Raw genomic sequence first — 285,718 nt, 5'->3', positions numbered from 1 at the left:
ACAAATACACTTGGTTCACATACACAAGGTCCAGGTGTGACTCACCTATTGTAGATTTAGTACTGGGCGCACTGCCAAAACATTTCAAACCAAACCTAGGCAGGTTTTCTTCAGCCCAGGGGGATGTTGGCTCTGTCAAGGAATTCAGCACACAGGAGCAAACAAGACCCTGCCAATCACAGCAGGAATGATTGGGCTCAGTTTCCACATGGAAGTATTTCAGTAGCCCAGCAGCAAAGTGGATTTAGATCTTAAATATGAGCCAGGGCTCACATTTAGAGCCTGTGGTCTCAACCTCAAAACACGTCTCGAGTGCCAGAACTCAACCCTGAAATATCTGCACTAAAATATTACTAGGTGTACTGTACTAACAAAAGAGAGAATGCTTCAAACATATGCAGAGTGTATTTCCTTCTTTGTTTTGGGGGCTTATTGTTGTCATTAAATTTGTATTTAGTAAAAAAAAAAAGTGTATTTAGTAAAACACACACCAAAAAAAAATCACTCAAAAGTGAACTGAACTGAACTTTACTGTTGAGAAACCAGAGCCTGTCCCCCAGATTAGGGGTCAAGACTTGTAAATCAGGGTGGCTCCCAGACAGGTTTCAGCCACATCATCTTCCTTTTAGGGAATTAATCACTGTGGCTTGGTTCACACAAATGAGTGCTCAAGCAAGAAAAGGAATCCTGGTCAAAGAAGAAAATGTAGGGTGCAGGCAACTGGAGGAGGATGTGTTGACTTATTAGGAAAAAAACAAATCCTTAAAAGTAGTGTAGTTCTTTTGTTAAAAGGGTAAGGAATTGGATCTGACTGGCGGGCCAAATCCTTCTCTCCACCATCTCCTACAGATCAGTTTTCACAGAAGAGACATGGCTGCCCCCTGTCAATCATATGCTGTCACAAGGACGTCAGGTGAACCATTTTTCTCTTGTGCTGATTAGTAGTGCTTGCAGAGCATTGTGCATGGGGCTTTAAACCACCCAGAGTGGCTAGGGAGACCCAGCCAGATGGGTGGGGCATAAATAATAAATTTATTTATTTATTTGCAGGGGTGGTAGTGCCTGAACCCCCCCCCCCGGCTCTGCCACATCAGGCATAGGGCAGGTGAGTGTGGCTTGGCTAAAACTCCCTGACAGGCCAAATGAGGAGACCTGGAAGGCCTAATTAGGCAGGAGATCCCCTACTGCTGATTATCAGAAGAAGAAGAAGAAGAAGAAGGATTTGATATCCCGCCTTTCACTCCCCTTCAGGAGTCTCAAAGCAGCTAACATTCTCCTTTCCCTTCCTCCCCCACAACAAACCCTCTGTGGGGTGAGTGGGGCTGAGAGACTTCAAAGAAGTGTGACTAGCCCAAGGTCACCCAGCAGCTGCATGTGGAGGAGCAGAGACGCGAACCCGGTTACCCAGATTACGAGACTACCACTCTTAACCACTACACCACACTGGCTATGTCAAACTGAGATGTCAAAAAGTTCACTAGAACTCTTCTCCAGAATGGGCATGTGGGTATTCACTGGTGAGGATGGGCATCTGTTGAAGCTTACATCAAGGCCCGCTGCCTAGAGCCCCCCTGGCTGAGCTCCTTTCCATGGGCAACTTGCTCACTTGCCTGCCCCTTCCTCTCTGTCTCATGATTTGTGCAAGGGTTCTCCAAACCTGGAACTGGCAGCATATAAGGTGGAAAGGTCAGGGATCATTCTCACGAATGGTCAGGTGCTTCAGTATACAGCTTTCTCTGCTGAACACTCTCCTCTGTTCTCTCTACCATACCTGGCTTCTGGCGCAGTGCCCAGGGTGTGGCTGCTAGTATACCATAGCATCAAAATGATTCATCTTTTTCTCTTTCCCCTGCTGCCCCCCTCCACCCTATCAGAAGAGCAAATGTGGCTGACATCAACTCACAACTCTGGAACAATCTCAGTGAGGCAGATCAGGAGACCACGGACCGTGCAGTAAAGGCATTGACCTCAGAATATCTATACAACAGAATTCTGCTGATCGGCAGAAAACCTTCTACCAGATGGATTCCCACAAGGTTCTCCCTACAATTCAGTCCTCTGGGCTGTTTCCTTCTGTAGCAGCTTGTCTACTTTCCCCCTTGTTTAGTTTAAAGTAAAATAGCTACGTAGCACAAAACAATCTGACCTTCCTTTTAAAAATACCTTCTTTCACCCTTATCAAATTAATGGACAAGACCTGACGTATACTAATAACCCAACATTAAATACCCTCCCATGGGTACAGGTGTGTTTTGGTTTTTTTAAAAAAGATGGGAACTTTGGATCTCCAGAGTTATATATCCATCTATCCTCATCCCTTTTCCCTATATCACACTTTTTTTTACTAGGTGTCTCTGAGGGTGTTTCTTTCTAAGCTTTCTCCATGACATGCTAGTCTTCTTTCTGAAGGAATATATGTGTGAGTGAAAGAGAGAGATCATTCTGTCTAGTAAGCCTAAACATGCATTCTGAGACATTGGTCTACTATTTCATCTGCTATGTGTTAAAACTAGGCAAGAGAAAGAGATTGAGAATTGGAAGGTACGTTGTGACTGGGGTGCCTTGGAAACCGTGTGCATCCCTTCAATAATTTGTATCTTGCCTGGCCTGACCATTAGAGACAGCTGTAGTTATGAACCAGTACTTCACGATGGTGGAGGAAGTAGGATCGGGACAAATAAGTGCTTGTTTACCAGGATCAGCTGTTCTATGAAGATTTCAATGTTTCTTATGAATCATACTGAACAGGAATGTTGAAAATGCAATGGGGCTAATGTGCCACGTGAGGACCAGACATGACAGAGCACGCCATAGTAACTGGGACTCTTAGTCCTCATGCAAACAAGTTTGCTTGGTAGGAACAAGACCTTGGAAGAACAAAGGAGATTGCAGGGAGATTGGATGCCCAAGGGTGCTCATTAGGAGTGTGGGCAGGCAAAGCGAACAAGCGCATGTCATTGAACACCTTCTTATGGCCTCTGGAATGCCAATAAGAGTTTAGGGAAGTAGCATATGCAATGCCTTTTGGGAAACTTGGCTTTTTTATTGTTCTTCCTCTGCTTTCCCATTTTTTATATTCTCCAGTGTTATCAGTGGGAGGCAGGAACATTTGAACTATACTCCATAAATAAACAGATCTTTACTGTATTTGTGTCAGAGCTAAGTCCATGAATATGTTTCCTTTCCCTTCCATGAAACATATGAAAGCAATGATGGACCTAAATGTCTCTCATAATGTTCAACTTTAATATATTCCCCTCATAACACTACTGAGTCATCTTAGGCAACCTGTTCTTTTCTAACTACAACTCCCATTATCCCTGACTGTTGGCCATGCTATCAGCAGAGGCTAATGGGAGTTTTATTTATTTTTTGTAATTGCCTTATCCCTGGAGAAATCAGGATTCTGCCAGATGTTCAGCCATAAACTTCCCATTACTGCTTCAAGACAAAAATTTTGAAATCCAAAGTTGACAGCTCTACCTAAATATTTAACATAAGCAAGTTTATGGAAGGAAAGTTTGCTGTCTCATTCTCCCTCCCACAGCCAACTGCAACCACTGAAAACACTCGCCAGAAAGGATGAGGGGGCCCTTCTGAACAATGTGGAATGGGGTGGGGCAGCTAGAGGGGAGGAGGAAGGAATGGGGAACTTGACTTCCTTAAACTTCCTTCAGTTATATTAAGGTCAAACCCCATTTTAGGGGGGTCCCTCTTCCCTCAGCAGCCCCCTGCACCCCAACCACATGGTTCAGAAAGGCCTCCTCAACTTTCCAGAGAAGCTTTAGGGTGTCAAGAAGAATTGGTTGACAGTATAAGTCCCTTATGTGAACTTCCTTAAGTTAATTTACCCTTAACTTGTGTGTATCATTGAAATAAACCAATTGCACACAAAAAACCACTCCAAATTGTGCATTTTTTCCCTTCTAGTTCACTTTAACTAATAAGTTCTTATAGTAAAAGCAGATTTTATAGGATTGTCTCTTGGGGCCTGCGTAATCATGGAAACCAAACAGTACAACAGAAACTATAAGCACGCTATCAGCCTTGCTGCTGCCCATGCTGACTCAGTGGCAGTAGTGGTCCGCAGAGATGGGTGCGGTTAGGAGTGCAGGGGGAGTGGCTGGGCCAGGTCAGGGTACTGAAGCAGAGGTAACTGGTTGCTTGCATGGCAAGAGAGCAAACATTCTATCAATTCTATGATTCTATGGTTCTATTTTCTGCTCACGACACTCGCAGCGCATGCCGTATCTCTCCCTTGATAATTCCCTTGGAGCTGGCAACATTTCAACACAAGGTGAACAGCACCCAGGACCTTTACTGTTATTGACGTGAATAGTTCAGCAGCTGAAAGAGCAGGTTGCTTGAAGGAAAAACTAAACCACCATGTTTGCGAAGTATATTACCTTCAGTCCTGAATGCAGGAAGGAATTATAGAGTTGAACAACAAACGTATCATTGTAGCAGTGCACTAACCGGCTTTATTTTATGTCAGTACAAAACATGACCCAGTTATTAGCGTAAAGTGCCTTTATACCTGTTTGCCAACCAAATACATTTGTCTTTGAGCCATGTAACTTGTGGGTTACACTATTTGAATGACAGTTTGTGAGTGGCAAACTGCCTAGTATTGCCTGTAAGATGCTGATGCAGCTTCTGAAACCCAGTGGTTCCTCAGCAAGGACAGAGCTGTTGTAAAGAAAGCATGCTTGTGCTGACCAATCAAACCTGTTTTTCATAGGATCTTGTGGTCCTCCACAGATTGTTGAACTATAGCTCCCATCTCTCCTGACTTCTGGCCACACTAGCTTGGGTTTCTGATGCAATTCTAATGTAATACACCGCCTGTAGTGTGACAGGTTCACCATGCCTGTTTTATACACATTTCAAAGGATAGAAGATATTCCCAGGATCACTAAAAGATCATCAAAGCATGCTTCAAGCCCCAGTACAGTGGTACCTCAGGTTAAGTACTAAATTCATTCCGGAGGTCCGTTCTTAACCTGAAACTGTTCTTAACCTGAAGCACCACTTTAGCCAATGGTGCCTCCTGCTGCCGCTGCTGCACGATTTCTGTTCTCATCCTGAAGCAAAGTTCTTAACCCTAGGTAATATTTCTGGGTTAGCGGAGTCTGTAACCTGAAGTGTATGTAACCTGAAGCGTATGTAACCTGAAGCGTATGTAACCTGAGGTACCACTGTACTTAAAAACTAAGAGTGGGGAATAACATGGGGGAGAGAGAGAGAAGCTGTAGTATATATTTCTATACACCTGAACAGAGTTAAGCTACTTTTAGACAGGTTTTGGCCAACCCAATAATAGTTCTACCATCATAAGCTGGTAAGTAGAATTACAACTGACTTTCCACACTATTGGGAGTATTGTACATTGGCTATGTGCGCATACCCTGTGTTCCATCCACAACAGTGGACATGATATATCAATTTATGTCATTATTATCTATTGAATTTGTAGATCTCAGGGCAGTTCACAACACAAAAATACAATATAAAAACACAAAATACATAATAAAACCGAAAACCGATAAATCCCCCTCCCCATGATGGTGTGGAAGGAGGAGGTCCACTTCATTGGAGGAGACGTTTGAAACTCATCTCACATTCACTGCAGTCTTTACAGTGGGAGCTACTATATCAATATTCTTTTAATCAATATTGTATTTAGTTCTAAAATGGTTATTCCAACTGTATTAATGAAATACTGCTTAAATGAAATAACATATCGTCATAATACCATAAAACTTTTTTTTTTTAACGGTGGGGAACTCCTTTTCAGTAACTGCCATTTTAGCAAGATGATTAATGGTACTGACCAATTAATTTTTTTAAAGCATATTTTAAATTATAGCATTATAATGCTGTTGCATGATAGCCCTCCTTCATTGAAATAGCACTTCACTAATATTTTAAAAATATTATAGCCAGAAAAGCTTTTTGGTATTAATTAAAAGACTGATTAAAAATAAATAAATGGGGTTCACAACTTTGGGGCTGCCACAGAGAATGCCCTCTCCTGGGCCACCCCACCCCGAGTTTCTGAAGGTGGTGGAAGGACCAATAGGGCTCCCTCTGCCAATATTAACACCCAAGGGGATTTGTAGGGAAGGAAGGTGGTCATGAAGGAAGCAGCCTTGCAGGTATTTGTGCCCTGAGTTTTTTAGGACTTTAAACACTAAAGTGACCACCTTGAACTGGGCCTGAAAACAAACTGGCAACCAATGCAGCTGGTTTTAAACTGGGATTAGGCGAGGTCTAAATAGAGCTTCAAAGGGACGCAGGTGGTGCTGTGGGTTAAACCACTGAGCCTAGGACTTGCCAATCAGAAGGTTGGTGGTTCGAATCCCTGCGACGGGTGAGCTCCCGTTGCTCAGTCCCTGCTCCTGCCAACCTAGCAGTTCGAAAGCACGTCAAAGTGCAAGTAGATAAATAGGTATGGCTCCAGCGGGAAGGTAAACGGCGTTTCTGTGCCCTGCTCTGGTTCGCCAGAAACGGCTTAGTCATGCTGGCCCCATGACCCGGAAGCTGTACGCTGGCTTCCTCGGCCAATAAAGCGAGATGAGTGCCGCAACCCCAGAGTCGGTCACGACTGGACCTAATGGTCAGGGGTCCCTTTACCTTTACCTAACTAGAGCTTCAGCCAAAGTGGCTACTGCAGTTTCTAAACTGTCTTCAAGGGAAGACCCACATAGAGCCCATTGCAATAATCCAAGCTGGAAGTTATCAGAGCATGGAGTAGAGGGACCAAGTCATTTCTGTCCAAAAGGGACTGTGGCTGGTGAACCATCTACAGCTGGAAAAAGGCAATCCTAGCATATGAGCCTCCAGTGACAGTGTTGAATCCAGGAGCACGCCCAAGCTGCAGACCTGCTCCATCCAGGACAGGCCATTTCCCCACCTCCCAGAAATGAGAACTTGGGACACATAACACCTGCCTTTTCTGGATTCAACTTCAGTTCATTGGCCCACATCCTCCCCATCACTGCCTCCAAGCACTGGTCTAACGTCTCAGCTGCCTCTCCTGATTCAGATGGAACACAGAGATAGAGCCAGATGTCATCAGTACATTGCTGACACTTCAAATCTCCTGATTACGGTTCACAGAGGCTTCATATAAATGTTAACTAGCATGGGGGGACAAGATGGAGCTCTGTGGGACAACATAGGACAACTCACATGGCACAGAACAGTAGTCTCCCACAACTGCTTTCCGGAAATGACCCTAAAGGTAGGAGTGGAACTACTTAAACACAGTGCCCCCAACCCCTAGTTACACTCTAGAAGGAAACCTGCCAAGAGACTGAGAACAAGTAGAGTCCCGCTGTGCTCCCCCCGCCATAAATGTCATCTGCTCCTGAAAAATGTCATCAGTCAGAGTGACCAAGGCAGTTTTAGTGTCATGACCAGGTTTGAAGCCAGACTGAAATTAATGTTTCTGAGCTGTGATAGGTTCATTTACTTGATACTCAACTGGCCATGTAGAAACTCCACCCATTTAAAAAGGTGGAAGAGTTATGCTATGGGAGATTGCACTAGTTTTCTGTACTTCTGGGGGGCAAACTCAAACTTTCTGTAATCTGCGAAAAGATGGAAGAGGCCAAGGAAAAATAGTATAGATGTAAAAAATGAGTGAACTGAGCATGGCAATTCCACACTAAATGCCTAGAATGGAAGCAGTCTTGATCTCTCTCCAATGCGGTAGAAGGGGAGTGAAACACCTCCAAAAGATTGTTCAGGGCAAACAAAGTATATAAACAAAACTTTCACAAAATTGGGAGTAGGGACATTGCTGCAAAAGCGAAGGGATACTTTCTAGCACTCGCCACTTAAAAGATTATATGAGCACCTCTGCACAGGAGTTGTATAACAAAAGCATTCACAACCTCTGAAGAATTTTTAAAATGTTCTTCTCCAGTTGCAATAAGAATTTGAAAACTAAAGTGTTGATAAGCCACTTTTAATGGCAGCAAAACTAATGAAGGTCAATTTTTGGAAGATTCAGAAGCAGTTGTCAAAAAATACTGGTATAAAAGGGTTTGGAGTATAGATTTATTTGGAAAGTTGACAAAATGAAGTTGGCTAGAGGGATATGACATGCTAAGGACATGAATGCTTGGGTAATGTTTAATTAGATGCTATTACTTAGTGCAATAGCTGATAAAATTACAGATAAGACTATCTGCCCATTTCTGTTTTTGTTTTGTGTTTGGCAGCTGTTACTTTATATGTATTTTACTATTTTATGATCTGCCACAACAATTCTCAAAAATTTGTTTAAAAGAAATAAATATTTTAACTAAATATATATATATGAATGAATAACAAAAGTACCACCATGGGGCAGATATATGGACTGTGCAAAACAAGTGGGAAACAACTTTATTGTGCTGTTTTCTGATTGTGTGGGAAAGCTACAAGTAGGCAAACAGCAAAATGCTATGGCATTTTTCTTCTCTAGGTATCTTACCACTTTGATTTCCATAGAGAGATCTGCTGGAACTACAATTGCTCCAACCATTGCTCCAACCATGAGTTCACTCCATTTAACAATGGTAGAATCATAAAATTATAGAACTATAGAGTTGGAAGGGACCACGAGGGTCATCAAGTCCAATTCCCTGAGATGCAGGAATCTGCCCAAAATTACCATGTTGGGTTGTTCTGAAATCGATTTAGATCACTGGAAGATCCATCTGTAGTTCCAAACATTGGTCAACTAGGAAATGGAGTTAAAGGGTCACTCGGAATGGTTCCAGGGTTCAGAGCAATTATTATGGTTAATAGCTTGTGTCCTGATAGCTAGCGTCCTTTTCAAATGCAGTAGCCTCTTGACTCCATTACTAACTGCAAGCAACTCTTAGAGAAACAGAACAATGTGCATGTCAGGAACATAACTTGGGGCAAGTAAGAATTGGTAAATCTTAAAAAAATAATACATAGAGATTCTACAGGTGTGAAGTAAATGTCTGTAGATGTGCATGTGTTTTGTCAAAGTGTGCAGTGAGCTCTGTTGTCTAAGAGAAGGAGATGGTAAGGACTTGGCAATGTGACTATGTTTCAAAAAAGAGCATCTGAGCTGCATCAGAACAAGTCTTTTTCAAGCATGGGCTTACCCACACTTCCTCTTGCCCTGCTACTTTGCCCCACTGCGTTCCACCAGGGAAAACCACTGTTTAGTGCTCAATTGGAGCAAACAGCAATTCAGGTTTTCTCCTGATTGAGACTAGCTCCAATTCAGCACTGAAGAGCGGGTTTTCCCTGGGAAAAGAGGCAAACCTAAGCACAGCACAGGTAGAAGTATGGACAAGCTCCACCTGAAGGGGCGTGTGAAGCAATCGTTGGTTAGGACAGGTGATGGAAAGGGCTCCTTATGCCAAATGAGATCAAATGTTTCCTCTGTGCCAGAGACAAGGGAGCCAATGATGTCAGAACAGAGGGAACCACATTATCTATCTAGGACATTTAATCAACAGTAAACAAGTTCAACAGGCCTAAAGAAAGGATGAAGCAATTATTGAAAAGGGAAGAAGTCCTTATAAGGCTAATTGGATAGTAATCTGTATCGCACAGGTGGCTAATAATGGCCTTCTAGAAGTTGTCAAACTCCCATCATCCACAGGCAGCATAGCCAATGTTCTAGGGGTTGATGGGAGCTGTAGTTCAGCAACATCTGGAGGCCCACAGGTTAGGCCCCTCTGTTGTGCATACATGAGCAAAGCCACCCCTAACCCAATCAGTGGTTCTCAAGTGGAATGTAGCAAAGTATTGCCCTGCCATGAATAGAAGAAGAAATATATTTGTCAACTATGAGAGCATTACAGAAGCATCCTTCCTTACATTATACAAGAACATCTAACACAAGGCCACTTACAACAAGATGGATACAAAACGGCACATAAAATATATCAATATAAAACCAAATAGAAACAAGTCAGTGGTCAATTGGAAAAAGATACACACAGTGGTAAATAAAAAGACAAATCATTCAAAGAGGCCAAATCAGTCATCAGAGGGCCTGCCCACTCCACAACTGAGCATTAATTAGCTGTTAATCCATTCCCCCCCCCCAAATATTTAAATTTGTATAAGAAGAGCAACTTTGGTCTTTCCCATTCATACCAGTAGGCATTCCCTTTTGCGCTTGTTCTTGCCTGCTGGTTCTGTTAAACTGATTTAGTAATGACAGGCATGTACACCTTGTTTTTTTAAAAAAAGTCACAGGAAGTGAAAGTGAAAGGGCCCAGAAAGTACACAAAAGCACACAGTCTGGCAATCGTCAATTCAATACACTTATAAAGCCAATCTCCTCCATCCAAGAGCATGTCGGAAGTAGTTATGAATGAAAATAAATAAAAGCAATTGTAAAATCTCAACACACACTTTTCAGACTGCTGTGCAGTACTGTATCTGGTGCGCAATTTTTAAATGTGCTTTTCTTGCACAGTTTTCTGGTTTTGTGCATACTTGAGGGACCAAAAGAAATATATATATTATATATATATTAAGGAACAAAAGAAGAAAAGGCACACTAGCCTGGGAACTTCCTCTCTGCCCAGAACATTGGAGGCTAGACACCACACCCCCTCTACAGTATTTATAGGAACTCAAACATTGAGATCCCGCTCTGTTCCAGTAACAAGAAGCCGAAAGCACCAGCCTGAAGATGACGAGTGAGACCTCGTCGAAACGTCGCCTAGACACCCCAACTTTTACACGGGAAGACACCCGAGGACACCAAAACCTGCATTCCTGTACCCGTGAAAATCTACGAAAGCATATATATATATATATATATATGCTTTCGTAGATTTTCACGGGTACAGGAATGCAGGTTTTGGTGTCCTCGGGTGTCTTCCCGTGTAAAAGTTGGGGTGTCTAGGCGACGTTTCGACGAGGTCTCACTCGTCATCTTCAGGCTGGTGCTTTCGGCTTCTTGTTACTGGAACAGAGCGGGATCTCAATGTTTGAGTTCCTATAAATACTGTAGAGGGGGTGTGGTGTCTAGCCTCCAATGTTCTGGGCAGAGAGGAAGTTCCCAGGCTAGTGTGCCTTTTCTTCTTTTGTTCCTTAATTACTTGAGAGATACCTTGAGTGATTTCTTGAGTGATATCCTGAGTACCACTTAGGTGGGTCATTAGGTGTGGATTAGTTGCTAAAGTCTTTGTGTCTTGACCTCTTGAACTTTGTGAAGAGTTTTCCTGAGAAGATGGCTGTATTGCACTTAGTTGTGCTTTGGCTTGGCTTCATGTATAGGGGCGAGCTGTGGTTTTGTGGCTTGTGTCAGCCAGATCTGTGTAGGGATTGCAGGGGGGTGCAGCATCCGGAGGTGCCACCATGGATTGGCTACTGGATGGTGTCAGTAATTCATCTGTGGAGAGGGTCTGGGTTTGGGTCTGGTGTGGTTGATTGGTGTTGGCGTTCTGTGTGCCTCTGGATCTGGTGTCAGTTTTGGTCTTTCCCATTCATACCAGTAGGCATTCCCTTTTTACCAGATCCAGAGGCACACAGAACGCCAACACCAATCAACCACACCAGACCCAAACCCAGACCCTCTCCACAGATGAATTACTGACACCATCCAGTAGCCAATCCATGGTGGCACCTCCGGATGCTGCACCCCCCTGCAATCCCTACACAGATCTGGCTGACACAAGCCACAAAACCACAGCTCGCCCCTATACACGAAGCCAAGCCAAAGCACAACTAAGTGCAATACAGCCATCTTCTCAGGAAAACTCTTCACAAAGTTCAAGAGGTCAAGACACAAAGACTTTAGCAACTAATCCACACCTAATGACCCACCTAAGTGGTACTCAGGATATCACTCAAGAAATCACTCAAGGTATCTCTCAAGTAATTAAGGAACAAAAGAAGAAAAGGCACACTAGCCTGGGAACTTCCTCTCTGCCCAGAACATTGGAGGCTAGACACCACACCCCCTCTACAGTATTTATAGGAACTCAAACATTGAGATCCCGCTCTGTTCCAGTAACAAGAAGCCGAAAGCACCAGCCTGAAGATGACGAGTGAGACCTCGTCGAAACGTCGCCTAGACACCCCAACTTTTACACGGGAAGACACCCGAGGACACCAAAACCTGCATATATATATATATATATATATATATATACATACACACACATACATACATACATATATCTGCTCAGCAGCACACTGGTAATAGTTATGAGCAGGGTCAGAAAAGATATGAAAGCACTGAGCAAGTAGTGGGTGATGAAGTAGTAGTGGAGTTTTGAACCCGGATCTCCCAGGTCTTAGTCTGACACTCCAACCACTACACCACATTGGTTCACACTAGTTGAATCTGGCCCAGAGTCTGTGTGATAATGACACTGTGAGGAGACAAATACATTTAAAAACTAAGGGGCACAAAGGGAGGGGGCTCTATTAGCACCTCCTACCTTTATTTTCTCCATTGAGGTTTCTTATATTTTGTGTGCAGGCAGTGCCATGAAAATTGCCTCTGAGCAATTAGGGCAAGTCTAAAATCCCTTTGACTCACACATTCTCTGTTTGTGAAACTCAAAGAGCTTTTATTCCTTTCCCTGGAGACCCTGAGAAAAGGGCTGAAACCGCACGCCAAGCCTCAGCAGTTTACCCCAACCAATTTGTACTGACTGCTTTTTACACCAGTGCCGGAAGCCTAGGGCCTCTAAATCTAGGGGGCCTTGCCAGCCCTCCCGCGCCCCAGCGTGCAGTCTCCCCTCTCCCAAAACTGCAAACCCAATACTTCATGTGAGGGCAGCACAACATGGGCCTCTAAATCTAGGGGGCGTCGCCAGCCCTCCCGCTCCCCAGTGGGCAGTCTCCCCTCTCCCAAAATTGTAAACCCAAGACTTCATACAAGGGCAGGGCAACTCAGGACCAGCAACTATTAGACTCAGGGCTAGCCAGTGGGGCCCAATTTAAAGCAGTGGGGCGCAACTTAAATTTTTTTTAGGGCCCCAGTTCACAGCCAAAGTCTGCAAAATCTTATAGATATAAATAAAATCCATCTAGGTTGCCCTGGTGCAGGGGCCCCCTTAGGAGGGGTCTGCAGGGCCCAATTTGGCCCAGTTGCTCCAATTGCCTTAAGGTCAGCCCTGATGAGACTGTGCAGGGGTTGAACTGACAAGCCCTGCACCTTCTAGGTCCCTGGCGTCACCATTCAGAGTACAGACTCAAGGACTTGTTATGGAAATAAAGGGGGGCATTTATTGGAAATCAGTTTTGTCACCTCTTCCCCCCCAAACCCTGAGACAATGAGCCCAGCCACCTTTTATTCACAGTCACATAAGCACTACACTACAGCATGGCCATAAACTTGTACGTTCAACCGCTGAAATATACACCTAATATGTAGCAATGTTACTGCTTTATAAATGAACAGTGTTTTATTAATGGACTTTGTATTTTGTGAATTACCTAAGAGCCACCAATAGGGAGCTCTAGAATCTGAAAGCTAACCAATTGGGTACCACCAAACCGCGACCCCCTATTGCTGAAAGCATGTAACCAGCAGGGAATGCTTCAGCTCAGCCTTTGCACTGTTGACTGAACACCCCCTGCTGTGCAGATAATGGAGAAAACTCATAAATTGTATCCCTTCTGGCATCCTGGCCAACTCTATTATGCTGATGTAAACCCTGGAGCACCAGAAGCACAGAATAGCAGCAAATAAAATCCGCTCATACGTCAGCAACTGATAAGACTTGTCAACCAGTTCTTCTCTGTCTTGAGAAGGTCCTTGATCTCAGGAGAAAGGGAGGCCTCGTAGCAGTAGAGGATGCTGGTGTCATAGAGCATCAGTTTCTGCTCTGCCAGAGCCACAACGCAGTTCCGGAGTCGGGAAATCACTTCACGGTCAGGCAAGGGCACTGGCTCTAGGTTCGTGATGAATGCCCCAGTCTCCTCATTCTTCTGTTTGAGTATTGGGTAGATCCAGATGAACCCATTGTTGCCTAGGATAACGGAAGCCCCACAATTAAAATCATAGAAATGGGTCTTCTGCTGCTTCACAAAGGAAGGGGACACCTGGATGAGCACACCTTAGCCAAGCTTTCTGTATTTCAAACTCTGTGTGTGCAGCGATACAGCCCCATCAGAGATCACCACTTGGACTTCTGCACTGATAAGGTCCCCTTCCTGCAGGTAATCTCACATTGCCAGTTCATCCTCTGCTGATCTCCGCCTCAGCTCCCCTCCTGGAAGATTCATGGATGAAAGGAGCAAGACAGAATCCAGCCTGGAATTGGTCTCGACTTTCCACTGTTTCTGATGAACCACTGTGATTCGTCCAACCACAATATCACTGACTTCGCCATTGTATCTCGTTTTCAAAGTTTTCACACAGACCAGCTTGTTCACCCTGTCCACAACACCAGCCACAGAGGCAATGAGCTTCTCTTCTCCCAGGTATGTTCCATGGCCTCTCATGTATCCTGGGTCAGTGGTGATGGTGTCCCCTGGGGCCCCCAGGTCCTTGTCCCACTTGCCCGCCCTGCTGGAGAAGCTCTGAGCCAGGTGAGGGCAGGGAACTGGGTGCCGCACTTCCACGGATGTCATCGGGGCCAATGCTGCTGCTGCTTCCGCCATCTTGACTGTTGGCATGCAGCCGCATGATTCCCTGAAGCGCTGCCTCCGGTTCTGCCTTTTTAACTCCTGGCATGCACGCCTCATTCATTCATTTTACTTATTTCAGAACTTATAAACATTCAGGGAATACCTAAGTAGTGTACAGAAATAAAAAATGTATTATATATATTGGAAAGTGGTTTTTCCGTCTGTCCATCTGTTCTCTATAGGTTTGGCCACCGTTGCCAAACTCGGCACAATGCTTCCTGAGGTGGGGGAGGCAGTTTTCATTGACGTTGGGATCTCAGGTACCATTTTGGAACAAGATAGAATGAACTATCGCTTTGGTGTGACTGCTCGTTTTTTGGCATAGGTTTGGCTGCCTCTTGAGATATCATTACCAAACGTGGCACAAGGGTTTCTAAGGTGGGGGGTGGGGAATTTCATCAACATTTGGATGCCAGACACCATTTTGAATCAAGATGGTAGAAACTCCCAAGATGGTCCAAACTCACAAATTACACTGTTCAAAAATCAGACTATTTTTTTCCCCATTTCTACAAATTCCTGGGAAGCACAGGGCACTCCCCGCTAGTAGAACCTAGAGAAACTTCTGTTCTATAGTCCTATTTATACAGAAACATCTGTTCTATGTTCCTACATGTTGACTATCTGATGTATGTTTTGTAGCAGGAGCATAATTTCCATCCTTAGGTTAATTTCTCTCTGAGTTAATTACTGGGTCTTGCTTTCTAATTGGAAAATAACCAGTTTTAAGATACAATCTGGTCATTCTTGTTCCAGTTTCCTGGTCTGACTGTGCATGAGTGCTGCTGTCAAAGACAACAAATGTATCTGAATATGAAATACATTTCAGTAGAGACAAGGGAATATGGAAAAGAGCATGGCATGAGCAAACCAAGTCGGAGACCAGCATGAAGAAAAAGGAGAGAACCCTCCTTATGAGCTGTTGTTCATTTATTTTCCTAAGGGACTGGGTACACCGGACATTGAATAAGACTGCAGCAAGCAGCTAGGTAGTTGCTGGGACTGCAGATATTAATAACTGATAATGCTCTATGCTTTGTATGTGGTCCAGTTCGGTAGGTCCATGTTACACAATAGTGTGAACTTGCATTGGGTTCTGTTACGTAACTGGCAGTGTAGAGAAATTGGAACGAATAAGTTGAGATTTCTAAAAAGAACTAACTGGCAGAGACAAACTTGCCAACAACTGAAAATTCAAAGAATAGGTTTTTCTCCTTTCCCTGATTTCGACCCCTTGGCACACTATCCCTCCATTAACTACATATTAACATCAATATAACATTTCCCACTTCTAAACCACGCTGGCAGCAAAATCAGCAAAACCAGACCAGGCATTTTGTACTTTTTCTGGCCACTTTCTTAAATTATGAATGTTCAAAGTCTAATCACTAAAGTAATTTTAGAATTCTATATACATTTTGTTCTGTTTGGCTCTAAATTCCAGTCTGAACTGAGCTACAGTCGATCTCTTTCGCTGCAATCCTAAACACAATTACGTTAGAGTCAGTCCTATTGAACTCAGTGTGGTTTATTCTTGAGTAGGCATGTTTAGAATTACATAGTTAATAGTGCTTGATCAACTCTGTGCAACTCTGGAAAAATATAGCAGTTCCTGGAAGTTGGCTACGGTATATGTTGCAAAGCTGTTAGAACATATCTCATTCATCACATTGCTTTGAAGGCATCAGATCCAGGTAATCATGGACATGGGTTTTCCCCCTGAGCCCACTAGGGATCATGGTCTGCTTGACTTAGATGGTCTGGCCCAGACCTAGCCCAAGCGCTAGGGTTTCATGCAGGAAAGGAGAAAGGGAAGTTAAAGGTAGCTCAGGTCCTGGGAGAGGCAGGGATTGGGGCCACTCACTGCTCCCTCACATGCATGGGCAAGTGAGTGGTACCAGCCCAAGACCTGTTCTGCCAGCTCAGGTTTGAGTCATCACATAGCCTAGCAACCTTTCTTTAACTAGGTCTGTTGTTATACTCAACTTTACAGCCACAGCTGACAAATTCTGGAAAGCAGGAGTTGCAACAGAAGGACAGCGTGAAAAAGGTGCCAACAAATTTGAACTAGCTCCCATACTGTAATGCAGATTCTCTATCTCGCAACTAGGAACTGTTCTGTCCAGGGCACTGACATCTCACCTTTCGTCCAGAAGCAACACAGGAAAGAAAGGCAAATAGAATCTAAATAGCTTCTGTTGACAGATAGGTATAGAGGAATGTATGGCAGCCACATACACATCACTGAAAAAAGCAAATGAATCACCTAAAAGAAGGACACAGATATATATAGTAGCATATGGAAATTTATATAAAATTTCCATATGCTACTTTACAAGTAGAGATGGAGATTTTATAAATAATTGCTATAATTTGAATAAAAATGCAGTACATTTTGCTATAGCAGACAAGAATTTGACCAAGTCACCTGGGCGCCTGCTTAGTCTGCTGCCATTAGGTGCTAATGTCCATGGGCAATTTCAGTGTCCCTGCTCTCCCTTTTTATGGTTCTTCATCTTTCAAATAGAGGACTGCCTAATAAAAACACCTTATCATTCTAGATCGGCGTTCTGTGGTATGAACGAACCTATTAAAGTCTGGTCTGGCAGTCAGAGACAGAAACAATGATGGAAGCAAAGGGCTGGCTCACATCCTCCTAGTCAGTCCTTATGCACACATGGCAGTGGGGATCACTCAACATCCTAAGTACAACAGAGCACAATAAACCAATCTAGTTTGATAGGAAGGCTAAATGCATCTGATCTGAATTCAGCTAGTAGCTTCTGGACTGCTGTTTGGTTGCTATAGGCTGAGCAAAGTGACCAGGTGAAAGATGAAAAAGATGATCCTACATCCACAATAGTTAATGTTAATCAACTTTAATTAAATGTAACTTTGCATGGTAAGCTACACCTACTGAAATACCCTCTTCTCTTCTGCATAAAAGTGCAGAAGCCCTGGATAGTCTAAGGCAGGGGTCAGCAACCTAAGGCCCATGGGCCGGAAGTGGCCCACGGAGGTTGTTTGACCGGCCCACAAGCCACCTCTGAACTGAGCCACCTGCTCTTGTACTGCTCTAAACCAGCGCAGCGCGCCGACTCACTTCCGTGGCGCCAAAAATCGCGTCTGCGCATGCGCAGACACCGAAAATCACATCTGTATACATGCAGACGCCAAAAATCATGGGCATGTGCGCTCACGTGTGTACATGATCCAGCCCACAGAGGGATCTCCGTGGGACCGATCCGGCCCAGGCAAGATAAACCTTGCTGACCCTGGTCTAAGGCTAAGGCTGAGGCCATTATATGAAAGCACATGATGGTTATGGAAACAAAATGGAGCAAGAAACAAAAGTATGTTGCCTATGTTACTTGTGCATCTTTTCTAAACGCATAATAAGAGCTCTACCAGCTCAGACCAAAGGCTCACCTAGTCCAGCATCTGTTTTCACAGGAGCCAGCCAGATACCTTTGGGAGGCCTGTGGGCTGGACCTGAGTGCAACAGCTGTCTCCCCACTTGTGATTCCCAGCAACTGGGTTCTAATATTCAGGGCAGGCTCACTTATGCGGCCAGGTGAGGCAACCACCTCAGGTGGTAGGATCCACAGAGGGGGGTGGCAGCACACTCTTTGGAGGCTACACCTGCCGCCTCCTCAGTAGCCCTCTGCCAGGCCGCTTCCAAAGTGGCGTGTTGGGAATAGGAGGCACTGCTGGTCTCCTCCCACCCCTAAGGTTGGGGCTGCCTTCTGGGGTCTCTTAGGCTCTGCACTCACCCTGCATGGTTCAGAGTGGCCCCCCCCCACCTCCCGTGGCCTTTGAGTCCCAGTTCAACCATTGGGTAAGGCTGATTTGATTTTCCCTCTGGTTGCTGATGTAGCTCTTCACTCTTTCTTTATTCCCTGGCCAGGTGGGGCACACCATTTTGTGGTTTGCCTCAGGTGGCAAAATGTATTGGACCAGTCCTACTAATATTATCTTTTCCCTATTCACTTTCTTTTTTCCCCTCCTATCCACTTTCTCCGTGCCACAAATAAAGTTATACACCTCTATCAAGTCTCCTTTTTCTCACATTTTTCTAAACTGAAAAGCCCCAAATGCTATAATTGATTTCATAGGGGAGTTACTCCAATTCCTTTACCATTGGGGTGGCCCTTTTCTGAATCCTTTTCAGATCTGTCATGTGTGCGTTAGTTGAGATTCCTGCATTGCAGGCCATTGGACTAGATAACTCTTGGGGTCTCTTCCAACTCTATGAGTCTATTATCAACACTGTCATTTATGAGGTGTACAGTGGTACCTCGGGTTACATACGCTTCAGGTTACATACGCTTCAAGTTACACACTCCGGTAACCCAGAAATAGTGCATCAGGTTAAGAACGTTGCTTCAGGATAAGAACAGAAATCAGGCTCTGGCGGTGCGACGGCAGCAGGAGGCCCCATTAGCTAAAGCGTGCTTCAGGTTAAGAACAAATTAAGTACTTAACCCGAGGTACCACTGTAAATATAATTTTCTGTGTGAAATGTTTTTCTATATGCTTTAACCTTCTTTTATTAGACCTTTTGAACTGCCATGACAGAAGTGTACAGACCTTTCCAAACAAGTTACTTGAATATGATATTGCACAGTTGTTTCTAGGTAGTCAGAAACTTCACATACAACAGCCCTATAAGGTTTAGACTACTACCATATCCCTTCCCCTTATATTGCATGTGTAGGAACTAAAACAGGATCTTGCCTGCAACCACTTACAATGTAATCCTATGCACTGTAAATAGGAAAATCCTATGCTTACTCAGAAATAAATCCTATTGTTCCACAGAGTGTGTGTAGGATTGCAGCCTTAACTTGTTTGTAGCTGAGCTGAGGACTTCCTGACTCAGAGCAGCTCACACTTACAAAATAATCCCAAGCACATTTACACAGAATAAGGTTCCTTTGAGTTAAGCAGTATGAGTATTCATATTTGGGGTTGCGGAATCTAACAAAACCTACCCTTCACTATTTCACAAATGAAAACGAGCATGCTCTGGTAATACCCCTGTTCTCCTACCAAGGGGTGCAAGAAGTTACCTTATACCAGGTCATGCTTTCTCCGCCTAGCCCAGCATTGCCTACTGTGATCAGTAGCTGGGGTAAGACAGGTGGAAAAGAGTACAAGGCCCCTGCACTTTTAATAGTTGTATGTAAGACCAAATTTCAGGAGATGTAAACCACAGGTGGTGCTATGGTCTAAACCACAGAGCCTAGGGCTTGCCGATCAGAAGGTTGCCGGTTCGAATCCCCTCAACGGAGTGAGCTCCCGTTGTTTGGTCCCAGCTCCTGTCCACCTAGCAGTTCGAAAGCACATCAAGTGCAAGTAGATAAATAGGTACCGCTCTAGTGGGAAGGTAAATGGCATTTCCCTGCGCTGCTCTGGTTCGCCAGAAGCGGCTTAGTCATGCTGGCCACATGACCCGGAAGCTGTCTGCGGACAAACGTTGGCTCCCTTGGCCTATAGAGCGAGATGAGCGTCACAGCCCCAGAGTTGTTCGTGACTGGACCTAACTGTCAGGAATACCTATATCTTTACCTTTAAACTTGCATGGAAAAACCTGCACCTGTTGAAATTCCCTCTTATACACAAGTATTAAAAGTGCAGAAGTCCTGTCTTCTTTTTCATCTAGCCATTCTTCTCCAGCCAGAGGTTTTCCTCATCATTTATTATGGAGATTCCAGGACTGAACCAGAGATTTCCTTCAATCCAAAGCATATGAGCACCACTGAACTAAAGTGCCTTCCCTAAAGGGAGCATTCCACATCCTTTAATTTAATTCTCTTTTATACCTCTAGAGCTGTCATCAGAGATGCCTACAGGCTTTTCCAGACAAGTTAATTTAACTTATGATTGTGCACTTGCTTCTAGGTAATCAGATTTCACACTCAACAGTCCTGTGAGGTAGACCATAGATTGCTGCAAGTTTGGGGTCACTGGCCATAAACCCTCTTTCCATTGTACCTTTCTGAAGGCTCTTCACCACCACCTCTGCACTGTTCTAATTTATTCCACAATAGTTAACCTGTCTTGCACTGGCTTCCAAAACAGGGTGTGTTAGTAAACTAACTGTAATAGTTTCCTTAAAAAAAAAATAAGGATGTTTATTAGAATGCTTAATCTCTCAATGAATCTTGTTATTGTTACAGAATAGCTGTGACTCACACACATTCAGCAGCATTTATTGGGGGCTGGAAACAGCGGCTGACCTTTGGGTCTAAAATTCCAGTGGCGCCCTGTGCAACGCTAAAATTCAGCACCCCACACCACCTCTCGCCTTCCTTTTTACATCATAGTTGTGGCACCCCCTGCCATGCCCCCAAGTCTCCACACCCAGTCACATGGAGGATGGAGCAAGCCTGTTATGAAGAAGGGTTAAAGGGTTCTCTCTCTTTTGAGCTGGAAAGGTTGTATGTTTTTGCTGATGGTACTCCTAATATATCTGATATGTCAATGTGGGAAATTTTTAAAAATCCTCTCCCTCACATTTTTCTGGGTCACCCTTTTGCTGCAACAGTTACTAAGTCCCCGCTCCCAAGACGCATAGTTCTCCTTGTGACTGTCTAGGGCAGGGGTCGGCAAGGTTTAACTTGCCTGGGCCAGTTCACTCCAGCGGAGATCCCTCTGTGGGCTGGATTGTGCGCACGTGTGAGTGCACGCGTCTGCGATTTCCGGCATCTGTGTATGTGCAGACACAATTTCTGGTGCCACAGAAGTGAGTCCCTGTACCACGCTGAGCCAGTTTAGCGCAGGGGGCTCACCGAGCAGGCAGCCCAGTTCGGGGGCAGCTCGTGGGCCGGTTAAATGACCACCATGGGCCGCTTGTGGCTCATGGGCCTTAGGTTGCCTACTCCTGGTCTAGGTCTTCCCTGTAGTTATTCTCTCTAGGGGGACTTTGCAGGAGGCATGTGGTGCAAGGTGCTCCTTTCCTCCTGGGATTTGAGCCACGCCTGCTGCAGTGAGTTTCCTTTCGGATGCTGTTATTACTCAGGTATGTTACTCATGCAGCTGTGTGGGAGCAGCCTTACTCCGGTTGCCAGCTCCCACACTGTCTCCTTCACTAATGGGCAGGTGTCACTGGAGGTTGTTTACAGCTCTGTGGCAGGTTGACAGCTCTTTTCTTTGCCCTTGTCTCTTGCCCATGAGTATGCAGATCCAAGCATGCCCTTTGATGTTCTGCCCCACTGGCACTTATATACAGCTGCCATGGTCCAGAGAGAAGGAAGTGCCCATAGTTCATGATGCAAGTAGGATAAGGTTAACTGAGTTTATCAGAACTGAAATAAAACAACAAGGAACAGCTCATGTTGACGGTGTGTCCGCCAGAAGCTTAGCATTTAATGCAACAGCTGGAAACCAAAACAAAAAGAAAGATGCACAGAAATCCAGGAGGGATGAAAATAAAACAAAACGTACAACTATTACAGGAGTGAATCCTGCAAAGTCCTCAGGCCAGGGCTTATTTGACTGCTGTGCACCAGGAAGTTCAGGTTCTAATTCTGCAGAATGAAGGGTCATTTAAGTGCTATCACTAGAACAAACTAAGTGGCTCACACAGCAATGGTAACTGCTAAACAAACAAATAGAACCTGTTTGTAAGCACCACATAGACAGCCTACAGAATTCCCCAGAAAAAGGTGTGTGTGCGTGCGCACACACACACACAAACCAGTTCTCAGGTAAAGTATTCATTGACCTCAGCACCCATCCGTTCAATTAGATGGTAATGAAGGAACATTCCTCAGCAGCATCTTTATTGCTGAACACTTTACTTCCTTTCCTTGGTGTCCTTTCATCCAAGAGACTGCTGATGCAAGACAGGGAGCATATTCTAGGAAACAGCTTGAGTAGCCAAATGGCTCAAGCCAAAGGAACATATTAAATGAGGCAGAGAGAAAGAAAGATAACAATAAATGATGGTAGATGCTGTGCCAAGAACAGAGTAGAATCATGGGGCACAGGTGACTCAAACCAGACATACCACAATGCTCTTTAGTGTTTCTACTACTAAAATTATATTTATCGATAATATTCATAGGTTGCTTAGTGGGTCATGAATCCCTCTGTTTCCAAAATCTAGGAGTGTGGATCTCTTATGTAGTAGAAACTGCACCATCCATGTACAAGGGGGAGGTATCAAGAGACTTGCTGAAACCCCAAGGTTTGCAGAAGTATAAAATTATTAGGGGAAAAGGCTGAACATTCTCAGTGGCCATAAAATACTGACTTGGGGTGGAGGGATAAGACTGAATGGGAGGGGGAATGGAAGAGATACTATTCAACAGAGTATCATGAAGGAGGACATGGCTGTCTGGCTGGAAAACTCCATGCTGCTGGAGCATTGTGTTACAAGCCACACTTGCCCTGCTTGACACGTTTGTTTCTTGACCCAATCTTATATCCAGTTCGTTCAGGTGAGACTGGAGAGTTTATACCAGAGATAGGATACATACCTTTACACATCCTAGGGCAAAAAAAGGGTGAAAGCCACTGTGTACCCTAGCTGGTTCTTCTGTCTCCCTGTTCACCTACCCCAACGAAAAAAATGGGGTAGGAGATGCAGTTATTGATTTCTCACTTTTAGTTAAAGATACATGTACAGTTTTCTAGTTTAAACCCCTGCAGGTTTACCTAAGGCTCTTCAGCAGCAGGTGGTAATGAAGATACGAGCAGGGGATGTTAATCCTTCAACTCTGTATAGATATGTCTGTGAACAAGATGCTTGCTTGTGTAGCACAACCCATCCCTGGAATGGAAAGGGGGGAAAGAGTCCCACACAAAAGTTACAAGTCATCACCATCATATTTAAGAGGTGTAATCAGACAATAGGTGAAAGTCCATTTCTTTTGCAACTGGCACGATCCATTCTCTTTATTTTAGGGAGGGCCCTGATCATCCAGAACATAGGCCTAGTCATAGCACAATAATTTTCTAATTACAGCATTGACCAACATGATTGTCTCTTGTGAGACTTAGCTGCCTGAAGAGAAGCATGTGGGCAATTACGGTAGCTTCTCATTGTATTGGCTAAAGTGAAGCAGTGAGATACTGAACTTTTATCAGCTTCAAAGTGAAGAACAGCATTTGTAAACTGCTATTTGTGTTTATGAGCCAAACACATAATATTTCCCAGAAGGGTAGCCATACTAATTCCTGTTGCAGCAAAACCTCAAAGAGTCTTAGGCGCCTGAAAGACTTGATGAATTTATTGTGGCATAAATGCTAGTAGACTAGAGCCCACTTCATCAGATACACATGAAGTCTGTGATGTTTTCACATAATCTTACAGTTCCAATTTCAGCTGCATAGCATACTGCACTTTGCTCTCATTTTTGCTTTGTATTTGGGTCGTTACAGATGGCAGAAAATGGATTCTATTTTCTTAGCTCCAGTAAAGTGGCACAATAACCTATACACACAGGGTTTTTTTGAAGGGGGTACTGAATAGCCTTGCAGCACTAAAGATAGCTACGTGGTAGAATAAGTAAATAGTCTGTTCCTTCGGGCTTTTAAAACATTCACCCTCAGTAGATACACACTGATTCCAGCACTGAAAAGAGGGGAGCGCATCCCCTAGTTATGCAAAAGCAGAGGAACATGTTGCAAAATTACAGGGTACAGTGGGGTGAAGATAGTCTTGTCATTTGCTTTTCCATTTCCAAACTATTGAAGAGTTACATTAGTACTTCTTCTGGAATGTTCTGGAAAATTATTTTCAATTCTACACAACCTTTTTTAAAAGTTCTGAAAATGGAGTGAATCTGAGCCATGGAAGAGTATGTCACTGGTCAGTCATGATGTCACTGGTACGCACCGAAAGGCTCCTATGACAGATACAACCACATTTCACATGATGTTCTAGTCTGTAATGGAGAAAAATGGTTGTGGGAAATTTGCCCAGAAACAGCATGTGCTGGCAGCTTATTGTTGGTAAAAATGCAGTTTGTCCACAAATAAATTTGCTATTTTTTGGACCCCTGTAAAAAGTGACAACAGATTTATTGTTAAATAAAACAGATATTTGGAAAAGCCTTTTGTCTCCTTATGTGGCTAAACAATGTAATAGGTCTGAATTAAACTCTGGAGAGTTGATGCCAATCAGTGTAGCCAATACTGAGCTAGTTGGACCAGCAGTTCAATTTTCTATAAGGCAACTTTCCTGTATTCAGCAGACAGTCTGATTTCCAAATAGAGAGCAAAAGTTAAAAAAAGATGGCCTAAAGATTTTGCTATGTAGAAAGCAGGTTCCTTGCTCATTTGTCTTGTAAGCCCTTCTTATTTTGGCATTAGACTACCAAATAACATTAGATTATTTATTCTTCCTTTTTAAAATCTACTCGTCTAGTTTTACTTTCTATTTATCAGGTTATTTTTTCATGCAAAATGTTTCACCAAGAGCTTATCTACTACACCTAAGAAGAGATCCTTAAATGAATTGCAACAGATGACAGCGGCAATTTAATTTAGAATTTATACAGTGAACAAAAGAACCTATTCCTACCTGTGAAAAGGGAAGAGCAACCTACTTCATAAAGTTACTTTGAGGGCAGTGCAAAATAAATATGCTAAAATTCTTTGCACGTTTCCAAAGAGTTATATAAATTACCCTTGATAGTAACTGAAATCTACTATTCATTGTTAAATATAGCACAATGAAATATCTGAAAGAAGCTCCTGCTAGACAAAAATGTGGACCTGCAACCCTTTGTCTTTTCTTCCTGGTTTCTTTGCTGCAGGGATTGTGAAACCCTGTCATGTTCTTATTTTTTTTATAAGGCTCATTTCCACTTGTAATTAGGGCTGTCTCAGCCACAGGCTCAGGCCTCTAATTTGGTGTTTATGTTGATGATGCATCACTCACCTTGGGAGGGCCTCTCACGTGGATGCTTGCTGGGTTTTCCCCATCCAAGGAAGGTTGCCACTTTTTCTTTTCGTTTCTTCTTAGTTCTGCTCCTACAGCTTTAACAGCAGCCTTACACACTCCAATGTAGCAGGTCAAACTTTTCATGGAAGAATACAAAATATAACACAGTTCAATGAAACAAATCAAATAACCCCACCCACAACAGCATAACATTTTCTCTGTCTGTCTGTCTGTCTGTCTGTCTGTCTGTCTGTACACACATGCATACTAGCGGCTGAGGCCCCTCTTTGCTTTGTTCCCCAACGCTGCATACCCCCCATCAACTCCACTTTACAAAGCCACCTGCCCCCAATCTTTACTCCTTGCCAAAGCCCTTTCTCTCCCAATAGAATTTGCCAAAGAAACACCTCCCACTTGCCAAACCTCTGCAACCCTCTAGGGGCCACCTGCCCAACTGCCTCTGTCTCGCCCTCCAACTCTGATGCGATGACCCAGCAGCTCTGAGAGCCCAGTTTGTGGTCACACCGTATTTCGCAAAAAGCACCTGTCTGTGGCCAAGTGAACTGCAGTGTGGTGCCATTACATACCAGAGAGGCACTGACAATAACATTTCAACAGAGAAAGGTCAAGGAGAACAGGTGCATCTCCAGCCACCAGCTAAAGCTGCAAAGAGATGGTGCCTGATGCACCTGTATAAGAAAGGAATTCTAAGTTTGGGGGCCATTACAGAAGAGGTTTTCTCACAGGCCTTGCACCTCCAAAAAAAGATGGCACCATACAATAAAATAGATACAAAACAACACTAAAATCAATACAATAAAAGAGCTGTACATAAAAGCACGGAATAAAGAAAATACAATCTGGCATCACATACATTAATCACACCAAGACCTAAACAGCCCCATAGGGCAAACTGCTACATAACCATCACAAAGGAGAAACTAAGTACACAGGCATTCTACTATAGAAATATCTAAAGACTGGCATATAGGGTGGGTCCCTCATTAAGCAATGTGAGAGGTGATGGATCAGTGCCCCCCAGCCCCTCTGCTGTTGCTTTGCCCATGGGGCTGTGAGCTGCAACTTCTCTGAAGTCTCTCAGCCCCACTCACCTCACAGAGTGTTTGTTGTGGGGGAGGAAGGAAAAGGAGAATGTTAGCCGCTTTGAGACTCCTTCGGGTAGTGATAAAGCGGGATATAAAATCCAAACTCTTCTTCTTCTTCTTCAAGTAGCACAATGTATTTTGCTGGCCCTGCTGACATAATCAGCACTTTCATTTTGGAGATATAAATCAGCCTACTTGGGATGCTAAACCACGCTAAGCTGATCAGCTTCATATCATAGTAGGCAAAACGAGTGAGATGGAACTCAGTGAGTACCGATTTCCCACATGCCTACGACATGTAAAAGCCTGTCTCTCTCTTGGAAGAAGACAACAAAAAAGAAATTACATTCTGGAAGCATTGCTGCAGTATTTATCATAAGCAAATGATCAACTGAACCCAGTGGCTACTTCCACACCACCAAAAAAAGAAGACAAAATGCATCATAAAAAAATGAAAAAGAAGAAAAGAGGACATAGATATTTTAAATCACTTTGGGATGCCTCATTGTTGCTGGCATGCGTCTGTCTCAGGAGATAATGGAAGAGTGGGCCTTTGCGGGGGGAAATGCCTCATGGAAAGTGACTCATTAATAATAATAATAATAGTAATAATATACATATATTTTGCATATGCTAATTTGAATAATACAATACATCTCAGCATAGACTCAGAAAGACTGTGAACAGGTGACCTATCTGGCTACTAAGTATTCTGTTCAGCTTGTCAATTTGCTTTTTAGCCCAACTCAAGATGCTTATACTACATATACACAAAAGAGTTAAAATATCTAAAATAGTGTCTTCTTCTTTAACAACCTGTTACTAAGATCAGTGCCGTCACAAATGTCACACAGGGAAACTATGATATAACTTGCAAACATTTTATAAACACCTATCTGGGAGTAAGCCTCATTGAAATCAGTGGGACTTAATTATGAGCATATTGTTTAGGGTTGCACTTTATGAGATTCCCCTGGGCCTCCAGCACTGTTCCCAACAGCATCTACACAAAGCATTCCTACTGGGCTGAGTCACTACTCAGTTGCTGTTTAGAATTTCCCCATTAACACCTCCTCACATGTTTTGACTTAACATTCAGGTTGATCACAAAGTACTGCCATCATTAGCCAGTCCTCTGTTGCACACAAAGAGACTCTGCCATGAGCTACTAACTGGTCTGATCTTAATCTGAATAACAGATTAGAGACAGATCTGCATAATTGATAGCTTGGCTTTTCTGCTTTCAGAAGGAGAGGTCTAACCTAATTAAGTGTGCAAAGCACCAATCTTCTATCTTTGAGACTTTGGCAAAATGCAGACAGAGGATTTTCCATCACTCCAGTTTTATCTCCCCCTACTGTTGTTTTTTTTTTAGTTTAATGTTTCTATTTCCTAGCCTGAAAAAGAGTTTTGGGAAATTTGAAAACCTGCTCGCTATTTCTGACATTTCATTTGGCCCTAACAGAGTTATTCCACTGGTGTTACTTTCCTTTCCTTTTTAAAAAAATTCTTTGGAAATTGCATTCCCTTGATATTCCTTTTTCTAATATTTGGCTTGAATACTATCAAATGTTGGTTTGAATAATAGCCAATATTTTTTGAGTACATACACTTAGGACACATCAAGCAAATTTTATACAATTTAGGGAAGCTCACGAAGAAGCTCACAAAGTTTGAGAAACTTCCTTCCTACTTCTAGTGCTGATGCAATATAGTACTTGACTGTTCAAAGCACTTTGCATACATTATCTTGATGAACCCCATAAGGATGATGATGATGATTTGATTCATTTTGACAATTTATATACTGCTTCATTACAATCATCTCTAAGTGGAGTAACAACTCGCTCAAAACTATAAAATCAGGATACTGTTAAAATGCCTGTTTGAGTAGAAAATCTTCAATAGGTACTGGAAGTTCAACAGGGAGGGTCTGTCTGGAACCTCACCTGGAAAGAGTTCCATAAACTTGGGCCCACAATATAGAATGCAGGACTCCTGGTGCATACAAGCCATGGGGGACAGCTAAAATTGACTTTCTCAAAGACCTCATTGATTGGGCAGGGATATCATGAATCCACATACATTGTAGATGGGAGTGGGGCTGTCTGTAACTGAAAGAGAGAGGGGTTAGCCTAAGGCTTGGGAGAAAGTTCAAGGCAAGGATGTGAGTCAAAGTAGGGAAGGACTTTGCAGCTCATGTCTCTTAAGCACAGCACTAGAGCAGCTGTCACTCTACATGCATGCAATTAATTAATAAATTACAAACAACAAAACAGAAAACAACAACAAATTAAAAAGCTAGGTAGCCACTTTAGGATGTATAAAATGACTTTTTAAATAGGTGAGTCCAACCATTCCCATGAAATTCATTGATCCAGCAATGGATAATAATATTGTTATGAGTTTGTTAGGGAGGAAGTAAGCTATGTGCTGGGAAACACTGGCCCGCGAGCGCTCCAATTGGAGAACAGCCTTTACCAAAGGTGTCATGGGTTTTGAAGATGCTCAAAACTCAGGACGAAAGGGAGAAACGAGCTAACAGGAAGGCACGTTTGGCAAACCTTCACCATGATCAACTCCCGCTAGGAAATCTATGTCCCCACTGTGGAAGGACATGTGCATCCAGAATTGGCCTTCACAGTCACTTACGGACTCACTGTTAAAACTGTTTATAGAAGATAATCTTACTCGGCTATAAGTGATTGCCAAAGAAGAAGGCTATATGTGAGATTCTCCTGTCCCTTGAATCCAGCAAGTGTTGACATATAAGCCACTAGCTTCCTGTGTAGAGGTGACAGCCTGGGTGATGGGCCATTAAGGGAAATGGAGGAAAGGGCTCTGTGTGAGACAGAAAATGGGAGGGGCTGCCCGTGGTTAGTTAGAAGACAAAGCCAGAGTTTTGAGTTGAAAGTAGCAGTGATGTGACCTAGAAGGAAAGCAGCAAGCTGGAGAGAAAGTCGGGAAAGTATGAAAGAAAGTATGAAAGAAATGTTTGGATTCTATTTGAATCCAAGGCTGTGGTTATGGGAGAAACAATAACTTTTTGGTGTGTTGATGCTGTGAACCCCTCCTTCGCAGGCTCAGGTTGTATAGATGTGTAAATAAAGCATATATCATAAAGACACCACAGTCCAAAAGGAAACATGAACCTTAGGTAAGGGTCTGGAACACCAGGAATCTTGCACTGCTAGAGACTGGGGTGCCATGCAACACTATAACCAAGATTAAAATTAACAGAACAAATGTTTATTTTAACGGAACACAGGAAACTATCTTTTACCAGGTCAGGCTTTTTGTCCATCTAGCCCATAATAATCTGCTCTGATTGGAAGCAACCCTTACCTGATACTTTTTAAACTAGTAATGATAAAGACTGGATGTGGAACCTCATTTTTTCAGGAGCGCTTTAGATCTGGAGAAAGATTTCTCTGTGGTATGGGCACTTGTTCTGGCTCAGCCCAGCAATTGCTATGATATGTCCCTCCTCTAGAGGTATCAGGTGAGGAAAGTGGTATTGCTATGAAGCCAAGCCACCTCTGAAGAAGGGGAGAGGTATTTGGATCCCAGAACTGCCCTTGGTTCTTCATGTGACCTTTCATTTCCATACTCTTTGATGTTCAAATCCCTTGTTTTTACAACACTGGAGAGAGGGATTCCTTTTAGATCACCAGCATTGTAGAATGGAAAACATCTGCAGGACCCCCTGATTCCATTTGAAAGTGCAACAGCTGAAATGCCACACAATATCTGTCTTCCCCAGCCTTGCTGGCTGTGATTATAATTTTTCCCTCCAAACAATGCAGTTTTTAATGAACAAGTGGAATTGTATGGCTAGAGGACAACATGTGATAAACTGCTCATATTGTTCCAAAACAATGAGGCATGAGGAGGGCAGACGTCCAGGCAAAATACCTCGTGGTGTTCTGATTTATTTAAAATATTGGTGGAAAAATCCTCTTTTTGCCTGGATTCCTGGCTGGGTAGGCTAGTGTTTCAGTACTAGATCATTTTGGACCAAAGAGAGGTGGAAATCTCCATTAGATTCTGATAGAAAGATGTTGCCTTCCCAGCTGGAGAGGCAACATTAGAGGTTGTTTTGTTTCCCCCTTGCTGGAATGCCGCAGAAACATATTCCTACTAAATTGAGACAAGGATAAAGACAGCTTCTGTATGGAACTAAAAAGGTAAAGGTACCCCTGCCCGTACGGGCCAGTCTTGCCAGACTCTGGGGTTGGTGCGCCCATCTCACTCAAGAGGCCAGGGGCCAGCGCTGTCCGCAGACACTTCCGGGTCACGTGGCCAGCGTGACATCGCTGCTCTGGCCAGAGCCAGAGCCAGAGCCGCACACGGAAACGCCGTTTACCTTCCCGCTAGTAAGCGGTCCCTATTTATCTACCCCTGGGTGCTTTCGAACTGCTAGGTTGGCATGCGCTGGGACCGAACGACGGGAGCGCACCCCGCCGCAGGGATTCGAACCGCCGACCTTTCGAACGGCAAGCCCTAGGCGCTGAGGCTTTTACCCACAGCGCCACCTGCGTCCCTGTATGGAACTAGAGGGTGATTTATTCCCCTCACCGCATCTTGAGTAGGAGGGTGTGATATTCTAATATCAGGAGCTGTCCTTTAAAAATAGGACATCAGACAACTCTAGCAGTAATTTTCTAAATGAACACATTTCAGGCCTTAACTTAAATTGAGAAACATTTGAAGAGTTTCTTGCTACTTTGGGGCGCTTTTCAGAGTATTCTAATGGCAGAACCACTGACTTGCTGTGGGGTACATTAAATTGCTCTCACCCCTGACAAGAATAATGGAATCAAGATCTTTCATAGTTCAACCCCTAGAAATAGCAGGACTTGCTAGTCTTAAACTGTATCTGACAGATACAGTATACATTTTAGGACCTACCCTCCTCTTCTGATATAAAACCACTTTTAACTGGTTTTGATAGTCAATATCCTGATGTAAATTGTTTTAACTGTTTTTAATTTTATACATACTATTTTATCGTTGCAACCCATCCTTGGACCTTATGGTGAGGGGCAGCTAAATAATCCAATAAATAAACAAAAAAAAATTCCAGCCTCTTTGTATTTTTCTCTTTTTCTCTCTCCGAGTGTCTTCTCTTGGTACACTGAGGTTGTCTTCCTATAGAGAGTGAAGGTATAATCCCATGTCCCATCATGAGATGAGAGGGATAATTGGTTAAGATAATGAAAATGTCCCTTGTCTAAGGGGTAGCCACAGTGTCAAAGGCAAAAATAAAAAGGGGGCTGGAAGGTGGTTTACAAACCTCTTCATTGTTGTGTTTTTGCAAACTCCAGTTGAGGCCCTCTCTGTTGTTGTGGCACTTCTTTATACTGAGGTGTTGTTGTTGTTGTTGTTGTTGTTGACTACTGTACTTCATTTGAAGGATTCCCCCCTCTCCTTTTTATAAATCATTTTTATTTATTTTTGAACAAGGGAGGAAAAGATTACAAGCCATTCAAGCATTTGTAAATAACTTGCAGAGTTGGGGGGGGGTGTAGATTTACATAATACAGATAACTGAAGAAATAGCCTTAGGTTTTTTTGTTTGTTGGTTGGTTTTTGTAGGTTTTTTGAGGGAACAGAGGTGGGGAGGATAAACAAGGGATTAAAACACCATATGCAAATAAATTGTTTGTTTGTTTCAGTTAGAGAACAGCAAGAGGAACTTAAGCAAGCTTCCTTATACTGAGTCAGACAATTGGTCCATCTTGCTTAGAATTATCTGATTGGCGGCTGCTCACCAGAGTGTGACAGGTTATTCGTTCCTGGAGCTGCCAGGGATCTTGGCCCTTCTGAATGAAAAAGCATGTGCTCTAAAGCTGAGCCACAACCCTTCCCCTACCAGCATTTGCCAAACACAAATACAAGTTTTCACATTCAAAATCTCTTTTCAGAGTTATCAGAGATGACAGGTAATTCTTTGATTTATTTTTTTCTATGACTTACTGCCATATTACTGAAATGTCAGTATTTTGTTTTGAAATGAAATGTCATTGAAATGCTTACGGGTGTTTGCTAACATGTTTTATCATGTAGTGCTGACATTCGTGTTTGTGTGAGATGCTTTCGATGCAATCCCTTCTGTGGAAAAGCAGCGTATAAATTAAAATCTAGTGGCATCTAGTCCAATCAATGTGCGTGGTGAGATATGGTTCTCTCATGACAGAAATTCAACTTTCTCACATTATTATTATTGCTATTAATTAATTTTCTATACATTCAACTGAATCACAAAGAATATAGCAAGATTCAAAGTTAACTAGGCTGCCTTGATTTGCTCCAGGAGTCCCCAGATAAGGAAGGCTTTTAATATAGCATCTCTTGCTACCAAGGTCCTTCCCGCATTAATAAAACATGGGGCCTCCCTGGTCAGACAATGCTGTATGCAGGGTGTGTGCCCTGCTCTAGTTCACCAGTCTTTTGAGACTGGCAGAGTTACAGAGTGCACCATCTGCCTGCCACACACCCCTGGGTGTGCTACAGCACGAGACTCACCTCTGAATGATTCTAGGAGTATGGCCATAAGGTAACACTGCCCTACCTATACCAGAACCTGGGAACTACCCCCTCCCATACCCTGGCTGTGTGCCATGACTTGTAGTGTTTTGCATCAGTATGGAGGCAGATTTTATGTTTCTGGGTGTGATTGCATATAAATGATGCTTGAGTTGAATGGAAGATGTTGACCAAGTACCTTCTCAGTAACTTGCTGCTAGAAAGCTTCAAATACCAAAAGTTAATATCTTAAGTACTGCCTCCCCGGCCCCCATAGAAAATAAACAACTTAAGACTAATAATAATAATAATAATTTATTATTTATACCCCGCCCATCTGGCAGGATCCCCACAGCCACTCTGGGCGGCTTCCAACAAAACACTAAAATGCAATAACCTATTAAACATTAAAAGCTTCCCTAAACAGGGCTGCCTTTAGATGCCTTTTAAAAGTTTGGTAGTTATTTTTCTCTTTGACATCTGGTGGGAGGGCGTTCCACAGGGCGGGCGCTACTACCGAGAAGGCCCTCTGCCTGGTTCCCTGTAACTTGGCTTCTCGCAGTGAGGGAACCACCAGAAGGCCCTCGGTTCTGGACCTCTAGCAGAGAGAGCAGCATCTCATCTGAGAGGAGCATCGTATTAGCAAGTGACTGGCCTTTTCATGCTTTAAGAAAGGCTGCAAAAGAAACAGGTGGAAGAAACCAGGCAGCATACTTTATTTAGAGGAAATAAACTAAAAGTGGAAGATGACTGAAAGCAGTTTCAAATGCAGCAGGCGGCTATAGAGAGACTGGAGAACTGTTGCCACACCCATGAGCATGAAATAATGCTTAGGCAGAAGTCCCAGGTTAAATCGCTGGTATCTCCAGGAAGAGATGAGAAAGACTCCCTGAATGAAACCCAGAAAATACACTGTTGGACACTGTTGGTCAGGGTTGACAGCAATGAGCTAGCTAGACCAATGGTCTGATTCAATATAAAGCAGCTATCCAAGTTCCATCTCTTCTGATCTCAGAAGCCAAATCGTGTCAGGTCTAGTTAGTATTTATAGGAATGACTGCCAGTGCCTAGGAATACCATTTTTAGTAGAGAGGCAATGGCTCATGGGTAGAGGGCAGGTTTTGCATGCAGAAAGTCACAGGTTCGGTCCCTGGCATCTCCAGGTAGGTCTGGGATGATTCCTCTCTGAAGCCTTTGATAGTCACTGCCAGATAGACAACACTGAACTAAATGGATCAATGGTCTTAAGAAGGTAGTTTTCTCTGTTCCAGTGGAACAGACTATTGGAAAGAATATTCTGTTGGGTTAGGAATGGAACAAGTTGCTTTAGAAAGTTTATAAGTATCCCCTTTGGATTGTTGTGAGACTGAATTCATGTTTGTTGAGATAATAAAACTATAGGCCTGAGTATGATTAAATGAGTTAAAACAGCATCTAAAAGGACTGGGCAAATTGAAAGGTCATTATCTGATGCTGAAAAGGTAACAATAACAATGTTATCATTATGGAATGCCATAAGGCCAGCATTCCAAAGCCAGGACACCACTACAAAAAAGTCCTGTCTCTGAAGGCAGGTGGGCCCAAAGAAGGGCCTCTGAATAGGATCCAAAATCTGGCCTGGTTTAGGTGGGAGCAGCTGGTTCTTGAGGTGCACTGATTCCAGGCCATACAGTGATTTCAGATGTTAAGGCCAGCACTTTGAAATGTAGCCTTGTCAACTAGGCAGGCTTACGGTGGCCCTGTGTCCTACAATATGGAGGATAGTCCTCTATTTGAAGGACTGGCAAGAGCACAGTCCTCTATTTTAAGGCGTCCTCTTGGAAGAGCTGCCCAGTTCAAGTCAGGTTTAAATATAAAGAACTGAAGTGAGCACAGAGGCCTTGAAGCTGGCGATCAACATCCCATAGACAGCTGATTGAACAGAGACACAGGTCCCCTGATCCCAGTCCTTACTATGGTAAGATGGTTGCATTTCTGTTTAAATGACAGGAAATGCTGTTAAATGTGCACATATGCATATACATTAGCATATGCAAATTTTATACAAGTCTGTGTTCTCCATTGTTTTCTATGAGGTGGGCGATGCAGTTCCTCTTTTCTGGCAATGCATACATTGTACCCTAAACTAGGCTTGACCCCTTCAACACAGAGCAAAGACAATCTGCTTCCTCCCCCTCACACATTTTCAGCAAAATCCCAATGCCTCAGGACTCAAATCATTTTATGTAGGAAACGTCCTGCCTGCTACTGAGACTGGCTGGCAGCTTGCCCCACCAGAGGACTGTGTTTACATGCCTGGTACTCCCCAGATTTAATATTTGCTTGTTTACAGCAGGGTGTGCAATTCCTCCGGCAAATACCTGGAGAGGAGTAGTCAGGGCTGTGTTTATAAATAATTTTCTCAGGGCTTTCTGCACACCCCTTTGCCATGAGCATTTCTGACAGTGGCAGTCTCTTCTTAAAGCGCAATTCCTTCCCACCATCTTTCCAAGAAATCTACAACAGTGCACCCAGGAATCTAAAATTATGTAAGTGCAAGCAGGAGGATACAAGCCTACTTAGATGAGGATTCATATGTATTGCCTTTGAAGAAGCACAAAGCAGCATTCATTCACCTGCCTCCAGTCCTAGACACATTTCCATGGAAGTGAGTTCCACCAAAACCAATTAAATGTACTCTAATGTGCTTTGAGTGTTTGGTGTGTGTGCTTTTCTTCTGGATTTTCATCAGCAGTGCAAATGCCTAGTACTTACCGCACCATTCCCAAAGCCCCCCACGTCTCTACTTTCAAATGCTTGTAGCTGAAGCCTGCTCAGTTTGCAACAGTTTAAAATGGAAAGTTACTACCATCTGGTGAGCTGCTGATAATGAGTTGTATTCAACTAACATTTAATCAGAGTAGATCCATTGAAATTTATGACCATGACTCTAACTTAGCTCCTTTAATTTTAACGCGTCTACACTGAGTAAAAGATAGTTGCGTACAACACAATAGCTATGAAGCTTCTAACTTTAAATTGGCCCTGGTAGCTATCTGTCTGACAGCAGTTTGAACTGTAGAAATTAGCAAGGTGTCCATTCGCAGCAGCTGCAACTGATGATAATACAGCCACTTTTGCTGCAGCAGATTTTAGTTACAATCCTATGCACTCTTACTTGAGAATAAGCCCAATGGAATACATTGAGATTTTACAATGATTAAACATGTTAATGACTGTACTATAACAGCATTACCCTCTCTGAAGAAGGTAACACACTCTTAAACATGATTACACTGAAGGAAGTCCCACTGTGTCCGATTAAACTTACTCCCAGTGCATAAGATTTTAGCCTTAATTAGCTGCTGAGCACTTAATCACCCATCACACTCTCAGTCAGTGAGTTAATTTATTCTCTCTCACACACACAAAGTTACGGTATACTTTCCCTACAGCTTGCAGGTTGGTGAGTGAAATGGGGAACCAAATCTATGTTACTACTAGAATGGGACGCAGGTGGCGCTGTGGGTTAAAGCCTCAGCGCCTAGGACTTGCCGACCGAAAGGTCGGCGGTTCGAATCCCTGCGGCGGGGTGCGCTCCCGCTGCTCGGTCCCAGCGCCTGCCAACCTAGCAGTTCGAAAGCATCTCCGGGTGCAAGTAGATAAATAGGGACCGCTTACCAGCGGGAAGGTAAACGGCGTTTCCGTGTGCGGCTCTGGCTCACCAGAGCAGCGATGTCACGCTGGCCACGTGACCCGGAAGTGTCTCCGGACAGCGCTGGCCCCTGGCCTCTTAAGTGAGATGGGCGCACAACCCCAGAGTCTGTCAAGACTGGCCCGTACGGGCAGGGGTACCTTTACCTTTTACTAGAGTTTAGGCAGCCTTCACCAATCAGTTGTTTAGGACTACAACTCCCATCAGACCCAGCCAGCACAGAACCACCCTGCTATGAAAACATTTGGAGGGCACCAGGCTGGCAAAGGTTGAGGTGGTATTGACTCTTAGTTTTGTTTGGACAGCGCATACATGGATGTGATCATTTGCAGGTGATAACAGCAAGGGTTGTCCCCATATGCTTGGAAAGCACCGACAACATCCTGGATGCCTCTGTGCACTGTTGATACTGATATAAATTGAAGGCGGATTCTGAGGAAAAGCAGAACTGAGCTTTCTGGCACGGCACTTCCATTTTCTCCATCTCACCTACATACCTTAAAACACAAAAATACAAGTGATTTCCTGAAAGACTTCACAAAGCAGTTTTCTAAGACAGCTTTTACCAGCTTGTGCTTCTACCTTTAGTCCTTAACTCTCCCCAAACCATCTCCAAACTGACTGTGGGCTGTGTACACATTACTGTTTACTCTGGTTCCAGTGTGCTCCCACTGCTGGCTTTTGAATCTGTGTACCTACATTATTACCCATGATGCAGAATTATCCTGTGTCTCCTTGAGAAATGCTGCTGTTTGATGTGTTTTCCTTCAAATCACCTTCAATCTAAAGGGAAAACTTAAGCCACATTCACTTCGCAGTTGAACAGAAGTGTGTATATTTGAGATAGCTATTGTGTATGCACAGCTTCATGAATAGGCATTCCGGGGGAGGGGGTTGCAGGGGCAAGGAAACCAATCAGGTCATATGCATCATGTGAAGACATCCCCACCCCCTCTCTGATGTGCTCAGTGACATGCAAATGCAACTTGGAATGCAGCAGGGAAAAACAGCCTTGTTGCACGTTAATCTGGTACCATGTACACATTAAGCAACTTAAGATCCAGATAGGTTGTCCATTCCCCACCCCATTGCATTTCAAGTCACATTTGCACATTGCCGTGCACACCAGATGTCTTCACTCAATGCACATTTCCTGTTCCGTTACCCTGTCCCTGCAAACCATCTCTAAACTCCTATTCATGCACGTGCCAGCTATCTGTACATGTGCTGTTATCTGTACACACACAAATGTACACACCTCACTTAACTGTGAAGTGAATTTGGCTTAAGTTTTCCTTTTGAAGCTAATTTGAAGGGAAACATGTCAAACATCAGTATTTTTCAAGAAACTATAAGATAGCTGTGAGTATCATGAGTATCGTTGTGTGTACACGGATTCAAAAGCCAGCTGTGGGAGTGCATTTGAACCAGAGTAAACAGTAATGTGTACACAGCCTATGAGTCCTATCTAGGAAGCCTGCCTGCTTTCCTCTCTCTGACTGAGATCTCTCTGGTGTGTGTGTGTGTGTGTGTGTGTGTTGTGCTCATAGGGTTATTTGCTACACAGTGACTGTTGGTTTTGGCGTGGAGTGAGGACCACACCTGGTATTCAACAGCCAAGGATTTTTTTATACATATAAAAAAAAATCCTAATGCAATATTTGTTGTGGCTTTAAGATACATATAAAACACACACACAACATATCCAATCAACCTGACCATGAGGGATGGTGGAAAATGTTCTGAGAAAGCAAACTGTGAGAAGGGAAGTATTTGAATTTTGAGAGACTTCTCTTAAGAAAATGTTTCTTAAGAGCATCAGGCCCCTGTGAAAGTAAATATTTGTTGGCTGCTTTCCTCACATGTTTCTAGTCATCTAGTTGTTGCCTTCTATGAAAGCCTCAGTCCCAACCATCTTTTTCTCCTTCTGCGCTGTGCAGGGCAGGGGGATGAGGAGAATTTCAGGTGAATGACTTGTCCAGCTCAAGAGGCAGTCCTAAGATACCCTTCCGGATAGCAGATACGCTCTCCTTTTAACAGCCAGCTCAAATGATGATAACTGACAGCCCAAAGGAAGGCACTGAGAAACAAGAGGGAGGCATCAGCATTGCTGAGGAAGGAAGTACCTCAAGGTGTGCAGAAGTAATTAAAAAACCAAAAAACCTAAGTGGGCAACTTGTCTTTTGTAAACCGCCTTGAGGGGTTTCCCCCCCAAACAAGCGGCATATAAACTCCCTTAAAAACAGACCAGTGAGGACTGACAATAGAATATTGTGTCATTTGGAATCCTGTGTGTGTTTCTGTGCACACGCCTTCATGTGGAACACAGTGAAGTACCCTGAAGGAAGGTATGTCTGGCTGGAAACCTGAAGAGCATTTACTACTACAACATTTTGTTGTAGGTCCCACTTGCTCCTCCTATCTCTGTGACCCTGCCTCAGTGATTTAGCCTTAATGTAACCCTGCAAAAAAACTTTAGTGGGATAGATAATGCTGTCACTGCTGGGTTTTCTGCATATTACTAGCTAGATTGACTGGTGCTTTTTTCTGAACCAAGAGAAAGACTGGAAAGAAACCTGTGGGCCATGGAATTTGTATATTGCTAGTTTCCCACTTCTTGTAATGTTAGTATTTGGAAGACTGGCTCAAGCTATAAATGCCAGAAGGCCAGAAGTGAGTCGTAAGATGAATTTGTCATCTGTCAGTTGTGTTTGGCTCGTGGGATATACCAGTTAAGAACAAACCAAAGGACCAACCAGTCCAGCACTCTGTTTATTCATTTACAGATTTTTATACCACCCTTTACCAAATGGACACAGGGCAGTTTACAAATTAAAGACTTCATAAATACCTAATATAAAACATTAAAGTGATTTAAACAGCAAACTAAAATAACATAAGCAAACATTCAGCTGTTCCAACAATTACATCATTCTGCAATGCCTACACTTTATATCGTACTTCCTCTCCTGGTGAAAAAGTTGCATCTTTACCTGTGTCCTCAATTAAAGCAACCACAAAAGTAAGATGTTTTTCCATAGGGAGGTCATTCCAGAGTTTTGTTGCTACCACTGAAAAGGCCATGCTATTGGGCCCCTCACTTCATATATCCTTGACTGGGAGAAGTCACAAAAACCACTTGCTGATCTTGACATGGGAGGAGACACTCTTTCAGAGAGCCTCCCGGTGCTCTGCCAGTGGTTAACCAGATGTTTATTGGAAACCCACAGGTATGGCATGAGTGCAACAGCACTCTCCCATTCATGATCCCCAGCAACTGGTAAAGTTCCCTGCCACTGCACCCCTATTACAATAAGTGCCTGAGTATCATGTTTGGAATTAAAGCAGGATTAAGGGTTTTGAATGCTTGTCCTCTTCTGGGACAGGCTACATGTGCAGCAATTGCCTGCTATAAAAGTCTAGCTCAAAGAATGCAAACCGGATGCTGGAAATCAAACTGACAAGAAAGCGAAAACAAATAGCAACATAACATCTCAGCAGCATTCTTGCAGCAAGAAAATGGGGAAATCTCACAACTTGCAGAAGCACAACAACTATTTTTTTTGAGGGGGCGTCTTGGGGAAATTATAACCCCAAAACAGGCCAATGCTCAGTGCCCAGATAATGATGAATGGTGGGGGGAAATAGAAAACCAGGGAAACAAAATTAAATAGAGTATCCTAGAAAATAGCATGCCTGGCTGGCTAGAAATCTGAATGGGAGCCCTCCATACAACCGCATTTTATTGCCAATCACACTTGTAGAACTAAATAAAATGGCCCAAACTGAAGAAAGGGACTGATCTCATATAATGAACTCAGTGACATATATTTGTGTATTATTTTTTTTTAGTATGGGCAGAAGGTGATGAAGATGAAGATGAAGACTCCAAAGTTCCCTGCTAAGCACTTGAAAGTGGGAAGAGAGTGAGGAAAACAGCAATGGATCTCTTAAAAGAAAGAAGACAAAAAGCATGTCCCTAATTTTTTTCCTTGCTTATTAGCAACCGAAACTGTTTTGGAACCTGAGCCCCAAGAGATTAGCTAATCTGAACAGTGAACAAACCTGCTTCCAAAAATTGCAACCCTTTTGTGATGTGTAGCAAACCTATTTACCAATATGAAAGCTGGATAATTAAATGACACTTCCTGGAACAGAGGGAGGAAGCTTTACGTAATGCAACATGAAAGTGGCTTGATCCCTGATCAGGAGAAGGATATTGTTCCTTCTAGACTTTTTGTGCCTGACCAAGCCTGTCTACTCGTGTGTGTGTGTGTGTGTGTGTGTGTGTGGTGCTGCAAAGGGCAAATAGAATGCCCGAGCATATGTTACATGTCTGATATTAAGTTGGGGTTGTTGTTCTTCTTACTCGTTGTTATCTAAAAGAACTTTTTTACATATAGTGTGGGTGTGTGCTTGGATAACTTGCCCTGCATAAGTATTATAAGCTGAGCAGTTAATATTGTGTGATTGTTTAACTCTCTGTGTGCTGAATGAACTTTCACAGCAACTATTGGGTTCATAAAACTGGAAAAGAGTAGAGAAATTGAAAACGTACGGCAGAGGTTGCTAACCAGTTGGCCCTCCAGTTGTAGTTGGACTCCAGCACCTATCAGTCCCAGACAGCATAGCTAATTCTCAGGCATGATGGGAACTGTAGTCCAACACTAGGAGGGTCACAGGTTAGCCATCCCTGATGTTCAGGGATATACATGTGTTTCATTCAACTGTTTGTTTGTTGCAATTCAGCACAGCCTCCATCTCTAGCAGGTGAGTAAGAAGAGGCTACTGAGTTTGAAAGCCAGGTGTGCCTTGCTTTATGGCTTGCAGTATAGAGCACACTACTGCCACATAACTGCCTAAGAGACTCAGCAGTTCCATAGAACAAATGATCTTCTCACAGGTACCTATGGCAAATATCCAACAACACATCTTCATAAAGGAATCCCATGGGAAAACTCCACAAGGTCCTTCTTATTTAAATATTGATCTGCCACCTTAACGGCAAAGATGTAAGAATCATCCATGCCCCAGATACCATAAGATAATAATTCATTATTAATTAAAAGATGGCTGGGAAACTGTATTCCAGTGTTACCAAATTACACAGAGGTGAGTTGGAGGAGAAGGCAATAGATTCAGAAAGAATGTCTGCCAGTCAAGTCTCCTTTTGAGGATTTTAATGCCTTCTGTTCATTTTTTCAGTAACTGAATCAGGACTAGGCGGTCATCATGGTGTGGTAAATGTGCACTCTGCTGATTTCTTGCTTTCTCCCAACGGGCACAAACAGAAGCCATTTAGAATTCCCAAAAAAAAGTAGGACATACTCTGCTTCCATGCTTTCTGGATTGGAAGGGGCCATCTTTGCCCAGCCCTGGAACCAGAGATCCCATAGGATGAGGAACAGGGACAACAGAACCCTAGCATATCTCCGTACTGCCAATGGCTCAGAGGAACCATCAGAACTGGACAATCCTACCCCAGGACTGGAGGTCCTCATACCAGTTACCTGGATTTCTTGCTGGCTCTCAGACCCACCACTGCCGACCTCCCCCAGCAGCAGAAGAGACAAGGAGCTAGACAGAAGTTCCAGAGCCACCACTAGCTGCACATGAGGCTACTTGAAAGGAGGGAGAAACCTGTCTAGATTAGGGTCTGGCTGAGATCCAGGAATGGGTGGATTCTTCAGCTCCTATAAAAGCTCCCAGCTTGAGCTGTTGAAGCTCCCTGGAGAAACAGGCATTATAGCAGAATGCATCTCTATCTCAATCTCTTCCTTCTCATGCACTATCCATTCCCAGCAACCAATATTCAGAAGCCTACTGCATCTGACGGTGGAGTTGGAACCAAACCCCTTGGCTTGTAGCGATGGTTGACCTATCCTCCAACAACTCTATAGTGTCATGATAATTATTTTGCCATCTCTGGTAATCTCATCAAATGCTGTTTTAGCAGGTGTGATACACCTGTAACAGTGTGATTTGGAGTGAAATACACACACACCCGTTGATAAGGTTGCAATCCAATGCCCATTTACTTTTGATATGGACAGAATTCAGTGGTGAGTAAACACACTTAGTTTTGAGCTATGTGATTTAATGCAGCTCAAGACTGCATGACATAATGTATTGGAAACTCTCACATGAACATTGACATTTGTGGGGGGCCTTCAGTTGACGTGGGCAATTGGCTACAATGAAATAGCCAGTTCACACACTCTCATCTGCATAGTCTGAAAAAGGTTACCACCCTCATTCTACAGATATCATATGTATATTTGCACTGAATTTGGGTGGCAGACATTAATCAAGTAATGAATGTGATTAATTCACTTGATTTAATTTTAAATTTTAAATTTGGATTTTAAGTAGGGCTCACCTCTGTGTATTATCAAGTGCTTCCCATAAGCATCTTCTGGCCACTGAGAAAACAGGATGCTAGACTAGATGTATCTTTGGCCTGATTCACAAGCCTCTCCTTATTATCTTAAAGGCTTAAGGCAGAGGTTTTCAACCTTTTTGAGTCTATGGCTCCCTTGACCAACTACATTCTTTCTGTGCCAGCCCTGCGGGGCTCAGAAGCCCAATTATGTCGCCCCTGTTCCCTCAGCCTCCTCTCCTCTCTCCTTGGGAGTCCCCTGCGCAGCCGCCCCTGGTCTCTGAGCTGCAAAAAAAGAGGGGTGCCTCCCAGAGGCACCATTTGCCTGGGGAGCTTATGGCCAGGGCTGCCGCAACAAACAGCCACACAAGTCTTTGGGAGGTTGAGACGTGAGAGGGCATCAGAGGAGGAAGGGAAGGAATGAGGGACAGAGGCGAGTGTTGCCCGCAACACCCCGACCATCATTCAAGGCACCCCAGAGTGCCATGGCACACTGGTTGAAAACCACTGGCTTAACGTATCACAAGCAAGCAAATGTGTACATACATAACACCCACTGATATGAGTGTGACAACTATGAAGACTTCATGGTTCAGGGTAACCATGTAGTGGATTTGACAAAAGCATGGCAAATTATGCAGTAGTACAAAGACACTACTCTAATCAGCGTAATATGAAAGTAACAATACTTGGCCTACCCTCCAGGGTGGTTGTAAGAATTACTAAGATGAGATATAAAGAGTACTCAGAGCTCTTGAAATGTACTATAGAACAGTATTAGTAATAAAACTTTGATATCTGGGTTGGTAATGGGAGTGCTTGAACAAAGAGATAACATCTGCTATGGCCTCTTTTGAGCTTACTTGAAAATTTGACTACTTGAAAATCATGGACATATCTGTTAATATGCCATTAACAGCGATTATCTCAATGTGATGAAGAGATATCCTAACCTGGGAAGACAAAAGCTAGCTTGCTCCTATGGGTTCACCTTCCACCCAACTGGGGAAGCAGCTGGGATGGCAAGTGACCTAGGCAGGGTGGAAGGCAACTCATATGTTTGGACGGGTTGAAATGCACCTGCCCCCTTAGATGTGTGCACATCTGTCTGTCTGTTCTTTTGTGCTTTCCTCCTGCTGCTTGCCTGGCCTGGAGACAGTGCATATGCAGGTTGTACCTGTTGCTTCACAGGCTGACCTTTTGTCCTGACAGATCCCTTATCCAATAGGTGTTCAACATCCCTTGAAGACACTACAATCACAGGGCCTGGCTGGGCTAAGCTGTTCTCCATCTGAAGGACTCGGACCCTGGGGGCTCTTCCTTCTAACACTCATTTGGGCTGCCAGCAAGCTTTCCTGGAACAGTGAAAGTTAAGAGTAGGAGAAAATAAAGTTGTTCTTAGCATGTTATAGAGGAAGAGAGGTAAAAAGGGCAGGAAATTTGTGCCGTGTCCATTTCCCCTTGGCCCTGAGCCGCAGCTCATTCCGGATCTGGGATTTGCGTAGGCAGAGTTAAAAATAACAGGGGTATATAAAGAGAAATGCACAGGGCCAGTGAATTCTATAACAAAGAGTCGAAGGGATGCGCAGTGAAGTGGCAGAACTACCACTGCATCAAGGAACATGATCAAAGTGAAAATGCTCCAACATAGAATAGTCCAAGTAACTGTAGTATGCGTGTGCTTCTGCATGAAAGTGTGTGCATGCCTGGGTAGGCAGCAGAGACGAAAAGGGAAACCATATTGCACTGATATCAATGGCAGTTTTTCAGTTGATTTCAGTGAAATCTGGACTGTACCTTTATAATCAAATCATAACCTTGTTTACTTAGAAGTAAGTCTCATACAGCTTAATGTCTGAACTCCTTGTAGGTTTACTTGAGACTGTAGCCTTAATTACATGTTTGGTAATGTCTGTTCAGTTCATAATGCCAAGAGGTCTGATTGCATTGCAGTTGAACATGTGTGTGTGTGCGCGCTAATACACAGACACAAGGAGAGTTCGTGCCCTTCTAGCCATTTCAGTCTGTTTGCCTTTTATAGTCCTGGAAAATAACCATAATAATAAATCTTCTTCCTAATAATAGGTGGGGCTGTAATTTTCTAGTACAGAAATTTTTAATTGATATTTTGTATGTCCGTAACCATTAAAGGTTTCAAAGGAGATTCATGACTATAATAGGTGTAGATTATACAACTCTCTTTAGCAGGGTGAATAGTCAATATTAAATATCATTCTAACTTCAGTTTTATGAATTAATACAAATAAGAAAGTCGGGGGAAAGAGAAAGGTTTCTAAAGAGGCATATTTTCCACCCTGATGCTAGATGCTGATTTTTTTTTAAAAATGTCTTTATGAAATACTATATTATTAATTTGTATACATACCATGCAGGATAACTGAGCAACTGCTTTTAGAAGGGCACAAGTGTTGGGAGGACCCATTTACTAAGTTGCTTCTTTCTAGTCCCCAGGAGAGAATAACACTCTTATTTAGCCTCTATTATTGTACCATTTGAATACAAATAGACAGAAACAAACTGAATAAGTACAAAATTAGTTCCAATTTGGTTTAATTTCTGATAAGCATGTGCCCAGAATTTTCACACAAATATTTTTATTGGAAGCCCCCGGGTCCAATCATATTACAGTCACATGAGTCCAACTGAAATCCCCATTTATTTTCCTGTTTATTTAAATAGTTCTAGACTGAACCAACTGCAGGACTGTGATCCTAAAGACACTTATGAGATAGCTTTGGAATAGGCTGAGGAAAGAGATTAATTAGCCTCTTATATAGTGATGGTTCTCAACGACAATGACTGAACTTGCAGGTAAATTCCATCAGAACAATTACTTGATTTAATCAAGTAATGATTTGATCAAATAGCCTCCAGAAAAGCTAGCTGCATACATCATTTGATTTTCAGGACTTCAATCTGTTTCTCCCCCTAAAGGAGTGTGTTACCACCCTGGGTTGGAGCAAAGTTTGGAGCTCCCCCACCACCTCTGAAACTCCTTACAAATGAAAATGAATGCTACTCCTGATAAGATTGTTTTCTTTCCATCCAAGGGAAGGACCTGCCAAGCCTTGATAAGTGAATCTCCCTTTAATCTGAGGCCACTCTAGGTTGAATTTCATTTTCTTTTAGTTGTTTTTACTTTCATTATGACCCCACTGCCTAGGCACAGCATTTGTGGCTGTATTAATCTACACCTGATAAATGGTTAGTTCAAGCAGTTCTTTTTGGGGAGTGCAATATTACGTGACAGTAGTTTTTTCTTTGCTTTGTTTTTAAGAGACACATTTATAATGTGAACACCCGCCTGCCTTTACATGTGGATTGGTTATACTGACTCAAAGGTGACAATTAGATAATGCTCACAAAAGGCCCTGCTGTTCTTTCAGAGCACAAAGTTTAAGCTGGCAACGCTGGCTAAAAACAACGGCATAGAGACAGTTAATTGCTGTTCTGAGGGAACTATAATGGTAGTAGATGAACCCAAGTATTCTGTTTTGTTTCAGAGGGTGTTTTGAAAGGTTATGTATCACCAGTAATGCTAAGTACCCAACCCATTTCAAAGATAAGAAGGACTTGTGAGTCAAGCAAAAAGAAATGGTTGCTATGTAGAAATCTTTTGTATGTGTGTGAAACCCAAAGTCATGGAGGTGGAGCGCTTGAGACTGGGCCTCTCCCGCCCCCAAAGTGACCCATTCCCTACAATCAAACTCCTAGAGGCCAACGCTTCTGGGGAGGAGCAGCTTCTGGTGTATGCAAGTCCCAAGTAGGATCTGTAAGCTCAGGTTCTACTGCTATGAATGCTAATAATACTATTCATATTTTTTTAAAATTCCATCTTTCCTCCAGCAGGTAGACTGCCTCAGATCCTGGACGCTCCCTTTAGCTATCATGGGGAATAGCAGTTGATAGAATTTGGCTAATGCTCTTTTGAAAGCCATTTAAACTAGTGGCTATTACTGCTTCTTCTGGCAGCAGATTCCTTGAATTTGAGTGCAACCCTAAGCAGGGCTGCTGTATGTGTATGAAACGGCAGCTCTATCACCACTTCCAAAGCTGTGCAGACTCCTGCTAGCCAGGATTGTTTGAGGAGATGGAAGGTGGGCCTATTTAGCCTTCACCCCCTCCCTTCTTCTTCTTCTTCTTCCATCCTCCATTGGTTCTAATCGGTGGAATTCTTTACACTAGCTCCGGGCTGGCCATAGGCTATCCTGCCATAGTCTCAACCCCAGGGAGGCACCCATGGGCAAACCTCACCCTGTCCAGGCAGTTCATCTGAGAAGTTGGGGTTGCTCTGTTAGCAAAATATTTTACGAATAAGCACTTTCTTGTCTCCACATAATTCAGGGTGGTATACATGAATGTAAATTTTCCCAGTTTATTCTAGCCTTGGTGAAGTAGTTTAGGTTGAGAAAGTGAGTGAATGGGCCCAAGGTCACCCAGTGTGTTTCATGGCAAGCAAAAAGTCTAGGGGCTGACTACTCCTTACTGGCAGTGACTTGGATCAAGTCTGTTCACATCCTTTCCTTGTTTCCTGGTCTGGGAAACGAGGAATAATTACACATTCTTTTTCACAGAAGTCTAAAAACTCTGGTGCAAGAGCTGATTGGAAGGCACAACCCATAGAAATGCACACCTCTGTGCTCACCTGCTTCTAGGCATCAAATAATTAAATAATGTGCACACCTCTGTGCTCACCTGCTTCTAGGCATCAAATAATTAAATAATGTCTATTTAATTATGAGGGACGCAGGTGGCGCTGTGGGTTAAAGCCTCAGCGCCTAGGACTTGCCGATCGAAAGGTCGGCGGTTCGAATCCCTGCGGCGGGGTGCGCTCCTGCTGCTCGGTCCCAGCGCCTGCCAACCTAGCAGTTCGAAAGCACCTCCGGGTGCAAGTAGATAAATAGGGACCGCTTACCAGCGGGAAGGTAAACGGCGTTTCCGTGTGCGGCTCTGGCTCGCCAGAGCAGCGATGTCACGCTGGCCACGTGACCCGGAAGTGTCTCCGGACAGCGCTGGCCCCTGGCCTCTTAAGTGAGATGGGCGCACAACCCCAGAGTCTGGCAAGACTGGCCCGTACGGGCAGGGGTACCTTTACCTTTACCTTTAATTATGTCTCCTATTCTGCAGCAATCCAACTTCATGGAACATGATAGGCATTTCTTATTTCAAAGGTACTCTAGTTCTACGGAACACATAAACCAGAGATCATAATCGAAAAACACACCTTATTTTGGATTCTGTAACTTTATACCTTGGCCCCTATGAAACCCCTTTCAAATAGACCACCAACAGGCTATTTTCTTTCTACTCAGGGCTGCATTCCTTCAACGATAAACAGTCACGGGCCACATGCCAACTGTGTCTTCTTTCTTCTTTGGCGATCACTGGGAGCCAAGTAAGATTGTCTTCCATAAACATGGTCTTAACAGTGAGTCTGTAAGTGACTTTGGAGGCCAATCCACACGTCCTTCCACAGTGGGGACATAGGTTTCTGGGCGGGAGCTGATTATGGTGAGGGTTTGCCAAGCGTGCCTTCCTCTTAGCACATTTCTCCCTTTCATCCTGAGTTCGAGCGTCTTCAAAGCCCCTTGACACCTTTGGTAAAGGCTGTTCTCCAATTGAAGCGCTCACAGGCCAGTGTTTCCCAGGTGTTGGTGTTTATACTACACTTTTTAAGCATGATGCTTTCCATTTTAAAGTTCAGAATAGAGTAGTTGCTTTGGGAGACAGTATTCAGGCATCCGAACAGCATGACCAGTACAATGAAGTTGATGTTGAAGAATCATTGCTTTGACACTAGTGATCTTTCTTCCAGTACAATGGCATTAGTTCACCTGTCTTCCCAAAGCTTTACGGAGACACCGTTGATGGAATACTTCGAGGAGTTGGAGATGTTGTTTGTAAGTGGTCCATATTTCACAATCATACAGCAAGGTTGGTAGTACAATAGTTTTGTAAACAAACATTTTGGTTTCCCTGAGAATATCCAGGTCCTCAAACACTCTGTGCTTCAATCAGGAGAAAGCTGCACTCGCAGAGCTCAGGCGATGCTGGATTTCGGCATCAGTGTCGGCCCTTGTGGAAAGATAACTGTCCAGGTAGGAGAAGTGATTGACACTTTCCAACATTACACCATTGAGTTGGATTTGTGGCACTGCAGAGGGGATTTTTGTGCTTGTTGGTGCAGCACTTTGGTTTTTTTGGATGTTGAGTGATAGGCCAAGCTTTTTGTAAGCTTCTACGAAAATATTTAGGATGGTTTGGAGGTCATCCTCTGGGTGAGCACACACTATGTTGTCATCAGCATACTGAAGCTCTATAACGGAAGTTATGGTAATCTTACTCTTTGCTTTCAGCCTACTCAAGTTAAAGAGCTTTCCATCTATTCAATATATGATTTCCACCCAATGGGGAGTTTCCCTTTGACAATGGGAATGAAAATAATGAATAGAGTTAAACCCTGTTTAACACCTGATACCACTGTGAATGGTTCACTTTGAGAGCCATTGTTATCTGTGATAGTTGCTATCATATTATCATGGAGGAGCTGAAGGATGTTCACAAATTTATCTGGGCAGCCAATTTTCAGAAGGACAGTCCACAGGATATTACAATTTACAGTGTCAAAGGCCTTACCCAGGTCAATAAATGCCATATACAGGGTTTGGTTTTGCTCTCTGCATTTTTCTTGATGCTTGTCCAGCTTGCATGTGATGCTAAACCAAACCACAGATGAGAACAAGTGAGCAACCTTGTGAGTTCATTGACTGAATACTGCAGCTGCAGCTCTCCTTTCCTGGTCCTGCTGCCACCATGCTAGCCAGAGCTAAGCTATGGTTCAGCTTAGTATTTTGTCCAAACCCAAGCTTATTGGTTCAGACATACTTCTAAGCACAGCTTATATCCCTTTGGGTTGGCTTTGAAAATACACAAAAACAAAACACAATATGTAAGAAGAAATTAAATTGTCGGTAGGGAGATGTAAGCAGCTGATGAAAGAAGAATAAAACAAAATCCAGCAAAATTTAATTTGCTTTGGATTTTTTTAAAAACAACAACAACCAAAAACATTTTTACCTTTTACACTCAGAAGCCTCACTCTCTCTTGTTGCTCCTCAGCCCATCTCATCTCACAGGAAGTTAAGAAGCTGCTTTATACTGAGTCAGACTGTATCTATGCTCTCCAGGGTTTCAGACAGGGGATATTCCCAGCCCTACCTGGAGATGCTAGACACTGAACCTGAGACCTCTGCTCTGCCTCTGGACCTTCTTTTTGTGTCTGTACATGCCCTTTTTGAAGAGGCCACCACTGCAAGAAACACACTTAGCATTTCAGTATTGCTAAACTTGTCTCCTTGAAATCATTGTAAGCTGCCTTGCACATTTTTAACTAAGTGGCAGGGTGTGTGTTTTAAAAATCAATACAGCATGCTTCACAATAGCATCTCAGTAATCCTCATAACAAGAGCTCTGCAGAGTCAATGAATATTATGTATTATCCCCATATTGCAGAGGGGAGGCGATGGTGCTGAAGCTAAGAGATAGCCGGTGGCCGAAGGCCATTGGGACTGAGGTAAGGCTCAACCAGGGGCTGAGGTAAGGCTTACCATACTTCCCTGCTCCCAGTTTCAGCTTCATCCTAACCAACTTTACATACTCAAAAAATATCCAGTTGATTTCAGAGGGACTTTCTTTAAGGTAATTATGCTTAGAATTGCATTCTCAGCTTTTGCAGTGGTGACACCACTTTTATATTTAAAACTAATTCATTACATTTAAGTCTTTCCAAAATGTTCAGGGCACTGTACATAGTTTTCTCCTCCCATTTTGTTCTCTCAACATCCAGTGAGACAGATTAGGCTGAGAGAGAGAGAGAGTGATCAGTCCAAAGTCACCCAGTGACCTTCATCACTGTCTGCATAAGGATTTGAATCCAAGCCTTTGCGGTCCTACTCTGACGCATTGACCACTACGCCACACTGGCTCACATTTTCTACCTCAACATCTCATTTCCCAAACCTCATTTATCAAATTCTCTTTAATATCCATTATCCAAATTCACTTTTTCTCCACCCACAATGACACCATACATCAAGGTACTCTTCTATAAATGGCACTTTTATTGAAGTATCTGGTTAAACTGGAGATTTTTGGTTGTCCGTTGCATAATTTAAGAGGAGTTGTGCTGTAGCTTCCATTTTCTATGAATGATTGTAGGTAACAAACCAGCTTCATTAACGTGTAACCCTGAAATTTTGGATCCCCTCCAAACTGATGCCAAAGCTTTGTGCTCATTTTGTGCTGTTTACACCATTTCCCCACATCCTTGACTCTTGGGACAGAAATATGCTTAAGGCTTGTGCCTTGCTCACTGGCTGAATGAGTCACTTTAATATGCAAAAAATTGGTTTAGCAAAAGCAAAGCAGCTTGCTGCTCACCAGGTTAGAGACCTGTTTTCTTTTGAATTTACCCTGAAGGCAGAAGAGCCTTCAAGGTCTTGCACTGCCACTGTCAGTGAATTAATTCTGAGCTTGAAACAAAGATGAGCAACAGGGATAGTGTGGAGCCAATTTCCTTGTAGAGACCGGCATGTGCCTTGAGAAGGAGTGCTGCATCTCTTGGGGAGAGATTTGCATAGTTGTTGCTTTTCTGGATTAAGGCAACCATTTATTGTCCTGCTCCACCCAGATAATTATGGTCTGGTAAGGAGAGTAACTGGAAAAGTAGCTTTTTGATTCAGGCTCGAGAATCCAGTGTGCCTCTCTCTTGATGGTTATTAGCACATCCACTTTACTTAGAATGGTCTTGTGCACTTTCCAAACAGCAGAATCAACCCAAAGTTCTTAGAAAGGTAACTGGATATGGGAAACCCTGTGCTGGCAAGCGGCTTGGGGAGATAAGACCTATCTCTGCTCGACAAACTCAACAGCTAAGGAGCTTCTTGGTACAGAGTGGCTGGAAGCCAGATCCCAGCTAAAGAGAGAAAGCAGAAGACACTTTGCTTCCCGACTTGGCACAGTCCTTCAAGGGCCTGAAGACCACCCTGTGTGCCGGCCCATGCCCTGTTTGGGAATCTGCCAAGATATCCCCAGCGACAGTCACTCTTCCAACTATTCTGCACATTGGCAGGTGAAGCAGAGCTCATATGAGGAGGAGCCTGCCTTTCATGCCCAGGGTATGGAAAGCCCCAGCTTGTCAAAAGGAATACACCCCATGCCAGAAGAGCTGAAATAATTAATGTTGATATTCTGAGATCAGTAGTAGCTGCCTAACTGGTCACAGGGACTCTGTACAACATTTAACCCTGTCTGCATTTGGGATGTGCTTGCTACATGTTCAAATGGATCACAAAAGGTTCTCCCACTGTTAGGGTTCTCCCACTCACAATGCTGCTTATTTAACATTTTTGCAAACTTCTCTCTATCATAAAAAACCCCAATTATCTCTCTCCTGCCACACATATATACAGCTACTGTACCTCACGGAAAAGGCAGCAGCTGAGACCCCGTACTCAGTGATAAAACTATCACTGCTTGGAATATACAACGAACATCACCAGCAGACACTCATGTTATCTAGAAAAAAATAAATTCCAGACTTGGAAGTGAATGGTCTGTTGCTGTTGTTGTTTTTTAAAAAAGAAGGGAACTCTGAAGACCAGATCAGGACTGAAACATAAACATTCCAATGCAGAGAATTTCTGAGGCATTCTCGCGTAATTAAAATTAGTAAGACCAAGGGTGCTATGGCAGTTTAAGGGCTAATTGGTTTATTGTGACATGAGCATTAGGTTAACACACAAACACACACACATATGCAAATGAAGACAGTATCTCTTGTATGGTGTATGCATACATACAGTGCAATATTTTGAAGCAGCTGACACTTGTTACGCTTCTTCCAAGAAAATGTGCTTCAGATTAGCAGGTAAGGCCATATTCATGCAGCAGTGCTTGCACTGCCAGTCTGCTGCTGCAGTGCAGAAACAGAGGAGGTAATTAGAATAAGCAGGTACTTTCCCTTGGGCATCCCCAGAGTGAAATCAGGGGATATTCTTGTAACTTCCCCCATCAGTCATGCAGGTAGGCAAGAAACCAAGACAGGATAGGATCCATTCATGAACTACAGAGGCATTCATACAATACTTCAAATTATGAAGTCATGTGTGGGGATGCCCTAACACAGAGAATGGAAATAATATGCATAGGGAAGTCATGTGCCCACACTTGTGTTGTAAGCAAATAGAACAATTTACCTTTTCGCATTTCCTCTCTTATTGAATATGTGTGTAGTACATGTTGCTTTTTGCACCTTTTATCACAGAGGGGAGGGGCATATTTGCATTTCCTATTACTAGATATGAGTTTACACATGAACAGGTAGTCAGAGATAATTGATGGGAGGCCCTGTTCTAGTCCTGGAAGCAGCAGCAACCACCTGCCTCCCAATTTCATTTCTTGCTATATTGTCTGAGTTGCTTCAGACATTTACAACTATTGTTCGGGGGGGGGGGGGGGACAAGCAAAACACTAGGGTTTTGACACCTAAAACTAAGCCTGTGCATCTCCTCACATAGGGAAATGCATGTGTTGTTTCTACAACTTGATGTGCACGCATCCTCTTGTAGGTGGGCTCAGCTCTGGGCATGCTAAAAAGCAGCAGAAAAAGTAGAATTTATATTACTCTTTTATGTCACTTTCCTCAAGCTTTCTTACAGCCAAAGCCTTAATGAATCCAAACTACATTCCTATTGTCTTCTGCTACTTTATTGAAGAGGTAGGAATGGATGGGATGAGTAACTGGGATAGCTTAGTTAGAGTGTGTTGCTTATAATGCCAAGGTTGAAGGTTCAATCCCTAGATGGGACAGCTGCATATCCCTGCATTACAAGGGGTTGGACTAGATGATTCTTGGGGTTCCTTCCAACTCTTCAATGCAGTCGTATGTTTGGAAACCAAAGCGCGGCTTCTGATTGGCTGCAGGAAGCTCCGGAAGATTGGAAGCTGCGGAAACTGCGCAGGACGTTCAGCTTCCAAAAATCATTCAAAAACTGGAACACTGTACTGTGGTTCTATGGTAGTTACAAATTGATTAATATGATTCTGAAAATAAATAGCCACTGGCATTCCATAGAAGTACTGCAGGGTCTAGTACATTTAACTTTATAAAATTTGTGGATGATACTACATCTGGAGGAACTGCAAACATGCTAGAGTATTCTGATATGAACCTGGGCTATAGTTATACAGTCATACCTCGAGTTGAAGTTGCTTCAGGTTGAACGCTTTCGGGTTGCGCTCCGCTGTGACCCGGAAGTAACGGAACGCATTACTTCCGGGTTTCGCCGCTCGCGCATGCACAGAAGGTCAAAATGATGTCACACGCATGCACAGAAGCGGTGAATCGCGACCTGCGCACGTGCAGATGCAGACGCAGGTTGCGTTTACTTCAGGATGCGAACAGGGCTCCAGAACAGATCCCGTTCATATCCAGAGGTACCACTGTATTATTATTATTATTATTACTATTATTATTATATCCCACCTTTCCTCCAAAGGGCTCAAGGATGGTTATCCCTCTCCTCATGTGATCATCACAACAAATCTGTGAACTTTCTCCTTCAACCCGTTTGAGCTAGGTCTTCAAGAAGCTTGACATGCGAGATCTGTAGGCCTAGAATAACCCATTATTTACTCCTTAGTTTACCAATCACACCTTTCTACTCCCTACTTCCATTTTGATTAGCATTGTGGCCTCAGGCAATCTCATGCTGCTAATGGATGTAATTTCAGTATTGGGATGCTAATATTGCTCTAAAACCCTAATCCAATCAATATGACCCTGCAGTCTGATTCAATCCTAAGGTGTGGGAGAAATGTAAGCCTTATCACTTGCTCAAGCTCAAAATTCAAAACCCAGCTAACAAACTACCAAAAAGAGAAGACAGCAAGAAACACGAAGGCAGATCTGTTAGAAGTGGGATATGTGTTAGAACTGGCAAAGAAGATACAAATGTTTGGGAATAAGATAGGAGAACAACCAGGCAGGCAGCAAGAGTGCTGAAAATGGTATCAGTGTTAGCTCGGATAACAAACCAAGCATGAGTCAGCAATACAATTCTGTGACAAATATGGTGAACGTCTTTTTCTGTTATCAGCAGAAGCATCACTTCTAAGACTAAGAAGAAGTGAAATAAGTGTTCTTTGTCATTAAGACTCACATGGTACTCACCCAGGTCTAGCTGAAGGTTGCAAGTGGAGTATTGCATTCATTTAGGCACTTGCAGTTCAGAAAAATTGCTAACAAGCAACAAAGGAGTTCGCAAGAAAACAACAAAGGTGGCAAAGGGTCTAAAAGTACTCCTAGCTGGAAAGGCTAACGAAACTGGGCAACAGGTCCATCTTAGAGGAAATAAAGTTAGGACAGATATGTTGAAGAGTTTGCAAATATTTTTAAAATATCTTAGAAGATAAATGGACAGCATAAAACAAAAAGCAACTGTTTTTAATAATAGTAATAATAATAATAATAATAATAATAATAATAATAATAAATTTTATTTATATCCTGCCCTCCCCAGCCGAAGCCGGGCTCAGGGCGGCTAACAACAATCAAATAATCAAACAATCAAATAATCCAACATTCTAAAAACATTTCATTATAAAAATTAATTAAAATCAAATTAATGGCAACCGTTAAGCAGAATTTTGTGCAGGTTGCCAGAGGAGGGAGTCAGGCTGTGCCCTGACCAAAGGCCTGGTGGAACAGCTCTGTCTTGCAGGCCCTGCGGAAAGATGTCAGGTCCCGCAGGGCCCTAGTCTCTTGTGACAGAGTGTTCCACCAGATTGGAGCCGCAGCCGAGCAAGCCCTGGCTCTAGTTGATATAGAAACTTTTAAGAATCTGTAATATCCTGGCTTTTAAAACCCAAGGTTGACTGCCTAGAACACTCCCCAATGCAACATTTTGTTGAAGATTTATATAAATACCAGCGTGTACGAGGCTTTATAGAGTACAAAGAGATAAGTCTCTGCCCATAGGGTTTATAATCTATAATCTATCACAGGGAGACAACAGAGAAAGGAGAGGGACATGTAGAATAATAGAATCATAGAGCTGGAAGGGACCCCAAAGGTCATCCAGCCCAACCCCCTGCAAAGGAGGAATCTCAGCTAAAGCATCCATGACAGATGATTATCCAGCCTCTGCTTAAAAACCTCCAAGGATCCTTCCTTGGAAGTCCATAACTTCCAGAGAGAGATTATTCCCCTGTCGTACAGCTCTTACTATCAGAAAGCTTCTTCTGATGTTTAGTTCCTTTCTTTGTAACTTGAAGCCAGCGTAAATAAGGGAAGAATATGCATTACTAGTTTACACATATTTAGGCTTAATTGCAATAGGAAATAGAGACTGTGTCAAAGGCTTCCCCAAAAAAATAGGTTTGGGATTTAAGACAGAGCATCATTCAAGTGATATGAGTAGCAGTTTCATACATAAGAGGAGGCAAGGAAGGAAGAAAGGAGTAATTTAAACAGCAGATTGTCTATTTTTAAAAATGATTTTAATTGTTTAATTTCAACAGCTTGTTTTCTATAGCTCTAGGAAATCATAGAAATGTAGAGTTGGAAGGGACCAGGAGGGTCCTGCAATGCAGAAATCATTTGTCCAATGACCCTGAGATTAAGAGTTGCATGCTCTACCAAAGGAGCTGTCCACAGAACACTGTTAATATGTACATAGCATACAAAATCACAACGGACTCAAGTCCATTAATTTAAATGGGTCTACTCTGAGTATGGCCTAGTTGGATACCATCCATCATTTTTGCTCAAAAATGTTCAACCTTTGATTTCTACACACCATCACACATATAGATTAAAGTCCCAGTTTTACCCAGAACTTTTACCAACTTTGGTTTTGCATATAAAGGATGATTAATGCACATTATGCTTAGAACTCATTGACAGGCTTCAAGGGCTTACTTCTGAGTAATCATGCAGAGGATTGATCTCATTATGATTTTGAGTTTCATTCACTATTGTGACATCTCCCTTCTGCTGTCTTTTGGGAGGCGGGGCTAAGAATTTGCCCCGTTTGGTTTCTAAACTTGGAAGTCAGACCTTTCTCTTAAATTATTTCACTCAATTCTAATCATTATTTTTGTGGAGATACCCATGAAACACATTGTGTGCCAAACATTATGTCTATCACCCTGTGTGTTTCTCCTCTTACCTTCTTCCGTAGAGGGAAAATCATGTGTCGGAACCAGAACTCATTTGCTATAGATGCTACTTCCACAGCAAATTACTGAAGAGGAATAGCAGAACTGTATTTCTATAGAATCCTATTATCCCTTTACAATGGGCACCTCTGAATTTCTGAACTGAGTCTAAGGGCAGTTATGGGGTGCCTTTCTGTGAAGACTTTTATGGAGGATTTCAGTCTGCTGTGAAACATTTTGATTGGGTATAGGTTGTTGAGCTCTGCACATGACTTTCAATATTCCTTCTAACACTCTAAGATAAACATGCCTGTTCATCCACCTGACCTGCCTTTCTTATTTCACACCCTTTTTAAAATTTATGAACAATACTGATAGGATGTCCAGTTTAAAAAGAAAAATCAGGACACCTTATAGAAAGGAAGAAAACAATTTAAATTAGACATGCAATGTAACAAAGTAGAAAGCAGCATAACTGCCTAAGACATAACTGTAGGCTTTAATGGGTGTATGTTCTTCGGAACTTTAGCAGTAGCCCCGACTATGCCATTTTCAGCTTTGGACATTGGGGTGGGGGCACGTAAGATCTTCTTAGTCCTTCATTGTAGCTGTTTTCTTCTCTGCTTCATGCGATGTTCAGAGGCAAAACACAACTCCCTGACATTGCTATTACAGTTAACTGGGCAACCACCACCTGCACTTCTGTTATTTGCAATCAAGCATGAAGAATGACGTCCAAGCTTCCATGCATAGGATCATGATACAAGTCATATTCTGATAAGGCTGCTGCTTCCCCTAGAAGCTGGATCCTGACTTTAGTTATAAGCTGTATCTCATATTTAACGACCACACACACACCACCACTCCTTCTAGGAAAAGCAGGGTACAGTATTTGATGTTCTCTGTCTCTCATACACACACTGCAATTTTATCCTCCTATACAACAACCCCTCCTGCGTGGTCCCTTAGCCATCGCCAGAGTGGGGATTTAAACCTGCCTCTCCGCCAACCCAGGCGGACACTAACTAATCACTAGAGCACCGTGGATCTCGAAGAGTAGGCTGCTTTCTCCGAATCGATTTCCTACGAAGTTCCTACCCGAAGCATTCCGTGACAATTGCTCCAGAGTAAAGACCGCTTGCTTAGTAGGTCTGCTTCTGGATCTAAAAAAAAGTGGGAAGGTGCCCCTTCCTTTACCAAGAATGGGATTTTCTTGCTCATTTCCATTTGCTTGTCAACGAGCTTCGACTACAGCCCAGACCTTTGTAGTGGGCGTGGCCGTTTCCTTTGTAATAAATTCCAAAGATGAGCCTCCTGAATATGTAGTTCGCCTCGGCCAATCAGAGCGCACGGGAGCTCAGCTGTTTTACTACTGGAACGCAAGGAAACTTTTTTTTTTTTTTGCGCTTGCAGAAGTTCCGCGCTCGTTCAGTGCCTGGAGGGGAGCTGCCGGACTCGGGGCAGTTTCCTAGCTCTTTCCCGCTCAAGCCACCGTGCAAGATGAGCGCAGCCGTGGAGGAAGCCGTCTTGCCGTCTATCTCCACCTTTGCCGGATTGGTGCCGCTGGAAGACCGGCAGCCCGACATGGTACAGGTGAGGGCGCACGGAACTGTTCGGGAAAGCGCCTGAGGGGCAAGGCGCAAGGAAGACCCTCTCGTCCTTTAAAACTAATATTAACAGAATGGCGCTCCGAGACTGTTTGGAGGGGTTGCGGGGCAAGGGCCCTTGGCCCCTGGGGACAGTTTCCCCGTTCTTAATCGCCCCCGTTGCTCCCCTTGCCGCCGCCAGGATCCAGATGTGTATTTTGAGGTGGGGTGTTAGAAACTGCGCGACGGCGCCTTGAGGCTGCACCCCACTTCTAACCTGCCTGGCTTTGCTGGGGAGGTTTCTGGTCTTTGCACTCGTAGGATAAACTACCTTGGATCATATAAAAATGACACAGGTCAGGATCAGCTACGAGCAATACGATTTTTCAACGATGTTAATTTAAAACTCTTGCCTGAGCTGTTTGGGGGCACCAACGTTACTGAGGGTTTCGCTTAAAAAAAAAAACTTTCGAAATTATCTTAAGAATTCTGGAGTGGCACATGCCTTGAACTCAGCTCACAGCTGTGAAGCTAAAATACCGCACTCAGCCTCTTGGAGGGCGGGCAGGATACTAGAATGTATATAAGCGAGAGTTTTATCCTGGTCCAGGAGTACGTGCAGAGAGTAAGGGTGGAGTTCCTGATCAGGCTGAATTGATGCCCGAATTGTTCGGTAGCAAAGTTAGCCCCTCACAGTTACTGGAATTCCTACCTGATTTGCGTCCCGATCCTGCGCTGCGTTAGGCACCCCGAGGGGCAGTGGCGGCGCGTGCAAGCTCTGGGAGAGGGGCATTTTGAAGCCGGGTGTCCCTACGAAAAAGGCTCTTGGGGGAAGCGATTTTGTGAAGAAAAGCGTGGTAGTGGAGGTGGAAGGTGGTTAAGCATGGCTCTCCCCCCCCCCCCCCACTTAAAATCTCCCTTTTCTTCTTAAAGGTCGTCACGGCTCCCTTATACGCATTTGCGTGTAAAATGTATTTTTGTCCCCACGAGAATTTCTGGGCGATCTAACAATTTAAAGGCTAGCTAGAAACAAAAACACCTTGAACATATTTTTGTGGGACTTGGAAAGGATGCAGGGATGAAGTTTTTTTGACGGCCGAGAAATTTAAATTTAACTCTCCGCGGGACGTTTTGGTAAAGACCGCCGTAATCTGCAAAGGACGGAGCGTACCAGTCATATTCCAGCGCGAGGGGCTTCTCGCTGAGCGGAACCAATCAAATATTGGGGCGGGGGCGGAGAGAGGGCGGGGCTAGTGGGGGGGTCAAGTCAATTAACTCCTCCATAATTAACTACATTCCAAGAGGAGATGGGTCCATTTTGGAGAGATCAGGAAGCGATCCTGGCTCATTCCTGACTGGCATACTAGTAGGCTGTGTAGACGCAGGATCCGCTCCTCCAAACCATAGCGAGGGGACCTGGTGGGATCCAGTGGAGCCTAGCAGATTGGTATTAATTCGAAGTGATTTGAGTGCCAGGCGCGCCCTGGCCTTAAACTCATCGGAGAGGGAAGGTGTGCGCAACCCGTTTTTCAGGTTAGGGGGTGCTATAAATAGTGTCTGGATTTGGCTCCCCAGTAGCATGCTTGCGCCTGGCACCTTAACTCTTTCCCCGCCATAACCCCGCTGCTCCTATCCACGCAGCAGCAGCAGCAGAGGATTCCCACCCACGTGGAGGGCGCCGCGACCATCAAGAGGGAAGCGGACGAGCTAGGGAACTTCGTCGACCTGGAGTTCATCCTGGCGCACACCACGAACGGGCAGCCCTCGGGGGTGGCGGCGCCCCCGCACCCCAACCCCAACTACCCGTTGCCCGAGACTCCCGAGAGCTGCGGCACCACCTACGACAGCGACAGCTCCAACTACCAGCAGCCCTCCAACAAGTTCGCCGCGTCCTACATGCCCAGCCCGGGCCACAGCTACATGGCCGAGCTCTTCACGCAGGACATGCAACAGCACCCGGCAGCAGGGCCGGGCCCTTGCGAGCTGCAGCGGCGGGAATACACGGAGCTGCGCGCCCCTGGCTTGGCCCACGCTCCCCCAGGCTTAGCTCGGGGCCTATCCATGGAGCACCTGCGCGTCAAGCAGGAGCCGATGGACGGGCAGCCGTGCATGATGAGCGGCAGCCCGGATTGCCTGGGGCCCGCGCCTCTGGACCACAAGCCCCTCCTGATGCAGGCCATGATGCAGCAGCAGCACCAGCAGCAGCCGCCCCTCCCGCAGCACGCGCCCTCCGGCTTCCCCAGCGAGCAGATGAGCCCCGCGGCCCAGTGCCAGGTGGCCGGCGACATGCACGCGCAGATGGGAGCCCCCCAGCATTACCCCCGGGGGGCCCACCTCTTCCCGCCCAACTTCGCCGGGCAGATGCAGCCCCAGTTCCGTGGACACTTCAGCGTCTTCCGGGAGTCCTTGAACGCGCACGCCCAGGGCCTGCACGGGCTGCTGGTAACGCCGCCCAACTCGCCCGTCTTGGATTACTATGCCCCGATGGGGCCCCCGGAGGAGTGCAAGCCGAAGAGGGGCCGCAGGTCCTGGGCGCGCAAGCGCACGGCCACCCACAACTGCGAGTTCGCCGGCTGCGGCAAGACCTACACGAAGAGCTCACATCTCAAGGCGCACATGCGGACCCACACGGGTAAGGAGGGCGCAGGGCCCGGGCAGGAGGGCGCGGGGCTGGGAGTGGAGTTAAGGGTCGCTGGGGGTGGGGAGTGCGGACCGCCTTGGGTGGGTGGATGTGGAGAAGCGGGCTCGCGGAGAAGGGCTCCCCAAGAGGAGGAGCGGGGCGGCGGAAGCGCGGAGGTGTTTTGTGGGCGCACAGACTCAGGGCAGACTCGCCGAGTGTGCGAAAACTGGCAGCAAACTCTGCCAGGCTGATCTTATATGACACCTGGGCGCGCTTTGGCCAATCCTGTCTTCCCGGGAATGTACGGCTTGTGTACAGGGGACGCTGCAGCAGCAGAGCTTGGCAGGACAGCGCCAGTGCGAATTGTTGCTTTATTTCGCGAATTAAATTGTTTCTGGAAAGGCGCATGCAGTACAATACTGTGCATGTTGTTTACCCGGAAGTTTGTTTACAGAACTCTCCAGTTAAGACCGCTGACTAGGTTGAACTAATGCTAGTTTGATGTAAAGCGGTTACGTCCAATGTAGGACATCGCTGGGGCCAGTTTTCACCAGGGATGTGAGATCAGTGGAGAGCACATTCCCTGGAATAGACTCACTTGGTCTTTTATTTGGGCGAGTGTTTGCCCCAGGGTGGGTGGAGACAGGGCCATTTGCACTCCTTCTCACCAGGCTAGAAAGTTCACCTTTCTCTCCTTTTCTGTTTTTCCAGGTGAGAAGCCTTATCACTGTAACTGGGAAGGTTGCGGCTGGAAATTTGCACGGTCAGATGAACTAACACGCCATTACCGCAAACACACTGGTGTCCGGCCCTTCCAGTGCCACCTCTGTGACCGTGCCTTCTCCCGATCAGATCACCTGGCCCTGCACATGAAGAGGCATGTGTGAAGCATGGCCTGCTCCCTGGGGCACCTGGGTGGGATGTGGTAGGGATGAAGAAGAGGGGGATGGGACAGGACAACGGGGCAGGGATGCAAAGAGACTCTGAACTCTATTTATGAAGGGATGGAATATTTTCTTATTGGAAGAGGTAAATTATGTATATATTAGTAAAACATTTTAATATTTAAAGAGGAAACCCAGTTGGTTCTTCCATGGCAATATGGAAAACGTTTGTGTATTTAAGAGTGAATAGTTACACAGATCTAACTGCAGCAGAGTATATGAAAAAATTGCACTGGAAATATTTGTGTGTGGGCACTATAATTGTGGCAGCATATCTCTGCCATTCCCATTCCAAATCTTCAGTGTGCACACAGCCATAGTTCAAAGACTATGTCAATTGCCTCAAGCGAGTTTAACTTTTTAATGTTTTGCTCTGTACAATGGTCTTTATTTTTTATCTTGTAATGTAAAATGCTTGCTCTTGTCAAACTACCTTTTTATAGTAGGTATCTTTGAGGAAAAGAGGGACAAATTTAAACTTGCTGGCTCCTTTTGTTCAAAGGGATGTTGCCAAAAGGGACAGATCCAAAAAGGTTGGCTTGAACTAAGTTACCCCAGTGAATTAAAACATCTGCATCTCATACCAAATTTTTAAAATCAAAGATAGATTGGGGGGGGGGGTGTTACCTCATGTTTTGCCAATGTATATAATGACCCGGGAAGGGACATGGGGGAAGTCAACTTTTTTCTTTTTTCTAAAATGATCACTTCTGGAACAGGCTGTAAAACCAAAATATAAACCCTGAACAAAAGGCAAAACTTACTCTGGAAGATTGCATGAGCTGAAGGGTTTTCAAGGACCAATGTAGGGCAGGACAATCCTGCTGATACTTAACTCAGAAGCAAGTCTCATTTGAGTTTAATGGGACTAACATACATTCAAAAAAAGCACCATTGAGTTTAGCAAGTGTTCTAAGGTGGCCAAGCTGAAAATGAGGACAAGACTCCAGCACCTTTAATTAGTTGTATAGTTTTATAGTTGTAAGTTGTCACGCAGTTCTACACAACTTTTATTAAGCAGAGGAATCCTGTCTCTTTTTTCAGCCATTAACCCCAAAGTATGCCTAGAGTTGCGATGTTAATTCCCCCTCCCCCTTGTCCTGCTCAGGGATGCTGCTAAAGCATTGCCAAAAATGCCTTAACATTCAAATACACCTTTTTCCTGCAAAATTGAGATATCACATTTATAGGTGAAACCTTGAAAAAGTTGCCATATAAATGTGTACTACTTTGGTGCTGTCAACCAGCTAAAATCCTTGTGGATGCGATCTTTGCTTTCAAGGGAACAAGCCACACTGAATGCAGTGGGAGCCACTTTTAAATAAGTTTATATAGAATTGTGCTTTGGCTGGCTAACTGTACAATCCTATATGTTTACTGAAAAATAAATCCCACTTTTTTTCAGCAGGGCTTACTCGCAGATAAGTGTGCACAGTACTGCAACCAAACTGTCTTAACTTTTAACTGACAAGAAGATGTCCATACATCTGCTTAGTTGCAATACCTCTAGGTGCTTTGTGAGAATGTAACGTGATTTGCAACCTCTTGTCTTCGTAAATGGGAAAGAAAGCCATCTTTGCTTGCTTCTTAAACAAATGTGGAAGGCAAGGAATGCTCCAAGACTCTTGTAGATTTATGTGCTAGCGACATTTTTGTAAAAGTACAACTGAAAACTATGGTTCTGTTCTTGCAATCATTTGTCCTGAACTGCCTATTCCTTTGCTCAAAGCAAATATGCTGTTTGGAGCATGAAAGCAATCTGTTCTACAAGGCTAATGATTTGGTTGATTAACTGATAACCTTTTAAAATCTGTTTTGGTGTCCCCTTCCAAAGGATGATCATGAAGCCAGGTACTGCTGCAGCTGCAATCCCTCTCCTACAACTGCCATGGCAGCTTTTTCACTTTTCATTTTTTTGTAAAGGGCATTTTTGTCCATTTCTGCTATACTTGAAACTTTCTTTCCGAAGAGAAAAGGACCCTCTCAATATGTAGCTCCTGCAAACAAGTTGTAATTCTTTTTAAAAATGCTGTAAATGTGTTGTCGTTGTTTTTTGTTGTTTTTTTATAGGCTGGGTAAATTACCCTGGTATGTGCACTGCACCTGTCTGTATTATATTGTTAATATTGTTTGTGTGTTTGGCTTGGGCCCATCGAGCAATCTACCGTGCAAAATGTTAGTTTTCTCTATATGCATACCTTTTAAAGATTGTTGATCTGATGCAGACAAATAATAAAAAAATCTGAACTAAAGTAGTTTATTTCTAATTTAACTGCAAAAAAATGTGGGCAGGAGGACGGCGTCTGAAATGGCGAGGTAGACATCTTTTAAAATAGGAAACTGCTCTTTGTTTCACAAGTTAGGTTTAAAAACAAGAGTGGGGGACCTGTGGCCCTCCAGAAGTGGTTGGACTGCAACTCTTGTCATTCCCAATCTCTTGTGGCTGATACGAGTTGGGAGTTCAGTAACACTTGGACTAACGAAACCTGCAGATGTGCCAGTTTCAGTTTTCTCCCCATTTTGCTTGGGTGCCTAACACAGATGGAAATTCAGGTATGAGGTGGCCAGGTGCAAAGAGGGATAGGGTTCCTATGCCATTAATAGTTGTGTGGAAGTAAGTGGTGTTTATGTACCTGCTAAAATCCCCACTTTTACACACTTGTTAAAGGTGCAGGAGTCCCATCATTGTCTGTTGCTGGCCACCCTACTCAGGAACCAGGATTGTGTTTGCAGCTGTATTAATAGGAAGCAAGGACTTCTGAGTCTCTGTGATGCCAGGTGGCTAGAGGACAGGTTCCTCCACAAATTCTATCAAGGCTGGGCATGACCCATCCCTCTGGCTCAGCTGAGCTCCCGCACTGGATCTACTGGTAGTTTCACTCCTTGCTAGGCACGAAGGCTTCCTCTTTAAATTAATAAGGGTGACTAAGTTCTGGCAGGTCCCAAGCCCAACAAGCAGGTCTTTCTCCCTCCCTCCCACAGGCACTCATACTCATTTTAAGGGCTGGGCTTGTGCAAACTTGATGCGGAGCTATTAGCACAGGCAAAATGACTGTCCCAAACAAGATGGGTTTCATGAGCTGGGGCTGGAACTGGAGGCCACATCTGAACAGAGGAATCTGTAGGGATGATGGGCTCTGGCCATCCACTCAGTCATCTGGTGGAGGGAGCTTTTCTGTTGTAGATTACTTAGCTAGGTGCAGAGTGGGAGGGTGTACATAGCAATCTGTCCTGAGAACTTTGCAGACTTATTAAGGGGTTTAAAATGAAGTAAGGGCAGCTATCCTGTGGGGGGTATTCTAGGGTAGCTGGTTGGTAGCGAGATCTGAAGAAAGCATGCAGTTAGTTGTGTGCATCTTACCAGAAAGGATAACTTTTATTCACTTCTTTGCTGTAACAGAGAGAGCTAGATTCTGCTCATGCTCATAGTTTTCTTATTTCCCCCTGCTGGAAGCCTTTGAACTAGTTGTGACTCACTAAATCTAGTGCTGACATGATTTTGGATTTGGTTAATCGCTAGCGCATAACCTGATTTCAAACTAGCTAGTTTGGTGTGCAGATGGCTGGTTTTATACTTGTGTGTTGATAAACTAATTTGGTCCCTTGTGTGAAGCTTGGCCGCCTCTGCTTGAATTTTGAAATATGCTTGTCTGGCTGGATAAATGGAAGATGATCTTGGCCTCAAATTAGATTTTCTAATAGATCCAGGTTTGTGTGTGTGATACTTCTCTAAGGAGTGTCTTTGTTTACAGACCAGAGAAAGAGGTGTGGGATAAGCTGAATACCTGACTAATCAGGCAAGTGTATGTATGTATGTGTGTGTTTGTGAAAGAAAGAGAGAGAGAGCACCACTGCTCTTGATATAGTTAAGCCTCTTAGTTCCTACAAACATCCTGTAACACTGGAAAAGCTGGATTCAGAGTTTACCTCCCCTGCTCTCAGCAAATATCCACAGCCTGTGATTATTGTGGGGGGGAAATTATGTGGAATGACAGATAATAGAATAATAAAATCTTAGGGTTGGAAGGGACCTCAAGGGTCATATAGTCCAACCCCCTGCAATGCAAGAATCTCATCTAAAGCATCCATGACAGATGACCATCCAATCTCTGCTTAAAAGCCTCAAATGGAGTGTCTATAACCTCCTAACGGAGACCACTCCAATGTCTAACAGCTCTTACTGTCGGAAAGTTCTTCCTGATGTTTAGGCGAAATACCCTTTTTTGTAACTTGAAGCTATTGGTTCAAGTTCTACCTTCCAGAGCAGGAGAAAACAAGCTTCCTCCATCTTCCATGTGACAGCCCTTCAGATGCTTGAAGATGGCTATCATACTTCCTCTCAGTCTCCTTTCCAGGCTAAACATCCCTAGCTCCTTCAGCCACTACTCACAAGGCTTGGTTTCTAGACCCTTGATCATCTTGGTTGCTCTCCTTCTGAAATTGTGCCCAGAATTGGACCCAGTATTCCAGGTGTGGTCTGACCAAGGCAGAATAGAACGGAACTATTACTTCCCTTGATCTGGACACTATAGTTCTGTTGATGCAGCCTAGAATAACATTAGCTTTGTTTGTTTGTTTGTTTCTGCATCACATTGTTAAGCTAGTGGTCTACTATGACCCCTAGATCCTTTTCACATCTACTACTGGCTAGCCAAGTGTTCCCCATCTTATAATTTGTGGAGCTCGTTCTTCCTGCCTAAGTGTAGAACCTTACATTTGTCCCTGTTGAAATTCTTTTTCTTAGTTTTGGTTCAGTTCTCCCATCTGTTAAGGTAATCTTGAATCCTGATTCTGTCTTTAGCGGCATTGACTACCCCTCCCAGTTTGGTGTCAACTGCAGATTTGATAAACATCCCTTGAATACCTTCATCTAAGTCATTTATAAAGATGTTGAACAACAACAGGCCCAGGACAACCTTGTGGCACCCCACTTGTCACTCCCCCCCCCCCCCAGGATGATGAGGAACCATTACTGAGCACTGTTTGGGTTTGGTCAGTCAACCAGCTACAAATCCACCTAACAATTACTTTGTTTAATCCACATTTACCAGCTTCTCCACAAGACTATCATAGGGGCCCTTGCCAAAAGCCTTACTGAAATCAAGATATACTATGTCTACAGCATCCCCCTGATCTACCAATCTTGTAACTATAAAAAAAGAAAGAAATGAGATTCATCTGGCACAGGAGCATAGTCAGGATTTTTGTTGGGGGAAGCAAGCCTTTTCGTAGGGGAGCAGGGAAGAACCTTTCCTATGTATTTTTTATTGATTTGGGGAGAGGGCAGCTGCCCCTCCCTGCCCTGGCTTGACTACACCCATGATCTGGCATGAGTTGTTTTTGAGAAACCCACATTGGGTCTTTATAATCACAGCATCCTTTTCTAAGTGTGCACAGACCAACTGTTGAATTAACTGTTCTAGGACCTTTCCTGGTATCAGTGTCAAGCTTACCAGTTGGTAGTTAAATGAGCTTAAATTTTCCCCCTTTTTGAAGATGACTACAACACCCTACTTTCCACAGCACTGTTACTTAGATCTTGGGTGGTGTATTGCTCTGTTCATATATTTTGCAAGAGGGAATAAAGCATTTGTTCCCATAGTGTTTATAGCTTACTAGAGAGAAGGTGGTGTACCAAACAAAACCGAAAATGAGTGGGATACAAATATTTACTGTTTTAGGCAAGATGGTTAGGTGAAAACTCCCTAAGCTTCAGCTGCTGGAGCGTCTATTGTTCTGAAACTCCTTATACAGCTTCTAAAACTGAAATAGGCAGAGGTTTACCTAGGGTCCTTTGCACCTTTGGCAAGGAGCTGTATCTGCACTGGTGCCAGAAAAAAAACACTTTACCACAATAGCTACTGTAGAAATTACTACATTTTACGTGATTCAAGTACTCAAAGCATTCAGAGGGCGAGGTGAGTAGAAAGGGCAAATAAATAAATAAATAAATAAATAACATGCACACCTTTGTGCCATGGTGGAACAAGGACGGGAAACTTCTCTCGCATTTGATCTTGCATATATACATCATACACTCCATGATCTGATAAGTGATTCTTGTCCCATCCCTGGTTGGGGCTGGTTTTGCCAACCCCTAGGTATGCCCCTGGTGTTGGCTATTTGCAGTTTAGTTGCACTGCAGAAAGCTTGCTGGGGCGACCACACATTACAAGGAACTCAAAAATAACTTTAACAAGGTTTTAATAATAAAAACAAACTCTTTTTACACTAAATTTATCAGCAAGCATGACCCAACCACCAACCCATCCCCCAGGGTACTGAGAGAGCTAGGTGCTGCTCTTTATATACTATAACCAATTGCTGACACAGCTTAATTAACACAACTTAGCAGCACCTGCTATACTGTTTCACAGCTGTAAAACTGGGTCTCGTTATTTGCTCTGGCCCTTAAAGACATACACATCTTGTGGAACAATAATGAACCTTCACATTTAAAGAGACTATTCAACACCTGGAAATAGGACACAAGTCTAATGCTCAGATGGCATCTAAAGAAAAAGCATACTAATGGGAATGTTATGTGTTGGGATGGAGGGGGGTGGACTGAGTACAGCTATGCAAAATGTGAAAGATGGAGGGGAAAGAAGATGGTACCAAGAGGAAGGGCCTACAGGCTTTTCATCTCCACCATCTTTGGTGATAATATAAGCTCCTGTTCTGTGGGGTAAGGGAAAATGAAAACGCAACTAGCACGGCAATGCCCTAAGATGACAGAAAACATGAATCACCTGGATATTGTGATGAGGCCTTGATCCTATAAACAGGGCAGAAGAATCACAATACTTGGCCTCTGAGGTGTTGCTCACTGAACTGCTAGGGGTGTGTAAATCGAGTGGAACCAGCTCATCCTGCCTGCTTGCATACGTTACGTGATGGTCCAACCATTGGAAGTGAATGAGGCCCTCAGTGCAAATCATGAAGTGGCTGGTGTTCTCTGTGTTAGCTTTGTAAAAATCACAAACATGAGCTGCTTTGGGTGGAGTTAGTGTAGCAGTTCTGTATGCCTGCATGCCAGGTAGCCTCCAGGGAGCAGCACTTGTAGAACAAAAGCTAGGGTCAGAGTTCTCAGAAGAACTCAGTCGCTGGCAGGTCTTGATGCAAAGAGGCTGTACTGTATCTTGTCCTAACTTGGGAAATTACATTTCCCAAGTAGAATTACATTTCCCAAGTAGAATTATGCCCCCTTGTGAAGACTTTGTATAGTGTACTATCAACACAGCTCGATAAGAATGCTAGAATTGTATGTATTTCTTCTTTCCAAAAACAAGTCGGCAGTGCATTACCCCAGTTGCCTGGGAGCAAGCCCTGTTTAATTCTGACAGCCTTAGTTCTTCTGAGTAGTCATGTATAGGATTGCACAGTAAATAATTGTCCTGAAATGGAATAAGAAATTCACATAGGGGAGTTTGTTGGCACCCACCTGTCTCAAGAGACCTTGGAGTGCCCCTCTGGGGTTGAAGTCAAACCACTGCATTAGAAGCACCGGTGATCTCCCTGCGGCACAAGCCTGAGCAGTATAGATGGAGGTCCTGGGCTGCACAGATGACAAGACCCCCCCCCCCCAGTCTCACTGAAGTGGTCCAAAAGAAAGCAGAGCAGTGCTTTTGGCATCAGCTTGGCTGTAAGAGTTGCTGGAAGGAGCCATACAAGGCACCATCCAACCATCTTAGGGACTTCGCTTCAGATTTGTGTAGGGTTTAATCCTTAGCCTTTTCTTCTCCTGAAGATATCCCACAAGGCAGCGCAGGTTTAGGATCAGAGTTTTCCTCCTCCTAGATGGGTTATGTTCCGAGGTTGAGAAGCCCCTCTGCCCCTCACTTCCCTTTACAGCATGTGCAGAAACCACCTTCTTGAGTGTTGGGCCCACTGTTGGTCTTGTCCACTCAATCTGCTGGAGCCTGTCTTCACATGCAGGGGCAAGTCCCTTACTCACTGAGGGCTTAAGATCCATTGGCTACCGTTACCTGGTATAGCCAGCCAGTTAAAACTGTTTACCAGGGTGTGGCTGCTGTCACTTGCTGACAGCTTCCAGGACCCACAAGGTGAGAGCTGCGTTGGATGGGAATCAAAGGTGGACAAACTACCCCAAAAGGAACATGGCATGTCCCCCACCAGAGATACTACCCTTCATTGAACACCCCATACACCCCAGGTAGGGGAGTAAAGAGACATAATCAACAAGGTTGGGCTGGATCAGGCCAAAGGCCCATCTCCATCAGCATTCTGTTCCTCCCAAGGTCAACCAGGTGCCTTTGAGAAGTCCACAAGCAGGACATGAGCACACCACAGCCATCTCCTGCTTGTGTTCCCCAGCAACACTGAGGATTCAGAGGCTTATGGACTCTGGTCCTGGAGGTAATACATAGTCATCATGATAGCCCTAGCTTCCAAATTCCATGAGTCATCTGGCCACACAGTTTCATCTGTGGCATCTCAATACTCACATTATTCGGGATACTGAAAACACAAGCAGGCTACAAAGGAATCAAAAGACCTCTCTGGCTGGCTGAATTGAGCAGCAAGATGGCAAATGAGAGTCAATTTAATAAAGTGATGGGGGGGAATAGCTTCACACATAGGCCAATTTGATCCAAAAAGGCAGTGGCTCACAATGAAAGGGAACTTGGTGGACAACTCAATGAAATGTTCACCCAGTGTGCTGTGAAGGTGGTGAATTCCATGCCAGGGATTATTAGGATGTGAATAAAAAACAAAACTGCCTGTAGCACAATGCCCTTATTCAAGCACACTTGGAATACTGTGTACAGTTTTAGTTGCTGTAGCTCAAAAAGGATATCTTAGAGTTTGGTGCAGGAATGGGCAACCAAAATTATCAGCACCTTGCATGGGAGGAAAGACTATGATGTCTGTAGCTTTCTAATTTTTTGGGGGGGTGGGGAGGTGACAAACAGCAAAATCCTGACAATGTCAACTCAGAAGCAAGTCTTATTAACACTATGAAACACCTCACAAGTGGTGAATCACCCAGGGAACATGGGTTCACTAGCAACTTCTATAAAGCCACACCATGGCTCACTAAATTCAACAGCATGCTAGATGGAGGTACCATAGCTGATTCATGGCAGAAATGAAAAATCGTGGCGCTACGGACACCAGGTAAATGCTCTCTTCAAGTGGGCTCTTGCTGCCCAATAGAGCGTATCAATCAGGACACTAAATTACTATCCTCAGTAATGGTTAACAGATTGCCCTCTAAAAGGAGTTATGACCTGTTTGACAGTGAAATTAGATCATGTATTTCTGTAAGTTCTGTGGGCTGTTACCTCAGACATTTCTTTATCTTTCCCTGACTCCTGTTAGGCTCTGCATTGTGCAGCTGTTTAGACTGAAGTATTGGCTCAGACACTGGTGCCTGGTGCCTATTGGAACTGACAGGTCAAAAGGCCAATGATACATGGAGCTGGAGTCAATGAGAGGCGGAACCAACTACCGTATTTTTTGCACCATAACACTCACTTTTTTCCTCCTAGAAAGTAAGGGGAAATGTCTGTGTGTGTTATGGAGCGAATGCCTGCGGGTGGCGGGGATCTGCTGCAGTCGTGAGCAGAGGATCCATGGTTCCCCTTCCTTTCCTCCTCCATGGTTACAAAGCATGGATCCACATGGATCCTCAGGATTTTTGCATTGGGCTACTCCAAACTCACTGTCAGATCACATGTCTGTGGCCACAGCATGAACCACAAAAATCATATATCCACTATTTTGTTTAGAATATTTTTTTCTTGTTTTCCTCCTCTAAAAACTATGTGTGTGTTATGGTCTGGTGCGTGTTATAGAGTGAAAAATACGGGTAATTCTCATTTTGCCTGCATTCCTATATAGACATCTATAATGGCAACACTATATGGCTCCTTTAGATGTCCTTTTTTGTGCATTCGTTATTATGTGCACTCATGAAGGTCTTGGGATAGCTATGCACAAACCTGCTTTTAGCACAGGTTTTGTGGTGGACATACTATTTCAATTCCAGTCGGTGCATGTCCTGTACAGTACTTACTGATGGTATCCTATACCTTTATGATGCCAAAGGTTCTGGGGAAAATATTTTTGTCTCACTTTTGTTGCACTATAGTGCAAGGGTGTCCTTCAAGATGTCAAGAATGCAATAACATGGGGGAAGCACTGCAGAGCTACTAGTAAAGTGGAATGATATGCAGGTGGTCCAGTATAAATCTACCACTAATATACTATTAATGATGTGTTGTAGAATACACTCCCCCACACAGAGAAAACAGTCTGGAGAGACCCTATGAAGGAGGAAGCTAGCAGCTAGGTCCACCCTCTGGCCTGCTGGTAAGTAAACAGGCAGGTGGGGGCTGGGCAAGGGTAGGCTGAAGTTGTTGGGGTGTTGCACTAGCTACCCTCACTGGGGTCAAAGTATCTTCTTTCTCTGCTGGGGTCTTTAACATGCCTCCCCAAGTTGAGACCTCTGCCCTGCTAGCAGAGGAGACTGGGTGCAAATTGTGATGTGATGCTAGCAAGGCAGAGGAAGGCTATGATGTGACCATCCATAGGGCAATCTCTGTTTGAGTGCAGCTAAGATCTGATAGCACCAAATGTGAACATCAGGCAGCAAGAGAGAGCTGGGGATTATCACTGCCCTGTGGACTCTGGTGCCCAAAGGCAAATGTTTCCTAAGGGTGAGGCCGGCCTGCTTCTCCATGTGCGTGCGTACGAGTGTGATACCCATGGCTTAATAATCTCAGCCTTCAATTTGTAATCTGATCAGAGCTGTAACACTGGGCAAATAGCAAAGGAAAAACATGGCCACACGCTCAGATTGTGCAACTGGCATGTTTGTCCTACAGAGGTTTGCATTAAGAAATGAATTTCCATATACAGTTGTCTGGGAATTAGGGACCTTGGTATCGTAGGCTACATATGGGGGAACGGGAAGCTCAACATTTTCTGCTCCTTGCAACCTGGAAGCAGTTGCTGTGGAAGTATGCAGTTGTTTTAGATGTTTATTATTTAATATGTTATTCTTTTAAAAACTGTACGGTTTTAACACTGATGTATTGGCTGCCCTGGGCTCCTTTGAGAGGGAAGAGGTTAAATTCAATCAAATCAAATCAATCAATCAATCAATCAATAAATAAATATATATTTGTCTTGATTTTCCAAGAACTGGCAACCAGAATTGCTTGGATGAAGGGGTCCTGTTGACGCCTCTCCTTGGATTTCCAGATGCCTGAAGATTCCTGCAACAAGCTCCTTGTCAACATGAGCCTCTGCCTGCATTAAGGCTCCACTGGGTCCTGACACTTACATTACCCCGCCTTGCTCTCACCTGCGTCAGATCGGGCGGCATGGCCCGTTGAGAATCTAGTAAAGTACAGAAACCGTCGAGCAGAGAGGAATGAGGAGGAGCACCAAAGGAGCGCAGCCTCTTGCTAAATGCTCAGTTATCCAGAGCAACCACCAGAGGGCACTGTGATCCTTTTGAGCCGACGCGGCTGGTAAGGCTGCCGGAGCGCGGAGTTACGTAACCCGGGAGCTCGCACTGCCCTCCGCGTGGCTTTCAGCGCTTGCTAGGGAATGCCAGCTGGCGCAGGCTTCTGGTCAAACCCCCTCCCCTTATGCTTTGCAGCTCCGTGCATTCCAGTTCAGTTTTTTAAAGCATATATTTTTATTGGTTTTCAATCCTGCGACAATGCAAGCGTACAAAATAAAATAAAATCCCAGCTCTGGCCTCCTGCAAACCTTTGCTCCGTGCTTTGACACAGCGTTACAGTCAAACTGTAGTGGTTATTTTTCACAGGTGCTGGGAGACACAGACATTCAAGTGAAAACGTCCCTTACTCAATGTTATAAGAAACAGCTCCATGTTTTATTACAAGCGATCTAATTCGACTACAAGTCACATTTCATGAGCTGTTACTTCCACCCTGGATATCATCCACTCTGCCCAGGTTGGACGGGCTGGGTTTTCCCAGCAGTGGCGTAGCGTGGGTTGTCAGCACCCGGGGCAAGGCAAGTAATTTGCGCCCCCTAACCCGTGGATTTGCGCTCCTAACCCTAACCCACAGATGTTGCGCCCGGTGCGGCCGCCCCCCCGCCCCCCCACTACACCACTGTTTCCCAGTGCTGTATGGCCCCAAACATAGGGGCCAGCTCCTTGGGGCGGAGGTCCCTTCACTCACCCCCTAAAATATTTGAGGGGGCCACTGCCCCCAAAGTCAGTGAACACTGCCATTCAAATGGTGGCCATGCACCGTGTGGTGTGATCACCTGAGTTATACAATCAGAAGCTATTCCCAAATCAGCATCTCACAGGTAAACAAACTAGCAGCTACTATCAAGCTCTGTCTTACACACTTTGTTTTTGCAAATATAACAGGGGGAAAATAAACACTGACGATAGCAATTAAAAGCATTGCATCAATCCTAACTTAAACATACAGATTAACATAGGCAATCTATGTGTTCAAAGAAGTGACAGAGTAAATCAGATGCTGAGGCCGACACCCCTCTGCCTCCAGGGACGCAGAGACGCCAGTGATGGCATGAACAAGCTCACAGATCCAAGCCACTCAAAGCGTGCCTGTTCCCTTGACCAGTTCTGGGGCTCTGGCTGTTTGCCACCCTAAGAGCTGGGCCTGTCCTGCTCTTCAAGCAGAAGGTGCAGACAAGAGTGTGTTGCTTGTTGGATCAATGTCTTACTTTGCACTTAGCCACCTCTTGTGTACCTGCCACACTTTGTAACCTGTGTCTGGCTTGCGTACACAATCTGATTTACAAATTAAAACCTGTGGCAAAAAACAACAACACAGAGCTGGGAGTTCGAGTTCTTCATCTTGCAGTGAGACAAGGACACTTAGTCCTTAATTATTTTAGGCACTACAATACTTGAAAGCTTCAAATACTAGCCTTGCAGTGGCAGAAACTTTCTCTGCCCACCCCACCCTGATTCATTCTCTCCCTTGAAATGTTGGCCATAGTCACTTTTTTCCAGTTGGATGTCTTCTGCCCACCCACCCCGATTTTCCCTGGGAGTTTGGGGTAACCAACTCAACATTTGGTGAAACTCTGCCTTACATTGGCCGAATTTGATAGAAAGGCATGAGGGGAAAGGCTGTGTTTCACCTCATGGCTGTTGGTACCATCCTATAGCAGTGTCATCTGGGATGGGTGAGTGGGGGCCATCATCCTGTAGGTGACACCCCCACCCACCCCAAATTCTTGTGCAACCCAAATCACACTCAGCATTCACAATGGCCATGGATGCACTAGCTGCAAAACAAACGTGTTTCGCTAAGAACAAAATGCTGCTGTTCGGATGCTTTGAAAATGTGGTATTTCTCCCACAACAGAAGTATTACCTTGAGGCAAGATGTCTGGACCATGCACAGCAAAGCAGCTAACTACTGTGAATATATTGTGCAGCAGTCCGATCATCTGGAAAAGCCCTGAATAATGCGAGAAGCTTGGGCAATTGTTCCACAAGCCCTGTCCTAAATAGTCCTGCTGAGAGCAGAAAGGGAAAACAGCATTTGAGTGAGGGGCTGATCTGGCTTTAATACTCAGTGGTGTGGATCCTGGATGTGAGGATCACGGAAGATGCTAGGAACAAAGGAAGCTGCCTTTTTATGAGTCAGACCACTGGGCCATCCAGTTCAGGGTTGTCTACACAGACTGGCAGCAGCTCTCCAGGATTTCAGGCAGGGGACAGCCCTACTTGGAGATGCTGGGAATTGAACCTGGAACTTGCTGCATGCCAAACAGATGCTCTACCAATGAGCTATGGCCCTTCCCCAACACTGGAGGACTGCCAGGTACCAGAGAGAAGATACACATTGCAAGGGTTGCTAGGATCTCCTGGATCAAAAGAGTCAGGAATTAAAGAGCTTAGTGAATGTGCCACAGATATGGACAGTGAAGCCAGGCATCCTTCACTCTTCCTGCTGCAGGATCCTCCTCTGCTTGGGCTGCAGCATGTATGTTCTAAAAGCACAGCTGCAGCATGTGCAGTTCACCCCTTGGGAACAGAGCCAGGGGGAGGGGATGGATGCCAGCCCAGGAGAAAGCTGGAAACACATTGTCCTGTGGGTTAATTCCGCCATTGCTAAATCATACCAATCTGCAAAAAGAAAGAAGTTGGAGGATGAGGAAAGTTCTTCAAGCAGAGTAGAAGGTGGAGGCGGCCTTTTTGAACTGCTGATTTCATAGGCAGTCAGAGGAGGAGAAAGTAGTAGTAGCAGTTATTTATTGAGTTTATATACCACCCTATACCTGGAGGTCTCAGGGTGGTTCACAGAAAAGATCACAACATATATAATCAGAATAAAAACAACAACCCAATAAAACCCCCACAGAAAAGAGCCACATTTTAAAAGGGTATAGGATGTTAAACAGATCAACCAAAGGCCTGGTTAAAAAGGAATGTTTTTGCCTGGCGCCTATAGCTGTGCAATGAAGGCGCCAGGTGAACTTCACCTGGGGAGAGAATTCCACAGACAGGGAGCCACTGCAGAGAAGGCCCATTCTCATGTTGCTACCCTCCGGACCTCTCGAGGAGAAGGCACACAAAGGAAGGCCTCAGAAGATGATCTCAGGGTCTGGGTAGGTTCATATGGAAAGAGGCGGTCCTTGAGGTATTGCAGTCCTGAACTGTTTAAGTTAGGATCTAAGATAAGGCAGTTGGACCTTTGTCCAAGGAGGCACTGCTCAAGTATCAACAGATACACACAAATACAACAATGTCAATACAAAATAATGCAAATACAAACAATACAATTTATATAAATTCAGAACATTTCAACCATACTAAAAACCAAACACATGGCTCAGTGGGGATTTGAACCCAACTCCCCTTAGTCCTAGTTGGGTGACACTCTAATCTAGGGGTCTGCAAACATTTTCATCAGGGGGCCAGTCCACTGTCCCTCAGAACTTGTGGGGAGCCGGACTATATTTTGGGAGGGGGGGAAATGAACAAATTCCTATGCCCCACAAATAACCCACAGATGCATTTTAAATAAAAGCGCACATTCTACTCATGTAAAAACACGTGGATTCCTGGGCCGTCCGTGGGCCAGATTTAGAAGGCGATTGGGCCACATCCGATCCCCAGGCCTTAGTTTGCCTACCCATGCTCTAATCACTACACTATGCTGGCTGTCTGAGTCCGATTCCTGGCCATCTCCTGTAAAAAGGACAAGGTTGCATGCAGTATGAAGCTTTACTACCATCGTGAAGACAATGCTGAGCTAAATGGACATGTGATCTGACCTGATAATATGACAGCTTCTTACGATTCATGTCCTTTCTGGTTAGTACTGTTGGATCAGGTCCACTTTTGCACAGCCAGCTGCACTTGTGCTTCTCCTGTTACAGAGTCAAGGCATGGGAACGTGGAGACTTCAAAACTCAGAATCCCTCCCATCTCAGGACCTGTTGTGCCAGATGATTAAAGCAGCCTCCATTTTAAAAGAAACCGGGATATTATATTCCTAAAATTAACCTGTCTGTATTTCACAAACAGTTCTTGTATTTGCTTCTCTGTGCCGAATGAAAGAGTCCTTGAGACACCCAACTCTTCTGGCTTCCAGCCAAGTTCCTATGAGGTCTTCCTAAGCAGGCAGGTACTGTGAGGGCAACCAAATCCCAAGGACAAAGCTCCTGTGCCATTAATAGATGTAACAACAAAGATTCTTATAGCAGCTTAGAGACTAGCAGATTTATCATGGCAAAGGTCTTGTGTCCTAAACCGACTTCATCAGATGCATGGTCCCTCAGTAGTGTACACATGGGGTACATGGGGGGAAATTAATAAACTATGGAACCAAAAGACTGCAGAATGCAAGGAACACTATACAGTGGTACCTTGGGTTAAGAACTTAATTCATTCTGGAGGTCTGTTCTTAACCTGAAACTGTTCTTAACCTGAGGTACTACTTTAGCTAATGGGGCCTCCCGCTGCTGCTGCCGCGCCGCCACCATGCGATTTCTGTTCTCATCCTGAAACAAAGTTCCTAACCCAAAGTACTATTTCTGGGTTAGCGGGGTCTGTAACCTGAAGCGTCTCTAACCCGAGGTACCACTGTAACTGCTGTTGTAAATGATCACACTGCTATTTGTGTTTTGCACAGAAATGTTACACACTATATATTTTTTATTCCATGGCCTTTCAGCTCCATGGTTTACAAGATTCTCCCCTCACCCCTGTATATATGTGTGAGTGTGCACACGTAGCATCTGGTGAAGTGGGCTCTTGTAGACAAAAGCTTGTGCCACAATAAATGTGTTAGTCTGAGGCACAATATTCCTGTTTTTCTTCTGACTGTAGCAGGCTAACACAGCTGCCCATCTTGGATTCAAAACTAATTTAAGAGAGTGCCCTTGGTGTGCATAGTTCTTTACAAAGTGCAAAGGAACAGGTCCCTGCCCCAAAGACCTTACAGTCTAAAATCTGACACAGGTCAAGCCAACAGAGGAAGGAAATGGCGACAGGTGGACTCAGGCAAGCAGTGGTTCCAGTTGTCTGTGTACTAGGCTGAGTTTCAGGAGGGCCTGGGAGCCTGTGGGTTATGCAAAAGGCTTCACAGCAAAGGTGGATTTTGAAGAGGAATTTGATGGAAGGGAGAGGTGGCATCGCAGAGATAATCTAGGAGGCAGTTCCAAGAATACCGGGCAGCAAAGGAGAGTTGTGTAGACTGATGATGCTTTTCTTATCCCTCCATGACAAGCTGAACGTTCCAAACTTCCCCCTTCAACACAGCTGTCACAAAATCACAGTCATTTTGTCCTCTTTTGCAATCTGTCAGCCATTTGTTCTGTAGGGAAAGGTTTGTAGCCTGCTATCTCTGTTGCGGCATGTATAGATACCTCCCCCTATGGGAGAGCGGTGATACTTCAGAGATCCAGCCTGATCTGATATACAGGTGTAAGATACCTGTATAGTGGTACCTCGGGTTAAGCACCTAATTCGTTTCGGAGGTCTGTTCTTAACCTGAAACTGTTCTTCTTCTTTTTTTAATAATTTTTTATTAGTTTTCCAATCATACAAATATTATTCAAATCTTAACAAATTTTAACAGATTGCTCTTTTTGGACTTCCTTCAGCTTCTCTGGTAAAGGTAAAGGTAAAGGTACCCCTGCCCGTACGGGCCAGTCTTGCCAGACTCTGGGGTTGTGCGCCCATCTCACTCAAGAGGCCAGGGGCCAGCGCTGTCCGGAGACACTTCCGGGTCACGTGGCCAGCGTGACATCGCTGCTCTGGCGAGCCAGAGCCGCACACGGAAACGCCGTTTACCTTCCCGCTGGTAAGCGGTCCCTATTTATCTACTTGCACCCGGAGGTGCTTTCGAACTGCTAGGTTGGCAGGCGCTGGGACCGAGCAGCGGGAGCGCACCCCGCCGCAGGGATTCGAACCGCCGACCTTTCGATCGGCAAGTCCTAGGTGCTGAGGCTTTAACCCACAGCGCCACCTGCGTCCCTTGCCAGCTTCTCTGGTAATCATCCATAATTACTCTTTAATACACATTCCTTTGATTGCATTGCTATTTGTCTTCCCTCCCTTTTCTATTTCTTTTGACAATACCTCTTAAGCTTTTACAGTGCTTCTTGAAACCCCACTAGCGTTGTTTGCACATCACATACATTTTTCAGATAATCTACAAATTTTCCCCAATCTTCAATGAACTTTTGGTTTCGAACATATCTTATTTTCCCAGTCAGTTTATCCAGTTCCGCATAATCTGTCAATTTCATTCTCCATTCTTGAATTGTCGGTATTTCCTCTTGTTTCCATTTCTGGGCCAGTAGAATTCTTGCTGCAGTAACTGCATACTGGAATAATTTACAAACCTGAAACTGTTCTTAACCTGAAGCACCACTTTAGCTAATGGGGCCTCCTGCTGCCGCTGCGCCACCGGAGCACAATTTCTGTTCTCATCCTGAAGCAAAGTTCTTAACCCGAGGTACTATTTCTGGGTTAGCGGAGTCTGTAACCTGAAGCATATGTAACCTGAAGCGTATGTAACCTGAGGTACCACTGTATGTATGTTTGTGTGTGTCTCTGTGCAAGAGAAAGAATTTGCAAGGATTTTATAAGTATTAATGATCACAAGTATATTTTGATTGCCTTTCTGTTTCCACAATTAGAATAGTAAGACACTGGTTTTGAAGTACTTAAAGGATGGGAGAGTGGTTTCAAACTGTTGCTTTCAGGACCATACTTGTGTCTTCAGGACAGTTCATGAATCCTGAACTATATAGATTCTTATAGGTTTTGGACAGTTATCCCTTAACTGATCTTTGAAGCAGTTGATTCATCTTTTTTTAAACCATGGGTAGGCCCGGGGGCCGGATCCGGCCCAATCGCCTTCCAAATCCGGTCCACAGACAGTCCATGAATTGGTTTGTTGTTACATGAGTAGAATGTGCCTTTTATTTAAAATGCATTTCTGGGTTATTTGTGGGGCATAGGAATTCGTTCTCCCCCCCCCCCAAAAAAAAATATAGTCCGGCCCCCCACAAGGTCTGAGGGGCAGTGGACCTACCCCCTGTTGAAAAAGTTTGCTGACCCCTGTAATTTAAACCATCCTAACGAGCTGTGGGTTAAACCACAGAGCCTAAAACTTGCCGATCAGAAGGTCGGCGGTTCAAATCCCCGCGACGGGGTGAGCTCCCGTTGCTTGGTCCCTGCTCCTGCCAAGCTAGCAGTTCGAAAGCACTTCAAAGTGCAAGTAGATAAATAGGTATCGCTCTGGCGGGAAGGTAAACGGCATTTCCGTGTGCAGCTTTGGTTCGCCAGAAGCGGCTTAGTCATGCTGGCTACATGACCCAAAAGCTGTACGCCGGCTCCCTCGGCCAATAAAGCAAGATGAGCACCGCATCCCCAGAGTCGGTCACAACTGGACCTAATGGTCAGGGGTCCCTTTACCTTTTAACTAGATCATTAAAAACCCTTAAAAACATACAGTGTATGTTGAATTATCTTGAGAGCAGGTCCTTAAATGTGTGGGTGTTATAATAAAAAGCCTTGTCAGCAAGAAGAGAACCAGAGAGTGGATTTGGGCGGTGGAGGCAATCCTGTTTACTCTGCATCTTGGGTGCTCCCCCTGCTGGTTTGGGCAGTGGTGTACACACATCATATTAACCACAATCTATATCCTGTATCCATCCCGTCATTTCTTATGAAATTCTGCATTTTGGTGCGCTTTTCCGCGAACCACCTTCAATGCAAATTGAGGAAAGGAACAACCTAGCACCATTTGAAACTGGCAGTGTGTACACAGCCTTATTCCAGGTTGTTTGTTCTGATACGAAAGAACCGCCCAAGAGAGACCCAGGATGATCCAGCGGCAGGTGCTACCCACCGGAGCAAGGACTCCTTGCATGCGTGGAGCCCCCCTCCCTATACTTAGCCCCATGGACTCCATAAATCCTTCAAAGTAATTGGTGCCAGCTGCCAGCCCAGCTCAGATGCCTTCACCCCAGCTGCTGAGGCCCCTTTTGAGGCCCAGTCACATGATAGTGCCTCACTGGTTGGAGGTTATTTTGAGCAGCTGCAGGCAGCTCAGCTGTTGAGTTTCCCCACTGCAAGCAGGGCAAGGCAATGGATACAGACCTCTTGGCTGGAAGCTCTTCATATTGTGCCCATCATAATGGGAAGGGCTTGCAAAGGATGGGCAAAGCCATCCAGGAGCAGAGGGGGTTAGGCTCTGTGCCCTCATCCAGGGGCTCCTTGGGATTGCTATAGAAATCACAGCACTTATCCAGTGCTCTAAAGCTAGTATTTTGAAGCTGCAAGAATGACAGTGCCTAGAATAATGGACTATCAAGAAGAAAACAGTACAAGGTTAAGCTGTATGTATCTCAGGGAAAGGAAAGTGCTAGCTCAATACAAATATTATGCAATATTTCAGTGAATGCAATTGCTCAGATAACATGGTGGTTTCAGCCTCCCCAGATCTTGTATGACATAATCTCTGTAATTCTTACAACCTCCAAGTAGGCCAATATTATTTTCCTCATAACGGTGGTGGGTGACTGAAAGGAACAGGAATTTGCCTAACAGCAGAATCCTATACATGTTTATTTAGAATCTTAGAACTATAGAGTTTGAAGAGACCCAGTGGGTCATCTAGTCCAACCCCCTGCGATGAAAGATCACAACTATTAAAAAAAACACCCTGACAGATCCAGCTTGTTTAAAAACCTCTAATGAAGGAGAACCCATCACCTTCTAAAGTAGTCTATTCCACTCTCAAACAGCTCTGACTGTCAGGAAAAAATTCCCAATGTCTAGTCGGAATCTCCTTTCTTATAATTTGAATCCATTGGTTCTGGTCCTACCCTCTGGAGCAGCAGAAAGCAAGCTTACTCCATCTTCCATGTGACAGCCCTTTAGATACTTAGAAACAAGCTTCAGTGAGCTCTCATTGAGTTACTCCTGGGTAAGCCAGTATAGAATTGCTGTGTAAGGCTCCCTACTGATTTAGTGTCTAAAATGGAACCAAGGACAGCCCAGTCATACCTTCTCCTCATGTGACGGTGTGGATGGTGTGTACCCCACATATCTCTTTCCAAATGTATGGCACATTCCTGTGTGTGTTCATCTCCTTGCCCAACAAATGGCACCCACCCTTGCTGCCTCCAGAATAACTCCAGTTCACATCACACTTGAAGCTACTGCAGTTACTGCCTGGGACTCATCAAATCAGTCTACAGAAAGGCAAGAGATGGGATGCATTTCTGCTAACACAACTGCGGAACTGAAGGGGGAGGGAAATGTGTGATCTGGTTGCTTCTGACCTCCGTTAGAACTGTTAGCCATTTTTCTTGCTGACAAGCTCCTTATGCCTTTATTTTTTTTATAAGATATTTATTAAGTTTTTACCAAAAACAAGAGTACAAAAATACACGAAGAAGAAAATAAAAATAAAAATACAACATACAAAAGACAAAAAGGAAATAGGAAAAAAATTAAAAACAAATCTGTTTTTCAAAACTTTAAACTCATTTGCTTGTTTCTTTGACCTCCTCACACCTCCCCTTCTTGTATTCCCATTTACATAATCAAATCAGCAAAACCTTGTCCTCTTTCACTTATCTTAACTCTATATCTTAACCTATTACAACACTATATTACCATCCGTTTATCAATTCATTTTCTCATATTCTTAATAGCTTTGTTGCTAATACCACTTATTTTCAATCCAACACCATTTTAACATTCATTAATTTTACAGTGTTTCTGCAAATAGTCTTTAAATTTCTTCCAATCTTCTTCCACCAACTCTTCTCCCAGGTCTCGGATTCTGCCAGTCATTTCCGCCAATTCCATATAGTCCATCACCTTCATCTGCCACTCTTCCAAGGTGGGTAGATCTTGTGTCTTCCAATACTTTGCGATGAGTATTCTTGCTGTTGTTGTTGCATACGCTCCTTATGCCTTTAATACAGGGCTGGAGAACCTGTGTTGGTTGTCTAGGTATTGTTGGATTTCATCCCCTGCCAGCATGACTAATGGTGATCTCCAAGATCTGATAGGTCACAGATTCCCCATCCCTGTTCAAATAGCTGCAGAACTATTGCAGGAGGCAAAGCTGCTCTCGATGTGAAATCGCCATAGAGAGGGACAGTTTCACTTGTCCTTACTGGGGCTGGGCATGTTCCTGGTAAGCGCAAGATCTCTCACACTGCCTTCTTAACACTTGTAGGATGACAGATCTTGTCATTCACTTCAGCACCAGCGCTCATAATCATCCTGCACATGGTGTTCAATTTTTCCTTTGTGGTAGCGTAGCTCCCTGCTTATGCTGAACACCAGCAGAACTTGTAACAGTTGACAGGCTACCTATTCAATCCATATTTAAGAGGTGCTCTACAAACTGGAGAGGATTCTGCTCGTAGTACATAAAAAAAGACAATCCATTTGATGGGAATAGAAAACTGCTACAAGCAAAAGGGGGGAAAGGGTTTCAGTTTTAAGTCTTGCTACACAAACACAAGGCTAATACATTTTTAACAGACACAAGGCAAACAGCTTAACAGATAGAGCTTTCCATGAGGTGCTGCTGCAACTGCTGAGGAAGCAGTAGCTAAGCTAGCTACACTTGTTGATTTTGTGCTTGTTGTACACCTATTAGTAGCTGCAGGACCTTGTAGAAATCTAAAAAGACAGTTCTAGACAAGACAAGACTATAATGTGTGGTGCCCCTTCATAACTGTCCATTCGGTGAAAAATGGACTGGCTCTGGTTATAGATTCAGGTAGGTAGCCGTGCTGGTCAGTCGTAGTGATAATAAATAACAAGATGAAATATCTTAAGACAATCTTAAGATTCTTTTGAAAGATTCTTTCAAAGACTGTCTTAAGACGAAAAGCCTTGATTCTCTTAAGGGAGTTCTTTTTGGATCATCTTTTAATTTTTTTAATCTTTCATCTTGTTATTTATTATGGCTCTGAATATGACACTTAGCATATTTGAAATGCAGGTATGGTCGATCCTCTTGAATGATGGTTCCCAACTGGAAGCTCCCAATGGTGACCCCCATGCAGAATGCTTATCTTCCGCTTTCTGAGCCAATAATTCTATTCACTTTGCCAGCAGAGGGCAGCAAAGAACATCAAGCCACAATTGATCCTCTACCTGAGATCATGGGGTAAATAGGGTAGGCGTTATAGCCATTGGTGCTTATAAAAAAGCTTGAGCAAGTAATACTGGAGGAATTTTGGTTGGGATACAGATTTTGTTCAAACTTCCCATAGCCGTGTGCCTTCACCATGCTGACAAAATACAGTTATGTTTGTCCTGTGGCCACATGCATATCTTTACTCCAACACCAATGTGTGCATGTGTATCTCAACAGCTTACAAAACAGAGCCTTGTTCTGTGATGAAATAGTATACCACCAGGACAGGCTCCTGTGCCTTTATCAGCTGCCTGGTAGGAAGAAATACAGCAGGGGGCATCTCCCCTAGGCACAGAGACAGGACAGCAGTTAACATGCAGCAGTTAAAGGTCCACGAGCCCTATCCGAAAAGAGGTAGCAATCTCACTATTCAACATATGGGGAAATGCTTTGCATTTGCTGGGTTCCGAAGGGCTCCAATAACAATGAAATCATGGAATTCTACTTCCCACTGGCTAATCTAGCCCTGGGACGGCCCATGTGGTGTCCTCCAACTCACATCAGCCTCAGCCAGCAGGATTAGGGATGATGGGAGTGAATCGCCCGCAATATCTGCAGGGCACCATGTGGGCTCCCTTCCTCTATGCTAGCTGGATAAACAAACTTCTCTGCTCCTTCTCACAGCTCTTCCTCCAAAGAGTCTCACAGTGCTGCTGCAGTCCCTGTCCCTGATGAAAGGAAAGGGCTGGGGGAGAGGAAGTGTACTGAGCACACAGCATAACAGTGTTACTTCTTTTATTATTGGGAAATATTTGTCTGGCATATTGCAAGAGTAGGAAGAGGAAACAAAGCCAATCTGCTGCTCATATATGAGCTTGTGAGTTGGGATGATTGTTTACTTCGACTTAGATCCTATTGAGCCAGAGTTACACTATTCTGGTATCTCCAGTGGGAACAGAGCTTGAATTGCTCAACAACTAGTCCATGTCCACTGGGGCAATGGGGTTTACTGCTCCTCTCATGAGGCCATGTTAAGTCATGCTGCCCAGATTCCTACTCCTAGTCACCTCACCTAAATGACTTATTTCATTTGGCTTGAGCCTACTGGCACCTTTGTTAGACCAGGTCTAATGACTCTCTATCTGCACATAGCCTAAAGAAGTCTACTTGGCTAATTCAGTTTGCAATAGCTAGACCTTGCTTGTCTCCACTTTTACCCAGTGCTTCACAGCACAATCCTATGCACCTCTACTCCTAAGTAAACCCCAGTGAGATTAATCAGGCTTACTCCCTGTGTAAGTGTGTATAGGATTTTTGCCTCCATCACCCACTCTGGAGTCTGTACCTCCCTTGAACTTCTTATGATACCAAGGCTGCAATCCTAGCACCCTCACTTACCTGGAACAGGAAGTAAGTCCCACTGAACTCAATGGGACTTAGACATGTATGGGATTGTGCTGTAAGTCTCCTGGCCATGCTCTTGAGCAGGGATGGGAAGCCCTCCAGAAGATGCTGAGCTACAATCCCCATAATTCTTGATCATTGGCCATGCTGGCTGGGGCTGATGGGAGTTAGAGTCCAGCAACATATGGAGGGCTGTGTTTTCCCTATCCCCAGTCTTGGGTAACTTCCTGCTTCCTGACTGATTTATAGATACTTCTGGGCCCCTGACAGAATTAAGCAATCACTACTGGCATTCCATATTTCTGACGATGGTTAGCAGTCACAGCTGCAAGCAGAGAGAAAGAGCACAAAAATCTGTTACAGTAAAAAACACACACCACAACTTGACATTTCTATTAAAACCAGTAGTTTAACAATCCACAGGGGGGGGGGCGCTCCCAACAGAATGAAAGCTGGTAATTCTGTAGGGAAGCCATAAATCAGACTGTGGGGGGGGGGCATAGTCATGCCCAGTCCAGAAGGGGAAGTTCTGTCCTGTTCTGCATGCCTATACTCCAATTAGGAAAGCCTCAAGTCTCTACATGAGAGACCATTAAAAGGATTGAGTGGTCTGAGACTTTAAAAAGAACTAAAATTATGTAATTTCATTCAAACTGGCTGTTGCATCAGAAGGAATTTTGCTTTTTGTTGTAACTGTTAACTGTGGGCATGCCTGAGAGCTGCATCTCACAAAGCCTCCATTTAGGAACTAGTTCCAAAAGTAGAAATCAGCCTATCAGGTTGGGGTGATGGGCACCAGCCACTACGGTCTCTGCACAAAGCATTTTGATTGGTGGAGCACTAGAATTCCTGGCTCTGTGTTCACAAATATTAAGGCGGGAGGCAAACCCAGGATCTCACCTGTACAGAAACATTCCCAAAGAGCTAGGGAGGGTGGGAGAAATATGATCATACAGCTCTAGGGTGGCTAGGTTTAAGAAAGGAGACTAGAGCTCCTTCGCCTTTAATTGTGCAGACATTTCAGCAGATGGAAGCTTGTAAGAGAAATTTCCTCTGCTACACAACTTTTGAAGGTGCAGGAACCGTGTCTGCCTTCTCACACAGATCCCATTCTGTTGCAATGGAGCATTACCCATTTTCCTGGCTAAGAAAAGCCAGAAGTTTCCTTTCTTTTCTATTTTTACAGTGGCCACCACAAATCAGAAAGCAGTGTGCCTGAGCTAGGCAGATGATGGAAATGAGCTGAGATGGATAAAGCAGGGGTGCAACTTCTGTGAGAGATAAATTTCAGAGGGACCTAAACAAGCTCAGGGAATGAGTTGTATGCTGACAAATGCAAATCAGTGTCAACTAATACAGAGTAAATGCACATTGGAGAGCATAATAAGAATTACTCATGCGCATCACTGGGTCCTAAATTAATCAAAGCCAATCAGGGGGAAAGACCTGAACATCTTTGTTTGCAGTTCAGTAATACAGAGATGCAGATGGAAATGAGGGGAGACAGTGGAAATACTTGTTAAGCCTAGAGCAGGCTTCCTCAACCTCAGCCCTCCAGTTGTTTTGAGACTACAGTTCCCATCATCCCTGACCACTGGTCCTGCTAGCTAGGGATCATGGGAGTTGTAGGCCAAAAACATCTGGAGGGCAGAGTTTGAGGAAGCCTGGCCTAGAGGGTCAGTGTCAACTGGTCCTGCATTTCAGAAAGGTAAGAGAGGAAATGGTATCCAGAGAGGCACTATCCCAATGGGGTCGGTATAAGAATCATGACTAGATGTTAACATTTCATAACGTTTTTGTTTGAACTCAGGTTGGTTTAACAAGGGAGATTGAGGTCCCTTGGCATCAACAGCCTGACTGGCAGGAATAGGGTGAGGTAGAATGAGCTTAGGTATTGAAAACATCTTCCCCCAAAATGTCGGCAGCATAAAGGAATGTCTTTTCACCTTTGATGGGAATGTGCTATGGTAGCGTCTTTTGAAGAACCGTGTTCATAGTGATTATCCAAATAACAGCATAGGCTTCATTGCCGGTGTCCTCACTGGCACTGTTAACCGCCAGTAACAACTAGAACAGAGTTGGGAAAAGGAAAAGTTGAGCTAGATTTTTTCTTTATGTCTGCAAGATTATTAATCTCTAGGCACTGGAAACAGTGGCGTAGCGTGGGGGTGCAGGGGGGGCCGGCCGAACCGGGTGCAACATCTGGGAGTTAGGGTTAGGGGGTGCAAATTACTTGCCTTGCCCCGGGTGCTGACAACCCACGCTATGCCACTGACTGGAAATATTTGGAGGGTCTTTCTGCAAAGGCATGGTATCAAAGGCATGGTTTCTGCCAATTTTGCAGAAATTGACCCCTAAATTTAGGGGCCAAATAGCATGCAAAATGTGTACATTAGTCAAAACTGCATATGAAACATCTTTTTAAAGGATAAATTTGCTCTAAAATGCTGCTGAATTTTTGTGAAGATTTTTTTTTTAATCAGAAATTGCTGCAAGATGGTGGATAACTGAATTTAAGAGTGGAAAAATGGGAAATGGAGAGGACAGAAATGGACAGATCCTTCTCTCCCTTGCACCCACCATGGCAGGAAACAGATACCGAGCAGGGTTACCTTATAACATAAATCAGGTACCATATTAAAATTATTAAAAACAAGCATATTAAAAACAAACATTAGCCCAAAAGCAGCCATGGCAGCTTGCAGAGAAAAGCAACACAATTATGCTTTTGCAGCTCCTTCTTGCAAACAACAACCAGCTTGGCCCCTCTTGGAAATGACGTCTCTGAGCTCCCAGGTCTTCTCATTTTACAGCACGAAAATATCCTGGCAGGCACAAGTATATGTTTTCCAATATCTAACTGAAACACTTTTAATGAGCTCTGAATCATCTGTTATTCTACCCTAAATCTCCAACTGTAACAAACTCCATGATTTCATGCCAATTAAAAGTGCTTCCATCTCTAGAAGGGCACGTCAATAGGTTACTCTTTGGGTTCCGCTGTGCATGCCTGTTGGATCACAAGAACCGGATACAGCTGAGAGGTGCTTGTTTTGCTCTTCAGGTTGTGAATAGCTATACATGCCTGGATATGTTTCAGTAATTCTTGGACTGGTAACTTCTCCAATCTTCCCATGTGATCTTTCTCCTTCAAATGTAAGGTAGAATGGTATGTTAGGGGGAGATGCATTTTACGTTTCCTTTATTTTCTTATAGATCTTAATTTTATGTCGTCCTCTGTTTTGAACAAACTTTCCCCTTTTAATATTGCCCAATTTTCTCCATTATTTAGAAACCTTTTGTTCTTGTTTAGTCATTCAGTCGTGTCCGACTCTTCGTGACCCCATGGACCAGAGCACGCCAGGCACTTCTGTCTTCCACTGCCTCCTGCAGTTTTGTCAAACTCATGCTGGTAGCTTCGAGAACACTATCCAACCATCTCGTCCTCTGTCGTCCCCTTCTCCTTGTGCCCTCAATCTTTCCCAACATTAGGGTCTTTTCCAGGGAGGAACATTAGGGTCTTCTCATGAGGTGGCCAAAGTATTGGAGCCTCAGCTTCACGATCTGTCCTTCCAGTGAGCACTCAGGGCTGATTTCCTTAAGAATGGATAGGTTTGATCTTCTTGCAGTCCATGGGACTCTCAAGAGTCTTCTCCAGCACCATAATTCAAAAGCATCAAGCCTAGACTAAACCCAAAGAAACCTCAATCATCTGTTATTTCTCTGCTATTTAGGACCAACCTAGATGATATATGAGAGGTCTTTAACTGGATGTCAGTGTTATTTTTCAGCCCCCTTAAATCACCCAATCTACTCTAAGCCCCAGAAAGGGTATTAACAGCTTTGTGTGCATGTGTGATTTCGCTCAAGGCAATGGTGTGTGCCACAGTCCTGATCCGATTTTGGGTAAGGCCAGGCTGTTTTTGAAAAAATGTGTTGAGAGATCTGACCATGGATTAGATTGGTCCCTACAGAACATTACAAAAGTGGAAGTTGGAGACACATGTTAAGCAAAATTAGGTTCAGAGCTAGCCTGATACACTGGCAGAAGAAGAGGAGTGTGGGGTGAGCGCACCGCCCCCGGCAGCACAATCCCGGTGGGATGCCATCACAGCTATCCCCCCCCCCCACGCGCTGGGTGCCACACCCCCAGGACACATGCCCCTGCAGGCGGTGTGCCACACCCATGGGACGCACTCCAGCCCCGCCCCCGCCTGCTCTCTGCCCCCTGGTGCTGGAGCATGAAGCTCCGCCACTGGCCTGATAATGGATAAAGTGAGATATGTGCTTCTGTTGACAGACCACAAGCAACACTCACCATAGACTGAATCCATGGGAGTTGCTTGCCTATCAAAAGAGGAGCACATTCTTTGATATAAATACAATGTGGTGTATATACTGGTGCAACTTTTGTAGCAACCCTTTTGTACGGTTTCATTGGTGACAGGACTGTCATTGCACCATACCAACTGCTCCCCAGTTTAGATTGTTTGCCCTGTAATCTGGGAAGGCTAGTGTTGCTAAGGTCTGCTAGAGTGAGTGGATGTAACTGCTCTCCAAATTCCTCTCTAGGAGAAGCAGAGCAGGAAAGACAGCGGAACATTGAACCTAGTGTGGCTGGCACTCCAGATGCAATGCACATAAAGCGGGGGAAAGGCCACAGTTTCATCAAATGCATCCAGACCTTGCAGCCAGCTTAACCTTGGACCAACCAGCAAACTGGTTCTTCTGCATTCAGACCCTAGCTGCTGGCAGCTAGCATGTGCGGATTGGGTTGCACTGAGAAGAGAGAACTGCTCATATGCTCAGCACGTCGGCCACTGAGCTGTGGAGCTGGGTGTGAACCCAAGCTGGTTTGTGAGCTGGCAGTCAACACACAAAATCACAAGAGAAGCTGGCATGATACAGGCCCAATATGACATTCCAGTTAGAAAATTGGCTCCACCCAAAGCCCCCCCCGGGGGGAGCAATTCTAGTGTGGGCGGGGCAGCTCAGTGAGCACTCAGCAGCCAGGTGTTCCAGTTTGCAGTGGGCCTTCTGGGCACACATAACTGGGGCCACAGCCAGCCACCTCTTCTGTTTACAGCATGGGCGGGGGCAGTGAGGAGCCCCTCCATCACTAAAAATCTATAAAAATGCATAGCAAACTGAGCTTCTGTCTCCCCCTAACAAAAGGCCTGCCACCCCAAAAAAAAATCCTGGCCACGCCCATGGTTTACAATACTCACTTTTCAGACATACCCTCCAACATTCCTCATGAAATTTCATAGGTCCCAAATCATAGGCTGTCTGCTGAAGAACAAGCAAACACAAGACTGAGTAGGAAAATCAAAGTAACCACAAGCACAGTCTAAGGGTGGAGTCCTTTGCTCCCAATATAGTGAAAACCTTAACGTTAACCCTACAATTTCCCATCACAACTTTGCTCTCCTCTTACGGCTCAGCAACACTTTTGCTTGACCTGTATTTTGATTACATTGGTACCTTGGGTTAAGAACTTAATTTGTTCTGGAGGTCTGTTCTTAACCTGCAATTGTTCTTAACCTGAGGTACCACTTTAGCTAATGGGGCCTCCTGCTGACGTCCCACCACCGGAGCACAATTTCTGTTCTCATCCTGAAGCAAAGTTCTTAACCCGAGGTCCTATTTCTGGGTTAGCGGAGTCTGTAACCTGAAGCGTCTGTAACCTGAAGTGTATGTAACCCGAGTTACCACTGTATACTGAATACCCATTAATTCCCCTGAGTCTGAGAGCTTTCCTCATTGTTTCATGGCTGGTTCCTTGAGAAAATCCTATCTTGCCTGCTGAATTGGATCTTATCAGATGCACAGAAAATCAGTAGAGAGATTTGGCTCAACTGTGCAGGTCAGGGTGGTATAGTGGTTAGAATGTCAGACTAGGGGGGAGACCAGGGTTCAAATCCCCACTTGGTCATGAAACTTGGGCCAGTCACTGCCTCTCAGCCTAACCTACCTCACAGTGTTGTTGTGGGGATTAAATGAGGAGGGGGAGAACCATGTATGCCACCTTGAGCTTCTTGGAGGAAATGTGCAATCAATAAATGCAATAAATATGACTGGGGTTTCGCAAGGCACAGTTGTGGAACAACGAGAAAAGCTTGCAGAGATGGGGGAATTAATTGGTACACAATATGATCAAAATATGGGTCAAGCAAAAGTGTGGATGAGCCTTAAATTCACAACCTGAACGTATTTCTCTCCCACCCCACCCCCAATAACTATGAGCTTTCCTTCCCCCACCCCTGGATAACAGCCCTTCACAGAAGCCGACAACTGATCTGGCCTGAGAGGGTATCTGTCCCTCTCAGGGCCACTGGAAACTGGTGTTTCTTTATGGCATATTCTGCAACATGCCACTGATGCAATAGTAGGGCATCAGTGGTGGATTTCTCCTGGACCATCCATACATCATTCTGCTTTCTTAGGTGTTTGGCAATGCTTCCCCAATGTTTACATATTATTGTTTTCTGGAGGGGCACTCTTATATCACAGCACAACAGAAAGGTGGTATACAAATTTAATAAATAAACAGAAGTGGGGTAAAAAATAAACCAGAACATTTATGGTACAAAAATTTACAGAATTTCAGCAGAAAGCTATGGGACATGCACTGATTGGAAATGAAGCAATTTTCTAATTGTGTGACACAGATTTCCTCATCACTAAGTTGCTTGCTTTGTTTCTAAGCTCCCCCAAAATAACCACAGATTTGAATCAGAAAATGGAAGTAGCTACAAGAACAGTCTAAGGGTGGAACCCATATCCAACCCAATTTTGTGACAACGTAAAATGTAATTCTGTATTTTCCTTTTACTATGTGTAGTCTCTGCATCTGTGTTGAAAGGAAGTGCAAAAAGAATCAATACAGACCAGCTGGAAGGTTTGGGTGGTCACAAGTTGTGTCACCATGTTTGTATTTTCACATATATCAATATGACAACATTGAAGAGCTGCAGAATTTGGAAACAAAGTGAAACAGAATGACAGGCAGAGCCCATTGGTAAAGACTTCCCTTTTTAGCAGTGAGCGTGTTCATGCTTCTGCTTCTAATGCGGTAAGGAGCCATGTAAATGCCCAGTCATTGTGATTTTTCAAAAAACCCTGATCAATACATACACGAAACAGAATGTTAGCAGAATGCTTCCAATGTTTTAACTCTGCTTTATAGAGTCAACACACAAGCTTACATTTTTGCTGTGCAGGTTTGTCAGCATTGCAGCACGGATCAAAGCGACACATTTCTGGTGTTCTGAAGGGAAGGGGGGGAAAGAATCCCTGCCTCTTGTTACATGTATCATTTCAGGCACACAGCACAAAAAGGTTACAAAGACGGGTTTGCGTCCTTATTTTACATGCCTTCTTCTGCTTGCCAGCAATACTGTCCAAGTCTTCTAGATTGTCAGCTTCACATTGCAGCAACCGTGAAAACATCTTGAGAATGCAGCAGGTGCTGGCCACAGGTTTCCAGTTCATTCTGGCAAGTAAGCAGTGTGTGAGAGGGTTTAGCAGTATCAATACTGGTTACAAATCCGGGGTCACCAACCGTCTAGGTTCAGGGGCAAATTTGGATTTTTGAAAAGGAGTCGTAGGTGACTCATTTGGTCACTTCTCCATTCCGCTCCCTCCCCCGGATCAAGACCCCTGCCTGAAATTTAGTAGAATGAATCTGAACCTTGAAAATCCCATAGAGCTGAAAGAAGAAATGAAAAAGAATGTCCCTATTCCAATTTCTCCCTTTCAAGGGAGAAAAAGGTAACTACTCTTCAGTGATGTAGCAGTTGCCTGGGTGCCAAATTCTAAGGGGTGCAAAATTTCAAAAGAAAAAAAAGAGAAAGTAGAAATAATAAATTTTAAATAGTGCACCCTCCCCCTCACATCTGTTTGCTTGGACAGATGGAGGAGCGGATTTGAGCGATGGCCAGTTCCTAAGGCACCCTCTGCATGGGCTTTAGAAAGATACCCGCTCCTAACCAATCCTCTGTCCCACTCTCTGCCATGCTCGACACTCATGGGGCACCGTGGCTGCCACTCGTTTAGGCCGCCAAGCTATTGCCCCATTGTTCCATATTACTGGTGGGCAGTGCTGAGGATCCTTACCTTGCCCTGGGTGCTGACAACCCACATGACACCATTGCCACCCTCACGCCTCATGACAAACTGGGGCAATGAGTGAGAGAATGTAGAATAGAGATAGCCCTACCGATGCATTATTGAGTTTAAAAATTGAGTATTATTATCATATCTCAGTTGTGAAGAAGGAAGTGGAAAAGAATGCAATGAAACTAACAGTCTGGAAAGGGAGGGAGGGAGATTAACTACTGGCATAGATGGTTGCCTGTGCTTGGGCAGAGTCAGGTGCCATTGCCAGCCCTGTGGGGCTAATCCAGCCTTGTACAAAACTATCAGAACTGCCCTGTGGTCATCAACTGGAAGCCTCCAATTTCCTCAGGTGCACTGAGAGATTTTTGAGCTTACTCATTACAGAAAATGATCTACTGAAGTTCCTTACCTCAGACATTAATCTGTCTGCCCCCTTTGTTTTTCTGAAACCTCTCCTTTCAGGTGGCAACAATTGATCCATCCTAAGGACCAAATCTTCTACCTCGTTTCCTAGGCAACCAACAAGCGGCTTCTCTGGTAATATTAAAAGAGACAGCAATGACACTGCAGTAGTGACTGCTTTTCTGGGAAATGTTGTGGCTGAGTTGCATTCATCATCATCTTAGCAGCATAAAAGAAGACACATCCCCAAACAAAACAGAACAGAAGTGCAGGAACTAATAGACAATGAGGCAAGTAGCATGTGTGAAGGACTATGACTCAGAGGGCATCAATTCTTTCTTTGTTCCATATCCCCACGACATAATGGAGACACAAGTGGGAGTTGGCAGGGCATGCTAGCCTACCGTGTCCTTTCCTTTCAATATGCTGCCCCTCTTCACAAATGGACACATTAACAGTGGGCTTTTTTGTGCTGAATACAGCAACAAATATGTCCTGGTATATGGCAGCCACTATTTCCACACACTGTGTTTACTACACACAAGCATCTCCTGCCATGAAAGTATTGGCCTTGCAAAATCTCTTAGTTCTGCCAGCCAGCATGGCCTGTATCCTGAACGCTCTACAGGAGGAAATCCATCAAGTGGAGCTGGGAGTAATGAAAGCCTCATCAGCGGGAAGTCTGCACCAGCACAGTCACCATGCAGGCTCTGTGAAAGACAAGATTACATCCGCACCACTCCTTTAGAAATCTGACATAGCTCTGTGGGGTGTTGATCCCTAGCATCCAAATGTCTCTGGGGAGGAAGAGAGAGAGAGAGATGGATGCACAAGGAGAGTTTGACCAGGCTAAAACAGATATTTCCTTGTTAGACACACATACAGATTTCTGTATATGGTTTTCCACTACAGTCTGGGGCTCTGCTGTCCATGTTAGCTGGGAGCATGCGGCTCCCTCAACAAGGCAGGCTTCAGTAGTGTTCGGTAGGGTTTTTATTCTACAGGATCTGAAGGGGAAATCGTGCCCTGCTAAGGTGCAAACCTTTCCCCTCTCGCAGCACTCATTGTTATGGCAAGCACATGCACACCCAGTGGCAAACACACAGCACTCAGGCTCTCTCCTGAGATATAGAGGCAATTGTCATCCCAGGGAGGATGGGCTTGCAGTCCTTTTGCTGGGAAGGCAGACACATGGCCGTGCTCCTGGGCATTGTGCTTGCAGCAGAGAGTGTGCCATGGCTGTCTCTGCACCGGCTGTCGTTTCCAGAGGGTAGCACTCAGCTCTGTCTGTGCAGCCTCAGCAGCAGGCAGGGCGAGATGGGGCCTGGAGATCATTGCTGTGACAGGCCTGCCGATGGAAGACGTATGGGCAATTGGTGTGGGAGAAACCTTGAGCTCTCCAGGTTTGGGCTGTTTGTGCAGAAGAGTGCCAGCCAAGGGGAGACCAGAAACGAGGGGCGGGGTCCCGAGAATGCTATAATTAGAGGAGGTAAGACAAGTACTTTTATTGGGTTGAATTGCAAGAGTGTAGAAACCTCACGGTGCCCTTCCTCTGGCAGAATGGGAAGACGGAAGGCCTTCCATATGATCGTTTAGCAAGCTGAGCCCTTTAATCTTATCAAGTGAATCAGGTCCTCCTTACTGCAAAATTAGAGAGCAACAAAACAAACGAAATAATTTTTATACAGTGACTTCACACTTCCATTTTACATTGTACTGCTGTTTTAATCCATATTTTATTTAAAGTATTTGATATTATTATTAGTATTTATTTATACTTCCCGCCCACTGGCAGGGAAACTGTTTCAAACCGATTGTCATGACTGCTGCTAGTGGATTTGGAAGTTTTATTTTTCCTGAAAGGTGAGATAGGAATGGTTTTTCAAACAAATAAATAAGATACCACCCACTCACAAGGAACACAGTCTAAACCAACAGCCTGAAATGAAATACATTCAGAACTAGCTCAGATACCAGCTCAGAAAAATAGAGTTATAAATGGTAAGGCACAGGTGAAACATATCTCATTTCCTTTCTCAGGTACAGGATCCAAGTGGTGCGAGTTGTTTTTTTGGCCTCTTTTTAAAGTGAATAATTTATAGCATATAAGTGTTTGGCTGTAAACTGGAAACCCCCCAATTAAAATCTTAATTTAGTCATGGTGCTCAGCTGCAGCTGTAAAGCACAGGACCTTCCCATCTTAGTTATAATATAATGATTAGAATTTACACAATGCTTTCCCTGAATGCTCAGTATCACAAGAGACAGGGCCTTTTAAGTGGTAGCATCAATCTTTGGACCCACTGGGACCCCTCTCTTTATGCTTTAAAAGGTATGCAAAAAAACCTCTCTTATTACAAGAACCTTTCAATGTCTGATCACCTGCTACGTTTTGTGGGCTGCTGCTTTTATTTTGTTATGTGATTTTAGCGATGCTATTATTCTAGGTATTGTTCTTGTAACTTCTTGGTTGCATTATTTTTACAGTTTTAAAGCTGGTTTTTTAAACAGAAAATTGGAATATGAATGACACTTAAATAACACTTAACTCTCTGGCTGGTGCTTATAACGACTGGTTGAATGCAAACAGCTTGCTACATGCAATAAATCATTGAACCTTTATTTTAATCTACCCATCATCCTGTCTGAGTGCCCCAATACACTTTTCCCACTTCCCCAAAGCATTCTCTCTCTGGGCTCTCCCTGCTGCCTGCCCTCTAGACCTTACTCTCCTTTCCTACTCCAGTCTCTGCTTGTCTTGTTTGGTATGTTTGCTATTTTATCCTCATAGGACTACAGCTAGGTTTATTTCCCAGAAATGGCCATTTACCTGGTGGGAGTGGCTTGAAAGAACAATATATGAGAAGGCACTTCTGAAGTATTTCTGGTGGAGGGACACAGAATTACACACCCTGATAATGAAAAACTATTGTTGTTGCTGTTGTTGTTGCTTTAAAAAAAGACACAATTGTTAATTCCTAGTGTACACAGGACCATAGTTGTGGGAGCAGGGGCATACACTGGCAATCTTATGTAATTTGCCACCCTGTGTTCCAGGCCCCTTCTTTAATCTGGGGGAAAGTAAGCTTCTAGTCCTTTTTATTTATAGAGATATGCGTATTACAGCTGTATTACACACTGAGATATTGCAGCTGTCTCCAAGCTTAGAGAATGCCAAGAGAAATATGTAGCTCTTCTTTCATCATCATCATCAACCACAACAACAACAGCTTAACCTTAATTTGGCAGTGTGCTGCAAAGAAAACTAAACGAATTTCACCAGGAGCAAAAATGTAAAGGTCAACCTCATTTGTATAGCAAGACCTGTCAAATAATAAGTAAAGCCCAGCCATATCAATATGCATCATCTAGTACTTTACGAGTGATCCACGATTGCTCTGCCTTAAACACCACATCTTGTCCCTGTCAATCAGCATTTTGGAAAGTGGGGATAGTGACGACAGTGTCTTAAAAGAACTCTTTCCCCTGCTAGCACTGCTACTGTTCCTTCTATTTGTGTGTGTATGTGTATGTGTGTGTTTTAATGGTTTAAATAAAAAACAAATTGGTGATAACATGATGCCCTTTAACAGTACCCTAAACTGTCCTTGACCCCGCTGTCATTCAGGCATTTGTCCAGCTGCCTGTCTGACTGACCGTGTACTGCATGTTCAGTGGTGAATACGAAAGCATCTGAAGGAGGGATGTGTGTATACAAATATGTATCCGTTCAAACAGTGCAGCATTCATCTCAAGGCATGCAATAGATACCCAAGAAACTCATCAGAAACCATAAGTGAGATCCAGCCCCCTATCTCCCACAGCAGTATTTAACTGCTGGCAATTAACACTCCTCTGGTCTCCCTGCTAAGTCCTATGAAGCTCAATGCACCTGCTCTGCTCACCTGGTCTACTTAGGTGATGCTACAATAATTATTTTTACTGTCTGGCTATATGGCGCCCGCCCTGTGGAACGCCCTCCCATCAGATGTCAAAGAGATAAAGAATTACCTGACGTTCAGAAGACATCTTAAGACAGCCCTGTTCAGGGAAGTTTTTAATATGTAATGCTGTACTGTTTTTAACACTGATTGGGAGCCGCCCAGAGTGGCTGGGGAAACTCAGCCAGATGGGCGGGGTATAAATAATAAATTATTATTATTAGTAGTAGTAGTAGTAGTAGTAGTAGTAGTAGTAGTAGTAGTATTTTGTCTTATCTTCCTAGCACTGTATTAGGGATCAAAAGCAACAGTTCTGTGGCACTGTAAATGCTTAGCAACTTTATTTTGGAATATGCTTTTAGTGACAAGGTCCTATTTCATGAGATGTGTGGAAGTTTTAGAACTGGAATATAGAATGTCAGGAAAGAATTTACAGGTAAACTTACTGAGAATTATATTTTTGGAGAAATATTCAGTGAAATCCCCTCCTCCAATTCCAGCATTCACAAATAAGGTGAAATGTTTTAATATAATTTTAATATTGTTGATGGAAGCAACGGGTGTGGACTGTGTGGACCTTCTCTCTTATCCTATTGTTTCTTCCAACCACATGGACTAACAGTAGTTCCATTCAGTATTACCTGAGACAAAAGTTCTTGAAATAGCATTTTCTGTGAAATGTTGTCAATTTTATTTTTTGGGTCCCTCTCCCCCTAAACTGTTGGAGAATTCATCTTCCCCCTGTAGAATATTCAGTGAATCCTCCTTCCATTTTTCCCACCTGCAAATATGGTGGATAATTTTGGAATGCATTTTTTGCTCTGTGTTAGAAAGTTTTCCCCTAACAGGTAGGGCTTTGTGTGTGTGTGTGTGTGTGTGTGTGTGAGTGAGTGAGAGAGAGAGAGAGAGAGAGAGAGAGAGAGACACTTCTTGACTTGGAGCCATCTCAAGCATTTCTGACAAGGAAATCACTAGATGCACTATTGCACTAGTCTATTGGTGGTTTATTTTGGTGGTGAAAGTATGTTGGGGATATTCTATATACAGTAGTTCTGTTCCTGCCTTATGTGAGGTGGGGAGGAGAATGGACACCCCAAAAAACAGTGCAAGGTTTTCTCCACACACACCTCCACCTCCTCCACCTTTCCTTTTCTTAATCTTCTCATCCTGCTCTTTTCATTTCTGGAGGAAACAGTTCCAGACTTCTCCATATCCCTTCACAAATGTTGCTCATACCTTGCAAGGAGCAGTGTCATTCAGCTTGAACAAAGTAGTCCAGATGAGGACCATTCTGAACAATTCTGTTCTACTGAGCAGTACAAATGCAGGTTGTGATTGCTGAACTGGATCCCAAGTCTTTCCTCCAGCTTGCGTACTCACTGCAGGGAAATCAGGGGAAACTGAATCTCCTTCCTGAAATGTCATGTCCTTTAAAGGAAAGCATACATTTTAGGCAACAAGCTGCATTTTTTCCTCCATTAGAAAAAATGCTATTCCAACCCCATCTACTACTAGCACTTTTGCATCTGTTTGGAATGTCATGGATATGTTACGGTTATGCTACTGACATATACATCTATTAGCTGGTCTTCTGGACATCACTGATGCCCATTCACGCATGTCTCCTCCCATGCAGGAATGCCCTGCTGCCTTGTGAAAAGTTTTTCTTCTTCTCACTCTTAAATTTTTGTTTTTACTGTTCCCTCCCCTTCACCAGTGCTGCAGCTATGTATGTTGTTATTTTTTTAAGAAAGAAACTAAGAAGGACATTCACAGCAGAATGGTTAATTCCATTCCCCCAGCCCCACCATAAAAAATAACATATGAGGACAAGATATTTCAAGTTAGCATTGCCTAGAATGCATAGGTAAAGGTAAAGGGTCAATAGGTAAAACAGGGGTAAAGGTAAAGGGTCAATAGGTAAAACAGGGGTAGGCAACCTAAGGCCCAATCGCCTTCTCAATCCAGCCCACAGACAGTCCAGAAATCAGCGTGTTTTTACATGAGTAGAATGTGTCCTTTTATTTAAAATGCATCTCTGGGTTATTTGTGGGGCATAGGAATTCATTCATTTCCCCCCCAAAAAATATAGTCTGGCACACCACATGGTCTGAGGGATGGTGGACCGGCCCATGGCTGGAAAAGGTTGCTGACCCCTGAGGTAAAGGGATATAGGTGACACTGTGGTCTAAACCACTGAGCCTCTTGGGCCCGCCAATCAGAAGGTCGGCAGCTCAAATGTGATGGGGTGAGCTCCCGTTGCTCTGTCCCAGCTTCTGCCAACTTAGCAATCTGAAAGCACACCAGTGCAAGTAGGTAAATAGGTACTGGTGTGGCAGGTAGGTAAACGTTTCTGTGCGCTCTGGCTTTTGTCACAGTGATCCATTGTGCCAGAAGTGGTTTAGTCATGCTGGCCACATGACCCGGAAAGCTGACTGCAGACAAAAGGCTGCAGACAAAAACCTTGGCCTGAAAGCAAGATGAGTGCCACACCCCACAGTCACCTTTGACTGGACTTAACTGCCCAGGGGTCTTTTACCTTTACCTAGTGTGCTTAGTTAAATAATCACACAGATCCCTTGTTGGTCATTATGTGGAGATAGCCTGAGCCTTTAATCTTGCCTTCTAAAGAACTTCAAGTGTATGGCATAACCTGAAGCGCTGCAATGTTTGTTCCTATTTCTTTGCCAAATGCTTCTGATTGCCAATCCTGCTAATATGTACCAAGCACCTGCTTCAGCAGTTTCCTGAGATAAAGATCTAATCTTCCGCACTCATACAAACAGTCATTATATATCCTATTAGTTGTTCAGGAGCCATGGGGCTCCATTATTTGTGCTGCAGTGTGAGGTGTGCAAGCTTTAAGCAACTCTTTGGGGATCCTTTGGGAAGAGGTAGAAATCTGCCAACATGTGAGGTAAACAGACTTCTTAAATATGATCTACTGCTATCCCAAAGGAAAGCAGTAGATCATATTCAAGAAGCAGTGGATTGTAACGCTCTAAGAATGCAGGGAAAGGTATTATGAAATAGGCACTGATGTGGGAGCTGATCAGGAATGTGGGCTTGACGCTGAGCAATGGAAACAGTGGGGGCCACTCATGTGTGAAGGCTCCCTACCATGGGCATAGCCAGGATTTTTGTTGGGGGTGCAGAACCTCAGTTTGCTATGTATTTTTATTGAATTTTATTGATTGGGGGGCAGTTGACCCTCCCTGTCGTCGTCCCCCGGCTATGCCAGTGCTCCCTACCACCATCAGGTCTGGAGGCCAAAGGACCCACACCCCCATACCCACTAAAGCTCTTTCACTTTCTGCAAATACCATCTTCAGGGAAAAAAAGTAAGAGATAAAAATCTGTTGTACTGAAAAAAGGCAATTGGGAAAAGTTCATCACCCCAAATACCTGCTTATCAGGGAGGTGGGGATTTCTGGTGGTTTCCATGATAAACTGAAATGTATGCTGCTCCCTCTTCCTTAATTTCCTCTTAGATAACGGGTAAAAAGCCTGCTTGTGTGCAAGCCCTACTCTTTTATTTATCTCAGAGATGGGAGATATGTGAATAAGCAGCCAGTACAAGTTTCTGCATGCAGTGTGTGCATGCTTCTCCATTTATTCAGAAACCACAAGCTCAGTCATAACTTTTACTTTCATGCTTCTTGCCCAGAAGGGTAGAGTTAAAGGCCCTTTGACTGCTCAGCAGTCTCATTACCTGGGTCAACAAACACAGAAAGAGTTTTTAAACCTCAACACGTATGTTCTCACATGCACAAACTGACTGCCAGCAGTGCCAGGGCTCCCCCGGCCCGACACTACTCTTTCTTTGCTGCCCGTGGTAGCCATTTTGTGCTGGCACCCACAGCACTTGTATACAGGGCTGGCCCAAGACATTTTGCCGCTTGAGGAAGAACAGAAAATGGCACCTCTGCCACAGCAGGCTCCTCCTCCGCCAGCCCTCTGCTGCCATGTCCCACCTCAACCTGAGGCAATTGGAGGAGGCTCAGGTAAGCCCCGGAACACCAAAGGTGGAGGAGAGAGAAAAGGAGGCCAGAAAGGAGGAGGTGGCAGCAGCAGCCCTGCATCTTCCCAGGCTGCGCATGGAAAACAAGCCCAGGAGGTGCACTCCTCAGAGGTTTGGATCTGCTGCCCCTCCCAGCTGTCCCCAGCCTGCTGCCGGACCAAGGCTAATGGACAGGTGAGTCTTGCTTGTCTCAATATATGAGTGCTGGCACCTCATTTTTTTAATACCAAAAAAAGCACTGCTTGCTGCCATACCTGGCTGTTGGAACATGTCCCTTAGAAAGCATGTTATCTGTCTAAACAGAGATTAGGTATCTTTCAACGTTGTGTAATACTTCTGCTGTGCTGACAACTGTGTGATTAAAAAGTGGCAAAAAGGTGGATTTTCCTAATTCCCCAACACACTTAAGCTGGGGTTCTAGTCTGTACTAAGCCTTGTGAGTAGAGGTGTAAAGTAGAAGATACTCTGCATAATGTGCAAGAGGCACACGCAGCAATGAACTCAAAACAGCCAAAGGCTAAGCAGGAGTTGGCTACTTTGGAGTTTCCTTCTGAAGTCCATCCCTGGTACAATTGTACAGCTGAGCCTTCAAACAGATTCTGCAACATAAAACAGACGGACAGAAAGCAGTCTTCCTCCTCCCCCAATGTGCTCTTGATGTAAGGAAGAGATATGCTGACAGTGGTGGGGGAGGGAAGAGGCAGAGGTCAGTAGCAGGCGCTCTCTTGGTCAACAGGTTCCCCCCCCCCCCCCGTGACGCGAGGTGGAGCAGCACCAGCGACCTCTCACAGCGATGATTGCTGGAATCCGTTGCATTATTCACTGGCACTTGTGGCGCCTGTCCTATAATGTGGCGCCTGTCCTTCAGTACAATGATGGCATCTGCATTTGCGGTGAGGGGGGCGGGCGAGGAAGCGTCACGAAACACTTCCTACTTGTCTTCTGGGGGACACTGTCACAGCCAGTTGCACCTTGCTGCGGCTTAAGGGGGCGATTGTTGCTGGCAGGTGGGCGCTGAGAGTCAGAGGGAAGTCGACCCTGGGAACTTTTTTTGTTTGGTTTGGATCGATTAGCAGACTCTTTGGCTCAAAGCTGCGATCTTCGTCCTGGGATGGATGGAGGCAGCTTTGCTCCCTGCCCCAAGCCCCCACCCACAGGCCCCAGGGTGGACCGGCAGGGGGCGGCAGCGCGCAAAATCCCTCGCTTCCCTGGCGCAGCAAAGAATCGCTGCCACGTAGCAACACGCAAATCTCGAGCAAAATTTGTGGACCAATTTAACCGGGGGGGGGGGGCGTTTCATACTCTGGGGCTAGGGTAGAGGGGGCGCTGCTCTATCCCTCCTCAAGTGGGCTCTTAACAGCACCTGGGGCAGTTCGTACGTAGAAGGGAGCCCCGCGTTTGTCTGACCAAGGCTGAGCAATGCGATCCCTTTGCTTGCAAGACGCAACAAGCCGGGCGCCCTCGGTCTTGGGCTGGAGAAGAAGATCGCGCACTCTCGTGGGAGCGGGCCCAAGATGATAGGGCAGGGCAGGGAAGACACGATGCTTCTAAGGCACGGCCCTCCGAGGCTGGGGAACCATCGCTGGGATCGTCAGGTAAGAAGGGGCCCAAGGCAACGAGGCTTTCCTAGAGCAACCTGAAGCCTTAACAGGTTTATTGTCGGCTTCGTCCGATGCATGACTGGAATTAGGACCTGAGGCACCTACAGCCGCTGCGCGGGGTCCACCCAAAGCACCTCGGGGGCGCGCGCGTCTTCTCTGGTACGTGCCTGTCCAAGGTGCTGCTCGGCGCGTGGGGGCTTCTCGGGTCTGCTAGCGGGAGCCCTAAGAGGGAGGGACGCTTGCGCGGATGTCTTCCTGGTTGCGCATCTATGTGCCAAGGGCATCGCACATGTTTCCACGAGAAAATGTACGTGCCCCCAGCCGGCTCTCTGCGTCTGTGTGTGTCTGTCTGAGAAAGAGAGAGCGCGCGTTGCGCCGGTGCCCCTTCGGAGTACGCGCGTGGCCACAGCCATCTGTTTTGCTCCGCGCGCTTCTTTTGTGCGTCCGCGCCCCCTGCGGCCCGTGCGCGCGCGCCTCCAAGCCGAAGCATGCCTTCGAGGTATATGTTTTCCCTGTCATGTGGGTGGCGACGATATTTATTGACACTGCGCGCGCGAGGAAGGGGGCCGCCTCTGGGGTCCCGCCGAGCCGCCTCTCTCCGCCGCCGCCGCCGCCAACAGGGCTCTGCGCAGCCCCCTCCCCAGAGCCCCACGGCGCGGCAGGGCGGGAGCGGGTCGGGGAAACAAATCGCCCCAATCAGCGAGCGGGGCGGGATCGGGCGGGGCGGAGCCGGCCAGGGAAGGCGGGACGTGCCCGCCGCTGTTGCTGTTGCTGCTGCTGCCGCCCCCTCGGAATCCTCTCCCAGAACTTTCATTAAAGTCGGCGTCCCCCCCGAGCCCACGACAGAAGAGGGACTGTCGGCTGCCACGCGCGGACACGCTGCTCCCAGGACGCGCAGCAGGCCAGCTCGCAGGGTGCGCGGCGGCGGCGGTGAGGCGAGGCTGAAGGAGTACGGTTCGGGCTGATGCAATTTTCTCAATAAGAGGATCCTCCACCTTGACAGCGCGCCTGAAAAGCCCGGGCGAGGCACCGGCGGGGAGCGGCATGGAGAGGGTAAGGCGCGGGCAGAGAGAAAAGGATCCCGGGGTTGGGTTTGGAGACACGCGCGCCGGTGTGCGCGAGAGGAAAAGAGAAACGAAGGGGCGGGGAAAACGTGGTAGGAGGAAAGCGTGGTGCAGCCGAGGAAGCGCCGGCGAAGGTCCGGAGGCGGCGCAGCTTCCAGTGTGTTCCATCCGCCGCTGTCACCGGAGCCGTCTCGAGGCGAGACCTGTGGCGGGCAGCCCCGGAGGCGGGCTGTCAAAGGGTGTCCCGGACCCCTGAGCTTTACGGAAACCGCCACGCGGGAAGGGAGCGGGTGCGCGCGGCCTGTCTGGACGCCGCGGGTTTCTGGCCTAGGGGAGGTGAAGTTGCCGGGCGCTCCCGGGGGCCGGGGGATCCGCGCGCTGTAATTTTCCACCCCGGCATGTGCGGGGGCGGGGCGCGGAGCAGCTCCCACGTGGCAGCTGATGTAACCCCCGTTTTCTTGCCCCCTCCGCTGCTTTTAAAGGGATCGCGCGCCCTCTCTGGCCAGGTGTTTCGGACTTCTCTGGATTTGTTTTCACCCACGGGGTGTGTGTGTGTGGTGTGTGTGCCAGGGGTGGTGGTGCTTCCTTCAACCGATGCTGTGGTGGGTTCAGTATTGTGACATCAGATAGAAAGTGGAGAATGGTGTGGATTTGGAGTTGAAGGAGTGACTTAATAGCTACATCAGCTTGGGGGTAGTATCAGTGAGAGGTTTTTGCCAGCACTTGTCAATGGTGTGCCACCAGGATTTCTCTGTGTGTGTGTGTGTATGTATGCCACACACACACACACACACACACACACACTATGCCGAAAAAGAACTTACAGTTTTTCACTCAACTTTGGGAGCCTAAACTTGCCTCACGGTATCCTGTGTCCTCTTTCTAGCTTGGCCACATGCCGACTTGTAGAATTACAAATCTGAAAGTTCAGGCAGTAGGAAATCAGTTAATGCAACAATGTACCAGTGGTAGTGTGTGTGGGGGAATCCACACATAATTTACATATTGTTAATTGCAAGAGGTTTGATGGCTGCAGACGACTTTGTTTAAAGTGCTGCTAGCTTGCCATAATAAAGTGCACCCAACTAAAACAAAGAGCCTAAATAATAGATTCAGTCCTGAGGATGGACTGAAAGGCACAAAGCTCACTTCGCACTCAGAAATGGAGGCTGTTCAGTTACAAAGAGAGACTGAACAAACTTACAAAATTACTCCTACTGAATAATCAAAACAGCAAAGACCCTTGTGGCACCTTAAAGAATTACATGTTTATTGTGGGTCAGAGCTCACTTCGTCAAATGCCTGAAGTGAAATATACGTTGACCCTCCCTGAATACAGATGAAAGAAGAAAGCGGGGAATGAATGTATAATTATTTTTTGCTGTGATATTATTTGTTGTTTATGCCGCCACAAAACTAGCATGGCTACCCCCTGGAGTTCTAATTTTTAAAAAAGAATCTGTAACAATGTTTTATTTCTGATTATGAGGAATAATGTTCCGCCAGATCTCCATTTCAGCCCATCAGCAAAACAGTACCAACACTCATGGGCTGGGATGTGCAAGAGTCACTAGATTACATGCCAGATCAATGCTTCATTCTGAGACAGTCTCATCCATCCTTGAGGAGATAAAAGCGCAGGTTGCCCTGTTCCACATAACCATACTTGGGCTCATGCATCAAGTTGTTTGCACCACTGAGCTGTGGACGTTGCCAGTGTGGTTTGGGTGGTCCTCAGTTTCCTAGCATCTGGGTTCAGCCGCTTGAATAGCCAGAGATGTAATCCTAGGGCAGTCTTCATTATTGTGTCGTGCTAGCCCTGAGTAGGTGAATCAGGGCCAAGAGTGGAGATCTGATTACAGTGGTACCTTGGGTTACATACGCTTCAGGTTACATACGCTTCAGGTTACAGACTCCACTAACCCAGAAATAGTGCTTCAGGTTAAGAATTTTGCTTCAGGATGAGAACAGAAATCGGGCTCCGGCGGCATGGCAGCAGCAGGAGGCCCCATTAGCTAAAGTGATGCTTCAGGTTAAGAACAGTTTCAGGTTAAGTACGGACCTCCGGAACAAATTAAGTACTTAACCTGAGGTACCACTGTACTGTTAAAATAACACTTTGGGCTGAGCTAAGGCCAGGATTTTTTTCTTGTATCAAGTGTGATATATTCCCGCCAGGTCTCAGAAGTTCCCTCCCACCAAAGTCGTTGCTGACTCTTCCAAGGCAATTGACTTTCTTGCATGACTTCTGATCCCCTTATAGTTGTGACGTACAGCTGCTGAAGGCTATTCAGTGAACCAAGACATGGTTGGCAGGAGTGCTCCCTCCCCCTGGCGAAATGCAGTGAGTGTGGCGGGGGGGGAGAGCTCCTTGTTCGGTCCCATGGGCAGGGTGGGTCAGTCCACTTGAGAAAGAGTGTGTGGACAAAGTGACAAAGTGGCTCTGAGAGAAAGTGCCATCCCTGGGCACAGCTTCCCTCGTGTCCCCTTTGTGAGATGTCCTGCTATTTTGCAGGGTTTCTTAATTGCACTTCCGTGCTTTTGGCATGGCAGAGCAGAAAAACTTTTCTGCATCCCAATTCAGTAGCTGCTTGTTGGCAGGACAAGGACTGCTCAAGTATGAAAAGGGAGCCATCATTCCGGTGTCTATCTAGAGTGGGGGCAAGTCACTCAAGCTTAGGAACGGGGTAGATTTCCTATCACATAATGCCTTCTGTGTCGCTTCATTCCTGCATCTCCCCACAGAGCATACTCCCCCCCCCCCTTGTCTGATCCCTGACAGCTTGAGGGTGTATCATTCACGTACTTCCTTATATTTAGGACACCGGAGCAGAAAAGGCCTCTGTTCCAGCTGCTCCTCAGGGTCCCTTTGGTTGCACAACGTCTCCTCTGGCCTCAAGAGTGTCCTTTGTTATGCTGCATTTTCACCTTGGGTCTTTGGCTAGTTCCTTGCTGCAAGCATAAGAGTGTGATTATTATGGTGTCCTTCCTTGAAGTGAAATGAACATTTATTTGCAAGTGTGCACTGGGCAGGATCCTGAGGGCAATTTGTTTGCTAGGCTGGTGGTTTAAACACCTTTCTGGTTGTGAGAGCCAGGCTGTGAAGCAGCAGAGAGGATTATCACTCATGCCTCATATTTTATGCTGGGCCTGTTTCCTGGTTATAATGTTGTGGAGACTTCACCTTTTACCTGAAACAGGGCTGCTGAAAACTCACGTGTAGCAGCCATATATCCAATGCATACTCTTGCATTTGTTTATTTTTTAAGAGAGAGATCTGCACAGAGGTTGCCACAATTTGTGGTAGCAAGCATGTAAATCAGATTTGCACCTTTTGCATATCACCATTTCCCTGATTTCCGAAGAGATTTGCAGGGCGCTGTCACGTTTCCTCCTGAACTCAAAATCGTGTGCTTATTTCCCTTCTGGTTTTTGGGACTTGGATGTTCAAGCTTATATTTGCCTTCAGAACTGCCAGAAATTTGCTTTCCACCCACCTCTTTATCAACAAGAGCTAAAATTCGCAGGACGCTGAATTTTCTGGCTGCTTCTAAACTTATGTCTGTACTTCTTATGTTGTATTTCTTCCTTCCTCCTCAGGAAATAATAATAATAATAATAATAATAATAATAATAATAATAATATGCCAACAAATTCAAGCATCAAACAAGGGCTAGCCCAAAACATTTTGCTACTTAAGTTGAAGAACATGAGAGCCTCAGTGCCACATCTATCTAAAATTAACCAGACTGGTGACATGTTAGCATCCTCCACTCTGCCTGGAGGTAGTAGTTTAAGAGGTCTGGTGTGGGCTGCAAACACAGAACTGCTGTCCAACCTTGCTGCTCCCCACAACCTAAATCTGCCACCTGAGGTGAACCCCTCTCTCTGCCTAACAGTATAGCTGGCCTTGTGTCCTGCCACTGCTACCTCTCTCTCCTCTTCTTCACTTGGCAGTTGTTCCCTCCCTGTGTTCTTCAGAAGCTCACTACTTGGAGGCCTAGAGATTGCAGTGCACCATTTTTTTTAATGTTCCTTTTCCCAGCGCACAAGATCACACCCTTACCATTTGCATTCAGCTGGAGTAATGATCATTCCTTCGTTTAATGCTGCCAGTCTCTAATACAAAGTGAAACCCCACCCCACTGCAGCCAGCATGTTATAGTTATATGTTTAACGTACATCACATGCTTTGTTTCAATGCATTGTATTTAAAATGCCGTAAAGGGAAGTTTACCTTAGGCAAGAAGTTTCACTCCAGCAAAAGTGTCAGAGAAGGCTGATATTTTTGAATTGGTTCTTGTTAAAGATTGTCTTGTGTTGGAATACAAACAAATGAACAAGGAAAGTCTCTGCTTTCGATTCATAGAGTCTTTTTCACATTTCATTTACATTTGGTATGAGACACTATTGTCATAGACACTGTGTGTGGTTAGGGGGAAAGAGAGAGATGGGGGGATAGCGATCTTCCATTCTGTTGCATAGTGTTTGCACAAGGTTTTTGTGTCAGCATCATGTGTGTAGGTCCTTTATTTATATATTTATTTGTATTGGCATTGCGAGAGATTAGAGGCTTCAAAGCTTACTTGGTTTCAGTGTGGTTTGTTTGTATCTGTGAGCTGTGGGGGGGCGGTGTTGTTGGGTCAGATTAGCCATAGTAGTTTGTATGCTGTTGGGGCGGGATAGGTCGTTGTCTTGTGCTTTATATGTGATAAAAAAGAGCTACACCGGGGTGAAGGTGTCCTCCTTTGCTTGTCCGCATGCTGCTTTAAGCTTAAGTCACTTACTCTCAGCAGCTAGAAATATTGTAACTAGACACTGGAAGGACCCATAAGAAGTGAACATAGACCACTGGTACAAAAATGTATGGGAAGCCGCCCTATAAGAAGACTGATACTTTTTCATTCAATAAGGTAAACTACCTGGTGATTCATCACAGGAGAGCCGCAGAGCTCTCACAGCAGGAAGTTGGAACTTAAGAAGCCAGCATGTGCTTCTGGGAGATAGCTGGCAGGAGCAGCAGTGGTTGCAAAGAAGCTCTGCAATGATGAACAAGCTTAGGATCTCTCTCTGGGTTCAGAGAGCAAAAAGTTTACTGAACTGCATAAAGGACCGGACCCCATTTCCAATGTATTACTTTTGTTATTTTGCAATGTTTATCTTATTTTAACTAGTGTTTAAGATGGTTCTGCAGTAAAGCTTTGAAACTTAGTCTTGTGGTAGAGAGAATTCATTTCTACACAAGTTCCAGGGCAGGGATTTCACTGACCAGCTCCCAACACAGCACAGTGTAGCAACTAAATGACTAAGCTTTGAACCAGGAAGTCCCTTGTTAAATATCCCCTCTGCCATGGATTTGGTAGAGGATGTTGGACAAGACATATTTTTCTCCAGTCTGCAGTACAGGGCTAATAATACAGAGTACCCTAGATGGCTGTTGTAAGGGCAACTGACAGTGTGTGTAAAGTGCTTTGAAAAATATACAATATTAAGTATGAATATAATCATGTCTCCAAAGAATGGCATATTTTTGGGTGCCAGGCAAAAAACATTTCTCTTCTTTCAGGCCTTTGGCTAATTAAAGCCTTTTAAACAGGGGGTGGGGGTGTTATTGTTTTTGTCATTATGTTATATATTTTTGTGTTTTTATATTGTAAACAATCCTGTGATCTTTGGATGAAGGGTGGTGTGAAATTTAATTAATAAAAATAAAAAAATGAATATATATCCATGAGAAAATAGTTGATGGAAGAAATGGGATGAGAGGCAAGTCTGTGTGCTCATACTCATGACGCATCTGTTCCAGTTCACTGTCTTTAACTATTCAGGAGCTGCCCTTTCAAGTGTCCAGGAACCAAACGTGCCCTGTGGTATTGAGGTTGCCACCTCTGTCCTGGAGAATTGAAAAAAAAAGTCGCTGTGACCACCTCCTGTTTTTCTGTAGTGAATGTGCCAGCTGTTTATTGGTTGTCTCACAATAAGATATCCAGGGCCCAGTTTTGTGTTCACAGTCCTGTTCACAGGAAGTGAAGCACAATTTGTTCAGCTTTATTGCTTGCTGAATACAATTAGCATCCATAGAATGTCAAGCAAAAGGATCTAGCCTTGTCCTGAAGCTGAAATGAAGCGCTGTCCCCCCACCCAACCCCATTTCAACCAAACTAGTGAGTCCGCCATGTTATTTATAAACACCTCTCTCTTTTGCCCTGTTCTACGTTTGCAAAAACCCAAGCTGCTTAATTTGCTTAATTATATTGGTTTTCATAATTTATATTCGATCACGGATCCTGTGGTCCTGATGTTTTTTATTTAGTCGTTAGTGTTCCCAAATTTGGGTTCTGAATTTTAATTCAATAATTTAGAGAGACTGAATGACAGTCTGTGTCTACTTTCTTGTTGCCGAGTTCTGCTTTCAGCGCCAGTTTACCCTGGTACTCAAAGCCAAGTATATTATGGAAGTAAAGAGAAGACCAGGACTCTGGTGTTCATGCTTACATGTGCACATTCCCCTAGCTGGAGACCAGGTGAAGAGAATGAGGTGATGTTTCCTCCCTGGTGACCAGAAATATCTGATGCAGCTAGGTCAGCCCCCTGGGGGGGGGAGGGCACCTGGGGCCCACCATTGGAAGGCACAGGCAGAAGTGGATGCTCAGATAGGTTTGCTAGGAGCTGAGAAGACAGAATTACCAGAACCCTTTCCTTACAGTAGCCACATCCTTGGAGTGGCGGCTAAGTGCAGTGACAGTACATTAAAAATAATTTTTAACACTACCAATTGCTGCGTGCATTTTGGGTGGTTGGTATTCAGTCTCCATGGGGTATTTGACCCCTGGCATTTAACATGAAGCTGGGCCATTTGAGTTGAGGGTTTGAACAAAAGTCAATTCAGGTTTGCTTTCTTCAAGTCACCTTATCTGGAGTTGAATCATCGCAGAAGAGACAAAAATGACTCGGAATTTGCGTCCCCTTTGTGTGAGACAGTAGAGAAGAGCTTGCACACTACATTCAGCTCCTATCTCACTGGCTCAGGCTCAGCCACCAGCAAGGTCCCTCTAAGTACCCACCCTGTCCTCTCCCCATCCACCCTGTTCCCCATGTGCTACAGTTTATAGAGGCAACCTTTCATGCTCTGCCCCCTTCATGACCAACATCCAATTCACTTTTGTCGCTGATGTCTTACAAACTATCTCGGGCGATGCCTTTCCCTGCCACAGACAGACACACAGACACCATGGCTGTCCCTTTTTCGCTGCCTGGCAGTACCACCTGGTCTCTAGCACAATGGCAGAGCTGACCTGGCACGTGACTAGGTGCACCAGGGTGGAAGGCAATTGCCTCCCATCTGTGTCCTCAGTGGCAGCTGTGCCCCTGTGCGTGTTTGGTGCCCTGAAGACTTCCCCTGCCCTGAGCACTGGCTACGCTCTTTGCAGCCACGTGTGTGATTCTTGCAGCTTCTTCCCACTTCAGAGATGGCAATGGGCTGAAGGAACCAGGAATGATGGGGCAGATATAAGTGCCTGTTAACCCAAACTCTGCACCCTCTCCCAGCCCTGCTCTCATTTTACCATCTTTGGGCATATGCTAAATGTAGACTGGGAAACGGCAATGTAATTTTTGCTGTAAAAAGAGATGGTCCTTGCAAATGCACCAGTCTTGGTCACGTGTGCTTGTGTGTGTGTTCCCCTCATTGAGTATTTAGAGCAGGGGTAACTACCCCTGGCCCAGAGGCCTGATCCAGCCACCTTCCCAAACCACCTCCCCCGCCCCTAATTTTGATGGCAGTGGCAAAAAAGTAGTGCTGGTGTGGATGAAGTAAAGTAGACACAGAACTTGAGTGGTTCTGCAGGGAGGGTTCAAGCTCTCTGCTCAGCACCCTGATGGGGTTGCAAATCTCTCATTCTGTGGTCATCAGATCAATCATTTGATGAGCAGAGATGAGCAATAACCCCCTCCTTCCACATTGATCTGCTGGAGAGGGGAGCTCTGTGTATGTGCAAATGTGAGGTGACTGCAATAACTTTAGGCCACACCCACCATTAGTATGTGGCCCCTGCAGGACTGGCCAGGAGTGAATGCGGCCCTTGAACCTCCCCCCCCAAAAAAATGTTTTGTCACCCCTAATTTAGAGGACAGGAGTCTTCTCTTGTTTCATTTTCTCTAACCAAAGCCCGTTTTATTCTCCACAGCTTCCTGTCTCTTTGGTCTAATTTGCGCTTCTGTCTGAGCTCTCTGTGTAGCCTGGGAAGCCTAGCCATCAAGACGGACAGTGGGCAGCTGGGCGCTCACATCACGGCCCCCAACCATGGCAGAAAAATGCAGTGAGGGGTTGCTGGTGAGTTTGCGGGGAATACATCAGGTTTGAGTTGGCATATTCTGCCCCCTTGGAATGCAGGGGAGAGGGATCCATGGGTCTCGGTGGTCTGGGGGGGGGTGATGGTGAGGAATTGTTACTTAATTTGTTTGCTGCTTTTCTGCACAGATGTGCCCAAAGTGATGCACTACATGAGAACGCAGCAAAGCAGCATTAGCGTAAACAGCTCAGTACCAATTCGTTTCAAATCATAATACAGCAATCTCCACAAAGGAGTCTGTTTCATTAATACTGTACTGTTATAACGCAGTACATTCATTTCAGAATAGGCGGTATAAATCATTAAAGCACAGTATCAATTTATATTATTTATCAGTTGCTAAAGCACATTTAAGCCAGAATTAGATACAGTAAAGCTTTCCAGTGTAGCCAGGTTTTCATAAATAATATAGCCCGCAGGCAGTTCCTCAGATGTGTCAAGTGCAGGAAATCGCAGCCCTATATTTTACAGCTATCGGTGTAAAAAGGTGTTATCACAACAAGATGCATCACAACAATCTTAAGCAGAAGGGCAGTGGATGTAGAGTCTGGGAATTCCCCAAACTAAGAAAGGACACTTGGCTGCCCTCAGATATCTATGAAAAGTCATATAACTGTTTATCTCTTTGACATATGATGGGAGGGCATTCCACAGGGCAGGCACAACTACCGAGAAGTCCTCATGCACCTGTCCATTTCCTCTTCCCCCAAATAGCCTGGGAAGTGGAAGGCAGGATGTGCCTTCCGCAGGTGCCTTCTCTTCGCTTCTCTCATAGGTGAAGTGATGCTACTTCCCTTAAAGCCCCCCCCCCCTCCGCAAGTCATCAGACATTACCAAGGAAACATGTAGAGTTCAGCAGGTGGGAAATGTTAGCCCCCATCCACACCGCTGTGTTGTTTGTGTTTTGGATTTCTACATTTACTGAGAGCGAGGCTCCCCGGAGACGCCTGAAATAGCCTGCACCCCAGCCAGGGGGCACCGTGCCAGTTTCAGGCCCGGAACATGTGGGGGAAGGGGAGTTTGGATAGCTGCAACACACAGACACCAAAGTCCCTTGCATTCCATCCATAGAGATTGCAGGTCTTCTCTACTGCAGCATTTCACAGGCACGTCCATGCATTCCTCTACACATTTCCTCTCATGTGCTGCTTTATATTTTTCCTGCATAAAACATCGTTTTGCAAGCACAGAGCACTCAGACCCTGGCATTTGTGCATACAGCACAGCACTGTATGATCTGTGACCCGCACACACTATTTCCTCCCATAGCTTTTTCAATCCACATGTCTGCATGTGTATTGGAATTGTTTTTAGATGTTTTAATTGTGCTATTGCTGCTCTGCTCACTGACCTGCTGGCTCTTTTTGGAGGAATGTCAAGATACACATGTAATAAATAATAATACATCAATGCATGCACAGACATATTTTCATGCACACAAACACACGTGTAAAGGGCTGTGCCCATTGGGTCATCTCCATTCAACTGAATGTGATTCTGCTGATTAGAAACCAAGTCAGGCCAGCCAGCATTAATCAAAATGAAAGGAGATGATAAACGGTTGAACCACCTGCCCAAGTGCGGTTCAGATTGTCTGAACCTAGACAGCAAAGGGTATGTGCGAAAACTACTCAGATTCCCATATTTGCCTGGTTGTGGGACATTTTGGACTGTGCACATACCCTTTGCTGCCCAGGTTCAGCACTTGGTGTTAGAAAGCATCCCAGCAGGCCTGCAAATGTGTGCACATGCTTTCACATGCACAGGAACTAAGAGCACTGCTCCTCTTTTGCTATATTGCAGTGCTCTTTGTGTGAAATGGTATATAATGACTTGCACATCCTTGCCTTCTTCCCTTGACACAACTTTTATACTGTTGCTCAATGCTCTGGCTGCTACTTTTGTTTCTGGAGTCCTTTGTCAATGTTGTTTTGTGCCCTGGGGTGGGGAAAAGAGGATGTGCAGCGGGGAGAGTCCAGCGTAGCTTCGGAGTACGACATATATTCCGAGTCAATCTTTAACCAATTCTGGGAGTCAGTGTTGTCAAATGGGAAAGAGGATGTTTGCAGAGGCTACTAGGACAAGGGAAGGGGTTGGACTAGTAGGTGATCCTTGGGATCTTCCAACTCTATGATGGGAAGGTGAATCAGAAATGCCCCTGCATTTCACCCCACCCAATCACCTGGCGTTGAAGTTTCCTGCTTGCTCTCATGCAGTTCATGTAGTGTCTCTAGGTCACTGGAGCAGGCACTCGGAGCTTTCTGGCCACAGAGAAGAAGCTAATCCCCTCATTGAGCTGCCTAGACATAATTGAAATAGCAGCATAAACCCATCACCCACTAATCGCCTATCCCAAGACAGTAATAGTATCTCAAAGCCTACAGCTTCTCTTTGAGGTCCAGGGAAAGAATGGGACAGCTCTCTCTGGCACTTCTTTTTGATGGGGCTTGATTTGCTAATGTCCACATTCCCCAAAATACCAAATAAACATGACCTTGGCACAGGATGTCCCAGTCTGGGAACCACAAGGATTTCCAAGAAGAGACAAACAAGGGGTGGTGGTGTCAATAGCACATAAAAACCATGTTGGTCACCTCTCTCACCTCTTTGTGTCACGTTCTCCACCCCCCAGTTTGTCCTCTTGGGTAGTTCTCTTTCATCTGACGAGCATTGGCGGACTTGTGGTTGCATAGGATTTGCCCTCAGAAGAGAATATTTCCTGGCTTTTTCAAGGATTGTCTGTCACAAAACATAACTTTCTTATCGCACAGCATTCAACTATTGTCATAATGCCTATTTCTGATAGGTAGTGCAGAGCAAGATAATTATGCAGTTGTGGGTGGGGGAATAGTTTTGGGCCACTTGCTTCTTTCTGGAGCCATAGTAGCCAAGTCTTGTTCCCCATCTTGTTGCATGTTTACGTGTGTCATGAAATTGGCTCTATCAATAACTGGGGCTCTTTTGGACTGAATCTTTGCAAAATGCCACCTATGCAGCTGTCCAGTCCCTTTGCTGTATATTGGCTGTGGATTAATATAAAGGCAGTAGAGACTGGGAAGTGTTGTTGACACACAGTGAGATCCAGAAGTGCTAGTGGTAATTAGCCTTGGATGGCCCTTTCCATTCATTTGGCACTCTTTGCCGCCAACATCAGCCAGCAGTGCCTGGGGTTCTGATGTTTGGACGGATCAAATGCCCAGGTATACCCAGAGGTGCCAACTTTGGTCTGTTTACCTCTTACCCAAAGTGACATCGTGTGGATCAGTCTGACGTTGTGGAAAATTACAGTTTTTCAGCCGGTTGGGGAGATGGAGCAAGCTGGGCACAAAGCCACAAGTGAGATGATTGCATGGGCCAGCGATGTCATTCACCCATAGTGCTAGCATCTATTTTGTGGAATTGATCAGTGTTTCAAGAGCCAGGTTTACAGGTATCTGTGGTGCAATGGGGTTTCTCCATCTGGCCTCTGCCCAGTTCAGTCAGCTACTAGGAAATCTGTGGGTACATAATATTTCTGTCAATGGGACAGTGTATTTCCTACTTCTAATGCTCTAGGACAAGGTGAAAGAAGGAACCATTCATTTTAAAACAGGGAGGAGGAGGAAGACAGGCCACTGAGAAGCATCTAGCTCTGTTCAGCCATTGAAGAACTGTGTGTTCATAGTTCTGTATGTGTATATAATGCTCCCCAAAACTGGTGTGGATGTTTCTCCTCAAATTTCCTTGGTGTTGACACTCTGACTCCAGCCCTTCTGAGTATGTGACTCTTAGTCCTGGACTGGCCTTGTTTTTACTTTCTGGGGATGGCAGCAGTGCTTGCCTCAAACCCAGAGTTCTATACAATGTGTAAGAAAAAATGAGGAACAGGATTGTAGCCTCATTCTATTTTCTTTTCTTTCCTTCTTTCTTTCCTTCTTTCTTTCTTTCTAAACTTAAAAAGTACCCATTGCTTTGTGACTTATAGTTTCCACACTCCCTAGAAAGATTGGACTTTTTTTTTATAAGGAAATATGAGAAAATGTAAAGAAAATAAATCAGAATGAGCGCTCATTAAATAACCAATGTTGTCTGATCGCCCTACAAGCATCAGGATGAATATTCAGTGAGCAGGCTGTGTGGAAGCACCCAGCAATTACAGAAAAGAGGCAGAGATGGTAAGACAGGGAACGGTTATGTGTCAGGTGTTAACTCTACCTCTCAGTGCTGTGCTGTGGAGCCAACTTCTGGAGAATTTTGTTTCGGTTCTTTCTGATCAAGGGGGTTTGGGGTGGGAATCCTCATGCTGTATGGCATTCCTACCTCAGAGGGGTTGCTGCAGTCTGGGAAATGCTTTCAAGTGCCTCAGGGAAAGGCAGTACCAACATTTTGGGAGTCCAATGCAGGGGTGAGGGCAAATGTTCCAGCAGGACATTTTTAGATCACTTGGATCCTGCTCCCCCTCCACAAGTTCTGCAAATGGGGCCATCATAGTACAGCTTGCAAACACCAGGATGTGGGCAGGACTTGGACCTGAGAAAAACAGCTCTGTCCTGCTGCTTCCTGAGTCCGGATGGACAAGACCTGGGCTCCAGCCAGCTACAGCATCCCTCCAGGCTGCCTGCAGTGGGATTGGGGCCCAGATAGTAAAGGGGGATGGCTAGTGTGGCAGTAAAGGGGGATCTGCAATAGTGTGTAGTGGACTGCAGTACCTTTAATTCAGCTGGGAACTCTGATTTCCAGGGAGATGTCAGGAGACACAGTGAATCCTGGAGAGGGTACTAAGTAGAGTGAGAGAGAGGATGCTGAGCTCTTGAGGTAGCTGCCTTTTTCACTGGAACGGGGATCCATTCACAAATCCCATTTGCTGCCCTGACACTGCCTGATGGGTGTGTGTGTGTGTTTTCTCTCCCATTGAGGGGGTGGCATTTCCCAACCCCCCAGCAGAAGTCAGTGCCAGACACTCTCTCACTTGCTCGTTTTTAAGGACATTATGTTTTGTCCTTGGATTTGCCATTGCCTTTGTTTGCACAGCAACCCCTGCCAGCGCCTCCTGACTCTTGGGCAGATTCCCTGGCTGCCCAGGGGCTTGCAGCATCTGCTGGGGGATTTTTAGGCAGACGGGGCGGGTAAAGAGGGCAGGGGCATCCGTGGCATATACTGCAGTGATGACCCGGGCAGTTGTCTTCCACTTAGCTGCGGGGTTCAAGCCTAATGAGGGAATTTTACTTCGGGGTTTCAAGAGATTTAAGCCTGGCTCATGCCTGCCGGCCTCTGGCCAAACCACCCCCGCTGTGGGTGCTGAGCCTTTACTAGGCTGCGGAAGCTCCTCTGGCTGGAATAATAAGGGGGGGAGCAGAAGGAGGGGGTTGGTGAGGATTTTCTGCCTGAGCAGCCCTGGAGAATTGAGGCCGGGCTGTCAGCGGGGCCTGAGAAAGTCGCCTGAGGATGTATGTGTCTGGCACAGGCCTCTTTCTTTCCCTCCTTACCCACTTCCTTGCCCCATGTTCTCCCCCCACACCCATGACAGTGACAAGAGCTGCCACCTGTGAATGAGGCAGCTAGATAGGACCCGGTCCCATCCTTTCGAAATCCACCTATCGTATCCTGAGGTGTTATATGTACCTGGCACGCCAGCCCTGTTGCTGATATTCACAGTGTAATCAAGGGTAGATGAGGCTCAACTGCATCAAGTTGTCTGTCTACTCAGGCAAAGGCTTCTGTCACTCCAGTCCCTCAACCCCTCCAGCATGACCTGACACACATATTTCCAGCATGACCTGACACACCTTACACCACTCTTTTCAATGGGCTTCTAAGGGATGCTCTGCTTGATAGAATATTTGTGGGTTCTCTCTGTCCCCCTGATCTGCATCAACTGAGTGGAAATTTAGAGAGAGTTGCTTGAAGCATTATATGTGATGTGCCATAAGATTGCCTAGACTCCGAGTTACCTCTTATCTATCTGTAGTGTCCCACCAATGTACCTTCATCACGCTGGCATTCTAGTCCTTGGGGGTTCTGCAAATATGCTTGGCTGTTGTCATGCCATAGACAGGCATGGCCAAACTTGGCCCTCCAGATGTTTTGGGACTACAATTCCCATCATCCCTAGCTAACAGGACCAGTGGTCAGGAATGCTGGGGATTGTAGTCCCAAAACATCTGGAGGGCCACGTTTGGTCATGCCTGCCATAGAACAAAGAATAAACATTTAACATGGAACACAATAGGTAAAATCCCAAGAATCCTAGCTTGCTTAAGAACGTGACCTAAGCACACTTACTGGAAAATAAGCTCCACTGAACATAATTGGATTTACTTTTGCATATGATTGCACTGTTGTTATTTTTTAAAATGGTGTTCAGGGAAGATGGCCACCATATTTGAATTGCTAATAATAAAGAGTCTATGGTTTGAAATATACAGGGATTTCCATACATCTTGACTTTTAAATATTAGAAACTTTGTTAGAATTTATTTTTTCTTTTCTTACTGGCAGGTTTTCTTCTGATAGTTACCTGTTGCCATGCTGGTGGTATTACTTCTCAGTAATGGCTTTTCAGCTTGCATGATTGCAGAGAAAAAATTGAAAACACGTGGTCCATATTTTAAAAAGCACAGAATACAGAACATTCATGTTTAAGGATTCCAAAGGTCAAAACAATAATAAGCCTAACTTATCATACTCCTTACAGCTACACCCCACACCAAACTCCTGCATATATTCTCTCTTCCTCTTCACTCTTGTCTGAATCCCAACACTTCTTTACCATAAATAATTTAAGATAAAAATCCAAGTTTTGCAAAAACCTTAAAAAATATTTTCCAGCCAAGTATGGACTCTGTTCACATAGGTTTATGCAAACTTTATTTTAATTGAGAAACTGTGGCATGTTGCTTGCAGAGTGTGGTGGTTTTAGTGCACAATTATTGATTCTAACCATGCTCTCGTCTCAGTTCTGTTTCACCTCTGTTTGATGGTGATGGTAGAGAATGGAGTATTTGCCAGTGCTGAAGAACCAGATGTTCCAGTACCACTATGTCTGAGTTTTCTTTCTTAATTTCTAATTAGTTTTTTAAAAAGTTTTTTTGTGTTACAAAACAAACAGACAAAGAGGGACAGGTACAGCTATTGTCTCCAATTTCAATTTGTAGTCTTTTTCACAGTTCATTTACATTTAGTGAGAGACACCTTTGTCATAGACATCTTCCTTTTGGGGGAAATGAAAGAGGGGATGCCTGCGTTTTCTGATGTTGCATGCTCAAGGTGTATTTAAGTGCAGAAAGCCAGCATCCTTGGTGCCTCTCCTTCCTTTGACATGCTTTTTATAAGCAAATACATATCCTCCTATCCCTGCGGTTACATTGATTTGGATAATAAATGGACTGCACTGGAATAGTAGTTTCCATTAATCTTGGTCTCTCCATCCCCCAGGATAGAACACACACCCCAGCATTGAACGCACACATTCTTCTTCTTTGAACTTCAAATTTTGAAGTTGTCTGAAAACACTGGTAGCTTAAAGATACCACTTTCACACTTTTCCTCACATGGGAGACCTGGAACAGAAAAAAGGGAAGCTTTCCTTCCTGATTACAGCAAAATAATTATTTGGGATTAAGGGGGGAAAGCACGCTGGGCATATTGAACAACTTCAAGCTGATCACGGTTTCTTTCTAATGGTCTGATATATGAGTGGAATATGTTTTAAGATATATAGATCTGTCTTGGCTTCTTTTGGCATAAACTTCCACTGCCAGGTTTCTCCCAGAGAAGTTAAAACATGTAAAAATAAATAAGGTAATTAGATCTGTTTCTATTGGTTTAGCAAGCTGCCCTTCAAATCATGCTAAAACCTTTATCTGCCTGAGAAGAGTGTTGTATTATTTCCAGTGGTTGCATGTTTCTTTACCGCACAAAAGTTGGTCTAATAAAAGGTTTCACGTTTGGGCTATGCTCCCTTCTAACTCACCTTCTAAGAAGCTTGACTGAATATAGTTGCACATATGTGCGTTATCTAATCTCCATATATACAATTTCGAATCAGCATATTTAATCCTCCTAAAATGCTCCATATATTGTCAACAGTATAGGATTGGGTCCAGGCTCAGTCCTGTTTAGAATAGACCCATTTAAATCAATGGGACTAAATCTTCTAAAACTAACTGAATATACAAACGTACTGTAGTTCTTTGGATTGTTGCTTTAATAGGGCTATTTCTTAGTGGGAGTTTTCCAATAAAGAACCAGTGGTTAAGTACAGTTTACATAAAACAGCCACAGGCACCTACTGTATAGCCATCCCCTGTTCTATGCCCCCAGCATCTGATAATTGGAAGCTTGCTGCCTCTAAACATGGGGGCCTCTATTTTTAGTTATTTTTCTAAAAGGCACTGTATAGCTCCTATTCCCAATGCATTTTTCCAGCTCTTGGATTTTGTTTTTTTAAAAAACATCTACAGTTGTAGCCACAATCATATCTTGTGAAAATGGTTTCTGTAAGTTAATTGTACATTAAGGCTGACATCCTATACCTCCCTAGGACTAAGCCCCACTGAACTGAGTAGACCTTACTTCTGAGTAAATATGCATAGGATTGCTCTGTAACTTGTACTTTCTGACAAACACTTCAGAGAGCAAGTCCTTCTAATACACTTTGCCAAAAGTTTTGTATATTGTAATGGCAATGAAACATCACTGAACTGAAATTGAACAAAGGTTTCTAATCTTCTAATCCTTTGTCCACAAGAGGTTACACAGACAAAAGGTTCCATAGCAGCCAAACTTGTTGACTGATTTGTATTTGCTGCTTACCATTGAATTCTATGTTGCTGTGTTGGGCGTGGGTTGAATGTTTGAGCATCTTCTGGTCTGACTTTCACAGTGGTTCAGGAAGGCTGCGATTCACAGGTTGGGATATGTTTGGGTTTTAAGTTTTGATCTTGCAGAGCATTGCTGGCTGCTTTACTAAAGCTACATGAGAAATGGGAAACTCTTCTTTTTGTTGAAAGGAAGTGTCCCAAGACCTGTTGTCAGCTGCTGTTGTGGGAGTTCCCGTACATTCAGAAAAGCTGTTGCATAAGTTTATTCACTTATTTCAGTTGGTTCCACATCCACGAAGTGGTAACACCGACTGGATGTTAGAGAATGAGATATAGAGATATGATATATGCATGATGGGTAGTGGGGCTCACCTCACCTCAGTTGCATTGTTGCTGCTTCCTGGGAGGTAGAGGGTGAGGGATGAGGCGGCAAGCTTATTTTATAATAGAAATGGCATGCCACTCTACTGTCCCTCTCAGTGTTATAGGGGAAATTATCGCCCCACACATACACAGTGAGGAATGTACCCATACTCCATCTGTTTGTAATGGAATATATAGTACTCGTTTGCAGCTATTGTCTCGGAAGTTATTACCACCACTCCCCCATTCACACTGTACAACAGAAATGGTAGGAGCCTTTACTGTCCCTTTTTAAGAGAATGGGTGAAGTTATGGCCAGATTTTCAGTTCACAGCATTCACCTGCATTCTGAGTAATTCATTGGAAGCCTGGCCGTAGCAAAATGTCAACTGAAGTTATATGCCCATCTGTTTAGATTCTTTTACTCAGTTGTGTGACCAATTTTTATCTTATTTGTTTTAAGATTCGTACCCATCTTTACCTTTTCATGAAACACGTGATGGCTAATGTATTAAAAATATAAAACATATACATTTTAAAAATGTGTAAAATTACAGAAACAATTTCTGGGGTGGGGTGGGATGGGGGAAGCAAAACAAAATCTCATAATAAGCATGGTGAAGGCTTCCTAGAACAAGAAAAGTATCTAAAAGAGTGAAAAATAAAAAGAGGGTGAGTGAAATATCCTAGGGAACAGCAATCCACATTGTGGGTGCCATGGCAGAAAAGGCCCTTTCTTTTGTTTCCACCTGCTGTACTTCTGAAGATGAGAGGCCATGAGGAACAGGATCTCCCACTGAACATAGAAGCTGGGTGGGTTCTTATGGGAGGAAGCAGTTCTTTAGGTATCTATGAGTGCAGCCCAACTCCCCACCCCTCTGGCAGGGCTGTGCAAAGCAGCAGAGCCACAGCAGCATCCGCAGCCCAGCTGCTCGCAGTGGTGGCAGCACACATATGGATGGGGGGGGCATGGAGGAGGATTGAGCCTGATGCCATCAGGTGGTGGCAGCAAGACCAGCTCAAGATCCAGCAGATTCTGCGCCAGCGCTGCTCTACTACCTCCCTGCACTTGGAACACCCAGGTTCTGGGGATTTCAACTGGCTGCTGCTGGTGCAGAAACTGCCAGTGGGCAGTTACTCCAGTGGAAGGCCAAGCTCAGGCATCAGTGCTGAGTTGAAAGGTAGCTCCACTCTATCCAACCCCGCCATAGCCAGGCCCAAGAGGGGTTTGGATTGCTGTGTAAGCTCCAAACCATCAATGGCTTTAAAGGCAATAATCAGCCCTTGGATTGTGCCTGGAAGCAAACTAGTACCCAGTGTACTTTGTACAAAAGAGGAGTTGCATGTCCCGAATAAACCAGCACCTGTTAAGTCTAGCTCCTGCATTTTGAACTACCAGCAGATGTTTCCAGGTAGCTCTGTGTATGCATTACATTTATCCAGTACAGATGCAACTAAGGCTGTGGCCAGATTTATTCCCTTCCTGTTCTCATCTGGAAATCTACTTGTCCGTAGGAGCCTTTGGTCAGGACCTGTTCTCATCCTTCAAATCTGAGCCTGAGAATAAATATGTGCCTAGGAATTTAAAACACTTAAACACTTCCAAAGCTTGCTCCCACTCTTCCTGGGTTCCTGTAGGGTGTATGTATCCTTGTCGTGTACACAACTGAGAAACTGGGAGTAAGAAGGGCATGCCAGAAACTCTGACCTGCTTCAAGGTGATATACCAGTGGGGATCAGGAGAAGAGATGTGCAGATCCCTTTGTATGAAGTGGGTGTGTGTGCTGTTGTGAATGCATGGAAACCAAAAGGTGCAAGCCGTGTGTGTGTGTGTGTGTGTGTGTGTGTGTGTGTGTACACAGGGGAATCATTCTAAACAATTGAGCTAAGTCTGCAACTGAAAGAATCTTTTGTGGAGAGTTTCAGTGTACATTCATTTAGTCTTTATACATGTTCATCGGCAGATAATACACCTGAGCACACCCTGTTGAACCTGTAATAGGCCACTGCAACACCCACCAACACCCCAAAGATGTCCAGAGACAGGTATGTGGCCCTGTAACACAGTTATTGTGATGTAGATTGACACAGTACATGATGTGACTTTAAGGAGATTATTGGACCACAGAGACTAGCAAAGAACACCACTGTCCTAAGCAGTGATAGTAGGTGGCATGGACTTGTACACCATGATTCTTGTGCTGGATTTATTTCCAAGGAAAATATGAGAAGTGACAGCAAAGGGACTAAAAGATGGAACCCCAAACCCAGTGTGAAGCTCTTCTGTGATATGGCACAAATACTTGTGTGGTGGTTTTAAATGGAAAGATGCTCTCTTTCTTGCTTTGTTTGTTGTTGTAAATGGTTTAAGGTAGAATAAAGTCTTTGTACATATTTCCAATTTAGAAGAATGACTAAGCTTCCGTTCAGCTCAAGATTTTTTAGCCAGGCTGGGTTTCCTGAGACTGAGACCATCCAGGATTTATGTAGCCCTTGCAGAACACGGTTGTTCTAGTTTGAGAATGTTTGAGCATGTTCCTTCTGTGTGCTGGTCATAAGTATCTCCCATTAAAAACAAGCCATCACCAAGAGCACAGTTTCACCCTGCAGTTTGGTGTCTGATTTCCTGAAATGTAAGACATTTGTATCTGCACGGAAAGCATTATCATTCTGCCAACTGTATTTTTCCTTCTTTGCATTAGAATGAATGTAACTAACAAGAATGAATGTGTCTCCTTTGCCCTTTGCTTTTATATCTGACATAGGATTCTTATCCTGCCTATCCTGTCTAGCTCCACCTTCTGGCTGAATCAGACTCTGTTGCTGGCATGACCCTCAATTTGCCTTTTGCAGCTGTGGTGGCAAGTAGGTTTTGCAGAGTGGGACTTACTGGTTCTAAGCTAGTATTGCATGCCGACTGCCCCCATGCGTGGCAGCTTATCACTGGACCATGCCTTGTCCATGTGTAGCAATGGCAGCCCCCCAGACCCCATCTGGTCTCTCCCCCCCTTCTCTGCACTTCCCTGCCATGTTCTGCTGTCTCATTCACGCCTCATTGGGCTCCTTGGACAGTTGATGCTCAGGAAACAGCTGGGGTGCTCGAAGCCATAGTTGGGGAGGTGGTGAGGCTTAACATTCTATCAAAAGCAGTAAAGACAACAAGAGCGTCCCTAAAGAACAAGGCAGGTCAGACTGAGTCCAAAAGGGGAGACTGAGAATCAAGTTCTTGGTGCCCCTATGAGGAGCCCAAGTTGGAGAAAATAGAAGACATTTGTGGTGCCATCTTAACTTCCCCTCTTTTCTGTTGCTCATTGTTGTCACCAGATGGTCAGCTCAGTGCATGGTGACTTCATAAATGGTTACCATGGAGATGGCTTTGATGACATCAAGAGGAAGGGAGAGCAGCAGCAGGATGTGGCATGTGGTTCTTGGAGGAAAGGCAACCTGGGATGGCTCTGAGGGATCACATGTCCCTAAAGCAGCTTTGCCAATCTGGTGCCCTCCAGCCAATGGGATTTGTAGTCCAAAACATCTGGAAGGCACCAGGCTGGTGAGGTCTGCACTATTAGATAGTTGTTGCTCTTTTCCCTTGGATAAGTTGTTGCTCTTTTCCCTTGGCCACTACCTCAATCAATTTTGGGAACCTTTGCATCTCAAGATAGTGGGATAAAGGTTCAGAAAGTTAATCTAAGCATATCTGGTTCATCCACCCAAAGAGCCGGAACTGACCAAAGATGAGGCATTGTTAAAACATGGTGGGGATTAGGATATATTTAGCAGCACTGCACATTTGCAGAGTGGATTTCACCCTGCCTTCCTGCACCCTAATGCCACTATGATACAAAGTCAGAAGGTCTCAGTGAGGAATGGAATGGTTTAAGGAAATGAGTGATAGCTAGTTTTACTCAATGTCTACTCTGAGCAAAACCCAGACTCACATATAGGAAAGCGTTTTACACCAGGTCAGTCCATCTAGCCCAGTATGGTCAACAAGGATTGGCAGAGGTTCTTTAGGGTTTCAGACAGAGATCTTTCTCTACCTTGCCTGGAGAGGCCAGGAATTGAACCTGGGACTGTCAGCATGCCACTGTGCTATAGCCCTTCTCTACTGGAAGGAGAACCTGCAGGCAGGGGTATTGCTGAACCCCAGGATTTTTGCAATAGGCTCTGGATCGCCTACTCCTTTGCCTCTGGGGGGGGGGGGACTTTTAAAAAACCAGTTTGCATATAGGACAGCTGGGCACACTGCAGAGTTCACTACCGGTGAACCAACTACCTTAGTCACCCGCTACCTTAGTTTCCCATAAATATCTATACATTTAAGTTAGCATATGGAGATTGAATGCAAATTTATGTCATGAACCCATGTATCCAGCAATATGCCTGCCTAAAGGTTTCCATTTATTTATTTATTTATTTATTTATTTAAATTTGCATACTGCTGTCTACCTGTAGGTCTCAGGGCAGTTCACAACACAAAGTCACAATATACAAAGCAAAAAATTCGTAAGAAAAATAATCAAAGCACAAAATATATGATAAAAATAATCAAAACAATAAACAATTGTGATGTACAGTATAGACACCAATAAACAATACATTCCCCAACAAAAGCCCCTAAACAATGCTCCACCCCACCCACAAATACAAATAGAAAAATCCAAATTAACATATAACATTTAAAAACAATTTAAAACAACACCACCCTCCCAATAAAACAGCACCCATCCAAGTTAAAACCACATCCCCGTGAAAACAATAACTTTAATGCAAGGGGGCTGGCTCACACCCTCGCTCCACCCCCACAGTGAATAACTCCCCCTTGCTGTTGCCCCCTTAGGTGTTGTGCACCTTTCAGGGGCAGCCTTGCCGAGGGTGGCCCCACCCCCTGGCAGGCAGGCTTCATAGGGCTGCCCCAGCACTGATCTTCCACCTGAGACCTCAAACCTACCGTCTTGTCATAGTTCTCAGTATTCTCTGAGTGTCAGAGCTACTTGGCCAAGGCATGGCTACAGAACACACACACATCCAAGGGTGGCAAGGAGAAAGAGGAACATTGGCTCTCACAATCAAGCCTTTGACACCAGTCCAGGCCCAGTGCTAGATAGCTGTATCCTAAGCAGACTGTGGTGCTATATACAGGCCCCTGCAGAGGGGCAGGCGGCTGCATACAGTTGCCATTGACCTCAGAGGGCTAAGCTGGCTGTGGGGCAAGACCTACACTGTCATGCCAAGAACTAGACTCAAGCCTGGCTACGCACACAAACACACACACACACGTACACGAACACATCTCAGAGCTGTCTCTTTACAGCTCTGAGTTCTTCTCAGCTCTGTGACTGGCTGGGCTTTTTGGGATGCCCTACAACAGGTGGGTGCAGGCAGAAGTCCCTATAAGGCCAGGGGTGTGTGCCAAGCCAAGACTTAAATAGCTCAGCAAGGAATACTGTATGTGAGCACTGTGAATGAGTTGTTATGAAATCTGTTTGGGCCCAGGATGCCTGCCTCTGCAGACTCCAGCAAGACTGTAATCCTGTGCCAGGTATTACCGCCTCCAAGGAGCCGGGCCAGGCTGAAAGCACAGGCGCTGAGCCCGCACTGGGCTTGGGAGGGGCTGCCTGTGGCCGGCGGAGGGGGGGGCGGAAGCGGGTGGAGTCTCCTTCACCGCAGGAGTAAGAAAAACTTAAGCCCTTCCTGGCTGCCTTTCCCTCTTGGCGCCCGGCTGCTTGCCCAAGCGCTGTGGGGTCTGAGCCCATCTGTGAGGCAGCCCCCTCCTTCTAGTGCTAGCTAATTGAAAGGGAGGGGCAGCCAACAGCTGGATCCTGCTAATGAGGCCTCATTAGGCGAGGTCAGGCTGAGCTGGCTCTTTCACCACACTGAGTGCCTGCTGGGCAAATGGGAAAGGGTTGCGCCACGATTGGATGCAAAGCAGAGCAAGAGACCCCACATGCTCCTTCAGCCCTGCATCCCAGAGTTCTCTCCATTTCCAAATAGAATTGGGAAGTCAGGGTGGGGATGTCAGAGTTGGGGATGTTGGGGAGGAGCTGTAGCTCAGTGGTAGAACATTTGCTTTGCATGCAGAAGGTCACGGGTTCAATCCCTGGGAAAGGCAGGAGGGGGGATTTAGGTGGGCCCAAGGGTCTGACTTGATCACAGAATTGTAGAGTTGCAAATGACCCTAAGGATCTTTGCAAGTAGATAAATAGGTAGGTAAATGGTGTTTCCATGCTCTCTGGCTTATGTCACTGTGTTTCATTGCTCCAGAAGTGGTTTAGTCATGCTGGCCACATGACCTGGAAAACTGTCTGTGGACAAACGCCGGCTCCCTCAGCCTGAAAGCAAGATGAGCCATAGTTGCCTTTGACTGGACTTAACTGTCCAGGGGTCCTGTAGTCCAGCCTCCTGCAATGGAGGAATATGCAGCTGCCCCAAACAGGGATCAAACCTGCAGCCTTGGCATTGTCAGCACCATGCTCTAACAACTGAGCTATCCAGATGTTGCTAAATGATATACAGCAGCTTTCCATGTTGCTGTGCATGCAAGTCTCAGCTTCAGGTAAGCCAGATCCCTGCCCTGGAGCTGTTTGCTGCATCTCTACCTGAAGGTGCTTATAGCTGGCTCCACAGGCCAGTGGATATAAGGGGAACCATTTGCATAGAAAAGGTACCCAGTTCAGTCCCCAGCATCTCCAGGTAGAGATGGAAAAGTGTTCTGGCTGAAACCTTAAAGAGTTGTTGCTAGTTGAATGTAGACACTACGCAGCTAGCTAGACCAATGGCCTGGCTTTGGTATATGGCAGCTTCCTAGGTTCTGGTTCAGTGGGATCTGAATACTGAATGCTGGGAAGGAAAATGAAGTACATTCATGCCTCACAAGAGCAATTCCACATAGGACCCTTGGAAAGCAAATGGATATGGGCTGTATGACAGGGATAGACCTCCAGGCTCATTTTGCTTGGTTTAGTCATGCTGGCCAAATATATCCTGACACTGCCTTGCACCCTCCAGCTTCATTTGTTTGTAGCCTGAAAGCATGTGGAATTTGCTGGGATTCCACGCTCTTTCTTCGTTCCCTCTGAGTCTTTACCTCATTCACGTTTGTTCATCATTTACCAAGTACACTTTCTGCAGAGGTACAAATAGCCTCAGGGGAAAGGCTTTGAGCGAGAGGAGTTGCATGCTGCTTTTCACAGCAGTTCTGCCCTGACCCAATCTTTAATGAAAACCAAAGCACTGTAAGATCCGACTGCAGATCTCCCAGATAACATGATGAGCTTTCCCTGTGTACTGTAGGTTATCACTTCTTAGGAGGAGCCACCTTTTGTCCATGAGAGTGGAGACTAGGCTGCATGTGCGCCATACATTAAAAGTAGCTCATTAAAGGTGCTGGGAATCGCAGCTCTGTGAATGGATAAACTATGGTTCCCAGGATTTGGTGATGGTGGGGTGTATACAGCCTTAATAGCAGAGGAAATGGGTGATCCTAGGTCCTTCTGGGAGTGTGAGCTCCTCTGTGTGTGTGTGTGTGTGTGTGTGTGTGTGTGTGTGTGTGAGAGAGAGAGAGAGAGAGAGAGATTGCAGCAGTAGAGGGGAGCCATGTGGCTGGGTATAGAATGTTGGTGGGTGCTGGGCAGCGCGGTGCTGGGCACTGGGCAGACGGGGGCAGCATGGTGCTGGGAGAACTGAGCTGAGAGTAATGCCAAGTTCATGAGGGAGAGGCAAGCACATTACCGCCCCAGTAGCAGCGGGGCTGGATGCGAAGGAGGCAGCAAACAGCCACAGCTCTAGCAACGCCCCAGGATACCGGGAATGAGCAGCCAAGGGGTTCCCTGCCCCCAAGAGCAGGTCAGTGGGGAATCTTCCCTAAAGCCCTAAAGTGAGGGGGAAGGGGAGGGAGCCGTTTTTCCAATGGGGGAGGAAGGAATCATGTGAGTGTGTGAGTGTGTGTGAGTGTTCGAGTTCCACAAAGAAGCGAGGGGGTCCTGTTGCTGCGGCTGCCACAGCAAGTTTAAAAAGGGGGTAAAGGGGAGAAGTTAATGCCGGAGACTCAATGAAAGCTGGTAACCACACTCTCTCAAAGCCTCTTTGTGCTGGCTCCCGGGGAGACAGCGCAAAGAGGTGAGGAATTGCCAGGCTCAATGTGGCCCAGGCATCACTGCCAGGCTGTTTCTCATGAGGGTGGAGATGCATAAAACAGTTTGGGGGCTCCAGCCCATAAACATACAGGAGTGCAGGGAGGGGGGGCTGCTCCTTGGCTGCCATTCCATCCGCTTTATGAAGCCAGAAAGTCTGCATTTAAGGTTGGTTATGGTTGTAGGTGTGAGTGAATAAACTTTTGTGGCTGCACATGTGCATTATCCCCCCTACTGTGGACTTCAGTAAGGTGGCCTTTTTCTTCTTGAGGGCTCTAGTCCTTGCTTTCTTGTAGTGCTCGCTTCCATCACCTTATGGTCTGTGTTGTCCGGTAGCAGGAAATGCTTTCCAGCACTGCTCAGGCCCTACAGCTTTGGGGTCACCATTGTACCCTCACAGCTTATATACATTAAATTACATTTGCCAGCTGGAGGTGTGGGGAGCTGCTGTGTTTCCCTGTGGCCTCTAGAGAGAGCCAGAGAACAGTATTTACTGCATGAGGGGCTGTAAAGGCCATGTAGCTATTGGTAACTTCACTTCCTGCACACTTTAGCACAGGGGTGAGGAACCTCTGGCCCACGGACCAAACTTGGCTCATCAGAGGTTCAAATACGGCCAGCCACCCCAGCTGCCCCACACCTGATGTCATATATGATGTTAGGTGCGGGGCAGGTAAGATGCAGTTGCCAATGCACAATCAGGAACCTTGAAGTGCACTCCTTGTTGTGAATTAGCAAGGGAAAACAGGCTTGCCCACCACCAATTTGTGGATTAGTTTGCTGGATTAGCTGCATGTGGTGGTTTGAAGTCATAGCTTTGAGACCTCAAAGCACTGATTCCCTTGTGCAGTCAGGTGATTGACAGGTGGGAAGCCTCACCCACCTGTCAAATTTGGCTTGTGAGACTAGACCAGACCCTGCTAAGGATCTGGCCCATGGAGCCAAGAAGTTCCCCCTCACTTTTCTTAGTAACACCTGTCCAGAACTTTTGATGCTCTGTGTGGAGTAAAGGGGAAGCTTCAAACACAGATGCACTGATTGCTCTGCTGGGACAGTGTCTGTGGTCAGGGGTTTGGACAAGGAATTTATCTGAGCCTTTGAACAGAGGGATTCCTAAAACAGATTGCAGGATCCATGCCCTCAGTAACTTTTTAAAAGTGAAAACAACTAAAAGCAAGAAGAAGAGGCATCAACAAAGCCAGCCCTACCATTAGACAGAGTGATGTGACTGTCTAATTTACCAGGTGCTGGGGTGCAATGACAGCAGCCCCTTGGGTTCTCCTGCTAGTGAGTTCCTAGACCATACCATTTTGTTGTGGACAATGCTGCCTTGTGACCTATCCTGCAACCACAGAGTAGTCTGCTGCCGTCAGGTATGGTGGACACTATACCATTGCTAGTATTGAAATAAGATTTAAATACTAATCTAGTTGGCTTCTGTACATGGAATGGTGAGACGCCATTTTGTCTTTTGCCAAAGGCAGCAAAATTTCTTGCATCAGCCACAAGCAAACAATACCTTTATATGCATGGCTTTCAACACAAAGTATAGTATAGGGTGAATAGTCATATTTTTGGTGATTTGTCAGCAGTAAAATTAAAAGAGAGGAAATTGAACCTTTTAAAAAATGTATTAATACTGACTTGGTTATACTATCATTTTTATAAGAGATATCAATACTAGCAAGAAACTTCAAATACTGGAAGCCAGCTGCAATTTGTAAGTTCTGCAACTTGGCTTGCGGTAAGGGGAACACAGCATTTTTGCACTTCTAGAAGAAGTCCCACAGCCAGCAAGAATGACTTTAAAAAATGAAAATCACATTCAGTTCCCTTAGTTTTGGATGTACCAAGAAATATACTATGAAACTTTAAATGAAGTATCAGAATGACTACAAGTACAAAGGAAAATTCAACTCATTAATTAAGATTATTGGGGGTGGGACCTATTACTGGTTTTTTCTCATAGCACCTTGAAACAGGTTTCACCTTTTTAAGAATGATATCTAGGAACTGTCTCTAAAAAATGGAACACCAACTTCACCAAATCTCAACACCTGCAAGCAAATGTATTGCTTGCATCACAACCAGAGCCATCATGATTAGGATACCCCCTCCTCTCCCTTCGGCAAAGACTTCTGAGTTTCCATTGCTACTTTTCTGTGAATCAGTCTTGACTGCACCCTTCCGAAGGCAAGAGCCTAAACCAGGGATGGGGAACCCAGGAGTGGATCTGCTACGAAACTAATGAAGTTTAAATTTCAGGGCCCTTAATCCCAGAGGGGCCCCAGAAGCAACTTTCATCCACATTGCTTTTAAAAAAAATGGGTCTAGTAGACTCAATTTGAGTTGCATGGCTCAGATTGATTATTTATTTGTTTTTATATATATTTCTCAGAGTTTTGAGAGTCAGTAGCATGGATGTTGTAAAGATTGTAAACAACCCAACTGAAGAAGATAACAGTGGTTATCCAGACCTAATTGCTGGTTGCAAAGGGGCTCCCATAACAATTCAAGCTTCAGGGCCCTAAAAATGAAGGTCTGCCACTGGGCCCTCCAAATAATTGCTGCACTGCAACTCATCCCTGACCATTGGACATGTTGTCTGGGGTTGATGGGAGTTGTGGTCCAGCGAATTGCCTGTACATGGGCTAAACCTTGACTAAATTAATCCCACCTACCCAAAATCCTGGATGGTCACAGTATGTGTTATCTCCCAACCTGACTTGTGGGACTCGGATACTGCACTTGATTTCCTTGCTGTCGCACTGAATGTGATAGCTAACAAAGCTGATCTATCCAAATTAAAGGAAGTCTGAGGCCAGATGGATTGTGGTTGCAGCTTGTGTATGGGTTGGAGTGAGGAGAGTTGAGTGCTGCGTCCCCAGCTCACTCCTTTATGCCTCTTTTAAAACCTCAGTTTGCCTATTTATTTTTATCCTGCATTTGATGGGTTGATGCATAGATTTAATCAGGTCATATGTTTTACCCTCAGTTGCTTTCTGTAGCAATTTAAGGTTCAGCCTGGGTGCCAGATGGAGTCCAAACCGTTGTTATAGTCAGTGAAGCAGACAAATAATTTCCGTGATTAAAAAGAAGTTTGCTCATCAGTACATGAAGGGAGGGAGGGACATCACAATTGGTGACTTCTTTTGCAGTGTGGAGCAACGTTTCCTTTCAAAGGTTTACCCAAAGTGAGATTTCTGATTTGATGAACTTGCTACAGATCATACAGGTGGTTCTGTAGCTGCTTTGAGGTCATGGGTTGCATAATGAATTCATCCTGCTCCCAGCTCAAAACTATGTTTGAATTGCACTGGGCCAAATGCAATTCAATGTCACCTTGTAGAGCTGTGTGTGTATATAGAACTTGTGGTGGCATAAGTCTTATTTTTGGATGCACAACCTCAGTTCCTTATTCTTTTCTAACTGTTTTGGCTATTCTTGGCATGCTGGACAGTGCTACTTTTGACACAAGCCTTTGATTTGCTGCCTCTGTCCATTCAACAGGCTCCCTTTAGTTCAACATCCATTAAACCATACGGTATTTTGAATTAAGAGGGTGGTAATATAAGCAAATAATTTATGGAGGAAATATATAGAATAGTGCTGAGGTGAGCTTACAGAGAAGCACCAGAGTGACAAGAATCAATCTTGAGGCAAGCTGAAAGCCCCATCACAGGGAATGAATTTGAAGAGCAATTTAGGGGTGGCGGATTTTCTCCAAAATACGCTGCCCTGGACCCTAACTGTAAGAGCTCTAGCCCCTGAACTGGCTGGTGGGAAAGTGCCTGCAAGATGGCACCAAGGATACACATGGCAAGCAAGTTTGTTTTTTAGTCATCCATCTAGGACAACCTTCCCCAATCTGTGGCCCTCTGGATGTTAGTAGACAATAATGCCCACTCTCCTGACCATGGGCCATTCTAGCTGAGGCTTATGGGAGTTATAGTCCCACACATCTGGAGGGTAGCAGGCTGAGGGAGGCTGATTGATCTATGTAATCTTTTTTCCAAAGTGCCACCACCCTATTGCAATTCCAGAGAAGGATGAAGCGGAGAAAACATCCCACCTAGGAAAGCAGCTTGTCTCTTCCATCCCCGCAATTTATTGCCTAGCACCATTTTGGAAGTGCTGCTTCCTACGCCAAAAGGATTCAAGTTTGGGGGCAAATGAAATGAGAACCCCCCCCCCCGTGCTCATACTTGATATGTGTTGGAGAAGGGGAAAATCTATAGAATGATAGTGAATGCAGTCTAAAGGTTGTAGCAAAAGAAGGCAAAGAAAAGAAAAGATCCGCCCTGTCTATCAAACACTGAATAATATTTAATTTGATGCTTGGATTCACTATTCTTAATGTTAACTTCTCACTGGCATAACAATCCACTCTTTCAACATCTCCTGATTCAGGCATCTCCCTCCAATTAAATATACTTTCACATATTGTGTGAATAGCATCTATTATGTTATTTTATTTTATTACACTTATATCCCTCCTTTCTTCTATCATGGGATCCAAGGAGGCCTGCATGTAGTTCTCAGGCAATCCAGCCACAAACCTGTTTAGCATCAGCCAAGTGGTGACCTCCTGTGCCTTCAGAACACACCTGGGTAGCAGCACCTCTGCTGGGTGTCCCATGTGACTTTTACTAAAATGTTTGGGCTTCAGACTGAAGCATAGAACCCTCAATATGTTATCTCCCCTCTGACCCATTGTATATTGAGTACAACACTGATTCAGTGCAATAAAGGTGCAGTATGTGAAGGTGATCATGGGAGCCCTTTGACCAGCAAGGCTGGGGGAATTGGGAAAAGCTTTTCTGGTAATATCTGCTGCTTTCTCTTTTCCTTCTGACTTCCACTAGAATATTTAGAAACACACACGTTGTGCAGCTCCTAGCCTAGGATGAACATTCTGTGCCCAGTCTCTACCCACTGGCACTCCAAAATGATCTTCCCTGTTCCCTTTGGTACTGAGGGCATCATGTTATGAACAGTTTGACTCCAGCATACTCTAGGCTTCTTGTTGTTGATATAAGCTGAGCAGCTAGTTGTCTTCTTGCCTGCACTGCCCCAGAGTTGGAGGCTTTGTGGGGTAATGAGTGGGGGGTCAGGTGAGGCTCCAGTTGACTCAAGCAATGAGTGAGCTGGGATCAAAAGAGGGATTTCCCTTGGCTCCTAGCTAAGCCTTCCTTGCCACCTGGCTTCTAGCCCAGACCTGCTTCTCTTCCTTCACCACCGCAAGGGCAGCATGTCCCTTGGGAACCACTTGCCGGAAGGGGCTGTGCAGCTGACAGGAGCTTCTCTAGCATAAATCCTGTTGCCTGATTGAAGCCTCCTTCTGGAAGCAGCCCAGTGGCCTTACAAGCTCAGCCATGAGGCCCACCAGTTGAGCCAACAGGTGAATTAGCATAAGAAAGGTAGCTCTTGCCAGGGAGTCCTGATGGATGAGCATGAGGTGGTATAAGAACTTCCTTCCCCTTCTCATGCCTATGAAATCCTGCTGTGTCTCTAGGAGAAACCATGGGTGACTCTCTGATCTGTGTCATCACTTGAGTCAAATTCAGTATGTATTTGTACCACATTTGCTATGCAACTGAGGGCTCGTCTACACTTCCGCACTTCCGCTTGTCCCATGCCTGGAAAACATGGGTCTGAGTGGTTTTGCCTATGCCCCACAACTTCCTGAAAGCCTGCTGTTTAGTGCTAAATCAGAGCAAATGTCAATCTGGACAAAAACCCAACTGATGTTTGCTCCAATTCAGCAGTAAAGATTGGGTTTCCCCGAGGGCAACCAGCAGGGCATGTGGAAGTGTGAATGAGTCCTGACTTGATGGGTGCAGGTAGGAGGATGCAAAATCATGCATGTATGTGAATATAGATGCACACACACTTTTTCTTGAATTCACCAGCATTGTAAGTAAAAAGTGAAGTTTGTGGTACTTTCCCCTTTTGTGCTTTGTTAGAGCAAGAAGAGAGAGAAGCAGGTTAATGGCATCCATGGGGATTCAGGGTAAATGGCTCCCCTAGTTTTGCCACCTATTGCTCAGGATCAGTTCCAACATGGCTCCGGCTGAATATGAAAACATTTGCAGCATTTGCTTTTGCCCATTGAGGCATTGGTATTTCTGCAATAGTCACAAATAGTGAGGAAAGGTATGGTACCGCACTCATATGGGGATAGTGGCAGCACCAGGAAGAATCTTTATTCAGGAGCACACCAGGGATAAAGAGCCTTCCTGGGGAGGTGAACATTTAAAAATGCATTTCCCCTCTCAAGTAACCACAACATTTCAGTAATGGGAGAGAGGCCAGCTAAATGTCTGGAGAATAGTGACTGTTTGCACCCACTCCTGGTTCACTGCCTATGTATGGGGAGGAAATCCAGACTTAACAAACATTTAAGGAGGGCTCACAATTCTGCCTGAGGTAGAATTTGGTAGAAACCTGTGCTTCCACAGCAGACCAAGAACTTGGTAGCTTTCATCATGATTGTCTGGCACGTAAGGTGATACATTTATACCTGCACAGAGGCATCTTGTACCAATGTAGTGTGATGAAATAGCTGCACCATGTCAGTACAGGAGGCCCCTGTGCATGCATGCTGAAACCAAGGACATCACAGAGCTTTAAAGAGAAATTGCAGTGTAAAACCACTGAATTCATCAAGAGGTTCAGTGCTATAATTTGTTGACTGAATTGGAAATTTGGGACATTGCTTATTTGTTTATCACACTCTGCGTGCAACCTAGCTTACAGATGTCAGGGTTTCTGTGTTATCAGCAACAACTGTTTTGTAAGTTACCACTGTTAATTACACAATTTATTACTACCTCTGGCATCAGCATTTGCAATTCTTCAAAACCCTCCCCCCCAAATAACCATGTGAAGATATACCTGCAACTTTATGTACTTGATGAAATCAACTGTAGTCCACAAACATTTATGCCGTAATTCTCTTTATTAATTTGTTGTCCTTTAAGATGCCACAAGACCCTTTTGTTGTTGCTGCAATAGGCTAAGACAGATGCCACTCTAGAACTGCCAAGTACAAAGTCAGAACAGAAGCTTGGAATCATAAACTGATAATGAAAGTGTGTGTGTGTCTGCCTACCAGCTTGTTTTAGACTTTTCATTTTTATCCCACATGGACTTTAATTCAGTACTACTTAAGTTATTAAACTGGTGGCATCCGAACCATGATGTCCAAACTAAGAAAATGTGGTTTGAATGATCCCTACAAACCAGGATAGCAGTCCATGGTTTGCTATCCTGCTTGACAGGGATCACTCAAATGATCATTTCCTAGTTCATATATTGTTGGAAACTCTTTCAGGAAACAAGGAAATGTTAATTAAGGAAGAGAAAAGGGAAGAGGCAGGATTCTGTGTTCTCATAGCTTATTCTTTGGTTTGTTGGACCAGGGTTGTTGTTGTTGCTGCTATTTTTTAATTTACGAATCACTTTCTTATGTCTGATCCAATTGGAATCCTCTTCCACAAGTATAGAAAGGTGTGTGGAACTTTCCCCCCATTCTTCCCCAGGGTCCCATACATGGTTCTTCTCCTATTCTGTCCCCCCCCCAGGAGGTTCTTATGCCCTTGGGTCTGGAGGATGAATGAGCTGCTGGATGCTTCCTGAGGAGGCTTGGCAGGCCTTGGATGGGAATGCATGAGCAGGCTGTATTGCTGCATGCCCTGGCAATGTGATGAGAGCCTGTTACAGGGGAGACTTGCTGGCAAAATGGGGAAAAACAAAATAATGTTAAAAAACAAATTAAAATAACCATGGAGAAACAGTGCTCTTCTATACAGTAACTACCAGCCCTTGTTTCTGGAAAGTTCTGTATAAAAGTATTCAAGTAAGTGCCTTTACACATATGTATAGAAAGAATGCCAAACAGAATAATTAACTTCACCATTGAAAGCTGCATGACCATATATGCTCCTAGGTAGCAGTATAAAGCTGAGGCAGAATTTAGTATAAAATATATAGAATTTCATTGACTTTCATCTGTTTAGTATATACACTTGCTGAGTAAATACATGAATTAGAAAGCTGGAAACTCTATTTAAAGCACTGATTTAAATCAGCCCTTGTTCTGGGAGGATATCATTATAAATCTTCCAAACAGTGAAACATTCTGTCTGTGTGCGACAGGTAAAATTGCTGCCACCAGTACATGATTTGGCCAGACCCGCCAAATACATGTTTTCTTGCCAAGACAGTTTTCCTTCATGAAAAGTCAACTGATTTAATTTCTGACCCACTGTGGGAACTAATTCACATGTCTTCCTCTAATAAGGGAATGTGTGGCCCATTTCTGCCCTGCTATAGCCACTGCTTGTCTTGCCTGCCCCAAAATGGCAGGGTTGGTAGTTTCTTCCAGGGGCTGAAGGAAAGGCAATGGTAACGGAGGATTAGCCTCAGTACTCACCTCCCCCTAAGAAGTAGTAACAGAAGCAGTGGAGGACCGATTCCCTACATTTCCTCCTCAGGGAGGTGAAATGAACTAGTCCAAAGTTTCCAAAGAGCGGCTTGATCCTAACATGCTAAGAAGCAGCAGTGTATGCTGGGAGTTGCCCAAGTCAATGGGCTACTTCCATGAGTTTCACTCCAGCCTTCTCTTTGAGCTCCTGTTGGGAGTTCTCTGCCCAATAGACCACCACGTGGCCAGAGTGAACTGAGCTCCCATTAATTAAGCAGAACAGAAGCCTCATTAGTGCTCGCTTTGCAATTCAAGTTGGATTAGGCTACTCAGAGTGAGCAGCATGCTTTAAGAAGTCAGCCATGGAGGATCTGACCTGCAGCCAACTATAGTGCTGCCCTTACACTTGAGATGCTGCTCCTTTGGCCATGGAAAACTGTGTACCAGCTAGGGCAGCTGAACTGGTAGGACGAACTATGACCATTTTTCTTCACAGCCTAATGGTGTAGAGTCATTCTTTAATGTCAAACTGGCACAAGTAGAATATAAAGGATAGAGGCAGTTGTGTTGTGTGATACCCTGGAGCTTCATGTTACAGTACTAGAACATCATAAACTGCCACCCTATTCAGAAACCACCTGGGGGGGGGGGAGAGAACACTTCAACCACCCAGATCACTGTTACTGATCTTCTTGAGCAAAGGAACTTCAGAGGGAGACTTCCAGCGTGAAACTGCTGAACTGTAATTTATGAAAAGTTCAGTTTTTTCACCTGTGCCAGAATCGAGCAACAGTAGCTCATCTTACCACATTGTTAATTAGTTTACTAATTATTAGTGAGAGAATTTGTGTGTTGGCCATATACACCGATTTGTACAGCGATTTGACAAAGATTTAGTGTAAAAAAAACACACACAAACGTATTCATGGGATATTTATTTCTGGGAAGTTGTGAACAGCAGTCAACTTTTGTTCTTGGCTTTACATTTTTAGTTTATTTCATGGTAACAAATCAGAACTCCGCTTCCAACAGCATTATTGTGGCATGCAGACACAGCTGATATACATACATGCACTCAGAGAGAGACCCCCACCACCGCAGCAAATGCAGGATAACGCTTCATGCATCTGATAAAGTAGATTCTATTCCACAGGTCTTTGAGATGCCGCAATATTCTTGCTGTTTTTGCTGCAACAGCCTGACACAGCTACCGCACCGTTATGACTCCTTATGGGGAAGGCTACCAGGCTGTGTATCCAATTCCTTGCAAAGTGCTGTGTAGCCAGGCTGGCAACCCCATTAACTGCGCCAGCGAACGTGCCACGCGGTCACATGTGGCTGCCGCCTGAACATCTCGTCCCGAGCCCATGCTCAGGGAACATGAATGGCCGCAAGCGCCCGGCAAGGACTCGATCAATGCAGAAGGAATGGGGGGCAGAGCGGGAGGGGAGCTGGGAACGCACTCGTTGCTTGATTTACAGCATCTGGACTCCCTGCTTCCGCGGCTGAGAGAAAGGGAGGGGGTGCTAGCACTTCCTCTCTCTGCCCCAGATTCCCTGCTGTGCCCTGGTGAAAGGCCTATTGGTCTAAGTGGAAAAGCACTGAGGAGCCTCTGCTGTCCATTGTGTCACACATCTTACAAAGCCAAAGAAAGAAGCTTCCTTCAGGTGGGTACAGACCCAGAACCTTAATAGGAAACTTGCCACTAAAGCCAGGAGTGGAATAACCTGTTATTACTCCAAATTCCTCAGATTGTCTTTGTAGGGACTCTTTGAGATAAAATTACACATACGCCATCATCCAAGTGGACTGGAGCTGCTAGCCCAGGTCTGATATGGTGAGATACCTGCCTTTTTATCAGAATCCACTGAGCGAACATTTAATTCTTCCGACACACTCCACTGCTGACCTGGAAGCTGCTTCTCTTCAACATGGAAATGTTAAAGAGAGATGTCAGCAGCTGAAAGGACTGAATCAGAACTTAAGAAGTTTTCTTGTATCCGTTTGGGCATAAATAGACACAGTGGTTCCTTTCCCAGTACAGTTTGCTAATTAACAATGCTAGGATGGTTGTATTTTTACTAGTTACTGCTGTTGTGAATGCTGCTGCTCTTCCCATCCCCATTTAAGTTCAAATCAGTCTTTGCATGTACTTTTTGCATTTTATTGCCATTCCGCTCCACTGGTTGTCCTTTTTCTTCTTCTTGCTATGCACAGTGTGAGTGTGTGGTGTATTTACAGTACCAAATGAGGATAATACTTAGTGTCGTAATAAATTGGTTCAGTCTTTAAGATGCCACAAGGCACTTTGTTGGTTTTGCTGCAACAGATTAACAGAACTGCCCCTCCAGAAGCTGCATTTATGCAGTAACAGCTTGACTGTATCTGGAGGGAGAAGGCTGTTTGGTTAAGAGTAGCCACCCATATTAAAGACCCCATGTGGCAGGGCTGGTTTAGCCTTCAGCCAAAAGGCACCAAGGGAAAGTTGCTGGCAATGCTCAGGCCATCAACCTTATCCCTCTGTAAGCAAACCCTGCAAGGTTATTTGCACATAGCTAGATGCATGCATACACATGTATATGTGCAGGTATGTAACAGTTACACACATACTTTTCTGTAAACAAGCATGCAGAGAAACCTTGGGACAAATATGCATAAATACATGTATCTCACTGCTAGTCTTGGAACGCTCTGGGGCTCTGTTCATATTCTGTTTCTCATTTCAGAATTGATGGAGGAGAGGCAACATCTGTTAAAGGTCATATTGTGCCACAGCTCTTCAAAAGTGCCAGATTTTCTGCCCCTAAAACACAAACATCCCCCATAAGAGCAGCCCGTGGAACTGCTGGGTCAAACGTTGCCATGATGCAGGATTGTCTCTTGGCCTGACTCCCTTGTCTTGCAACTATGGTTGGGATGCATTCTGTGTGTGCAAAGTGTTGCTGATTTTCCCTCTTTGCATTTGCCCCTCCAAGACTCCACTTATGGGGAAATGACTTCAAGCCTCCCTCATGTCAAGGGTGGATGTGAAGAATACAGAGAAAGACTGGGATAAGGATATTAGGATGTTGTATTACTCCCTGCTTGCCACTGGCAAATGTATACCTTTGGCTGTGTACATACCATACTTTTAAAACACACCCCCTAAGGATAATGGGAAGTGTAGTTTGCCCCTCATACAGCTACACTTCACAGTACCCTTAACCAACTACAGCTCCCAGGATTCTTTGGGGGGGGGTGCTATAAATGTATTGTGCGTGCAGTCTTTTCTTTGGAGACAGGTTGTGTGCAGGGTCTCCCTGTCCCTTGCAGAACATGGAGATCCTTGGAGATGATCCTTTAGGTTGCCGCTGAGTCCCCATGATGCCACAATCCCCACTCCGGCTTCCATGGCCAGGGCTCGCAGCAGAGGTCACTTCTAGCAGGCGTGGCTCTCCCGTACCCTGCCAGTCCCCCCAGTTAGCGCAGCAGATGGCTCCTTGGCAGCTCTGTGCCAGAGCGGCTGCTGGCTCTAATTGAATGACACGGTTAGGTGCACAACTCGCCGGCTGCCAGCCCCCTCCCATCCCAGTGGCAGGAGGCAAAGCTGAAACGACGGCTTCCATTTGCTGAGTGCTCACAGCAATTGTTTGCGATCAGCGGGCAGCCACGTGCGCCTACGTGGAGTGTGCTGCGTGCACCGGGGGAGAGCAAAGGAGGTGCATCCACAGGAGAGGCTCCTGCAAAAGGCCCCTGCTGGCAGCCTGTTCATCTCAGAGCTCCTGAGAAGTAGTGGGGCTCAGGGAGCAACATCCTCCCCAGCAAAGCATCCTGGAACATGGGGCAGGGGCAGGCTGCTGCTGGATCCCCAGCCATGAACAGGAGGGAGGGCCCACAGAGGCCAAGTGCTCCTTTCCTAGGACACCCACTTTTTCTTTACAATACCCTCTTTTCTCCCTTCCTGTAGTAAAGCTGACCTATCTCATAAGCACTCAAGTGCAGCACCCTCTTCCTAACACACCAGCAACTGGAGGGATCACTGGCTGGGTGTGAGGTGCAAACCACAGGAGCCAATGTGAGTTTCTCAGAAGATAAAAGGAAATGCTTTAGACCCTCATGAGAAGCAGCAGCATTGGGTTGGGGAGGTTTAAACCCAGGGTTGGGAAAACCTGTGGCTGAACTACAAACTGCAGCATCCCTGGTTGAGGATGGTGGGAAGTTCGGCCCTGCAGTGTCTGGAGGGCTACAAGTTTCCCTGCCCCTGCTTTAAACAGTCAAGATGCAAAAGCTGCTAGCACAGGGCTGATCATCCATCCGTCTAACCAAGGGATTCTAGGATGCGCCAGCTGCATCGCCTTGCTCCCAATCTTCGCTTATTGACTTATTGACGCCTTCAACTGGAAAGAAACAGCTCTGTCATGGTTTATTTAACTGCTTATGAATAATAGGTGAAATATATTGGCATTTGGAATGAGATTATACAGAATATAGTAGATTATCAATAATCATATATGTATTTGGACAATAATAGTACTGATATACCTATATAATAATGTATGGTAGTATAGCTGATTATATTTAGTGTATCCTATGTCTTTTCTTATGTTTTAATTTTTTGCTTTTTTATTTGTTCTTCTCTCTCTACCTTCTCTTTTATCACTTTATTTTCTCTATAACTGAAATTTTCTTAATAAGATGTTAATAATTTTACAAGTGGCAGTTGACAGAGGAGAGTCTTTGCAAATTGCTGACCCAACTTACTTCAAATTCTGATTTACCCCTCAAGTACGTAGGCAAGTGAACTAACGATCACTTAAGTCTCATGCAGGAGAACTGAACCTAGAAGCATCTTCAGGTGATGTCCCATCTCTCAGTAGGAGGAAGGGGCAAGGTATAGGCAGTAGCCGCCAGAGAAATATTGTTCCAGAGCACAGCCAGATGTGCCCCATCCGCTCTAAGGGAAGAGAAGCCAGGCTTTGTTGTTGACACAACACATCTCCCGTTCCTTTGATCTGAAGGCTGCCATTGTTATCCTTGGGCAGTACAGGGAACTGGTGGTGCCAGGATGGAGCTAGATGCACAAAAGCTCCATTTTTGTCCTGCGGAAAGCGGCTACACTTGATGACAGCATCCTGTCCTGTGTGGTGCTTGGGCTTCTTCTGTGTGGGGCTGAGTGCTTCCAGCCACTTGGAAGTCGTACTGTTCCAAAGGTAGCTCAGACCTTGGCTCTGTCAACGCTGCGGCAAGTAGCCTCTGTTCTTCCCCTGCCCCTTAGGGGATAGAGAAATCGGGGGCATGTCTAAGGCTTGGGCTAGCATTGGACACATTCGGAAGGGGAACTCTAGGGTGATGGGCCAAGATTTTTTAGTATCATTTATTTTCTCTGACAGACTTTAAAGGACTCGGTATGATTAAGGAGGACTGAGGCTCCCTCTCCTGGTGATATCCTTTTACTACAGCCAATAACCAGCCTTTGTCACAGATAGACACACCGTGGGCACTTCCTTCCAGATGACCTGTTTACTAAGCATTCGCCCTGATTTGTTTGCAGGGAGATAACATTGGCTATTTAATGACCATTGGTTCGGAATTGTTTTTGGGGAGATTAGATGACATTGCGTCAAAGCAAGTGTTTCTCTCCCCACCCTCTCCACTCTCTAGTGCATTCTTCCCACCAGTTTCCAGTCTTACAGGGAAGAATCTGGCTTGTCACACAAGTTAAAACTGTGCAACTCAAAATTGCTGGTGCATATGTTGTTTTTGGCCCCAGATGGGGGCAGGGGTGGTATGGACTTACGTGTGACCGCTGACATGCGCAGTGACCCGGAACTCAATCCTCATGCAAACGGGGAGTTGCCTGTAGTCCGTGTACCATTATATGTTCTTAATAGAACAGCTCTCACTTATGGGCTGACAGGTCAGATATAGTAATTTCCCCACTTTTATTGTGAGTATAAAAGGGAGTTGACATCTATAAAAGGGCAATTTAGTGATGCCATGTAAACATCCATAGACTGTACGCTCGATGGGCATATTCTGAATTAGCTACCAAGAGCCAAAGAGAGGATCCAGTTTTCCTCCTGAGATTGCCAGGAACAAGCACGAGTATATTCCTGTTCCTTCTTCACACAAAACATAGTTAACATTGGGCATTCCCTGTCACAGGATACAGTAATGGTCACTGGCTTATAGGGCTTTGTAAAGGGCGATAAATAATTATAGGATGCAAAGTCTCAGCAGCAGTCGGTCACAATGGCTTAAATCAGTGGTTTCTAACCAGTGTGCTATGGCACCCTGGGGTGTCTTGAATGATGGTCAGGGGTGCTGCGGGCAACACTGGGCTCTGTCCCTCTTTCCTTCCCTCCCTCCTCTGATGCCCTTTCACATCTACCTCCCAAAGGCTTGCATAGCTGTTTGTTAAAGCCCTGGCTACAAGCTCCCCAGGCAACTGGTGCCTGTGGGGCTGGCCAGGAGGTGTTGGTTGCCAGGCGCTGAGGCAGCCTCGGAGTAAGCAAGCAAGTGGATGAGGGAGCCCAGCCAGCCAGTCCGCCAGCCCTTGCTGTTGGGAATGGACAGACAATTGGGAGGCCGGGCAGGCAGGCAGGTACTGCACTGGCCTTTCTTGTTCTTGCTGTTTCCAAGGCTTGCCTGGGATCCGAGTGCCCTGTGCTGAAAGGGAGCCTATCTGCCATGTAGGCACAGCGGCTCCTGCTGCAGCCACTGCTGCCTCCCAATTTAAGGTGCTGCCTGGAGGACTCCCAAGGAGAGGGGAGCGGAGAGGAGGCTGAGGGAACACTCCACAAAGGGGGGGTGTTCAAAAAAGTGTGTGAGGCTGCCAGCTCTGCAAGCAAGCAAGGGGTGACATAACTGGGCTCCTGAGCCCCACAGGGGTGCCACAGAAAGAACGTAGTTGGTCAAGGGAGCCATGGACTCAAGAAGGTTGAAAACCTTTGGCTTAAATGAAACCTCCGCATGGAGAGTTCATTCATGAAGTAATGACATAAATGATTCAGGTAAATCTGTAAATATCAGGTGCCAGGGACAAAACAACAGGTATCTTCATGAAGCCCCCCTCCTGGCTTGTGGGCTTCCCAAAGCAATTGTTCTGGCCAGTGATGGAAGCAGTATGCTGGGTTAGGTGGGGCTTGGTGTGGTCCAGCAGGGCTTTTCTGATGCCCTGATGGGCTTAGCTTCCCTGCCAGTGAGTAAAGGGATCTGCTTGCCTTTCCTGTGGCCTCTTGTGCTCCATCAGTAGGCAGGCAGAGGGAACAGGCACAGAGGCTCCTTTGTGCTGACTCCTCTTATGCCTGCTTTGTATGGGCTGCAGCTGCCAGCTTCCCTACAGCCTGACCCAGGACTATTCATCTGGGCAGGCAGGGGGTAGCAGCCCCCTTAGCATAATCAAACTCTCCGCCCCCTGCCTGCTTTGCCTCCAGCTGGGGAAGGGGAGTGACTTTAAACCACCAGCAGCGCAAGCATCCAAAGTTGCAGAAGGGTGTGTGTGTGTGTCCCCATCCATATGACTTGTTTTGTTATCTGCCTGTTGCCCCTTCTAAAGCCCCTCTTTTTGTGGGAAGACCTTACAGGATTGATAGTAGGGGAGACCCAGAAGGAAGGAATAGGATAACTTACCTCCGCCCACCCTCTTGCCATTCCCCTACCTGCAATAACTGACTGTCCTCTTCTGGCAGAATGGTGCTGTGCCTGGCGAGACGGCTAAGCGAGACGAGAACCTCAAGCGTGGCAACTGGGGCAACCAGATCGAGTTTGTTCTCACGAGCGTTGGCTACGCTGTTGGGCTTGGCAATGTATGGCGCTTCCCTTACCTCTGCTATCGCAACGGAGGAGGTGAGTATTGGCCGGGGAAGGGTGCATGCAGCACAAGAGAGATAGGATCCACTCTGCATTGCATTTGCTGACAGTCCTGGCCCTGACACTGTCTGGGGTTAGAGCGTGTGCAGTGTTGCAAATAGCAGGGTAGGACTGATTCCCTGCCCCCAGCCGGTACTAAACCCAGTGCTCTGGCATAGCACTGGTGTGTGTGTTTGTGTGTGGTGGGAATTGCAGTGCTGTGTCCTGCTAGTTCTGGGATGCAACTTTGTCCCCACAGACAAAGGTATATCCTAGGAGCTTCATACACAACTATCTGGTGAGTATAGGGCTCCTCCTGCAGGAGAGGACTGGGATTCCATGCCACACTCTGGGCAGCTTTCTCCCCACCCAGAATATGACACTTGGGGGAAATCTCTGCATTTCTTAAGGGTTTTGAAGCTCCTTTTCCACTGGCTTGAAGCACAGGAAATTGCCTTGTACTAAGACTATTTGTCCATCTAGCCCAGTGTGCCAGGTAGAAGAGGTCTTTCCTCGATGTGATATAGTGGCTCAGAGACATGGGGGAAACCAGGGCTCAAATCACTACTTGACCATGAAGCTCCCCAAGTGACCTTAGGCCAATCACTGCCTCTGAGCCTAACCTACCTCACCGGGGGGAGGAGTTAAACGAGGGGAAAGTGGGATGTAAGTACAACAAATGAATATTACATCCCATCTTGAGCTTCTTCATCTTGAGATGCTGGAGATGGACCTTTTTGCCTACAAAGCATGTGCTTTACCCCTGAACTATGGTTCCTCTCCGGTGCTCATTTCCTCTTCTGTCTCCAGGTGCTTTCATGTTCCCCTACTTCATCATGTTGGTGTTCTGCGGGATCCCCCTCTTCTTCATGGAGCTCTCGTTCGGACAGTTTGCTAGCCAGGGGTGCCTTGGTGTCTGGAGGATTAGCCCCATGTTCAAAGGTAAGAGGCAGCACATTCAGTGCATACATTCTGTCCGGTTATTGTGCTACAAACACATTTGCAGTCTGCATCCTTTGCTCCCCATGTGTGGGTAGAGATTTGTGCGCACATCCGTACAGTATTTGCATTTCAGCTGGAGTTGCTAGGAGCAAAATCAATTTAAGACAGATAATCAGTATTCTGGGGCAGTGGACCTTTGGCATCTCTGGGCAGGATTAGTTCAAAAGCAAAATTTAGAACATGTAATACTGCACATGTAATAGCACTTCCTTTGCATCATGCTTGGTCTCACCTGTTGTAAGTGCAGGAGACCATGCAGGGCATGATGCAGCATCCCACCTGCATCCCACGTTCCTTGTTGCAGTTGTGCCTTTGCTGTTAGTGAACCAGGGAGGGCAGGCAGCAGCATAATGTGTGAAAGGGGTGGGCAGGCATGCAGGCCTGAGTGCTGACTAGGCAGAAAGCTGAGATCTTGGCACGTTAAATAATAAATCAACAAATTGCATAACCAGGCCCAAATTGTGCTGCAGTTTGTCTGCCTGTGCCTTATATCCACAGCCTCAGCGTATGTGTGTCCATACTTGCACAGGCCATATACTTTATTTGGCTGCAAACTCCCATCCCTAGATGCCTTAGAGCTCTCCCCCTTGCAACTTGTGCTCACGCTTTCCTTTCCCTCCAGGTGTTGGGTATGGTATGATGGTTGTGTCCAGCTACATTGGAATCTACTACAACGTTGTGATCTGCATCGCCTTCTATTATTTCTTCTCATCAATGACACGGGTGCTACCCTGGACGTACTGCGGCAACTACTGGAACACACCTGATTGCGCTGGTGTGTTGGACGTTACCAATGGCTCAGCTGGGTCATCGCTCAACTTCACACAACTCTTTAACCAGACGGCCAAGCGCACGAGCCCCAGTGAGGAATACTGGAGGTGATGATGATGGAGGGGGGCAAATGGGTGTGGGATGAAGAGGGAACCAGCTTGTCAGGTAGGAACTGAGGGCCTGCCTCACAAGAGGACAAGCTGACCACCATGGACACATCTTAGTTCAAATATGCCAGATGGAGATCATGGCCTTATTTTTACCTTCCCTAAATTGTTAAGGATGTTACCAAAACCCTCCAGACCTGGGATCATTGGGTGTCTCTAAGGGAGGCTGCATATTGGAGAGATGTTGCCCCAAATAGGGACCAAGCACAGAAGATTTGAATGCAGCTGTCCTGAAAGTTTCATGGATCATCAGAATGAATGTGGGGAAACCTCTTGTTTGTCATAAATGATGGGAGAGTGTCTAAGGATTTGCAGCCAGAGACAAGCACATCTGGATAATTAGAAGGCAGGCTCTTTATTGCTGAGCCAAGGGATGGAGATAGTAGGTGTGAATATGAGCCTGCAGCATTTTTCACTTTAAAAGTTCAAACCCATCCTGTGTATTTTGCCTCTTGAATTACAAGATTGGAACAGAATATATGTTGAGGATTATATTTATATTCATCTTCTGATTGACCTCAGCTCCAGTCGGGCCCCAAAATGTTTCTTATATTGTGAGGAGGGTTATAAATGGACTGTTCCCATAGGAATCTGAGAGATGCTTGTGATATTTTTTTTTTCTTTTTCTAAGTCTTATGATGCAAGTGGTCTAGAAATAACCAAAACCTTGAGGCTAGTGCTAAATTGTGTGCATTCACTCACTCACTCACTCACTCGCTTGCTTGCTTGCTTGCTTGCTTACTTATGCACAGGTTCCTATCTCCGATTTTCAACTGTTTGATCAAAGCAGCTAATGTCATAAGGCCATTACGCCAGCATTTAACATAATAGGCTGTCACTCCTGGCAATGTCAGCAGCCCTAATGTCTGGGGTTGGACCTTTGGGTGGGGGCAGGTTGGGCAGGTGCAGATTGGTTGGGGTGTGTTTTCTGGAGCACATATGTACTCTGGTTTGTGCTGCTGTCTTCTACCCCAGGCGGTATGTGCTGAAGCTGTCGGATGACATTGGGAACCTGGGCGAAGTACGGCTCCCTCTTCTGGGTTGTCTGGGCGTCTCTTGGGTCGTCGTCTTCCTCTGCCTCATCAAGGGTGTCAAGTCATCAGGAAAAGCAAGTAGTGTTCCTTCTCTTCTAACTTCTCCATGGAAACCCAAAGCACAATGACCTCTCTGGCCCTCCAACATGGCCTACCCAATGCCTGTGAACAGTCTACCCCTCCTCTCTTATCCAGGCCTAACAAGTTGCTTGTGAGAAACGTTTACTTCAGAATTGCCCTTCTAAATCCTTAGGAAGAGGCTGAGCTGTGTCCCCAGTGCTTAGACCTTGACTAAGCAGGGGACACGGATTCATGATAGGCAGAAAAATCATGCTGCCTAACAAAAGCAGTATTCCTCACTTGGGTCTTCTGCTGCTGTTGGCCTACAACTCCCACCATCCCTAGCTAGCAGTGGTCTGAGATGATGGTAACTATAGTCCAACAACAGCTGGAGATGCAAGTTTGAGAAATGTTGTACTAAAGAAACATTCAACAATAGCAGTAGCAACAGTGGCAAGTTTTCCTTAAGAGCGGGACGGGGAGTAAAAGTTAAGTTGCAAGCCTGTTGCAACTGACACAGTGATGAAACTAAGTTTTCTGGGGAAGAAGACATCTTTGTCCACTTGCTGGAAACCATAGGCAGATAGAGTGCTCTTGTGCTCAGGTCCTGCTTGAAGGTTTCCCACAAGCATCTGAGTGGCCGCAGTGACAACAGAACACTGGACAGGATGCCATTGGCCTGATCCAGCTGACTCTTCTAATGTTCTCATCCAACTTTCCTATTGACTCCCAGGTTGTGTATTTCACGGCAACCTTCCCGTACGTGGTGCTGACAATCTTATTTGTGCGGGGGATAACCCTTGAAGGAGCCGTTACCGGGATCATGTACTATCTGACACCGCAGTGGGACAAAATTCTTGATGCAAAGGTACTTGTGTGGAATGCCTGGTAGGCTTGAGCTGTTGCCCCTGGGACATGATCTCTGGGATTTCATGATCACACCACCTCTTCCCCTCCCCTCCTTACCATAGGAGTTTGGGGGCTGTGCTGGTAATGCCCTTTCCTTGTCTTTCGTAGGTATGGGGTGATGCGGCTTCCCAGATCTTCTATTCATTGGGCTGTGCCTGGGGTGGACTTATCACCATGGCATCATATAACAAGTTCCACAACAACTGCTACAGGTAAGATTCATTCTATAAGCAATCCCGAAAGGATGTTGAAACTATTTGTTGGCGTGGCATAGTTCTTGTCTCTGGTGTCTATAGGGAGGTGCACCCCTTCCATTTTGAGGTGCTCAATTTTAGATGCTGCCCATTTTCAAGTTGTTCCATGAAACCATGAAGTCTAGGGACTTGATTTCATCACCAGAGCCTTAACAAAACATATAGGGCAAGGTGGCTAACCTGTGGTCCTCCAGACGTTGTTGACCGCCAGCTCCCATCAGCCCCAGCCGGCATGGCCAGTGGTCAGGGATGATGTACTCCAAGGGCCAAAGATTAGCTACCCCTAATATAGGGGATATGTGCAGAATTAAACACGGTGGACTAGTTGCCTCATACATATGTCAGCCACACTTTGTTAAGGGAAGTAAGAGGTGATTTTCCCTACTCATTTTAAAATTTAAATTTTGTGTCTTACGCTTTTTTGTTCCTCCATAAATCAGAGCTGCTTATCTGGGGATCTACGGAGGGTCTCTGGGGATATTGTTGAGAGCTAGAAGCGCTTAGCTTTAGGAAATACAAAGTACATGAGATACCATGAAACCATTCGCTTGACCTTTTCCTCCTTCATTCAATGATTTTCTCATGGCTGAAGTAATCTCTCCTTCTCTCCACCTCCAAGGCTCATTCATTGACCCTTTCCTTGGTGTCTCATAATGTGGCATGTCCTCCCACTTCCAACAGGGACAGCATCATCATCAGCATCACCAACTGCGCCACAAGTGTCTATGCAGGCTTCGTCATCTTCTCCATCCTTGGTTTCATGGCCAATCATCTAGGTGTGGATGTTTCCAAGGTGGCTGACCATGGTCCTGGCTTGGCCTTCGTGGCATATCCAGAGGCACTGACACTACTTCCTATCTCGCCCCTTTGGTCTGTTCTCTTCTTCTTCATGCTCATCCTGCTGGGGCTGGGAACACAGGTAATCATGGAAATTGACCCATCAGATATTGTGGGGCGGGAGAGAGGGTATAGGCACCTATGTAGAACAGACACATTTGCAATTGGGGCACTTGAGTGCTTTAGTAATGGAGGGCTGGATATGTGAGAGTGGGCACTGGTGTCTGAGGCATTGCAGAACTGGGTGATGGAGGGTTTGACAGAAATCACCCAGGGCACTGCATCAGAAATGAATTCTCCTTTTTCCAGACTGGGTAGAGCAAGGACGAGCTGAGTCACATGCTTAGGGACTAGGGATAGGTAGCCAAGCTGGTTGCATCCAGATGTTTTGGACTACAAATTTCCCATCCGCCCCATGTGACATGGCCAATGGTCAACGATGGTAAGAATTGTAATCTAACAACATCTGAAAGGTATCTCTTTGGCTATCCCTACTGCAGACAAAAAAGTTACATTTTTTTAAAATTATTATCATCCTCATGCATTTATTTATATCACAGCTTTTACCCTGACAGGGACTCAATGTGGCTTACAGATAAAATAAGAACAGATAAGAATAGTGTTATATAAAATGTTATTTGTGCCCACGTTGTCCCAAAGAACAAAGAAAGCATCTTTGATCACAGGCTGTGGGCCACATCTCAAACAGTCCAGATCCTCGCCCTGAAAATATATTAGAACTGGTTCAGGTGGAGGAGGAAGGCAGCAGACCCTGTTGCTAAAGGGGGTGGATGGAGAGGTTGGAGCCATCTCAATATTCCTCATGTCCTGTTTCTCCTTGGTCAATTCTCTCCTTAGTTCTGCCTCCTGGAGACTCTGGTCACAGCCATTGTGGATGAAATAGGAAATGAGTGGATCATCCGTCGGAAAACCTTTGTGACTCTAGGTGTGGCTGTAGTGGGCTTTCTTCTAGGGGTTCCACTCACTACACAGGTATGGGGCATAGGAGAGGGGGCATTCTTAGGGAAATCAGCCCTTACTGAGCTGAAGGCAATAGGTGTTGCCCATACTGACAGCTTTCCTTCCCTCCATTCTCCAGGCTGGCATCTATTGGCTGTTGTTAATGGACAACTATGCAGCAAGCTTTTCACTTGTCGTTATTTCGTGCATCATGTGTGTCTCTATCATGTACATCTATGGTAAGTATCCTGAGAGTTGCCTGGAAGCTTCTTCTGGGGTAGCGAGTCAAGATATGGGCCGTTTGCACTTCGTCCTTTTTAGAAGCTATGTCAGGAATAAGCTGGGCAGCGACTGGCATTCCCAATCAGAATTGGGCTGTGTATTCCACAGTCCAACAAAACCTTTCACTGGTAGTCAAGACTACCAAGACATCTTCCTTCTGTCTGCAGTGTGACTGACAGATAGGAACCCTAGGATTGTTAGGGAAATTGAAACCCTGCTCATTCTTGGCTTGTGAAACCTTCACCATAGATTAGTTTCTCCAGACTGAGGCTGAAGGCAATGTTTTCCCTAGTCGCCAAATCCATATAGGAGTAACGTCACTCAGGCAGGGCGATACGGATTCTGTTGAAGATAACATGTCCAACAAGGCTTCTACCAATGGTCAGTTTGGTGAGGCACTTGCTGAAGTCCAAGATGCTGGCCTGATTTCCCATTCGCCAGTGAGAGAAATGCTTGTTGCTAGGAAAATAAACTGTGCAAGAGCAGGCCTGGTGTCAGCATCTGGAATCTTGGACAACTGCTGAGGCCTCAGTATTATTTCTTGGCCCACCAATGCTGATGGTTGCTCTGGATCCTCTATGCCTTTCAGCTGGGGCTGCAGGCAGCACTATATCATCACCACCACCACCACTCCCATCACCACAATTTATTGATCACCTTCTTAAACCACTGGTCTTAAGGCAATGTACACTTAAAATAATTAAAAGCAATTAAAAACACAATAACAATAAATACAATTAAAACCCCAAGGAGTGGACACTCTTGTAAACAGCTATTTATCCAGCTGGGAAAGTCTTTGCATTTCCCACAGTGCCCTAGAGCTACATCAGGCACCCAAAGGCATTGTGGGAAAGTACAAGGGTATCTCCTAGCTGTCTGTGGAAGTTGGCCCACTAGAGGGCCCAGTTCCCATCCCACATAAGAAACACAACCCTGGAACTGGCTGTGTGCAAGGGTTCAGCTCCGTTGTCTCATCCAGGTCCTTTCCCATGAAGCAGTTGGAACCTCTGGGGCAACTGACTATCTGGTGCTCTGCTTCCTCTGTCAAAGCAGAGAAAATCTGTGGAATCATAATGTGGGGTGGGAAGAGAGACCCATCACGCTGGGAGAAAGTGCACAATCTACAATGTGGAGTCCCACAGACACCCTGCTACATACAACAGGGCCCATGGAAACCTGCATCTGGCCCTAGTGCCCAGTTACAACATCCCCGGTTCATGCCACTCCTCTGACCACCCTTTGCCTCTGCTTCACACAGGGCACCGGAACTACTTCAAGGACATTGAGATGATGCTGGGCTTCCCACCACCCATCTTCTTCCAAATCTGCTGGAGATTCATCTCTCCTGTTATCATATTTGTGAGTGTGTGACGAGAACACTCCCAAGTGAGAGGGGGCTAGAATGGGAGGGAGAGGACTGTGAACAGCCACTCACATATGAGTTGGGGGAGGGGGGAAACGTTAGGTAGCGCACCAGTACAGAAGAGAACAGTGCCAAGGAAGAAGACAAGGGAAATACCAACGAGGAAGAACCACATCTGCAGAGGCAAGAGGGGTTCCCAAAGATGCAGTGAGTGTAACATTGGGCATAAGCGTAACCAGTATGGAGGAGGACAGGAGGGTGTGGAATTAGGGCAGTTGCCTGATGCCACCCCTCCCTTGCTCCCCTTGGGCTTTGTATCACTCAGTCTTCTTTCCCCTCTCTCCTCAGTTCATCCTCGTGTTCACAGTGATCCAGTACCGACCGATCTCCTACAATACCTATGTGTACCCCACCTGGGCCATCTCCATCGGTTTCCTTATGGCGCTCTCGTCGGTCATCTGCATCCCTATCTATGCCGTGTTTTGCGTGTTGCGCTCAGAAGGGGACTCGCTGATGCAGGTGAGGCTGTCCGTGAGCAGGCTAGCCGAGCGCCCCCTGCCTTGGATCCCAATGGCCAAGGGCTTTGAAACCACTAACCCGCTCCCTTGCCTCCTGTCTCCCTGCAGCGTTTGAAAAACGCTACCCGTCCCAGCCGCGAGTGGGGCCCAGCCCTTATGGAGCACCGGAAAGGCCGCTATGCGCCAGTACTCAGCTCCTCCACGGAGTCCCAGCTGGAGGTGCAGCTGCTGAACCCCGAGAAGCCCAAGAGCGACGAGGCTGGCGTGGCTGTTGCCATCACCGTGGGAACCAACGGCTCTACCCACAGCCAGGACTCCAAGATCTGAACATGAGCCTGGGAGGCAGGGCAGGGAGCCCTCCTTGCACCTCCCCTCTCCCACCTGCCCTGGTTCTCCAAACCCTACTCTGCTCAGATATATGACAGTGCCCCCCCACTGGGTGGGGGAGCCCTGGCTCCCGGGCTGCGCCGGACTCTGGGGGAGGGGCTGTGAGTTCCAACCCCACCCACCTCATTAGTGCCCCCGTGCCATCTTGTAACCCTCATGTTTACAGTCACGTTCGGATGGCCCCAATTCGCAACCAGGACCATGGTCAGGGGTGGGGAGGGTGTGTACTGGCTGAACCGTTGGGGGTGCCTTGGGAAAGGGCACCAGGAGGAGGGTCGGTTGGAGCCTCGCTGGCTCAGCAACCCCTTTGGGGGTGGATTCTGGCAGCTGCACCTGGGCCCAGGGGGTCTGGTATCTATTGGGGGTGGTATGCCCCATACTGCCCTGGATCAGGGCCCTGGGGACTGGCCCCACAGATAAGCAAATGGGGGATTGGGGTGGGGGGAGGGAAAGAGGGTTGGTTGTAATTGTAAATGTTAATCCTGACATTCTAGGCATCGCTTGGCCACAGGCTAGGCAGCCTTCAGCTAGGCTGTTGCCCCTGCGAGGGCTTTTCCAGAGATGCACTTAAGACTGCACCTCCCCCCCCCCCAACCACTGCCCAGACCTTCCCAGCTTCCCCACCTAGGAAAGGAAAGCTAGCTTCCCCAGCACTTACCAATTTGCACTTCTCGCCATGGCCTCCCATGATAAGAAACGTTCCTGCTAGAAACTATGTATTGAATTTGGCAGGTTAATGATTGGGGTGGGTGGGTAGGGGGCAGGAGAGCTCTCTTTAATTGGGTTGCAAGAGCATGGGAGGATCACAACTCCATGAACAAAAATATGCACTTGTCTCCCTCCTGATCTTAATATTGAGCCTTATTTGCACACCATCCAGAATCGCACACCTGCAGAGTGAAACATAAGCAAACAGCATCTCTCACAAATAGAAAAAGCGACAGCTGAGAGGCTGGATGCACCGTATTACCATGATAGACATCTTGGGCAGCGACACAGACTCTGGGCAGCACATGCAGCCCACTGGACAGATTTTGCCCAGGTGTGCATTCCTGGTCTAGACAGCATCTTCTGGATGCTCCCCCAAGCCTGTTATTCTGAAGCACTTTTCTACACTCTTCCCCTAAAGGGAATAAATTAATTTGAATGGGGTCTCCACAAAGGTAAGAGACCATTGGGACCTAGCTGTGCCCTATCCCACAGGGAAAGGGACAGAGCCAACCATGGTGCTAAGAGCAGATGATGTGCCAAGTCCTGCCCACACCATTGCAGGTGGGAAAGACACACACACACACAGAGCAAAAGCACAAGCTTCCCTAAAGGCTATCCTGGCCAGGCCTGGGTTCCATGTGGCCCACTTCTCCACTAGTGGTGGGGGCAGAAGCTGCTAGCTTCATGGTGAAGCTTTGGAGAAGTTGGCCATAGGCACCAGCCCCGTCTCCAGCTCCAAGGCTTTTCTCCCTAACACAAAGCAGGGCCTGTGCTGCCTCAGATGGGTAGGAGGTACTAATGGTTCCGTCTTCCGGCCTCACCATCCCGTGTTCCCATGTCAGTGTTGCTGCCTGCACTTTACCCCCTAGAAACGCCTGGGTGGAGGAGACAGGAGACCCCGGCAGCCACAATCCTGTCTTGTACCCCGATGCCAATTCACTTAACCAATGCCAAACAGTGCATGTCGGGGGGGGCACCCCTCAGCTCCCAGCCGTGCACGATTGCTGCGGTGTAGCCATGGTGCCAACAGCGAGGGCACACCTGGCTCCTACCCACGTGGTACCTGCTCCAGCTGGTGGCATGGGCATAGCAGCCAGCGTTCAAGTGCCAAACGTCTGCATCGTGAGCAGTTAAGAGGGAGAGGGGGGACAGATGGCGCCATGCCATGATGGTACTTTTGCCCTAAGCCGCAAGCCCCCAGACCTTCCCTCCTCTGCGCCGAGGCTGCACTATTTAATGCATGGTTCCGTGTCTGACCTTTCCTCCTGTGTCGAAGGCGGCAGCTAGCATTGCCGCCTCATTGTTCATAGCAATAATTGTGACGCGTCTCCCATACTGTGACTCTTCCAGTTGTAGATTTTTAAAGTCTGATAGATTTTAATGAAATTTATATTCCTGAACCTTGGGTGGTACAGTTCTTTGGTGTGCGTGGAGGAATGGGGAAGGTGTGGGTTGGGTTCACAGCCTCACTGCCACAAGGCCCACTGTCCTGTGTTGTGGACAAGAAGGAGAAGAAGCATCTCACTGGCATGGGTCCCACTTGCAAGTAGTTTATCTGCATTCATGGGTTGGGGGAGGTTGTGTGTATGCATTTCTTTGCCTTTTCGCTTTCCCTGGAATCCCATTGACCCTGTTCACAAGGATGAGCAAAAGGCAACCGCAGCAACTCTTGAGGCACAGGATGCTGCAGGGCTAGGTCCCTTGAAGACTCTGTAGCATGGGAGCGGGAAATGGGGTAATTAAGGGAAGGCGGCAGCTCTCCATTCTCTAGCTGGGTCCTTTGCATCGCAGCAGCCGAGTGCGAGGGCAGAAGCGGGGCACTGGGCATGGCTCTGTAGGAGGTGTGGGGTGGAAGACATGGTCCAACCCTGCTACTGCCAGCCCGCAGGATGAAGCAATCCTGCCCCCTTTCAGAGGCACTGGCAGCACAGGTCTGGGCAACAGAACATCATTGTCCTTCCTGGCATGGTTGGGTTCCTCACCATCTCGCTGCGGCCATCCATAGGACCCTCGTGCTGAGTGGCCCCACCGGGGTAGTGCCTGATGGCATAAAGGAGAAGCCTGGTCTCTGAGATTTGGTGAAGAAGCAGGACTGATCTCTCCAAAGCTTGGTCCTTTTGCTGAGCCTCTCAAGCCACTGCAAAAGGAAAGGAAGGGGTTACCAAGAAGCAGGAGGTGTTGACCAAGCATCTTTCCGTGTAAAGCGTCAAGGACAGAAGAGCCTTAGTCACTACAGCAGAACTAATGGGTCCTGCGCAGAACAAACTCCAGAATTTTTACTTAAAATATGGCAGGTATGCTAGAGACCATACAGCACAAAGAGCCAACAAGATGTTAGACTCTAGATGTTAGACTCCCAACAGCCCCACTTGGAGGGCACTGCATTGGTGACCTCTGCCATAGAATAATAAACCAACCCTGAACTATGGTTGCACCTCTCTGCTGCAGGCGCCAGTTTGACAGCTACGCCTCAGTTATAATATTATGCAGCTTCATGGTATCATAGCTTTGGTGCTTGCAGGCCCACCTGAATTGCGGCTGGTAGCTGCTACTCCCAAGATGTTTCGACATCAGGGAAGGGCTGGTGCCTGGCTTAGGCTGGCTTAGCTGCAAATCCCGTTCCATGGCACGCTTCTCCTCTTGTAATTCTGTGGAGAGAAGACCCTATTTCATGGGGGTTGGGGGAAGCAACAATCATGAAGAGCATTGGGGCTGGCACTCACAAAGAGACCATGCCCCACTGCAAACGCCACTCCTTGGCAACACCTGCCTAAAGATGATGGCTATAGGCACCATGATGCTGCATCCCTTCCCCAATTCCCAGCCTGGCCTTATCCGAGACTCGGGTTCTGCATACCAGCCATGGTGGGCTCATGTGTTGCCTCTAGCAGCTCTGTAGCATGCTGATGCGCCTCCTCCAGTTGGCACTGTGGAACATGAAAAATGCTATAGGAAACACAACACAGAAGAAAGAAGCTGCACCTTTAACTATACAATTTCTCTTAAAGATGTACATGTCTCTGCTTACAGGTTTTCCTCGTGTTGGAATGTCTTCCCGTATTAAATACCTTACTTTTCCTCCCAGCCTTCTAGTTGCCCCAGTCACTGCAGAAAGCTAATGGATACACACCAGCATATCCAGCCCCTTCAGCTGATGACGCTTGTTTCATATTCTTCTGGAAAATAGTCTGTCAGGTTGCTGACTTAGAAACTTAGTGGGCTGACTTAATAGGCTCTCATTTGCTAGAGGTTTTTAAGCAGAGGCTAAATGACCACTTCTCAGGGATGCTCTAGCAGTGGATAGCCTACATTGCCGGAGGTTGGAGTAGATGATCATTGGGACTAGATGATCATGCCAACTGCAGTTGAACAATTCTTTTGACCCTGATTCCGCAGTCACAAGTCACTGTGATTTCATAACTTGGCAGCTCTCAGCACTATGGGTGTACTGCTGCAAAGGTGTGTTTTGAAAATAATCATCATCATCATCATCATCAGACACTGGTGACAGGAAGTACTCTTGCAGCAGTCCTGCAGCCCAATGTGATGGTGTTTTCACATCCAAATCATCATAACAGTTTTCCTGCCACTCACATCTTTCCTCAGCCCCTCCCTGTCCCCCAGATTTGGGAAGGAGACAAAAAAGCTAGCTATTTGGGCAGTTGTAGAACTGGTATGGAAGCCAAACACCCTTGTCACTCCTCTCAAGAGTTCTGACCCAAGGCCTGTTCTAACCCAGGCTGCCATAGCCATGGGAACAGCTTTGTAGATACAGCTCTGACACCAAGCTCCTATGTACGTGGGCAGGAGGGAAGACATGAGAGCAGTAATACTAGAACTTGGGTCCATCCAATGAAGAAGATGGTTGCAACATTCAGGACAAACAAAAGTTAACTATGGAATTTGCCCCCATGAGATATAGGGATGGGTGCCAACTTAGATGACGTGCCGTGGGGATATCCTGCATGCAAGTTTTCTATAAGCATCTGTGAGAACAGGGTGCTAGACTAGATGGGGCTTTGGTCAGATCCCACAGAGCCTTGCCTCTGTTCTTACACAATAGTCTAGAAGGGCTGAGGAAATGTTGCTGCAGATGCTCCACCCAAGCTGCAACAAAAACCAGTCTCACAGACCTATTGGCCAAAACTTGAAGCAGATGCTTGGAAGCGCATGGGAGAAACACTGCTTATGAGGAACTCTAGAGACCCTCCTTGAGATGAGAAGGGTTCAGCCCTTACCTGTAAATAGGGGATGTATCTTTCCAGATCAGAGCACTCATCCTCTAGCAAGGTTCTAGGAAAAATGGTACAGCCTGTGAGACCCAAAGGTGGTGATACATTTGGGACAGAAAACAATTGCCAGCACTACAGACTTGGTGTTTCCACATCTTCCTCACTTTTTGTTTACGTTCCCAATGTGGGGGCTGGCAATTCAAATGAAAGTTAGATCTGAGGATAGCCACTATCTGCTTGCAATGGCAGCTCATGTTGCTAGGGATGAGAAGAGAAAACCACACTTCTTTGAAGCAGTTCGTAACTAGGTACAAGTATCTCTAATGCCGACAGTGTTTCTAAACCTTGTTTTGTACTCTGCTGTTCTCCTTGTTCAGAGTTCCCCAAGTTCCTGGCTGGTGAACACTTTCTGGCATTTCTGAGGGTGGACGTGAGTAAGCTCCCTTCAATAACTATACATAGTGCCTGGAATATGCAGAATGCCCAGTGGCACAAGATGGAAGAATCTTTACAAAGCCCTTTGTGTGTTCCCCACTGGAGACTGCACTGGGAGCCAAGACTATGTATGGCTTAGACACCACACTCCAGTGTTGCTTCTTGACCTTCTCTTGAGGTTCCCACCTTTTTATGCTATGCCCTTCCCACCAAGTTCTGCCACAACTGTTGTTTCATCTGCTTCACTCCTTGCAATTACACAGAGCAAAATGTGCCATAGAAACTATATCTGTACCCAGAGGAAGTTTGGAAAGAGACTCTTGCCCCGCCTTGTCTTCATGATTGTGGTATAGGCCAGACTGGGAGACAGCTGATGGGGAGAGTTAGAAGGTAGAATACAAGCTGCTTGGGTCCATCTGCACACATTTTCACACAATGCCATCCCCAGCTTCCCTTCTGTCTCTGCAGTGAGTTTACTGTTCTCAGACACAAGGTCTTCTGTTATATCTGCCTTCCAGACACCTGCAACGGATACCTGTAACCCTCTTGTGCCTTCTTCCCTCTTACAATATTTGTGCAAATAAAAAACCTAATAGAGCAAAAACTTACCGAAGTTGAGAGGCTACCTCACTGATATGGGCAATATTCAGTTTATTACAGAAGGATTCCAGATTAGCGGTTCTGGAGAATAATGGCCTAAGGAAACAGAAATTGGATGAGACTTGCATTTTCCTGTGACCAGACAGGCTTGATGCCTGCAACTGGGCATTCCTGCACTAAACAAAGCTTGAATGGGACACTGACACAAGGATCAGGTAACAGAATTTGGTTGGGGATGTCAGTCATTTTCTTTCCAGGACGCCTAGTCTCTTTCAATGAGTTGTACTCCCATCCTCTCTGTATGGCTGTCACAGGACAGGGATTCATCAAACCGAACTAGCATGCTTCTTAGGACTAAGACACAGAACATTAAAATCACAGACCATGCCCCAGTAGAAGCAACCCTTCTAACAGGAGAGGAAGCATAAACTACCCAATCATGGTCCTTCAGCCCCATCCTAACCACAAACGAACTACCTAGAGAGTCTCTTGAAAACTCTCCAAAACTACTTTAAGGACAACGATGTAGACGACATTGCAACCCCCCTTCTCTGGAACACAATGCAAGTGGTCATCAGAGGAGCTTACATAAAAGGAGAGGAGATCCCTTAAAAAACAAACTTCCTCAAAAATTGGTAAATTAGAACAAGACATTTCAACCTTGTCATCACACTACAAACAAACAGGAGCCAAAAAAACCTCCTTAAATTCATAGAACAAAAAACAATGATTAACATCCTATACCCTAAACAATGCTTTTACGAATATGAAGGGAAGAACTCCAGACTATTAGCAAACAGATGCGGGGGGGGGGGGGGAATCACTCAAAACAAGTATATACTGTGTCACTATAAAAGACGGTTGCATTAACATCCACCACCAAAGAAATAACCTCAGAATTTTATGCCAACCTATACACTTCCCGCAACCCACCTGAACAGGAAATCAGAAGATTCCTAACAGGGCTGACCATGCCAACCATAACTGCAGAGGAACAAAAATTCATGGGGATACCATCGAAAACATCCCCACAACAGCACACCCATTTCTCCAAAACAAACTAAAGTAAATCCCCACAACACTGATGCAATCAAAGAACAATGGGAGCATGATATAGGCTATGAAATTAACCCCACCCAATGGACTAGAATGTGGTCTATACCTCCCTTTAAGTCCATATCAGCCAAAAGAAGGGAACTCATTCTGAAATTCACCTACAGGTGGTACTTAACACCACAGAAACTGGAGCTGATATGCCCAGGAACCTCACCAAGATGTTTGAGAGACTGTACCTCCGCATACCAACCTGCTCTTGGTTTCTTCAACTAGATATAAAAGGAAAACATACTAGGGGTGGGATTCACCTACATCTCTGTCAGTGGAAGCCCTGCACAAAGATTTCTGCTTGCTCAGTGAGTCTCCCCACCCCACCCCATTGATATTGCCCCATCTTTGCTGGCTGAGTTTGTAATTTCACAGCCTCTCTGACTTAACATTAAGGTTCTATCCAAAATGGAGACTTATAATTTAAGTGGGCACACCACTGCTAATTCTACATATGCATAATATGCATTTCTATATAAATAATACAAACACATTTCTAGATTAATGCCACAATGGGACTGAAACCAGCAGGGAGGCCAACTCATTGCAAGACCCCGCTCCTGGAACTTGTATAAGGATCAAATGGGATAATAGTGATCAGCCCCAAACTGCCCATAAATGCAAAAAGAACCTATTGCTGCTAGGTTTCTAAGTCTATGGCATATGGCACTCTGTGGTGTTAGGCTTCCTACAGACAAAATCAGTCCTGGATTCTGAGACCTCCTGTGGTGATACAGTTCATGGTGTTCCGGGTAAGAACAAGTCACAGCCCAGAAGCTCATTGTGTGGAGGCTGCAGCTTCCTTCAGTCTTACCTGATTAGGGCACTGCTCCCAGATGAAGACTGACTATTGCCAGCATTTGCCTTCAGTGCAAAGGTGACCACATGAGGGCTGTATTTAGCGATGGCACAATCTTGGTTCCTGTGAAGCAGAAAACATACAGCTATAAGTCTTGTTCATCCCCAGTCTTTGGGCTGACAAGGACAAGAGAAGACCAGTTGGTGGCAGTGCTGGGTCACAAAACCACCCAGTAGCTGGAATGAATAGAAGCCTAAAAGGAAAAACAAGCTGGACTAAAGAGCCCAGTGAGGTCCATTTTTCCATACCAAGGTAGACCACAAAAGTAGTTTGACACAGAACCAACAGAACACATACTGTATTGTGCAGTGGGGAGACTGAGGCAAAAATTTGATGCCACCCCCCAGTCCTTGCCCTGCCTTCCCAAAGCCAGCTAAGTGAGACAACAGGCTTTGGGAGGGTCCTAGAGCACTCCAGAGAAGCAGTAATTAGGCTTTGGGTAGGAGACAGGAGGACTTTAGGACCCTGCCAGGTCCTTTACACCTCCTTCGCTAAGCCTAGTGCCTTGCTTATCTGGCTTTGGGAAGGCAGCATGAGGGCTGGGGAGGGTGTCAAATGTTGCCCTGTGCCAACAAAACAGGCCTTGAGGGCTACATGCAGCCCTCAGGCCATTTATTGGACCACCCAGTTCTAGGCAGAACACAGGGAGCCATGACCTGTGCTCATGTCAATTCAACAAGAGGGGAGCTATTTGAAAGTAAGTAACAAATGCAGAATTTCAGGTTGTGACTGAGAGATAGTAGAAAGGTTTAAAGGGTGTGAAGGGATTCTCCGATATGGCAACATGGTACAAACAACTCCAGCATGAGGAGTTTGAGAGCTCATCCCTTACTAGCCAGCCTGTTCTAATCCGTGCCTTCACTGAGCTATTCATTGGTTACACAGGGCTAAGGCAGGGAGCAAATCCTCAGGCAAGGGTTCCAGCAGGTGCTGATCCCAGTGCTCACTTGGATGAATGCTCACTTTGGAGGTGGGACATAATCCCAGCCTCAGGCTATGGACTGAACACACCATAAAAAACAAACGCACTAGCAGGACTGGCATTCTTGATAGAGGCGCTCAGCAATGCAATTCCTGCATGATGTAAGGGAGCTAAGTGGGAATGACAAAGGTTATGTGATTGAGACCCAAAGAATGGGAATGTAAGGCTGGAATTAATTCTACAGATAAAAAAGACTAGAGAGGCACACAAACTGACAAGCTACACTTGAATGGGAGCGCAAGTTACAGATGGAGGTGTGTGGTGCAAACATATGTTTGGTACAGGTTATTTTTGCTGGACATTGGCCATCTGAGCGGCAATCATGTTGAAACTATACTGGAACTGCCAATTAAATTGCATTGGAGCTGATATTTCCTAGTAAGCATTTCTGGAACAGTCACCCTTAGAAGGCAAAGGGAGAAAGAATACTGTGTCAATAGTGTAAATATATAGTTTAGTCACTAGGTGGCACTGGACTTATTTATATCTGAGTGGAATCAGAGGTTTCCCTCATCCTGTTCTTGTTAAGAGAGACAATCAGGTTATTGTCTAGCCTCCTAACTGGTTTGTCCCATGAAACTCTAAGCCTCTCATAACAAATAGTTATGGCTTCCTCAATCTAGACTGCTTTGGCCAAAAGATGATATAAAACTCACCCATTCCGCACACATAAATACCACCAGCCACATCAGTTGGAAACTAATGGGCTCATTTTTTTATCAAATAGGCTTCAGGTCCTAAGATATTCTGCTTGCTTTTCTTCTATCCCTACTACCTGCTCCCCCTCAACTCAGCCCTTAATTCTCTCAAGTCCCTTCTCTTCCAATCTCCAGTACCTGCCCTCCTGCGATGCCTTCTGCTGTAGGCCAATTAGAAGAAGGCGGATCTCCTCCCTCACCAGCTCCTTGAGGTTGGGGGGAGCTGCCAGCAAGGCCCAGCTGTCATCCGCTTGCAGTGGGCTTTGCTCCACTCCAAGGCGGCCTGACTGCAACTCCTGATGTAATTCCAACAGTGTCCGCACCTGTAAATAGGGAAGGGGTTGGACTGCATTAGGGACAGTGCATTGCCACATGCAGAAATTCACACATGTGCACACTGACACAAACTGCAGTAACTTTCTCAAAGTAATCTTTCCCCCACCCTCCACCTCCCCAAATGATGAAGCACTGACACAACCTAAAAATACAAGTTGCACTCCCATTCCCAGTATTGCTATTCTGCACATCTGGAAATCAAGCCAGGTGCCTGCCTGCAAGAAAAGAAAACCAATACCTAGCCAAGGGTTAATTACTCACCTGATGGTAGACAATTACATTTCATAAAGGCCACAGTCAGGGAACTGACAACTTTTTGGAGGTATGTCATGCATCAAGGAAATAAAAGATGCCGCAAATGTGATAAATGTGTGAGAGAGCACACTGAATTCAGTAAAACGTTGCATCTCCCCAAAGACTGGGAACAGACTATGAGGCTATTAGTTTATGTGAAGTGTGTTTTAGGATTAAGAGTCAAGTTTTTAGGTTTAAAAAAAAGAACTCTTTTGCAGAAAGTGGGCAAAGTTGCCTGCAGAAGATAAGATCACCAGCCAGGACACTGTCATTCCAATGTAGCTGGCAAGAGGGCACTACTTTGTTGCCGTCTGTACACTCCATAAAAGGTGCAAAGCTGCAGACAGCCCACCCACAATCATTCTCTCCCTCCCCCCATGAGGAAAGTCAAGGTCATGCCGCAAAAATATCTGCAGGATATTTGTAAGGCAGGCAAGCGCCAGAACTCCCTTTCTGGCCCCACACATCCACAAGAGGAACGTTATGGTACAGCTGCTTCCCTGGGCGGCCTCTCAGATATCCAATTGGGGAGGGGAGCAGAGACACATACAAGAACACAGCAGGGAGACAGGCAGTACCTGAGCTACATTTATCAGGCTTGTGATGAAGAGGGAGAGACCCCATAAAGGCTGGGGAGGGGTCACTAATCACAATGGGGGGGCTGGATCTCAAGCAAAGCTTTAACATGAAGAAGTGATAGAGTGAAAAAGGTGCCATCTTGTCAGGGTGTGCTGTGCTTGCTCTTCTGGTTTCAAGAGGAGGTAAGGCAATTACCATGTGAAAAGCCTCTGGGATGTTTACTGTTCTTCTCAGCTGCAGTCAGGACCATGCTGAATAAAGAAAGGGCATGAATGGCTGGAGGAGAACAAAGGGCCTGGAATAGCATGGATTAGGGGCTCTGGCCAAGCATTAGGAACCAGCTGAGCTGGGAGCTGGCAAATGGGGACCTTGTCAAACAGGGAGGGGGTGGTTGCAATATTTTATCCCCTCCTTGACTTGCCTTCTCAGATATGCTTCCCTTTCACTTAAATTAAACAGCACTCAAAGCAGATGTAAGTGGCAAACCAGAGGTTTTCTCCATACAAGATTATCATACACATGAATGCTACTTTATATGAAATTGCATGTATGCCAAAACTAGTGGCCATTGCTCAGTGGAAGGGGGCTTAATACAATTTATAAGCCCTCTCTTAGCTCCACTCAATTTTAGCACTGTCCACTCCACTCAATATATAGACATGAAAGGTGGGCCCTTTCATCAGTCAAATCCCCTTACAAAATTAGTGCTGCCTCTTTAGCTGATGAGACCTAGATTTGATGCTTTATTCAGATATCCCTTTGTCACCAGCCACTTCTAAATTGTGTAGTAAGAGGTGGTTTGTTTGTTCTGCTCTTTTGTGAATCATTTTGAATAGGAGATCCAGTATTTTGGTACTTAACCTCAGCATGAAGTTCCAAGCTCCGTTCCACAAGGCCATGACCCAAGATAGCTTTCGCCTCAAGCCTCTCACTGGGTGCTAATTGTTCCTCTACCATTGTCCAGAGTGATGGTACGGACTGCAAGGATTCCCCAGATGCACCAGGCAAGGGCAACATGGGTGCTGTATCCGATTCCACGATAAATGAGGCTTTAAAGGAAAAAAAGATTGTGCCAATGAGACAGTGAGTAGGAGCTCCACATCACAACTACTTGGTGCAACATGCAGTGGTGCACCTAGGTAATTTTAGACACTGAACTTAATGGTTTTACACATGGGCTGCTGTCCTCCCAAGATTCACAAATATTATTGAAAACCATTGAAAGTATTCAATTATCTGAGGTTCTGCCCCCCCAACAGAAGCCTGCCCCCCCGCAATGTCCTATTTATGAGGTATTTTCATCCATGATTTCCCAAGAAAAGCTCAACAACTTTGTCCCTCCCCAACTAAAATCCTGGCCACATCCATGGTTTTACACCCCTCTCCCATTAGACAGCCACACATATTACATTTGTCAGTTGTCAGTTAAGCCATTCCCATGTTTTATAACTGCTCCTACATTCCTGATACATTAGCACAATAGATAAATGGTTGTGAAATACTCTGAGCATGTACAGTTTCACATTCTAAACTCACTTAAGTCATAGCACTAGCATTACAGGAATACAATGGAATTTGCTTCTGCTGCCCTGAAGTTAAACACGTTTATTTTGGGGGGGGAGCACCAAGGATGAAAATAAAAGTAAAAAATTGAATTGAGTGGCATGTACATGCCTGGCTAACCACCCTCTGACTAAAACTGTTGTAGAAAACAAGGATGCCGCTGTGACTACCATCAGCGCCAATAGACTACAACATGCCCATGCCAGCCCAGGTGCTGCCACAGGTCGTTTGTTCCTGACTCCATCACCTGACACTCTCTAGATGGCCATTTGAGGCACCCCATTTTTGTGGTGCTCTGTACTTTCCCCCTGAGTTGCACTACTGTCTACAAATCATGTTACTTGCACTCACCTTTCTCCCACGTGGGCCACCAGAGAATAAGAGCATATGATTTTTCTTGCTCTCCATATACCAAACTCATCCCCTCACATTAACCTCGAGAGTCATACTAATTCCCGTTAATCGTAATTATTACTATTATTATTATATTATTATTATTTATTTGTACCCCGCCCATCTGGCTGGGTTTCCCCAGCCACTCTGGGCGGCTTCCAACAAAGATTAAAAATACATTAAAATGTCACACATTAAAAACTTCCCTGAACAGGACTGCCTTCAGATGTCTTCTGAATGTCAGGTAGTTGTTTATAGCCCCAAATGTAACCTATTGGCCATTATCCCTCCCCATAGTTGCTCCCCAGTGCTTAACTCACCTACGTCTCGGCCCACCGAGCCCACTTCCGCCCCAGACCTTTTACTCTCCCCACACTTCCTCTCTCACTACGGACCCACGGACATAACTCTGCGGTAGCCCTCACCTGCGGCGGAGGGGCGGAGGGCCAGGCGTCTTGCCCTATCCGAGCCCCCTCCACCCTCTAACTCTCTGGAATATAAACTCGCCGTCTCCATGGAAACGCCCCGCCGCGTTCCTCTGAAGCCTCGCCTCTTAAAGGAGCCGTGCCCACGAGGCAGACAGGATGTCGGTCGAGCGTGGAGACGGGGGTCCCGGGGGAAGGAAGCGTGTGCGTTGAAGCTCTTGGTGCGCCCGCGCTTGCACCCAAGCAATCGGAGGTAAAGAGCAGCCACACGTCGGCCAGTTTTCATCCGGAAGGGGTCCCACTGGCCTTTTGCTTTAGCAACAGTACAGTATTGAGAAACTTCTTTCTTTGCCCAATGCCCGTTAATGTTCCTAGGAATAAGGGGGGAGAGAGAGATCCAGCGCCGCGCGTGTTTTGGAGGCCGCGGAGACTGGGAACTGGGGAGACGCAGCATTGGCTCCCCGGATAAGTGTTCGAGGGGTTTGGAGAGGGAGCACAGTGGACTTGTCTTAGTAGGCTTTTCCTGAGGTGCAGATAGGGGGCCAGGTCCCTCCCACCGCCCCGGTCCCGCCCGCTCCGTTGCGGAGGGGGTGTTGTGCCCCTGGGCGGGCTCGGGTTGCAAGAAGGGGCGGACCGGGCCGGGCGGCGGCTGCACAAAGGCCGAGGCACGCCAGGGCGGTTCTTAGCTGCAGCTTCAGCAGGCAACCTCCCGGCGGGACCCCGCGGGCGGCATTGGAGCGGACTGGATGCCCACTTTCCCCGCCAGCTCTCCTCCGCTTCGCTTCCCTACTGCTGCTGCTCTGCTCCTCCCTCTCGCCAACTCCCATGCCCGGCATCTGTCCCTCGAGTTCAGCGATGCCCTTTCCGTTGACACAGCTGAGCTTAGCGCTGCTGCTGCTGCTGCTGACTCTGGTGCCCGTCCCAGGACTGGCAGGGCCAGTGACCACGTGCGATGCCAACGGGAGCCTGTACTATGTTGGGGAGTGGTATTTCCTGGACAGTGACCACTGCACCCAGTGCGAGTGCACAGCGGAGGGGCCCGCCTGCGCCCGCACGGACTGCACCGCTCTGCCACCTGCCTGCATTCACGTCAGCCACTACCCCAGCGACTGCTGCCCACGCTGCGAAAGGGTTGGCTGTGAGCACCGTGGACAAGTGTATGAGCTGGGGCAGCATTTCCAGGTAAGGCATTCAAGGGAGAATTAGGCAAAGGGGTGGCATGAGAAGGAATCTAGAGCGAGGTGGGCAGGGATGAATAGGTGATGGATGGGCAAAGTGAGGAGAAAAAGCGAACACTCCTGAAAAAGAATCTCAAGCAGTCCCTTCTGTTTCTTAAATCTTGTTCTGAAAGGGAGGCCTAGGCAGGAGAGTAAGAGACTGGAAGCAGGAACGCTGTGTCTTTATAGTTTGTTCATTACTGGCTGAAGCAAAAGAAAATACAAACAAAACTAATAAATTGCATTTTTCCAAAAGGGGTGAGAAGCACCAAATCAAAAGTGCTCTATGAAGCTGTAGGTGCTCTTAAGATGTTCCCATAAAACCAATAATTCAGAAGGCAATTTTATTGGCTGTAGTACCTAGCTGAGCATCCTTTGACTAATTGAATTTCATTTTCATCCATTTCTTAGGCCTGACATTGACCTGTTCAGACCTTGCTTCTGGCTATTGTCTGTTGCTGCCAAAAATGTGTGTAGTTTATTTTAGGACTTGAGTCAGACCAAACAATCTCTAGCATGGCTGACTTAGACAATTGAGGGTGGGTTCGGAAAGGAGTATTTTTGGCACTAAGCCTGCACTAGCCGAAGGGATTCAAATTCTGGCCCTGAGGCTGCAGGTGGAAGATCAAAGCCCTCCATTCCTGGGCTCCATGCCTCTTTGGATAGCATGAATTGAGTGTTTGCAAAAAATGTGTATTGATTAAGTGTATTGATGAAGAAAGGACCAGTTGCTACATATAGTCAAAGAATGGGCAGTGGGGTTCTTCCTAGGTGAATTGTCCGTTACCTAAACACCAAATTATTGTGTGTCTGTTTGATGACTTATCTCTTGGCCTGTCCCATTTACCCAAACACAAAATTCTATTGAAAGGTACACAGAAAGTAAATGCTTTCTGCAAAGCAATATTGAGCCATAATTTCCCCCAAAACAATAACTTTATTATGGCCAACCAAAATATCATAAAATAGCAAACAAGCTTTGGATTATCCAGAACCATTCAGCTGGGGCCTAACTTGCCCTAAAATACTTTGCTCAGCTAAAGCTTCTCAGTTCTTTACTAGGGATGGCCAGATTTTGCTCTAGGTCCAGAACATCTGGGTTGTGGATACAGTAATATAGGGCTGCTTCCCAACACTTCCTGGAACTAGGTTATCTTGCATTTGCTTATAAGCAAGACAAGTGCTATAGATCTAGAGAGAGAAAAGTTCTGTAATTAGGAAGGGTAAACACTTTCCTTTGTACTGTAAGTTTGTAGAAAGAACAGGATATCAACTTGCCAGTGAAGTTGTGCAATCTCTTTCCCTCGAGTTATAAAGATGATCATGGACAATTATATCATTAAGATATGATTTTTGGTGTTAAATGTTGATGTCATCTTCCAGCTTTGTTATTTTAAAGTATTGTGACGAGTGATCTAGAGCAAGTGACCAATGTTTTTATCTGCAACCACTTGAACTTCAGTGGAGACCAGTCTTTATCATCACCCACCCTGAAGGTGTGAAATCAGACAACCAACCTATTAGTTCAGGAGGGAGGGAATTTAACAGAAGGTAGAATCTTGGAACTTTCCCCTTAGGGCAGAGAACAAAAGCATGTGGCTTGGCTAGAATTAGCCTCATGTTTTGCTAGTGAGAAGGCGAATGAGAGGTGAGGTGCTGAAAATGACTTCAGTCTCCTTTGCTGGATATTTTAAGGAGGAGCTTGATTGGGTAATGGGTTCCAAAACACATTCATGGGCCTTTTTAGCATATTGGGATCCCTGATGGTTTTGTGCTACTGGGGACAATCTCTCACTCACTCACAGTTTTCTCTATTCAACATTTTCTTATGACCAGTCAGTTTCCCCAGTGGCCAGCTGCATGATTATTTGAGAGTAATCTTGAGTTGGCCAGAGCTGACAAGATACACAGATAGACTGGAAAGAGAAGCTGCTGAATTACAACTTATCACCAAACTTAAAACAATGGAGAAACCTGGCCTGAACAAAGACCTTGGATTCTTATCTCATTATACATGACAAAGCCATTTTTCACCTTTTCACCCCTTGCTTCTTCCTGTAAGACCTATTGCAGTCGTTAAGAGTCGTCAACAGGCTCATCACAGCTATCTGCCAATCACCCATTCCCACCAGCCTTCTGAGTAATACCCCTCCCCAACTTCTCACTATATAGAAGGGTCTGGAAACTTCTGTTTCAGTGTATCTGAAGAAGTGTGCATGCACACGAAAGCTCATACCAAGAACTGACTTAGTTGGTCTTTAAGGTGCTACTGGAAGGATTTTTTTTTTGTTTTGAAGATACACAAAGTCAAGGGAGATTGGGACAGAAGCTTTTTCTCCCTCCTATCAATTTTTGGTTGATAGTGCCATCTGATGGTATAATCCCAGTACTGCCATGGCTATGCATTCAATTTGGAATGCTTCACACATTACAAAAAAAGGAAGATGATGGGCCTTATATTTCTTTTGTGATACTTAAAGCACAGATACAGGCAAGCAAAGATGCAGCCAGGAGCCTAATCTGAGGCATGAGTTTCCCACCTGCTTGCATACACACATCTCTTTGCAAATTACAGACAGAAGACATGACTAATTTATTCTGGAACCGCAAAATCCAGTCAGTTCTGCAACATGGTGGTGCGGGGTGGATTGGTAACCTATTTCTCTCAGCCTAATTTGATTAGGAGGAAAAGGGGGAGGGAAATAGGGTGGCAGAGGAGGTGCTCTAGCCACTTTGACTCTGGACCAGCACACCACTGGCATGCAATTCTGAAGAGATTCCCAAGGGAATGCAATTCTCAGAAAAGAATAAGCTTCTGCACCACTGATGCAAAATAGTTCTGGAGCTGCATCATCATAACCGTGTGCTGTCCACGTAAAGCTGCCTTGCTCTATTGACCAATATTTGTCTCTCACAGCCCTCAGAGTGTGAGCAGTGTACCTGTGACCTAGATGGCATCGCTCGTTGCCTAGTGGCAGACTGCGCCCCTCCGCCCTGCGTCAATCCAGTCTACGAGAAGGGCCACTGCTGCCCCACCTGTGAGGACGGTGAGAAAGACACACCTTCACAGCAAGGGACAAATGTTCCACTTCAAGCTGTCCAGAAGGGAGAGAGAACTTTGTCTCCCTCGCTGTTCAGGGCCCCTGTCCTACTAGAGCAGGGAAGTGAGAGGAATTGGGCCAAGCTGACCAGACACAAGGTTGCTTAACTGAACAGGAAGCCTCCTACTTAGAAATAATGGTGGGACACCTGGTAGCCCCCACCTCATCTTGAAGGATTTGGCAGGTGTTTGGCCCTAGTGTTAGAAGAGGGGCTCTCCCCAAAATGAAAAATGTCCTCCTGGTACAAAAGCAGCCTGTAGCACAGAACCTGTGGACGAACAGGCACTAGGTGAGCTCCCGGTAGAGGATAGGGGTGCAAGGCTGGAGTAATAATAATTATAATTTTATTATTTATACCCTGCCCATCTGGCTGGGTTGCCCCCACCTTGTACTCTTAAACTGCTTGCCATTTCTGCTTCTAAGAGTCATGATGAGACTTCTGCAAACAATGGCAGACTCTAATACATGGGCATGTCTCTCCACAGGGCCCAACTGCTACGTGGATGGGAGCCAGCGACGCGTAATTCCTGCTGGGGAGAGCATATGGGTGGGGCCCTGCACCCGTTGCCGCTGTCATGATGGCCAGGACGCCGGTTACTGGGAAGGAAACCGCTTAGCTAAATGCGAGCGGCTACGGGGATGCCGGGCTACAGGTGCACATCACACCTGAGCTGCTCCAAACACCAAACAATTCCCGGGCCAGCCATTCTTCAGCACCTGCAAGGCTTCTGCTTATTCAGACAAGCCCTAGTGTGCCCTTACACCCAGCCCTGGCCCAACTCCTTCAACCATACACATAAGCAATTGCCAGTCACAGCCCCCTTTCCAGATCTACCCCCTTTCCCTTGACAATGTCTAGAGTTATTACACAGGAGAGTAGCTCATATGAGAAAGCCCATTTTATTTAGGATGGATGGGCGACCTGTGGCCATTGGACTCCCAGCTCCCATCAGCTGTAGCCAGCATGACTAATGGTTAGGAATAATTTAGCCACATCTCGAGAGCCAGAGGTTCTCCATATGATTTAGGGAATCACCCACCAACCACCACCACATTCCCACTCCAGCTTCAACTAAACATAGCATCTTCTGCTACTATTTAACCATTTTTCTCTGTGTGAGCATCAATAAAAGAACCTTGTAGAATAGTTCTCTCTTGTCTTCTGGGCTGAGTAACTACGCCCAGAGTTTCCTGGGCCAGAAAACCCAGTCCCTGCTTTAAACAAACTTGTTGGGGAAGCACAATGAGGTGCCATTCATTTGGAAACGAATTTAATACTTCATTTTGTACCTTGCCAAGATGAGCACAAGGAGGGGAGGCTGCAGATTGCATAAACCTGCAGCGTTGCCCCTATCCACAGACCCCACGTGAATCCCATAGGCAAGGAGTCTCCCAAGTTTTGAAACTTTATTGAATACAAAAGTCTGATCGTAGTGACCAGTGCTGCATTCACCATAGGCTTGAAAAGGGATCAAAACATTCAAATGTACAAAAGTCACCAACACCTGGGCTGCGCAACACGCTGGTGCCTGGCTTCAAGCCTGGCCCAGCTGCCATCCCAAAGTAGACCGGCGCAGGAGATTCTACCTGCCAGGCACCATAACCAGAGATGAGGGACACCAGCAGCTTCCTAGCTCCAGGAATTAGGCACACGGCCACCATGTGTCATGAGCAGACGGTCGGACCCAGGGGCCTGGCCTCAGGTGGTGGCAGATGGCAGCTTGACAAAGAGGGCACGATGAGTGGTCAACGGCAGGTTGCCTGGCAGATGGCGGGAAGGTTGATTGGTGAGTGAGGGTTGGTATGGGGTAAGTGGGTTGGAGGTGAGAGGTAGGGGACAGGCAGCAAGAAGCCAACTTCACCTTCCTCTGTTCTGTAGCCATGGCCATAGGTCCATTGGTGCCTGTAAAAAAGAGAAGCCAGCCCACACCAGAGAGTAGGCCGAACCATGCCATTTTGATTCCACCCTTGCTGAGAAGTGAAGCACACACTGCCCAACCAATATTCCCCATTCACAGACAAAAGAGCAAACACTGTTAGGAAGAATGACCTGTTGTCCCTTGACAGACAGGCTACCTGTCACACTAACCCAGGAAGCACTCAAGTATTCTAATGAGGGTTTTGTATAAAATGCCCCTGTTACTGGAGCCAGAAGTGACACCCAGGGCCCAGCAGGGGGACAGCACCAAGCCATGAATGGAGGTGGGCAGTGGCCAGGCCCATGAGAGCTTCTCCTTTGGAAGAGCTTCTCCTCAGCTGGGCACGAGTGAACCACCTGGACACCTTGCGAGCTGGCATTTGTCGTAAGGCCAGGCCACCCCCTGGAAGGAAGGCTCAAACGGCACTCTTGCACACTGAGAGGAAAGGAAAACAACTACCTGTACTGTACTTCCGGGATCCTTAAGGGATGCCGCTCTGTGAAAAGTTCTGGGAGAGGATAGGGAGGTTCAAGAACCTGCACAAGGTTTCTCTGCTCTCAGTGCCTTCCAGCCAGGAGTGGGGCTTGGCTGTGCCCAGGACCCCTAAGCGCTGCGCCAGGCACCATGACACACTCACACTTCCTCCCCAACCTGTGAAGGGCACTGTGGAGAACTGACTAGTGATCAGGAGATGGGCTTCAGCCAAAGGCTGGGGCAAGGCGAAGGTGTAGTCTTGGCCTTTCCCGCATCCCCACAAAGGAGGCAGACAGCTCCTCCAAGCCAGGACACAGTCCTCTGAACCAGTCAGGGCTGGGATCCGCACAGCTCCTCATGCATGGGGCCATGGGCAGAGCCAGGCAGCAAAGAGTCAGCCCCGAGGGGGGCGTGGTGGTGGGCGGCCAATCTCCACGGTTACATTGGTGTACATGGGACGACGAACCACCTCCACCAGGCGGTACTGAAGCGAGCCAATGCCATCGCGTTTCATGGTCACCTTGGTATTCTGGATTTTGGTGAACCTGCCAGGAAAACCAGAGAAAAACTCATCTTACACATGAAAGTAGGCAGTTAGATTAATTCAAGTTAAACCTACAAGCCATTCCTTGATGAATGGAATAGAGCAGGCTTCCTCAACCTCGGCCCTCCAGATGTTTTGAGACTACAATTCCCATCATCCCTGACCTCTGGTCCTGCTAGCTAGGGATCATGGGAGTTGTAGGCCAATAACATCTGTAGGGCTGAGTTTGAGGAAGCCTGGAATAGAGAGTCTAATGACAGCTCAGGCCACTTGGAAGGATTTTGGGAAGAGCCTTACGTGGCATTATCCACGCACAATAAAGCAATTTATTATGTCAGATTTCTAGCATACAAAGCACTGGGACTTCCGAAATGAAATTGTGTTTTCTGAACACATGAACGGACAATCACCATGCACAGCCCTTCCAGGTTGAAAGTCCCAAGTAACAGAGTGAGCTTCTCCACCCAGAGCTCAGCTGTAAAACAACAGTCCCTGTCAAATGATATAGCAAGGTTGCAAAGTGTGATGGTGTCATAGGATCCTGGAGGGCCATGGATGGTGACTGCATTTAGTTCTCATGATAGGTGATTACTACCACCACACAACCTTCTCAAGTGGAATGTCAGGGTCTCATGAAATAAGGTTTAGTGTATTGCCTTGAAACCATGCCAGCTGTGGCTTTTCTCTGGTTCCAGACAATAAATGTTAGGGCACAGGACAGGAGTCCCTTTCTCTTTCCTTGCCTAGAACTAGCAGAACATAGATTTAACCAAACACACCTGGTGCATGGTTGGGACTCTGATTCATGTCTGTGTCTCTTAGAAGAGGCAGAGAGTGGAATTAAAACTGGGGGTAGATCAGAAAGAGAGGAATGCACATGCAGTAATAGAAAACACTCTCTGGGGGAAGTCTAAGGACTTGTAGGCTATCTTGGTTTGTTTCATGGACATTCTACAGGGAGGCAAACAAATGTGGCCCCTCTCTCCTCACGAGGTGTAGAGTAGTATGCTACAAAAGGGAAGATATGTCTGGAAGATTATATTCCATTGGAAATCAGGCTTGAAAGCCATTATGTGCCCAGGGAAATGGTGCAGAAATTTTGTGGGAGCTTTCTATCTCCTTATGTAGCTCGCAATGGACTAGGTAGGGAGCTAGCAAGCACATTGTCTCTCTCACCGCTGGGGATTGGGCTCGTTGTGTCGGTCACGCTCGTGTTTGATCATGCGGTAGCGCCCAATGCGGGCATCAGGACGTGACACTTTCATGCCATTAAGCGAGATCCTGTGTAAAGAAAAAGTGCAGCTCAAAGACCAGCAGACAGGTTGGGGGCAAACTCTAAATAAAGCTGGAGTTAGTCCTCACCCTCCAGTCCTCAGCACACCCAACCCCTTCTGGCTTTCAGAGTATTGGCTCCCCAGGCCTTCTATTTGGCCCTGCCTGTTATGTGCTGTGGAATACCTACCTGCCTATGTCCTCCTCTCTCAGATTTGGGAGCATTGTTATAGGAAAAGCAGGTGTTGCATATTGCCACCTGCCATTTGCACAGCTACCCCACCCCAGAAGAGAATGCTGTTCCCTGCCACTCAGCACATTCCCAGGAGACACCACACGGAAAAACAGACTACATGGCTACTACAACCAACTTGCAGAGAACAAGTTCTGGCTAGGCTTGGCCCAGCCTCTCACGCACCGGTTAAAGATGTCGTCATCTTCCCCACCCCAGCCCCAGTACTCGTTAGGGAAGCCATTGATCTTCAGAAACTGTGTCTTGCTCAGGCCAGAGACACCTCCGAAGTAGCCAGAGTATGGCAGCCTGCAGAGGACAAGCAGGAGAGATGGGAATCAGTCAAGCCACGAATGGGTTCAGGAGCACAGAACCTGGGTGGTCCAAGCTACACCTGACACAGTCTAAATCCCAGTTTCCAAATCAGCCATGTGATGTCACCCATTGCTCCCACTGCATCAGGTCTCTCCTAAATCCTTCCCATTTCCCTTCTCCTTAGCTGGAATGCAGGGTTCCATTTTATACACACTGTACCTCCTCCATCTCCTTTTGCCATGTTTGGCAGGTAAGAGAATATAGGCAACACAGAACATTCACGTGGGGATCCTGTCTGCTTGTTTACATCACCTTCATATAGGTTTTGCAAGCGCCTATTCCATAATGTAGTATCACAAGGACTTCCCTGGAGCATTTCATCTAGTCATATAAGAGGCAGCAAAGTTTAAATCAGGGATGTACACCAAACAAGATTCAGTTTGGACCTTGAGTCAGTACTTCAGAAAACAACATGCCTCAGTCCCAAGTGCTTCTGAGTCTGAGTTGGGAAAAAACAAGATTTCATTTCCCCTCGTTCACTATTGGGTTGTTGTTGTTTTTTAAGCTATACCTTTCCCCCTTTTTACAGTGGATAAAATTTGCAGGCACATTTGCCGCTCCACAGCGGATTCAGCCAGCCAAATAGTTCCAGGGTGGGGCTTTTTTCTGTCAGGTACCTTTGAAATTTTATGGTTATTTTTCTAAGGAAACTTTCCCCCCTCCCCCACTATTGGATGAAATTTGCAGGCATCAGAGTCTCCAAGAAAGATGGATCCTGTCAAATTTCTGAATGATAGTATCATTGGTTTTCCCACAAGGACAGCCTTCACAGTTTGGGGATGGGTAAAAAGTGTCCACTTAAACTTCCCATGTCTTTTGAGGGCAATTGTTTGGAAACCAGACACAAAAGAGGTTTCCCTAGGTATGAAACTTGCCAATGGCAGACAAATTGGTTCAACTTTTGTGAACTAGGGGCTTTTAAAGTTGATCTTGGGAGGCAGGGGACAGAACTAAAGTGGATTTCCTTTCCTCCTCACAAAGCACTGGGGTTGAAGACTCCAGGTGAACTCATTCCCTCTGGTTACAAGCTTGATCTGTCAGTCACATCACAGCAGAATCCCGCCCCCCTTACCATGGCATTTGTTCTACTTCTGCCGTTCCACACCCCTTGTGTTTTCCTTATACACTAAGGTTAGCTACATTAGTTTTGCTTTCAGCAGACAATTGTCAGAGTTGTCACGGTGCCATGAGGCACTTTGGGAACTCCCCACTTTGTCTCTGGATCCTTGAAGAGGTTCCACTTTGTCTCAGACAATCCCAGAATCCCTGCAAAGCACCCTGCTTTGGCTTGGGATTCATCCAAAGCCGTTGTATATCCCCACTTTTAAGTACAAAACCCCTGCAAATTATGAAGAAATGTGACATGGTAGTCTTAAGAATGGGGGAGGTTCCTGTACTGCAATCTAGTTAAGAAACACATTTCACAGCTTGCAGGTCCCCACAATGTCCAAGCCACACAGAATGAGAGCCAATAAGTTATGTGTGCAATAAAGTCATATATTCCTCCTTCAATTTTGCTTCTGACACTCTGAACATTTTCAAGGGGCCACTGGCATTTCAAAAAAGATCAAAGTGCACAAACTCACCGGAAGCCAAACTTATCCATGGCAACAGCAAAGTGCCGGGGTTGGTCATAACAGCGATAGAGATTCCGGTCATCCATGGGCACCAGGTCAACATCGCTGAAGATGAAGCAGTCATAGCTCTCATCATCTCGAAGGGCTTCTAGGAAGCCCACATTCAACAGCTTAGCTCGGTTAAAGGTGTCTTCACCAAACTGTACGGAAAGATAATGAAGGACAGGATCACATCAACTGCCACAAACCCTTTTACTCTTACCTGATGCATCTGGCTGACCTCTCGCTTGTTACATTTCATTGTGAATAACATTCTCCTATTTTTCTTATTTTTTTCTAGAACTGTTATATCTCCCTTTATAGATCTTGCAAAGTCCCATCAACTGTATTTCAGGTTTATCGTCATGTCAGAGAGCAGGCCTGATTTTTTCTTAAACAAGAAGCAAGTGAGAAGCATCTACATCACATTCCACACTTACCATAGGTGCAAAGTTCATGGTGCATTGTAAGGCCCACACTCAACTTCCCCCACAAAGCAGGAAGCCTTTGCTTCCACTCAGAACAGAGAGGCATATATTCATGAAAACTAACATACCACTTTCCCTAATCAGGTTCCTCTCAAGGGAACCAGATGGCACTATGTTCTAAACCCAACCATCTTGCTCTCTTCCACATCAGTGGTGCCATTAGGACAGAGCGTTGGGTCAGATATCCAGGCTCTACTCCTTCTGCTTCGGAGCACAGCAGGGCTGGAATACCGTATTTTGAAGTAATGCACATTACCATCTGAAGGGGATGCCCATGAGACCATTCAGTCCAGAATACTCAATGACCCAACTGCACCACTGCTTCACATTATCATTCTCTACGCACCTGGTTAATTATATAGATGCCGTAAGACACCTTCTGGCGCCGTAGAATCGGGTGCAGGTAGTGCAGCCAGTACTTGAGGTGGTGCTCCCGGTGCCGGAACGGAATGAGGATGGCCACCTTCTGGCGAGGCACACAGTCTGGGGGAGAATACTTGCCGCCCTCCCGCACATCTGGGTTTTCCCGTTGCACCCGCTCCATGCTCATGGGAGTGCTGAACTCGATAAGGAGCCGGCCCACTGCAGGAGAAAGGACTCCATTATCTATGCATCAGCCACAGCCTCTTGACTTACACAAACAGCTCATGTCCCTTTCACCAGCCAAGTTGGTGGCGCACTGCCCAGAAAAAAATCAGCGAAGAAACCTAAATACCGAAACATGTATCAAGCATAGAGACAGCAATCAGTCAAAGCAGAGTTAACTTGAATACCCAGCTAAGTGATTCAGAGTTAACAGGAAAGGTTGTTGCTCGTTGCAGATTGCATTGTTTAATAAAAGTTTTAGCCGCCCCAGTTAAATATCAATACCAAAGCTTGTGCTTCAACTCTTTATCCACCTGTCAGGAATAAGGGTATTAAGTTCTCTATGCCTTAAATGTTTTACCCCCTAGGGTGAGGAGATGGTCTACTTTGGTCTTCACCAATCAATTGCTCTCCTGATGTTTTTGTGCTACAAGTTTCAGCAGCAGCAGCCATGTTGTAGTCCAATACATCTGGAGGGCATCAGGTGAGTGAAAGCTGGTCTACTTCATGCATTCATTCGAAGAGATCAGCATAAGAAGGAGCTAACCCTTGTAGCCCCTACTAAGCCGTGTCTGTGCAGAAGCTGAGCCCTTTCCCCAATTACTTGTAGCCCACTTGCAGAAAGGCACCAGCTAGGTACAGTGGGGCTGGGAAAGAGACAAGGAGTTGCCATGGCAAAAAAGGAATTAAAAAATCTGCTATCTGATCACTGTAAATATACTAAAAACACTATTCAGTTTGCCAGCTTTCAACAAATACTGTCCACATATTCCCAACTGTTTTTCCACTGCAGGATTGGCTCCAATGGTAGAGGCTATTGGAGCCTATGATTTGCAATACCATGCCTGTTCTGCAGATTCCTAGATCTTCTAGCTCCTATTATCAGGGGCCAAAGCCACTTGACATATTTGCATTGACAGGGAAACAGCAGGTGGCAAGCAGGGCACAAATAAACCCAATAACTGCAATACAGTTTCCCCACTAAAGGGCCTTCTGTAGGACATGGCATGAGGCAGACAGAGCTCATCTGTAATCTTACCTAGGCCAGGAGGCATCTCTGGGCAAGGTGGTAAGGGCTTCTCGGTGACAGTGCTGTTCATACTGACGGACTTCACACTCGGGGCCAGGAGCTCAGGGCCCAGAGGCCCGGCAGTCCCGTTAGGCCGAGAGACGTTGACGTAGGGCAGAGTGCGGGAGGAGTTGCGCATATTGAAGCGGCTGAAAAAGTCCAGACGCTGGGCGTAGACATCAAAGTAGAGGATCATGATGATGAGGAAGTGCAGTAAACATAAGAGCAGCACAGCTTTGCAGATCCTCTCCAGGGTCACTCCCACCAGCAATCTGCTCATCTTCTGGGCACAGGCCAGCCAGCATCAGGGGGGCACAGTGTAGGGGGCTCTGGCCCAGGCACCAAGCCTGTTTGGGAAAGATGGAGGGGTCAGCAAATACACCTTCCCTACCAGCAGCACCCACCAATCACTCTCATAAGAGCACAGTGTGTTAAAGGCAAGCGAGTACTACCCTTTCTGTCTTCCCCATGAATTTTGGGCATGTTTCATGGGGAAAGGGTGGCCATCCTATCACTACCATCACCCACAACCTGCAGAATGACTATGCATGCTTACGCTATGGCATTGATTCCAGTCTAAGTAGATGAGCTTTTTCAATCTAATAACTCTCCTGACATTCTATCCCCCCCTATAAAGAAGAAATGTTGGCAAATGGGCAAGAAGCAGTCCAGACAAAGAAACAAAAACAAAAGAGATGAAGGGCTGGCACTCAACAAGGGGTTATTAAGAAGGAAGGAGAGGGCTTCCCACTTGCCAGCACTGATATCCTCCTGCCCTTAACATCAGAAATGAAAGAAGGGCAGATGTCCCTTGAGCTTTGGGGAGGGCAGACACAGGAATCAAGAGGGGAATGATCCAAGTTAGGCAGTGCATCCCTTTCCAGGGACCAGGGCCTGTCTTATCTCTCCAACAGCAACTCAGATACCAGCTCTGGAACTAGACCTTTACCACACCAGAACAGCACCCCCTACGCCCCCTTTTCTGTATTCAATTATCCTTTGCTCCCTCCAAGACCTACATCCTGCACACACAGACATGACAGATAACACAGATCAATCACCCATCATCACACCTCTTATCAGAAAAAGGCACCAGTTCCACAGCATTTGGAAGGGAACAATTCTCAACAGGAGCTTTATTTAAGAGGGGCTGTTCCACTTTCACTTTGAAATCCTGCCATCCCATGCTGGAGTCTCTTTTTTGTGTGTGGAGGGGATAAAAAAAGGCAAGCTGGATCTAAGGCACAATTGCACACATGTGAAGAGTATCTGATCTTATCCTTATCAGCAGGATCTCTCCCCACCCCATCTGTGAAAACGAATTTGTAGGATAATAGCAGAAAGCAGGCAGAAAGAACAGAATGCAGAGCAGGGCTGCACTCCTAGCCCCAATTATCTGAGTAAGCCCCACTGTGTTTAATAGGACTTACTTCTGAATAGAAGGACGCGTGACCCTAGGGCTTGCCAATCGAAAGGTCGGCAGTTTGAATCCCCACAATTGGGTGAGCTCCCGTTGTTCGGTTCCAGCTCCTATAGGCTGTTGAAAGCACATCAAAGTGCAAGTAGATAAATAGGTGCTGCTCCGGCAGGAAGGTAAACGACTTTCCTTACACTGCTCTGGTTTTGCCCAAAGCGGCTTAGTCATGCTGGCCACATGACTTGGAAGCTGTCTGCAGACAAACACTGGCTCCCTTGGCCTATAGAGCGAGATGAGCGCTGCAACCCCAGAGTTGTACACGACTGGACCTAATGGTCAAGGGTACCTTTACTTCTGAATAGGAATGGTTAGGATGGCACTCTCAGGATTCCCAAGGAGTCTAAGGTCTAACTAGAGAAGTAAATTTTCTGGAAATATTGAAGCCATGATTTAAAAACCCAGGGTTTTTCCCACCACTACCTCAAAACAGACATTTCTGGGGACCCTGAAACATTTGCAATACTTTTTTAATGCACTATGCAGATTGAGGGGTGTACCTCTGGCAGGGGAGTTGTAAAGCTCTTTCTGGGAAAGTTTGTCCACATTTGGTTCCCACCCTGCACTCAGCTCTCACCTGTGGCTCCTATAGGCTGTCAGAATGTGACAGTGGCACACTCCAGGAAATGGCTTCAACTGGCTGGCTAAACCAGGTAAGGGTGGCCAATGGATCTCAAATCCTCAGTAAGTTAAGGACTTTCCCTGTATGCAAAGACAGGCTCCAATATGTTCAGCAGAAGAGACCAATAGTGGGCCAAATGGTCGAGAAGGCTGTAAGGAACCTAGCATCTCTTTGGTTCTACCAGTTTATGAGGAGCAGGCAAAACACTATACAGAGAGAATGAATCATCAACATGATAGCAAGACAAAGAATATTATTGTCTCCTCCAGACCTCCAGTGTCAAGCAGACATAAAGCACTCAATTCCATAAAAAGAACTGAGAGGGGGAAAGAGGGTGACCAAGACTCAATGGATATTACATGGAATTTAATCAGTCTCATTTTCAGAGCTATTGTCATCAGTTTCCACTTCTTAATATCTGTCATCATATTTATCAGAGACTTCTAAAACCTCTACTTTCTCCACTCACACCCACAGTCCTTTGAGGCCCAGGCAAGAGGACAGACACAAACCCAACAACTGTGCCAACAAGAGGAAGCCCACAAGCAAAGTAACTGGATCTTTCACATGTCAATTGCAGTGCCTCACAGAGGTAGCAATGCAATTTGCTTTTGCATTTGAGAATTGTGCTTTCAGTGTGCAACTCCTGACCTGCTTATTCTAAGTGTACAGGAATAATATTGTAAGGATCTTGTACTGTACAAAGTCTTACATAAAAGTCTTCCTATTATGAAGTTTTTAGAAATCATTTTGGGGAGTAAAACTCTATCCACCATTCCAAAAGAAAATGTTTCATAAGCCTATTTTTTCACTTTAGGGGGCAGGATAAGGCTTTTTGGTGTGGAACTGGGTATCCCCTCCAAATATTTTTGTTTCCCCGCCTAGACCTTCACAATCCCTGTGAGGGAAAAGTGCAGGGTATAAATATATCATCATCATCATCATCTCAAGTTACTGTGCATGAAATATCAGCTTAAAAATAATAATAAACCTGCTCCTTTAATTCATTCTAGCTGTTTGAAATGTTAGGAAGTACTGAACATGGGACTGTGTGTAAGTAGGTTTTCTTAGAACAGGGGTGGAGAACTTTTGGCCCTCCTGATGTTGCTGAAATATAACACCCATCATCCCTGTCCACTGTCCATTTCTGCGCTGGGGCTGATGGGTAGTTCAGAAACATCTGGAGGGCCAGGGGTTCTGCATCCCTGTGTTAGAAGAAGAATAAAGTCTCTATAACAATAGATTTATTTATTTGGAGTCTTACCTTATGCCAAAGTCAAACATTTCACTGCACTCACTGCCATTGATGGAAGGAAATAGGAGTTTTCAAGTAACTACTTCAGGCACCAGGACAAAGCATCTGGCTCTCAGCTTAATACAGAGGAAAGTTATAATAAGCTGTTTCATTCAGGCAAATGCTGGGCTAATCACAAAGCATTTAGCACGTTAGACAGCTGCATATTCAGTACATTCACCCACATACCTTAATCCCATAAAATCTCTTTCATCCTTTGTGACTGAAACAGCAGACTTTCTGCCTTACTACTGCACTATAGAGTTCTATGACCCTCACAAAAAGGGAAGAAGCCAATAACTCTCTCCGTACATCGGGAGGCAGTGAATAACAGAATCATAGAATTGTAGAGTTGGAAGGGACCACGAGGATCATCTATTCTAGTCCAACCACCTGCAATGGAATCTTTCACCCAACATGGGGCTTGAACCCTTGACCATGACCCTGAGATTATGAGTCTCATGCTCTTTTAATTGAGCTGTCAGAATAAATTTTTGGTGGTGGGTGTGGGAGTAGTCACTCTTTCCAAAATATGTATGCACAAGAAAACACTCCTGTATTCATTTTACAACAATCAGTTGATCATCACTACTTCCTTCTGCCTCCAAATTCACAATGACTGTGGGCAGTGTCCAACGCTCCTGTTCCACTGGTACAAAAGACCTTGTGCTAATGGAATGGAACCTCCTCTCCCATTCAGCTCCACATACACTCTCAAAATCAGCTCTGGAGGATTGGGGAACCCTCTGGAGAAGATTTTGGGGGAACACCAGGGGTAGGAGAAGAAACAGAAGTGCCACTGTTGCCAGCAGGACTCTGTTGATGCTGCTTTGGATGCAACCCTAATGGATAGGAATCTTCACTTCATCCAGGTCTAGATCACACAACCAACAGATTAAATTGTAACACTATTCCTAAAGATCTATCATCTGACCTGAAGGTTTGGAGCGAGGTTGAATGCTTTCCCATGGGGAAAAATGCACCCACAAAGTAATGTACCGTAAATGTCAGGGAAAGCATGGATTTCTCCCAAACACCCACATTTCTATGTGCAGGGAGTTTTTATATCAGCTGTGAGCTAGGGGTTGAAAAGAGTTGAACTAAAACGACAGTGTTCACCCTGGCACACAAACCACAGCTTTTCACAACTTCTGAAATACATGCTGGGACATTATATGGGGGATAGAACAGAAGTCTTGAGTCCTGGATCTTTTGCACTAGGTCCTAGATCTCTTGCCCCGCTCTCTTTTTTCCCCCAAAACCATTTTGCTTGCAGGCTAGCTTTCCCTTTGAAAGAGAGCCTAAATTTACACCTACACATGAACGGAAATTAACATATGCAAATATATATCATGGGCATGTGCCCTGAGTATTTTAAAGTCCTAGTAATGCCCCTAAGTATGTTTATTGTGAATGCAGCAGAGTGGAAAAAGGATTTATAAGGCACTCTCATTTAATTTTAACCTTGCATGTCCCAAACACCCTACTTACTTGCTCCAGGACACAGTGAGGAAAGTGCAATGAGAGGAACAATATAAACATCTGAGCTGAAGCAACAATTCCCATTCCAGAGATTCACACATCTCACCTGCCACTACGGCACACCCAACAAAGCATACACTAAGGAGAGCTCAAGAGCAGAAGACAACATAGCCAGGGGCATTCTGATGGTTCAGGGAATGAATGAAGCCCTGTACAAATTTGCAGCTTCCTTGACAAACCAACCGACACCAGCACCACTGCTGTATATGGGTCATGCTCCAAGCAGGAGCGGGCTGCAGAGCACATCACACTGGTCTCAGGGCCATGTAGCTTCCTAACGGTTCGCAATGGGCCGGGTGCACTTGCTCTACTCCAACCACATTGCAGAGCTGGAATCTCAAAAGTAGCCATTTCTCAGAACGTGTGCCAGGACAGCATCCCAGTGCCTTGCTGAGTCTGCTGGATGAATAACCTCACCAGAGTTTGCTCTATTCGTGGTGAAGATAATAAGGCCTTGCTTAAATGGAAGGGTGTGGGGAACCTCAGAGGTAGTTTTAAGGTAGCGCAGCCAGTTTGGCCACACTAGGCACTGGCACTACGGGGGGGCACCACAACAGTGATGTAGAATGGGACATGAGAGGGGGGAACCAAAGTTTAGCATCACACAGGGTGCCACTGAAATTTGGGGATCCAAAGTCTGCCACTGGGAACCTGAAGATTAAGAAAACCAGTCCAGACACATCCTTGTTCACAATAAGATGGCTCCTCTTAAGGAACAAAATATCTCAAAACAGAATATGTGGATACACATTGGCATCCTAGAACCACTATGTTTTACCTGTCAACCAGATGTCTCTTGTCCTAAAGCAGCCCTTGTCAACATAGCACCCTCCAAAGTTTTGAACTATAACTCCCAAACAGCCCTAGATGGCACATGCTAGCTGGGCCTGGTAAAATTGTAGTCCATCATGTAATTCCTTCAAAATTTTGGCTTTGCTGCACTCTGGCTAGTGGAGTGGGTGCCAAAGGAATATAATTATCTCCTCCCAGGAGCTTTGCTGGTCCCCGAGTTCATCCTCAGATACTTCCTTGGCCAACCTACATCCACTGCATTCAAGAAAACCCCATGCCTCCTCTCACACAAGAGGATGAGAAACAGAGGTAGAAGCCAGAAACTGCTTAAGTGGCAACTTGGCCCGTGTGTCAGAGACAGCTCATCTCTGGGGCAAGAAAGACTATTTGTGAAGCTAGTACACATTGCAGGAGCCCATTAGCCACCATCTTATTCCTAGGATATTATCTACAGCAGCCTCTTAAATGAGATGGCATCCCAGGTCTGCCTGCCTCACAGGAGTCTCTCCATTCCTTTCCCCTCGATTAAGTATGTAGCTGGATATCCCATTGTACAAACAGAGTGCAGGCAAGCTGTGCAAAATACAAGTTAGCAAAGCTGGAGAGATGGGCTTTTGCAATGTTAACAATCCACTAATGGAGCCAGACTGCAGCTGGGCTGCTTCTTGGCTGTGAATAATTTATCTGGAAATTCAGTCTTGTCTTCTGCCTGATGATCACCAGAGAGCAGACACCAATGTTTATACAATTTGTGGACATTAAAAAATATCCAGGTTTTAACTGGAGTCAGAAAACATAGTCTCGGGTCAATAATGTTCCTTGCTGACCTGACTTGGCATAAGCATCCCTAACAGTTACCTGTTTTGGAAAGTTACCTATCTACCAACTGTGAAAACAGGAAAGTGAAACATTCGTAAATGGTGCCTGCAGGAAGGCACAGGCAGCACAGAGCCCCCTGCTTCCCAGGCACACACATTTCTAGGCTATATATAGTGCTAGCCCCTAGTCCCATAGGGGCTCCCAAGGGGCAACAAAACCAGTTGGCTGAAGAGAAGCCCATGGGGAAGCTCTGGGAAAGGTAAGTGGATGCCAGCCAAGGGTTGCTGTTGTGTGTGTGTGTGTTTATTCCTCTCTTCTTTTTTTGCAAAACTGATCCAAAAGACAGCAACAAGGCCATTCTGTTCCACACAGAGCACACAGCCTGGTAAACATATACAAGCTCCATTATTTTCCGCCTGGGCTGCCTTGGCTGTGAGGCCCCTCGTTCCTAAAAGCAGCTGCCCCTTCCCTTTTCCTAAGAGAAAGGCTACATTGTTTCTCCACGGATCCCCCTGCCTGGAACAGGAAATCCCCCGTCTTGTCAGGAACCTCAAACGGGTAGAAGAACCTCAAAAGTGATCCGGCCCAGAGGCGGAGGGGCTGAGAACAAGCTTGTGCAGCAGGTGCCAGAGCGCCCCCCCTCCCCAATTCCCAGGCGGCCCAGACACAGCCCCAGCCTTTCTCTGCTCGAAGAAGCGCCTTGGGGATTGTGCAGGAGCCATCTTGGGGGAGGGGGAGCGAGGCTGGCTGGGGGAGGGGCTCAAGTGCCAGCATCCTAGAGATACGCGCAGACAGACAGCCAGAGGCACACCTTTACTCTCGCCCACGTACCTGCTTGTAAACAGACATCCGTGCACAACTGTTATCTAGAGACACGCATCTACGCTGCACACCACCGAGAACTGGTACACGCGAGAGCATCCATTCGCGCCTCTCGACACACCTATGCCCAAGCCCATCGGTCCACACAATGCCCAGTTTGCCCAGGAGTGGGTGATCAGACGAAACATGGCTGAGGTGCCGGAGGAAGCGCCCCGCCTGGGGATGCGCCCCTGAACCCCGGAGGTGGGTGCGGGTGATGGAGGCGCCGAGAGGAGCCGTGTGAGGAAGACCTGCCGGGAACACACCCAGCCCCTTCTCCACAACAAAAGGAGGCTGGCGGCCGCAAAGGCAGGGTCTCTCTCTTCGCCCACCCGCCCGCCCGCCCGCCCGCGATGGGTGCAGCCCCTCTGGGCTCCCCGCGCCCGAGCAGCGGACTCCCTCCCCGGCTCGGCCCCGCTCGCTCCAGCTCACCGCCTGCTCGTTCCCGGCCGCGCCGTGCGCTCGTGGTGCCGCTGTTTCTCGGCGCCCGGGCCGGGCGGCTCAGGGGACGGCGCGGCGGCTCCCCCGGCCCCAGCCCAGCCCGGCCCGGCCTCAGAGCGGGCGGCTGCCCGGCCAGCTGCAACAGCGGCTCCTGCGCCCCATCCCGGGCAGCACAGCGGAGCCCAGGCAGGACGATGAGCGGCGCCCACACCGGGGAGCGGATCAGGCCTGCTTGGGCGCGCCGGCAGCTCCGCCTCCTGCGCGCTCAGCGCCGCCCCTGCCAGCTCCGGCCAGCCATTCCCAGCCAGCGCGCTCCCCGGGCCGCCGTCTCCGCCGCCGCCGCCGCCCTCGTCAGCCCCGTTTAGTGCAACAGGACGGGGGGCTGCTCTCCAAGAAGTCACGTGGGAGATTAGGGAACGCGGAGAGAGCGTCTTCGGGATTGGTGGAGATCACAGGTTCCTCGCCGGCTCTCAGTCCCGATCAGAGGAGAAGATCCTAGGGGGTGGGGTGGGGAGTACCCATTCATCACACACGCACTCCAGCCAAGGCATGAATCTCATCACCCAGTGGTGATGATGCTCACCTGAGGGGTGAACCGGCGATGTATTGACCTCCTCTGCCGATCTGTGATGTATTTCGTACTTGTTTTGTGAATCGCATGTTATTGTTGATTTTATGCTGTTCGTCGCCATGATATTTTCCCATAATGTCAACTGTATACACCATATTGCAAATAAAATAAATAGAATCGCATATATTAAACGTTGTGGGCTCAGCTCCATGGGATACACACGTTTTCAGCCGTGGGCTCTGGAGCATGTGAAGATGCAACAAGGGAACGGGTTTGACTGCATACAGAATGCATCTCCCTGCCTTCTAAATAGCCCACTCCTTTTTCTCACTTTTGAACTTAGCAGCAGGGCTCCCAGGTACGCAGGGTCCAGGCACGCAGAAATCTAGGCCCCACTCTTACAAAGGTACACCGAACAGGAGGAGTTGGGTTGCCACATCAAAAAAAGGAGCATTTAGTTGGTATTCCAAAATTCATGTTTTCTGTGGTTGTGAGTTTTTGACATGCGAGATAGGGTGGTGGCCCATCTGTCCCTTCCACAGAGCTCGCCACCCTGACCCATTTTCTGTGGCACTGTGGTTCATCATAGGCCACTTACTAGTCCTGCCCGCCATGTTTTAAGCTAGAATATGGTGTTACTTAGGGTAACCAAAACCATCAGGGAGCCTGAGCCCAACTGGTGAAATGCAACAAACAAGGAAGTTTGGGCCTCCTTCCAATCTGCAACTCTCTAGAATTAAAAAAAAAAAATCTCGCTTTTAAGATTCCTTTCAAGTCTAGGGTACTGCAAAAGCAAAGGGGAAGGTCCTTCCATTTCCTGATGCCTCTCCACTCTTTTCTGAATTTGACATATAAATGGTCAGGTGGCAAGCTTATAAGCACATCTGCTGAGGCCCCAGGACAGTGTTAACTGAATGTTTCCACTAAATGTGGCTTCACAGGACCCGTCTCTCAGCATGGTTATATAGCCAGAAATGTAAAATGTGGCTGTCACCATGTTGGTGCTTGGTTAGGCAACTTGGAAATGAAGTGGAGATGCAAGGGAAATTCATGCTGCCGAAGGTATGATAGGGTGATGCCAATGCTGCCCACAGAAGCGGCACACAGAAGTCACACTTCTAGGCATGCTGGAGTAGAACAGAACCCAGCAAGTGGCAGTTGCCTCTCCCTGAAGCAAGCTCTGTATTAATAAGAACTTTGGGCTATCACTTGGATAAGGGGGTGCATAATCAGACCCATGGAATTTGGTAGGGTATAGATGTGCCTAAAACCAGAGATTTGGGCTCTTCATTTCCAGCACTACATCAGTAATCAAAATATGCAAAATAAATAAAAATAAAGCATACATAAAATGTAACTCATCAGCTATAGCAAGGTATTAACTTGCTTAGGGTTTCCCAAAATGTCCATATGTTTAGGAGACTGTTATCCAATCTGTGTCTGCTAGTGCACTGTCACCTTCCTACCTGGCATGGACCATTCAAATGTTCTCTGTCTTGGTCTGTCTGCCGCCGCCCCCACCCCACCAGTTCAGTTCAATTTGTGACTCCTTCCTCCCAAAGTTTCTCTTTCCAGCTGTACTATAGAATGCTTTTGGGATACATTTCCAGGTAACTGAGAAATGAACCGAGCCTTCTTCATAAAGGACATTCTAGGAGAGAAGGAGCTCATTAAATGAGAATATGGTTTGGCAGACATGCTACATGTTAACAGTGGTGAGAGGCCCAGGAAATTTGAACGATGAACTTGTCATAGTTACATATATTTAATACAAATGTATCTTTCTTTTTATTTCATCTCTGTATCCTTTTCTTTAATAAATAGGATTGAACTTTAACTTGGGTAAACTATGGCAGGGCTGATGGAACATCACCCTCTCTGAACATTTTTGAGCTGAGACAAGCAAATAATGCCACTTGTTTGTATGTTATACTTCAGAATGGCTGTTCTTGCAACTACACAGGTAGACCTTGGGAAGAACTCACAATAGACAGCACTGTCTCTCTTAGCAGTGGCAGTCCAAGGTTCTTCTTTTTCTCCACTTGGTATCTTTTCAGTTGGAAATGCTAATTATTGAACCTGGGGCATTCTGCATGCAAAACACGTTTTCCTCCAGGGAACTATAACCTCTGTCAATAGGACTATGCTGCTGTTGCCAAGACAGTGTCATTAACACTAGCCTCCAAAATCTCCACACCCTAATACCCTCAAGAATCATCAGGAAGTATTGTCTGTTCCTCACTAGAATTTGGAGAACCCTGTAAGTTCTGAACAAAGAGCTTCTTTTGTTTTTCTCCCCTCTCAGCCACCCAGCCCCACCCAGCCTTCCCCTCCAACTATCATGTAACGTAACCTAATGAGTTCAGTGCTTCCAGGCACTCTGCAAGCCATGCCAACATTCTTGCCCAAGCACATCTGAGCTCCTTCAGTCCCAGTGCAATATTGCGGGGCTCATGTGTTTATTATTCTCTCTCTGTGTGAGAGCTGTCAAGCTCCCCAGCTTTTCTTTACAGCTTTGCATGCCAGCCTAGTGCCTCGATCTGGTAATCTTTACCTTCCTACCACACCCAGCAACTTGCATGCTCATTAAGTGGGAGGCAGGATACAAATATCCTGGAAGACTCTCCCCACAACACCCACCCACGATGCTACAAGGATCCCTGCCAGCTCATTAGTCTGATGAGCCAGCTTGGCTCCGTATGCCGGGCACTCTACAAACATCCAAAGTGAGTGGATTTTCTGCATCTTACAGCAGATTTGCAGGGATGTGGCAGAATCACCCAGGGAGCCAACACTAAGCCAGCAAAAGCACTGTGATTGTACTTAAGCCTCCTAGAGAGGAAAAATGGAGGACTTCACTTTCACTCCTTGTGTAGGCTCAGGCCCAGTCTGCACCGCCTCAGAGGTCATCCACATGAGACACAGGACCTCATGGCACTAAGGAAAGAAACACCCTCAGAAAAATGGTGTGGCAAGATTCCTGAGGACAACAGCTCCTAACATAGTGCTAGGAGGCAACACCATTTAAGTGTAGGAAAAAACACAGCAGGTGGCAGGTGGGGACTACAGAAAGGGCCTTCACCATTTTAGCACATCACTGGAATGCTTTCCCAAGAGAGCACACCTAGTGCCAACTACAATGCCTTTTTGATGTGACGCACATAGCCTTTTAATTTCCTAGACTTTTATTTTCCTAGCCTTTTAAATATCAGTTGAAATGTTTTGTAGTTTGCTGCTGTTTTTATTTTCAAGCATTTGATTGTGCTGCCACTTCCATTGCTCACTAGACGGAATCTGTTCTTCTTTTAAGCTGCTTTTATTACCATCAGCCTGGCACATAGCAGACAGGGCAGGACACACATTTGTTAAATAGAGAGAATTATCTGCAGCACAGAAACACGCAAGGCCAGTGTAAGGTTCCTAAAAAGCAATGGGCTTGCCAGGGTTATGCCTCTGCAAGATAAGTCACCTCAAGGCAGTAACCATAACATGTTTTGAGGGGGGAAATGTGGAGCTACAGTGTAGCAGGCCCTACTCATGCCACAGAACAGCAACCTGTCCTGATCTGAAGGAACCCTCACAACTTCTCCAGCATATTTCCAATGAGAATAAAGCCAAACTAGCCCATTTCTTGAAACAGTGACAGTTACTATGATTTCACATATGACAATCAGAATGTAGGTGTTTTGTTTGGATCAAGATTCATCTTGTGATACTGACTGCTCACCCAATGACTGTATTTAAATACACAGAAGTGGGGTATGCAAAATCAAGGACCTGAAGTTACGTGTACAGGTCAAATTTTGAGTTATTATCTATGTAAGGAAAAGCCCCCCCTGAGCTGCAATCACAATGGGAAGAACATTAAGAGTATGAACTGCAGGCAAATGAAGCCATCACAAGTAACTGAGATGCAGACCTTGAAGAGACTTGTTATACATATCTCAGTGCTTAAGAAATGTTGTGTAGGGACCACTGGGCTGCATTCAAAAGCAGGTAAGTTTTGTAGCGCAGCTTAAAGGTTAGGAAAATAAATCCCTCATCCCCACCTATAGCAACTCCAGTTTGTGTTAAGGCTATTCTGGACATATTGTTATAGTCCTATGTTTTAAATAGGAAAGATTTTGTAAATACATCACCAGGAAAGAATATATGTGGCACTAGACAAAACATTGTTTGTCTTTTGAAATCCGTTTTGCCCCACAGCAAGATGTTAGGCTTGTCAGTTATCAAGCTGAACTGAAATTTGAGGCTCTATGTCCTCTAAATTTACACAAGCCATCACATCTAGCTATCAAAACATGTACAGATCTGAACTGAAGGAAACGTCCTTGACAGAGCCATTTACTGGAGGGCTTCTTCCACCACCTGACCTACATCATTTTTTAAACACTAAATGAATCCATTTCAGTCAGCCTATGAGAGAGCATCGGGGTATCATCAACATAAAGATGATGTTCTCTATCCTTTGATGACTTTTATAACCACATGCTGATAAAGCTACAGTTTGACAATCAAACTATGGAGAACAAGGGAACATGCAACCCCATCTGGTAGCCCTGCTCTAGCTTATATGGGTCAGATCTTGCCCCACTAGCAATGTTCTTAAAAGCTTTATTTAGATGAACACCAGTTATGTCATTGAGAAGTTCCGAGAGTGTCCCAAAGGAACATCTTTGCCTTCAGAACAAACAGCAGAATGGCTCACACACGTAAATTCAAGTGTTTTTACTCAGAGTAGTGGGAAACATGGAAAAGAGGCTAAATATACAGTTGTCAAAAGTGTTTCAGGAAATCTCCCGGGGTGGGGCTCTGTCCCAGCAAGGAACCCAAAAGGTGATACTAAACACCCTGCCACATAATTTTTTAAGTTCCTGTAGAAAAATAAGCACAGCTCTGTTGCTCTCCAAAAGCACTGAGCCAATCAGAACAGTGAAGACTTGCTGTAAATAATGAAATAACAAACAAACAGAATCAGTTTTCTTTTTTATATATTCCTTAAAATAAGAATATATCACAATACCCCCCACCCCATTTGACTATCTAAACTTGGCAGGGAAAATAACAAATTTTGCTGCCTGGAATCCAGCTCTTTCCTCCCACCCTTACAGTTACCAGGTAAGGCTGGCATGGGATTGGATTACAGATGGCAAATCCTGCTCAGGGCTTAAGCTATAAGATCTTTAGATTCATCCTACCATAAGAAGTGTTTCCCCTTCTGCAATGTGACTCTCTGGCTTCTAATTTTCAGCTAAGGTTTGCTTTAACTGAAAGCTGCCTTTGGCAACTCCCAAGATAGGATACAAATACAGTTTTGTAAATTAATATGCTTCATGGTCGTAGGACTGCAAAACTACCCACCCCTGGGAAGAGGTAGCAGGAATACTCTTTACCCTGGGAGAGGGGACCTCCAATCCATGGGGGTCCAGTGTAGAAACTCAGATATATAAGCTAATCGCTAAATGGTAATTTAAACCTAGGTTGTGGCTGCCACAATGGAATGTCCAGGTCTCATTTTCTTTCTCAGGGATGATGTTGATGATGATTAATTTCATTTCTATACCACATTATAAAGGAAAAAAACCCTTAAAGTTTACAACACTTTAAAACTTCAGGGTTCGAATCCCCACTCAAGTCATGAAGCTCACTGGGTGACCTTGGGCCAGTTACAGCCTTTGCACCTACCTCACAGGCTCTATCAAACCTCTGAGTGATTTGCAATCAATCAGCAGGGCTTTTCAACTATCAGTTGTCTAAAGGAAATAACAAAATGACCTTTCCCATCTAAATTTGGCCGCTGAAATGATGAAAGTTACGCAGGAGAAGACTTGGGCAAAAGGACTATGAGCTCCGTTCTAGTACTGAAAACCAATTCCTAGGATTCAAAATGGGCTCAGAGGAACCCCTTCTAAAAAATAAAAATCTATATTTTGCCCCTGGTTAGTAGATTTTGGATTCCAGTTAAAGAAACAAAGACAATCAAATAAGCCTGAAGTTTGCCCACCCCTGCATTGAGCAGTTTGATGAACAGCAGGCACACCATAGAGAAACAGCAACTATTAATCACAGTACAAGACATTTCCCATAATTAATTTTAATTAACCAATCATTTGTGAAGTTTCAGGGAACTCAAAAAATCACAACTTTTAGTTCCTATGCACCACTTCAGTATGGAACAGATGTGCCTAGGAGGGCACCTCCCATAGCCTGCAGAGCCAAATCTTCAGCCAGTACCACTGGCTGTTCCAGAAAATGTGGACTGTGAGAGGCAGCAGGAGCCGGGGTAGCAGGAGGGGCACAGCAGCACGGGGCGCACAAGGAAGGGAAACTACTTGGGACACGGATGAGTTTATTTCACAGAACATGGCATTGCTGTTGGCAGTGGTTGCCACAAAGAGTGCAAGGGCTGGAAGACTCTAGGCTCCTTCTCCTAGGTCCATCCAGCCCCTTCTTTCAGGGGAAGTGGAGCAGGAAAGGATGGAAGGAAAGGAGGACAGATTCTTTCTCACACACACATCAGTTGGTCAGGTTCTTCCACGGCCTCACAGGGAAAGATCACGGGAATAAATTTATACACCAAGCTCCATCCCAAGCCAACAGAAGACATTAAATAAATATGTACAGAGTCTGCAGCTGGCAGACAGGCTGGTGGCAAAGGGCTTAGTCGCCCATTTTCACTTTAGACACCTGCAAAAGACAAAAAGGAGAGAAGGTAAGAAAACACAGGGGCCATGAATTAAGCTCCCCTACGTACCCCCACTATTGCCAAGAATAATGCCAGGATTTGTTTTTGGCTTAAGAGTGTTTGGAGTGAAACAAACAGCAACCCCCAAGCCAGGAATGGTGATTTGTTGCTCCTGCTGACTAGAAGGGAGGAGCAAATTGGGAGCCTTCTGTGCCTTCACAGTAAACCATTAACTACCGATTACAGACTGCGAAATGCAAACTGGGCATGCTATCATATTTGTCGCATGTAGCAGCTTTTTAACACTGCAAATGCATCCACCTGTACATGATCACGAGGAAATATGGCTGTTTAGGACAGGTGCACAGAGCAGCAGCCAAAAGTGAAGGGCAATAGTTGTGGAGAGGGAGGCTGAAGAGACAGAGCCATAGTAGATCTTATGGACAGGGAAGCTTCTTGTCATTGAAGAAGGCTGAAGGTTGAGCCACACAGACCCATTAAAGGCCTTGCTTCTTCCTTGCCCTGAAGCAGGGATGGCTTGGGGATTCCTTAAAGCAACACCAGCACCGCGAGATGACTACCTAACCTACCGAACCAGTAAATATTGGGCGCAACTTAAGAGTAGATGAGAGCCCCTTTGAAGGAACAAATTAGTTTTTGAAATTCTTTTTTGTTTCGCTAATCTGCAAAGAGCAGTCTAGGCATGACTACTGGCATTTCCAAACCTTCATCCTCTCTAAATTCTTCCTTCTACCTCTGCTTAGGAGGTGGGAATGGGCAAGACTGTCTGGGAATAGCAAGGCCGGAGAGACTCACCTGCAGGATAGCCACAATGACTCCAAAGAGTCCAATGGCACTGCCAAAGATTTCCACGATGAGGATCTTGACAAAGAGGCTGGCATTCTGGGCATCTGCCAATGCTGCACCACTGCCCACAATGCCCACACATATACCACAGAAGAGATTGGACAGGCCCACAGTCAAGCCTGCCCCAAACATGGAGAAACCTATGGGAGGAAAGAGTATTAGGAATGGGTGGCACCCAGTTATATTTTCAGTTGATGATCATTGCAGGCCTGACAAGACTGGCCTCAGAGACCGTTAGGATGAAGGCCCTTATGATTTCCTCTAGGCCTGTCCTTGTTATGCATTATCTGCAGATGGAAATAAGGTAACAAGAAATTGTAACAATTTCCCTCCCAAACTCACACACAAACCGATTTTTCCTTAGGTGCATGTTATGTATATTAACCCTTGCTTTCTATATGCAAACCTTTTAATCCACAAATAAAATAAACCAGTTCTTAGGAATTTAGTGCAACTGGTGCAAGGGCTCCTTATTTATTGGAGAAAGTTCTCCCTGTCACCCTCCCTCGCCACACCTTAATCATGAACCAGACTACTGGGTTCAGATTTACAAAGTTTAAAGGTGTTCCTGACTCACTCAGGGGAAATGCAGCAAAGCAAAGAGTGGTGACAGTAACACTATCTAAGCAGAACAATGGCTATATACTATTTATTTAGTTATTTCTGGAGCTCTAGAAAGCCTCCCAGGCCACAGGGTGGTATTAGATGTCACAATTCTAAAGACTTTGGGACAGGATACAGCCAAAGACAGCATCTTGGCCCAGCTCACACCTCGCTCAGGCTTGCATCTGTGGCATGCCACAAGAATAGCATTGCCACTATAGCCATCCAAGAGGACAGCTGCTGCCAGCAAACATGTCAAGATGTGTCGGTCTCTTCTGTGATGACAAAAGATGATATACCCACCACCCCAGGGTGACAGCACAGATATAGTTGGCACATCAGATACTGCAACATGGCGGTAGGGAGCTTTGCAAAGCTAGAAAATCAACTGGAGATAATACATATACCCCCTGCTTGTCAGACAATGTTCGGTGGCCTATTGGAAAAAACCTGTCCTACTGCAGGTGAACTTGTGCCAAGACACAATTCAACTAGGGAAGGGCTGCAGCTCAGAGATAGAGCAGGTTCCAGGTTCAATCTTTGGTGCATCTAAGTAGGGGTGGCAGCCCCTGAGAAACTGCTGCCAGTCAGTGTTGAGAACACTGGCCTTGATGGACCAATGGGCTGACTTGCTATAAGACAGCCTCCTAGGTTTCCTACGTAACAAGGGGCGCCTGATGATATCGCAAGGGCAAGAACCATTAAGCCTGCCCATCCCCAGTCCCCACAAATCCAGCCTACCTGCATGGTAGTTCTGGGCGCCAATCGCCTTAGGGGTTCTGCCCGAAAATTGCTGCAAGGAAAGGAAGGATTTTAATAAGCAAGTCTCTGACAAAGACATTAGATGTGGCATTAAGGCACGTCACTGTAGATAGGAACTATCCAGACTTGAGTTGAAATAAACTCGTACCCTTTTCAGAATTACAGCAGGGGGAAAGGGAGCTGAGAGGACTGCGGCCCACCAAGGTGCCTCATTCCTCATAAGCTCATAACTCTAAACATCTGCCAGATGCAGGTTAACCTTGCTCCAAGGTCTTGGGCAATCTATGGCTCAGTAGTGGGATTTATCCCAGGTGAAAATAACTCCTATTTCTCTCTATGTCAGTACTATGTCCCTGTGTCGATACTAGCCCCTGCTTCAAGAGCAATTAGTCAGGGCTTGTTCTCCCCTACAAGGATAGAAAACATTTGCTCAGAGGCATGAGCCAGGATTGCCTCCTGCAACTGGGCTTCTACCCAGCATAGCACTTGGCTCCACAGTTGCCTGGACTCCATCAATACCTCTCTGATTACCTTCTTTGCCCTCCTCCGTTTGGCAACAGCTCAGCTCCCTTCAAATCAGACATCGTGGAGCATGGCCAAGAGCGAGACTTGGCACACAACCGTGTCCCTCCCATACAAGCCAGCCCCTGCCCCCCCATTACCTCAGCCATGTTGGTGATGACGATGGCCATGATGATTCCATAGATGGCCACAGCTTCACAAAAGATGATGCTGCCAGGAGAAAACACAGATTAGCAGCTGCAAACATCTCAAGGGTGACAATGTGGGCATGGGACCAGGGAACGAGAGAGGGAGGGATGGGCTGGCCTCCAATGGCACATCTACCACTGGGACCCTCCTTGGCTTCCCAACCACCTCCTTCCTTCCCCTGGCTAGCTAGGAATGAGGTGGTAACCTTGCAGATGAGGCAGCAGCCTGAGAAGGACCAGGCAACCAAAGAAGCAGCAAGTTTCAGAGCTCACCTTGTTCCCCCAAAGGTAAAGCTGATTCATTTGTTTAAAGTCTTTGCTTGACACTTAAGGCAGAGTGTTTCTGAGCATAGGCAGCGCCGGCTCAAAGTAGATCCTTCCACAAGGTGCTCACACCCCTATTCTCACACACCACCCATTAAGCCAGGGATGAGGAACAGGTAATGTACTGAACTAGAGGGGATTTTATTTATTTGCTTTTTCTTTGTATTTTGCTGTGCCCAGTTCCATATTTTGCCCTGCAAGCATTGAGGGTCCCCACACCTGTGCTGGATCAAACTCAATGCCTAGCTCTCACAAGGATTTTACGGTACACAGAAGCCAATTCAGGAATGCACAATTTTTTAAAAATCTGTGCAGCAGGAAACAAGGCATATCAAGGATGGGCAAGTGAGCTTTTGGACTTTGCAGTACCTATACCTGTGGAATATATGCTGAACAAGGGGTTCCTCTCACCTGACCAGATTTTTGGTTTTGATCCTAGGTGCTTTGACACCACCGCCAAGGATGCTGGATCCAGTAATGTAAATGCCCCTGAAAAAATAGTTACAAAAGCGGTTAGAGGAGTGGTACTTGATAGGCAGCAAAGGGGAGGGGGGGGCTTGCTTAGATTGCACCCTGCCAAAATCATTTTATTATTCATTAATGCCCAGCACTACACTTATTTAAGTACACTCATATCTTGACTTTCTTCCATCATAGAAGTCAAGGTGGTGTACATGAAGTTAGGTTAGGTTTATTGAATCCCAAAATTCCCAGGGTGATTTACAACAATAAGAGAATACAGTAATGAAAACACATAAGCATATTAAAAATGCAGGCAGAGTAAGGGGAATATCCAATCATTGGTGCTTCCCAAATGCCCAGGGAAACAAAACTGTATCTGTCCAGTACTTGAACTATGACAGAATTGCTGCCACACTCCATAGTTGGGGAGCTGCAGAAAAGGCCTGTTCTCTCATCACCACTCTTTGAGTCTGCCTTTGATGCATCAGGCAGAAAAGGGTCTCAGATGACAATCCCAGGGTCCAGACAGAGTTTGGGGATCTCCCTCCAGGCACTGACCAGACACAGACCTTTGGTGAAGTGGCTGCATCATGTGTCCTCAGACTGTGCCTTGGGACTAACCCCCCAAAATGGAATCCCAAAGTAGGGCTCAGCAGTATTGGTTGAGGAATGATGTCCATTAACAGATCGCTAGGGGCTGGGAGAGATGAAGTACTCACCAGGCAGCACCCACCACTGATAATGAGATGGCCAGCCCAATGCCCAGGTTGGACCACAAGTATGGCGAGGTCTCTGTCAGGAACCTGTACATAGGAGGAATTACCTTATGAATACTCTATTGCTTTCTCCATCATAGCATCAAGTCATAGCACCCACAGGGGAGAAGCAGCCCTAGTCAAACCAATCCATCCCATTTCTGGACAGAACTTGGTCAGGTCAGTCTACCCATCCTGCACAATTGGTAAGTGGTAAAAAAGAACTAACGCCTGCTGCCCAGGATGGCACCCAGTAGGCCTTGCCTCTTCAGCAGTAACTAGGAGACTTCATAACCCATTAGGAAAGGTGTTATTTGTTATAGTTTGGGCTACAAAACAACACTGTAGAAAAGCTGTGCTGAGCCCAAGCAACCCTAGGCTAGTTTAGCCAACAGGAAAGGAGGTCCATGAAAGCAGGGTGAGCTAGAGACTTGCTTAAGATGCTGTTCAATACAGCATTCTTTGGATAGCTCTTGAACTAGCAGAAGCAGGATATGGGTCACGGCAACTCCTCAAGACCACTAATCTTATACCATTAAGACTAGTGGGTGCATGGAGAAGCATCTGTTTTCAGGCCCAAGCAATAGTCCAGAAGCACAGAAAAAAGTGCTCCAAAAATGTTCAAGATGTGTGTGTGGATGTGCCAACAGAATCTGAGCAGCACGGGGCCTGTAACCTAGCTAATCACAGGGACAAGTGGCTTGCAACAGCAGGGGAAGAGGAGAGGCAGCCAGCTGACCTGCAGGCAAAATGAGGCAATTAGCAGCATCGACTAGTGAAATGGGACACTACCATCAATACTGTTGTCAACCAACAGGGGAAGGGGGATGGGAGACACGGCCTGCCTGTGGAAGCAACCATGCAAACGTCTGCCTGCCTACCACTCCTCAGAGCAGAGCACTGTTGGGCTTTCAGTAATTAATGCGCATGGAAAAGAAAATGCGAAGGGAAATTACTGCTTTTCCTCATGCTTTCTTCCCCGATATATTGCTGAAAACACCAATAAGTTACTGTTCCCCATGCTACTCCATGCCTCTAGGAAAAAGTGCCATCTTACCATGCTATATCGAAACGGAAACCAAGGTCAAATATTGTGTAGCAGATTCCTGAAAAACAAGAGAAACACAGAATGATTCCGCCTTTTGTCTTGGTCTCCTCAAAGCTCAATCTGTGATGCTCACACCTTGCCACCGGTGCTGATCTCCCACAGGGAGAGCAGAAAGGGTTTATATAGTCTTCATACAGCTTACACCACAAATTGCCCCTTTCCAAATCACCTCTTTCATGGGGAAACTATCACTTATTCCTTTCTATTGTGCTCTGTTTAACAAGACCCAAAAGGTCACTACTTACTAGAAATAAGAGACAGAAAAGGAATCCTATCCTACAGGCTTCCTACCAGCACACTTTTTAAAATCCTTTCAGCACTAACAGGAAGTCTTGCCCCTCTCTGTTCCAGGGTAGCCAATGTGAGCATCCTTTAGATGCTGCGCAACTCCAGTTCTCATCATCTCCAGTCAGTACTGCAAAAATAACATTTGGGGTACCATACTGGCTACCTCACTCTTTATCTTCTGAGTGCTGCAGCACTGACCCACATAGGAATACAACACCTTGGACCTCAAACAATCACTTTCGACGTCTGCCAGCCCCGTGCAGAAGCCAGGCTCAGCCAAAGGGGAGATAACAGCCACCAATGTATGGGCAGGATGTTCTGTGTAGCTATGATGGAAACTTCCTAATGGCACAATTGGCAGTTATAGAAAAACTCAAAAGAGAGATGCAGCCATTCCACCTATCATTAATGTATCTTTGTCTATATCTATCCTCAAAATCCAAACAACAGCTCCTGATATAACAGATTGGCTTGGGTAACAAGTGATTTAGATCTTTATCTTTATCAATATTTGGAAAGTTTCAGTTTACTGGAAAAATGTAACGAAGATCTCCTATGATTGCCTATAAAGAAGTCACAGGTATCTTGGAGGCAGAGAATATGGCCTTTTATCCCTATATTCATAATTTCACTCTACAAAAAGAAAATGCAATGTTCAGAGAGATAATGGCTATGAACTCCGGTTAAAAAAAACACAACCACCCTTGTATCATCTTCCATTAGTGCATATAGTCAAATTCTTTTATGACAAACTGAAAAAGAAACTTACAAAACTTCTGTGGAAGTGCAGATATTTTTATTTACGAAAAGGTCAATGTTTTCGTTGTACTTGAATTTAAGGGGAAACTGCTATAACATGGCAATTCAGTGGCATCTTACGCCACAGAAATGTGTAAACCAGATACTGGGTACCTTTTTAGCATCAGGGAAAGAAAACACATTTTCTCTGCAGGTAGTGAAATTGTATAAGAACTAGAGAATTTGGAAAATGCTAGTGGGACTGATAAAATGAAATGTAGCTGCCATTTGATCCTCCTTCTTTTGAATTATGTAACAGAAGAATATTTGAAAGATTGCAGGAGCTGATTTCAAATTTATTGGTTGCTGCAAAGTTGATTTATGCCAAACAATGGGAAGTACAATCTATATCATCAGGGAAGGATCAGTGACAGTCTGGGAAACGATGTAATTCCTAAAATAAATACAGAGCAGGGTGATTTAATATAATGCTGAATGAATCTATAAATCTATAGATTTGCTGATTTTATTGTGTGCAGTAATGGAAACGCTTTTCTGCCCCCACCCCAATTTTTCTGTACATATAAATGAAAATCTTTCTTAGTTTAATATTCATTGAAATATTATGTTTATGTATAAAAAATAAAATCCCCATGTTCACACAGCTAACTGGATGGGCACGGCCCCTTTGTGGTAGCCCTAATGGGGATTGCTATGAAAAAAGTTATCTAACTGCTGCAGTCTGAAGCACATCCATCTGTGACACTACTCGTGACCAACCCAAATAAGCAAAGTTATTCATGAAGTCTTTGTATAATCAGTCATTCTTTTCTGTGATGTTCCCAACCGCCTCACCTGTGGAATGCTCTTTTTAGGGAGATGCGCCTGTCACCATCTTTGTCAGTTTTTAGGTGCAGCAAGCCAAGACCTTTGGTTAATTAATGTTGCCTCCTATGGTGGGGCCCATCTTTTAGTGGGGTGGGTAGGACTTGGTCCTTATTAATTTGTTGATGAATGTGTATTTTATGTACTATATATTCTCGCTGTTTTAAACTTTTCTGGCTTTAAATGGTGTTGTAATTTAATTTGTCAAGTTGCTTTGAGACTTTTTATTGCATAAAGTGACTGATAAATGAAATGTTATTGTTATTATTAACAATACCAAAAGGATCCCCAGCAGCTTTCATTCTTAGATAAGCAAGAATGCTGTACCTTCACATCCACAGCAATCTTGGCTCTAGGGGCCTTTTTTCATCCAAAAACCATTTTCTCCTTTTAAAGGGCTGGATGAAGAACATGCACGGGGAAGAAAACCAGCTGTGAAAAAGTTAGCAGTATCACATACTGCAGACAGGAAGGGAAAATCACCCCACAACCTCAGACTGGGAAGCAGAGTGGAAGAAGATGAGTCAATGACATGATGATGGGAACTGTATTTCGGGATATATGAATAGAATATGATGGGATAGTCACAGGGTGCAAATGTTCCACTTGCAAGGTCCAGGCAGAACTATCCGCCTGTGAGCCTGACAATGTGAAAAAAGACACAGACAGACACAGAGGTGGGAAGGAGCTGAGAAAGAAAGAGCAAGGCTGCAGAAACAGAGCATCATGGGGCAGGATAGAGAACAAATGAGCCACAGAACTGGGGAAGAAAGGATAGATTGGCTCCCATGGAGAATAACTAAAGAGAGAATGCAAGTAGGGTGACCCTTTGATCTATTTTTAAAAAATAGTGTTGACATTAGGAAGTGTTAGACAACAAGGCAGTTCAACAGAGGGTGTGAAGTCCCTATCAGTAGACATTGTAGATATAATACACCACACCAAAAACAAGTCTGGTAGAATTAACCATGTATGGGGAAGCAGAAGAAAGTGGGTCAGGAAACTGAAGACTCTATTCAATGGCTCAGAGCTCATCAGGGTCATATTCACATCCCCGTGAGCAGAAGCCTATCTGCTCATAGGTGTGCAGCCTGCTCCAAGCGACAGCTTTAAGCCCCAGGCACTGCCAACTCCAGACCCTTCACTCAGCAGCAGCAGACTCTGATCTCAGAAAAAATTGGCACCAGGAGCCGACAGCCTGCTGCCTTTCCCTGCACACACAGGCTTTGAAAGCAACACTGGAGAGAGAGAGAGAGAGAGAGAGAGAGAGAGAGAGAGAGAGAGAGAGAGATAATGGGCATATACACCCAGGGAGAGCTACACTCTTCCTGACATTTAGGTAAGAACTAGGAGCAGAATTTATTCAAATTTGTATGCTGTGCAGGTTAATAGTCTATGCACAAGGGGGGAACGGAGCCCCATGAAGGCAAAGTGTTCTTTGGGAGCAACCCAGGTGAAGGTTGGAGAAGAGGGGAGTGTGGCATAGCATCCTTCCTTGCCAAGCCATGCCACCAACACTGAGAAAGTTAGCATAAGATATAATCTGATGCCATTTTGTATTAACTGCACTTTGCAGTCTTCCTTACAAAAAGTAGTCAAACCCGGCAGTTACAAACCAAGATGTGGAATGGAAAATTTACCAGTGATTTATTTTGCTGTAGAATCCCCCCCCCCCCATTTTGTGAGTTGGATGCCAACTGCAAACACAGGCAAGCTTGCCAATGCCCAAGTTTTTTTGCTGTTTACAAAATATTAGAAAAATGAACATGCTAAATTGGGAGTGTAATAAAAGTTTCCAACACAAACTGAATTATCTACAGTGTAAATTAGCTGAATAGCATAAGAAAGTTTCCCAGAAAGGTATCTAATTCAAAAATTTCTGGAAGATCCATACTACAGTACTGGTTACAAAATATCAAAAAGCATAGCTAGAGCCTTCCTCTCCAGAAAGCTACACAGCTACACAATAGATGTAGTTGATTAAAGGTGCTTCTGGAAACCCCCAAACCTGCCTGTCAAAAAATAAGACAGGGTTTAAGGGTACGGTACTTCTAGACACCTAACTAGTTTGATGTGGTGACTGTCACTTCTGTCTAATAGAGGCAGGGCTGCTAACAGTCCAGAACTATCTACCAGAACTATCTTCAACTTGCCTAAATTCAAATCTAGTCTGTTTAACCATCCACTCCACCAAAATGTGTCAATGTTAACTAAAACCAAAATAGTAGTACCCGTTCATTTAGTTAACAACATATACAGCTTGGTGTTATGTCAATAACATCACTGCCCAAAGCTCCAGATTATATTCAATTTAATATTTTTTTAATATAAAAGATACCACATCAAATTATATTCAAATATTCACCAAACATATAACCAAAGACATAAGTGGAATATATTGGAAATGTGGGGAAACAGTTGAGGGTTATATTAATGTCTGATGGACATGAGACAAAATTAGGAATTTGGTAGGAAAGACCACTAGATGCATTTATATAATTATAATTGCATATCACATACTTATATTTTTTTTTTTTATAAATATTTTTTATTAAGTTTTCCATAATAATACATATTTAACAAATGATACCTTTGTTAACATCTTTTCATTCTGTCATAGACTCCCTCACGCCTCCCGCTTCCACTTGCACATTTAAAAATAAAATTTTTCAAAACAAATTATTAAATGTTCACAAACTCAATAATTTTGTTTGAACTCAAAATATAACTTATAAAATATGATTTAGTGATAGACAATTATCTTTGATCTGGCAACCTTGTTAGCATTCAACCAAATTACAATGCTTTTGTAAGTAAATCTTAAATTTCTTCCAGTCTTCTTCACTCCTTTCTTCTCCCTGGTCGCGGATTCTGCCTGTCATCTCGGCTAGTTGCATATAGTCCATCAGCTGCATCTGCCATTCTTCCAGCGTGGGTAGATCTTGGGTTTTCCAATTCTTAGCGATGAGTATCCTTGCCGCCGTTGTAGCATACATGAAAAATGTTCTATCTTTCTTTAACACATACTGGCCGTCCATACCCAGAAGGAAGGCCTCTGGTTTCTTGATAAAGGTATACTTAAACACCTTTTTTAACTCATTGTATATCATTTCCCAAAAGGCCTTCACTTTAGGGCAAGTCCACCAGAGGTGAAAGAATGTTCCTTCATTTTCCTTACATTTCCAACATTTATTCTCAGACGAATGGTATATTTTAGCCAGTTTCACTGGGGTCATGTACCACCTATATATCATTTTCATTACATTTTCCTTCAGTGCATTACATGCAGTGAAGTTCAGCCCGGTGGTCCACAACCTTTCCCAGTCCTCAAACATAATATTATGCCCAACATCCTGTGCCCACTTTATCATAGCCGATTTCACCGTTTCGTCTTGTGTATTCCATTTCAGCAGCAAGTTATACATTTTTGACAATACCTTCGTCTTAGGTTCTAACAGTTCTGTTTCCAATTTCGATTTCTCCACCTGGAATCCTAACTTTTTATCATTCTTGAAAATTTCTTGAATCTGAGCATAATGTAGCCAGTCTCGCACTTTACCTTTCATTTTTTCCAAACTCTGCAGTTTCCAATTATTTCCATCTTTTTCTATTATTTCCCAATATTTCGGCCATCTGGCCTCCATATTGGGTCTTTTTAAGGCCTTAGCCTCCAGAGGGGACAGCCACCTCGGTGTTTTGTTCTCTAGTAAGTCTTTGTATTTAGTCCAAACATTAAATATTGCTTTTCTGACAATATGGTTCTTGAAAACCTTATAAATCTTAGCCTTGTCGTACCATAGGTATGCATGCCACCCAAATGCGTTGTTAAAACCTTCCAAATCTAACACGTCCGTGTCCTCAAGAAGTAGCCAATCTTTTAGCCAGCAGAAAGCTGCGGCTTCATAGTACAGTTTTAAGTCTGGCAGGGCAAAGCCCCCTCTTTCTTTTGCGTCTGTTAATATCTTATACTTAATTCTGGGCTTTTTGCCCTGCCAGACAAATTTGGAGATATCTTTTTGCCACTTCCGGAAGCACTCCGTTTTGTCAACAATCTGCAGTGTCTGAAATAAAAACAACATTTTTGGCAATACATTCATCTTGATGGCAGCTATTCGTCCTAACAAGGAAAGTTTTAGTTTTGACCAGCTATCCAAGTCCCTCTTAATTTCAGACCAACATTTTTCATAATTGTCTTTAAACAGACTCAAATTTTTAGCTGTAATATTTACCCCTAGGTATTTCACTTTCTTAACCACAGTCAACTCTGTCTCTCTCTGAAACCGTTCCGACTCAGTGTCCGTCAGGTTTTTCCCCAACACCTTAGTTTTTTGCTTGTTTAGTTTAAATCCAGCCACTCGACCAAAGTCATGAATCAGTTGTAAAACTCTTTTCGTACTAGATTCTGGCTCCTGTAGTGTTAAAACTAGATCATCTGCAAAGGCTTTAAGCTTGTATTGTTTCATTCCGACCTGAATCCCTTCCACCCGCTGGTCCCCTCTAATCATGTTCAGGAGCACTTCCAGGACTGAAATAAACAGTAACGGGGAGATCGGGCAGCCTTGTCGTGTCCCTTTCTCAATTTTAAACTCTTCTGTAACCACATTGTTAACTATCAATTTTGCTTTCTGTTCTGAATATATTGCATCAATCCCATTTTCAAACCCCCGCCCCACTCCCATTTCTTTTAAATTCCCCTTCATAAACTTCCAGGAAATGTTGTCAAAGGCCTTCTCCGCATCTATGAAGATTAAAACTGCTCTTGTATTTATATTTGTTTGTAAGAGTTCCAATATGTCTATAATATTCCTAGTGTTGGCATACATATGTCTACCTGGGAGAAAGCCTGCCTGGTCCTTATGAATTACTTTGTTTAAAACCCTCTTGAATCTACTTGCCAAAACATCTGCAAATATTTTGTAATCCACATTCAAAAGGGAGATGGGGCGGTAGTTCTTGAGTTGGTTCTTTTCAGTTTCCGATTTTGGTATCAATGTGATAAAAGTCTCCTTCCACGATTCCGGCGCCTTCTTTCCCTCCATGATTTCATTGCTGACCTCCATTAGTGGTTGTATCAAATAGTCTTTCAATGTCTTATAATACTTGGAGGTCAGCCCGTCAGGTCCTGGCGATTTGCCCTGTTTCATATTCTGGATGGCCTGCTCAATCTCCTGTCGTGTTATCTTGCCGTTTAAAATTGTTCTATTTTCTTCTGAGAGTTTTGCTAGTCCATTTGATGCCAAGAATCGTTTAATCTCGGTTTCGTCTTGTGGCCCTTGGGTATATAATTTTTTAAAGTATCTCTGGAAGCACTTTCTAATCTCTCCGGGGTTCTGGATATTCCTTCCTTCTATCTCTAAATTTGTCACTGTATTTAACTTTTGTCGCCTCTTCAACTGCCAGGCTAGCAGTTTTCCACATTTATCTGCCGATTCAAAAGTTTTTTGTCTCATTAACTTAATTTTCCATTCTATTTCCTGGTTTATCAATGTTGAATATTGTGCTTGATGAAGTTTGATTTCTCTTAGAATCGGCTGGGATTTTGGATTAGATCTTAACTTCTTCTCTAATTCCTTAATTCTTTCCAAAATTTTATCTTTCTTTTCGTTTTGCTTTCTTTTCTTTATCGTATTCTGTTGTATCAGCAACCCCCTCATTACAGCCTTGCTCGCGTCCCAGATAGTTCTTTTTTCAATTGTAGTATTCATATTAATCTCAAAATAGTCCTTTAGTGCTTTTTGGGCCTTCTTGATAATCTCTTGGTCTCTAAACAGGCCATCATTCATCTTCCATCTGAAGGAACCTGTTGAAGTCAATATCATATCCATTCTCAGGGCATTGTGGTCAGAGCATGTCCTTGGGCATATTTCCACCTTTCTGATCTTTGGAGCCAGGCCTCTAGTTATCCATATTTGGTCGATTCTTGTCCATGTCATCTGGGCCTCAGAGAAAAATGTTCCTTCCCTTCCCAAGGGGTTTCTCACTCTCCAAATGTCAATCCAGTCCATATTGTCTGTCATTTCAAAGAAAGTCTTTGGTAATCTTCCGTTTTTAGTAACATTTTGATTCTGTGACTTATCCATGTTTGTTGAAGCAACTCCATTCATATCTCCCATCATGATGATGTTGTCATAGTCCAGATAGTCCAGCATAGTCTCATGCAATTTCTTGTAAAATTCCGATTTTCCTTCGTTTGGGGCATAAATTCCTAATATCAAAATTTTTTCGCCTTGGAACTGTATTTCTATTGCTAGGATTCTGCCATGTTCATCTTTAAACAGAAATTTAGGTGACAGGCTCTCTTTTGCATAAATCACCACACCTCTTTTTTTGACATTGTCCGAAGATATAAATTCCTGACCAAGTCTCTTGTTTATTAGCACTTTTCTGTGGAGCCTAGTCACATGTGTTTCTTGTAGGCAAATAATGTCCAATTGTTCCTTTCTTAATATGTGAAAAATTTTTTCCCTTTTTTCTGGGATGTTACAGCCATTTATATTCCAACTCAAAAGTTGCAGAGACATCCTGAAAAAATCTGGTTATTCTTGCTGTGGGAGTGCTTTATTTTCCGAGTTTTCAGGATCTGAGGGTGCTGTTCCCCCTGAAGGTTCAGGCCCTGAAGGCAGTCCAAGTCCTTTGTGAAGATCCTCTCCGTGTGCCGCCAAAAATTTGTCTCTGTCCTCTAATGTTCTGATTTTAATCTTTCTCCCTCTAAAAGTAAACGATATTCCTTGAGGGAACTCCCACCTGAAGATAATCGAATTGCTCCTTAACAGTTTTGCTAGTTCCTGGTATTCTGCTCTGAGATCTAATAGCTGTTTAGGAATATCTTTGTAAATTTCAATTCTTCTGTCCAAAATGTCCAGTGACTTCCCGTAGTGCAGGCCCAAAATCTTGTCCCTTTCCTCCTTTGATCTCAATATTATCAGGCAATCTCTGGGTTTCTCTTTTCTTATAAGCCTTCCAAGTCTAAAAGCAGATACAATTTTAAAATCTTCTTCTTGTAAATTCCAAAACTTGGAAAATTCTTTAGTTAAAAATTCGACTAGGTTGCCTTCTTCCACTTCTGGTAATGAACGTATCCTCAAGTTGGCCTCCCTGTTCCGAAGTTCTGTCATAGAAAAGTAGATCTGATGTTCCCCTACTTGTTTGCTGAGTGGTCTCACTTCTTTTTCAAGCTGGCCCACTCTTTGGCTGGTCTCCTCAGCCAATTTCCGATTTTCACCTACAGCCTCTTTTAGTTCTCCAATAGATTGAGCATTCTGTGCAACTTGTCCAGTTAGTCTGTTCAGGCTTTCTGTGTTTTGGTCAATTTTTGCTGTTTGCTGATCAACTTTTTTGTCCAGAGCCTCCAATTTTTCAAAGATCTTTTCCAAAATAGAGCCACTTCCTCCTGTGGCCATTTCTTCCAATTGCAGTTCCTCAGTCTCCCCCTCCCCTGACTGAAGAAGGGAGGCCGCTTCTGCCTCAGGAGGTAAAGTAGAAGGTAAAGTAGGCACAGATGATCTACGCTGCGAGACTGCAGATAACGTTAGAGTAGCTTGTTTGGTTCTTCCCCCTTTTTTTCTTGTTCCACTCATTCCAGAGCTATCTATAAGCCAAGGTCAACTTTGAATGTTCCCATGAGAAAGCAACAACCCAGATGTTCACATTCAAACAGGAGGCCGGGAAAGAGAAAGTAAATTAAAGTCACTGCTTTAATTCCCAATGCCTCTAGGGGGAGCTTATAATGTCTTTAGGGAGAGAGATATCCAAATCAAATCAAATCAAATCAATAAGTACAGTTCAATGTCCAAAGATCTCCACAATATAAATTTTGGCAGAGTTAGGGCTTAAAAACCCATCAATATTTCCATCAGTGCTTAGACAGCCAAAGTTTCAAAGTTACCAGTTCAAGCTCAGAATGTTTCAAAGTTCTGAATCTAAGTATCCAGCTTTGCAGGCTGACAGCCACTTACTCAGGCAAAACCCGCGCCTGGGTTCTTTCTTTTAATTGTATCCAAAAGCCAGACAGAAGAGAGGTATCTTTGTTTCCATATAGGTCCAATAAAAAGTAGCAAATTTTAGTCCTTAATCCACCCAATGCGATAGTTAAATAGGTGCCAGATCTGTCAGTTTGAAAATTGGCTCTTTGTCTCCACTCCTCCTGCTCTTTGCTTTCAAGTTCAGTGTTAGCGGAAGACGGACTTCCTGTTTATCGTCAATCCGCTTTCAGCCAATTTCAGGGTTTTCGGGGTGTTAAAAGTATAAGTCCCATTTACTCACGAATTTCTTCCTTTCCAGTTTTAGCAGTCACAAGAAGAAAGGTCAGCGCTCACCGGCAACGGCTCCGCGGCTTCACTCCGCCGATTGCGGAACGACCCTCAGCGCCGCAGCCTCCTCCGCGATCCGGAGCCCCTTACGGGGTTCCTTCAACGTTTTGGGGGCTGCGCCTGGCGCCCGCCGGGTCCCAAGACTGCAGGCTTCTGCTGCCTGCAGTTTTCCGATGTGGGTCTCCGCTTCGCCGTAGCGGACGACCCGTTCTCGGACGGAGCTCCCTTCCCAGTTAGGAAAGGGCAGCCATTACCCTTCGCGCCGCCTCCGGAAGTCCCCATATCACATACTTATAAATCTGCTAATAATTTTTCTGGAATATCCTAACGAAGATGTGAGATCAGAACATGGAAATTTATTTGGGTTTTATTAGCTGCTGCCAAAATACAGTGGTGCCCCGCAAGACGAACGCCTCGCAAGACGAAAAACCCGCTAGACGAAAGGGTTTTCCGTTTTTGGAGCTTCGCTAAACAAATTTCTCTATGGGGTTGCTTCGCAAGACGAAAAAATCTTGCGAGTTCCTGCGTTTTTTTCTCGCTTTTTTCTGCCCTTTCCCTAAGCGCTAAGCCGCTTATCAGCTGTTCCGCTGATAAGCTGCTTCTCAGCTGATCGCTAAAAGCCGCTAGACCGCTAATAGCGCTAATCCGCTAAGCTGTCAATGGGCTTGCTTCGCAAGACGAAAAAACCGCTAGATGAAGAGAATCACGGAACGGATTAATTTAGCCTTGCGAGGCACCACTGTATATATTTTGGAAGTGAAATGGTATTTTCCAATCATTTCAACAGAATGAGAATGGTTTGATAGAGTGGTATCTTGCTACAGTAATGAAATTAAAGAGAAATAGTATAATTAAGCAAAAGTAGACAAATAAATGGGACAATTTGAGAACTTATGGTCCCCCTTTCTAATGTAGAAAATTAGATCAACTAGCATAAATTAAAGCTTTTTCTCTGGTTATAATAATTTATTGCATAAAATAAAGTTATATTTTTATTATATTATACCAAAGCTATATTTTAGTGCATACCGATTTACAAGTAAATTTTAAATCTGGCAAATATTAGCTCAAAATTCTCCTTACCAATGGCTTCATGCTAAGCAGCATTAAATAAAACATCCTGGGGTGGTGGGCAACCTTGGCATATCCCACTGAGTGCAAGAACCTTACTAAAAAAGAGGGGTTCTTGTAATCCATCCCAACTCTTTACAACATGGTAGGAAAACATATCAGTAATTCTAGCTACCTTCTCGTACTACAACAGCACCATTCAGAAACAGTACACAATGTGAACTTTGAAGTCAGCAATCAGGTATCTGAAGGCATCCCAACAATGGAGGAATACAGGAATGGAAAGGCATAATAAGACAAAGCACAGCTGAACGGTAGTTTACTCACACTGCTTGAAGGATCTTCTTTACATACTGCAGGAGAACCCAAGGGCCAAAAATGAACCCTAAGGACACCTCTACTTTTCTTCACAAGAAAAGTGTGAAGCGAGCTGGCAAAAGAAGCTTCCTGTCCTTATGTGGATTTGTTCACTGCTTTCTTAGTGGATACTGGCTAGGACAACCCCTCTCTATATTCCAAATCAATTTGTACTATAAGCAGTAGAGAATATACTCAGTAGACTGGAGAGTCTCTTTCTATACTTTCAGAAGGGGAGAAAATTCCATGGCACCCTGTGAGGCCTAACAGGAAGTGGGCTAAAGATTCTCACCCAGAATTCTGGTCTCTACTTTTCAGATCCACAATGCTAATCTTGATATATTACTTTCAATAGGACCCGCTCCAGATTTTTGTCTCTTGCTTGAAGTGTCACAATTAATGTTTTTTACCATTGCGGTAGTAGTCATTCACTTTTCTCCTCCTTGATTTATATTACAAGTATATAACACATAGCAAGGATGGAATATGCAATTGCAAAGAAAGGAAGCAAACTACCACTTTCAGGCCCAATACTATTTTGGAATGCATTATTTCAGAATACAGGTAGCATTTTTTCAGAGTTGTTTTACCCAACGCAGTGCTGCAGCAATTGATGAAAATACACTACTTTCTGTAAAACTCCTAGAGGTACAGGAGCCCACTTAAAATTTGGGCCAGATAGTATAAAAAGCAACACAAACCTATCCTACCTCTAAGTCCAAGACCAAATGGTTCATCATCCTGCCAAAAGACATGAGTGACACCCTTGTATGCAGTGCATGTAAAAAGTTTTAAAGCTACAAGAATTCTTGGGGGAAATTAACTCCCCGCCCCCCAGACAACCCTTACAAAGTCCCCAAATTGTTAGCAAACACTATGGAAAACCAAGTTAAGTGTAGTTTATTACACAAAGTAGAGTTGGCACAACAGCAAACTGACCAGTGAAGCCATGATTCTGCTGATGCTTTGAGAATTGGCCTGTACAACTGATCTTATTGTTTAACAATGATGAAAAAATAAAAATGTAACAGTGTTTCGAGCATAAAACCTAGAGAGAATACTATTTCAGTAAATCCTTCACATTAAAGATTGTGATCCAAAAGGTTAAGATCCAAAACCTTTAAGACTTTTCAAAGTTATTAATCATTCAATCACATCTGAGAAGTTAAGTCACTGTTTTGTAACAACAGTTACCCAAAGCTACCATAAAAAAGAAGAGAGAGCACAGTGAATAAACCTCCATTCATCACACTGCTTCTTCCCTATAGTAGCAAGGTCAAATGACAGGCTACCCACCCTGAGTACGGATACATACATCATTTATTCACTCAAGTGGTGCTCCGCTCTGCTTCCTCTCCAATAAGTTTAGTCATGAGGCAGAACACTGAAGTACTGTTATAGGAAAGAGTTCTTCATTGTCCCTTCCAGATATATATTGGGATGGGGTAAGGTATTTCTACCTATGTAGCCCATCTATAGGTCAAATAGCTTCTCACATTTTGGGACAGATGTCTCATGACTTGGAGCACATTCCTTCCTGGCCACAGTCCCCAGCCACCAGTCTGACAAAACCTAGCTCAGGTGCATGAATGTCCCAGAGTAATAACAGAACCATGCTTGGTTCAGGGTCCACAGAAGCCAAGACAGGCGATACTCAGAGACCCACCATGAGGCATCTATGCTCACATCCTACTGAAAAGAAAGGAAAATGTTAACGTCCTCCCTGGTACAGCTGTAGTAATCATGGCTAGAAAAGGAGAAGTTCTGTTCTTCCCATCCATGCTGATCTGAAAGGGGAACTAAGAGTCACACTTACCACTGGAAAAGTTGCAAAAAGAGGAGGGGAGGGGCAGAAGAACCCTAGCTGCAAATATGATATAATGAAGGAGAAAAGGAAATGGAGTACTGTTTGAGTAGAGTGGTATACGTGAGCAGACTGCTTAGTCCCAACAGGAACCAGTAAGAAACTCTCTGCTTCTAAGCAAGGTCTGTGTCCAATTGGTAAAATGACCTTAAAGAAACTGAGTTTGAATCAGAAGGTCAGAGCTTAGTTTGCTGTTTGTCATTCCTCAACCCTGACTGGTGAAGTCTTAACCAAATCATCTGGGCTAATCTAGTTGAAGCCACCAACAGAGAGCTGGGACAGGACTGTTGTAGGACAACTGCTCCAAAGCTTGTTGACAAAACAAACTGAAGGGGGGGGGGAGAGTCCACTGTGCACCTTTTGCATGGTTCATCACATTTCCCCCAACAGTGTTAATGCTTTTTTGGTTCCCAATAAATTGCAACCACACAAGAACAAATATGTCATTCAACTCATGATGGAGGACTTTCTGAATTGTTCCTTGTTTAGAATAAGGACACAGCATACCTGCATGGGCTCACCAAGAACAAATTATCACCTGAACAAATGTAGAGACTACCAGAAAATGCAAATATCTCTACAGCAAGAACGAATCCAGGCTATTGGTGAGCCAAGTCTCCGTCACCCAAAAACATGCAGAACTTCTTACCAATGCTAGGATGGTTAACATCAAAATCATGATGAACAATGAAATCAATGTTTGGTAGTGAAGGAAAAGATATATATCAACATTAAGACCCAGTAATCCTGTCAATGTATAAACATTTACGTAGCTAGTCAAGAGTTCATTAAAGTGCAATTGCTTTGATACTAAAGATAACCAAGGGACAGCAGCTTCAGGCTCTGCCACAGGTCCCCTGGTTCCAAGGCTACACCCTCTAGGCCTTGCTCAAATTTCACCACATAAAAAAAGGAAACAACACTGCACTTTTAGAAAGTTCCTCCAAATGCACCTCTTTTGATCTACTTTCAGACATCAAAATGCCATTGGTGTGCACAGCATCAAAATTCACAACTAGCACTGAACAGCCATTAAGAAAGCCTTTCCCCACCCCTCGCCTTTTCGCTGCTTTCACAGATGAGGAAGCAAACTGAGCACCACAGAGCCCAATATGGTGGAGGTCTGGAGTCGTCTCTTAAACTATTTTTATTTTTGAGACCAAGGATGTGGAGAACGACAAGATGTGGGCCTGCCGTGGGAAACCCACATGCGAGGGCCCCTCCGGAAACCTTCCCTATGAGAAGGTCATGGACAAGGAGAACCAAGTACAGTATCTTCCGGACCACCCCCTGAAGACAAAACGGCTCTCCCCGCGCAAGCAGGAGGATGCGAGTCTCCCCTCAGCAGGGATGTCGCCTCGCCCCCCAACCCCGAGAACAGCCTGACGGGCAAACTAGGGTAGGGCAAGGCAGCGCCGCGGATCAAGAAGCACCCAAAAACATTCGCTGAGCCTGGAGGGCGGCATCCCACCCCCAGCGCCCCAAGTGTGCTCCCTCGCGCCCTGCGCCCCCGCCCGCCCACGACAAGCCACAGCCATTTCCTTTGCGTATAACCGCACACAGCCCCGGCGAAGGGAGGGGAGAGGAGGACTTCGGCAAAGCGGCGTTGGCGCTCCCAGCTCCCCGTTCAAAGCACTAACCGATGCCGGTGATGGTGGCGGCCGCGGTCAGCCCCAGTCCCGAATACAGCAGCGCGAGCCCGGACATGGCGGCGGCGGCGGCGGCAGCGGTCCTCAGCACGGACTGAACACGACCGGGAATCACCTGACCCACAGAATGACGGGAACCACGCTCCACGTGACCAGGCGAAGTTTATCTGACGCCTCTCGCCGGCTGGGATGATTGGTCGGATGGGAGGAAGGCGAAACTCCAACCCCCACAATGCACCGCGCTGATAGGCTTCCCGTTTATTCTACTTTCCGAGGGCCTTGCTTTGTCGGGATCTTTTATTGGCTGCGAAGCTTCCCGCTAATGACGTAGGAGAGAGAAAGAGAAGCGAAGCGATAGAAAAAATACGCATTCCGATAGGGAAAGGAGCGTGGCGTTCTCATTGGGTGCCTTTAACCCCACCCAGGAAGTGTATTGGTGGCCATGTGGTGGATGTTGGGGGGTCCTCTAGGTGAGTAGAGTGACAGTAATGGGGCACAGTAGTTAATGTTTCTTTTGGCGGGCGGGCGGGGGGATACAATTGTTTTGTGTGCAAAGGGGTTCCAGATTCAATTCCTGGCAGTTCCAGGTAAGGTTGAGAAATGCTTCTGCCCGAAATGCCAGTCAGTCCTCTCGACAACATGGAACTAGAGCAGGCATAGGCAAACTCGGCCCTCCAAATGTTTTGGGACTACAACTACTATCATCCCTAGCTAACAAGACCAGTGGTCAGGGATGATGGGAATTGTAGTCTCAAAACTTCTGGAGGGCCGAGTTTGCCTATCCCTGAACTAGAGAGACTAGAGTGGTCTGTCTTTGTGTAAGGAGCCTTCCTGAGTTCTTCTGTTTCCCAAGCCGCTTCAGTGCCATTTTCTTGTCTCTCCCCAAACCCATTTCAGTGCATGTTTCTGAATGAAGGAGGCATTCTAATCAGTGTTAGTGATTAGAAGCATGGATACAAAGGATTTTAGCTATGTCGGTTCCCTACTGATTAATATAGAATATGAGCCTGTAAATGTGATCTTGGAGAACTGACGCTGAGGACCATTCTCATCCAGCATCTTGCTAATAGTGGGATATTGCTGTGCGGACGAGCATCACCTTGTATTTATGTAGTTTGGATATAGGCCACCATGGCAACAGCATTCAGCAGTGATGGTGCTGAGGTTATGCAGCGGGCCGTGATTCCTGCAGAAGCAAGTGGACGTCCCCCGACCACCAGGCTGGAAGAGTTCTATGAACTGGAGAGAGCAGCTGCATTTGTATCTGATAATGGCTTCACTAAGGTGAGACAGTAGTTTGCCCTTTTGCCAGAAAGCTACAGGCATGAATGTCAGTTCTTCACCTAGAGTTAGTGGACATCCCCGCCCCAAATATTCAAGTATTGGGGCACTAAATATGGGGGACTTTTAAAAAGTTTTGTTTACCAAGTATGTCAAACAAATAAATATGTAGAAGCAGCTCACACACTACAGTATTTAAGGCAGAGATGTGGAATCCTCCCCCAAGGGCCATATCTCCCAGCGGGGACATGCCAGCGATGGGAGAGCTGAGGCCGCCCAAGGCACATCTCTTCTCCCCCCACCTTTTCCTTTTCACCAGTGATGTGAGGTGGACTTTCTGGTGCTTTATTTCTCCACAAGGAAAAAATATGTTTCATAAGGTCACGATCAACAATGAATGGATGCCAGTTGCAAATACAGCATTAGGCAAACTTGGCAGTTTCAAGTTTTTAGCTCTTGTTTGCTAAATACAAGTAAAATAAAAATACCAAATTAGACCCTTCTCTAAGGCAGGTATTCTTCAACCTTTTCAGACCCAGGACCCACTTTTAACCCCAACATACATATGGAAAACTATTTCTTAATCTTTTATCATATATTTGCACGGTGGTTATGCTCCTGTTGTGACCCATCTTGGATCAGGCCGTGATCCACCAGTGGGTCCAAGTCCACCTGTTGAAGGCCAGTGTTCTAGGGCATCACATATTGCCCTGTTCACACTATCCTAATTTTCAAAGGATTTTGTTCCAGTTCAGAATTGACTGGCAAACCCACATCACTGCTTACACATGTATGTCCATCCATTCTATTCTCTCTCCCCACCCATTCTTCCTCCTTTTTTTGCTTTTGCTCTTTGCCCTTCCCTGCTGCAATTATGCTTAGAGGAAATTCATTTCACTCAGTATGCAGGTTTTTGAGGGAGTCACAATGCAGATTGGGGGGGGGGGGTAAATTAACCCTCTCCCCAGTGCTGCCACCCTCACCCTTCAAACCCCTCCCCCCATGGCAATTAGACATACAAGAAAAAAATCCTGTCCATGTGGATGGGACCTTTTTCTTCAAAGCCTAATTCCCCAGGAAACCCACAGTACTGCTAGCTGTGTACAGTGGACATGTCCTGAATAATTATCTTGGGTTTGTTTTGTAGGTTGCTCTTCAGTTTCCCGATGAACTCTTGCCAGATTCAGCAAGCCTTGCTAGCAAGATGGAAGCAGCAACTGGTGCCAAAATGTACATTCTGGGGGACACATCATACGGCAGGTGAGGTCACAGCAGGAACCTCCTTCCACATAAACACATGATAGAAGCTCAGGCCATAGTCCTATAGACACTTGGGAGTAAGCCTCATTGAAAACATGGAACTTAGTGCTGAGAACATGCATAGGACTATACTGCAGGCTTGCATTTTCAAGGGGTTCTGTAGTAATATGTCAGCCTCTGGATGTTCAGCAGTCTCTTGACTGCCTCTGCTGGGGTGGGGGTACTATTTATGACAAGAGAGTAGGACTTTGGGATCATTAGTTGCTCCCCAGTTCCTGCATCTTGGGTGTTGGTAACAGAGTATTTTTCCCATCTGCTGTCAGGCCTGGGGCTCCTTGCATGCTGAGTGAGCTGGTGACAGGGGAAATTCAGTCTCTACAATGGTAACCCATTTAGTACAAAGGAAGCATTTTTCTGTGTGATAGAGGTGGTAGGTGTTTTGAGGAAAGCTGCCCTCCATAGCTAATGCTGTTGCTTTTCTTTAGCTGTTGCGTGGATGAAGTGGCAGCAGAGCACGTGGGCGCTGAGGCTGTGGTGCACTACGGCCCTGCCTGCTTGAGTCCCTGTCGCAAGCTGCCCGTGTTCCATGTGTTTGGCCGCAAACAACTAGATGTGGTGCGCTGCACAGAAGTCTTCCGGGAGTTGCATCCAGACCCTCTAGCTCATGTGGTTGTGCTGAGTGAAGTGGGCTATTTTCATTCTCTTGGTGAGACCATGGGGATCACAATGTGGGTGGTGGGTGGTATTCAAGAGATACATCAGGCCAGGATGGGAAAAAGCTAAAGTGGGCATCCTCTAACCTCAAACAGTGCTCTCCTTGCCAGTCCTGCCCTTTATGTCTTATCTGCCTTCCAATGTTACTCAGTCCCAGCTTTTAACCCTCTCTACTATCCTCAGGGCTGGATTAACCAGGAAATGCCTATTTCTCTCCGTGCTCCCCACCTCATTTGCCACTAGGATACTAGTTTGCAGTTTCCTCAACAATAACATTCTTCAGAGCAAAGCTAATAGACCTAATGTTCAAAGGCAAAACCACATAAATTAATCAGTGTTTACTCCTTTGTAGTTTGAATGAACTAGGAATGTGGTCAGTTAATGCACAGATACCTGCCAAAGAGGCTTTTATAAGTTCTATGATTCTATGAAAGTGAGAAAATTCAAAACAATATTCCTGTGAATGTTCCAATTTATATTTCTGATTTGGCGGCTGGAGGGGTTGTTCTCTTTTAAAGGACCACAGAAGTAATCTTTCCTTGTAATATTCGCTTTCAGTTAACTCCCCCCTGTTTACATCCTTTAAATCAGGGATGGGGAACCTGTTGCTCTCCAGATGTTGTTGGACTAGAACTCTCACCATCCCTGACCACTGGCTATGCTGCATGAGGCTGATAGGAGTTCCCCATCACAGCTTTAAACCTAGTGTCTAGCACAACGGCCCTTCCCTGTCCGTGGAAGAGGCCTGCTGAGTATTTGGAACAGTGAGGCGTATGTGACAGTTATTGTCTCTAAACTGAATGACTTTTCATTTCTCTTCCCCTCAGATAACCTGGCCGCTCTGCTGCACCCCATTTATCCCAATGTAGTTTTCTCTCAACTGGATAACAAGGAACTTCAGCCAGTTCCCGGGCTGGTGAAGAAATTTGGGCGGCACTTTGTAGTGGACAGTCAGCATGGTCTTGACAACTACGCCATGTTCTACGTGGGTTGTGAAGGCCCAGAACTCACAAACTTCATGCTGAGCTGGAACCGGTGTCCCTTCAGCTCCTTTAATCCTCAGACAGGACAAGGCCGACAGGAAACATTGGATGTGAACCGGGCCCTGAGGCGACGCCTCTATCTAGTGGAGCGGGCACGGGATGCCCAAGTAGTGGGCATTGTGGTGGGCACTCTTGGTGTGGCAGACTACTTGTCTGTTCTGGAGCATCTGCGTGGCATCATTCAGCGGGCAGGCAAACGGGCCTATACCTTGGCTGTGGGTAAGCCCAACCCTGCAAAGCTGGCAAACTTTCTAGAGGTGGACATTTTTGTGTTGGTAGCCTGCCCACAGAACTCTTTGCTTGATTCAGCTGACTTCTACCGGCCTGTGGTCACACCCTACGAGCTGGAGATGGCATGCAATCCAGCACGGACCTGGACAGGCAGCTATGTCACAGATTTCCGTCACCTCCTACCAGGTAATACTAGGCTTCGTAACTGGAGAAATGAGTAGAGGCAACAACCAGTGAGCTCCTTTCACACCAGACTCTGGAAATTATGTTTGGTCACACACTTCCAAAATTCTCTCTGCAGGCATAAGGGTTTGAAAGTTGCTTTATTATAATAACTTGAGTCTCACGATGAATTGCAATTTCAGACTCATAAAAGCTGCACAGCTCTACCAATGCTCTTGGGCCTGCCCTGAAGACATAGTCTGCTGCAGCAGCAATGACCATAAAGTTCCCTACACCCACACAAAGACAGACCAGCGGCAGGGAACAATTTCTACATTGGGGATAATTCAAATACATAGGGTTGTATCCAAAATAGTAACATGTCCTGTCAGTGCAAAGACTTTCACTTGCGCAATGAAACTCCCCCCTCCTCTTGCCCTGAATCTATTCTAGGGGTTCCCCTAACCCTTCAGAGCTGATTTGGGAAAGGAGGAAGTGGGGAAGTTCCATTGTGCAAGCAGATATAATTGGGCTATGCGTACCTCTCATAGTCCTCTCCACATTTGCCATATGAAATGGTGGTCAAAGAAGAGTTGCACCTTGCAGTGGCCAGTGGGGCTGATGTTGCTCACCTGGCTTCCCCATGCCATGCATTGCTGCCAGTGACCAAGAGGGGAAAGGGCAAGGCAGTGGGGAGCTCAGTGTGGTATAGGTGCAGGAAAGGAAGCATCAGAGTAGCTATGCCCTTATCAAGTTCCCCAACCTCTCAGTAACAAGCAGCATGTTGGGAAGCCAGGCGAGCAATGCCAACCCCACCCATTGCTGTTTTCCATGTGCTAATTCTGCACCTCTTGATCATCCTTAGGTGGGTAAAAGCAGGGCATGATTCTGGATGGGCCAAGCTTAGCTATTACTCTTTCCCTTGCTGTTGCCTGCAGGAGCATGTGAACACACCCCTTTCCCAGACAAGGTTTCAGAGGCTGACAGTGAACCCAGCATTTCACTCATCACCGGCGAGCTACGCTCAACTTGTCTTTATACAGCACCGGACCCTGAGCCAAGCTCTGGCACTTCTGTGACCTGCCGCAGCCATATGCATATGGCTGAGAGTAGCCCAGCAGGTATGTGTCCGAGGGGTCGGGAACAGATTATGTTAACGGTCCACACAAATGGTGGCAAATCTCATCTGTTAGGACCTTTCTTGTGACTAATGGTTGTTCTTGGGAGATGAAAATGGCTGTTTTGAAGTCTGTTATGTGGTGAATGTTTCAAATGTTTTATGCTAGTGTCAGAATAGCAATTAGCAGCCTAGTCACCTTCCTCCATTTACAGTTGCAGTAATGAGTGGGGCAGTGGGCCCCATGGGCTCTTTCATCCATAATCTTGAATATACTGTAAGCTCTGTTCTCTTCCAGAGTGGTGTCTGGAATTCAGCTTGGGGAAATCATTTATGCTATGATCATTGTTCTTCTGTTTTGTTTTTGTTTGATTGATTTTTTGTGTGTCTTAGCCTCATTTTTGGAGTCACGAAGCTGGCGGGGGCTGGAGCAGCAGCTGGGGCAGTCAGCAGTCACAAAAGCCGTGGCTGGACGACGGGGAATTGCCATTGCATATGAAGATGAGCCTTCTGGATGACAGTACCAGCCGGGCCATGCTGAGAAAAAGTTGCCTTCCCTTTCTGCATCTAGATGAGATAACCAAACATGGTTTTTATCACAACCTTCTTCCTCCTACCCATAACTAGACACATGTATAAGGCAAGGAATATCACTTTCCCTGGCCTGGATATTCCTCTTGGTGGATGGATAGATCAATATTTTAACTGGCTGACATCTACAATACAGTAGTTCTGCCAAATGGTGTTTTTTATGTTAAGAAGCTAAGTAAACCTATTCTTCTCACTGTGCTCTCAATTGTGCTGGTGTTTATCTGTGCACATAAAGCAGCCCTGGGCTAAGAGTGGCAGCACGGTAGACTTGGGGTTCTGTTGGGGGAACAGGGGTGTGTAGCACTGCAGCTTAATTCACATGTGAAATTATACCACAGATCCCCATTTATCCAGCTTCCACTGGCAAGTGGAAGTTATAGTTAGCTATAACTTAGGGCACTCTTGGAAGCCAATTGTGCCCCTACATGCCCAGGCTCAACCTCTGCCATATTCTCATACATGGGAAAAGCAGATAAGAGTGCGATTGAGGAAGGAGAGCAGGTTTCTATACTCTGGTTGAACCTTGAGCGAATCCACACCATCCAGTGTTAAAGGTGTAACTAGAAGTTGGGAAAACGTTTCCTATTGAGGCTAGGATTTTGTATCCTCGAGGAGTTAGATTTGCTGATAGCATGAGGAATTGAATTTTAGGATTCAGAAGCAAGAACCAGGCTTTGAATAGCTGGGGTATAAGAATCCTATGATAAAGAGCCAGTATAGTGGGTAGAGTGCTGAACAGGACTTTGGAGACTAGGGTTCATATGCCCACTCAGCCATGAAGCTCACTGGGTGATCTTGGGCCACTCAACTCACTACAACCCTGTAAGGTGGGTTGAAGGTAAAATGGGGAGAAGTATATATATATATCTCCTTGATATCTCTTTAGAGGAAAGACAGGATACAAATGTAGTAAAAAAATAAGAACAGCATTGCCGCATTAAACCAAAGGCCCATCTTGTCTAGGATCCTGTTTCCCACAGTGGGCAACCACATACCTACACCTATGGGAAGCACACAAGAACACGAGAGGCAATGGCATCCTATGGAAACAAGTAGAAATGGGATCCAATAGTTCTCCATACAGTTATACTCCTACAAAATATGCATTGTCTGCTCAGCTGGAGGTTACATATTTTGCAGCTCTTTGGAGTTTAAAAGCACAGAATGAAGAAAGGGGTGGCTGTTGATCTGTGTTAGCGAAAGAGTTTTGTACTAGCATCTTTCCTCCCAGTAGCAGGATAGGGTATGTTTATCCACTCGTCATTTCCGACCCACAAGCATAAGTCACTGACATCCTTAGATGTGTACCATCCAATATAATGCTCAAAGTTATTTCTGTTGAACATGACTATATGGCACTGCCTATCAAACAGAAAGGAGAAACATCATTCCATATCCTAATTGAGAAGAAAAATATAACACAGCTGGCACCGTGTTGTGTAAACATCTGCCATCCAATCAGGAATCAAAACAGCATTGAGCACAAGGTACAAGATGTACCAGGTAAGGGATATATACATCCCTTAAGTCAAGAACCTACTTCAGTTAAAGCTAGTAACATTTTTAAGACTTAGAATAATTTGCCAATAAAAAAACCATTTTTAAACACTACTTGTAGACCTTGCTATGCCAAATAAAGTTCTATTTTAAATCCATTGGCATCCTTCCTTTCTCCTTATTTGGGCAACTTTTCTGAAGCATTAATACACCCAAATCAACTCTGGGTGCAGTACTGCGCCTAAGATTTCAGATTAAAACTGCAGAGTGGAAGGAAAGGACCTTTTTCTGCCTCTCCACTTCCAGCTACTCTCTGAAGACTGGAGAAGAGACCCTCAAGAATATTAGTGGGTGAGCAGTGGAAGGATAGACCATGTGAAAAATGAACATAATATTTTAGCTGCAGTTCATTCATTTTCAGCTTTGCATTCTTGTTACAAAAAAGTGTGCCTAGACATTCCATTGTTGCGCCCATACCCCAAGTTTAAGCTGCCATTTAGCTCCTAGCTTTCATATTTCTGTTTATAACACTGCTTATACCGTGTCATAGCTGCTTTCCTGGTGCTCCTGCTCACCTTCTGCTGCTGTTATAATAGTTTGCTGAAGTGAGAGGGCCATACTGTAGCAGGCCAAGGCCCTAGAAGCAGCCAGGTGAGTTATTTTACACCAGGGTGGCTAACCATTGGCCCTTCAGATGTTGTTGAACTACAATTCCCTCAAGCCTCAGCCAGCATAGCCATTAGGTGTAATGGTAGGCCATCATAATTAGGAGGGCACCACATATACCTGTTTTACACGGCCACCCGCTATGTAAAGAAGTCACACACCTCTACCCTTCACACATGGTCCAAAAAGTGAAGAAAGAGACCACTGCATAGCAATAGCTTAAGAGTTATAGACAGAAAGGCTAAGATAGACAGGAGTGGGGCAAACAAGAATACTGAATAACCAAGGAAGTATGCAACTCCATAAACCATACTACAAAATGCAGCATAACTGTGGAGAAGCCATGTTTAGACATGAGCACTGCTCCTAATCTCCGTAAGTTTGTTTCCTCTGAACACTATTTTCAGAACATCACCTACACATTCCATTCTCCAACTGCCATGCCATACCAGACAAAAAAAAAAAAAGCACAAGAAAGGTATAACAGGCAGTCTTTTGCACAAGCTAGTAATGATTATGTTGCTTTTTGCTCCATGCTGCAAAGTCAGATTCAGTTCCATGGCCTCTTACAGTCTCTTGCTTGTACCTTCTACTCTACTTATACCACCTATGAAGACGTGGGTCAAGTGCTGTGTGCAATGCAAGCTCATCAGTCAAGGTCCTGGGCAGCAGTTGCATAGGTATCAGGCTCCGGAAAGCAGCAACATCAAATGCTAAGCCCTGTAGCAGCCCATGACCACACCAGTGATCAATACCTTTCCTAATAAGGCAAAGTGTGGAGTGCTTAGATAAGCAGCATGGAAGTAAGAGCTTCAAATAAATAACTGAAAGGTATAGCACACAGCCTCAAAATGCTACTTTTTAAAGGAATGTTTCAGTGCAAAGAACACCAGACAGAAACACTGAAATCAGTGGAAAGAGAGAAGGTGCAGCAATGTACCACATGCCCAAACCTAGAAGGCACATTCTCTACCAAGTACTGCTTGTTTTGTGCATTAATGTAGATACTTCTCTTTACCGGGGTGTAATCATGGCCACTGCTATAGAAATACCAGAGTACTGCTTTTTCCCTAATATAGCCAACTGTACTTTGTTCTTTCCATATGCATTGTGAAGGTTTCACATCTATTCAAGATAAGTAATCTATAAGATGGCTTGGTGGCTTAATTACAGATCACTACTCCAATTTCTGATCAAAACACATAAACTACTTGGTTGCACTGATTAGCTAAACATTAAGTCCACATTTGATGTGAAGATTTCTGATATAATTTGACTTTTTTAACCAGTGAAAGCAGTTACTTAACAAGCCAGGATTACACAAAATGCTTATCTTGTTTCCAGATTCAAAGTACTTCATCTGCCTGAACTGGAACAACCCTTACTTGGAAAAAAATACGGTATACCCTATTCACTTTTCAAGACTTGACCTAGAACAGTGCATTGTCAGTATGCTACTTTTTGCATTTACTTAAGATGCCTGGTTTTGTTTCAGCTTCTGTTGTCCCATAAGCGTATTCTTCCCCAAGAACATGTTTTGCCTTGGAAATGCAGAAGCTCCAGCTGATGTCTACATAAACCTCTAGTACAGCAGTTCCCAAACCATTTTTTCATGGACCACTTGGAAAATGCTGTGGGTGGTGCAGGTCTCAGCCAGCTACTTTTTTGTTTTATAACTCATACTCTAAATAACTGCAGTCTTTTATTTCTAATGTAATGGATATGCCTGTTTTTTTGTGAGCAACGTTCTGTGAAGTCCATCTCTATCATCAGAAAATATAAAGTGCAGGGCCAAGTACAGATACTTGTGACCACTCCACAAACCACCTCAATGGAGCCTGCAAGTGTTTGAGAACTTCTGCTCCAGTACTTTACCACACTGGTATCTGCTATTGTTATTTAGATGGTTCAATGGTTACTTTGGTAAGCTCTTGTTAAATAGAAAGGATTGACTAAGGTTCAAGCCATCCCAACCTGCTCTTATGTAAACTGAGCTTCACTACCGAAGGTTAGGAAACATTACAGCAAGTCTCAGGTTAGGAACCTACTCGTGTTGTATGGGGAGGTAAGACTGAAAAGGGCCCTGGAGTCATTCTGAATTGCACATTTGCTCAACTTGGTTAGTCTCCAAACCTGCAATACCAACAGTCCCCCATATGAAAATGATTTGCTCCTCTTCCATCATTCCACCATAAACAGTAGCACACCCTCAGATCCATTGTTACATCTTGATCTTCAGTTGCAGAAGCAACCAGGGACATTTTTCATCAGAGCGCATAAAGGTGGCTGCAACCCTTTTAAATGAACCTAGAAACTATCATTCATATTACAGGCTAGTATGATAATATGCCTTCCACGGGATGCTCCTATAGATTGTTGCCTGCAAAAAGAAAATTTGAACTGGTTATGCAACTTTGCCAGCACACCAAGAAATGCAAAGGCTGGCAGGTATGCTTCCTTCTGAGAAGCTAACTTTGATTCTTTCCAATACTTTGTTGCAGAATTTGGATTTCTTCTTTGTCCAAAATGACATCATACTCTTCTTTATTACCCGTTAGGCTAGGGCAGCTATAAGTGCAACTGCAGCTGCTACAGCTTTTTACCCTCCCCTGCCCAATATTGTCCAGAAGTTACGTCTCTTCCCCCAATTCACCAAACACCACAGCTTAGAAATAGCCTTAATATAATTCAAGGCTGCAGGGCCTTCCACTTCAGTCAGACACAAGCTGCCTCATGCAGGGCAAAGGCAGACTCTTTAGGAACAGACAATACCACAGATATGTCTACAGGAGTGTGCCGGGAAAACAAGGGGCAATCATTGCACCAGTCTAGCAGGGGGAGGAAATCTCCTCCGCTCCAGCCTGTGCTCCAAGTCCTTGTAGCCTGCTGCCTCTGAACATGCAGGAGGGATGGACAAACAGCTCATTCTTGAGAGGAGCAGCCTCAGCAGGTTAGTTGCAGTTATCGTCCTATGAGCTGGTTCAATAGCAGCGTTAGGCAGTGGCAGGTAGCCAGCAGATCTGTTCATGCTCCTGTTTTGCTACATGGCCCCTCAGTAGTCCGCTGTGTATTCGGTACCATGTAGTCCTCGGCACAGCAGCGTGAACTCCTTTACCATCTCCTTCACACGCCGTTTGTTCACACGCTCTCTGCTAACACAGAAAAAGAATGATGAAAGGCTGATATATAAGAATGGTGAATGAGTCACTTAAAAATACAGCTAGAGCTGAGTCGGATGTTCCCATACATCATCATCATCATCATCATCATCATAAATTTTATTTATATCCCGCCCTCCCCAGCCAAAGCCGGGCTCAGGGCGGCTAACAACAATCAAACAATCAAACTATCAGATATTCACACATTCTAAAATATTTCATTATAAAAAACAATTAAAATCGAATTAATGGCACCACCCAGTGCCAAACCCATGGAATCCCCAGCACTGAGAGCTGGGCACTGCAGACAGGCTCCGCACAGCTACTATAATCATTGCTGCCCTCCATTGAGACATCCTCTTTCAAATAACTCATGTTCCTGTTCTGCAAATTATCGTTCACCAGTGCATCTCAGTTCATCGGTGTCTGGATTAATCTAGTGATTAATCTTCCAGCCATAAGAATACAAGAAGAGCCTGCCAGAACAGGCCAATGGCCCGATACAGCAGGCTCTGTTTATGTTCCTGTTATAATAATTATTAAATGCTGGTGAATTCATGGGTGTTTACATGGAGTAGCAGGGGCTTAAAGGAGAAACCAAAGCAACACCAAGATAGGTAGCATGTCTCTACAAGGATAAAAACTCAAGTTCATGTTTAGTTTCCATGCTACACTTTTCTATTTACCTCTACTTTATATAAATACCTTGAACCTTTCTGAACATCTTAATTAATTAACTAAAAAATAAAATATAAGCAAGCTCTTTATTGTAGAAGATTCTGGGGAGAACTGTTGAACCTGGGGAAATGCTCAGTATCTATCATGATCACTCATGACAATTTGGGGGCACAGATAGAAAGCTGAAGAGCCAAGAAACCCGCTCACACATCTTCCCCAACTCAGTCTTCCAGAAAAGTCTTCAAGAGAAAGTTCACCTGAGAATTTGCTGGCTGAAGATTTCCTTTTGTTCAGGGCTGACACGGGCTGATGGAAAACCATCCTGCTGCATCACTTCCTTGATCCAGACACTCAAGTAACTGAAGCAGTGCTTGTTGAGAGCAAAGAGGATCTCAGCAAAGTGATCCATCAAGTTGCGTGCGGCTTGGCCACCTACACCCTGCAGATGGAGCAAATCCAGTTAACACCAGACAATAATCCTCCCAGGAGACTGCACTGCAGGAGGGAGCATTACATTACAAACCTAAGAAGGCTCCAGCAGATTGCATCAAGGAAGTGTTTTTAAAAAGGAAGTGGCCAAGGTGGCACACTTGCTTGGGAGTAAGCACCACTGAACCTAGTGGAACACACTTCCACGTAAGACACGAAATACTAGATCAGGCTGCAAATCATTCAGGGATATTCTGGTTAGAAGGGAGCTGAATTAATAAAACATACTGGAATAAGTGCAGCTTATCTGTGAGCATGGCTCCTTCCAGTTATTCCTTCTAATTGTCCCTGACTTAGCTTGAAAAGCCCCACTCCTTACCTCAAGCACAGCCTGCAGCAGCATTTTGCCATTCTCATGTACCACTTGTCCCACCGGTGGAATCTCCCCACAACGTGGCAATAACTCAGTCTGTAAGAAACAGTGAGAAGGAGTTGATGCAAACTGTATTGCTAGAACTCAGATATATAGCCATCTGTATCCAGTTCCATGTAGGAGACAAGCACATGCCTGTATACATGTCCAAACAGAGTGGAGGCATATACAGTTAGGAGAAAATGCCTCCATACAAAAAACCCCAACTGCAAAAGAAAATAAAAAGGCCCAAATGGCAACTTATGAAAGGAGAAGCTCCTTTCTGGAATTTGGAGGAGGCTCCCTCTCACCAGTTCTGGGTGCTTCTCCATCCTGTCCCAGCACAAGTGCTTCCAAGCCACTTGGCCCAAACGCAACTCTGCCTGTACCATTGGCCAATGGCAGATCTAGCAAAAGCAAAACACTCACAAAAAAGCCACAGGCAGCTTTGACAGTTGGTGCTTCAGGGAACTTCAAGGAGATCACACCTAGAGGGAAAGCAACACTTCAGGACTCAGCTAACACAATTCAAAGCTTTCCACAGGAGCGGGAAGGAAAGGAGCCTTCCCTTCTCCAAGCATAAGGACTTTACATGGAGCTTCAGCTGGTCTGATTGGAGGGGTGTTTCTACATCAAACATGCAGGCTGTTGTCATATATCTGAACCTTTAAGAAACACTGCCTCATTTGGCTAAATCAGCTTTCCCAACTGCATCAAGGGAGCTCAATTTTTTGATAGCTTAGTTTTACGGGGCCTGCCTACTCACCACAATGGAATACTGCTTTGACATCCAGGCTGCTACACAGGAACAGGTCAGGTTTCCGTTTGAGTGCCTGCAAGGTACACACACATACACAGACAATAAACACAGCTCTGGCAAACCGGGGCAAAAAAGTGCCACAGAATAGCTCCCTGGCCAAGACCCCCATGTGCACTTACCTGGCCATCAGCCATGGTGCACAGTAAGTCAGATATGGCAGGAAGGGAAAGAACATAAGTAGGACACTTCTGAAGTCAAGGGCATCAAGGACTCCAGGTAATTAAGAGCCTCTGAAGACACATGTAATTGAAACATTACCTAGAAACAACCTACTAGGATTCCTACTTTGCTACAAATGAAGAAATCCAGATATGTGGGAATTCCTTTCTTACACCGTCAGGAAAGGGGGCTCATCTAGTTTCAGTATTCCTGTTAAACTACAAAAAGGCTGATTTTACTTGTGACTTAATATAAATATTGCTGCCTGGCAGCTTATTTCAGCACCATAGACAGCAAGCACAGGCAAGAATTTTGCGAGCCTATCCATTTCAGCACCTTGGACAGCAGTCCCCACTGTTGAATGACCTAAACATCTGCTCCACCATGGCATTCGCAAAACAAGGTGAGACCTATTAACAAACAGGGCCCTAAACAACTTATACTCCCATATAGCTATGTGAAGTATGTGCTTTGTCAATGAAGCACGATCTTCCGGGGCTGCAGAAGTATTGCTTGTTGTACCTGCAACTGGATACCAATCGCTGCAATGACTAGCTTCCAAAGCTTTGCATTCTCTGTTTCCACTCTACACACCTTGATTGTCCACTTGTTCATCACCCAGGTGGAAGGAGCAAAGAGAGTTAAGGGAAGGGCTGTAATTCAGTGGCAGAGCATCTGCCTTGCATACTGAAGCTCTCAGGTACAATTTCCGACATCTGCAAGTAGGGCTAGGGATGTCCCCTGCCTGAAACCTGGCAGAGCCACTACCAGTCAGTGTAGACAATACTGAGCTAGATGGACCAATGGTTCGACCTGGTGTAAGGCATCTTCCTATGATCCAACGTTATGTCCCTTTCTGTCATGCAATGGTAAATATCTGCCTGGTGCTAATCTGCAGAGTTTTCAATGGCTCTTGTATTGCAAATGCTACTGTTAAAACTGCTATAGAATATTGCTAATACTCTAAAGTTTTAAAAATGATTTTTATTCCATCACCCTAGTAAAGAATGTTTCGTTTGTTTGCATCCCTCCAAGTACATTTTTACATATTGATGGCCAGTTTCAACTAATGAGCCCCACTAGCAGAACTAGCGCAATGGAGCTTCCCCTCTTCCCTCTCCCTGCACCCAAATTGGCTGGAGAAGGGCCAGGAGGCCCCCCAAAAGAGCCTGCAGGAGGAAGAGAGGGGCATCATTCCATATGGCAAGATGAAGCGCTTGCTTTGACAGAATGATTGCCATAGTGCTATGTTGAATTCCTCCCACAATGTGTTACAGCCAACTAAGTGGAAACAGATTTGCTTAGTACACAGTGCATTGTGAGCCATCAGTATAGAAATAGATAAAAAGGCCAATTAAATCAAATGTTTGAGCCCACACATCTTTGTATTCCATTACTGAAACATTTGCTCATATCCAAAGTGAAGCAAATTAAACCATGCAGAATAAATTATATTAATACCTATACAGGTCTTCATAAACAATTTAGCCAATATACCACATAATGACAGCCAGTTAAAGGAAACTCAGTGCTAGCTCACAATATGCTCATGACTTGACACTAACCCTTTGTCTCTCAACAACTACCTTTGTATCAAAGCAACCTTATGGGGGTGCGCTAAAACTAGGACCTCTAAGAACATATTTAAAATTTTCATGTAAACACCTATGCTAGAGGAATGACTCTAGTGTTCTGACATTTTAAGCAATTAAAATTGTTCCAACAAAAGATCATTCTTTTGCATCTCCCTTTCCTCTTCACTTCTTTTTTTCTTCTACATGGCAGTACACACACACACAATTTCAGGAAAGCTCAAATGTATATTTAAGCCTAGGCTGCTGGTCTTTTGATTTAGGGATAATATAGGCATTAGTGGGGCAATACTTGCAAATCAAGATGATTTGATTTTTGAACAAAGAAAGGAAAATGGTATATATTCTTGCATAATTCTGCCCACAGACACAACATTTATGTTTCACAATGTACCAGTCCACTTGAATGGACAAGCAGTGTTGTTACATACTCAATGGTCTTCTCATTTTAGCAAACTGACCCTTCTGCTAGGCCTGTATTCTAGTCTCACTAGATGGCTTCAAAGAAAGTGCATGCCTGATGCTGATGCTGTGAAGAATTTTCCTACTGATTTGTCTCCACACTAAGCGTGAGGGGAGAACATTCCCCTAGGATTTCAGACTTCTCAAATATTCCTATATCCAGTGTCTTTTAACTTGGTTGTTGGGACAGAACGAGCCTGGACATGGGCCACCAGTTGGGCAAGTTAAACATAGCAAATGTTAACATAAGTCTTCTAGGGCATTGCCAATTTAGGCTTACTCCAAGAGAGAAGGGTATAGGTGACATTCTGCCAGCAAATTATAGGAAAATGGCAGACTGCAGAAGTTGCACTTTCAAATGTAACCCAGTCCTCTTTGCCTCATACAGAATCCAGAACCATGCATAGTTTGGAACCACGTTACCTCAAGGGTCATATTCTCCCATATAAATCCACTCTGCCTCTTTTGTTTTAGTTGAGTTCTTGCTCCAAGTACTACAGGTGTATGTAGACTGGTAGCCACAAAGAGCATGACTCTTTGGGTGATGGCAGCCTGCCCTTGGAAGTGTCTCTCTAGAGAGTCTGCTAAGATGCATTTTGGTGCATGGCCCAAACATATTTTTAGCAAGGCAGTTGGAAGATGAAGAGTTTCAAATGCTGGACTACTGTAATTAATCTTTTAGTTACAAGTGTTTCGAATATTGCTTCAGAATTTTATTGTATCTTATTGTAAGCTGTTTTGTGGGACTGGTGGACCAGGAGGTAGTATTTTATTTTTTTACTCAAAGAAAGAATGAAAGTGCTAACGACAATATGGGGAATAACCAGTATATCAGCTGCCTCTCTCTCCTCTTTTGGGGTGCGTGTTAAATTTTAATGTGAACGCTGAGAGATAGCAAAAGTGCAATGGGACTTAGGCTCACAGATGAAGTAGAATAAGAGACAATAAGAATGCCAGTGACCCCAAGATGCAGGGTGCAGTGTCTCCAGACCACCAGCTTTCACATCTCAAAAAAAAGTGGTGAACAAAACATACTGGGCACTAGTAGCTAAATCAGCCCAAACCCAGGCAACTTCTAATTTGAGCTTCTCTCAAATTTTATGGAGGCAAACAAACAATATTTATTCAACCAAGGGAGGAAAGTGTGTGTGTATGTGTGTATATATGCAAGAGAGGAAGACATACAATATAAAAAAGTATTAATAGCGTTGTTTTGAGTCCACTGAAACACTACTGCTTTAATTTCCAGCATGGGCCAAACTATGACACCCACTGTCCCAGACACGGTGCTGCATTTTTTAATTCTTCAGGATGAATATTGGTTGGTGATTAGGTCTCATCTGGATGCAGTCAGTCAGAAGATCTGGGGTCCCAAGTTGTTCCATGTCGAACTGCATGAGCTACGGTGGGGCTTTCAACTGTGTCTGGATGCCCCAGGGGCTTCTCCTAGTCCCTCTCTTCACATCTACCATTCCAACTCCTTTTCCTTCATCTGGCTAAAGCTACTCCCTACCCCCCTCCTAGGATGAGATTGTTCCAACCCTTTCCTGAGAACATGGATCCACCATAGGGCTCCACCTATATAATTATAACTGATTTCAGTATTTGATATTTAACTGTACATTGATAGCTGACATCCCCTTAACATGATGACAAAACAAGAATAAGAACTCTAAAGGGTGGCATTTTAATTTTGCGATTTGCTGTTGTCAAATTTCAGAATTTTCTGGAAGTTTGTTACTGTGTTACTGAAGAGAAGTGTGAGTATTAGCTGATGGTCAGGGGTCCCTTTACCTTTACCTATTAGCAACGTTGCCTCCCATATTTGTATCTGTATTAACTGCCACAAGGGGGAGCTAAGCACTCAGATACTTTCCCCATCACAGTATACAGAAACCCCATTAGGCAACAATAAACCAGAGCCAACGAGAGAGCATCTTATTACAGTCAGGAGATCAATATATAAGATCCCACCCCATTCTGCTCCATCAGTTCTTAGTGCTGCAGCTTATTTTCAGTCTAGGGATTGCTCATTCTAATCCACTTGCTGGGGGTGCTTCATCCTTCACTTACTCCAGGGAATGATACCCACCAGCCTCTGTTTGTATTCCACCACCACTGCTTTGCCCTGCCCTGTGCATGATGTCATTACAGCATTAGAGACAGAGCTCTATGGAAGATGCACAATCTGGGGGGGGGGGGGGGACAAAACACCAGACACAGGAAGCCTTGGCAGAAATGCTGGAGTGCAGAAGGGTTTTGGGGTCAAACACGGGAGACAAGGCTCATCTGCTATCCTTGCCCATTAGATCAGCTGCCCCTCCCAGATCCACCAAGTTACTGAATACATCACTCCTACCTAATAAACAGAAACTATGGACTTGCCAGCATTTGTAAAGAAGTCAGAGTCACTTCAGAAAAGCACGCAGATCTATACCAGGACTGGAATGTTGCTGCCAGAACTCTTGAACTACATTTACCAATTTTTCAGCAGCCCCCTCCTGGGCAAGGCCACACCACATGACCTGAAAACAAACCTAACCTACAAGTCTTGTTGCATCACTAGGTATTGCCCCTTGGGGAATGGAAAGGGCAAACTCACACCTATGAAAAAGGAGAATGTTTTGTTTTCAACTTCCACGGAAACAGATGGAGAAACTCGATATTCAACTAAAAGGAAAAAACGTTGTCAACAGAAAGCTAAAAATAGGTTTAAATTGAATTAAAAAAGAGAAAGAGAGAGAACAGAAAGTGAATGAATAAGAAACTAAAACACACCTGTGCCAGGAGTTGCATAAATGAATCAACAATATCAGGATGATCCCTGGGCCCTAAAAATATAATAAAGATGTAACTGAAGAGAAAAATCATACAAACAGCAACTCAACATCATATAGTTATGTGATACAGAAAGAATTTACAAGTGAAAACAGGAGTAAGGGAAGGAAGGGGAGGGTGCAAGGGGGTGGGTTGAGGAGGGCAGGCACATGAGCAGCTTGAAGCAAGTTAAAGAAACAAAACATACAAAAATCATGGAGCTTGGAAACCCAAGAACAGAAAGAAAGTGCAAAGGAATAGGCCTGTGCCCAGAGTCCCCTGCCAAGCACCAAGGATAGGAAGGGGAGAGCTCATTGCACCCTAGCAAGGGAAGAGAGAAGCAGGAGCTAACTGGACACCAGCTTCATGTGGAGAACGAGCACATTTGAACTGGATACATGTTATCATGATTTACTTAGTCCTGAAAGACAACTCCAGAGTCAAACAACAAATCCAGTATTGACATGGAGTAGGCACAAAGTATTGGAAATCCACTAGAGTGCCAGATGGACAGTCCCAACACAGTATTTTCCTAACACCCATGTCCACATGCCTGCCTAGTTGGGAAGAACCCAACTTTCTGGCATTTTCTGCAGGGAAAGGCCAGTGTGGTTGCTGGTAAGCATACTTCCATTCCACAAAACAGAAAGCCTTGTGGCATTATAAATTTAGCAAATTTATTATCACATAAGCTTTCCTGGATCTGAGAATTCTCTTCCTCCATGTTGGCTATCCCTGACTCAGTCAGGCAGTAACAGGGCATCACTCCAAGTACTAGTTGCTCCCCATCAATTCTGAGTTCAAACAAGAACCTGGAGAAGGAAGCAGATACCCCACCAACCATGCTGACTGGATCTGTACATGTATTCCAAGCTTTTCATCTCAGCTGGGGTCAACATGGAGTCAATATGGCAGTTCCATGCAAAGGCAAATCCAAACACTTGCTGGGAATTTCACAAAGCTGTAAAAGGAATCCTTTGAGCTGGAGAACCAGGGAGATAGGATACAGAGTCCACATGACAAATGTTTTATTTAGGCCACAGGGAAAAAAAAACCCTGATGAATATGGTCGACTCCATAAAGAGCCATGATGGGGTTAACTGAAAGACATTACAACACACTCCTGAGTGCTTCTTGCTTTCTACTCAGAGCCGATTGCTCGCTTCCTCTTCCTCTTGGGGCCCTAACCCAGGAATCTGACACGGGGAGGGCACATTTCCAGTCATGAAGGACAGGAGAAGAGGGGGAAATGGCAGCACTACTGTCCACTCAGGCACTGATACCTGAGGAGAAGCATGCCAGAGAGTCCACCTCAGCAAGAGCTTTTCATCTTCATCTGTACCAGCTAAAAGCTTTTGGAACTGAACGAGCACAGCCATGACCTGAGGAAGGTGTTCCCTCCCCCCACCTGCACACACCTTATAGTCGAGTCTGAACAGCTGAAACCAGGAACAGCAGTTTTCAACGTGGCAGCCTCACAAGACTGAAGGTGCCCAAGCACACGTACCTTGCTGAAACAGTGTTAGCGTAACTGATGTGACGAGCAGAAAGAGCGCCTTGATAGGTGGGAAATGGGCAGGCTCATGGGCAAAGATGTGAACCAGCTGGGGATATAAAATACAAAGGAGACTGAAGCCAGAGCAGTCTGGTTTGACCCATTCCATTCCATCCCATATTTGTAGCCCCTAGCTATCCCCCGTGTAAGTCTAGCTGCCTGTTCTTTGCCTAAAAACATCAACAAGACCCTTGCTGCTAACACAGCAAAGGAGACAGAGACCAGCTGGCATAGGAACACTACAGTAGCTTCTCAGATATGTGCATACACAATTCGCGTGTATGGGGGAAAACACATTTTGAGCAATATCTGTGCTTGAACAAAACAAAGGAGACAAGCTAAAGATACTAGGTGGGTAGGAATTAATCTGTTGAGTAATCAGCCTCCATTGTAAACTTAGTAGCTTCCAGGAATTCTAGTACTTAGACTTACCTGTCGAGTGAGATCAATGGCAGATGCCTGAGGAATGGTGCTATACATCTGGCCCAGCATCTCACACAGTTGAGGCACCATGGGTGCAAAGTCATCCAGGAGGGTCTTCACAGACTTTTCAAAAATGGAGCACACAGACTGTGGGAAGAGGAAGGGCTGCGTCAAGGGAGGACTGGTTAAATAACTTGTTCCTTAGCTAAATATCTATTGATTCTGTACTTCACCTTTCCTCAAAGAAGCCTGAGGTGCCATATATAGTTTCCTCCACCCACCTCCAATTCAGTTCTGTGAGGTAAGTTTGGCATGATCGGCCAAACTCCTAAGCCTAAAAGTAGAATACCAAATTGAACAGAATGTGGGAATCAACTGAAAAGAGAGACTTATCCAACATCACAAACATACATTCTTCAAGTTCTGCCAACAACCACCAGTGCCAACCTGGGAATCTCCTATCTAACTATAGCTATGTGGGCAAAGTGTTGCTTGTTTTTTAACCTAGAAGATGCATTACCTCCACAACCTGGGCATCATTCAGCCACTTGCTGAGCACTTTCTGGATAAGCTGGAAGACTTGCTGCAGCACCATCACTACCTAGAGGAAGAAGATAGAAGATAATTATGAAACTGGCTTGGTCTACTACAGTTTGAGGAGGAGGAGACAGCTCACAACCATTCAGATCCAGGGATGAAAAGATGGTATTAGAGGCCTCTCTAGAGATTGCTCCACAACTCATATTATGCCAGAGTAGTTTTCAAAAGTCTCACAATACCAGATGTGCAGCTGCCCTCACTTCTTTTTAAAAGCGAACACAAAGAAAATATACACAATTGAAGGGACATTCTGAGCTCTCTTCTGATCACTCAGTAGTCACGTCAAAAAGCTCACAATCTGCGGTGATGAAGTGGCTAATCTACACGGGCTCATTCCAATAGTTAAAGTAACACACACACAGTGCTATGTTGTACACCACCTATTTTCACAACCCTTCAACCATTCTATGCTACTGCCCTTCAAAAGTTAGAAGAAGCTGCCTACAGTTACATGGCAGGGAAGAGGCACAGCCAAATAAACATGGAGTTGTATGCCCTAATGTATAAAAAGAACTACTCAGACACATGTAACACCCACCGGATTGGGGCCCTGAGGCACCGGCAGCTTCTTGACCTCTGAGCTCTCATGATCATCATCATGATGACTGATGTCCAATGTGGTGAAGAGGTTGGAGAGCAAGCCCAGGATGTGGATGATGGCCAGCTTGTTGGAGGGGTTTGGCTGCAAGGCAAGGCATCACTATAACAGTTATAGTAGACCCAGGATATGGGCCACTCACATCAGATGTCCCAGATTGGCAGCAAGAATGGACAGCACAACTGTGAAGCATAGTCTAGTGATTGAGTCCCACCCCCGCCCCCAGCCAATTCTCACCCACTCCGTTCTTGACTCCAGAAGCATAATGGAAAACAGGGCAGGGGGAAGGAATTTAAAAACCAGAGGACAGAGATAAGAAATGAGAGGCTTGCAAGACCAGGGAGGTATGGTTAAAACAAGGCACAACTTGCAAGAAGAAGAGTAGAGTTTTACACACAACAGGCTCTATTCTTTCTTAAAAGAAGGTTGGCAAACAGCCACCACCAAGCAAGTGAAGTAGCTCACCGTTTCATCAGCAAGCTTCTCCAGCTGCTGGATGTAAGGAGTAATCAGTGAGTGCAGATTCTTCAAAATCTCCTCCACTTGGAGGGCAGAGAGCAAGAAGCCCAGAGCTTGCATCAGCCACATGCACTGACTTGTCTGGGGGCAGAACAAGATGGACAACATTCTTAGTTTCTCCTATTATCCTCAGAAAGTCATGCTACACTACATCTCAGTTGGAGTTTATTCTCCCTCTATTCTTCGTCAACTCTAATGCTTAAGTCTTAGCTATGCCTTCTGGAAGTCTCAACACAGAAACCTGTGTTTAGTGCCAGAACTTAGCACCAAAATAGCCATTGTCAGAGCCCTGAGTCACAGATAAACACAAATAAGACTCTTTCATGCAGCTTTGGAATGCCTGGAAACATAATGGATGTCTATCTAAACTAGGAAAGAAAAATGTGTGACTCTACAGATGCTTTTGGATTCCAACTCCCAACAGTTCTTGCCTGCAAAGCCAATGGCCAGCAACTTCTGGAGGGTCACAGATTCCCCACTCCTGATCAAAACTCTGTTTGGGAGACATGCACCCAATTTCACCAATTCCTCTAATCCTCCTCTCATTGACTGGAATGCTCAATACTTTGGAAATAATAACTTGATAGGTAATCATATATTCCGTACACTCTTTGACTCTGCACCAGGGAGGAGTATAAGTATCTTACCTTGTGAATCTGCTTCATTAGCACATCCTATAGAAGGAAAGATGTGAGAAAGTGAGTACTCGCCCCACAGCAGAAACATTTAACAATGCTCCAACCACAATATCAACTGACAACTCTGGGAGACAAACACTGATCTGGAGCATGGGCGCTATGAAATTTCAAGGAAAAGTGGATAAGCAAGAGAAGGCTAACTCCCTTCTGATTAACTTAAGCTTGGCCCCTTCCATACATGCTTTTAAGAGGGCCTTGAAAAGCTCTCTACTGCTTTTCCTGAAGAGTGTTAAAGACTTGTATGATTCAGAGCAGCTTTCTCAAAGTAGTTGTACACCTGTCTGATGTACCTAATGTTATCTTGTATCAATCTTTTTACATACCGGTGAGGGCTTGATCTTAAAATGCAGCTTATAAATATCTGAATAAACAATCAATAAGCACCCTCTCCCTCCTACAGTGAAAGCCAACCCTTCTCAAGGATGCTTCATAATGGATAAGTAGTCATCAGTGATTCATTATAGGCAGCGTTTCATATAGCTTGTCTCCCAAGCTCCATAATGTCAGCAACAAGGGTCAACAGTTCTGTTTCCTCCACACACCCTGCAAGCATAATTTTTCCTCTTCTAGCAGGAAATGTGAAGGGGAAACCAAAGACAGCATTTAGTTAAGCAGAAGGCTGAGCTGAATCTTGACCAAATTTCCACTACAGAAGTAACTCAAAGTCAACGCACCCTGCCAGCTGCCAAAACAGATGCACACATACCTTCAAACTGATAAGATTCAAGTTATTTTAACTGATACATGCAGTCAGAATTCCCATTCTGACAATGTGCAATAAATATTTACTCCACTAAATCTCACATACACACGCAGATATCCTCCTCAGAATGTTCCTACTGCTTTAAGCCCTGTTGAATGATCTCTCCTTTACATACAGCTCAAAATTAGTCAGTCACTTAAACTTCCATTGTCTCATAAAACCATGTATCCTTAGACCATTACTGTATTTCAGTTACCTGAGAGACAGCAACTATGTTGGCAGCATAGGGAGGCAAGTCATACTTGCATTCACGGCAGATTTTCTTAAGGGTTGAGACACTAGAGATGGACAACTCAGGATTGCCCAGAGCCTGTAGCACCAGGGGTAAGACATTGTTGATCATGACAGGGTGGTCAGCCAGCCACTCTGAAAGTGCTCCTAGAAAGATAGAAAATGCAGAGTCAGGAGCTGCTCTGTTTAATGTGCCAAATGCAGTACAGCCCACAAAAAGCAAAGAAGCACCCATCAGTATTTAGTTATTTAAAAGCATTACTAAACCACTTCATTAAAGGTCTAAGCAACGTACAAAAATACAGCAATAAACAGGATCATAAAAACAGCTAGTGCAGTTCCCTCAGCACAGGCGCACTATGTGCACGTCAAGGTGCTCCATTCAAAAAACTGGCTGTAACATTCTCCACCAGATATAGCTTCCAAACCATCTCAAGGAAGCCCCATATGGACTACTGTAATGCACACCAATTTCAGGCATTAGGAATCTTTTCATTCCAAGGGCCACATTTCCTCACTGCCAACCTTCAAGGAGCTACGTACTGGGGAGGGGGAGTAAAAAAATAAATTGCCCCATTCTATTTTGGCCACACTCAAAGCTGGCACACATATACACATAGCAGAGACAATACAAGGCTTTTTGCAGCCTAATTGTAGCACAGGCTTGGGCAAGGAGAGGGTACTGTGGACTGGATGAAGAGGCCCTACAGGCCACATCCAGCCTATGGACTGCTGGTTCCATAGTGTTGTAAGAGCTCAACAGCCTGAGGTTCTTTGGGTTAACCTTCCCTTTTAGCACCCATTCCCTCCCCATACCCAGTCTTCTTACCAATAGTGAACATAACCGTATCTGCAAGCTGCACATTGCTGATGCTGATGTGAGGAATGAGCCCAATGAGGCCAGGCACTACATCCGAGTAGTTTACATCTATTGTTTCTGCGATGGACTGGAACCCATAAAGCAAAGCTTCTGTGTGCTGCCAGAGAAAAAAGATTTCATTCTTGAGCCCAGACCAAACTCTAATGCCCCACATAGATATTTTAATTTTTTTTATTTATTAAATGTATATATACCTCCCTTCATCCGATTTGCAACATGGACTGCATGTTGGTGCTGAATTTTACAAAGGGTGTTTCAAACACCACTACCCAAATGAACAGTGATATATAAATATTTTAAATTTATTTAATCAAACTTGAAGGCAATGAAGGCAGAGACACAGTATGTTGAAAAAGTCCCCAACCTAGATTTCATTTTTACAAAAAATATGCAGGGCTAACTTAAAAAGTTATGATGAGTTGTTGATCCTTTACACTTAGTAGCACAATAATAATTCTTTCACCAGTAAGCTTTTTGCAGGGGCATCGTATCTAGTGAGTCAAATTCTTCAGGTCAAGGAACCCCTTTCCCCAGCAACATAAAGCACCTGCTATCCTTCAGTGCAACCCCAACTAGACATCCTGAAACCGCTGGGCTATATAACACACAGGGCTCACCCACACTTCCACTTGTCCCATACCTTGAAAGCATGGGTCCAAGAGGTTTTCCACTTGTCCTATTTGTCTCACCACTTTCCATGAGAACAAACACCAGTCTGCAGAAAAATCGATTGGCGTTTGCTCTGATTCAGCAGTAAAAAGTGGGTTTCCTGGGGAGAAAGGGGCGGGGCAAGTGCAAGTGTGGATGAGCTCATTGTGTAGTCTCTCCCCTTCCTGCACCCGCAAGAGGAGGCAGGATACACCTGCATCCATGCTCCCTCTCACCAAGGGCTATTCTAGCAAGATATGGACTGCTGAGGCTGCATACTTAGTATGCTGGAGTGCTGGTATGTTTGCTACTGTCTTAAGTCTTCCAGGTGCGTGGACTGTAAATCATGGCTAGGCTGGGTTTTTGCTTGGCTGTCACATTGATGAACGAGGAGCCCCTGCGGTCACTGGTCCTTGACGCCCATCACTGTTTGCTGTGCCAGTAACACACTGTCAACATGCCAAGGTGAACAGATACATTCTGATTAGCTGCCACACTGAGACCTCTAGCCTGGCATTACTACCCATCATGGCACAAGAGACATATCAAAGAATCTTTCAGCATCTTTCAGCAAACTGTAAAGGCATATTTTCTTTGTAACACTGGAGGTAGTGGGACAACTACACTCCTCAGTTTTCCCAGTACAGAAACCTAACTTGCAGACTAGTGATAAAAAGATGTGGTAACACAAACCCTATGATAAGGAAAAATAGATGTAATTGAGCATGCATTTGTTGAGTCTGCAATCCTGCTGTCAGGTATCTTGCATAATTTGGTTGCTGCCACACAGTGATGGGAGGTGTGCCAGAATGATTGCAAAAACCACCAGCAGTGTCTTACACTAGGAGAGAAATCAGCAAGCTGGAAGTTGGGACATCGAAGCAATCCTTCAGTCCCAATTTTATAAACCACCAACTCAGCCATACACTACAAGGAAGAGGTTTACACATTTCAGACCCAATCAACACTTCTAATAACTTTTTGGGAGCTTTGTGACTTTGGATTGCCCTTCCACACATGCTGCTCTGAGATTTAACAGATGGTTCTTCTAACCAAGACACTCTTAACCTTCACTTTACCTTAGCACCTCTCTTCCACAATGCTCTCTCCCCAGGTCTAACCAGGACTAGTACCATCCTTTCTTAAAAATCTGCAGCATATTCAGCCTCTGTGCTTGCTGCATTCCTCTAGCTTGGTGTTCCATTTGAGGGTGGAGCTCTCCACTCACCTGCCATGAGGATGGCTGCTCTGTGTTGGTCAAGAGGCGACCTAGTTTGTCATATAAGCTGCTCAGCAGCTCTGCTCCAAGCATTTCATACACATACATCAAGGTGTCAGAGATGTCCACTCTGAGGAAATGAGCAAATGAGCAATAGAAAAAAAAGAGTTACAAAACACTCCCACATTACCAAATAGCAGCTAGATAGAAATTGCTGAAACAGTTATAGCCCATAGCTAAATCAGGGCAAGTTCAATGTTTACTCGCATTAATGAAGCATGATCAACTTCCTCTTCTGCAGATTATAAGCACTGCACACCAACTGAATGCTAACGGATATGATTAGGCAAAAGGTCATACCGGTATATCCGAAATTGCTCCTTTTCATCAGAGGACCAGCAGCTGTACTCTTCATCAGAGGGAAACTGTGCCTTGTGCAGGAGCACATCCACCAGCTGGAAATAGACAGGCCGATACACTTGCTGATACATGGCCTGCTTTTCTGGATCAAAAGAGAGGATGTCATCCTGCAAAGAAAAAGATCATTCATCAAGTGGAGATTGGAAAAATCAGCCCTGAACTCCAGCAATCATGTTGATGTTAACACAATCAGTCCCCCAAGCATTTTGATGTGATGGGGGGGGGGGGATCACCTCTTATTGCTGTTGAATCTCTATATGGGAAACCCAGAAATGGCATTTTAGAGTCAAGTTACTCCACTCAAATATTCTCCTTAATGCATCTAAGATCCTTCCTAGCTTCTAGGAACAGTTCTACATAATACTTTGTCAGGTCACTCTCTCTGTAGTATCATTCCTTCTCAACACATTGACACCAACTAGACAAGCACAGAAGCCATCACAGGCTGGTAAAGCAGCTGACCACGTCTGCTTTCTTCTACTTTTAGTGACCAACACCTTGTTCTTTCCTTTAGAGACAGTTTTAGCCAGGTAAGGAATAAATCCACCCCCTACAGTATAGCAATGTCTGCTCCAAGAAGAAAGCTGGGTATTCCTATGCTGCTCAAGGCTGGCATGGACAAGGTTACCTTATAAACTAGGCTGATGCAAAAACAGATGCATAGAAAAGAAAAGTAAGAAGGGATTCTGGGTCACTGAATACAATCCTGGAGCTTCACTAAACCTCTGATTCAAGATTCTCACACTAGGCAGAGCTTATGAAGGAAATAGAAAAGGATGATCCTGTGTTGCCTGGCACAAAATTACCAAAGGTTTTGGGAACCCACTGGAAACTGCAAAGGTGTGTACTGGTGTGGGCTAGACCATGCAGAAAAAGTCTTCTGCTGTCTCTCTGTTCTTGAGCAGCCTATAAAAGATGCTGCTTCAGTTTTGTTCCCTTCATTAGGAACGATGTGCCTGTGGACTCAAGTACTGCGCCAGTCACACACTGAGACAATGCATGACCTCATCTCATTTCAAGCTGGCACCCAGAGAAGCAGCAGCTCAACAGCTAGCCTTGCTCTTGGGCAGTGCAGGAGTATGTCAGGCTAATTTGCCATGCTAATGAAGCTTCTGGGCTCCAAGGAAGTGTGGGGGTGGGGAGGGCAAGTCAGACCAGGCTGCACTGCTTCAAGGGCTGTGTCTCAGCATAGCAGCAAGCATACACCACAACAGACAAATCTGCATCTGCATTAATTGTGCTTGCAACTGGGAATAGCGGCACTTTGCCTGTCAAGACAGAGAACAAACTTGGTCTTCTTCCATAGCTGAAAAGAGCTATTATCTGCAAGGCTCTTCCAATAAGGCCACTGATGTACTATGGGTTACTCTAGTAAAGAAACACCTTGCCACCACTAGACAGCAAACTAAATGGAGCTCTCTTCCTGTCAAAACAGGGTACTCACAGTCAAGTTGTTCTCTAGCAGAAAGAGAGGAAGATGATAAATCTACCTCATAGCGAATAATTTGATTCATGTAATGAGGTGTTTAGTTTACACACTTCTCGAAGATGGTGGCCTCTGAGCTGCAAATAAATACCTGCAGCACCTAAAGGGAATTTAAGGCTCATGGGTATATCTAAGCATCTTCTCTGTTGCCACAGAACATATTACTGGAACACAACCATGTTTATACATCATGTTTATGCAGTAAGCAGAATTACTATACATCCTTGTCACTCACTCTGGCCTTCAATATATGTCTGCAAGAATGCAAGAATTTCCACTCTATTAAGCACAGAGCATACATCAAGTTTGGCCTCAGAGCTTCTAGTGGACAATTCCAGAACATTCCATTATACTCAATCCAGAGCCAATATCTATACAATCTACATGACAAGTGCTTGCATATGCAGAACAATTAGTGTAATCGTCATAAACAACTTTAATGTGCTAGCTATTAGCCTTGCCAACTTTTTCATGGAGAGGCATGCAGAACCACTAGTACAAGAACATGCCTGGCACCAGCCAAAGTACAAGCCAGAGAACAAAGCTATAAAGATGGCACTGAAGAAGTCCACTTCAAGAAGGTGGCTAACACTTACCTGAAGTGTATACCAGAAAGTGAGTGTAAGTGAACTCGTGGTCTCATTGACAGGATAGTGTCCTGGGATCCCAGTGCAGAACATGATCATGTTAACCAGTGCTAGGAAGCTCTGCCAGTGGTCCACTTGGTCCAAGAGAGCTCTGTGGGAGATAGTAGGCACACTGCATCAGGAATTGGCTCTGCCATTGCAGGTGCATAGAAACAGCAGTCACCCCACATTTGGGATAATACAGTACAGTATATCAGTGCGCTATACCCTCTACAGCAGGCATCCCCAAACTCAGCCTTCCACCTGTTTTAGGACTACAACTCCCATTATCCCTAGCTAACAGGACCAGTGGTCAGGGATGATGGGAATTGTAGTCCCAAAGCAGCTGGAGGACAGAGTTTGGGGATGCGTGCTCTAGGAAGCAAACTGAAAGGGATTCGGCCAACTCATGGAACAAATTGCCCAGCAAGTGGACTAGATACAGTAGGTTTAGGATCTTCAATGGCTTCCAGATGGAAAAGGGTTCCGTATAGTCCAGGCAAGGCCAAACTTGGCCCTCCAGCTGTTTTGGGACTATAACTCCCACCATCCCTAGCTAACAGGACCAGTGGTCAGGGATGATGGGAACTGTAGTCCCAAAACAGCTGGAGGGCCAAGTTTGGCCACACTTGGTATAGTATTTCTGCTATCATGCACAGATACAATAGTGTCCATATGACCCTTTGGATCTTTGAGCTGCTTTAGAATGAGGTTTGGGAGACTTATAGGCTGCTTAGGTACAAAGAAAGCTAGTAGGGCAGAGGGAACACTCCCCAAAATATCTCCATTTTCTACTGATCATTGCTATCAGATTCCATCACCATTCTCCTCACCGGGAATGATTCTCCCCCAGGGCAACAGCAATGCGGCAGATCCCATGAGATGTCTCCATATCCCTGCTCTGAACTGCTTGACGTAGTTGTTCCTGGAGTCCCAGAACAGGTGGGATGAGCTTCAGAAGAGTATTCACATACCTGCCAAGGGAGAGAGGAGATGGGAGGCTTTATGCCTATATAGCCTCCTAAAATAATGAACCGTCAATCACAAATGTAAGATGACTCCTGCTGAATCAAGCCAGATATCAGTTTTGTCCAGCCTTCCATTCCCCATGCTGCCCAACCAGATGCTTCAGGAAGCTCGTAAGCAAGGGATGAAGGTAACAATCCTGTCCTGCAATTTGCTCTGCAGCAACTGTACTCAGAGTTATATAATCTGTGAACCTGGAGTTTCTGTAAATACTATTGCTACTGACCTTTCATAAAGTGGCTTATCTCTTGCACCAGTGAATTCCACAGGTTAGTTGTGCACTGTGTGAAGAACTATTTTCTTTTTGTCTAGCCTCAATTTGCCAATCAATAGTGAGTGACCCTGAGTGTTGGGAGGAAAAAAGAATTCTCCACCACATAACTCATGATTTTTTTGAAGCTCTATCATCCTCTTCTTGTCTTTTATCTAAATATAAAAGCCCCAAACACCAAGGGCATCTTACACAGACCCCTCCTCCACAACTCTGAAAGTGCCAACATCAGTCAGGAAACCCAAGCCAACTGTAAAGAGTGTATTTTGTTATCTCTAGGCTTGTCGCATGCAAACTACTGTCACATTAACCAACACATCAATCCCCATTTTGCCTCTTGGAAGTGAAATTTTTCAGATATGAGATTTGCTATACCTCTTAAATGATTCTTCCTGGCACAGAATATTGATAACTTACATTAAATGGCCTTCTCTTCCACAACAAACCTTTCAAAATTCCTGATCTACAGGTCTTCTAAGCTAACAAACACTGCTGAGAGAACATACCTAGAACTTTCAAGATGAAGAGTCCTGTAGCACTTTAAAGACTAATACAGTGGTACCTCGGATTACAGATGCTTCAGGTTACAGACGCTTCAGGTTACAGACCCAGAAATAGTACCTTGGGTTAAGAACTTTGCTTCAGGATGAGAACAGAAATTGTGTGGTGGCAGCGCAGCAGGAGGCCCCATTAGCTAAAGTGGTACCTCAGGTTAAGAACAGTTTCAGGTTAAGAATGGACCTCCAGAACGAATTAAGTTCTTAACCTAAGGTACCACTGTAACTCATGGCATGAGCCTACATGAAATACCTGAAATAGGAAGCAGGTTTGTATACACCATGGAAGAGAAAGTATTTTACAGTAAGGCCAAGACAACAAAATATAACATATCCTGGTCCCAATAAAGCCTAAGTGTAGTAAAATCTGCTGAGTGCAGATGAACACATAACCCAGTTAGATGCATTCTTTTCCCCAGATGAATGCCAAAGGAACCAGCTCACACTAAGGTGTGTCCTGTCTGTGCAAGATGAAACCATGATTGTAACACTTCATGGGATGCAGTGAGGTAGCCATCAACAATCCCTTTTCATACCAAAAGATAATGTAAAGTGTAAAATTCGCTAACAAACACCATGTCCTAGCCATCTTAAGAATCCTCTGTTATTTTCTACATAGGATAACAGATACAGATTTGTAGGCAGATGACAGAACATATCTCATGAAGGTTGAACAAGTGAAAGAGGCCTTGATAACAATGTTGTGAGAGGTAGGCTTCACAACTCAGTCTACTTTGTTACGTTCTAGCATGATTCTGGTGATGATGATGATGATTATTATCATTATTATACTGCATGCTAGAAGAGTAACTGTTTAGGGCACATGCTATAACCTAGAAAATAGGGTGCTGAAAAGGGCTGGAGCTCCCCAGAGCAACATTAATTTTCTGAGGCCATTTCAAATTAGTTTCCAGCTTTGTTTTGGAACTGAAACTGTCTTAGTCTCCCTTATGGGTGACCTATGCCAAGGGAATGTAAAGGTAAAGGTAAAGGTACCCCTGCCCGTACGGGCCAGTCTTGCCAGACTCTGGGGTTGTGCGCCCATCTCACTCAAGAGGCCAGGGGCCAGCGCTGTCCGGAGACACTTCCGGGTCACGTGGCCAGCGTGACATCGCTGCTCTGGCGAGCCAGAGCCGCACACGGAAACGCCGTTTACCTTCCCGCTGGTAAGCGGTCCCTATTTATCTACTTGCACCCGGAGGTGCTTTCGAACTGCTAGGTTGGCAGGCGCTGGGACCGAGCAGCGGGAGCGCACCCCGCCGCAGGGATTCGAACCGCCGACCTTTCGATCGGCAAGTCCTAGGCGCTGAGGCTTTAACCCACAGCGCCACCTGCGTCCCACAAGCCAAAGGGAATGAGACCCTGCTAATTCAACTATATACCTCATGACTTTCAATACTATTGACATTGCTATCCTTCTAGATTGGCTGCACTGGGGGAGAACAGGGGAACCACACTTTGGCGATCCCATACCAACCTGAATCATCAGTTCTAGAAGGTCATGGTGCTGGACTGTTGCTGTGACCCATGACAGTCATGCCATGTTGTTCCACACAACCCTAATCTGCCCTTCCCATGTTATACCAACATCTGTTTGGGAATGGGGAACCAGTGGTTCTCCAGATGTTGAAGTACAGCTCCCATCATCCCTGGCTATTACACACACTGGCTGGGACTGATGGGAGTTGGGAGTCCACCAACATCAGGAAGGTCAAGTGTTCTCTATCTCTGATCTACATGAAACTACTGAGTGAGATTTGAGAATTTAGGGCGCACTAGACACCCACCTCTATCATTTTTCCTTCTAATTCAGCTGGTGATGTGGCCTTTAAAAGTGCTTAATTTGTGCCTGGAACCAGTAATTGGCTGCATGAGGACCAATGTCCTGAAGCTCAATCATGACAAGTTCTATTGGTAGGTGGTTTGCCTGCCTTAGTAGATTGGATACACAGTCTGGAGGTGCTATGAGATCTAGCCTTACTTCTGGATGCCCAAGTAACCTCAGCAGTACGAAATGCCTTATACTACTCTAGGCTGGTACAATCAAGCTAACCACAATTATTCATGCTCCAGGAAAATCCCATTCAGATTATTGCAATGTATTGTATATAGGGCTGACCTTGAAGAGTTTGGAAGTCAGTTAGTAACCTAGTTGCCATATTTTGCACTACTTGGGATGAGATATATGGAACACATCTTGCCAGTCTTAAAACAACTGCACTGGCTCCTGCATTGATTTCCAGAGCAAATTCACTGTGCTATTTAAAGATCTAAACAGCTTGGGATGAAGATACCTCAGTAACTACTTCCTCCCACATGAACCAGCCAGGGTTTTAAGATCCTCTGAGGCTTTTTGTGCCCTCCCCCATCTGAAGCAAGATGGATGGTGATGCACAATGGGGCTTTTTCTACTGTGATGCCCTGTCTCTGCAATGCTCTCCCCAGGAAGTCTGCCTGGTGCTAATTCTACTTACTTTCCATACCAAATGAGGATCTTTTCATTCAGCCATACACTTTGGTGTCTTTTAGTCTCAAATGATGGTTTTATCTGGCTTTTGTTTTTCCCCTGCTGTTTATGTTCATTGTCATTGTACTTTAATTGAAGCATGTTATTTTAAATGATTTATACAAACTGCTTTGTGAGGGTTATCCAAACACTTAAAATAATGAGCACACACTAGATATCAGGATCAAAAAATATAACTCTGGTGGAGATGCAGCTGTGCATTTCCCTCTCACCACACACACCACTTAATATATGAGGTGGGTGCCCATACATGCACAGGCCCAATTGCACATGCAGGAATATAGGAAACTGCTTCATACCGAGTCAGACCACTGGCCCATCTAGCTCAGCACTGTCTACACTGACTGGCAGGAGCTCTCGGAGGTTTGAGCAAGGAGACATTTCTGGTTCTAGCTGGAAATGTCAGGGATTGAATCTGGGACCTTCTTGATAACAACAATAATTTTATTATTTATACCCCAGCCACTGGGCGGCTTCCAACACATATAAAATATTGTAAAACATTAAACATTAAAAACTTTCCAATACAGGGCTGCCTTCAGATGTCTTTTAAAAGTTCTGTAGTTCTTTATCTCCCTCTTATGCAAGGCAGATGCTCTGCCTCTGAGATATGGCCCTTAAACCTCAACCAATACATAAATGTAAAGGACTTTGGTTTTTGGTGCAAAAACTCAACGTCACTACTCTTCTGGAATTTACCAGCTACAGGTGAATTTAAAATCTGAACTCAGATTTTAAGGATGAGTGTGTTCTGCTCAAACTTCAGGGAAAAATAATCTGCATATGGTTTCCCTGTTCTGGCTTCCCTGGTCTACTCACAGTGCTCAGTGCTTGTCCTTCCTTCTGTATAGTTCCATTACCCCACAACATTTCACAAAGTCAACATTTTCATGCATTTTCAACATTTTCAGGATGAAACATATTCTGAAATGGAATACAAATCTAAAGCTGTATGCCATTCACAGAATTTATTCCATTTGAAGAATCTGTTGGTAAAGGGGAGGGGGGAGGCTGAAAGAGTCAAGACCCTTGAATATCCATTTCCTAAAATCAAAAGTACAATGCTCATACAGTGGTCTCCTGGGGGCATCCAGGCAGCTACTGCCTCCCTGTGCACAGCAGTATTCCAGCACCATATAAGCAATTTCATGCCTGTCAATCTCCCTGCTGCTGCCAATAAGTGATTGTAACCATGACAACAAGCACAGAGGAAATGGAGGGGAAGAGCAAAGGATGGCCCCCAGAGAGAGGCTGTGCTGGCGGCTAATCGGCCAGCTGTCAGTTACCTGGCTACTGAGGCATATTATCTGGAGACAGTTATTCTGCACTCGCATGCCTGCCCCCACCGCACATGCAGCCCACAGATACAGGTGGAAGAACACACCAATGTGCATGCATGCAGCACTAAACAGTTCAAAGGCCATCCATATGCTGGCATCACCTTCAAGGCTGAGTTCTACACTGGAGACCCAATTCCTCAATCATTTTTTTAAGCTCTCAGGACAATTAGGACCACCCTCATATCAATTTACTTGGGACATATCACGGAATGCCAGGTTTTGGTTTGAAAGCAGCCTAAGCGAGTAGACAGATGCCCATCTCCCCACAGTCACTAGACATATAATATCCTGCAAAGGGAAAAGTATGTGGTCATGTCACTGGTGTTTAGAAGCTTGGGGTAGAGAGATCAGGCTGCTCAATAAGCTGCAAACGTAGGAAGGAGGTGAGGAAGAAGGCAGCATTTATGCCCCGAGGGGCAACTCAAATGAATCCAGTTCTGCATTGCTGTGTGCAAAAACTGAAGTGGGTGGAGGAGGGGTAGTGCGCCAGCTCCAGTGGTCGCTGACAACAGAAAAGCATGTGCATCAAGCCTGCCAGCAAGCATCCACAGACAATGCAATGGGGGGAGGGGGCAGCAGCACACTCAGAGAGGTCAAGGAAGATTCTTAAGAGCAACAGAGACTGAAAGGAGAAACAGAGCTTAATCCTGTTGATCCAGCCAGAATCATATTGCTATTCAACTTCCTCTCATTCCTCACTGATCTCTAGTGAAAACAATGGCACTGCATGCACACACACAACCCTTGTTGCTCCCTCCCTACAAAGCTTATGCAACCACTATCTTGCCCTGCTGCCACCCATTTTCAAACTAGTCTCTATGTCACATTTTTCCTTGTGGCCACCTAATGGCACCCAGTGTCTATCATTTTGGGCTTCTACACACAAGTTTACTTATTCCCTAAGGTAGCGAGTGCTTCTGTTGTAACCTATGGTTAAAACATTAAAGACTGACTGACTGAGAGTGAGTGCCAGTGCTATTCTGTGGCCTGTATTCTGATCCCTGAAACGCACAGTTATGGTATATTTACTAGTGATGTGTTTTAAGTCTCTTTTGACCTTGCTTAAGCTCTTGGAGAATTATCATATTTTTAGACTACCTTTAAGGACAAAAACCCTCTCAAGGCACAATGCAACCATGATAAGAATGCTTCAGAAAAGCCAGTCTAGTTAAAAAATAATGAACATTCAGGCAACCCAAAGCTAAACAGACTCCCTTGGAAGGTGGTAGACTTTCCTTCACTGAAGGTTTTCAAGCAGAAACTGGATGGTCATATGTCATGGATGCTTCAGTTGAGATTCCTGGATTGCAGGGGGTTGAACTAGATGATCTTCAGGGTGCCTTCTAACTCTACACTTGTATGATTCTATGAAATCATAAAATACAGTCTAAAATCACCAGCTATAGCATGAAGCAAAACACAGTCTTAAGCAAAGGCCAGTGAGAACAGATTGCCTTTTAGTGCTCTCGTAATTGCTTATAGGGTTGATGATTTATGAAGCATGACAAGGAAATATTCCAGAAGTGCAGAGCCACCACAAAAAGATCCTCTCTCATGTAGTGGTTGCTACAGGCAACATGGCACCTATGAAGGCTTCCAGTGGTGCCACTGGGCAGGTGCCCTAGACTCAGCTTTCATTAAAAAAAGTCTCTATGAGCAAAATGTGTAGATACCTCCTAAGTGATTTCAATGAAATGTGAGTGATATGACTACCTTGTATATTTTTCCTGGTACTAAAGCATGCTCCCTGTTGTCATTACACAGCAACTACATCTGTGTATGTGTGATCTCCATAATCAGGACCAGCAAGACATTGCTGGTTCCTCATGGTAAGCATAAGGTTGTTGGGGGTATTTGTCTTTCTGCATGTACCACTTTGGTGTAGCTAGTAGTGGCTGAACCACCTCAAATCATGTAACTAGGACACATCTAAATTAGTCCTTGCTAGTGGTTTTTAAGTCATTCAGCAGATTGAGTTTAAATAAATGGTGGGTTGTAGCAGTAAGCATAATTCAGAATTTAATATTACTGCTAAAGAAGATTAACAAATTCCCTTTCTGGTCCATTTTGAATAGGCTGCAATCAACTTAGTGCTAAGGGAATTGTTCCATCAGAACAAGAATTTATGCTTGTATGACAAACCATCTCCCGCCCCGCCCCCGCCCCCGCCCCCGCCCCCGCCCCATTGTGGGGGTTCTTCTAACCCTTTGGAGTAGATCTGAGGATGGCACAGTGGTATATGATGGGGGGGAGAGAAGGGAGAAGTCCCATTGTGGTCATTGCACTGGCTCCTGCTGGAGCAACAGTTTAGTTGAATATGGCCCAGTGTCACAACACACTTGAATACAAGTGAAATAATTACTTTACTATACACCTGACCGTATAATTCTAATTTGGCAACCACTAAGAAAATGCAAGAGACTATAAAGGTGATTATCCAATGTTAGCCATACTCATTCGAGTAAACCCACTGATATCAATGGGCTTGTCCACTGATTTCAGTGGGTCTATTAAGAGTATGGCTAAATTGGATCACCACTCTAAGATCTAAACTCATGCACACACAGCCAATGCTCATCCAGCTCTCTCATAAGAACTGCATAGAATGAGACATTACAGCAGGGATGGGAAAACCTCTTCAGCCCAAAGGCCATATCTCTCATGGGCAACCTTCCAGAGGTTGCATGCCAGTAGTAAATAGGGTCAGAGGCAAAAGAGAACAAAGCAACAGCTGTAACTTGGTACAATAGACCACATTCCAGCTAAGCAAAAGTCAGGCTTTTACGCATCCATACCTATTTCTCCATTCCCCATCCAGGCAAGATACATTATCAATCACAGTTCAAGGACACATTTCAGCCCCAAAAAAGCACTTGAGGAAGGAGTGGAGTACAGCTGATGAGAGGTGTGGCCTGGGGAAGGGGCCTGGCCTGGGCAGCATCTTGAGGGCCAGAAAGAAACCTGGAGGGTCCCATTTGGCCTCTGGGTTTAAAGTCCCGACTCCTGCTCTACTTCAACCCTGAGGAGTTTGTTCTATTGCACCTTTATTCTTATGAAAAATGTATTTTTGAATCTAACCGTCTATTCTATTACCACTAACGGCCAATGTTTCTCTTTTTTCCAGCAGCACTGGTAAATAGTGGTTTACTCTGCCATCCTTTTAGATATTTGAACACTGGTATCATGTTCCCTATAATTTTCTTTTATCTAAATTGAGCATGTTATACATTTCCAAGCCTATAATATCTGTTGTCATGAATAGTTCTGCCACCTGAAGAACCACAGCACTCATTTCCTTAAAAAAAACAAAAAACCAGCTTTGTTGATGAGCCTGTGGGCAAGGTCTCTCACTCCCAGACATCAAGGAGGTAATCTGTACTATGAACAAATACAGTCAGGGAAGGAGGGGTGTTGGGAGTAGAGAAGGAAAGAGAGATGAAAGGAGATAGGAAACAAACTATATCACAGGCCCTGTCTGCTGACAGAAACTTCCCAATTATGTTTGCACCCAGAACCACACCAATGTAGTCACAACAGATTCTAGCTCTGCTAGTCATTAACAGATTTTGAAACAGACCAATAGTCCTGGACAACTCCCCTACTCACTTAGATTCCATACTGTGCCCAGAGGGGTTACTGAATTAATGCACACCAGTGAACCTCTACAGAAAAAAGGTGAATTCCTCCATTCATGACTACCTTTCATATCACACAAGACAAAGAACTACAACCAATGCAAGACTCTAATGGGTAGGGGCCCAAAGCTGAGCTGTCTGGCCACTCCATGAACTCTCTTGAAGCTTATGAGAGGATGCATGACATCCTTCCCTAGTTGAAATTAGAACAGAACCAACAGATGCTCTTGTAGATTGGCTGTGGCTACAGAATGTCTGTTTTGAAGCTTGGTAGAATTCTGTCTCACAAGAATCAACCACATGATTATTTAAAAGTTAATAATACTAGTTTTAGCTTAATTTCAGTTCTGGTAATTCTGTTTTTATTGGCTGATACGTAGTAACTAAAAAATTCCACAAAAGGTTGATGCTTGCTTGCCAATTGTTGCGCCAATTCAAGAGTTCCTCAATCTCCTCCCTTGCCCCCCTGCGGAAGAAGAACTGCGGAATTTATGTACTGTCCATGGATATGAAACTCTACACAAGCACACTCTATAACCTCTTTGTTGGAATCAGAGTGTGGTTCAGAAAGCTGATTGAAAGTTCTGTCAATACAGGTTCTCCCCTTGATTGCTGCATGTGGAAACAGTCAGCTTACAGGGGAGGCTGCACAACTGTAACCACAACTGACCCACAATTTGGAACCAACACTTACCTCTGAGCATCAGGCTGGGAAATGGCATTGACAATGGCCTCCACAGCTGTATCAAAGAGTTCTGGATCGCGCAAAGAGGTGAAGGCTGCCTGGATCAAGTTTTCACACTCCATCAGGGGAATCTCTAACTGCACCCAGCTCGAGAAGCACTTCAACACCTTCTGTTTAATGAAGCTGGGAGAGTCTTGTTGCTGTAGTAATTGCTCTAGCAGGGGGAAGACAGAACTGCACTCCTGTGCCAAGACGCTACGCACCTGCCCCTTACGGTACTGAGGCAGGCGGCTGGTTTGGAACTCCTCAGGCAGAACAGTCAACAGCTCTAAGAGTGCCAGGCAGCGTGCTCGCCCATCGACATTAGAGTCCTCTGCCTGAAACATGCGCACCATGTCAGCAACAGCACATGGCCAGGCCTCTGGCATCATGTTTAGTGCTAACGAAGCCAGTGCCACACAAAGCCGGGTCAGCACAATCTTGGAACCACTAGCAAAACGGGTTATTTGGCTGAAGAGCTGTGATTTGAGGCTTTCATACTGGTCAGCTGGGATGTCATTCCAGTAGCGTGAAATCTTGATGTGGAGGGCGCTGGCCCCAAAGTACTGGATCTCAGGCACCTTGTCCATATCGAGAAGTAGCCAACTGAAGTGCCAGGCTTGTGGTGAGACTTGAGCTTGCATCAACCATTTCTGAGCCAGATTCTTGTTTTCAATGTTGGGGTCATAATACAACTGGTGGAGTGCCTAGAAGGTAGAAAATAGCAACTTAGGCACTATTTTATATATGCTTGTAAGACAGTAAAAAGCCAAATCCAGATCCCTTACTGTTAGGTACCTGGTTCATGAAACGTTAACTCTCTCCATACTCCAAAAAAGAGTAACACCTTGCTCTCCCGTACTTTAGATCAGAAGAGGGCAGATATGGTTGAGTGGGGACGATACTACAGATAACCATGCAATCAAGTACAACACAGCAGTTGGGGACTGGTAAAAGTCTCAACTGCCCTCAACAGAAGAAATTCAGGATAAGAGTATTCTAAGTCAGTGAACAGAAAGTGTTAATTACTACAGTGGTACCTCTGGATGTGAACGGGATCCATTCCAGAGCCTGTTCGCATCCAGAAGCGAATGCAATCTGCATCTGCGTCTGTGGCGATTCACCGCTTCTGCGCATGCGTGTGATGTCATTTTGACCGTTTGCGCATGCACAAGCAGTGAAACCTGGAAGTAACGCGCTCCATTACTTCCGGGTCGTCACAGCGAGCAACCCGAAAATACTTATCCCGAAGCTACTTCAACCCGAGGTATGACTGTATTTCAAACCTTTAGTGCTGTAATAATATCCTTCCACAATGAAGAGCTAACTAGATGTGAAAGCAGCAGCCTCATGTTTTAGAACTAGGAATGGTAGAGAACAAATATAAGGGAGCAGCAATTTAATGAGGAAAGCGGGGAAATGGAAGAAGTTGCTGAACACTTCCTCTGCCCTAGCTGCTTATTTTTAAGTTGGGTTCCAAAACATGACGAGAGAAAAGTATTTGGGTGGCAATTCTGAAACAGAAGATTCAGAATCCCCTTTATATTACCTGTTTCTATAATACATTACAATCACCTCCACCCCACCCCATGCTTAATACCTGTTCATCATGGTGCTGTCACATCTAGGTGAACCCAGTTTTCAGTGCCACTTTGCTGAACACACAATGCAATATTCCCCACCAACCAAAACCTTTTATTTCTGTATTTTACATATGGGAATAACAGTCTGGTCCATCTTGGTAGTGGCTGTTTCCTGGATATATTGAGTTATAGCTAAGGCTACTCCACACTTGTCCAATGCCTAGAAAGCACAGGTCTGAAAGGTTTTCACCTTGCCCCATGCTTTCTAAGCATGCGTCCAGGCGGTTTTGCATTTGCCCTACCACTTTCTCTGGGAAAACCCACTCTTCACTGCTGAGTTAATCTGCTGAACGTCAATCTGCTGAAAATTCGACTGACATCTGCTACGATGTAGTGGCAATGAGAGGGTTTCCCCAGAGGAAGCAGAGGGGCAATGGAAGTGTGAACGAGCCCGGAAGTTCACTTTCTTTACATAGACAGTAAATTCTTCCCTACATAGCTAGTAAATTCTTTTCTGTCTCTCACTCAGAAAAGCTGTGCACCTGCCCATCAGAGGCGAGCTATAGCAGTGAGGCTCTCTGAATTTTGGGTTCAGGTTACCAAAATTACTCAGCTACTATTGAGTATCCTGAGCTTGCCAATGAAGCAAAATCTGTGCTGCTGCCATTTGATAGTGCATATATTTGCGAGACAGGTATTTCAGCAATAACTACTATGAAGACAGTATAAATACAGTATAAATACTATAAATACAGTAGCCGGCTATGTATCAATAACGATATGAGACTATGCTTGACAACCATCAATCCCCACATTGATCTACTCATTAGCGAAGTGCAAGCTCAGCCATCCCACTTATACTTGCCAAAATGGACTTTATTGTGAATAAAGCTATTTAAAATATTCATAGTTCAAAATATCTTAAAGATAAGGTGCAGGATTGGTTACATTATTTCCAAGTAAGAGAGGCCTATAATTTGGAAAAATGGTTTCCAGGTAGAAAAATCGAAGTTGGAAACAGAATTGCTAGAACCCAGTGCTAAGGTATTGTCGAGAATGTATAATCTGCTGTTGAAATGGAATACTGAGGACGAAACGGTTAAATCCGCTATGATAAAATGGGCACAAGATATTGGTCATAACATTATGTTTGCTGACTGGGAACGGTTGTGGACCACCGGCATGAAATTTACGGCATGTAATGCCTTAAGAGAGAATATTATGAAAATGATTTACAGGTGGTACATGACCCCAGTCAAGCTAGCAAAAATCTATCATTTGCCCGATAATAAATGTTGGAAATGTAAAGAAACGGAAGGAACATTCTTTCACCTTTGGTGGGCCTGCCCAAGGATTAAGGCTTTCTGGGAAATGATCTATAATGAGCTGAAAAAAGTATTTAAGTATACTTTCCTAAAGAAACCAGAGGCCTTTCTCCTGGGCATGGTCGGCCAATTGGTGCCAAAGAAGGATAGAACCTTTTTTATGTATGCCACAGCAGCAGCAAGAATACTCATCGCAAAGCACTGGAAGACACAAGACCTACCCACCCTGGAAGAATGGCAGATGCAAGTAATAGACTATATGGAACTGGCAGAAATGACCGGCAGAATCCGAGATCAAGGAGAAGAGCAGGTGGAAGAGGACTGGAAGAAGTTTAAAGTTTACCTACAAAAATATTGTAAAATTTATAAATGCAAGGGCATTGTAAATGAAATGAAGGGGTTCTAGTGATTAAGATAAATAAGAGTATAAAGGGAAGGATAAAGGATGAATTTGAATAATAAATGATCTTGCTGAATTAATTTTTAAAGTGGAATACAAGAAAGGAAGGCGGGTGGAAGTAAGGAAAATAAGATTTGGAAGGGTATTAACTTGAAAGAGAGCTTTTTTATGCTAAATTTTCTTTTTTATGTTTTTCCTTTTTCTGTTTTTCTGTTTGTATTTTTGATGTGTGTTGTTTGTTGTTTTTGTGATTTTAGTTAATTTTTTTATTAGTTGTTAACTTTTGTAAAATTTAATAAAAATATGATTTAAAAAAAATACAAAATATCTAACACTGCTTGTGTAATAGCATGTTTTTAAAATATTTTTAATAGCTCATGAAGCAATATTCTGTAACCAGGTGATTGGTGGTTACATTCCAATAAAAAAACTGAGTATCTCTGTAAGTATTATAAATATTTCAACAAGTTCCATATTAATAGGGGCATTAAATAAATTTTTGCTTGGATGCCTCAAATAATGGTTATAAAATAGGCAAACGTGCAGTTAAAATGCATGAAATCGACAGCTGTTGAAGACCTAAAGTACAAAACTCATGTGACTCTAATAGTGGATCATCATAATAAAAAGGTTGGGAACCATTGCTTTTAACAATGCAAAATGTTGAAAAACAGAGACCACAAAACTGATTAGTTTTATCAAATGCAAAAACAAGAAGTCTCTAAACATAAATGCAAATATTTTAATGGGTAGGTGTAGCAAAGGGGAAAAATACAATATGAAGTCATATTGCTCCAGATGTTTTAAGCAGTGCTTACAAAGAAAAGCATCAGGCTGCTGGTCAGCCATGGCCTGACTTTGTGTCAGGTTCTCCACAAATTGTAGAGTAATCAATGATATTTCTCAAGATGTGGCACAGACTGCACTCAGTCCTCGTACAAATCTGAAGCAGACTACAAACACACATAAAATCCCTATTAACTACTGAACTTTATAGTAGGTTCCCATGCAGCCAGAATCTATTGAAATATAAGGGTTAAAATTATTTATATTTTTGAGCAAGGATTGTCATTAGGTAACCAATTTTCTTAAGAGCCTCCAACACCAAAACAGAAAGCAGAGTTTGACAGCTTTCATGAAGGAGGACAGTAAACCATGCCCATTTGTATTTGGATTGGTGCTATATAATTTGTCCATTGTGGTCTGGAGTAAGATGCAAACTGACAGACAACCAAATTTGCAGATGATGCCAAATTATTCAGGATTTTGAAATCTCAGCAAGACTGAAGAGCTCCAGGATGCTGTCCCTAGCTGGATGAATTGGCAACAAAATGGCAGCTGAAATCCAACATCAATAAGTACATGAATAAACATTACACCACTCGGGCTTTAAGTTTGCTCACACACTTACTGTATGTAGTCAACACATAACTAACACAGTCACAGAAACACACAGGAGCTCAACTGCTGCATAAACTAAACCATATTACTATCTCCCTACACAAGTGTCTCATGACTTGACCTGCTGAGACTTCAAGACCTCCAGATCAGGGGTAGGCAAACTAAGGCCCGGGGGCCGGATGTGACCCAATCGCCTTCTCAAGCCAGCCCACAGACAGTCCAGGAATCAATGTGTTTTTACATGAGTAGAATGTGTCCTTTTATTTAAAATGCATCTCTGGGTTATTTGTGGGGCATAGGAATTCGTTCATTTCCCCCCAAAAAAATTTAGTTCGGTGGGGTTTCAAGAAGCACTGTGAAAACAGAGATATATTGTTAAAAACACAAACAGGTGTGGGAGGGAAGTTGGATGGCAATATATACAGAGAAATGCGTAAACTGAGAAGTAAATATGGATGATTCTCAGAGAATCCGAAAGAAGTCCAAAAAGCAACAAATTTGTGAAAATTTGCGAAAATTTGGTATAACTGTATTTTTTGGTTTGTATTGGAAAATAATAAAAATTATTTATAAAAAAAAAAATTAGTTCGGCACACCACATGGTCTGACGGACAGTGGACTGGCCCATGGCTGAAAAAAGTTGCTGACCCCTGCTCCAGATAATGCATCTTAAAGTAACAGCATACATATGCCCCTTCCTCTAGACCAGTGTTTCCCAACCTTGTGCCTCCAGATGTTTTTGGCCTACAACTCCCATCATCCCTAGCTAGCAAGACCAGTGGTCAGGGATGATGGGAGTTGTAGGCCAAAAACATCTGGAGGCACAAGGTTGGGAAACACTGCTCTAGACAACGGAGGCAAGGGCATTGTAGGGATCTTTCAAACGAGCACTTTAAAAGTGGCAATAACGGTTTCTCAAGCCTCAGACCAGCTTTATGGCTTCAACACCATAAGGAGTTGGCATACAGCGTCCAATCCGGTGACTAAAGAAATGGATGCAGAATGGAGTGTCGTAAGAAAGCCTGAAATACTGTGCTATTCTTGGGCCAATAGAAATGGCAAAGTTTGTAACATTATATCTTGTAAGCAGCCCAGCATGCACGGCACTTTCAGTGCAACAGAGTGAGGTCTCGCCAGCAAAGGATCACTGCTGGGAAAGAACTCACCTAATGAACACCACAGCACATGGTATACTAATGTAGTTCAACTGATGAGACAACACTATTGACACCCTGAGCCTTAACCAGAGACCCAAAACAGGATTCATTTCTTTTCTCTGACCTCTCAAGAAGATTGGCACTGGGTTTGCTTTATTAAAGGAGCATGAATGAAAATGTGACATATCAGGTTTTGATGCTTAAGTAGCAGCAGCAACTGCCACAAGCTCAGTGTCCCTGGTGCAGTGCTTCCTCCTTCCAGGCCTCCTCTGAGCTTTTGAAGAGTAAGAAAATAGCAGTTTGTCTCCTTGACAGCACTATGTAAATAACAGCAAGCTGAATTCTCAAAGTCCCAGAGACTAAGTGAGAAGAGGAGTTCCAGCAGATATCAACAATTAAAGATAGCATGAGTACATGAGGCCACTCCAGGTTAGTGAACACACAAAACCCATCCCGTGTTCCTATACAATCTCTCTCCCTGGAATTGCAGGAGATGCAGTTGTTTGAGACATATTTCTTGCTCCATCAAACTGAAGTGAATGGAGACCAACATGATGACGCTGTGCACACTCAGGATATGGCCTCATAATCCAATGACCCCAATGGGCCAAAGAGGGACTGTATGGCTGCTGACTCTGCAGCGACTACCACTCCTCACCTCCTGGAAGGCATTCTGGGTTGCTTTCCTTTCAGTCCTGTCCAAAGCACCCAATATCTTGATCTCCTGAACAGCACAGCCAATTGCCACCAAGCAACAGGAACCATAGCAACCAGAGCATCATCTGTTCATTCAAGCAAAGACCTAGCCCTCTCCACTATGGCGTAGAGGGCACAGGCAATCTACATAGAAGGCGGAAAGGTTGCTGAGCATTGCCCTGGTTCTGCAGTACTGAGCGCAGTCAGCTGCAACCACAGTCTCAGTTCTGCCACAATACAGGCGTGAACATAACAATCATTTTCCTCCCACCCACTTGAGCCAAATATTGATGGGCCCATATTATAGAGTTCTGTGCCAACCAAGCCGCCAGACATGTTTGCCAGCAGCCAATGACATCCTTCAACACGTCGAAAACATTGCTGGCATTACCCACTGCCTTCAACCCCCACAGTACGCAACATACTGTCACCCCAAAGACAGTAAAGTACATAACAGAGGAAGATGGGCCAGCCTTCAGCACCAACAGACCAACAGCTTAAGAAGACTAGATGGTAGTGATGGTGTTATTTAGAATGTTTGTACCCAGTCTTCACAGAAAAGGCTTGCAGAACAGCTTACATACAGTACAATCAACTAAAACAAGACAGAAAACAAGTTTATTTTAAAAAGCTAATTCAGTAACAAAAGAGCAGCTTCTAGCAATAGCTCTTGCTACAGTGAGTATGCCACTACTACTGACTAGAACTAGGGAAGGGGCATGAGTTCTAGGGCTCAAGCTGCAACGTGGTTGAAGCTTGACATTTAGGAGTGACAGAAGAAGAGTGATGACCCAGGGCTGATCTTCGGAACAGAAGAGTGTTCAAAGAATGCAGATTCTGGGAGAAAGAAAGCCTACAGTTAGAGCAGCAGCTGAAGTTCCAGACAAAGGAACACATAAGGATTCACATTCTTCACCTCTAGTACACTAGAGTCAGTTTCTTTACAAGAGGAAAGTACTGCAGACACTTGGTGTGGGTGTACACACACACACACACACACACACACACACAATTTACAAGAAGAAGGGGATGGGATCATATGCCCAGTTAATGTTAACCCTACAAAAGAATCAAGACTACAAAAGTCACAGAAATATGCAGTCCATGTCAGAGATTGCTTCTTGCTAGCAAATTGCTTTAAAAAATAAACTCTCAAACTGAAACATCACAAACTGCCTCTTTCACTTACTTTCTAAAATGGGCTATAGACAAGGGCTAGCATGATTGGCCATCTGTCGTCATGGAGGAAACACCTATTACTTGCTGTTAACTAGGAGGTATACAAGAACATCAGAATATATGGTTGACTCTTTGCTTGGCACAAGAGACCAGCATTGATCACAGTTGCAACCATGAAACCAGGCGACACAATACCGCAGGCTACACAACATCCTTTGTAAGCAAATTCAAACATACCCTGTAAAAAACAGAAGTCCCATTGTCTATGAGTAATGACATCTTGTACCGCAGGAACAAAAAACTTCTTTCTAACATGCACAGCACCAATACCTTCTGCAACACAATTCATAATGAACAGTGTAAAGCAAACCTAAGAAGCCACAATATGCACAGGTAGTGGTTTGCTCTGTTCCAAATACTCCAGCATCCTATCCCTGGAAATCAAGCAGAGGCATGTCCTTGGGGAAGTCACTTTTAGCTGATGCCAGCACAGGGTTGTGCCAGGCAACCCAAAACTGTTAGAGCTAAAGATGGTGTGTTCTTGGACCTGTTGCTTTGCTGCTCTCAACAGCAGCACTTCCAGGGCTAGCTCTGTGCAAGTGGAGAGCCCATGAGCTGGTACTATGATTCATAAGACCAGGCGTAAGAAAAAACAACCCAGTTATCAGCAGAAGTATAGTGTCCAGATCAAGGGAAGCAATATTACCACTCTATTCTGCCTTGGTAAGACCACATCTAAAGTATTGTGTCCAGTTCTGGGCACAATTTAAGAAAGATAATGGCAAGCTGGAACATATGCATAGGAAGGCAACCAAATGATCAAAGGTCTGGAAACCCAGCCTTATGAGGAATGGTTGAAGGAGTTGGGTATGTAAAGATGAGAAAGACAACCATCTTTAAATATCTAAAGGGCTGTCACATGGAAGATGCAGCAAGCTTGTTTTCTCCTCCTTTGGAGGCTAGGACCCAAACCAATGGATTCAATTCACAAGAAATGAGATTCCAATTAAACATTAGGAAGAACTTTTTGACAGTAAGAGCTGCTTGACAATTGGAACAGACTCGATCGGAAGGTGGTGGATTCTCCTTCACTGGAAGTTTTCATGCAGAAGTTGGATAGCCATCTGTCATTAATGCTTTAGTTGAGATTTCTGCATTACAGGGTGTTAGAGTAGCGATGACCCTAAGGGTCCCAGCCACCTCTACAATTCTATGATTCTAAGTAGAGTGGTACCCCGCAAGACGAACGCCTCGGAAGACGAAAAACTCGCTAGACGAAGGAGTTTTTCGTTTTCTTAGCGGCTTCGCAAGACGCATTTCCCTATGGGCTTGCTTCGCAAAACGAAGCTTGCCCCGCAAGCTCCAGGGATAGCGGGGAGGCGCAGCGCGTCTTCCCTGCTGTCCCCGGACCTCTTTTGAAGCAAGGGACGGCGGGGAGAAGATCGCTTCTTCCCGTTGCCAGCCCCGCAATCTCCATGGACAGAGGGGAAGGCGCATGCGCCTTCCCCTCTCTCCCCGGACCCCTTTTGAACCAAGGGGCGATCTTCTCCCCGCCGCCCCTTGCTTCAAAAGTTGCTGGTGAAACTTGAGCTAAGGCTTGCACTCGTGACCACTATCATTCTGCAGACTTCCATTTGAAATGAAATGCTACTATACCCTGAAAGTCCAATGAAATCCTCAACAGTACTATGGAAATTTACTGGAAAAGGAGCAGGTCAGGGAAGCTACTCCCAGTTGCATACAAGGAAGGGGATCGTCAGACTACTTTGACAACAGTAAATCAGCAACAGCATTTTTAAAGAGTCAAAGAGGCAGATTCACTTGTATTTCTATTCCCCAATATCTTGGTCTGAAGGCAGCTGTCTCAGCTGTCACATCACACAGGCCTGCGGCTCACCACCTCAAATTAGAAGTGATGGAAACCAAAACCTTTTTATCCAGGGAGAGAGCCTAGATGATACAGCCCTCACCTCAAATACACACACATGCCCACAAGAAAAGGGGAATAGCAGGGGACGTGGGAGGATTTGATTTATTAATTTCATTTATATATCACCTTTTCCTTCGAGGAGCTCAGTGTGGTCTACATGGCTCTCCCCTCCCCAGTTTATCCCCACATCAACCCTGTGAGGTAGTTTGGCTGAGAAATCCAAGGTCACCCAGTGAGCTTCATGGCTGACTAGAGATTCAAATTCCGGTCTCCCAAGTCATAGCCCAATACTTTAACCATTAAAACACACTGGATTGAGAACAAACACAATCATACAAATGCAGAAAGGTTATGTCTGATGTTGAAGCCATAAAGTTAACAGGAACTGCTGCCTAAGTACCATCAAGATGGCTATAGGAAGAGTGGAGTGCATGTGTGTACAGATTCAACCCAATGTCTTCCAGTGGTGGAAATGTGGTGTTTCCAAGGTGTTCCCATCTTCAGATTCATTTTTTCTATTTTTTACCAACTTGTTGAAGCCAGAGAAATATCAATTTTTTACACATCTCTTATTGAAAGTGCAACCATTTTTCCTGTACCCCAAACAATTGTTGCATTACACACAGAATAAGATAATTCCTCTATACATTTTCACATCCCTTGGCTTCTGCTGGGAGATAAGTCACCTCCTTAGGGTCACCCTATAAAAAGCGCAAAATGGCAATTTACACCCTTGCCTCTGACCTGAAGCATTTATCCAATGTGAAATGCAACCAGAATACTTCACTCTAAGCCAAATGGGCCTGTGTTATCACAAGACCAAAAAGGCTTTAGATGTAAGGGCATGTCTCTTGTTTCATTGGAGTTTCTTGCATCCTGTCTGTACTCCTGTGTGAAAAGCTAGCTTGTCTAGGCTAAGAAACAGAAAAGCTACCTGGTTTGCTCTCTGGCTAAGAGTAAGAAAGTCCTTTCCCAAAAAACCCCACAAAAAACCCCAATGTTTTGAACACTGTACCATAAATATTCCTTAGGGTTAAAATCTAAGCTGCACTTTAATTGGTATAACTGTTTTAACTTCCTTGTCCTTTGTGTTGCTTTTCCCAATCTTCCCCTGCTCACTGAAGTTTTGAACTGGATAATTCAAACATTCAGAACCAATTAAGCTTCTTCATTCATATACTAATGTGTGAGGTTGGGTAGCTCTGCACTGAATACGAAAGAAGTGCCCAGTATTAGTTCAACCCCTGCCTGTGACAGCAAGATGTCATTAACTACTTTGGTCTAAATGTCTGGTACAGTGATAACTACAAATCAAATCTATGAGCTCCTGCAAAAGCTGGTTAGCCTACTCAGTCACCTCAGGGCTGAACTGGAGCATGAGCATATTGGTTTGGCTAGATGCTGACTCCCTGGATCTGTGGCACCTGCCATGAAGAGGCAGCCTCAAGACCAGAGAGGATTGTTATTACAAAAATACACCACGTGTGTAAGAAAGCAGTCTGAATCTACCCTGGCAGAGTACCACTTTCTGTCACTTGCAGCAAAAAAAGCCTTGGGCTGATGAGGCAAATGCATGGCAGATTCGACCCTACTCAAAAACCTGTATCTTGACCCCAATAGTCAATGCTTCCTGCAGCATAAACTGGCACTAAATACAGACTATTATGGCACAATTGCCTGCTTACACCCTTCCTCCTCAGTCAGCCAACCAATCTCCACTGTTATAGCATAACAGTTGTATCTTATGGGAAAGCAGTGCTAGGCAGCGAAGCAAAGAAGGTTTGAGACAGACGGGGGGGGGGGGGAGCCGAAGCATCCTTGAGAGCCTGCTACAGCCCTTCCCAGCCAGTGTGGAAGCCATTCTGGCACACCCCTGATGGCTCCAACTTCTACCCCAGCACTTGCTGAGCTAATCACCACCTGGGGTGTACTGACCTTTCTTGATGTCAACATTTGCTCTATTGTCAGCTCGCACAAAGAAGCTGCCTGTGCGTTCCTTCCAGAGGGAATTATAAAGCAGCATTACCCAGTAACAGATTAGGCCACAAAGCTAGTGCTGCTACATAACTTTGCAGAAAGGCACAAACCCTTATTCCATATGCACTATGAAAGTGGAAGGTTTTTAACATCATGGCCTAAAATCTTGGACTAGGAGTCTGCCATTCCTGGCTATGGATCTAATAAACAAAGAAAGGGAAGCAAGTCAGGTTCCATATCCAGCTAAAGATATACCTTGGTGAGTTGTCACTATCTGGGCTTTGCTAGGAAGAGGGATAAATGTCATAATCCCTCCTAGTGAGCTGCCTGGAACCTGTGTGAGCAGGTTGACAGAATTCAGGGTGCAATAGGGAGTGGCTGCTCCAGTGCTTCTGAAAATACAATGGGCAGCAAAGGCAGATTAAAGCTGCCTGAATAGTGACAGGTCCACAACAGAGCACTCTACAAAGCCACAATGGAAGATGTGTGTCGTTTAACAGAAATAACAATTTCCATCCTGCAGAACTTTACTCAACAGAAGGGGAGAAAAATAAACTGTTCAGGACTAACCCTAAACTGCTTTTTAATTTCTTTCAGGCCAAAGTATCCCAGTTTCAACCAGGAAAATAAAATTTCTGCAGTATGTATAACTTATTCAAAGTGAGTGCACTTATTCTGCTTTTCCTAGACATGGAGCTATGTAGGCCACAGAGCTCCAGTTCCATGGCCCCTAGGAAACTTACAAGGTATCCCTGGCTTTCAATATTTCATCAGATATTGTTCACATATTTTCAAGCCCACCTTCAAAAACCTGGAGGCTAGAAATGTTCCTTTTCATTTAAAGATAAATTATATTCATCATAATCAATTATAATGAATTATACATATGCCCAATGTGGGAAACGGGAGCAGATTGGAGTTCTACTTACACTTGAGTGAAATCTCCAAAAACACATAGTTATAGATATTTCTAAGTATCATTCCTTAACAACCTCTCAAAAACAGCTCCAAGCTCATGCTTTTCTATCTTGTAAGTGTATAATTTTATTCTTACAAACAGGCAGCAACAGTTAAGACACCAATCACTTGGCAAAGTGAAATCTTCACTATTATCATAACACAGACTGCCTCACAACTTAAGATGGAGCCTCAAGAAATATGGTGCCCTTTCAGTAACTAGTACCACAGCATCCATTCTTCTTGCTTCTTCTTGTTAATGTCCATTATACAACACATCACAGTCCAGAGATAGGGATAGTTTACCTGGATACAGATAAAGAGCTGTTTTATTGCAATATACCGTAGTGACTATGAGTGTGAGCTTTGATTGGGAAGTCCATCTTCAATCCACACATAAACTCACTAGATAGTCTTGAATAAGCTACTATTCATCAGCTTCAACATTCAATCTGCAACATGGGAACAAAAATACTTGTCTACAGTATATGGTTGTTTCTGATCTTTCAAAAATGCATTGTATAAATCTGAAGCACAATTGTATTTTAATTAGCAGCCTGCCTTCCACAAGGCCACCACAAAGAATTTTGAGAAATAGCTGCAGAAGCATTACAGTGAAGGAATGTGGAACAATTACATAGGTAAGATCCTCTTTAGCCTTGAACCAAGTGGTGGCACTCACTCTAGTCTAGCATATTTGCCAGTGAAGTTGTGGTATGCCTATAGCAGAGGTGGGCCACCTGCTAACCAATTTTTAAAAACCCTCAGCAAGCCATCTCTGGCAAGAGTGATCTCCCCCTGCCCCCAGCCTGCTGGCCAGGGAGGAGGAGGAGGAGAAAGGGAGAGAAAGAGAGAGAAGTAAGGAGTGGCAGAAAAGAGAAAGGAAAGCTGGTGGCAGCCCCTCCCATGATCAGCATGCAGTCCCTGACAGACAACTGCTAAGGGAATGAGGCCCTCAAAAATAAAAGGTTACTCTCATTACAAAATTCATGTAAATATAGGAAGCTGCCTTATACTATGACAGACTATTCTAAGTGGAAGGAGCTCTCCAGGGTCTGAGACAGAGGTCTTTCCCATCACCTGCCATCAGAACCTTTTACATGGAGATGCCAGGAGTCATAGCCAGTATTACAATACCATTTAAATAACTCCTGTGAATTAGGGAACATTTATACCTACATCTAAAAGAGAACAAAGGCAGGTGATTACACAACTGCCAAAAGAATAAAGCAGTCACCAGACAACAGTTCATCTTCCAGGTGTGTTTCTAAAGGCCACTTTGCTTTCTACAACTAGAGGGTATCTCCTGAGGAGTGAAGCTAAAGGAGAAAGCCCAAAGTGCCATGAGTTCGGACTATGACATGCTAAGGATTCAATGAGTAACAGGATGCCCCCTGGGTATGCTGTCAGGGCAGATCATCACTTCTGCAAATGCCCCCTCAAGCCAGCAGCAGTAGTGTCAGCCCCCCCGCCAGGCTCATTATGATACGCTCTCAGAAGGAGGTAAGCGGAGGAAAGGTTCCCAGATTATAACATAAGGACCAATATTACTGCCACTCCAAAGAGAGAGTGTGTGTGTGTGTGTGTGTGTGTGTGTGCGCGCACGATTCAATGGGATTCAGAGGCTACAGTAGTGCAAATTAAACCGTGAAGCCAATGTCAGAGACCAATAACATGCCAAGGGCACTCTCAATCCCCTGAAAAAGATCAAGATGGGAGCAGCTATGCCCACCGAATAGGTGAAGTACAAAACTACTGGAACTCAAGACAGGATTGCCTGAGACAAATGTACACTAAAAGCCTGAGCACATTGAAAGCTCCTAATCCCGTGTGCGGAAATTAACTGGGGTGCAGGATAAGGCACTTCCACCCAAGCCACCCCGCAACCCCAACACAGGTACCCTAAAGCGGCCCCTCCTCCCCAACTCTCACCTTTTCCACGTTCTCCACGGTGAAGTCCAGGGTCTGCGGGAGGGCAGCGGCGGCAGCCTCCCCTCGGCGCTCCATGGCGCCGGTCTGAGCCTCGCCCTGCACTGGGGCTCAGCTACAGGGGGGTAGGCGGCGGCGGCGACAGCGGCGGCAGCATCTTGGGGTGGAAGGACGGGCGAAAGGAGAGAAGAGCAGCCCCCCAAACGAGAGAGAAAGGGCAATTCTCTCTGCCTGTGTCTCGCCCGAAGGAAAGGGGAGTGCTACGTGTGCTCAGCCTGTCAATGGGAGGGGTTTTTCTTTTTTAAAAAGGGGGTGGGGGCTGCCGGATTCTTTCCCAATATTCTTCTTTTTTAAAGGCGCGATCTCTTATCAGCTTCTCTGCAAGAGGGATACATGCCTAGCTGCCCCCCACAGGGTGATGTGGGGGAGACGGGACTCTCAGCAGGGAAATAAGGGGAGAATATCCCGCCTGTTCCCAACAAGATTCAGAGTGAATGGAAGCTACCTGCCTCCGCCCCGGTAAAGCGCACGGACTATCTGCGCCCCGCCTTGAGCGGGATTATTGGGAGGGAGGGAGCACAGAAAAGGCTTGATAAACTGACGCAAATTTCCTGGGGAAGCGGGGAATCTGTCCTTCTGCCCTTAATGGCGGAGGAGATACCTGCCTATCACCCCCACAGACACAGACAGACAGAAGGGCGTCTGCCGGTCTCGTACTCGCCCGGCCCCTCCCGCTCAACGCCCCCCGAGGAGGGTCGCTCTATCTGCCTGAGGCGGCAACCGCTGCCGCCGCCACCGTCACCGCCGCCGAGACGCCTCCCTGGCCGCTCAGTCGGACTAATTGACTGGCAGTTGGGCCGGGCACCCAGTGGGGCACCCAGTGAGAGTGGAGGGAGGGAGGGCCTCACGCGCTGCCGGGTTGTCTTCGCCAAAAGCCCTCTTGCCAGCTCGCTCGCTCGCTTCCAGTCAGGCGCCAAGAACAGCCCCTTCCCGCTGAGGACCAAGCTTGTGGCGGAAGGATCATGGGAGTTGTAGTTCCCAGATCCGGAAGCGAGAGAGACATTGGCCGAGGGGTGCTCATGGGAGTTGTAGTTCTTGCAGTGTGGCGAGTCTCTGCCTACTGCACCCCCTGGTGGCGGGGAAAAAATAGTGAATCTCAGCTAAGCAGTGGGATTCTGCGAGACTGGGGCGGACGAAGTTGGAAGTGGCACCCCGGTAAGGGAGTCTGGTCCAGGTACCTCGTAGCAGCAGCAAATTTGCAGCTGGTATAAAATAGAATGTTATGGAAACGCTTAGGTAACCCATAAATCACTCAAAGCAACTTACACAAGCATTCCCAATCCCGGTAGACAACCTTTCAAGTGGCATTGGTGGGTGGAGTCAGGTGTAAAAGAAGGCAGAGCATCGGATGTGACTCACCTTTGCGTAGTGGGTTACTTTTTACAGTTCAATGACATGTTCTGGTCAGATAAAAAAGCTGAAGGGGGCACAGAGCACGGTCAGTGATAATGTGCCAGTGTGGTGTAGTGGTTAAGAGCGGTAGACTTGTAATCTGGTGAACCGGGTTCGAGTCTCCGCTCCTCCACATGCAGCTGCTGGGTGACCTTGGGCTAGTCACACTTCTCTGAAGTCTCTCAGCCCCACTCACCTCACAGAGTGTTTGTTGTGGGGGAGGAAGGGAAAGGAGAATGTTAGCCGCTTTGAGACTCCTTCGGGTAGTGATAAAGCGGGATATCAAATCCAAACTCTTCTTCTTCAATGCTGGATTAAACCCTGTGGAGGCCCCATGGCAGTTGAAATATTGGGGGAGGGCTCACAAATTATCCCCTAATACATTTTTTGTAATTTCTTAAAAGACCAAGTCAATATTATTTTGCTCCATTGTCGAGGGGCCCCTAAAAGGCATAGGCCCATAGGCCAGTCAGTCAAGGATGTGGCCTGGGAGGTCTCAGGGCGGGAAAGAGAATTTGGAGAGCTACAATCAGCCCCCATCCCTGAGGTTCCTCAGCCCTGCTTAAACATTTAAACAACAAACAACCAAACCCTAAGACCACACCAGTCCCAGCAACATAAAAAACAAAACTAGGTGTCTTTATGAACCTGGGCAGAAAGGGGGGGGCAGCTACTTTACAGATGCACTCCTACACTCTTCGACAGAGTAAGTCACCAGGACTAACTTCTAAGTAAACACTGCACAACAGGCGCCAGTATAAACACTGCTTAAGCTACTTGTGTGGTAGGCACTAGTCCAGGATTTAGTAATGTGTGAAACGTGTTTGCATAACTAACTGCTGGAGTACATGCAGTTATGCGTGCCTAATTTGTTATTACCATCACTTGTGTTTAAAGATTCTTTATTATTTGTTTATCCAATCCTGATCGGTAGTTGGATTTGTTCTTTTTAATGATTGGTGTAGACGGCAGGTTGTAAATATTTTAATTAATAAATAAAATAGCTTACCACTGATATTTACTACCTGCTAAGTTTGAAAACATCTCAGATTATTCTGACCAGTGTGGGAGATGTGATTTGTACAATGTTGTCTCTAGTTTTAATGGGGTCTTACTTTTCATAATTTTTGTTTTCAGTGTGGAAAAGTCACTCCAACAGAACTCCCTTTTTCCTTTCAGGAATGTGTTGATAGATGCCAGCTTAACCTTGGCTCAAATTGGAGAAGCTCAGGAGCACAATCTATTCTTTACCACCTGTGCTGTTGTTAGAAATGAATAAAATAACATATTCTAAGCATTTCAGAGGTTTCTAGAGCTTATTTTTATAATATCTGGCAACCATTTACCAACACTGGGTGTCAGCGGATTCAGTTTTGAATAAAGGCACGTCAACTGCCATGTTAAGATGGACTAGTCTGTAATACTTTTCACAAAGTTACTTAACGTTTGTTGCACAAAACCCTCTTTTTACCCTGAAACTGAGGTGCGAGGACTCCCAGGATTTGCAGGTTTTTACCTAGAAAGGAAGCAGCTCTTAGTAAATTCTCCTAGGCACTGCTGGCCAGAGTTCAATCTGCTGGCCTTTTAACTCACTTTCAATCAAGCACATATAAATAAACAAGAGGTTTGGCACATGGGTGATAAACTTTGAGATGACAAGGCACATAGTCAAATGCTTGTCTGCGCCCACACTTGCTTCAGAAACTATATTTATGAATTAAGCTGGTTTGCATATTTGTTGTTTCCCCCCCTCCTACACAGATACACATGAAGCCAATTTCTCACTGCCTTAACAGGCTTTATTGCTACAGGAAGTTGCTGCTGTACAAAAATAGAGTTTATTCAAATGCAAATAAAGGGTAGAGAATATAAAAATCAGGAAAGGAAAAAGAGGAAATGCCTTTGATCAGGCCAAGAAGGGAAAAGGGAGTAGGAACTGCTGGTCACAGGCCGGGACATAACATCAGCACCCGTTTTCAATGGTACACCAGGCCCGACTCTCAGCATCATAAATAGGTGCCACTGGGTGGGTAGGGTGGGAAGTGGGGTTCAAACAAATAAATAAATAAGTTAGAGAATAAATAACTTTGTTCAGAAAGTGTCACTTCTAGGACAGAAAGTTCCCCACCCTGCTGGCACCAAGTGATGGCTGACTCGGGGATTGGCAGGGGCTATTGCTGCTTCCAGTGTTGGCCTGGCAACTGTAGTGGCCAAACTCCAAGCTGCTGCTGGTGTGTTAGGGAATGTTGCAAACCAGGATGTTAACACCATCATTGGTTTTATAGGATAAGACCATTTTCTATAGCAATAGATGCCTTAATTACGCTGTGGAAACGTAAGACTTCCATCAGCTGTGCTTCTCGATCTTCACAAGGTCCAGCCACCAGCCTCCCATCTGCCAAGGGCTTGTTCTCACCAGGAGAAGCTCCCCAAACCAGGTCAAAGATTCTAAGAATTACCACCATCTTAGTACAAAACCAGGAAGGTGCTCCATTCAGTCCTCAACAACTGTGCCGAACATCCCAGTACAAGACTGACAGCAGTAGCAATCGCTGGACCGTCAGAGCACAAGCTCACCAGTTGTAGGTTGACCCTGATGCTGCTGCTAAGCATTGTGACTCTGTCCTTCGTGTTCAACTACATCTGCTCTCTGATGGAGCAAACCAATTTGCTCAGGGAAAGGTTTGGGGGCTTAAAGTGGGAGAGAACATCAGCCTTGCAATTGACAGGGCCAGGTGACCTGAGCGAGCAGCCAATTCTTTCCACTGCCTGACAAAGTGGCAAGGAGTGATGCTCAAGAACCTACCCATTTGCACCACAGGTCTTTCAGGCTACATCCCTATCCTTCATCCCTTGAGTATGGGAAATCCCAGTGCTGCTTCTCCACTGGAGGGTGCAACTTGATGCGTGAGCAAATGCACAACACGGTTGACGGACCAAACCCTAAAGGGGAGAATTCCTCCCAGTGTGGGTTTGCAGTCCTCAAAGGCTTGGCTGGCCTCCATCTTACCATCTTGCTGCTATGAGGAAAGTACCCTATGAAAATGTTCCACAGATGTGGAGATGAAGGCCCAGGCACCTTCGAGCTGTGGCCATCATGCTCTCCTCCTGCTTATTGTCCATGTGCTGCTTCTGCCTGACCTGGAAAGCCCCACCACAGACCGTGTCTCTCCGTGTCTCATGCCCCACCAATGGAGCAAGGCCTTAGGCATGGCTGCAGCCTCAGTGACAAACTGCGAGCTCGGAGTAGGCAGCCCCCTCAGCCCACACAGCCACACTCTGCTGCTGAGACATGGTCCACAGTCTGCCAGGCATTGCGCACATTCATAAAGGAGAAGTCCTCATACCGGGTGGGGCGGCAGCAGGGGTGGGAGGAAGGGTGGTCATGAGGCCCAGGCACGATGGTGCGTTGCTGTAGCAGGCTACTCAAGGCCAAGTCATAGTTGGTGCGGGCTCGCTGGCACGACCCACTGCAGTACTTGAACCGCACAATCTCCTCCGACTCAAAGCCCAGCCCAAGGTCCCGCACCTTCACCAGGCGGCTGTGCAGGCGGCAGAAGCGGCTGTTTTTGCTGCGACCGGCTTTCTTGGATCCTTTCTTGGCCTTGCTGGAGCTGGCTGGGGAGCGCTCAGCCCTGAGCAGTTCCGAAGAGCTCAGCCTGTCTATGGTCACGTTTCCCCCTGAAGGAAAAAAAGAAGAGGGGCGAGCAGAAAGGAGGACATGGGGAGAATGTTAGGCACCGGGAATCAAGGAAAAGGGCATGGGGCTCAATCGGCCCAAAAGATAACAGGCAGAAATATACCTATTTCCATTTGCTCTGCAAATGGACTGCCTGTTTCAAAGGACATGGGGGTGGGTAAATGATTTAAAGAGAGGCAAAGCATCACAGCAGTGCCTGAGACAAAGGAAGCTGGGGACCACCGTGTGGGTGAGGATCCAACTGGGAAAAGTTCAGATCCTCACTACCCCAGACTCTCACCCACTTCCCCATGAGACATGCCAGGTTCCTACCGTGCCAGTGGCTCCATGTGCCCAGTGATGATGCTTCTCTGCTGTTTTCCTCCAGAGAGGCAGGGCTGGCAGTGCCCATGCTTCCATCAGAGGCAGCTCCCAAAGTCTGGTTGTTGTGCCAGGTCTGCGGGGTTGCCATGACTGCACCAGCAAACAACGATAGCAGGGTGATTGTACCCCACAAACCCCGCTCCTACGAAAGAGATAATGGCACACCTCAGTAAGCACACCTCATGGAAACAAGGGCACAGAGAATGCAGCAGGGCTGTCCTACAAAGGAAGGTGCGATGAGGAGGCAATGTGTTGTGCTGGAGTCTCGAGGCTACTTCACCTTCTAACGTGGGTGTCACTTCTGTGCTGGAAAACACATGCTGGTCATGTATATGTGCCATAATTGCACCATTATGTGAAAAGATAAAGGTGCTCAGGATTCCATTTCATCACATGCATGCCAAGTGAGAAGCTACAGTTATAGATGCATGCAGCAAAGAAGACATATGCAAGTTCACATGAGCAATGGACAAGCTTTGGCCTACATAAAAATGAAACCTATGTAAGAAAACTGCTATGTACAATGCGGCCCTCCAAGACAAGGTTCCCAAAAGGGGAGATGCCAGTGTTTCTCAAACTTGGGTCTCTAGCTGTGGTTGGACTACAACTCCCATCATCCCTGACTACTGGTTCTGCTAACTTGGGGTGATGGGAGTTGTAGTCCAACCACAGCTAGAGACCCAAGTTTGAGAAACACTGGGCTAGGCTAACAGAGAGCAGCAAAGAACCAGATTCATGCATTGGAAACCCAAGGCAAGTGATGTACCAAGAAGCCATTCCATCTCTCATACATTGGGAGAGCTGGGATCCTCCTGCAGACAAGGGCCTTTCTACCTACCCGTTGCTTCTGAGGCTCCTGCTCCTGTGTTGAAAACACCCTCTGGCGAGGCTAACTCACCCTGTATCGCTCTTGTTGGACAGGCAAACTCCTGTAGGCAGAGGGAGATCTGTCCGATCTGTGCCTTGGCCCCTCCACTCTCCACTCCATCCTACCTGCAACACAAAGACACAGTTCAGGAACCGGACCTTTCTTTTCTAATTGGATAGCCTAATTTCTACACCTTCAGCCTTACTGTGGCCCAGACATCACCCTTGTCTAGATCTACACTTCTCCTTCCTGCACTGCAAGCCTCTCTGGATAAGTGAGTCAGTTGAGCTAAATAAAAGCAGTTCAGATGACCCTTGCAAGAGATAGTTGACCTGAAAGTTTGCAGTTTAGGATCTGGTATGAGTCTGTAACAGGAACAGGGTTGGGCTATGAGACATTCCCATGGCTCTGTCCCAATAATGTATCTTGGCCAATGAAAAATTAAAACAAGCCATTTCCTTAGCATCAGCTAAGACCACCAATATCCACAGCAAGCAACTATCTTGTGGATGCTGGTGCTGAAATAAATAAAACAGGCATGAGTGTTGCAGCTCCTTGTATTTCATCGTCGTCTCTAGAGGGGTACCATGGAGAGATCAGGCACCTACCCAGGACTGGGACAAAAGAGGTTCCTGGCCAGTTCCAACTCTGATCGAGACCTAGCTTGATAATTTCTGAAGGTTTTGTGCTAGTTCATGTTTACGGTGACATGCACACAAATGGCTTGGGGTTTGTAAGGGCTGCCACCAGGCATGCAACCAGGAAAAGCTCACATGGAAGAGTCTATTATGACAGTAAGTGCTTCCAACATGGGTACTTTATTATGTCACTGCTATGATTTGTGAGGTATGAGCACACATGTCCCACAACTGCAGACAGTTTTACCCCAGTGTAAAATTTTAGATTGTAAGCTCATTGTTAGAGCTAACCCACTGAGTGAAGCACTAGATTTTATCAGAGGCACAGTCTGCCCTCACACTACTTTCTGCCCTGCAACTACAGAGAGCGGTTCCCCAGAGTATTAAACAGCTGAGCCCTTTTAAAAGAGCTTGTGTAGAGGCTGGATGCAAAGGCAAACCCTTTTGGTTCTTGATTATCCTTCCATCTGAAGTTGTCACCACCTTAATTAGCTAGCTTTGATATTAGACTACCTTCAACTGGCATTGATCTGACCTGACCAGACAGGATTCATCTCCTGCATGAGGGAACATCTGGGAAATCTGGTCGTTTGCAGAGATGTGCACTTTATCAGATTCCCACAAGGTGGCAACAGAGAACCAGAGTTTTGTTGCGTTTTTTTACGCTGCGCATACCACACACACAGAGGGGAACCTTTTATCTCATCTCAGTGGCTAAGAGGGAGAACCTAGCCCTGATTCCGCACACTAGGAAACAGAGAGTTCCAAAATTATTTAAAGACGCAGCAGTGTGGGTAGCTGTGAGAAAGACAGGCTTCCTGGGATAGTTCAGTCAGTAGACCAGGAGACTCTTAACCTCAGGGCCATGGGTTCAAGAATACCTGCATCACAGGGGGTTGGACTAGAGCAGGGGCCGGCAAGGTTTACCTCGCCTGGGCCGGTTCACTCCAGCAGAGATCCCTCTGTGGGTCAGATTGCGCATGCACGGCCGCAATTTCCGGCGCCTGAGGATGCGCAGACGTGATTTCCGGCACTGTGAAAGCAAGTCCCTGTGCCGTGCTGTGCTGGTTTAGCACAGCGCACGGGGACTCGCCAAGTGGGCTGCTCAGTTAGGGGACGGCTCATGGGCTGGTTAAATGACCCCGTGGGCTGCTTGCGGCCCATGGGCCTTAGGTTGCCTACCCCTGGACTAGAGGACCCTTTTGGCCCCTCCCAACACTACAATTCTATAGTCTATGAGCCTTCCACTGAAACAGATCCATCTCTATCTTTAAGCCCTGCACAGAATATCCATGTCTGTCCTGGAAGGTGGGGAGGTCCTACCAGTGATTTTGTAGAGAAAAGAATAGCTTCTGAAGATCAACCTGTGAAATGTGGAAATTATATCCTCTGGGTCCAATGTCCAAGCACATCCTAATAGATACTACTGATCTTCAGAATTCAGACTTCTGTTTATTTTCTGCCACCTAGCAACCATACCTAGTATGCAGAGTCCCCAGCCATGCAGACATTGAGGCCCAGTGGAAATCTGCCTCCATATCTTGCCAGACCCAGCACAGAGTACAGTAATAACCACACTGATTGCAGAGCTTCTGGGAGTCATCAGCTTCCAGCAACAACTCTGGAAGCTTCAAAGACATCTTTCTGCTTTCCCAAGACCTTTGGGTGGAAAAGCCATGCCTCCTCTGATGCAGAGGCCTGAATTTGACTCATGTTCATTAATGCAAGTCTTCCACAGACCTGGATCAGAATTATGGGGGTGGGGAATCAAGTTCAATTCCCAGGGAAACCCAAGAGGACTGAGAAGAATGGAAGGGAGGGGAGGCTTATCCATTGACTGCTGGCTGCAAAATGAATTCAGAAGCTGCGACAGAAGGATGACACAAATCCTTTGAAATGCATTCCTGAAGACTCCTGCCTGGTATGTGCCACACAGGGGCAAGGGCATTATCAAAACAGCATCTTCCCCTGTGATGCAGCTGTTTCGATTAAGAAATGAAGGGCTGCTTGTGCTGCATTTCGCAAATCAGGGAGGAGTGTTTGGAACAGGTTCTGGGAGAGCCAAATAGGCAGTCAGAGCACATAGGACCACATAGTCTATTTGTGGGTAATTAGGGAAATATACAAAACAATGGCTAGTAAGAAAGGAATGGGTTAGTATGGGCGGGGAGAACAGAATATTATCTTTCTGGTGCCTCGAACTGTCATAACAATGTGAAGTGGTGACTCTAAGGCATTCCGTTGCAGAGCTGCAGGAGTTTTTGAAGGAAGCTGGTTTGAAGATTTATGTTTACTTTCCAAAACAAAGAGATGTTGGCAGCAAAGTCTTCCTTGAAGCTGATGAGCAGCCAATATACACCCCGCTCCTTCTCCTTCTCCTTCTCCTCCACCCCCACCCCCACAACTCTGAACATCCTGCTCACTTTGTAAAGCATCCATGCATATGCTATCCTGGACCCCTTGTGGCTGGAACAGCATGCCAAAGTGTCAGTTCTGGAGCCTCATCTCTGGACACTCAGCCACCGGAGCAGCCCAACATGTCCCTGGTGTCTACAACGAACACAGTCAAAAGACTAAGTGAGCAAGCAAGCTAATGCAGGACTCGCAACCTGACGCCACATTCTCTTGAACAGTAACCAAAAACAGCAGGAATTATATCTGCTAGGAAGCAACAGAGAAGTCACGCCAGGATCGGAACCACAGCAGAAAAGAGGAGTGGGCTGCCAGACACCGGTGGTGATGGGGAGTGGAAAACAGACCTGCTGTGCAATCCTCGGCACGTTTACTCAGACGTAAGTCCCGCTGCTCTCAGGTAAGTTTGCATAGCATTGTAGGCTCAGTGACTGAGGTGGAAGAGCTGAGTTTCTCAAGTTTTGATGATGTAGAAATTGTGTCGAATTCTTCTCTCTCTCTCTCTCCTTTGAATGCTGGTGGAAATATGTTCTGGAAGTGCCTGATGAAGCCAGAGAGGTCCTTCCTGATAGGCCTGGTCTAACAGCCCCAGAGAGCTCGCTAGAAGTTGTTAGGCTCTGTAGGGTCTGTGCATCTGGCTGTTTTGGTGGGTCAAGTCCACCCAGGTACCATGAGCAGCATTCCTGCATTGCAGGGGGTTGGACTAGATTACCCTGGAGGTCCCTTGCAACCCTACAATTCTGTGATTCTATGACTCCTCAGTCCCATCCAACATTACCAATGGTCAGGAATGATGTTAGTTGTAGTCCAGCAATATCTGGAGGGCCAAAGGTTAGCCACTCTTGGACTGGAGGAAACGCAGAGAAATGCCAGAGAAATTCTAGAAGAGAAGAGGACCGTGGACCGCCTGGGAAAAGGCAAAGAGACACCCTGCATCCGGCTCTCTTGTCTTTCTCTGCCTCTCTTTCACACACATACAACACACTCAACCATCGATTCTCTCCAGAGGAGCTGCCTGGAAAACTTAAGACTGGAGCCACGAGGCAGACCTGAGCTGTGGGGTGCGGGGAACCGAGCGAGCGTGCGGTTCGACTCCGAGCAAGCGGCCCTCTGGAGAACGAAGGCGCTCGAAGTCCGCCAAGAGTTACCCGGGTCGGCGGCGGAGAAGCAGCCCTGCCGCGACAAGCGCCCGCTCCCCTTCCGAACAGCCTGCCTACTTGCTCCGCTCCAGAGTCTTGCTTCTCCGCCCCCCCCCCCCAGCCGCGCATTTGCCCCGCTCTCTCCTCCCCGCCCCAGTCCAGGGGGCGCTGCGCTCGCGCTTTCCCGCCCGCCGCACTCACCGCGCGCTCCGTCTCGGCAGATCGGGCGCCTCCTGCTGCGCGCGGCTCTCCGGGGACCATGCTCCGAGGATCCGGGCCGGGAAGCGCCTCCCTCTGCCCTCGGGTACCGGCCCTTCCAGGGCATCGAATCCGCTCCCTGCACGGGAGACACACGGTCACCGGCGGCCTGGTCAGAGCCACGGGGAATACCTACACCGGGATCGGCCGGGGAGGGAGCAAAGAGGAGGGCCCCCGCGCCCCTTCCCGACGACCAGAGATTTCGCCTCTCCCCGCTCTGGGACAGAACTGCGCACACCCACAGCCCTTTCCCCGCGAGGACCACGAGCTCGCCAGCCCCCCTCCTTACCTCCCGGCGGCGGCGGCGGCAGCGGCTCCTCGGCGGCTCCTGCGCTCACCCGGCCCCGGGGGCCATAGCCCGGCCCCGCCGGGATCGCTCCCTCGGGCGCCCGACGTTCACGTCGCCTGCATGGCCGGCAGGTGCCCGGTGGGCTCAGCGCCCCCCTGCGGGGAAAGATCGGGTTAGAGCGGCTGGCGTCCGGGCCAGAATCGGCAGGGCAGCCCCGATCCCGGGACCCCCCTCCACGCCGGGCCGGACTCACCGCACACGGCGAGGCAGGGAGCCGGCGGGGCGCTCGGCCCTCGGGAAGCGGACCTACGGCCGGCCGGGCTCCGGGACAGGCGGCCTCTGGCAGGAAGAAAAGCACCGGCTCCATCTCCGCGGCTGGCAGAGTCTGGTGTCAAATTCCAACCTCCGCTGTCACCTGATCCCCAGGGCGGGGCTCGCCCGAGAGACAAGAGAAAGAGCCACGGGTGGGACCTCGCCGCACCCCACCCCGGCCGCCAAGCCGAGCAGCCGGCGCAGGCGCCGCCCCTGGGACCGGCGCGGAGGCCCCTGGGGCCCTCGGGCAGCTGGCGCCCTGGCGATGGTCATGAGGCACTTCTCTGCCTCCTAGTCCTCGCTGCCACCAGAGTGGGGGGATTGGAGGCTGCGGGCACTTTCGCTCTCTGGACAACATGGTGGAGAGGATTGGGCCCAAGGAGAGCCAGAGTAAGGTGCTGCTTCTGCCGGCTCGCGCTCTCTCTCTCAGGGAGGGACAGCAGGGAGGGTGCAGGTGAGCAGAGGCAGCTGCTCATGCAAAACGTGGGCCACCCACATACTCACTCTCACCTGCATCCTCCCTCGTGGTGGCACAGTATTGGGCATGACGTTTGCTTGCACTCTCAAGCTGGGCAGTCCTTACTGCTGCATCACCCGCTGGCAGAGCTGCTCAGGGCAGGAGACAGCAGATGAGTGGCAGGAAGCCGTGGCACTTGCTCCTTACATCTATTGCTAGGGGAGGTACAGAGCAGTCCTTGCCCACCCAAACTTCTCAAGGATGTTGTTCCACAGCAGGAACTGGTCTGTAGTCCATGCCAGTGCGGTGCTGGTGATCAGCTGCTTGGCAGTGCTGATCGCTGACCCCAGTAGCTGAATCGCGGCTGCCTTTCTCTGGACAGAATGGCAGACGCACAGTGCTGTTCTGCCAAGTTCTGCTCTTGTCTCATCAAGCTCCCCCAGTCCCTACGTCCAGGTGCTCAGTAGCAGTTAACTGTCTTCTATCTCCCGCCCCATCATCCTTAGATAGTAATAATTTGTATAAAGTCATGCATTGGGGGTCCTTCATTATTTTGCTGCATGGGACCCCCGTCTTCTGCCCCCAGATCCTGGCCTGAGGGCCCAGGAGCATGTGCTAGGGGCCTGGGAGATTCTGGGTTATGGGGTACAGTGGTCTTGTTGGAGAGCAGCTAAGCCACACTGGAAAGTCTTCCCTTTTCTGATTCCATGGAATAAAGGCAAGGCACCACCCAGTGTAACAATTACGCCCCCTTTCCCCAGCTATTCAAGCACACATGCAGCTCTCCTCTCTCCTTAAGCTAGGCTGGTGCCTGTGGCCACTCTGCTTTTGCTGGGGACCAGGGGCGTCCTACCCATAGAGGCTAGGGGCGCCGGGCGCCAAGTTCTGGAGGGCGCCAGGGAAGAGGCAGAGGCTGGATGCGGCACCTGCCAGCATCAGCTTGCCGCCCTTGCCCACCACGGCATGCAGCGGCCAGCTGAGCCGGGAGGCACCGCGGCCAGCCTCCACCTCTTCCCTGCCATAGGAGCCACCCTCCAGCCGCTGCCCGCCTCCTCCAGCCCCGCCGGTAGCGCTGTCCTCCCTAAAAAACTCTGGGAAATGGGGGCAGGGGGCGCCAGAGGGAGCTTTACACCACAGCGCCAGATATACTTAAGATGGCCCTGCTGGGGACTCAACACAAATGTAAGCAGATATGGCACACTGGTTTTCATATGCACCTTCGGAAGACTCGGTTACTC

General features: G+C 45.4%; 9 protein-coding genes and 1 pseudogene across 27 annotated transcripts; 4 read left to right on the top strand and 6 right to left on the bottom strand.

Annotated features, from left to right (window-relative positions):
• Positions 1-13,713: 13,713 nt before the first annotated feature.
• LOC310847724 (exosome complex component RRP4 pseudogene) lies at positions 13,714-14,613 on the bottom strand (annotated as a pseudogene). The gene has a single exon. The product of its transcript is annotated as an exosome complex component RRP4 pseudogene (transcript).
• A 43,430-nt stretch (positions 14,614-58,043) lies between these two features.
• On the top strand, positions 58,044-64,887 carry KLF17 (KLF transcription factor 17). 2 transcript variants are annotated; one of them, XM_083745754.1, is made up of 3 exons: positions 58,044-59,078; positions 60,716-61,703; positions 62,403-64,887. In XM_083745754.1, exons 1-3 carry the CDS (start codon positions 58,986-58,988, stop codon positions 62,576-62,578), a joined length of 1,257 nt encoding a protein of 418 aa, XP_083601880.1. In that variant the 5' UTR covers positions 58,044-58,985; the 3' UTR covers positions 62,579-64,887. The 2 variants fall into 2 exon arrangements, with proteins under 2 accessions (XP_083601880.1, XP_083601879.1); XM_083745753.1 differs by having other exon boundaries at positions 58,186-59,078; positions 60,713-61,703.
• Positions 64,888-104,094: 39,207 nt separating this feature from the next.
• SLC6A9 (solute carrier family 6 member 9) lies at positions 104,095-158,378 on the top strand. 4 transcript variants are annotated; one of them, XM_083742429.1, is made up of 14 exons: positions 104,095-104,747; positions 114,005-114,150; positions 147,564-147,720; positions 148,534-148,665; positions 149,348-149,603; positions 150,639-150,771; positions 151,491-151,625; positions 151,775-151,878; positions 152,602-152,839; positions 153,616-153,750; positions 153,857-153,956; positions 155,258-155,358; positions 155,711-155,881; positions 155,989-158,378. In XM_083742429.1, the coding sequence occupies exons 2-14, from the start codon at positions 114,121-114,123 to the stop codon at positions 156,205-156,207; spliced, it is 1,911 nt and encodes a 636-aa protein (XP_083598555.1). In that variant the 5' UTR covers positions 104,095-104,747; positions 114,005-114,120; the 3' UTR covers positions 156,208-158,378. The 4 variants fall into 4 exon arrangements, with proteins under 4 accessions (XP_083598555.1, XP_083598554.1, XP_083598556.1 ...); XM_083742428.1 differs by lacking the exon at positions 104,095-104,747 and adding an exon at positions 105,475-105,806; XM_083742430.1 differs by lacking the exon at positions 104,095-104,747 and adding an exon at positions 105,495-105,817.
• CCDC24 (coiled-coil domain containing 24) lies at positions 158,329-169,708 on the bottom strand. 3 transcript variants are annotated; one of them, XM_083742508.1, is made up of 9 exons: positions 169,479-169,708; positions 167,959-168,146; positions 166,027-166,211; positions 164,164-164,271; positions 162,255-162,341; positions 161,217-161,271; positions 159,836-159,905; positions 159,506-159,626; positions 158,329-159,115 (listed from the first exon to the last, which is right to left on the bottom strand). In XM_083742508.1, exons 1-9 carry the CDS (start codon positions 169,567-169,569, stop codon positions 158,746-158,748), a joined length of 1,275 nt encoding a protein of 424 aa, XP_083598634.1. In that variant the 5' UTR covers positions 169,570-169,708; the 3' UTR covers positions 158,329-158,745. The 3 variants fall into 3 exon arrangements, with proteins under 3 accessions (XP_083598634.1, XP_083598636.1, XP_083598635.1); XM_083742510.1 differs by having other exon boundaries at positions 169,453-169,532; XM_083742509.1 differs by lacking the exon at positions 169,479-169,708 and adding an exon at positions 169,012-169,096.
• Positions 169,709-170,086: 378 nt separating this feature from the next.
• LOC310846272 (von Willebrand factor C domain-containing protein 2-like) lies at positions 170,087-174,943 on the top strand. Its single transcript, XM_083742570.1, has 3 exons — positions 170,087-170,660; positions 173,613-173,742; positions 174,282-174,943. Exons 1-3 carry the CDS (start codon positions 170,304-170,306, stop codon positions 174,464-174,466), a joined length of 672 nt encoding a protein of 223 aa, XP_083598696.1. The 5' UTR covers positions 170,087-170,303; the 3' UTR covers positions 174,467-174,943.
• A 241-nt stretch (positions 174,944-175,184) lies between these two features.
• B4GALT2 (beta-1,4-galactosyltransferase 2) lies at positions 175,185-190,578 on the bottom strand. 3 transcript variants are annotated; one of them, XM_083742533.1, is made up of 7 exons: positions 190,207-190,578; positions 182,341-182,717; positions 181,063-181,298; positions 180,199-180,389; positions 178,424-178,546; positions 177,910-178,014; positions 175,185-176,734 (listed from the first exon to the last, which is right to left on the bottom strand). In XM_083742533.1, the coding sequence occupies exons 2-7, from the start codon at positions 182,648-182,650 to the stop codon at positions 176,584-176,586; spliced, it is 1,116 nt and encodes a 371-aa protein (XP_083598659.1). In that variant the 5' UTR covers positions 182,651-182,717; positions 190,207-190,578; the 3' UTR covers positions 175,185-176,583. The 3 variants fall into 3 exon arrangements, with proteins under 3 accessions (XP_083598659.1, XP_083598660.1, XP_083598661.1); XM_083742534.1 differs by lacking the exon at positions 190,207-190,578 and adding an exon at positions 189,745-189,933; XM_083742535.1 differs by lacking the exon at positions 178,424-178,546 and having other exon boundaries at positions 190,207-190,447.
• A 6,286-nt stretch (positions 190,579-196,864) lies between these two features.
• ATP6V0B (ATPase H+ transporting V0 subunit b) lies at positions 196,865-218,409 on the bottom strand. Its single transcript, XM_083742291.1, has 8 exons — positions 218,215-218,409; positions 203,012-203,060; positions 201,919-202,002; positions 201,149-201,226; positions 200,366-200,435; positions 199,683-199,734; positions 198,288-198,478; positions 196,865-197,473 (listed from the first exon to the last, which is right to left on the bottom strand). The coding sequence occupies exons 1-8, from the start codon at positions 218,279-218,281 to the stop codon at positions 197,447-197,449; spliced, it is 618 nt and encodes a 205-aa protein (XP_083598417.1). The 5' UTR covers positions 218,282-218,409; the 3' UTR covers positions 196,865-197,446.
• A 92-nt stretch (positions 218,410-218,501) lies between these two features.
• DPH2 (diphthamide biosynthesis 2) lies at positions 218,502-226,277 on the top strand. 2 transcript variants are annotated; one of them, XM_083742255.1, is made up of 7 exons: positions 218,502-218,693; positions 219,338-219,507; positions 220,652-220,764; positions 221,250-221,470; positions 222,306-222,938; positions 223,853-224,035; positions 224,425-226,277. In XM_083742255.1, the coding sequence occupies exons 2-7, from the start codon at positions 219,355-219,357 to the stop codon at positions 224,547-224,549; spliced, it is 1,428 nt and encodes a 475-aa protein (XP_083598381.1). In that variant the 5' UTR covers positions 218,502-218,693; positions 219,338-219,354; the 3' UTR covers positions 224,550-226,277. The 2 variants fall into 2 exon arrangements, with proteins under 2 accessions (XP_083598381.1, XP_083598382.1); XM_083742256.1 differs by lacking the exon at positions 218,502-218,693 and adding an exon at positions 218,696-218,810.
• A 2,191-nt stretch (positions 226,278-228,468) lies between these two features.
• IPO13 (importin 13) lies at positions 228,469-273,600 on the bottom strand. Of its 6 annotated transcripts, none has more exons than XM_083742240.1 (21): positions 273,254-273,600; positions 272,596-273,097; positions 258,029-258,765; positions 248,812-248,952; positions 247,949-248,090; positions 245,807-245,973; positions 245,456-245,576; positions 243,529-243,676; positions 242,665-242,846; positions 241,655-241,681; positions 240,954-241,088; positions 240,429-240,572; positions 239,811-239,891; positions 239,300-239,437; positions 238,820-238,916; positions 237,274-237,326; positions 232,229-232,295; positions 231,892-231,950; positions 231,430-231,519; positions 230,879-231,060; positions 228,469-229,937 (listed from the first exon to the last, which is right to left on the bottom strand). In XM_083742240.1, exons 2-21 carry the CDS (start codon positions 272,668-272,670, stop codon positions 229,838-229,840), a joined length of 2,886 nt encoding a protein of 961 aa, XP_083598366.1. In that variant the 5' UTR covers positions 272,671-273,097; positions 273,254-273,600; the 3' UTR covers positions 228,469-229,837. The 6 variants fall into 6 exon arrangements, with proteins under 6 accessions (XP_083598366.1, XP_083598368.1, XP_083598367.1 ...); XM_083742242.1 differs by having other exon boundaries at positions 228,469-229,934; XM_083742241.1 differs by having other exon boundaries at positions 228,469-229,934; positions 272,596-273,597.
• Positions 273,601-275,818: 2,218 nt separating this feature from the next.
• On the bottom strand, positions 275,819-284,175 carry ARTN (artemin). 4 transcript variants are annotated; one of them, XM_083742280.1, is made up of 6 exons: positions 283,965-284,175; positions 283,712-283,866; positions 283,366-283,501; positions 279,006-279,100; positions 278,057-278,249; positions 275,819-277,725 (listed from the first exon to the last, which is right to left on the bottom strand). In XM_083742280.1, the coding sequence occupies exons 3-6, from the start codon at positions 283,487-283,489 to the stop codon at positions 277,304-277,306; spliced, it is 834 nt and encodes a 277-aa protein (XP_083598406.1). In that variant the 5' UTR covers positions 283,490-283,501; positions 283,712-283,866; positions 283,965-284,175; the 3' UTR covers positions 275,819-277,303. The 4 variants fall into 4 exon arrangements, with proteins under 4 accessions (XP_083598406.1, XP_083598405.1, XP_083598407.1 ...); XM_083742279.1 differs by lacking the exons at positions 283,712-283,866; positions 283,965-284,175 and having other exon boundaries at positions 283,366-283,704; XM_083742281.1 differs by lacking the exons at positions 283,366-283,501; positions 283,712-283,866; positions 283,965-284,175 and adding an exon at positions 282,037-283,268.
• Between the last annotated feature and the right edge of the window lie 1,543 nt (positions 284,176-285,718).

Source organism: Podarcis gaigeae (assembly GCF_964106915.1).
Source record: "Podarcis gaigeae genome assembly, chromosome: 6".
NCBI classification, from domain to species: domain Eukaryota; kingdom Metazoa; phylum Chordata; class Lepidosauria; order Squamata; family Lacertidae; genus Podarcis; species Podarcis gaigeae.
The sequence above is the reverse complement of the archived record's forward strand: the minus strand, read 5'-3'. Positions and strand labels throughout refer to the sequence as shown.

Excerpts from the sequence above, each read along its gene's own strand:
- DPH2 (XM_083742255.1), top strand. The coding sequence starts at position 219,355 with ATGGCAACAGCATTCAGCAGTGATGGTGCTGAGGTTATGCAGCGGGCC. Across the intron at positions 219,508-220,651 it reads CTGATAATGGCTTCACTAAG|GTTGCTCTTCAGTTTCCCGA; the intron begins GTGAGACAGTAG and ends TTTGTTTTGTAG. Across the intron at positions 220,765-221,249 it reads GGGGACACATCATACGGCAG|CTGTTGCGTGGATGAAGTGG; the intron begins GTGAGGTCACAG and ends GCTTTTCTTTAG.
- SLC6A9 (XM_083742427.1), top strand. The coding sequence starts at position 131,143 with ATGAGCAGCCAAGGGGTTCCCTGCCCCCAAGAGCAG. Across the intron at positions 149,604-150,638 it reads CCCAGTGAGGAATACTGGAG|GCGGTATGTGCTGAAGCTGT; the intron begins GTGATGATGATG and ends CTTCTACCCCAG. Across the intron at positions 155,359-155,710 it reads TCTCTCCTGTTATCATATTT|TTCATCCTCGTGTTCACAGT; the intron begins GTGAGTGTGTGA and ends CTCTCTCCTCAG.
- B4GALT2 (XM_083742533.1), bottom strand. The coding sequence starts at position 182,650 with ATGAGCAGATTGCTGGTGGGAGTGACCCTGGAGAGGATCTGCAAAGCT. Across the intron at positions 181,299-182,340 it reads AGAGATGCCTCCTGGCCTAG|TGGGCCGGCTCCTTATCGAG; the intron begins GTAAGATTACAG and ends TTTCTCCTGCAG. Across the intron at positions 180,390-181,062 it reads GCATCTATATAATTAACCAG|TTTGGTGAAGACACCTTTAA; the intron begins GTGCGTAGAGAA and ends CTTTCCGTACAG.
- LOC310846272 (XM_083742570.1), top strand. The coding sequence starts at position 170,304 with ATGCCCGGCATCTGTCCCTCGAGTTCAGCGATGCCCTTTCCGTTGACA. Across the intron at positions 170,661-173,612 it reads AGCTGGGGCAGCATTTCCAG|CCCTCAGAGTGTGAGCAGTG; the intron begins GTAAGGCATTCA and ends TGTCTCTCACAG. Across the intron at positions 173,743-174,281 it reads CTGCCCCACCTGTGAGGACG|GGCCCAACTGCTACGTGGAT; the intron begins GTGAGAAAGACA and ends GTCTCTCCACAG.
- KLF17 (XM_083745753.1), top strand. The coding sequence starts at position 58,986 with ATGAGCGCAGCCGTGGAGGAAGCCGTCTTGCCGTCTATCTCCACCTTT. Across the intron at positions 59,079-60,712 it reads GGCAGCCCGACATGGTACAG|CAGCAGCAGCAGAGGATTCC; the intron begins GTGAGGGCGCAC and ends CTATCCACGCAG. Across the intron at positions 61,704-62,402 it reads GCACATGCGGACCCACACGG|GTGAGAAGCCTTATCACTGT; the intron begins GTAAGGAGGGCG and ends CTGTTTTTCCAG.
- ARTN (XM_083742280.1), bottom strand. The coding sequence starts at position 283,489 with ATGCCCTGGAAGGGCCGGTACCCGAGGGCAGAGGGAGGCGCTTCCCGG. Across the intron at positions 279,101-283,365 it reads CTGCCGAGACGGAGCGCGCG|GTAGGATGGAGTGGAGAGTG; the intron begins GTGAGTGCGGCG and ends TTTGTGTTGCAG. Across the intron at positions 278,250-279,005 it reads TCCAACAAGAGCGATACAGG|GAGCGGGGTTTGTGGGGTAC; the intron begins GTGAGTTAGCCT and ends TCTCTTTCGTAG.
- ATP6V0B (XM_083742291.1), bottom strand. The coding sequence starts at position 218,281 with ATGTCCGGGCTCGCGCTGCTGTATTCGGGACTGGGGCTGACCGCGGCC. Across the intron at positions 199,735-200,365 it reads TCATCACCAACATGGCTGAG|CAATTTTCGGGCAGAACCCC; the intron begins GTAATGGGGGGG and ends CTTTCCTTGCAG. Across the intron at positions 197,474-198,287 it reads TCATTGTGGCTATCCTGCAG|GTGTCTAAAGTGAAAATGGG; the intron begins GTGAGTCTCTCC and ends TGTCTTTTGCAG.
- IPO13 (XM_083742240.1), bottom strand. The coding sequence starts at position 272,670 with ATGGAGCGCCGAGGGGAGGCTGCCGCCGCTGCCCTCCCGCAGACCCTG. Across the intron at positions 248,953-258,028 it reads TCCCAGCCTGATGCTCAGAG|GTATGTGAATACTCTTCTGA; the intron begins GTAAGTGTTGGT and ends CTCCCTTGGCAG. Across the intron at positions 241,682-242,664 it reads ACATAGTTGCTGTCTCTCAG|GATGTGCTAATGAAGCAGAT; the intron begins GTAACTGAAATA and ends TTCCTTCTATAG.
- CCDC24 (XM_083742508.1), bottom strand. The coding sequence starts at position 169,569 with ATGGAGACGGCGAGTTTATATTCCAGAGAGTTAGAGGGTGGAGGGGGC. Across the intron at positions 168,147-169,478 it reads CCTCCGCCCCTCCGCCGCAG|CCTCATTTATCGTGGAATCG; the intron begins GTGAGGGCTACC and ends TTTCCTTTAAAG. Across the intron at positions 161,272-162,254 it reads GAGGTAGCCTCTCAACTTCG|AACCTTGCTAGAGGATGAGT; the intron begins GTAAGTTTTTGC and ends CATTTTTCCTAG.